Source organism: Melanostigma gelatinosum (assembly GCF_949748355.1).
Source record: "Melanostigma gelatinosum genome assembly, chromosome: 9".
NCBI classification, from domain to species: domain Eukaryota; kingdom Metazoa; phylum Chordata; class Actinopteri; order Perciformes; family Zoarcidae; genus Melanostigma; species Melanostigma gelatinosum.
This window is the reverse complement of record NC_136642.1, coordinates 13,612,608-13,827,526: the sequence shown is the minus strand read 5'-3', so window position 1 is coordinate 13,827,526 and position 214,919 is coordinate 13,612,608. Positions and strand designations below refer to the sequence as shown.

Here is a 214,919-nt window from a genome sequence, read left to right as displayed (position 1 = left end):
GCATTTAAACATGATTTGTGCCATCTGAAATAACTCTGATTGCAATATTGCCATTTCACTTACCATGACAAACAAAACTTCTTTGGGTCCCACAGTCACTTTCAATCCACTCTTCTTGTTGATCCATTGCTGCACATGCATCTTCATTCTTTCTTTGTGGTTCTCCTACCTTCCATTTTAAAAAATCCAGTTTTTGATCAGGCCAGGACCAATGCCACGTCCACACTTCGCTAGTCTCCAGTCCTATCCAGGCTCTGGCAATGGTACTTGGAACGATAGTGATTAAATTATCCATATGAGTTGAGTTGTGAACTGTTGCTAAATCAGTGTACATCTCTCTGCAATAGGTCTTTGCTTCAGTGTAGGTCTTGCGCATGGTAATTAGGTGAAAATCTGAAGATCCCAGAGTAAAGGAGCAAAATCCTGTGAAATTACAGGTAGCATGTTACCGCAGGTTGACAATAATAACAACAACAGTCTTGTCTTCACAAATAGCCAACCATATTTATACATTTGCATCATGAATTTACAATTATGATATGAGGAAAACATGCATGTGAGGTTCAAACCTGAGATAAAAAGCAGATGCAGTATCCGAGGCCCTTTTCTCACAATCCATCTGTTTTCAGTCATGATCATGGCCAACAGCAAACCAGAAAGCAAGCTTTAACCAACTAGTAAGTTGTTATAGCAGCTGTGAGCAGCAGCGTGGTTTTAGTAAGAATGCCACTTAGCTTGTTCAGAGACACCTCTTCAGTAGTTACAGACAAAGCAGTGCCTCAAGATTCTTTCTCTCTTGCGCATACTGTAAGGCATGTGGCTCATTGAGATGACATTATATGAAAACAGCTACATTAAACAATGGACTACTTTTCATCTGCATACATGAATGATCTATTGTCTGTCATTATTTGGCAACAGGTTGCATCAAAAATGAAATGTAATTACATTTTATGCTCCGGACTGGATTAAAATCACTGATCAGGTCAGGTTATGTAAAAATGACCATGGATTACCGAACACATATAATTCTAAATATCTCAGTTGGTGGTTCAAGTGTCCATGATCACTGCACTGATCATGTAGTAATCATATGCATTCCATAAATGGGTGTGAATATACACTCACTCACCTGTATATTAATTAGTTGTGTCTATTTATTCAAATGTAAAATTAATCCATCTAAGTAAACAAAAACATTATTGTGATATTGGGGTCTGTTGGATCCCTTTTAATGGAAAATGTTAACTTTTCAGGAGGCTGCGTCTAACTCTAACTACCTCGAGTTTTTTTCATAGAAACCAGTTGTACTGTGCTGACAAAAATAATATTTTAAATAATTTCACCATGTGTAAAGAAAATGTAAATGCTGCTTCGTAGAACTTGTTGGACATGTCTGTAGCCAGGGGTTTAAAAAGTGTTGGAACTAAATAAAAACTCTATTACATGTAAGGCAAGGCAAGTTTATTTGTATAACTCATGTACAACTCATTATTCACCCCGAAAACAAGGAAGTTCAAAGATAAGACACAAACGAATACACAAAAGAACACCGTGTTAAATACTTGAGATGGTGAAATAAAAAAGTTGTGCAATACTGTATTTTCCCCTCCTGTCAAAGGCAAACGCATTCCTTCTAGGTGTGGCTGTTTGCTCAGATTAGGTCTGCTTTGCCAAAATTAGGTACCTGAGAGTTTTCCACGTAGGAATCTTGTGTCAGAGTATTTACATTACACTTGATTTTCCATTACTTCTTCCTGAATGTTTCATGTAGTGGAGTAGTTTTTTTTTTTTTTTTAGGGCCATTTACCTAATTTTAGAACAATATAAGTTATAGCAAACAGTAAATATAATTTTATAATTTCATAATTGTCATGCAGATGTTTAACTATTTCGCAACAGAAATCAGTGTGTCCACATAATACATCTCGATGCGCATATGCTGCAGGAGTGTCATATGACAGCCTGTTATGGGTGGTCCCATGAGACATTTTGGCTCAAGGGATACTGGCACTGAGCCACCATGGCATGGCCTGTAAACAACAACAGCGTCAAGTTGAAGTAAACTGGATCTAAGTATCGGCCTGTTGTCGCTCGGTCTGATTACGAGTACCGTGAAGTTGTTTTCAACAATGCGTCGAAGGTGTGTCTGGTAAGTAATTCCAACCTTCAAACGACCATGAGCTGTTTTGTCATCAACCGCTTCCTCAGACGATCACCCTGAACCGAGCATTACGCTAATCTTAGCCAAGTTAGCTGTAATTGCAGCTAACAGGCTAACGTTAATCTTAGCTAGTAAGTAAGTACGCAGAAACCACTGCGCTATTTGTGCCGATTTATTGATGTTGTTCGATGACCGTCGAGCAAACAAGCGTCGCATTTCTTGAACATTAACGGGGTATGATTATCTCTTAGTTTTACGAAACGCTACAGAATGCAAAATACGCCAGACAGACGCATGCCAAAGCTAATGTTAGCTGTCGCTAGGGGGGCTCGATCATTTCTGGTTTGATGCTAATGTTAGCTAGCTCACGGTAAAGCAAACGCAGGACCATATTGGGCGATATGTTACGCTCCATTGTACTAATTAATGAAAATAATCACGGGCTCTTGCGCTTTTGTTTGCGGTTAACAACGACAGGCTAATGTCGTTATCCACGTAGTAACGTTTATGTCAACGTTACTGCGAATGGTTAGCAACATTGAGTAAACGTCACGTTATTGCGACGCCACAGGAAGCTAACTAACAAACACTGACTAATGTAAGCAATTGTTGATGTAACGTACTTAAAGGTTCCTTCGGGTTGAACACGGATTCTTACACTTGCTAAAAATACGATTACAATTAAAGTCCAAGGCGTTGTTTAGTCGGACCAGCAGTCCAAAAGATACCCAAAGATATTTAATTCTTCAAAACCGAGGAAAACGTCCTCCTCTGTGCCAGAGACTGATGGGCAACTATCCTTGAAATATGGCTTAAATGGTTGATAGATTAACAAAATAGTTGACAAGTAAAACTACCAGTCACGACAAAGGCAGAGGTTATCTACAAGCTCTATCAGAACAATTTATATTGTCCTTTTGTGTCTCCCTCAGATTGATATCCTTCAGACGGGACCTCTTCCTCCACCCTGGGTAGCTTACTAGCCATGTCCTCACATCAACCCAACAGCTCAGCCTCCAACAGCCCCACCAACATCTTGGGTTCTCCTTTCTCAGTCATCAGTCCCTCACTCAACTCCCCAGGGGTCTCACCCTCACTCGGGTTTGGACCCATCAGCAACAGTCAGGTAACTGACTGCTGTAATAGTCTGTGAATTCATGTTATGGTGGGCTTGATTCTTGTATTTACGGGATTAATCTTCTGTAGTTGTAGGGTACTGGTGTATGGGCAAATAGTACAATTTGATAATGCAAAAGGTAGTGTTGTAATTTAATATGACATACAAATAACCAAAGTCATTTGTTTGGCTTGCTTTGTGGGTACAGATCTCTTCTTCAGCACCTATATCAGGGATGCACTCAATCAGCAGCTCTGACGATATCAAGCCTCCCTTTGGCCTGAGGCCTATGCCATCTCACAGCCCTGGAATAATGTTGTCTCAGAAACGCATGTGTGTCATCTGTGGAGACCGCTCTTCTGGTGAGTGAGGGCTCTAAGAGCAGGATCAGCAGGAGTGAAACATCAGCTGTAGATGGTTTTATTTAATTTTTAGTGTGGATAATACCCTACTGTCAGATGTTTTTGCCTGTGTTTCCTCTATTTTTAACTAAATGGATCTCACTCCCCGTTGCTAATAAAACATATAAAATGTTTTGTCAGGCTGTTGCCTTCACTTTGGTGTTTTGCTTGATTTTTTTTTTCCCCCAACAGTGTTTAACTTTACCTTTTTTTTTCTTCTTTTTTTTATTTGTGTAATTTACAGGCAAGCACTATGGAGTGTACAGCTGTGAGGGTTGCAAAGGTTTCTTCAAACGAACTGTGCGCAAAGACCTTAGCTATACCTGCAGAGATAACAAAGAGTGCCTGGTCGACAAACGCCAGCGCAATCGCTGCCAGTACTGCCGCTACCAGAAGTGCCTGGCCATGGGCATGAAGAGGGAAGGTATGCAAGCAGCAGGGTTGCATTTGAAATTAAAGTTCATTTTGAGAGCCTGTTTAGCAACACGTTTTGTCGCGAGTTGTCGTACATGCAACTATACAAAGGTGACATACATTGGAGTTTTCAGCAACATAGAGTTAATACACATTTTTAGAACCATTTAAACATTGGCAGTCAATTCGATTTCTTAGAATGACGAATTATGCTAAAGGTCGGCCACTTAAATTGATTAGGTAATATTGGATTACTACTATTCCTGGCGTAGGTGAGGGTGGATGCTTGATTAGATAAGATAAAGAGTAGAGACGAGTGTATTGGGGCTGGTTTATATAACTAACCCCTCTCCATCTCTTCTCTTCATTTTCTCCTATTCTACCCTTTCTCCATCTTTCAATAGTGATCAAACATGTAAAGTGGATAAAAGAAGATGGAAAAGATGAGGGATGGATGAGTATGACATGAAATCTTAAAGATATTGTATTTTTATGTTACTTATAGAATTAGCCTGTTGTATTAGACATGCAAAATTGTCCCCTGGAAGATTCTTGTGTGAAAACGTACCCCAGAAGTGATGGAGAGCGAGGATTGCTGTGGCGTAGTGCCTTGTGAGGACAGACTGCTCTGTAAAGCGAGCAGCCAGACAGCAGTCATTCTCTGCTGTGCGACTGTATTTTAAATCCGATGGAGTCGATCGGTGTTGAAGCAGCACGAGTCTAGTTAAGGCCGCCACAGGCCACACGGTCAGTTTAAAGTATCGCATGTAAAAGAGACATGTGTTATGAGAGGCGCTGCCTCTTCACTAGGTCTGTGCAGCTCCAGATTTGTGCACATACCGTTTGTACACTGCTTTGCCACCAGTTCAATCGCCATGTCCGTTTGTAATGGCTGCACTTTGGTCAGTGTCTGATCTGCTAGTGAGATGGGTAGATTATAAGTGTTCATCAGGTCTGTTGTTTTTTTTCCTGATTTGATTGAGAGAAGTCAGAATATATTGGATTAGACAACAGTGCCTGTTCTTCCACCTCACTGAGATCACAGTCTCCTTTTGGGTTGCTGTAGACAACATAGAATCTCTCTCTTTTTTTTTTTTTTTTTACTGCCATTTAAGTTTTTAACAAACCTTACCTGCTAGTGTCTGTTGTCCTCATTGAGCGCTGTGCTGTTAAGACAGCACCACTCTGGAGGGATGCTGCCATTTCACGTGGGGTGGGAAAAATAGATTTTTTTAGGTGCGTTGTTATTCTGTCTTTAACAATTTAGTATTCGATTTAGTTTCATTAAAGTAATGCATGTAAGCTAACTGGCATGTTAATAACAAACTCATGCATGTGACTTCAACCTGCCAGTTACTTTACTTCTGCTGATAATGGAAGTAAACTCATCTGTCTTTTGTCATGATGGATATTAATTCTGTTATTGTGAGTGTACTACACAGTAGAACAAGTATGGAAATGAAACATGTTCAAAGATACTTTGAGAAACATTTTAACTCCCTGAATTAGAATGGAATATTGAGGAATGTACCAAAGATTGCCCACACTGCAGTTTAAATTGACAGCAATCCGCTGAATTCAAATCTATTTTTGCCGTTATGATTCTAGTTTTTATCAAGACGGCAGACAATTTGAATTTGACTTTGTTAGTGCAGCAAAAACCCTGCCAACAGATAGGGTATTTTGCATAATATCCCTCTTCAACCCATAAATTCATCACTTTTCATTTGATTCATTCTTCAGTATTTATCATCATCTCATTCCTTGTACCCCCCCCCACCACTGTTTCCTTATGTCTCGTCTGACGCAGCCGTCCAGGAGGAGCGCCAAAGGAACAGAGAGCGTGAAGAGGGGCTGGAGTTCAGCGGCGGAGTGAATGAGGAGATGCCCGTCGAGAAGATTTTAGAGGCAGAAACTGCTGTGGAGCAGAAGACCGAGCTTCACTCTGATGGTGGTTCTGCAGGCAACTCTGTGAGTGGTTCCAACACGGCAATCAATCGATTTCGACAAGTCACTGTGTTTTGCAAAATCATGGTGGCTTTGGGCCTCTTGTCATTAGAATAACCGAATTAAAAACATGCTCTTATGTACAGGCTTACTGTTATTGCTGGAAGTTTTGGACGTACAACTTGTAAAACATGATCTGTTGTTCGGTTTCAGCCCCATGATGCAGTTACCAACATCTGTCTGACTGCGGACAAACAGCTGTTTGCCTTGGTGGAGTGGGCAAAGAGAATCCCTCATTTCTCTGAACTGCCCCTTGATGACCAGGTCATCCTCCTGCGTGCAGGTACAATTGAGCAAAAGAGTGACTCATTTGAAACTGCAGCTTCCAACTCAGCATGGCCATCAGCTCCGCGTTATGTCTTTGCTCGTTCATCAGAGGCAGATTATCAACAATGCCAAGGACACTGGCTTAAATAGTCTGTCTAACATAGTTAGGGATGGTATCGTTAGGATTTTATCGATACTAGTACTCTTACCGGTTTGGTTCCTTTTTGATACTCTTATCAGTTCTTTTTGATTATTTTGTGAAAGAAAAAGACAATAATTTAGAAAATAATCGACATTTCTTTATTAGTATATGTAAACAGTCTTTCTTGAGCAGCAGCAATGTTTAAATAACTCACTATTGTAGACTATACTATTTCTACTACTACGATAATAAATCCACAAATATATAAAATAAACTATTACTTGCTTAAGTAAGGGTTTTATTGCAGCTCCGCCCCTCATGCAGAGACAGAGAGGAGGGTTTTTTTGCCCGGATATCTCCGTAACTTCTAAAGTATCGATGGCAGAACCGCTACCTCCGGACCTTATCGATACTCCGGGTATTTACTACCCTGTCTTATCGGTTCCCGTTTAGAACCGGGTTCCGGGGGGGCTTCCCTAAAGATAGTGCTGTGCAGAAGTTCTTCATGCATTTAATTTGCACATATGAATAACGAAACTCTAAAATGAACCACACAGTGTTAAAAGTAAGAACACAAGGAAATAATGAAATCCTCGTTAAAGCCTGTTTGTTAACCGTTTGCTGCTTTTACATCAAATCTAAGATAGAAAGCAACTCCAAGGCAACTTGAATATTAATACTTGTTGACAGAGTTCAGGTTCCAACCTCAGCATGGAATTTTGCACAACTCAAAGACTTCTCCTTGAACAGCTTTTCATTGTGGGTGTAGTTTCACCTCAAGAACCACTGAAATGTTTTGACTGATATTGTTACTGACCAGTTTACTTGTATCTCATCCGTCAGGGTGGAATGAGCTCCTCATTGCCTCGTTCTCCCATCGCTCCATTGGTTTGAAGGACGGCGCTCTCCTAGCCTCTGAGCTGCAGCGCGACAGTGCACACAACGCAGGAGTTGGAGCAATTTTCGACAGGTGCAACTATCGAGACACAAAACTGCCCCGCATACTCAAAAATATATTGCAACTAAAGCCTTTTGTCTAATTTTTCACAAACGTATCGTGTCTGTGTAATAACTGGTTTTATTTAACACAGGGAGAGCGTACAGAGTGCAGAGGTCGGCGCCATATTCGACAGGTAATCTTCCACTTTTATGATATTTATGTTTGAGTCAACGACATGAGTGTCATTTTCTCATTATGCTCGTTGTATTTTACGCTCTGAAACCTTTTCCAAAATGTCTCATTATTTAGGGTTCTTACCGAGCTCGTAAATAAAATGAGAGATATGCAAATGGACAAAACGGAGCTGGGCTGCCTCCGAGCCATCGTCCTGTTCAACCCAGGTTTCTATGCAATGCTGATATCTAAAAAAAAAAAAAAGAAGCATGTATTGTTAAGCATCTCACACCTGAGTGAATGCACCGTCTATATTTTCTTGCAGATGCTAAGGGGCTGTCCAACACCGGCGAGGTGGAGCTCCTCAGAGAAAAGGTCTATGCATCATTGGAAGCCTACTGCAAACAGAAATACCCAGAGCAGCAGGGAAGGTGAATGTCCTCCACGATCACAAGCTCGGCTTCCACTCTACTGCATCCGTGTGACCGTGTAGAATGCCAACGTCAAACATGATTTGGTTCATCTTGTCGAACTAAATGATGCCCTTTTTCTTAACTCGTTGCAGGTTTGCTAAGCTTCTTCTTCGACTGCCAGCACTGCGATCCATTGGCTTGAAGTGCTTGGAGCATCTCTTCTTTTTCAAGCTGATCGGTGACACACCTATTGACACTTTCCTCATGGAAATGCTTGAAGCTCCCCATCAGTTGTCATAAATAGGAAAGGTGTACTGTGGTTAGGTTGAGATAGCTGAAGTGGGACTGGAGTGGCACTTTAAGTTCTTTGAAGATTTGTCAATTTGTCTCACTGCTGTCTGGGTTACACTATTTTACTGCAACACAGATTTGCTCTTCAGACCAAACCCAAGGCGTGGCACGATCTACAAGCTGGTGCTATATGTTGGAATAACTTCATGAGTAACTATGGTTTAAACAAAACAAAAGTATTTTTAAAAATGTAAACGTATACATATTTCCCTCACAGGAGCTATAATTTGGGTATAACTTTTTATATAAGCCTTTTAGACAAAGTCTAACATCAAGCTTCAGTTGTTTCTCCAACTGAGCTGATCCCCAAAACCTATTTTTTAAAAGGAAGGCAACCTGAATCATGTGTATGCATTAAGGAAGTAGTCTTCTTTTTTCTTTTTTTTTTTAATCATTTTTAAATCAAGCCAGCTCTAAAAGAATATAATTGTACCAAACAGTCACCTTGATCGGTGTCCGAACGCAGCTCTGAGTTTACTTGTATCCATTGCAGAAGATTAAATGCTAACGGTGACCCTGTGATAGACGAGTCAGTGGTCGACGCTGTCCGGTTCGACTCGTCCGTGTTTATTGAGGATCAGCTTTATGTGTCTGGTAATATACAGTTAGTGTTGTTTACTTTTTTGCCATTTTATAAATCGAATCACTTTGTGGTCAACGATTAAACTGCACTGCACACTTGCTATGTACTATTTCTAAAACACTTTTAAAATATTGCCTGGCCTTTAAATAGTCAGGCGTATGCATTTTGGTGCCATTTCAGGAATAATTTGACATAATTGCAGATGCACGCCAAGCCACAAACCTAAGAAAATATGCAAAACTGAAAATCCCTTTGTTAATCTTTGTTAAAAATGTAGCAATATAAAATGTTAACTGCATAAGAGCTTTCTGCCTGTCAGTCATTCAGGGGTTTTACTAAGTAAATTGTGTCTGGTGGAAAGGGAATACTTCATTTTGTAATTTATCTATACAATTCAAAGGTACTGTGCAAAAATGATTGTTCAGGGAAAATGTATATTGACAAATTTGAATTATGATCAGGATATACAAATTCTATAATTCTTAATATGTGCCCTTGTCTTTAGTTATCAGCTAGAATTAAGCAGAACATGTCTTGGGTTGCACTGGATTTGCTGAGACTGTTTCAGCTGATTTTTATTTTTTGTGCTTTTGTTTTGATGCTCAATTGTATTCTCCGCCCCCCCCCCCCCCCCCCTTTGTAGTTAGTTGTGTTGTTCGTCGTTATGTCGCCGCAATTTATTAAAAGCAAACCATAATCACATTTAGATCCATAACACCTGTGGAAGTATAGGAATTGTAAACAAGACCACGTGAGGTCTGTATGACGGCCATGTGTAAACCCCAGATGAGCTATATTGGTAAGCTTGTCAACCTCTATATGCTCTTCAACATAAAGTGACTTGAGGCATGGGTGGTGTGAACTGAAAATAAAGAGGCTTACGTTTTCTTCTGTCTACTTTTTCTTCCCCAACAGTGTTGGATACTTATTTATGCAAAACCATACAATTGAAAGATGTTGTGAAAATAGTCATACAGATGTTTTAATGAGCCTTCTATTGTATTTGTTACACAGCATCTTTTTTTTGTCTTAGTTTTTGACAAAAATCCATGTAATTGAGTCTAAGGTGCTGAATGCGTTTCCATCACAGTGGATCGATTTACCTTGCCACGATATCCACTGAAATATTTGTTGATGTAGCCGAGGCTGCTTCAAATTGCAATAGCACATCAGTAGTTTCAAAAATGAAACTGGGAAAACGGAGCGTGACAAACTGAGTTGGCCAGTAATGCCAGTTGAACTACACATTGATTTGTCCAGGTCTAATTTGAACTGAACAGGCAACGGGATGCAGCTAATGTGCATATCCAATCCGTACTATACTCAGACTTTTAATGACATTCTAAACTAGGATTTTATTTTATGACACACAATCCTACGATTGTTTTATGTATGACTTTTTAATGACTTACTAACCATGAAACTACATAACCATGAAACCATGAAAACCAATGAAAGCTTTCTTTTTTCAACTGACTATGATATGACTTTTAAAGAACTATTACATTTTTAACATGTTATACTATGACGTTTTTCTAAATTCTTTACAATATAAGTCAGTATGACAATACTGACTTTAAAAAAAAATTTGACTTACTATAATATGACTTTTTTACAAAATTTTCAACATAGGGTACTATAATATGGCTTTTTTATAACCTTTTTCGACATATAATACTGTACATTTTTAAGTTTTCGACATACTATGACTTATTTACAATTTTCTTCGACTCTACAATATGACTTTAGGCAGGATTTTTGTGCTTTTTTGATGCTCAGTTATAATTTCCAACCGGTTTTGTGGGTATAGCTGTCTTGTTCATCGTTGTCTTTGCAGTTAATTCAAAGCACACCATCATCACATTTAGATCCATAGCACATGTGGACGTATAGGAATTTTAAACAAGACCAAATGAGGTCTGTCTGATGTCCATGTGCAAACCCCAGATAATCTAGTTTGGTAAGCTTGTCATTGACCGCTTATGTTCCTGAACATGAAGTGAATTGAAGCATGGTTTGTGTGTCCTGCTTTTTCTTCCCCAAACACGTTCGATTTTACACTTATTTTTCCAAAACAACTCATTTTCAAGATATAGTTAAGAAATATCAAAAAATAGGTTTTAATGAGCCTTTTTATTATATTTGATACATGTGTTTTTTCTGTGGGCATAGACACAATAGAAGCCTTGGTTGTAATGCACTTGTGTCAAGTTGTGATGTTATGGCACAGGCAGCTAATGTGTGGCGGGCTAATGTTAAATTAGAAGAAGAAAATGCTGAGTGCAATAAAATCAAAGGCTTCTAAGGGATGCCACAGGACTAAAAGGTGAATGTCATCAATAAGTGTTTCACCACGTTTGTTAACTTTGCAGTCTGAAGTAAAAAGGTTTATACCACAAACCCTACAGCTCTGAGAACCTCCTTTTGTATCAAGCAGAGGTGACACATACAACCATTCATGGCTTGGTTTGCTTAAATTATATTTAGAATACTGCTTTTAGTCTATGACACACTATTCTACACATGGAGCAAAAAACAAACAAACAGAAACATCATAAAGACATTGTCATGACATGTACATCATTTTACAGCATTCCCCCTATTATTTTACACATCTACTCTGTCTTTGACAAAAAACAGTACAATCTGGGAAACACAATGAGCTCTTCCCCCATAACTTCAGTTCTTAGAAGAGTTGCATGCTACACATAGTCTAAGGTGCTAAATCATTTTCAGTTAATTCGTAACAAAACAAAATAAACATACTGCTGGTGTGGTTTTATGTAGCTTTATCGTAATGTTGCCTTAAATTCTTGTTTCTCTCAATGGCCATCTTTCCATCACAGTGTGAATTTGCCAGTGAATAGATTTAGCTAGCCGTGATATATGAACTGAAATGATTATTATAAACACAGCCAAGGCCATTCCAAATTAATAGCACACTGAGTTCATCAACAGTTCGAAAACAGACCTACAAAATCTAAAAGTTAAACTGTGCGTTTCGTCCTGTTCACTACAATACAGATGTACATGTTTTAAAACAGATAATGGTGATATTATATTTGTCCATATCACTTATTATCATGTAACCCCCGATGTTCTTATTCATAGTTAGGGAATGAAGCTCCTCGCCATGTGAATAACAAACTAAGATCTCCAGTGATGCCAGTTGAACTACATGTTCATTTGGCCTGGTCTATTTTTTTACTCCTACATTCCACCTAGATCTCGACGAGAGTGGAACAATGCATTTCTATATTCTACAGTAAGGCAACACGATACAGCTTATGTGCATTACCAATCCTAAATTGTCATAAATACTTTAAAGCTATCTTCATAACATACTATTTGATCCAAAACATAACATGGAAAAAAAGCATTTTTTTTTGCTAGAACAAGTCTAAAAACACTGGTTAAAAATAAATCACAGCTCCTGAATGATGTACACTGCAGTATTATCCTCTCGCCCCTCACAGACTGCACATCTGTAGTAACATTTTCTTGATTATACGTCCCTGAAAAGATCTTAATAAATAAATGTCTCTGAAAGGCACTCTTGAGATGTGCAGCTCATAGTTTCTTAGAAAATAAAACGACTGATCTCTGAAGATTGCTCACTAACGCTGTGCCTGCCTTCCTTAAACTGTTCAGTCAAGTGGTGAGAATAGGCCGCATGATGCCACTTGTCTACATTTGTTTCAGCTAAAAATGTTGAAGAGCATGAAATGAGCGGTATTACCAGCCTCGCACACAATAACTGGACTGTTGACTTTAAAATATGTCTCTGCTAAATTTCTCATCCAGTCAACTAACAGACATTTGACAAAGCTTTTGATGTTCATATAGCTTGAATGTGTCCACTTTGATTAGACATTACAAACTGTGCAACTATTTGATTTGCTGGTTAAACTGTTGAGTGTATTTTTTTCAGATGTCAGCGGTTCATCAGTGTCAAGGATTTCAAACTCCATCGATACCATACTTTTACATCCAGTGCAATTGTTCCTCATTCGAGCACCTTCTTGAGCAAAATGAAAAGAAACATAAAACTACCACAGTAGTAAATAACAGAATAACCCTCCGCACAAAGCCATCTATTCAACAGATAACATGTCTTTCTATTTGTCTCTAAAGCTGCATGGCTGACACTAAAACTAAGCAGCAGAGAGTGTCGTGTCTGAACCACACTTTATGCCCTTTGGATTCAATCAAGGCCACTGAGATTGACAACTGCTCTGATGCCTTCCACCTTCACAAACCCACTTTTTCGCGGGTGTTTGGAAGCAATGTCACGTTCGAAGGACGATTGCGATTTAACCTTATGAGGGAACGTCATCGATGTTTATCCAGCAACAGCAAATTCTGCTCTCTGACCATCAGTTCATGAATAAAACCTTTTAGCCACTCTCTTCAGGAAGCACTTGTGATAAGCCTATGTGAACCAAATGCATGAAGATGAGGTCAACTCATCGAAGCTGTGAGGGAATTTTAGTACCAAAGCCAGAGTGAGTTGCCAGTCTGGGTGTAGGCATTGGAGGGGCAGTGAAAGGGCTTTCGAGACGTCCCGACAGTATGTCCAGCTCACACCTGCATCTCTGAACCGCTGGACAAGCCGAGAGCGTTTGCCTCCTCTGTTGTCAAACCATTCTTCAGTGTCCTCCTCACTGTGCAGCCAGAACAAAAAGTGAATTATTACGGTGTTTTCACAGGCAGGTGATTATACGGATCTGTGCGTGATAATAAATGATGCCACTTGGCCAATAGTTGACACGACTCACGTGATTTTCGGTTGGATCTGGACCGTCTCCTCTCCCGAGGCTGCGTCCGCTGGCTGGGCCCCTGAGTGGCTGACCTTACAATCCTCTCCATGATCTCATCAGCTGTGTCATCTGTGCAGTTCACCGGGTCGTCACTGGCAGAGCACCATGGGGTAACACGCCCTAAAACAGCAAGGTCACAATGAATAAGAAAACAACAGACAGATCGTACAACAGGGCAGGTTTAGCAGAACAAGACGAAGTGTCGACCGCCTTCTAAGCGGTCCTGTGAGGTTAACAAGGCTAACATCAGCATGCTAACATTCTCAAAATAATTCCTAGATGCTGATGTGAATAAGGTATAATGTTATAACAATTGTTGTAACAATTCTTCATTTTTCATGACCTGCTTTACTATGCATTTTTATGACATTTCTGTGTCTCACTATACTGTAGTAGTAGTATGGCTATAACATGTTCATGAGCCTGACCTCTGGTGCTGCTGGCTCTGGTGCGTGTACGGAGGCCTGGCACCGTGGACGTCACACTCTCTCCGCCCTGCAAGCTGCTCTTCAGTATGGCCTTCATGTTCTCATGTTCGGCTGCATCTTCAGCATACTGGATACCCTGAGGCTGAATCTCCTGTGAGTCTGATGGGGCGCCGCCAAATTTACCACTCTGGAGGAGGAGGAGGACAAAGGATTACAATTTCTGACATTTTATGAATAGGAGACGGTGAAACTTAGCTCGTTGTTCTGGCACTTTTAGTATTTTGGAAAAAAAAAAGCTTTAAATATGAAACTTCATACAGTTTATTCTCTGGCACAGCACTTTCCAGCCTAAATTAAAAACAATTAGTCATTTCGAAGAGTTGAAAGTTTCACACAGACGTTAAAAGTGCTGTTTATTCCGTGACACACACGCACAAAACTCCCCATGACTGTTTGTTGCAACAATGCAGACATGCCAGGTTGCAGAGTAGCTTCCCTTTTCAGGTCCAATCATATCTACCAGGAAGTAGCTGCAACTCCTCCAGTGAGATTTTCTTCACACTCCAGCTGACATCATGCGGGCATCTCTTTTGTCTCTTTGTCAACATCGTCAAGCGTCCTCATTCATGTAAGGTTATCCACACACATCCTGTCAGTCTGACTGCTGACTTGTCCATTGTTAATCCACGTAAATACACCCGTTATTGTAAAGTTATGACAGCACAATGTGGTTGAATGTTAGTCACAACAGAAAGTTCACATGCACTTGTTTACACACAAAGCCACCCTCCTACCTCACTATCATTGTCATCCTCACTCTACAGCGAGAAAGGAAATGGAAGAACAAAATGCCAAAAAGGTGTGTTGTAAATACAGTACACTGCTGGTGTCAAGTGAAAACGTTTTATATACCGGTACAAAGTGACAAATATTCAGGAAACAATTTTTAGGTTTTCAGATTGGTAAACACACCACTGATTTATCTAATTGGTTGTTACAAAGGTTGTAGCATTTTCTCAAATCATACAGAAGGCTGTAATCCTTGATTTGGGTTGTAAACGTTCAACATTTTGGGGAAAAAATCTGCCAACTCTAAAGCTAATTAACACGTTATATCTTATTTGTACATAAAACAAGACATTGTGGTTTTACCTGGGCTTATTGATCGTCAGATTTCTATACCTGTGGCAGATCAAGGACATAGCTTTTGTAAGATTGGGGTTAAAGTGACAGTCCAGACTATTTGAAGGAGGGTTGTATGAGGACAGCACTCTTTGATGGAGAAGTGAACTGAAAGTGAAACTTATCGATTCAAAGCCAGCAGACCTCATTGACAAAAACAGTACAGATAAGTTTCACTTACAGTTCACTTCCCCGTTGCGAAATATTCTAGCACACACTTGAACTTATATAGTTTTTATAAGTGAGTCTTTCTTTCAGGTGTCTGAAATACATGTTCCTGCTGCAGCCCTTCGCAGCAGTCCGTTGCTTTGCTTCCATGCTGGTACTCTTCTCTGCTTCTCCAAACTCTGGTGTGCCGACCTACCTAGGCATCTGCTGTAGGTAATACACTGACTGTAGATAAATAACCTCACTTCAAATACTCCGAACTATCCATTTAAGGTGTTGGCCTTGTTATTTCTCTCTCAGGGACATCCAAAGGTTTGAATTTTCACACAGTGATTTAATTAGGGTCCTTTTTGAAGAGAGAGGGGCCCCTGCCAAGGCTCGCTGTGGAGTCTGCTCTGAGTAGCAGACTCCTCGGGGTTGAAGGGATTTTAATCACGCAGGGAGGTGTTTGCTCTGGCCTTTCTTAGTTTGCTGCAGCTACAAAATGAGATACACTAAAAGCAACTCACTGATTGTTGTTACAGTAACCTATACATGTGATTACCAAGGAACTATGCTGACGTAATTGCAAATGTATGCCGTGTCTCTCAGAAACACCACGTTTGAGGCTTTAACCAGATTATGGCTGTAACTAGTGTCCAGGGATTGCTCATATTGTCTCATAGAATTGAGAGAGTACAAACTAAACAAAGACGAGGAGCAGGAAATGGAGAAAGTGTATGTGCGACCCTTGCTCGTGGTGAGGAGCACTTACATCTGTTATCATTTTCCCCCTGGTCTTATTCCTCTCTCGGTGGTTGGCCCTCTTCTGTTTCTGCTGTAGCACGCGCTCTCTTGTTGTGCGATACTCCAGGGCAAATTCACTCAGGATCTTGCTAAAGCGATGAATGCTGACCTCACGTACCGCATATATCGGATGGCCCAGGAACAGCAGAAAGGCATGAAACCTGCAGATGTTTAGAGAAACGTCACATCACCGTACAGAGATCCTTTGGTGGAAACATGCTTCAAGAAGTAACTAAAGTCACCTGTTGAGTATTCTTCGATGTACAATCTTCAGAATAATGATTCTCTCTGCACAATCTTTGAGGAAGTCTGACATCTTTTGTTTCAATGGTGGTTTCATCTCGTGTTTCGCAATGACCTTGAGGTGATCCCATGATGCTTTGCACCTTCGCTCCATCTGGGCCAGATTGTCTTGAAGCTGGTCAAAGTCCACCTGACGAAAGTATCACAGAATTGTTGAGGACTCTCTTCAGTGGATATGGCATTTCACTTACTGCTACTAGTGACAAACTAATATTTTGGACAAATTGCTTGGCGAGTTTTTAAAGAGTAAACAACCTTGGTCAAGCGGGTGATAGCTCCTATTTCAGAGTAGAGATCAGTGCTGTCTGGAAACTTCTCCACCACGATGGAGCAGGCGTGGTGCAGCAGAGACTGCTTATGAACCGTGTCCTTCACCTCCGGTACTTTCTCCAAGTAATTCAGCTCGAAGCCTTTAGCCTAGAGATGCATGCATACACAGCAACACGGTCAGAATGTGGGACGGAAACAACTGTCTGAAATTAAAAATCAAGAGCCCCTAGTCGAGGACCAAATTGCAGTGAATTTCCTTTTTGGCACGGTCATAAAAACGGGGCTCAATGGAGTGCGCCAAGTGCAGATTCATTTGGCTGGTGATTATCAAAAACCACAATCTACTTCAGTCCTGACTGATTGTTCTGCTCACCACAGCGGAGCTAAAAGAAACCCGGGCATATCATGAAAGACGTAATCCCAACAGGATCTCCCTTGTTCTGCTGCCAGTTTTAAATGGCTTACTGCAGAATATAAATGCAGCCACTCTTTACGGGAACTTCTTGTTTTGATATCGATGACTTACGTTTCCCTGTTTTGGCTCTCAGGTCGCATTGACATACTGACAAAACCTCCATCACAAAGTAGAACACAGAAATGCACAAAGCAACACACAATGTCAGAAACACACAACCCCCCCCCCCCTCCCCCCTCTTTTTTCTCCCCCTCCCTGACAGACAGAGCCACGTTCAGCAGAGGCCTTGGCGAGCATTTCTTACTGTAGAAGGACAGTGTCTGGTGCAGACAGTCAGGCAGCACATTCTTCTACACATAGAGAGTCCACTGTTATCCATTCCAAATAAATATGTGTGGGGGAATTTGGGAGGGAGGGGGGGTGGGGAGTGAGTGAAAGACAGAGGGAGAGAAAGTGTAAAGACAGGAAGCTCTGAGCCATAACTGTCTTGAGGGTTACTCACGTTAGTGCCATTGAGGAAGTTGCCAATGGCCAACAATGTGGTCAAGATGTAGCGGAGGGTCTTGTTTTTCTCTAACTGGTCCATCCCTTCCTTGAGGTCCTGCAGAGGCTCTGCCACTTCCTAAAAGAGCATGACAATGTAGTCAAGAACCATGTTATCTTCTCTGTCCCTGATAACAACTTACAGTCAACGGTCTGTCGTTAACAGGCTAACTGTTTCCCTCTGTTCCCAGTCTGTATGCTAAGCTAAGCTAAGCAGCTGCTGGCTGTAGCATCATAACTACTGTACAGACATGACGGTGAACAACTATTCCTTTGATACCAAGTAACAAAAAGATAAATGTTGAAATAAATGAAATGAAATCATGTTTTACTTCTGTGACCCCATAGGGTTTGCTTGTGATTACAATGGACAGGGATGTGTCTGACCTTCTCAATAAGCTCATAGTCCATCTTGAATGCCCAGAGCTGCAGGCGAGCAGACAACTCTGTGATGGAGGAGAGGGTGAGAAGGAACTGTTCAGCACTGCCCAGGGGGACATCAGGGTTGACCAGCTGAGCCTCCTGGATCCTCTGCTTTTCTTCCTCTGTGGGGATCATTGTCAAGATTTTCTAGGAGAGTAAAGAAGAAATCAGAGAAGAGGATGGGAAAGGATCAAGGGTTATAAAACCATTCATCAAGTCAACCTATCAAAAATGCCTAGGTTAAATTATTGCTCTGTTTATATAAGATGTTCCCAATTTGTCCTGCAAACTTGTGTGACATCTGAATTTTCAACCTTGTCTTTGTTGTCTGGCTGAAAAGATCTCCAGAGACAAAAGGTGGGGAGGAATACTCCTTTTTACTGAGAATGAACTCAAGGTGAAGCTCTGGAAACTGCAGGTTATATATATATCCCCAAAGGGATGCAATATTAAACACAATCTGCTGAAAAGTCTACGGTTTTTAAAACGAGCTGAAAATATGCACGTGGAGCTAATCTTTGATCATCGCTGTGATTGATCACGCGAGAACAGCCACAAAGCCAGAAAACCACATATGTCAACATTGCGGGCCATCCCATCCACAGGAGTTAAATCTCTCTGGTTTATGGAAGTGTATTTCGGTGTGCTGCTGAGTAATTATCATTCATGAAAAAACATTTATATTTTGGATTTAAATGGTTTAGCTGATGGACGAGACAGTACTTATATAGCATACAGTACCAATTTAGATACAGGACGTATCTTTAAAGACACTTACCTCAATGCCTTCCTTGTTCAGTGCGTACTCATCAAAGTTGAGAATAGCGGTCTTAATGGTGCGAGGAGGAGGTAAGACAGTCAAGCCAATGTTTATAGCATTGCTGCGCTTTGAGTCCAGGACTATGATTTCTTGTCGTTTGCCATCAACAGCTGCTTTCTGTAAAGAGATACAAATCATCGCTATATTATATCATGTACCTTGTGTAGTGGAATCAGCTCTTAATGGTTTAAGATGCACTACACAAAGTACTACAAAATGGAGATATGACCGAGAGCCCCTTGAAGCCTATTCACCACAACAGAGTTGCTTTAGACTTGTTTTGGGTATTTCACCTGAATGATCCATGGACAGGAGGTGATTAAACTAACATTTTAAGAAGGCTTTCACCCATTTGAAATGTCATCCAGGGTGACAGTAGTTTGGCAAAATGTATCACTCAACTCACAAAATGACCCTTTCTTATATGATACCGGACAGCAAGAAATCCTGAGCCATGGGAGAGAAGACAAACCTCCAAAAGTATACAGTAATACAGAATGGTTCTACTGTAACAGCAGAACACGAAGTTACCTTTGTGACAGGCAGCTCCTTGGATTTGGACTCAAACAGCTGCTCTAGCTTGGATGTGTCCAGTTTAACTGGCTCCAGTTTGGACCAGAGAGACTCCTTACAGAATTTATGACTGTTACAATGCCAGTCCACGGGACGCACTTCATTCCAGAAGAGTCGGATGGTCTTCTTTTTCTTTTGGAAGAGAGGCATCTCCCCTCGACTCAGCTGAGGGGAGGGCGGAGGGATAGGGGCCATGAATGGTGGGGCTGGGGGCATCATTTTGCCAAGGATGGGAGGAGGAGGAGGAGGAGGAGGAGGGCACCCAAACAGGGGCGGGGGTGGTGGCAGTGCAGCATTACATGGCAGAGGTGGAGGTGGTGGTATGAGGTCACCTGACCCCAGTACACTGTCCATATCTAAAATGTCCATGTCATCCTCATCCCTCAGGTCCGTGAAGTCGATTTCTTTGATCCTCAGCTCCCTAGGTTCGGCCATCAGCTGATCCCAGATGTAGTCGGACTCTTTCTTCGGGGTTAAGGTTGACGAGGCCGCGATTGATGATTTGTCAGTCTGCTGCTGCTCTTTTGAGGCCTCGACCTCAGGAGGAGACGTTAGGCCTTTGACCAAATCTCCAAACTTCTCCGCAACTGCTCGGACACTGCCCTGGTTGTCCAGATGACCCACCTCCATTTTTTTCACATTTTCTTCCCTGGCCTGTCTGTGAGCCTCCAGTGTGGAGATCCTGCTGGCCAAGCTAGCTACAGAGGAGTCACTGACTTCTGCATCCTTCTCACATTTACAGTTTTCTTTCTCCGTTTCTGCTACATTCCCTTCCTCCTTGCCGGTTGTGGCCTGAGCGTAGAGCATGTCCAGCATGAAGCGCTTGCTGTTGAGTATTTTGTTGCACTGGTCGTTCACATCTGTGTCTTTAATGCACTGTGTCCATCGGCCTGTTGATACGGAGAGAATTGTGACATTGAATAAAAATATACATCGCTGAATATCAAAGTAAGTGAATAGAATGAGCATCGATCATACCTGCTTCAATGTCATTGGTGCGTTTCTCCTCCCGCTCCTCCCTCTCCAGAGTGCTACTTGTGGAGGAGATGCTGGATGCAGAGCAGTTGTCCTTTTCATTCACTTCCTCGTTCTGTCTCTCCTTCTCACTCAACAGTACTCCGTCCTCGACATCCCTTTCCGTTGGCTGCTCCTTCTCAAACTCCTCCTCTAACTCCACATTCACCTCCACATCTGGCTCTCCCACTCCTGCTACATCTGCTGGCTCTGCCTCCTCTACCAGCTCTTCCACATCTACCTTGTCCATGTCCAGTTTCTGTTCCTCAATCTCCTCCTGCTCTTGCCCCTCTTCCTTCTCCACGCCAGACTGTTCATCTGATGCTGGCTCTGCCACTACATTCTGGTCGGCCTGAGTCTCAGCAACATCCTCTGTCTGTGCAGGCGACTCTGTCTCAGTCTGCTGCTCGCCTGGCTCAGAGGGAGGTGTGGGGGAAGGTTCTGATACTGTTAAGTCTGGCGCTGGACTTTTGGTTCTGGTCTGTGGGTCAAGGTTTGGCTCTGAAATATGTTCTGTTCCTGGAAGAGAAATCAAAACAACGTAGCAAAATTGTTACTTGAAGTACTTCAGTTATGTGTGTTTATATTATCTGATAGTCTTCAGAAGCATTCTTTGTTTATAATTAAAACGGCTTTAAATTGCTTCCTGACATGTCCTTAATTGCACGGAGAGACTGTACATTTCCAGACTGCAGAAATAATTTACAAAGCAATCATCAAATTCTGTTACCATAGCTCATGATCATACAACACACACACACACACACACACACACACACACACACACACACACACACACACACACACACACACACACACACACACACACACACACACACACACACACACACACACACACACAGTAAACCATAACGTGAGTGGCTGAGAAGCAATGCTTTACAATTTCTGAGAAACAAACTAGTTCAATTAGAACTTTTGTTACCAAGTTGTTACCAAAATAAACCTCTGTACTTTAGTATTGAGAGAAACAGCCATTTTGATTGCAAGCCTCAAAACAATGAAGCTGCGTAATCTTAGTCTATTTAGACACAACACGTACATTTAGATACAACATCAAATTATCTATTTTCCTCAATTCTTAGTGTATCACTGATACATTTTGATACACACACACATAAGTCAAGTAGTTATTGTAAATACCGGTAATCCCTTTCAGCAGAAGTGCAGCTAAATCTAATTTCTGTGCAATAAACTCTCGTCAATTGTTATTGCCAAGCCCAGTGTGTGTGTGACAGGTGCACTGACGGCCAGTGTAGTCTCTGCCAGTTCTGCAAGCCAACATTACAGTCCATTCATGCTCATATCACTCGGGTACTAATGATGAATAAATGGTTGGCAAACACTAGTTACCCGACGCCTGGTGTGCAGTGGCGACTGTGTCATCCTGTGAGATGATGGACGAAGGTGTGGCAGAGCGGGACGCAGAGCGGCCAGCAGGGTTGGGACTCAAACACAGCGTGATCTCTGTCCGTCCTCTTGTTGGCACCTTGGGGCGCTCTCGCTCAAACTCCTCTGCGGCTAGCCTCTCCACAGCCTTGTACCTGCAATCATGAAATGTAGCTTCTAGAAGTCTGTACACTGATGTTAAGATGCATGCTGATCTGTTGTAAAAGCTGTTTTAAAATTGGCCCGCCATATCATAGTTGTGATATAATCAAATAGAAACATACATGCAAAGGATTGCAAATCATTTTTTTTAAGTTGAAAATATTACTTAAATTTTTTTTAGGGGTGCAGAGATATATGACTTCAAAATACAAGCCCCTGAAAATATTACATATTAGAGATATTAAGGCTACATCGAACAGTGACGAAAGATTCTGTTCAGTTGTAGTGAATAATAGCCATGATGTCAAAATGTATGCTGTGAACACATATGCCATATTTGTCTTGTTCCTATGTATTTGTAGAAACATTGAGCTGTAATCAGGGAGTTCAATAATGACAAATGACATACATTTTTTTATTAAAGTTGCCAAAGTGCTATTTGACTTTAATGGCTGGTGTTTACTGATCTCAAATCACAGATTTTTTACAGGCGTAAAAAATGCATGGGCAAAAGAATGAGCTATACATTATATTGGACTCACTCACACGGTCAGAGGGAGACAACCGGACCACATCCAGGACAAAACACAATTACACACTGGTCCTGTTAACTTTGGGACGTCTTATTGAGGATCAGGTCTGAAGGAGCTCTAACGCCTATAAATCATCCTAAGGCTTTACATCTGATTCTGACTTTAAAATAGAATCTCAAAGTATTTACAAACCTTATCTTTTATCTTATTTGCAGCATTATTGTCGGATCCATGGGAACCCATGAACTAAAGTAAACTCACCTTTCCGCTCTGGCTTGTCTTGCTTCTTCCCTCTTGTCAACATGATCTCGACTGAGATAGAAAGATAGAAACAGAGTCAGAATTTAGGGCCTGAATTGACAGTTTATATAATGTAATATTTCAATTGCTGAACTGAAATTGATATGGTGAGTGCAAAGAAATCAAAACAGAGCATCATAGAAAGGTACGACAAGACATCAGAGCAGAACATATACTTTTGCAGATTCTTCCTGCCATGATCCAGTATTTCTCATCATCATCATAAACAAAGACAGCCCAGCTTTTATCTGACTCACGGGGGATTTGTGAATATCACTCCAGAGTAAAGACTGTCGCCACCTATTTCTAAAAATACCAACCCATCTTTATTGGCTGTACAGCTCCCTACAAAGTAAAGAAACAATATATTCTTTCTGACATGAAGTCATGTAGTATTTCCGTTGGGTGAGACTAACTTCAAACGGTTCCTCTCGTCTCTTTCGATTCTCTGCAGACGCTCTTCTCTTTCCAGGCGTCTCCTCTCTCTCTCCGCAGCCAGAGACTCCTGATGCTGTCTGTACGATGAAGTGAGCAAGCCTCCTAGAGCAGGTCTAAACGACAAAGAGAAAGAACAAATGTGATAACATGATCAAAATTGAGTGATTGGTTTGTATTTAGATTTTGGTATTTACACATTTTTTTTTCAAACGGGAGCTTTATACTGTAGGTATATGATCAACCATACAGACAAAATGTTCTGCATCAGCTGTGGAAAAGTTAAGATGCCAACCTGTCGACCGCTTTGGAGTCTGGTGTGGAGGTTGCTGAAGCAGTGAAGCGATGAATGGGTGATGTAGGAGCCTTGTGCCTGCCAGGGTATGGACTGCCATTGGCACTGATTCTGTTAAAAGAAGGGGAAAATAAATGCTTTGTTCGCTCCGAAAACATTTTTCCACTGAAAGACAGAGAAGAACGATGAACAACACTTCCCGAATCTGTGATGTGAATTCCAATGTCATACTGCTGGATAGCTTACACTGAGATATGACTGTGTTGAGTGCTCTTAAGCGCTTCTCCCTCTGCATCTGAATAGCTTTGATGTGAGGCCATCAACTATCTGCAGGTGCACTGCTCATCCATGTATGCGCATGGGGACAATCTTTCTTAAATGCATCTTTTCGCTAGTCCTACTCTTTTTTTTTGAGGCCTTGTATTTGTTGAATCTGATAGAAGATGATGCACATTTTGTCCTCGAAAAGTTGCACAACACATTGTGCATTGGAAACACACTAGTGTTCAACGACAAACTTTTCCGGCAGATTGAATTACGTGCACATCTTCCTGAGATTAATGTAAATCACAAGGCCTCAGAGCCCTCATACATCTTGTCCCTGCACACTCTTGTTACTCTTGACCTGTTGACCCCTGGCCTTACCTTTCTGCCCAGCTGGGCTTTCTAGTTGTGTAAGATGTAGGAGAGTTGTTTATATCTGTCAGACTGAAGATGGAAGTGAGAAAAAGAGAGTAACAGTCAGATCAGACACTCCAAAGATCAAATAATTATATGTTAGTCATACAAACAACATAGCGAGACAGCGGTCAAAGGTTGGAGGGCTACAAGACCACAAAGCAACGGAGCCAATGGGGGAAAGACCATATCTCTGTCTGTCTTACCTATTCAGTGTGCCATTTAGAAGGTAATAAGACTGCAGTACAATTCTAATGAATACAACTATTTTACTTGATGTCAACTGTATTGAAAACAGTGCTTGGATGGAATTTAGCATACAATGCTAAGGAATTGCTGGCATTCCAGCGTTGGTGGACTCCCATGTTTCTATTGCTACAGACCTCTGCAGAAACATGAACAGCCAAGAGACAGTGACTCATGTTGTAAACTTTGAATTCCTTAATGCTTTGAATTCACTTATTGATTTGTCTTGGATTAACTGTGGTGCAGAGCCACAACGGAAGACAGATGAGTAGTAAATGTCAGCAAAGTAATGCTTTCCAGCAACTTAAAAAAGGAAGTAATTATGATTTTCCTTTTTCTGGTACAGTACGTCTTTGGCGATGGCAGATCATGCAACATATCAATCACATCTGAGGGATAATAAAGGCAGCTATGATCAAGAAAACATTTTTGAGTGTTGGGTGAGGCTGGGGTAGTCTGACAATAACGGTAATCACAGTCAGGTGGCCGGGGAGGAACCCACCAAGGACTAAAGGTCCTCTTTTTAGGTGCAATGGACACAGGAGACGATATCCTGGTCTTGACGCTGAGATATTCTCTCTGCCCTGGCTGGTCACTGGCTTTAAGGAGGATGTTGCCCATACACTTTAAGTTCAAACACATGTTAGGAGTGTCTGCTACAGACGGAGCCACACTAGGATGACAAAATACAACAGAGTAGGAGTCCAAATGGAAGAAAAGCTATCGGGAGAAACTGTGTGAGGGAAAAGGGGAATGACGCTTGGAACCTGTTGGCCTAGAATACCTGTGAGCGCCCTGTCTAGAGGACTCAGTGACTGGATGACTTTCATAATCTGCCTCGTCCTCCTCATCCTCCTCCTTCTCTCCCTCCTCATCCTCCTCTCCTTCCTCCTCCTCCTCCTCTTCTTCCTCGTCCTCTTCTCTGTGGCGAGAGGAGGGATCAAGGGTTGAAAGGAGGAAAGGGAGGATGTAGGCAGGCAAGAGAAAAGAGAAAGTGGACAGAGACAATGAAAACACAGAGCAGAGGAAAGGCCAGACGAGACAACAGACAGAAATGACAAACACCAAAAGCATTGGAAGAATAACAAGAGAGACAAACATTGAAGGATGTGGAAAAGGGTTAGTAGGTTTTGACAACTGTCTAAGTGTCAAACTAAATGATGTAAACCTACAGAGAAATAAAAATCCTTTCTACCTTTTGTTTGATTCAGTCTGTTTGTTGTTGTGTCGTGTGACTTGTTGCCAGAAGACAACAGTGGAAACGAGAGTGAGAGTTGTACAGAGGAGAGCCGGTGTTGTCAGAGTTCGTTGTGTTGGAGTACATAAAACGTATCTTAGTGTTATCTGAAATATTTGTATTGTCATGGCTGAATATTAAGCTGATTTTGACAATTCAGAATGAGACTTCTTGAGCTAAACTTGGTGAGACACAATAAAAAAACAGACCGCATCAATGGAAAGGTGAACAAAACTATATTTCTTTGTAGGGTCCTTTCCATAATATTGTCCGACACTTAAAAAGAAATACGTCAGTGGCAAAAAACAAACACTTTTAGAGGACTCAAACCGACGGTAATGAATTGTCCTGAGCAATTTACATTGCAGCCCGTTTAGCGGCTGCAGTCCACAGCGTTCTCGATCAATCTGAGACCAGTTTCGAAAATTGTAGTCCCCTTTAGTCAGTCGGACACAAAAGGGGAAAATGGGTTCATGTGAAACATACCAAAGTTACCCATTAATACAAAAACCCCATCTCCCTGTGATTTTAATTGAGGAGAAAAACATTAAATTGAATAACAAGTGTTGGGGATGTAGAAGATATGTTGTTTGCTTGAGCAGATAGTCTGGGATACTTTGTCATTCACAAGTCTGTGGCCACTTTTCTTCTGGATCTGTCTCGGATGTCTGGATTTCATTAACAATATGGAAAATGGTGATCTTCAAAGGCAGCGCGGATTTCCTGTGGTGGACTGGAAGAAGCTAGTCCAGTATGACGGTATCATATGACCTGCTGGACTGAATGTAAGTATACCTGAAGACCTGAGTGCTACCAGGAACATGAGGGCATATGCTAGGCAACAAACAATTCCTAGTTTAAAATTCAAGCCTAGTGTTTGTCTGCTATTATGTGGCCTATAATAAAAAGTGGAATAATGAATGACTTCATGTGTTTTTCTGGTGCTTTTACAGGGCATCGTCCAAGCTACTACACAATTAAACAAGATTGCGATTTGCTTCTTGCCTGAATCACCAGTTGTGGTTTCTATGAGTTTGTGTAGTCCCAAAGGTTTGCTGTATGAAAAACAGATGGCATTGTGGAGTTTGAGTTAACTCCACTCTCACTGAAGGAAGCATGACTTGAGACAGAGAGCAGATAGTTCATATCATGTGTTTACAGAAGCTTCCTATTTCCATCTGAGGCAGGGACACGTCTTGATAGTGGGGAAATGAATTCAAATGTCACTTTGCAGTAACAGTCTCCTCTCTGCCGTTCTTTAAATTACTATATAATTAAATTCTCTGCTTTGGCTCCGGACAGAATAGACGCATCTCTCCAGCTATCTCTCAGGGCTTACAATATACATAATCAAAACAAACCCCCCTGGCTGAACTTTTAAAACAAGGATCGGACCAAGTTCAAGCTAAAATAGAAGAAAGGATTAAGTTTCTTATTTCCTTTTGAAAATCTTCCACTTTTCCATTTCTCTGTCCTCCCCCGGCCTCACCTCTCACTGATGTCTTCAATGCGTTGGCCACCGAAGGGCAGGAAGCTGCTTGCATGAGAATGAGGGCCGCTGGGTGATGCTGGGGCAGAAGCGTGGCCTCTGCTATTCTGGAGTGAATGTCTCCGGCTGCGTCTTCTCTCCAGGCCTCGCCTCTCGTCGGTGCCACCGACGCTGGCCCGTCTGCGGTCCTTACGGACGCTGGGAGGCAACTGGGTTTCATCGTCTCCGTCCTCGTGCCGGAGAATCGTCTGGATCAAAGGCATCACAGAGAAACCTTGGCACACACTTCATTGCTGTCTGCCGTATAAGTGTGTGAGAAGTCATGTGACCTCAGTCGATTGTGGGACACACATGTCCAATAAAATCACATTAAGGCCAGTTGTGATGAGATGATGTGGCAGTGCATGCTTTCTTACCTCGTAGATGTTGAACTGTTCGACGAGGTCGAGGTCAGAGCCTTTCCTGCTCAGGTGTCTCTGGGCCATGGCTTCAATGCCCTGCTCCTCAAGACAGTCCACCATGTCATAGTATGAGTCCTGGTCCGGGAGGCCTGCCAGAGTCTGAAACACAAACCACAATAAGAGTTCTAAACTGTCTCTGCAATATTTTAGATTAATTGTGAAAGAAAAAATGAATTACAAAAATAAAGAAAGATCGCCTGAGAGAGTGAAAGGGTGTAACATTTCTTCTGAAGTTGTTTTGTTTCCTTGTATTGAAATGTAATCTGTAGCCAGATATGGTATCTAATTTATATATGTAAAAAGTATCTCATTTATATATATAAATTAGATACCATATCTGGCTACAGATTACATTTCAATACGCCGGCATTTCAGTATGCCGGTATTTTGACTCCAGTTGGATGAAAGTTTCCCCGTGTTTGAATAACAACACCGGTTCATTATATACATGATACTGTACAATCCATTATTATCTTTAGTGAAATCAATATGTTGTTGCTGCTGCAACGACTCCTTTACTCAATAAGGGGGAGCGCGAAGAGTAACAATGAGTCAGATCCTACTGAAGTCCTTTAAAAAGCTCAATATGACAAAGGGTCTGGCAGATCAGATGACATTTTGGGAACAATGCAGATAAGAAACCCAGAGGGGGTTTGAGCGATAGAGACCAAGAGAGAAGATAAGACAGTTCAGGAGCTCGTTGTATTCTTTCACTGACCTTATTGATGAGTGTCATTGCATACACCAGCAGCTCTGTATCCACTCCATCCTTCTCATCTAGGATCTCCATGATGTTTGACCACAGTTTTGTTTCTGCAGCAGCAAAAGGCATGCAACACATTGCATATCAACAGAGAAACGCCACCAGGTTATAGTAAAGTCTGATTTCATCCATTTGCTGATCTTAGAGCGTAAAAATAGTTCTGTCATCTCATGGCTCGAGTAAGAGAAATGCAGCCATAACGGTGCAGGGGCGAGTTGATCACCGGAGCAGCCGCGTGCCTCAGACACAAGTGTCATGTCCACCTCCTTCTCATCAGGAGTCATGGGGATCAGGTTCAGTCTTCTTACGCAACAGCAGACGTGACAGGATCGGGGAGCTGAGACAGAGGGATACCCGACCCCTGCACGGCTGATGTTCAACCGCCTGTTGTACAATGTGGAGCCTTTAGAGAGGCAGGTAACTGAACCCTGCTGCAGACAGGAGTTACAGTCTTTCTCAATGAGCCTCGTTCCATGCATAGCTAGAGAGCTTGCCCAGGACAACTGATCTGACTGCTGTGTAACAGGGAACTGTGATCTGAGGGCAGCTGAGCAGCACTACAGCCGCCATGGATGACTTGATTAGAAGATCTGGAGGAGAAATCTATCCGAAATGAGAATTTATATTATTTCATTTTTACATTATTTACGGTATTCCTTTAATATTTCACTGCTGGTTTCACTTGAGACATTTAACAACAGAGAATTACAACTGATACAATGCAAATTTTATTTTAGAGGTATGAAAACAATCTCTTATTAGCTGGAAAAAACCCATTCAGGTAAAACTAATTTGGTGTAATACATCACGCGATGAATCGACAGAGTCAGACCAGCTCTTGATGCCCCGACAGTCTGTCTGCAGGTATTGACTTTAGCATCCCAAAGTCTCCCGAATGCTCACCTCTTTTGGCATCCACAACGGTCACAGCTTTTATGAGCAGGGCGGCGTTAGACTCGGTGTACTCCACAAACACCAGCAACAGCTTTAGGGCTGTCTTCACCACCAGACGGAACTACACAAAGAGAAAAATACAGGAAACACAGAAATCACAATGTGGCAACAGCCCCCGAAATCCAAGCATGTAACACACAATCCACTTCATTTCAACTGTAAATGTAATGCTTTTGCTCAAACAAATGGACCAGCTCAACACCGGTGATGCGCCAGCTATTGTCTAATAAAAGCTTTTCCTGTCTGAGACGACTTGAGAGTTTGATAAGAACTTCCTGTGACAATCAGAATAAAATTAAGACTGGATTATTACAAACAGTTCAAGGGACTTAAAATACTGTTGCAGTCGACTAAAACTCTAAATTTACACTCCTACAAAAATATGAGGAGAGAGAAAACAATTAGAGAGTGGAGTAATTGGGGTGATACACGGCGGAGTTATTGATTTGCTTGAGAGTGACAATCGATCATGTCAGTGGTGATTAAACCAGTGTTAATTGAGTTAAACTTTTGTCTAAAGAGCTGCCACATCAGCACTACCACTGGACAAGCGACAGCCCTGTCAATGATCATTGTCAAAATGACAACAGACAGTGGAAATTTACCATATAAAATTATTGGGAAAAACTATTTCAACATTTACACGAGAAGGCAGAGAGAGTGAAGAGTTCACGTAGTTCCCTCCTCTGCAAATATGCTTCACATTACAGAATCTGACCACTAGAGGGCCGAGGGGATCACAATGACAGAGGGAAGTATGTGAGGAGGATGTGATTATTTCAATGTCGTCAGTGCACAGATGGGTTTGCTGAGTTGATTGCAGAGCATATCGACTGTGTTTAGTGTTCGTAATCTTTACCTTGGATCCACCCAGAGTGTAAAGCCACTGGACCGTTTCAGTGTGAGATATGAGGCCGTTCATCCCATCCACATACAGCATTATCTGACCGAGAGCTGGAAAGAGAGAGAGACAGACAAAGAAAGAGATGGAGTTTGGTTAATCATCTGCCATGAGTTTTATTTCTTCTTTTCACTAAAAACTGTCCGTATTTGTCCTGCTTAGCACCCCAAAAAAACTAGAAGAAGAGTAAATGTTTGCTAAAAATGTTTGGGGTTTGTTATTAACAGTGATCACGATTCTGAGTGGGTTCCTTTCTACGCAAAGCAGGTGAAACTTTAACAACAAAGTCTCATCTGGTTTGCTTTAGAGTCCTAGAGAAACCCTAAAAATGCCCCTCGATCTTTGTTTTTAGCTAATTATGAAGCGTTTATGTGTATAATGATGTAGCACAGAAAACAGAAAATTGACCATCATACCACTTTTGTACAGCTCACAGTGTAATGCAAAATAAAAATTTTAAAAAGCATGCGCATCCAGATGCTAAATACCAGGTGCTGGACAGAAAAGCATGTAAAATATGTAAAAAATTGACAGAAAAAATACAATCTCACAATCTTCAGCCCACCCTATATGTCCGTAAACAGGACCTACACAGTAGTGTATGACCAATGACGTAGATTTTTCAAAGAATGTTCAGTGGCTGTCACATATGCACGTATAAACAACCACACAGTTACCAACAAAACGTGTTTTGTTAGTGAAAAGGCTTAACAATATTCCTCTGCCCATCATGATTAAAGTGATTCGAGCTGCTGTGGAGATAAAAACCAAAACAATTGGGTGAGGACCTAAAAAAGAAAAACGACTCTCGTCCCTCAAGTCAGTGGACAAAAATGGAGGGAAATATTTGAGTGCCTCACTGGATGCTGACATGACTTCCAACTGTAACGGGATACATAAATAAGAACATGATAAGAGCCAAGGGATCTCTATGGGGGGCACTACAAGTGTAGGGCTTCTGTTAAAGGAGGAGATGGGGGGGGGGGGGGAGATAAACACTGCTGGAAAGAAGTGTAACAGACAAACGTTTCTTTTTAATATGTAGTTTTTTTTTTTTTAACACCATCTCAGTGGCCATCCACGGGGAGTTAATGCATTCACACAGAAGACCACAGCAACAGGATGAGCTCAGCTTGAACCCGCTGCAACTTTAGGTGATACATTAGCTGACATGTGGGGAAAAAAAGCTTAGTTGTATAAACACGTGAAGACATTGAAAGTGGAACATTTTTGGAAGGCCTGGTTGACTAGTTCTTGGCAGAAGCTGAATAGGTTTTTTGGGGGTGGGTAATACCGAAGAGAATATTTGGAAAAAGACATGAAATTCCTGTCTTTTTCAAATGTGACAAAAGGTGATGAGCTTGTGCTGATCAAGTACAGAAATGAGTAGCTGGAGACTCCTTCATGGGCTGCAAAGCTGACACACCAGGTGTTTTGAACTGTTAACAATAACATAGAAACTGTCAGAGTTCAATTTTTGGCCAATAACTCGATAAAATACTTAAACTGACTTATTGAGGGCTCTTAAACAGAATGCCATGTCATCTCCTCCTGCCGTGTTTCTTCAGACATGCTATGATGAGATTCTGTCATACATTTTTCCTCTCCTCTTCTCTAGGGGGGTATGAAAATCATGAATATGCTGTAGATAAGCCAAAATTCCCAGGTGCAGCTGCTGTGTGTGCATGGTACGTGAGAGTCTGTAGGTGGGTGGACGCATGAGTTCATGTGTGTGTGTGTGCATGTGTGTGTGTGTGTGTGTGTGTGCATGCTGACGGCCCGCTGCAGCAGCAGCAGCAGCAGGGGCAGTTCATCTTTTATCAATCAGGGTTAATTACTCACAACATGTCAGGCCGGAGCATTCCTAACACTCCTCTCCTGCTGCGAGCTGAGAGCCGTGTGTCACAGCAGTCAGCGGCTTGGACAACATGGCGAACCGAAGCGGACCACATCAGAGCGTGTTTATGAAAACATGATTAACCTCCTCAGTCAGCACGGGCCAGTGTCACCCTCTCCTGTGACTCCCCCCCCCCCGCTCTTTGTATGAGATCACCGCTGACAGACGAGTGACAGCAGTAATGACATGACCTACAGCTGGTCTGTTGAGTCCAGAATGGATTCCTATGGTTTGAAAAAAGAAAAGAAAAGATCTAGCTTGCATGTCAAAAGTGGCTGAACTAACTATTAACAGTAACTCTTTATACACAGACGCAAACAGCTGTGAGTTTTGCTGAATGAGAAGGGAATCTACTTAATTCTTTTTTAAACTGGTAGCCGATGTCTGACCTGCAATATCATCACTACACAGACTTTTATCTCTGGTGTGCACCTGTGTACAGTATCTGGTGAGGTTTTGAGGAATGTGCCATTGAAACCACGGGTGACAAAAGATAGGTGGCCTTCATGAGGCTTTTTAAAGTGTTATTACGCAACATGAATGTTCAGCTGCTGACAGATGAGACGTCACTGATTGCTCCCTAAAGTCAACCACAAAATCAAATGACTTTTAGACCATTCTGACATATTATCATAAGACGTTATTTAAAGATATCAACGAAAGGTTTTGGGCTTTTTTTTAAAACTGTAAGCATGTAGCCAAGTAAAATAAAATCTGAGTGAATGTCTCCATCATGTTCATCTAATTTAGTGTGCAGTTGAGATCCGGAAACAATATGATATTCAAACACTTATGAACGACGCCAGAAACCGCAAAAAATCGTGAACTTTTCTCTCAGATTCATTAAAACGACTGCTTCTTGGAATTATTCAATGCCAGCTGCCATTTACGAACAGTTCAACTTTGAGTTCCAGAAACCACATGGACTGTTACCCTGTGAACAGTTGGGTAAACCGACACTGTAACTGTTTGAAAAACAAAAACAAAAAAAAACACTTTCATGATAGGAAACTGCAAACTTAAGGGTCTGGTCAGAAACTGTCAAAAGGAAACGTCTAATGACTCTCAAAACAATCGCCTTTTGTGAACTTCAAATGGAACTGATTTCCACACACTTGTGAGTCAATTAGTCGTGAAACTGCTCCGGAAAATGGAAAGTTACCTTTGAGTAGTTCAGGCTTTAAAAGTAAAATTAAATCATTATAATGTGGTGTACTTTCCCAGCGTTGTAACTCTCTGAATAGCCGAGTGTGGGTCCAGAACATAGGATTTGTTTTTAAACTCTAAAACAGACAGTCATCAATAACTTCGGAAGAGGGTTAATAAGAAGAGCATGTGAGTGCTGAGTCTGTACGGGACAGACTCGACTTCAAGCACTGATCTGGGGCCAAAAATGTGGGCCTCCATTCGAGTAATCATGAGCAGCTCTATAATACCTCACACAAAGTACAACAATAACATCGCTAAGACCCTTTGCATGTATGTCACGTAATGAGCTGTTGGCAGACAACGAGCTGCCTTCAAAACTCAGTGATTAGAATTTAAATGTTTGCCATTATGGGAAAGGACAGCCGGGGAAGAAAGATTTAGCTAAAAACAAACTTGGAAGTGTTCAATGAGCAGCTTGGCACTCTCACACTCCCTTTCTTTCAATACTTAATATACGTTACGAGTGAAGAGAACACTTGAACGATATCCAGCTGCAGAAGGGAACCACACACACACACGCACACACACACACACACACACACACACACACACACTGTGTGGAAGAGACAAACCCTGTTCCTGTGTCTGAACCAGAACTCTGAGAGGAGTAAAAACTAATGCAACTGAGGTTTGGTGGAAGTGTTTCTTCAGGGCCTCTCCCTCTCATAAACCACAGCAATTATCTTCCACAGCCCCAGGAATGTGCAGGAAGGGCTGCTCCCTGACCACTGCCGAGGTGAGAAGCACTCTGAGGTCCGGGTGGCAGCGCCGACACGAGCCAGCTGACTTGGAAAAAAAAAAAGACACTTATCTGTGAAGTTGCAAGAAATCAACTCAACAGCTTCCCCTCTATAAGACCGTTCCCCACTACTACTTTGGTTTCATTTACATTTTGGAATTCATCAAAACTGGGTCGGCCAAACGGTCTGACAGCAACATGTGTGTTACAAGGACTTGAACCCACCTGAGCTAATTGGGGTTTATTGCAAAGTCTGGAAAAAATATATATTTTAATGTAGATTCTTGTTCTATTGTGGCACCATAATTATGGTAGATTATGTTAAATTCAAGAGTCGTGTCCATGCTAGACTTTGGGAACACATGGAAAGAGACACAGACTGGTTTGTCCATCGTGATCCAGCAAGCGTTTGAACATTACATTACTGACATTTAACATGACTACAGCATTGCCTCCAGCCAACTTCTCATTTAGATCCTGTCTACCATAAAAAGACCAGTTAACACGCATGACAATTATTAACTGAATAAGTCATGTTCATGATAAGTTCCAATTGTTATTCAGCTAATGACGGAGACCATTAGAGCCAGACAAACGGCCTCCACCAGACCAATTCAGAGCTGACTGCCAGACTTACATTGAGCCCCATACAGTAAAACAACAGGGGGATGCTTCCATTTGCAGTCCGGAATACTTGTTTGCCAGTATTTGACACAATTTACTGAGGGCCTAGGCCAAAACAAATTCCCGACAGACAAACAAACAAACCTCATGGAGCAATAGCATGACGTAAGGCAGGGGAGCCTTTCCAGTATTTATCTGAGCAAGCTCTACAGGCACCGTGAGCCGAGTAGACAACAACACTGCAAAGAAATTCAAAAGGCGAATGCATGTAATATTTCTCCATTTCCTCTGCATTCAAAATATTATCAAGCAGATAGATTTCAGTTTATACAGTCCTGCATTTCAGAACATTCCGTTAGGACAATGAACAACTGGGGAAAGCCCAACCGATGAGCTTTTCCCATCACGTCCAAGTGGGGAAGACTTTGGAGGAAAGCTATACTGCATGCCATCCGCCCACTCGTAGAGTGATCTGAAAGATGCGCTGCGGTAAATTCTTACAACTCTTGAGAGAGTAGTGGTGTGATTCGCTCTGGTTCTGGCCAGCCATATGCTGAATTCAGTCCCAAAAAACAGTCAGCTCTCAGGAATCAGCCGTAAAAAACCCACTCCAGTGCTGAGGCTTTCAGTCGATCTGCCCGTGTGCTACATTACTGCCAAAGATGTATTTATTTTCCAAATTATAGTTTATGTATCTTAGACGGCAAGGTCGGAGATGATAAAGTAAGAGCTTTAGAAATGAACCAAATCAAACATCCTTCGAACATAATTGGCGTGTATACTGAATTCTGTTAAAGTAAAACAAGCTGCAGCGTTATGATTCCACTGCCAGTCGCTTTGCTAAGGCTGACAACTTCTAGAGATGAAGGGAGAAGAGAAAGGGGGAAGGCAGAATTTAGGTCAGGCAGGTGGGGTTGAATTGGGTTCAGATGCAAGCCGTCTGCTCAAGTGAGGGGGATCTAAAGGGGGCTGCAGGGTCTGACACAGAGGGAGGACAGGGTGGGACTAATCTTAACCAAAAACATGAAAACAGCATATGTTTTTTTTTTTTTTACTGGTCAATTTATTTTTTACTTGATTCCTCCAAGTGCGATCCTGTGGGTAATGCTAAAGTGACAGGTGGTGTATGAAACAGAGCACACAGTGCTTGTTTGTCAGTGTTGCCAGTGGAGCAAAGACAGTTGAGAGGTTGTTGGCTGAAACCGTGTCTTGCCCTCATTTCCTCAATTCACTTTGAGCAAATTAAGTCATTTCTGTCATCCAAAAAGAGAGAAGTCTCAGGTAAAGATGCTAAATTATATAAAAAAATATAATTGGTTTTCTCTTTGAAATTCATGAACATATTTCTGGGGAATTTCTTTGAGAGTTAGTTTGGTTTAGTGGTGAAAGTTTAAACTTTTATGATAGCTCACTCAAACAAGGAAAGGATTACACCTATAATGACCCGCATATAGTACGTTGATACATTTGCACGAAGCCTCCTGACCCAGCCCAGACAGAATGGAAAAGTTAATCCAGACGATGGGCCATAGTAAAGGTCTCCCCCCCTCTAGAACTGACGACCTATAACACAGCCAGACAACACAAAACACACTGTTTCCAACAAGAGCTTCCAACATCACTGTTAACCCAACTACGCCTGGATTTCCACTTAGCGAAATGGTCAAACCAGCGAGGGGAGAATTCTGTTACAGAAATTGGGTCAGAGTACAACAAAAAAAACAATGATCCTAATTCTAAATCAAGAGAAATAAAATGTCACTCAAGTATGAAATGGTACATTGGAAAATGTCGTCGTGACATCAGCTACATGACATCCTTTCTATCTGAAAGCCAGTCAAACATTTAAACTTTTAATTTGACAAATGATCTGTTGATTATCAAGCTGACATAGTTACAAAGATACCAACTTACAGTAAAAGTTTTCTAATGATTGATTATCCCTATCCAACTTAACACCAGAGCAGCTGGTTTCACTGATTAAACTCATGATACTACAAAGGAGTGAACAAGAGAACTTAGCAGCTGTTGTGTTTGTACACAGCGACACACACATTTGGTACACAGACGTGTCACTTGATGTTCTGTCTTGCTGATCTGAAAATGGTAGCAGGTGAGGGAGAGACATACGCAGATAGAAAGAGAGAGATGATAGATAATGAAATATGGGCATGATATATTTGAATTCTATAAATGCTATAAATTCACCAATATAACTTATAGCGTGTAAGCCTATGTAATATAATACAGCATGTGAGGAAATATGGCCCTCTGGGTAATTTATGGAATGTTTAAGAATGTATTTTCCCAAAAATGTATCCAAGACTGCTTCTAAAGGTGTAAAAAAAAGAAAAGATTGCTTCCCTAATTTCCAATAGATCAAAAACTTAAGCTTAACTTTCAACTTGGTTCCACTGAGACTTAGAAACAGCTGGCGTTTTGTAAACAACAGTGTGCAGACAGAAACAGCACGGCCTCGAAGAAAGGCAAACATCGAAAGTGTTGCTAAAAACATAGCTTATGGCGATGAATGTCAGCAGTGAACATTTCAAAGCCGGGAATAATTGCTTCAAGTTGACCGAAATTGGTTTGTCTTTAATCTGCTCTCTCTCTCTCTCTCTCTCTCTCTGCGTCTCCGTTTTACAGAAACCAATGAAACAGAGTTGTTACCTTTGTTAGGGCTCTTTCTGTAAACACTACAAGTGGAACAATGATCCAGGAAACAGCCTTGTTATGTTTTCCACCTTGTCTCCCAGTGTTCCTCATGGTAATAAGTACCATAGGGATCGTTTTCTTACCACAGTGAAGACGTTTGAGTTCAAAGCGGAAACTTCTTTGACCTTTTGAACAATCTGCTTTCATTTTATGGCAGTTGGAGTACTTACTGTGCTGTCAACACTTACGTGTTACTGTGACAACCTATGTATATATTTATTTCTTTGCTTCTAGCATTGCTGTGTAGACATTTTCTTGAATTGTTTTTAAATATTTTGACTCAAAGAAAAGGTTGCATACATTTTTCTAAAACCTGGGTTGAAGATTAAGGGGCAAAAACTTTGATCGCAGGTTAAAATGTATAAATAAATAGTTTAAAAGTGATCGAGTGAAAAAGAAACATCACTTTACAACCCCATGAAACCTCAAATTGACCATAAAACATTAAATATGAAATATTCCCTCAACATTCACTTCATCAACTCAAGATTTATGATTTCAACAACTGTTTTAGAAAGATTATAAATGAACATCGATGTTCTGTGTTGAATTAAACATAACCTCAAATGCATATTTCAAAATGAAGAATATCCCCAATGAGCCCTTCATTCCCTTCTTGGCCCCTGCGTGTTTGCAGCACTTCGCTATGACTGAGTGTGAGGCGTACAGGAGGACCAGATGGCATCGGCACCTCTGAAAAAGTGACCTCACACCCTTTCCCACTGATGGGGTGATAAAGGCATACATGCTTTCCCCTGGGCCAAAAAACACACGCCTCCAAGGAGCTAAGTCCAGCCCTGGAAGCCCTCCGAGCCAGGTGTGAGGGGCCCGTAGAGGGGATGGACCCCAGCCGTGCAGACCCAGAAAATACCCACATCACAGATGGAGCACTGACTGGCCACAGACACCTCCAGGGCTTTGAAAAGAAGGAATGAAAAAGTGAGTAAAAAGAAAAAAGTGAGATGGTGTAGATTGCTGGGAGGAACTCCCATTTACAATGACGACAATGTTCCAGAGAGTGAAGGCTGGGAACCTGTTCTTGTAAAATGCATGCAGACTGGTGTTGCACGTGTGACTGGGCCTTTTTTCATCTACAAAAGAACCATGAGATTGATTTTTATTCATGAAAGAGAGCAAGATTGTTTTGTCGGGAGGTTTTTTAATGCACACCAGACAGAGGCTGCATACCTACCTTTACTGGCCTCAACTTAAAGACCTTATCGTAAAAAACCCACATATAAGGAGTGATCAATGTTTGATCACTTACTGTTGCTGGTTCTCTCTCTCTCTCTGCACATGTAGAAATGTCATGCATCTAATATATTTGCCTCCTGGGAAACCTTATGCTATAGCTCCTCTTGGAAGTCATCAACAGTAAAGCAGCCAGATCGACATCGATTTCGGACCTGTGCATCTGTGTTCCAGCACATGCTCGACTTGTGTTCTCCAACACATGGCTCACGAGGGAACGTCATCTGCTACTCCACATTTCCTCACCTGGTCAAGGGGAATTAGGTCAGGAGTTGAAACAGGCTAAACAGGCTTTTGGGAGAATGGTAGTTTGGTTTCGTCTCTCATGGTGATGCAGAGATACATGAGGGGAAACTGCAGAGTCTGCAGACATGAAGTGATAAATTACCATATCAAAGTTTATAGAGAGTCCAACAGAAACACACTGACACAGATGTTTTATCTGAATCTCTGGGAGGTAAAGGGAAAAAAATGACAGCACGATAAGGAGTGAAAACATACGAGAAGTGGTCTCATCATTCACAGCACAATGACACTAACAACTCTTACATTTGGTCAAGTTTCCAAAAGCCTGTCATTCTCATCCTTAGGGACCAGTCCAAGTTCAGATGAAGCATCAAACATCAAACATCAAACTTTAGAACCTGCAGTCCTGTCGGGGGTCATGTTCCTGTTTGAAACTAGCCCAGTGGGCAATACCAGTACTTTGTCACAGACATCTGCCCTTTGGGTGGTTAGAACAGCAGAGAGGATTGTGGGAGTCACCCTGCCTGACCTGGACACTGTGTCTGCTGGCCGTCTCCAGAAGAAGGCCAGAAACATCTGCACAGACATCACTCACACCCGGGTCACTCTCTGTTTGTTCCACTGCCATCAGGAAGGAGATACAGGACCATCACAACCCGGACCAACAGGCTGAGGAACAGCTTCTTCCCCAGAGCGGTTTCCTCCATCACCCCCCCACCGCCACCCACCACCCCACCCAGCTCACACCGGACAGTGCTGAAACAAATATAGTCAATAACACGACACTTTAACTACGCACATTTTTCACTTTGAAGCCATTGATGCCTGTGCTTTATCTTGTTTTATCTTGTATATATTTATTTCATGTCTTGTTTTAAATCGTCTTGTCTTAATGTTTTTATACACTTTTTGACTGTTGCTGCTGTACTGACTGATGAGTCGCCAACTTCATTTCGTTGTATGTTCGTACAATGACAATACACATCCTTATCCTTATCCTTTGCTCTTTGGTTTTTCCAATAACAGAACAGGTTGGAAAATTTGAGTGCAAGCATTTCCGAACATGCATCATCTAATTGAATAAACATGAGTGGGGGTAACATCTGATTGAAATGTGCACCCCAAATCACAAGGGTCAAGTACACTGTGACTCCTTTAAACAAGGAATTATGAATAAATAACAACAGAGGTGTCTGGACTATGACACTGTCGTCTTATATGGAACCTTTAACCACAAAAGTTGAATTCACTTTGAAAAATTATAATAACTGATCGCTTGACAGAAGTGCAGCAATTTTCATTAAAATGAGGAAAAATATCAATGGAAGAAAGTAAAAAAATAGAGGGGAGGGGAAATTAGTTCTGTGATTTGCAATACCCTGCCAGAACTTGTATTAGCCACTTAAGCATGTGTGACTTGCCCCCTCACAGAAGGCTGTAGTGGCCTTGCAGCGAGTGCTATGAATCCCTTGGTCCTCTAGTATCCCCGACCAAGCTGGCCCTGCCCCCCCCCCCCCTTCACCGTGACAAACATGATCCTTCACCTGACCAACATGGGAAGGAATCATTAACCAGCAGCTAAACTTGGCTGAACTTCCATTATCTGTGGCACACATTTGAGCTTGTATTAGGTGTGTGAGTGTGAGAAGGTGAACAAGCACAATCATCAATTTACGTGGCGTATGTAAACACATGTGGTTCTGGATAGGTTTCTGGAAGGAAACGTGTTGCAGGATTGATTGATGACATCCTCGATTAGCATGTGTTGTAAATTGAGGTGTGAGAACGTAGAGAGGAGGAATGTATGCAGTGAATTTATTGGTGGAAGGGAATGGTGCTGTTCTGCAGATGACGTACCCCTGAGGATGTAATTCTGGTAGTTCTGGTCTGCTTCAGCGCCGACTTTTATCAAACACGTCAGTCCTTCCTCCACCACAAACTCATGCACCAGGTCCTTGTCATCCTGGAAAGAGGTCAAGGAGAAACACGGGAATATTCATAAATACACAACCAGAGACGATATTGTTTTAATAGTTATTTCTATTAATCAATAGAAATCTGATAGATTTAGTTCCGGCTCCCACCACATAACTGCCATTACTTAAACCTTTGAGTGTGTGTATGTTGGTTGCAAATCACTGGCATGCAGAGAGATGATGATCTGGGATGTGTTGTTTAACAGCTCACACAAGGCTTTCCAATTACTGAAAAGAGTTTCACGTGAAAATAAATAAATCAACCGCCAAAACAAATGCAGGAACTGTTGATTTATGCTGGTCACCTAATGTTAACACATTATATGTATGTCTTATGCACAAAATGGAAAAATGACTGCTTCAAGCAGAAAATGTGATGAAACAAAAGAGACGACTCTTTCTGTCGCTTTAACAAAAACAATTCGTGGAGAGAACAAGAGCTCAGACTTCTTAATGCCATGTCGCATTTGCCAGAGCGCATGAGAACATTTGTCATTTCAGCCTTCACAAAAGTATCTGTTTGTTTACATGCAGTTATAGCTAGTGCATGTGCAACGAGCAATGCCCTCCTCCTGTTGCTTCGGCCTCCCCACTTCATTCCATATTTCGTCTTCCGTGACAAAAGCACCTGCATCTCTCACACGCGTTGATGACTCTAATCTAAGACTCTGTTATTGACGACTATAACACGCACAATGCACTACTGCGATAAGAAATACTGATTTCAGGCCAGGTGGATATTTTATTCCACAACAAGAATAATCAATACACTCTTCAATGGAATCCCCAAAAAGCCACTCGTAGCGTATAAAGTGAGATATTCTAATCTATTCTGGGCCTGCATCAGCATCTGTTGCTCTCTTTTCCACCCAACTGTCGGTTAACCCTCCCCCTCTATATGGCCGGCTGCCCGCCAGCCCAGCCCAGTGCGTGAAGTATGACCAGACCTGAACACTCCACAGCTGCCACGACGGCAGACTCTCAGCAACACAACCCTGCCTCAACAAAACAATGCTGTGTCCCAAGTGGGAGTGTGCATGTGTGCACTGATGCATGTGTGCACGCTACATATAGTTCTTGCATTGTTAATATGTGTGAACAGTCAAAGGCATAACCAGAGCCACGGCAAAAGATATATCATATGCTGACAAATGCTGCAAATTGAAAAACAATGCCTACCGGTATATGAGATCATGATACAAATGTTGTAAACATATATTTCTTAAGGATCCAGCAAAAATGAAAAGACTGAATATCATCTAGAATATATAATTACCTGAAAAATCTGCTTGAGGGAAAAGAGGGCTCGCCGCAGCTCCCGTCCAGTCGAGTTGTAGAGTTTTTCTGTGAGAGAGAGAGAAATGGAAAAGAGTGGACAAATCAGCTGACAGTCAAATACATGGCATCTTGTTGTCATACAAAAAGTGAATAAATGAAATTGACACTAGATTCAACTTCCCTAGAGTTCCTGTCAAACGAGTGTTTTAGTGTGTCACTTGCATCGCACACAATGTTTCCACATGAACTACACATTTCTCCTTTCAAAATCCCTTCCTCATGTCTGCGTCATGCACACACATCATTGGCAGCAATTATCCCCAATAGCTGACGGTGAAAAATGTCCTGCAAGAATAGTGGTGAGAGCAAAAGAACAGTAGGAACAACTCAGAGCACATCTGTGGAGAGTTAGTGAATAGTGGATGTTTCCTGCTGACAAAGCCATATCTGTAGCTTACCATAATACAAAGTCAAGGCAGAAACTTAAGCCAATAGCCACCACAATGGCGAAGAAACAATACACCCATTAATCAGTTATGGAAACACCACAGAGCACTGAAGGGGAGGTATGATGGATGACAGATGCTTGTGACTGAGGCGAACATCTCCTGCAACTACTTTGCCGATCCTTCACCCTGTGTGCAGTCTCCACAGTCTGCCAGGGAGTGGCAGTGTTGAGCTCAATCCTTGTAGCTCACTCATCACTGCTGTGTGAACTCTCTCTGACTCAGCAAAACCTGCCTCTTCACTGCTGCAGAGGAAGCAGCATACAGTAGAGTTCAGTCCAGAGCAGTGCAGTGCAGTTTAGTACTCTCTCTGACTGCTTCTCTCTCAGTATTTTCTTTTCATTCGCCCATTGCTTTTCATTGGCATTGAATGACCTTTAACAGATACTTTATTGCTAGATATGTCTTAGTCAGCAAAGATCTGACAGGAGAGTTGCATGCATACAAACATGGCATTAACACAGCAAGGCAGTTTTTCTCTCTCTCTCTCTCTCTCTCTCTCTCTCTCTCTCTCTCTCTCTCTCTCTCTCTCACACACACACACACACACCACATAAAGCACTGTGCAATGTGTCTCTAGTCTGTCTGTTGCACCACCGCAGCCGTTGCAGTCCTGACCGGACAGGCAGGGTTTATCACTGTAAAATCCAACCCCATTGTGAAAAGGAAGATTTCAGAGAGAGCATGTCGACAGTAGAAAAAATAAAATAATATATTGGTCTTAATGATGCTAATTATGAGTCAAACAACTTGCTGCTATGTTCCAGGACATGTCATCGCAGGGTAAGGTTGTGCACAGTAGTGTAACTCTAAACACTTATTACACACATATATTATTCGTGTAATCCACTCTACTTCAGACAGACAAGACATTGGACATGCATCTGTAATCCAGACAACCTGGTATTGGGCCATATGTGGTTAAAAGGCTCCCACTTGATGAAGCTGCATATTGAAATCAAACGGTTACAGCGGAGTTGCTTATCTTCAGACGATGTCTTGTTTCAAATTTATTACTCTAATGGTATTTGGTACAAGTGCAGCCGAGTTCTTTGAATGTTTTGTGCACTCAGTGCCGTACATGGGTCGGTGTTGGGCTTTTAAGAGTCCCAGCCAGTCACTGGCAACATCCAAAAGGAATAACTCATCCAGAGGTATTACGAGGGGAAGCTGTGCGATGTTGGTGATTTGTGTGTTTACATATGACAGGAAGGAACTGTGACCGGGCCTTTTTGGCTCGGGCCCCCCAGCTGTGGAACTCCCAGCCTGAATATCTCAGGGTTGCCAAGTCAGCATCATCTTTTAAATCTCCTCTCAAAACTAGCATGATATTTGCAATAGTACTCCTTTTTTAATCTTCTGATTCTGTTTTACAATCATCATCATTCTGGTAAAACACTCTGTAACTCTATTGATAACAGTGATATAGAATTAAATAGTAAGTCATTCATGTAGTAACACCCCCAAAGAGCTAAACAACACTGTACTTTTTATGCTTCCTGTGCTTTTATGGAGAAAGATGACTGCTCTTCTCCGTCAATTTCAATGTATCTAAAATATATGAATTTGACTTTTCTTTTTAAGTCGATACAGATTTATATATTTAGTCTTTACCTGCATCTGTGGTTGATTCTACATCATGCAAAAAGCAGCAAAGTCTTTTAAACTTTTGCACCCTCCCCTGCAGGTCAAGGTAGGGCCACATCCATTGCCCTCCACCTCAGGGAGATGACTCAGAGTTTAGATTAGGGATCTTTAATAAACAGACAAGCTCTCAGATCACTGGAGTGAAAAGCCAGATGCAGACACTCTGGGTTACTCATCACACCTTCACAATACAAAGCAAGCTTGATTTGTGGTCCTACTTCAAAGTCTTGAATCAGTCTGCTCTTTTTCCTCTCAAAGCCGTAACTGCACTTCCTCGTGGACATTGAATGTTAATCAGTCAACAGATAAATTACACCCGGCACTGCTGAACAACCATTGAAGCCCAGATCACAGCACAGCACTACAGCAGTGATGCATCAGCACCTGGGCTGCCAGTGGGTTTGAATAAATCCCAGGAGCATGTTTCATGTGTGTGCGTGTGTGTCAATCAGCTACAGCATGGCAGTGAGACATCTTCCATGCAGAGTTCCACTGCCATTCACCTCAATAAAACTGTCAGAAAGTTATTGCTGCCCAACACTAAATGAAGCCCATCTGCAGGAACAGACAGTCCCTGACCTGTCCCTGTTCACAGTCCACACGACGATGCACCTCCTGGAGGCCCATCTCTAATGAGAAATAGCTCAGTGGAGATTAGTTCCATACCATTTGGCACAGATATGCACCCAGTATGGTCCCTCTGCATTTCTCTCTTTAGGAAAAGAACCTAGGCACAAATGTATGCAGAGGAAATGTTTGTGAACCCCAACTCTCATAGTTTACCTGAATGAAGACTATGAGCCATTTGCCATGGATGAATTATTGGGCCATGGCAATAGGGCGAGAAGAACAAAGGAAGTTATAATGGATAACACATAGTTTGGACACTGCAAAACATTCTGGGCACTTGTAGCTCTTTACGGCCTGGCCTTAAGATCGATGTAATATACCCTTCTAATGGCAACAATTAGTCCACAAAGAGCCATCTAACCATGTTGTCAATTACTTTACATACTGCAAAACAAGACTTGCTTAAAATAAAAAATAAAAAATGCACGAGTGCCGCTGAGGACAAGCAGCCCATTTTGTTTTCCTGTCACCTTTACAATCGCCTCGGGCTCTTACTGACAAGAACCTGACAAGGAAATGACTCAACAGAGTGAAGGTTTTGTTTTTGTATGCCTTATATTAATGTACCATATAGTGAGCAGCTGTTTTCTGCTCTTGAATTGCAATACACAGTCACGTTTTCTCAGCTGGAATAGCTACAGGGATGTAATGGTCTCGTAATTATAACAATCATAAAGGTAGTAGCGGAATTTCTATAATCATCAGGAATGTGCTCAACTACCCGGAGTAGAGGAACGAGGAGAAAACCTGCTGTGGGGCCTGGTACATTCAGACAGGCCAGGACTTCACCTACTTTGCTGCTGCTGAAAAGACAACTTTTAGAAGCAAATCTGTCTTGTGCTTTTTCGAATACCTTCAGTACATGTACAGTGTACATGTGCCAGTACATTCCAGTAATGCGTTTTCGCGCAAGTCAATATGTCACTTTTTATCGAACTCCGCATGCCAATCTCAACCCAAGACCCGTCCCCACCAGTCACTCACTGCTAGACAGATAACAAATTATTTGCAAACAAATCTGCCAATAAAGCCAGTAACCGTTCTCATTTTGCATCCGCAAACACATCCAACACTCTCAGCTACTCATCTGTTCGCATGCCTTTGTTTCCAGAAAGTGCCATAAAATGTAAAGGATGACTACCACTGCTCATGCTTCGCACCGCAGGCACAACACATAAACCACATCCAAAGCACAGCCGGGACACCCACAAGGACCCCACTGGGCAGGACAGCCCTGCACACAGCGCTGTAAATTAAACTGTGTTTTCTTCAGGAGTGGAGCTGTCAGACAAAAAGCTGGAGGGGAGGATCCATAGAGTCATATTGGTGATCGTCTACAATGCACAATCAAATCAAAAACGTTCATGTGGGATGAAGAGATGCTCATGTCGAAAAGAAAACAGTACAGTATGATACCATGGTTTTGCTAATAAGCTGGGAGGAAACAACATCACACTTCGCCGACCACTACTGTTGCAACAAGAAAACGAACATAAGTAAAAAACAAAATAGAGGGCATAGGACATAGGGGAGATAAAAGCTAAACAATGGTAGAATATCTCACAATTTGATCTGCTTAATGCCAAAGCTCTACCACTGATAGATGTGTTTTTGTGCAGCTTTGCCGGAATAAAGGTCAGTGTGTGCAGCAAAGCTCTGGTCTGGTCAAAGCTGGACCGTGGACCTCATGGCCGCAGCCAGCGCCTTGCCCATGTCTGCATTTAGTCCCGTCTCAGAGAGCCAGAAGCCCGTTCCACTGGTCGGTAAAGGCCACGGACTCTGTGAGAGGTGACGGCGGTCAGACTGAGCTCAGACAAACTGTAGCCATCTGTGAGACCACAGTCTTGTGTGTGCCAGCACCGCCACATCACTGCCTGCCATATGTAAGGATACAGGGACCCATCTTTCATTTTTGTCCCCGAGTATTTTCATGAGAAGCCTTTGAGTTCACAGGATGCGTAATGGCCATCTGCAGTCACGAAACACAGCATCAACAGTACTTCCTTCTCGTTCTTTCCCTTTCTCCTTTCTCACTCTGTAAGGGAAACCTCCTGTTCCAACATTTATGAAGAGAAAACACAAGTAATTAAGGTGGAAGAACTCCCAACACGTGCATCGGCTTGTAGCATGCTACTTTATGGACTGGGGTTTCTTTTGCTCTTTTCATCCCCTTCTCCCTGAACAAAAACACAAGTTGAACGATGGGTCAATAAAAGCAGATTCTAGTTCTCAGGTGGACATCATTCAGCGGGAATGCAGGTAGGAATGAGATCACTCTCAACGTGTTTGGGTTTTGAATGCAATCAAAAACTGGATCAAGACAATTACATGGGCAATGTGTGTGTGTGTGTGTGTGTGTGTGTGTGTGTGTACATGAACATGCACAACACACACTCACACAGGCAGGAATAAAGACATTAATTAATTTGTTCCTGTTGCCTGGAGTCTAATCAAATGCTTTGGAAGTTGTGATGGGAGACATATGAGATGATGGTTTCGATTAGAAAGGCGGGCCACACAGACTACAGAAGCCTCTGTCATTGGGAGCAGGCCTCACAGGAAGGCCTGGATGGACCCACAGGGCGTGAACGTCTCTGAGGAGACAGACAGCTAAGGCATGGGACAAGATCAAAATCATCCAAATAACTAATACATCTTGGCTTAATCTAGTGAGGAGGTTAACATACAGTTAACATACATTTCTTTGTAAGGCACACACAATAAAATATGTATGGTAACACACTTCCTTTCACCTATTTTAACGGCAGTGTTAGGAACATGCAAATAAAGCACGCTAATTCATTGTGATTCGTACCTGGTCGTCCTCTGCACATCATGCGCAGAGCACGGTGTCTAAAACCTCAAGGGAGCAGCGAGCAGATCAGGTTTCTGGGCTGCGACACTCTAACCTGGCAGAGACATTTGATACCAAGGCATACCACAGCGTAGTTCCAATAAACACTAAACCTGGCCCGCTGAGCTTAACGGCACTCATTGTCCCTCCATTTAAATTGGGAAATTGGATTGTCGTGTTTATTGATGTGTTTACATATAAGACTTTCAGTGAAAGTTTAAGATTTTGTCAGTCACAATAATTATTCTGGAAGGCAGCTGTGGCATTTGTCTTCTAGCTTGGAGTCGTTAGTTTCGGAGCAATATCCTATGTTTAGCCTCATATATCTTTTTTAATTATTCGAGAGAGGTTGAAAATGTTCTTCAGAGCACTTAAAGGGCATCGCGGGCTAATTATCTCCTGGTAAGTCTCTTCAATAAAATGTACACTAACCAGCCGTCAAGATATTATCTGACGCTGTCAAAGAGAAACAGAGGAAAGTGAGAGTGGAATCTGCAGAATTCCAGATGAGGAGAGAGACATGACAGCAAGGCCAATGTGAGGACAGACAAATCTTTCATTAGTGCCTGCCTGTCTAATGAGTCATTCCTTAGCTACCAGGTGGAGTGACCCTCACTACCCCCCCCCCCCCCACAGTAAATACCCCCCTTTTCTTCTCTTGCTTTTTATGTAGCCCGCTGCCTCCACCTCCTCAGCAGGGTTTCCCCACACTGGCCACCACTGACACAGATAGGTAGTGGAGCGGAGAGCAGGGTAAAGGCATGAACTCATTCAGCAGACCGGACAAAAGCCTGACACAGATATAAACTAGGCCGGGGATCGACTATTGAAGTGGGTGTAGTTGGGGGTGGTGACAAGAGACAGCTGTAACACAGTTAAAACAAGTCTGTTGACAGCGGTGACGCTGGTCATTATTTATGTGGCTCTGCCGGTGAATGCTCTTCTCATAATCTCCGTCTATAAGTTGGAAGAGGTTGGGTCGAGGCCCTTCGCCATGTGTTGCTTGGCAGCGGCTTCAGCCAGACAGCTTTTCTTACTGCGGTAAAAAAACAGCCATAGATGCAGGACCAGATGCGTGAAGAGTAAATCCCAGTTGATATATTCACATGTGCGCATGTATAGTTTTTATCCATTTGTGAATTGTGATCTTTTTTTTATCTATAAAAGACATTTGTGCATGGACCAATCAGAGGGGCCTACCCAACCTGGCGTTGATGACAGCTGCGTGACAGTTGGTCGTAGATGTCATCATAGAAAGGGAGGGCTTTGTTTGACATTCATTTTGATGTTTCGAATTGTTTACGTGTCCAGCTCCTCTTTTTCCACAAAGCCAATTTCTCAATTCAGACTTTATGATCCTTCAAATTAAAAACGTTTCACTTCATGTACTGCAGTTAATTGAGAATTTTTAAGAGTTTCTTAATGAACCCTAAAGTAGGGTTGGAAAATATTCTCAACAATGACCTCAGTGACTCTCGCCTTACCCACTTCATTCCCCTCTTACTCCTCTTGGCTTTCTTTCTGCCTCTGACTTACTCTGCTCCCTCCTATTCTTAACAACCTGACACGTGGGGAAATGCACCAGTGCAAACTGTCCGAGCAACACAGTTGTGCTGAGACCACATCTATTTCAGATTCTGCTCTCGGAATAGGAAGCAGACCGATGTGGAAGCACACACATCTGTGACAGTACACCATCTCATTTCCATACTGGCCACACTGACTGTATTCAATGGGAAAGAGATGGAAAAAGGCTCTCCCATCTTACAGTCTTTCTGTCAAAAACGCCGAGTGTGTGCACATGTGGGAACCATTGAAGTCTCCAATTCCTTTTTTACAATTTCTGCCAGAGTAAGATGTGTTTCCTCCTCAGCGAGTTAGAAGAGGACCTCTGGCACCTGTCTGTCAGTGGTTTAGGCAAAGACACAATCGAGTTAACCTGACATCCAGTCCCGTCAGCAGCCCCCTGTCATCAGCGTTGCTCCCAACCCATAACGACCCAAGGTAATTACTTCCACCAGTCAGAGACAGATGGACGCTTAAAAACACATTTGACAGGAAAGAGGAGTCCAGTGAAAACCATAAATTCCACATTTGGGGATTTTACATTTTTCACATAAACTTAATTCTTATTTTTTCTTATATGACACAACAAACATATCCTACCTTTTAGGTAAAATCCAAAAAAACATGTTTGTTGGTGACAAAGCTGAAAACAAGGCTGTAGCCTATGAACAACTGACTTTTTTGAGACGCATGATTTTCACAGAACAACAAAAATCAATATATAAATGTCTGACTTGCTCTACACATGTGACCAGAATGCTGCAAAAGGGAACATGCAATATTTGCTTAAATTAACTTAACTAGCTCCTCAAAAAAAAATCAAGCCTTAACTGAAAACCTGTAAGAACAGGGCTCCAAGTTTTCCAGAAATAAAGTATGTATGGGGAAGATGAAGCACAGGATTGTACAAGTATGGACAATCCTCACAGAGTTATGGCGGAAGAGACGAAGCACTCTTTCTCTCACATACTGTGTAGTATCTCCAAGCGCTACTCATTTCTTGGCTGTGTGAAATTTATGCCATTATCTTTGATCCAGATCCACAATCAGACTGGCACAGACGTTACCGAGAGTACAATCATCAAACAAGCTAGTGCGTGAGTTGGTTTTCATAGTGTGTGTGTGAGCTTTCCCTGTTGGATCTGGCCTTCAAAGTCTTAGTCATAGTGCAGTGACTTCTAATGAATCCATGGAGGATGAAAATGAGGAATGAGCTTTATTAAAACCCAGCTTTAATAGATATGGGTCGACATACAATTAGGCACAAATGATACACACACGTTAGACTATATCGGTGTTGCATGAGTGCCATGTCATGTCAGATTGTTGCACCTTGGCACTGGCTTGGCTAAGCTGGGTGTGAAGTATGATCTGACTGCTGGCAGGTGGCAGAGTCTGGGGAAAGGTTAAGTCAGCACTATTATTGACAACCAAAGAGGCAAGATACAATGGACTTATTTGAAAAGCATACTATAATTAGAGAGGCATGGTGTTTGTGCTTATGATAGACGTAGTTCTGACATTTTAAATATCAAACATGAGATGTATTTGCATTCAATTCCAAATAGTTCGAAGACTTTACTGATTTCTAATGGATCAGAGAAGACAGTTTCATCTTGAATTGTTAATTATCTCTGCTGTTTGGATACTGCTTTATACTGAGGTGAATATAATCCATGCATGGCACGGACAGCCAAATGACTGAGAGGCATGTTTTGTCCTCTGGGACAAACTGCCCAACTGGAACAAATTCACAATCAACATGACTGAATGCCCTCTATTTAAAATCCTACTTGTCGATGCCAAATGACTGATGTGTTTGCGGTTTCATTTCTCATGGATCATATCAGAATTTCCTCACTCGTGTTTGCGCTGGCAGATAAGGATTTAATATTTGCTTGGCAAGCCAAATGAGTACAGTTAACGACCGCCTATTAGCATGCTACATATTTTATACATTCTTTTTACAAGAACTGTTGTTCAACATGTACTTCAACTCCTGGCATGAAAAAGTGATTTCTACAGCCACATTTTAGTACCTTAATACGAAGAACGAATGCCATCAAAGGCACGTTAAGTTACCAAATCAAACAGAACACAAAGTTTGTTTCTTTTTGTTGTACATTGCTGAGAAAAAATTGCGATATCTCAAATATGTAAGCATGTTATTGGGCAGGGTCAACTGTCATTCTTCCCCAGTGTCACTGGGCCTCATAGCACCCCTCACATAATTGGACTGGTCTGAATAAATACAGTAAAACAGTACCCTCAATTACTGTACCACACAGGGCCTGTCTCGGAAAGGAAAGCCCAAATCTATCAAACTCACACTCACAACAGCCATTAATCCATATCATGATGAAAGGAGGTACAGAGTTACTCCTCAAATTTGAGATAAAACACAATAATACCCCTTTGATAGATACAGAATGAGTGCCCTTTGTGATCTCATGTTACCCAAGGAAAGTCAACAAGAGAGCCCATCTCTTGTTGACTTTCCCTGGGTAACATGTATATTGCAGTGGGCTCCTTGTCTACCTTTTTCAGCAATACGCTGGGCCTCTTCCTCATCGTTCATATGTCACATTTGAGGGTATCTACTGCATTTTCCGAACATTGCTGTTTAACTGTGTGGAGGAAACCAAGGCCTTTCTACCATGCATAACCCTTTATGAGCTAATTAAAACCATGCTTGAGTTCAGTTTGCAGTTATGTTGATGGAAAATAGTTTTGAGTAAATGTCTCTAAAAGCATGAGTTTCATAAATTAACTGCGAGTCACAGAATATTATATATTCTACAACTCGCAAATCTCATTTATCTGACTGAAAAAGAACAGAAAAGCCATCTGCTATTCCAGATCATAGCTACATGTAACACAAGAGACAGAGTTATTGTGCTTTGGTTATTGTTTTTTCAGTTTGACAAACCAACTTAATGTCTTCCCGGAATGACTATCTTGAAAAACATGCCTGCTTGGAAAAGTAAACAAGCCCCATATCTTCAATACAAAACAAAGGGGTAAATTACTGCCGCAATGAAAAGTGAGAGGGGAGAAGGTCTGCTTTACCGGCAACTGCTGCCCACTTTGAAGAGAGACATACCTGGCTTTCAGCAAACATGTCCTGGCAATATAAATCAAACTAAGAGACTTTTGAAAACCACCATTAAGAACAAGTCATGCATCCCTATAGCATGACAGTGTCAAGGTAGAAAGGGATTGGCTGGCACACGTATAAAGCCCACTCAGTTTCTGATGGGATAAAAAGGCGTTTTGGATCACGGCACTACAGAGGATCAGCCGACTTTTGGCAAGAAGGAATGTTAAGTGTTTTCTTCCATTATTGAGCCAAAGCCAGCCATCATATCACAGATGGTGCAATGGAATGAAGGGAGAGACATTGCTAAGATCCAAAACTATAAAAAAGAATGTCAACAAAACATACCTTAAAGTAATGGAAATATATTTGTGGTATGAAGATGACAATACTCACATTATTCCGGGAGGAACCACATGCCGTGGGTTAAGAGATTCTACATAAAAAAAAAGGTTGTAGGAAAGTGATGGGGTGGATATATGGCACCTCTTGTTACTCCAATAAGTGGGAGAGTTATACGAAGTTATACGAAGATTAATTGCAGAATAGTGCAATCTGCTACTAAGAGCATGAATCTGACATTGTCAAACATAACAAGACATAGAAGGTTTATCTTGGCCACTTTCTTATTTCCCCACTAATGACATATTAGATTAGATTCCAACAAATGGCTAAAACAGCTATTATTATTATTATATATATATATATATTATTTTTCTTTGCAGGACTTCCAAGTGTGTGTGTGTGTGTGTGTGTGTCAGTATGATAACGGTAAGAGATTTCTGGCAGTCAGTACAAGGGAAAGTACTGACACATGGGACCAGAAACGAGACATGTTCAAGGAAATAAAATGAAATAGAAATGATTCAATAAAACCTCGACAGAAATGGCAAATAAAAATGTATTCTCGCTTCTAAAGTATAAGCAGCTTAGTGATACCTTGGCTGAGATTCATGACTGATCTGTGTAAAGTGGGTGTCTTTACCATGCTAACCCCTAGAGGTCTCTGTCTGGTGTTTTTCCAAGCTTCACTGTATTTGCATGAGAAGTTAAGAGGTTTAACTATTCCAACAAGACGAGAGGCCAGTGTAATGAAGCCGGAGGGAAAAAAGAGAGGAGGACCTTGCTCTCTGCGCAGCAGGGGGTAAGATTTACGCATGGCTGGATATATATCTATGGAGACACAAATGCGAAAATAAAAGCTCATGCACAATTTTGTGTAATGTGGTGACATTGAACTGTTGGTTTGTTCCCCCACAAAGAGTAAAGCCCAAAATATTGACGATTGGCTAACATTGGCAGGTATACGGTTATCTGCATACATACATATGAGTAGACACATATGTGTCATGGGCTGCATTTTGTTATGCACTTGACCCTTATTTTTCTTCATTTAAGTTAAATACAATATAAGAAGTGCTTTCATTTCCGGTAAAGTTAAATTTTTGAGACATATTGCTGTATTTACTTTGATAACAATAAAGTTAATTGTCACAACTCTGAATTGCTGTTGCTGCCAATTAGGATTAAGATACTGCAAAACCCTCCTATTTCCCCAACATGGCTGCATTGTGTTGTTGTACATATGGTGATTATTTTTCCCCAGAATAAAGTTCCTGAAAAACAATTGTTGAAAACAAAATAACTTGGCTCAGATAAGCAACAAAAGCTGGCAGGTTTGGACTGTCTTACACGGTGCATGACCACACATACCTTTGCAGTATGGTTTGCATGAGGATGTGGGAGTGCTGCAGGGTGTAGCCCTGATGCCTTTCAAAACAGTGGATTACTTAGTTGGGTAACTTGTTTTCTTGTTGTACAGAGACCATGATGGATTGTAAATGTCAGAGCTCACCTCATTTGTCTTTCATCTTGATTGACCATGGCATACCCGTAAAATCAGCCAGATTTAAGAGCCAAATCTTGAACATAATACTTATGACTTTACACGACCAACATATACGCCTATTCATCTACCCTCCTCCTAAAAAAAGGTAAAGAAAATGCAATAATGCTGAGTTTGGGTGGTGTTGGGTCTGCCTGAGACAATATGTCAACAGGCACCAGCCCTGGATGATCATACCATAACAAGTTCAGACACCTGAACCTAACACTCTGGTACCACATTCAAACAGTTTGATGTTTTCACATTAAGCAACTCCATTCCTCTGGTACTCACCCCTCTTTTGCACCCCTCCAACTTCCACCCTGTATTGACCCTGTGCCAGTTTCACCAAAATCTTTTCAAGCACACCTGGTAGTGATTAGGCTCAAAAAACAGCAGAAAGCCCCTGAGCGCTGCTGCAGAAGACAGGAAGAACCTGACAAAAAAAAGGTACATTAACACATCTAAACTTTATACTGTATTCCATAGTGGAGTGGGAAAGGTGTAAGTTAATAAACTTGACATCGATTGCTTATTTTTAGACATCTAATGTTACATCGAGTCTGGAAGTGTCATGTAGTGTAGGAATGCAGATCTATCATTTTTTATTTTACAGAACTTCTGTTTGAAATATTCCTCCTAAAATAGATTTGACCCACATTCAGAGCTTAGTGGTTTGTGATAAAGATGAACAGGACTTGGTCATTATAAAGCAAGGGGGAAGTTCTCATAATATGTTGCCACACCTGCTGAGGAGGGTTTGAGAGTTAAAGTACTTTACCAAAGTTGGAGTGTGTGTGTGTGCATGTAGCATTGAAGTCACATTTACCAGCTGCTGTATCAAAGACTTAATGGATGGTGCAATTTCACTGATTTAGATCACATTTCACTGTGCAGTAGATTCAAAATGAGTCTTAATACAGATTCCAGGAACCTCACTCACCACATAACGGACTTGTATTCGTAGGTATACAACAGATACAGATCGTGTTTGGTCTATACAACTGATTCATGTTTTGAGAAATCCTGGCCGTTCTCAAAGCTGTGCAGACTGGACTATGCTTGGCTCTGATCTGGTTAAGATACATTTGGAAAAATGCTGGACCAAGCCAGCTGGATTCCATAAAGGCCTCAAAGCGGCCTTTGCGCTCTCTGTAAAAGCCGCGGGATTTAAGCAGCGACAACGTAACCTCCATATATTCTAAATACAACATGATTAAAAAGAGGGGAGGTTAGATAAGCAGAGCCGAATATACCAAACAATTACAGACTTACAAATACAAGCTGTGTTTGAACTGAGAACAATGGCGGCTTGTAAATGAATGCTATGATTTACATACTATTGAAGTATGAAGAGGAAGAAAGAACACATTTTGCTCAATGACGAAACAAACATTGAAACATTCCTAATGGCATCCAGAGGGGGAAACAGACATGTTTGTTTACTATGTCAGGGTAATGGCTGTGCTATTTCATTTGGTCTCATTCAAGTGGACTAGTGTTGATATGTTTGATCATGGGTTGATTTGATTTGCTTTCTTTCTATTATTGCTTTTCTACATTTTAGATGATTGGAAGGAGAGACAGTTTGATAGCTGTACTTTAATACACCACATTGCTGCCACCTTACACAAGTTGTAGACTAGTTCATTTAAAAATGAAAGCATTTAAAAAATATTTTGAACTTGGCTTGGTGACATTTTCAGGTCTCAGAGCCTGCTGTGGTTGAAGTTGTGATCTGAGAGTGCCGCTAGAGGAAATGACAAGGGATCACCAGATACGCAAGATTCATCATTTGGTGACCATGAATGTCAGCACAAAATGTCATGGGAATCTATTTAACAGTTCAGATATTTCAGTCTGGACCAAAATGATGCATTCTTATCTCAAGAGCTACACCACTAGTGTGGCTAAAACATTATAATTTGTACATGAAAATGTTACAATCTTTTACTTCAATAAACTATGAGTAATAAACATTGAGTTATTAACAACTAATTATCGTCTCAAGTACTCATATAAGTCAAAACTCTTTTGTACTGTACTGTAATCAGATAGAGGTGTATTAAATGTGAAATATATTACAACATTCATTCCAATGGCAAAAAAAGCCAAGCATCATCTTTGAATTATGACTTATTATTTGCATAGATGGGGGAAAAACACTGTCAAATACAAGAAATGAAAAAAATTCGAAATGATCTTTTCACTTTGACCTATGAACAGAATGTGTCATCAATATATTAACAATTAACAACCTATCCGCATCTGTTACCGATTCAAATAAGCTCAGCACATAAATAAGAAAAAGACCTTCCCACTGGTGGAGCAGGTCCATGCCACTGGCTTTTTCGCTTCAAACTGTGACCTTTGACTCCCTGATAGCAACAGCTCCTGCTGCTGGGCAGCCTCATCAAGAGTTACTTGTCTCCTTCAAGAAAATACACTATGTCTGAGGATCCACTGGGCGAGGACCCCCCACCCCCCTCGCCCAGTGCAAGTCATTTGTTACCAATCATGTCAGCAAGCTCTTGGCCCCCCACATCTTATCGTCAACACTTTAAAGTATTGACTGAAATAGCTTTGATTAAGACAGCCAGGACAAATCTCCATCACCAAATGTCTAATCCAGAGACTGGAATTGTAGTTCTGCAGTCAAACATTTTTTATTGGTGATCAGCGTTGACCAGAGAATCTAATCTAATACTGGCCCAACGTGCTCTGCAGCCATCAAATTGCAACATCATGTCAACCTCTCATTTAGAAACAATTCAGGTGTCGAAAATAGCCGTATTTACAAAGGTCACAGACTTTAAATCTGATCTGAAACTGGAGAAGTGTCAGGAGCATTCCTCAGACTGGTGGGTTTGAATTTGAGAGACTCATCATGGACGGCTGGCTTGCATGTGCCCTCTCTTTCCATGTACCGGTAGTCTCAATGCAATCACCAGGAAGATTGCAGACCAAGCAATGTATCACAACATAATTTCTAACACAGTGTGCTTTATATAACCTACTATACTGTATCTCCATGGTTGACCCTTGACCTGAATGATGTGTTTTTTTACCCTTTCACTCTAATGTGAACACAGCTACTTGAAGCCACAACATGTCTCTACATCGTAAGACTTTTACATAGATATAAAGAAAACTGTCTCCCCTGCTGTCTATGTCAAATTGTGTATAATTGCAGCAGAGTGAACACTTTGTGTTTGCATTGTGGGAGAGCAAGTATGTACTTAGCATGTTGTTTTTAGCGGGTTCTAATGTCTTCCATGTCTGGGCCCATTTGTCTCTGGGCTGACTGGGCCACATCAATGGGGAACGAAGAGGAGAAAAGGGATGTCTGCATGTGTGACAGCTGCAGGCCCAGTCCACAGGGCCACTGTGGCCCACTCTGTCACACCATCTGAACCCTCAACTGTATTAGTATGGTGAGATACACGGTCAGATTTTTGTTTTAACTGGTGCATGTTTGCTCATTTTTCTTGTCTATGTGACATAAATATGAATACAAACATATGCAGTAAGTGCCTGAAAAACATTATAAAAAATAGCAGTAAAAAAAAAAACCAGAAAAGATGTAACTTTGTAAACTTAAGAAGGAATCCGAGGCAGTTTGGGTGGTGGCCACAGAGTGGGCTGGAAGTGCTCACTGGAGTTTGAGGTGATCCATGTCAGCGTGTTTGACAGTGAGGTCAGGCTGAGTCCTCCACTGTTTATCCAAACTGCCAAGCTGAGAGCTGGTACAGGTGATTGTCTGACCCCCGGACCGTAAACTCTTGATTTGCCTGCTTCTTTCTCCCTTGTTTACTGATGCTGGGAGATATAGTTGCTAGAACACAGGGAGACCATGCAGACTACAGAGAAAGGCAGCGGTCAGACTTGGTGGGATCAACCCCGGGAAGTTTTTTGCTGTAAGTTAACCGCGCTGATGCCATGGTCTCATTACATAAGCTTCTAATTATCATTTATGTTGTAAATACTCCCAATGCCAACTTTCAAGTGGTGAAAACAATTGGGAATTTTGTGTGATCCAGAAATGTTGGCAAATGTATATATGGCAAATATTGATACCTAACATAAGCCAAAGTCCAGTGTTCAGGGATCTAAACCAAAATGTAACGCCGTCTTTCAGATCATTTTCTACCAACCTCACATCAACTCTGCTTACCATACAACTCTCGATTAGTAGTGCATGCTGTAACAGTCTGTCTGTACATACAATGGATGGAAATCATCATCTTGGGTTGTTTCATTAGGTGACCGTTTTCATATCATAACAATCTAAAAAATCTTTGTTTGACAAGATTATACTGTTTATAAGAATAACAGAGCTCAATAGAAAATAACAGCCTGGTGTATTATTCAGTGCATGGAAACATACCAAATGTATCCACCCCTGCAATATGTTACCACGACTGTATATCAAACAAACAATAAAATGAGTCTAAAAGAATGCCAAAATCAACACCATATTCATTACGTTTTACTTACATGTTAAAAATCCCCCCAAAAAAGCAATAAACTCCAAGGAAACTCCAAGGGATATGTGAATTCCCTTTTGTGTGAATGTAATTGTTGGTGGATGTGCTGGTTGCCAGAATTGGTCTTTGTACCACACTATTCTGTGCAACAGAGCTGCAGACATGCTTGCTCGCTAGCAGTTATTTGTTTGCTTTTCAAACTTATCTCTCGACAACAAATAATCAGTCACTTATAAGTCACTTACATTGTTCAAATTCAAGTGATTTAAGTGTTTAAGGGATTAGATATTTTAAATCTGATTTTACGTAGCAATGATGTGTCTGAGTCTGAGTCCCATTGTCTCCCTTGTGGACGACACAAACTTTTCCAAACAGCTGTATTAGTTCATATTACTGAACCAAGATAAAGGTCTCTTATAATACTGTGAGTCATGGGACATCATCTGATTCTGCTGACCCATATTTTTGTGTTGTTGCATCGTTTTGTCCCTAAAGTGAAATGCAGGGGTGGGGGAATTATTTTCCGCCTGTTCATTTGTTCATATCCACATCTGTCCATCACAAACACAACCTCAGACACCACTGATTTGATTCTGAAGGGGAATTTCCCATCACTGCAGTGCTACAAATACAAATTAAGGTGACATATCTGTGACCGGCTGGCCCAGAGGTGGACTGCATCAGGTGAGGGCATGTTCACTTTTACCTGCTGTTTTTGCTGTAGTCAAGGTGATGACCTGATAATGAGGGTATACACAACTGGAATCACAACATGGAAAGGATGTTACCTTTGAAACAACTAAATTACAGTTATCAAGGTAGCCACATGTTGAATGCCAATTACCAGTGTGTGTCTGCCAGAGGTTTGACAATCAGCACTTTAATATGCGAGTTATCCAAATGATTTGATGTGGCATGAGGAATCTTCAAAAAAATACTGAAGTCATGATGACAATGTCGTATGATAGTTGCTTAATGGTCTAAAATTAGCAGTTTCCAAACAAAAACTGTTTCAACTTTTCAAAGATGATATTCACAGCTGCAATGCCATTTGGAAATCACTCATTGGATCCACTGTATCCAAAGTTAACATATACGCTGGCACCACAGAATACTGGAAACAGTGATATGACCAGCATGGTGGATCTGTAGCCATCTCATGCCAGGCATTAGGTCTCTTATTAGCTCTGCATAGCAGTGCAGTAACGCCAAGATGTATGAATCGTTTTCACAGGACCAGGTGCACCTTTTGATGCATTGTTCGCTCACTGTGTTAAGAGATGGCAAAGCCCCCATTCACACAGCTAAACAAATTCAAGAGTGTTTTCAAGAACACCAGGGAGAATTCCAACACCTTCACGGTCAAATCTCCTCGTCCACATGGCTCAGTACTTGCATTACAGCAATCCTTGGAGAATTGAAGATGTTAGAAAGGCTGAAAATGGCTCCAGTCCTTCTGAGGTAATCGATACTGGTAGTTTTTTTGTTGTTTTTGTTCTCTGTCTGTAGTATCAGTGTAGAAAAAATAATCAAAACATTATTGTGTAGGGAGAAACACTCCTCCACTTTCTTATTGAACAGCCCACAGGCCTCAACTGCGTTTCCCTGCTCTCCTCTTTTTCTGAGCTTTACCGAGAATGACCGAAATTCCTCGGACATCCTGTAAAGCCATCAACCTGATTTCCCCTCATGTCAAAATGTAATGGGTTGTGGAATACTGTAGCATAGCACGTCCAGGCACTGAGAAAACACGACCTCGCTTTAAGGCATGAATAGCAGTGTAAGCAACTGTGTGCTACACCTTGGCAAAAGTAAGAACGGAGACACATGCTATGGTACATAATACTGAAAGGGACAGAAAAGTGAAACTTTAAGCGGTAAGATGAGAACCTACACTATATAGAGCAATGGGTTGGAGGAAATAAACATTTACGCCATGACATCACACCTCCTTCATCTGTATAAAATCTTAGAAATGGGTTTGCGCAGCTCTCCATGATCTATTATTGGCAGAATCACTAAACATAGAGCATGCTACTGAACTATCAGTTGGAGAGAGCTATCCCAGCTGGGGCATGCGCTATGTATGACAGGAAAGTGAGACCTGTCTGCACCCAGAATATATCCAGGTTGGATCAAAAAATAAATTAGCACCGTTGCAAACACTCTTAATGAGTCACCAGCTGGGGAAGTTAAAACAGACGGGGGTTACGCTAAATATAAGCACAAGCACATGAGATAAAAATACAGTATGTTGCATCAGACATGTGTGAAACAAGACAAGTGGTGAAGCCTCCAAACCACAATTCCCCCAGCTGACGCTCAGCTCTTCCCTAAAAGCCAAATAACAAATGACAAAGCCCCTCTGTTAATATTCAGGTCACTCTTTCATGACGACCCTTTATCTGTCTGAGAATATCTACTGTATCGTGAGCACAGCTGATGTGATATTTTAGTCACGCAAGCAGATCAAGTGACAGAGCGCTTGGTCTTGTGATGATAAGAATAATAGTCACATTTAATTGCAGACGTCTAGCATTTCAAATAAGTCCTCCAGGAAGAGAGGAAGCCTTTCTGCATAAAAGGACAGTGCTGCAAATAGATTTAGCGTTATTTATTCACATGAATGGCTCTTATTAGACATACAGTATAACATTACAAGTGAGCTCAGCACACAGTGAACTCAAATGAGTATCTTGGAGGTTTCATAACTGCATACTAATTCGTAAACTTGTCTTGTTGCTCCTATTCCTGATTACTGTATGAAAAGCATGAGGAATATATTTACTGTCTCAGTACGTATTACTTGATGTTATGTTGCCGGAGAAAGTTTGATCTATATACAAATATGTGCTTTGAAATTAAAGGTTATGTAATTTCTTCAATGTATGGTAAGGCAATATACGATAATACCGATTCATAACAAGTCAAGATCACAATAAAATATTCAGGTCTGTAGTGCCTGGGGTAGAAACTGATACCAGTCACTTGAGAGTTCAACATAGAATGCAGGGTATTGCAGTGTACTATGGTTTACTTAGTTATACTTTCATCTGGTTCCAAACGGGATGCACAGCCAGCTATGTTCAGAAAGTATGAAATTGTGTAATAATAATGAGATAAACTCTTGCATCAAAAGAAAACAGCAGATCTGATGAGAAAATGTCCCTGCCTGAAAGGCTTATGAATGTTCCATTATAGAAGAGCCGTCTGTTTGCCAAGTCAGGAAATGGCCATGCTGTTTTGATGAGACAAACATCCATAGAAATTCAGCATTTCTGCAGGGTGCTAATTTGTCATGCCCCGCCACAACATGCACAATGTATAGGAGGCCATCCAATCTCCTGCTGGCTCTTGGGGTCATTATGAAAGGAAAAATCACAGCAATATAGACAGGGAGAATGAGGTGGATTCCTGCATTAAGTGGATGAGGCCCTCCACACTACAGAACTTGGGTTACACTACAGCCTACTACACATATGGAGCTGTTTGTCCCACATTCCCTCCGTTTTTTTACGACAAAAATAAAACCCTTACTGTGTCAGCTAAAAGAAACATCCAATATTGCACCATGTCATTGGATAATGTAGCTCTAAGTGTCAGAGACGCCCAACGGTCTTTGTTGTATGTTGGGCGCAGTCAAATAACTCGGCGGGAAATGTTTCCTCTCTGCTACAACAGTACAGACGGTCCTAAAATAATTTAAAATGCTTCCTTCAAATCATCATTCTGGTGCAGGGCAATGTCTGCATCTTTCCTTCGCAATAGTGATCACGGGATGTCGAGCTGACACTGGACTCCATGCTCTGCCGGGGTTTCTGTGGACTCGACATTTTCCAAAGATAACATGGGCCAAAGATTTCCACTCACGGGCAGGCTGAGGCCCTGCTGAGGCAGCCAGCCTGATGTGGAACAGACAAAAAAGAGCTGGCTGAAGACGCCTACTAAGATCCATAGCGCTGTACTCTGTGATATGCCTTCAAGGTCTGTACTTAGTTACTATAAATGAGAGAAACAGTGTTCTTTAAATGCACTTAGGGGATAAAGAACCAGACCCAGGATGCTTTGCTGGTTTGATAACATGATACCATCGGTGAAGAATAATAAGGATGTCATCAAATACAAAAAACAAAGAAAATCAAGTGCATTTACGTGCATTCCCTCAACTTACTATAACTCTTCACTAATTGCTCCTGTTGTCCAATAACTCCATGTTTCACATAGACGTGATATATTGTCCCTTTTCTATTAGGTTAATTGAGATATCCAGGAAAGGCTTGTCCCTCTGAGAGAGCCTGGAAAGCCCGGCCTGGCGGTGTGCATAGTCATACACCACATGACGTCTTAGCAGGGGAACATTCCTCCATGTCTTTTTCTCTCCCTCCAAAACCATCTTTCTCGATTTAGAAACGGGGGGCACGAAAAGCGGTTTCGCACAAAAATACGGGGCAGCAGATTAATCCAAAAATAAGCCATAAAAAAACCTGATATATGTGAAATGTCCCAGACTGGGAATGAAATATCATTTCTCCTACTGAGGAACTTTCCACAGGAGGAAATACATGAGACTGAATTACACTTAACCTCTTTCCTCTGTGTGCCAATGAAAAATAGAATAAAAAAATGGTTTATAAGCTTAACATTGCCATACAACACCATTCCCATTACCTAACAGAATATCTCCACGAAGAGCAGCTACCCACAGTATGTCCAAAAGATAGAGTCTTGGAAGAAATTCAACACAACTAATGCCAAACAGTCTTTTTAAATGATTTTCTTTCCAGCTATGCCATAGTAAACATCACAGAGGAAGGCAGAGGACTGGAATGATGTTATGCTCTTTGTATTCGATGAGGATACAGGAGCTGGGATTGTGTCTCTTTTCCATAAATCATTTGATGGTGACAGGAGGTGGTCCTTTAGTCCCTCAGCCCGCCCCCGCCGGCTGACCTCAGGGGTGACCGCTTCCCTCAAGTGTCAACCCAAACAAAAAAGGACTGCAGCCAGCCCCCATAGCCGGAACTATAGAGGTCACACAGGCCTGTGCCAAACCAGCCCTTTCATCCTATAGCATTTTACAGGATCAGCATCCTAGAACACAGGCATCAAAGACAGAGAGACAGAGTGTGTGTGTGTGTGTGTGTGTGTGTGTGTGTGTGTGTGTGTGTGTGTGTGTGTGTGTGTGTGTGTGTGTGTGTGTGTGTGAGAGAGAGACAGAGACAGAGAGAGAGAGAAACGACCTCTATGGCCCTCAATATGTGTGCAACGTATGTGTAGGAGGGTGGGGGATAATCCTGGTAAGCTGTGCGGTGGGGGTCTCCAGGTGGCCCAGAGGGTTAGACAGGGTTAACTCTCGTTGACCCAGGCTCTCTGCTGTCAGAAGTAAGAGATCAAACTGAGGTTTGTCGAGGAAACCAGGACAATGTGGCATGTCCCTCATGTAATACAGTCTCTCAAAAGAGCTGAAATGGGATATCTTTTCATTATGTAAACGAGCATCAGGAATACATCAAATCCTAGACTTTGTTATGAAACCAAATGGTTGTGAGAGCACTCCTCTGTTTCTGTACGTATGAAATGTCAAAGATGCAATATGTGATCATGCCCAAACTAACTCTTATCATCGTATGCCAAGTTTGAAGAAAACACCAGTTGTATTTGATCCAATAAAGCGAAATGATAGTGTCTGTCTTTAGACAAGCCTCGGCAGGGGCACATGTCTGGTTGGCAGGTTGATCTCTAACACTTCCTCTAAATACTGAGACACAAAAGTGTCAGATGGCAGCACATGGCAGGGTGTGGGTCTCCTATAGTGTCGTTTTAAGTAGTATCGGAGTTCCTGCAGCCTGCAACAGCTGACTGTTGGGAGTTAGGGGTCACAGTCTAATTTTACTGATCAGTATGAAGTGTGGAAAAATTCTTGAAACTATGTAAATGTATTGTTTTGTCCAGACAGAGGACGTAATACGAGTTTTGACATTGAGGTATGTAGATGTTGTCTGGAAATGCTTCCTGGAGTAGAATAAATGTTACATTTGTTCCAGGGAGGATGACAAAGCGTGAGCTGTGAGGAAAATAAAAATGACGGAACTGTAACTGATTATTTTTACAGCACTATATTGTATGTTCTCTATATATAATTGAGCTAAAAAAAACCCGAATACAAAGCATGAAATCTTTTACTGATAACAGAATAATTTATAACGGATACAACATGCAGTAGCATACTCGCTTGTGGCTTGTGGATTTAAAGTAGTACACATATGAACTGTATGAGTTTGTATGTTGTCAGGGCTCTGGAATTTGACAATTGGGAAAAATAACGGGATTGGGAGTAAAAGCTTGCAGAGCGCCATAAACATTTTCATTTGTCGCTCATGTGACTCCCTGGGATCTGGCTAGTCTGATCAAAATGCGATGAATGTGTTAAAGAAGTCTGACCCCTCGCCTGTGACAGGGTCCCATAGGGACAAAGCGCAGACGGCAGTGGTCAGAAAGCAGGTGTGTGTACAGACTTAGCATGCGTAGACAGCAATGTTGTGTCAGTTACCAAATGTTGCCTAGACAGCCACTGCATACCTATAGTGATAACGGCATTTTAATAAGTTCACATGCCTAATGATGACAGTCTGATGTTTCTCTTTCTCTTAAACACATGAACAGAAGAAACCATACTAGTCTCAAGGGCATATATGTGGTTCATGATGACACATGTGATTGCATTTTATTTGTGAAAAACCATAACAATTGCTCACTATCTTTGCCACATAGGTCACCAGTGGTCTTCTGCATAAAGGCTATGAATGGATGCTGCACTCCGTGCATCTCTTGAGAGAAAAGTAAAACATTACTAAAGTAGATGGCCTCTACCATTACCCAGCAAGCATCATGTTTGATGATTGCCAGCAGACACTCTGATACTGTCCTTTGGTTTTCTCAAATTAGTACTGGATTTAGGAATACGGGTAAGAGAACGCTCATCCTAGGTTACCTGGTCCAGGCTCCAATTTTTAAAATATATGTTTATATACATATGTTTTAAATTAGCTTGTTAGACTTTGTGGTTCATGTTAATTTGTGTGGACACTGTGTCAGAAAGCTGTTGGTTGAGGCTTTACATTGTGGTGGCATTTCACTGAATTGCATGATATTTAAATAAAAGATAATATAATATTCAAGAGCATAATGCAATTCATTTTATTGAATAGATGTTTGTAGATTGTGTCCGCCCCTATTTAGTATTTATGTGTGTGTGAACAGCAAAAACTGAATGAAATCCAATACTGCCTCTCTTAGCTTTGTGTTGAACCTTGCTAATACAAAAGGCATTCATCATAGAACAAGCAGGGAGAACAGCCACTGGTGTCATTGAATTCTGAGGTCCAGACACTGGGAGAGATTCAAACATTTTTCACATTTCCAAACGCAGAGATTAAAGGCTTATACACAGGCTTTTATCTTATAAACAAGAGGTCTAGGCAAAACATGTTAGTGCTTTGTGTGTTCAATGATCCTTAAGTGACCGCTGAGAAAAACCACCACACAACACACATGAATAGATCTGAATGGATCACAACAATGTGTGACATATTCACTGAAAGATGAGATTTGGCTTTAACCACAACAATGATGTAAACACGGCTCGCTTTCCTCACAACTTCAGGACACATCTCTTTTGGTTTATACCAAAAGAGATTTTCACTCCTCTTTATAACACAGACTAAGCAAAAGCAGACAATGTTTCTTTTACTCGCACCACGGAGTATAGGATTGGGTAAGCTGCTTGTTCAAATGTAATTAGTTCAGAATTTTTCACCACAGAATTTGACAATTCCTTGTTGAATTTGGGAACGTTCTCCCGTTGCAAATTACCGCGGCTCCAGCCATGTCATTAGTGAAAAAATGCTCCCTAAATTCACACGTTCTTATGCCAATGCGTGAGTGTTCTGCATTGGTAAGAACCTTCACTACCGTGTGCGACATGCGTTTCATGTAGCCTCAGTTTCAGACAGAGTCATCCCAACTGCCAGACATGCCTGAACCGATTAAAGTATAGCCGACATTCACAGGCATTGAGACCTCTTCTCTTTCCCCCCCCTATCTACTGTATGGCTTTTTTCTTCTGCTTCAAAGAACATAACAAAGGCCGTCCAATCTTCTCCTGCTACAGCCACTGTAAGTGGTCCCCTTCAGAGCCATGGGTGGGCTGCAAGAGGAGATTCTCCTGGTGCTTGAGCTCTGTATTTCAATGGGCTCTCCAATCAACCAACAACGTCTGGAATGGAGGTGGAAGGATCGAGTATTTCAGCTTCAGTTGCGCCCTTAATTAAAAGCCAAGTGAGAACACTACGCCTACTTTTGTAAATTTGATTGCATAAAACTTGCCCCGCTACAGACAGCATCCTCCATTGTGTTTTCCAAGATAAGTCTTAGTATCTGTAAAATATGTATTTTGTTACTTCTTGTTGATGTTTCATCAGTATCAACTGCATTGAATGCTCTATTTATTTTTATTTTTTTTTATTTTACAGAATTCCTGAATCCCTCTCTAACCTCAGTGTTTGTAGAAGGTGAATATAAATGACAGTGAAAAGGCTATCATGTTTCATTAAAGGCCACAATATAAATATTACTCATCCCACCTCTGCCCTAGACTTGAGCTTACATTAGCTCTAAAAATAAGAACTGTAGTTCTTACTTGGCCTTGAACGTGTTTGAAGCTGATGAAGAGAAACAGATACCTGATGACCTATAGATAATATTTAGAGTGGATCACAACATGGTCTAAATATCCATAATCATTCCACAGCTGTTTATCATGCCTCCCCTCTGGGTGGCTACACTGTTGTGAACTAGAACACGAGTAGACGGCTCTCAAATCATTAACACATCACCACAAATTGCCACAGACTTTCTACCTTTGCCAATGGCTCATGATGAATATGCCTGAAGTTCCTGTTGGCGCCCAGTCAGTCACCACAACACAATGAGAAGCATGGGAAGCCAGAGCTACAGCACAGAATGGAGTCATAGAGAGATTAAAAAAGGACATTGTTGATCTCTCTCAAATCATGTATTAAAGCAGCTACTCTTTACCTGATGAAATAGAAACGTCATCATATGTGGCCAGGGCATGGGAAGCTGGCAAGTCAGAGGGAGGCTGCAAAAGCAGAACGAGGTGGAAGACACAGGGATACTACTGTCCTCACGTCTTTCATTTAGGAGAGAAAAAGAGAGAGACACAGCAAGTATGTGCAACATACACAGTAAACAGTTCTGATTCTTATTCTGAAGGAGAGCATGAACGCTACCACAATTGCGACACGCCCTCTACAAAAAAACGATGACATGAAAAAAGTCTCTCCACCAATTAGGAGTGAGTACAATAGTCCAGTATCCAATTTACACAGTGCAAAAATCCCCCTCAACAGGTCATGTCAAGCTTTACTTTTCCAGCTGATGTCAGCTCAAAGACTAAATTGATCTCCGCACAAGAACGTGACAGAAAATCCAATAAATCCTCCTTCAAAGCAAAACAGCCATTATGCATGATTCAAAGCTATAGCCAGCTGTGGCAACACTACTTGATCCAAGGTGCGAGAAGAAATAACAGCGCTGTGTCATAGAACGTTGGATGAGTGACAGTTACTGTAACGACAAACAGAGAAGATATGAAGTGTTTTGGTTCTCTTTAGTGTTTCTCATATTTTCCTAAAATGGATGCGCCGAGGGAAAGAGACGTTTCCTTACAAAGACATTGACATCAAAGCTGAAGAAAAAGAAAAGGAGCCTGCATGACAAGCGAGAGACGATGTGAGATGGAATTCCATGGCACACCGTGATTTGGCTGAAGGCCAGACGGTTACTGAGTTAAAGGTAGGGGTTTTTTTCGACTCAATACTGGCACTTAAATGCCCACATAGTATAACCGCAGACCCCAAAGTCAAATATGACAAAGATGATGAATTACACGCTGTCTGAAACTCAAAAAAGTAAAAGTTCAGCGATAGATGATGGTACATATATAGCATAGAGGCACGTTTAGTAAAGCATAACCGGCAAAACTCACAACTAGTTTAGTGCTGAAATGATCAACACAAAATAATAGATTGTTTTCTTTTTCTTTCTTTTCACTACTTATTGAGATTTGAAAGACCAAACAATGAATCAATGAATCATTCAAACAATCATCAGAATAATTGAAGAAAATATATAAATATGCCATAATGGCATTTAAATCTGTCAGTATTGAGTAAAATCTTTAAGATACATGGAAAGAAATGTATGAGTTTTCTGAGTCTGCTCTTCTCTGTCCTCTCTCCATGAAGGATGCACACAGAGGGCAAACATCGGCTGTGAAGAGGCACCTCAAACCTCAGCTCCAAACCATGATAGACACTCTGTGTAAATACACAATAAACAGTTCTCTGCAGACATCAAATAAATGTTGGTTTCAATAAAAACAAACTCAGAGTCTGTGGCTACTGAGATTACACACCTGTCCACTTCAACAAAGACCGCTCCAGTCTCACAGCAGTGGTAAACCCCACAGTGGTCTGGTTCACATGGCATCCACTCTTAGCGTCTCAACTCATACGTCATGATATGTCATTGAAAAACGAAATTTTGTTATAAGCTGACTGTAAAATGTGAGTTAAACCAATTTTGAACCAATCATAGGATTTTTCTGAGGAGTTTGGCTAGTTTGTCCGAAGTGAATAGAGATGAAAACACAGAATATCATTCTTTTCTGCACTCAAACTCAATCATGAGGCTATACGAGCCCTTGTTATGCACAGGAATACAATTTTGCACACTGGTCAGGCTGCATGCTCACATGTCTCCCTCTATCCTGTAAACACAGCAAGAAAAACAGAAAATACTCTCCTCTTGGATAAAAACATACACAGCTCTCTTCTTATTTGGACGGGTGAGGAGCAGCAATGAGGGGCCTTACAACTGGAACCAGATGGCTTCTTAATATGTGCATGCCTTTGCATGAGTGTGTGCATGTGAACGCGAGCATATGAGCGTGCTTACAAGAATTCATGTCGGAGTAGTCGCCAAACTTGTACAGTATGTGAAGCATTAGCTCTGGAAAAAGTTGCATTTTAGTTGTGAGGGCACGGGGACAAACTGAGGGGAAACATTGTCCTTTACTGTTGCCCATGAATGAAGCATTACCCTAAACTACGTTGTTATCTCTCTGCATGGGGTTGTTGGGTTCACGGCCAAACAGAGATTATATAAAAACAGAGTGAGGGAAAGTGTGAGGTGAGCGATACCATCAAACACTGATCTAGGTTTGCTATCAGCTGTGAGTTGTAAAAAAAGACCAACTCCACTGCGCTACTCTTCCTGAGATGTTTGCGGCCTCATATTTCTCTTATTTGGCACGGTGTTGTTGACGTTGGCCTCCTGGGGTGACTCTTAGTCCATGATCCCATTTTGGGGTCTCTTTATTGGAAGTCAGAGAGGCAATTTGATCTTCCTCTGTGTCTCCTGTGCCACGTGATATGCATGACTAGAAATTTGATTTGATTGCTTTAATGTGACTCTAAACTGTGGTGCAGCGCCGAGGATTCTCATGAGGTTCTCTAATCCGAAGGTGCATTGTGACAGTGTTCATACAGATAGTAATAACCAGGTAATAATGCCAAATAAATGCAATAATAGAGTTTTTCACATTGTCCCAGAATCTTTTTCAACGGATGCAGAGAACTGGATATGAGTCATAACCTTGGGTAACTCTTGAGTCTTTGCAAAATGATAGCAGGCATTTCAAGCTGTTCTTCTTTTTTTTTTACTGGGCAAGTTAATGACCGGAATTGTTTTTTATGTGTATTCACAAAACTGCAGATGGCTTTGTACAGATCTGGCAGAGTGTGTGGAAAAGACAGACACTGTGGTTGGGAGCACCGCGATAACCCGCTGGTGATCTTATCCTCTTACTCTTAAGTCAATGTGTTGACATACTATACAGACAGTACACACACACACACACACACACACACACACACACAACACTCATAATAATATACTGATTAGATAAACATACATTGAATGACCCTCACTTAACAGCGTATATATTTCCATGCTACTAAATTGTAAGCTTCCAGAAACTCATTCTCCAACACGGCTTTCAGAGGGATAATCGTCGAGTATTTACTGCTCGTCGTCTTCCATCTTAACTACTTCAGAGTTTTCAGCTGTCAAACCGAAGATCAAAACTACCGATTTGACAAAATTAGAGCGCAAAAAAGAAAGTCAACAGCAGTCACAATGAATCCTGTGCTGAGTCCGGATTATAAGAGGTTGTAAAGACAAGGCAGTTAATCCAGTAAGAATGTGTCACCTCTTATTACAGCTGTCACTCCTCAGCTGAGATCAATGTGGTGACAGACGAACCTGCTCTAAAAGGGGAACACCGACACAGTTTAGCTTTCAAATGTATGAGTTTTACGTTTGTGAATAATAACTACTTGTCATGAACAAAACAAAAAAAAGAAGTGTTTTCTCTCTCACGATTTGTGATTGATGTAGACCTGGCTGCATATGAAAGGGTTTGTATGACTCGTCAGAGTTCAAGAGGGTTTTCTGGAGAAGGAGAATTTTCTGGATTGCAGTTGATAGATTTACCACATCAAATGTTAGCCGAGCATTGCATGAATGTCATTAACTGCCAGAGGAGCAGCATCTGACTGGACATCTGTATGAACTCAAGAAAAGCTAGTTTGGTGTCTTTATTTTGCAAGAGCTGCTGCTGATTACAAAACATATGTGACATTTGTCAATTCTTAACTTTTAACCATTTAAACATCCACACCATGATCTCTCTCCGTCTCTCTTCCTGTCTCCAAATTATCCGTAACAGGCAACTCGGGCCGCCTCAGAAACAAAATGGCATGTAAAAAGAGGTCCTACTGTACTGTACTTGCAGACAACACGAGAATAAGCACGGCACTGCTTTGATCAGGCCCTGGCTACCACATCCAGCCCACCGACAACAATAACAACCCGACCATTTAAACAGGCTGCGGCCAATGCTTACACGCAGAGAGGGATGAGTTGAGTGTATTTTCTAAATCCCAGGCTGGTCAAACAAATATAAACAAAGAAGAAAAAAACACATCCATTCAAAAGTCATTTTCTTTTTTATCCACAAAAGGACTGAAGCATCAATCAAGTAATGTATATAGCATGCATACACACAAATATACAAGGAGCTTCATACTAATGAGACTACACTCAGAGATAAATATTTATATGGTGCCTGGTCTGCACTTTTAGTACACAGAGAGCCTGGACTACATCACTGTGTGATGAAAACAAATCACTGTGCCAGAGGAAGATCGGTACACAGCACCTTAATAAACCATTAGCTCTTTGGGTGAGCACTTTTCTTCCTCCGCTGACTCTGATGCATAGATTTCTGCCTGGTCCATGCAGAACCATTTGTATGTGACAGCTAAGGACGATGATTAGGGAAGCCTGGATTAGGTCTTGCTGTGGCTCATGACACATGCACATATACACACACACAAACAAAATGAAAGCCAGCCCTGTGATGTGTACATTTGGAGAAACCCCCAAAACCTGATGACATAAACAAAGTTGTGTACTTCTTAATTAAACCTTCAAATAGATGCAATGGGAAAACCACATAATAGTGCTACAAGACAGAGATTACATGATTGTAACCAACTCATCGCTCATGTTAATGGTGTGGGTATAAAGAAAATATCTTGACAACGTGGGTGTTGCTAACTTAGGACCTTCAACAAATTACATCCAAACAGCACGGGACATGTTGAAACAAGCACCCTTTAGCCTAATGCTAACACAAGAGTGGTGCTATTAGTTCAAGCGTGTCAGACTCAAACAAAAGGAGCATTTCTAACTGTGTTAAAGCCACTCTGATGCCTCTGTACATTTTGCGCTGGCTATTCTCCAAAGGCACTTTATTATAACAGGCTTTTTTTCATTGTATAAAATCTCCTAATTATTGAGAGACAAAAAAGTATGGCCACTGCCAGACACTTTTTTGCTGACAATTTTGGCCTTTACGAGCTGACAGCAGAGAAATGCTCTATCCCTTAATGCAGAGCAAGTGCACAGCCTAAAGAATACCATGCCGTTTGTCTTTGGGAGATAACGAGTTATCTCCTGTGCGGAGCAGGAAAATCACCCAGTAATTCTGCACTCATGGGCTACGAGGTAAGCCCTCTAGTCAGATAAAATTAGGATCAAATGTCTGGACAAGTTAACAGTAACGGTGACCACCTCGCCCAGAGGAAATAAATCAGCGAGCCACGCGGGCAGTCACTGAGGGAGGCTAAAGAAAGGGCAACAGGTGGCTGTCAACTTAAAGAGAAAGAGGGTCATCATCCACTTAGAGAAGAGCAGCAAGTCTGTCTGCCACTCCACAGGCTCCACTAAGCTAAGCCAAGCAGCAGCAGGAGGAGAAAATAAGGTGAAGCCAGTTCAGACCATGTGTGGACAAGGTTCAGCCATGTTCAGCATGTGATTGGAAATATAGGGATCCAGTGTTATAAAATCAGGGAGCATCTCCCAACAGTATCATTAAGAATAGGAACACGGAAATACAGTAGAGTAAAACAGACATTTCCGTTCAAATCAACGTAGCAGGATGGTCAGAGCAGCAGCCATTTTTATGTGCACCATTGCCACTGTGACCGTTGTAGTGGAATAATTAACTCTTAATTCATTAATTAATTAATTCTGCATTAACTAAATGCAGACTTGCTGAGGTGATATTTTGCAGTTACGAATAAAACGAGGGAGGCTAAAGAAAGGGCACAGAGAGCAAGAATACATTTGTAAAAATTAAAAAACCTCCATTCACTCTTGTCACAGCATAGGAAAGCACACTGCTAATACCAGATGAGTGACAGCTTTGTTTGGCTTATTTTCTGCAACCAGTGTAGCATTAAAGCATCGTGGAATTAGCAAGTTGGCTAGCTGACTAGCATACAGCTGGCTTGGGGAGCCCCATTAGCTCATCTGAGTCCTGGTGAGTTCGACCCACAGCATCATCTGGCTGCTTTTGTCATGTCATTAAGGTAAAAACACAATAAAAAAATTCTTCAAGCATACAGCTGGCTATCATTTCCTGGTTACAGAAAATTAGCCAATCAGAGTGCTGGAGATCAGCGGCAACGCTGAGTCGAACTCCCGAGCTAACAAGCCGGCCATCCCGCTGCGTCCGCCCTCTTGCTGGCAAGCCATGAATAGGAATTTAGCAAAGTTTGAAAACCCTCCAAATACAATATATCTTTTGGTGATTTACTGTATCAGTATTAGTTATAGTGTCAAGAACATCAAAGAGAAATCCTCTTTGTGATCACCTTGTGCTTACTAAACCTCATAAAGTTATTTCTCATTCCTATTTGGTCTCACCAATAGTTTAATAAATAAGCTGTCATGACTGAACAATCTCAATAAAAGAAGAACGTTTCCAAACCTTTCCATTGCACATCATGCATCAGCAGATGGACTAAATAGCCATAGATGACTATCATCAGAGTGACTTCATTCAAATGGTTTACTTCTACTGCAACAGAGAAATACGGCCCAATTTAAACTCTGACAATTTACAGCCTAATAGCTTTTCCAGGCATTGGGTTATTTTTACAGTGTAGAAGAGGCGCTGTGTGTCTCTGTGTAGGAATGCCTGCTTATCCACGTTCTGCTACTGACAGCTGTAGTGCTCTTTGCTAACAAACCCTAAAAGTCACAGGGAAATTACTTTTATGAGCTTGTGCATTGCTTTTAATCAAATCAAATCAGTTGAATCAAAACCCAACCTCTGATTGTCTAGTGTGTGTGTGTCTGCGTGTGTGTGTGTGTGCGTGTGTGTGTATGCGTTTGCAAGCATGCCACGTGCATGCATGTTTGCATATGTTTTCACTCAGCTCTTTGTGCATTACTCAAAGACACCAGGAGGCCCAATAAAACAAAGTGACAGAACACACCAACTCCAGAAAACATAAAATGTGTTCAGGCTTTGCTCCCTGCCAGTGGTCTGTTTCTCAGAGTGTTGTTAAAATGCTGTTAATTGTCGTTCAAATTAAAATTCTAGGCTATTTCCCAAAACTGCCACTGTGCAAGTTAAACAAGGACCTCAATAAAACAATCCCCTGGTAATAGAGGTAATTAATACTCACACCTCACTGGTCACATAGACGGAGAACCACAAATTGGCCATCATAAAGTTAGAAATGACAAATGTACAGCTTAGATGAAAGTACAGTTTATTACCCACCGATGCAGGCATGGACTCTGACAGACAGCTGTGTTCGAAGAATAACGCTGTGTTTCTTGCCCCTCCTGTGAAGAAAAAAAGACAAAAGGAGAGAAAGAGAATTGTTACAGGACATTGACCCATGCGTGATTCTTTAAATGTGTGTGTGTGTGTGTGTGTGTGTGTGTGTGTGTGTGTGTGTGTGTGTGTGTGCAAGCAAGCGCTGACAAGAACATATACTGCAAAGGTGCAACATGATGACAAATTATACCGTTTTATACCAGTCTTAATCAAACCCTTCACTATTTGCAGTTTGAACACAACAGGGAACAGCTTGAGGAACAGAACAGGGGAAAGGTCTCCAAAGGTGAAAATGAAGGATGGAAGTGGCTAAGAGGTCAACTCCCCCTCCTGGGTTAATGGAGATATGTCAAAACCCTATCACCGTCCTGTCAACTGCTTACAATGTCTGAATGACAGTCCAAAACAAAGACCACAACAATGCACCCCGATTCTATTCAATCGTGAAAGTGAATGTGAGGGCAGTGTAGTTTGTGTTTATACAAAGGACAATTTGGCTACTTAGAAGACACGGCCAAAATTTATGTGTAAAGTTTTGTGTAAAATTTGCCATTTTAAAGTATATGACTGGCATTATTCTATAATTATTTTAGTGGCAACAGTTCGCAAGAAAAGACCAAAACCAGGTGCAACCCTGTGAGTCATTGATGTGTTTCTAATGTGTTTCTAATGTGTTTTTGGACAATAAAGGACATCGACAGATAGAAAATACAGATTGCTATCAGCCTTATCCTTTAGGTGTTTTTCAGTCAGTCATAATGGATTCTGTCTGCCTGTGTTTGCATCTCAAACAACACCAGAGGAAGATAATGACTCAGATGTTGTTGTTGTTGTTGTGTCGTCTCAATTAATATGACAGACAAATGACATTTCAATCCCATGTTTAAAATTGCGGTGGTGGGGGCAACCTTTTTGTTTACATTTTGGATCACAGATTGTGCCTTCAACCTCCCGACCAGCTAAAGAAGCACAGAAGAAACCCGGAAGACACAACTGTGGACAAGAGCACAGCAGGTAGAGTTTCACAACAACCCCCCTCCTCATTCGGCTCTCTGACAAATAGGCTTTTATGCCGCCTGCACAAAGGCTGTGTGATTGTTCAGACTGGCACAGCGCCAGCGACAGACTGCTACTCTTAGTGACAATCAGGCAGCAGTGGGTATGACACGGAGAGAGAAAAAGCCTATCAGCACAGAAGGCAGGTCACACTGCAGCCTCGCCATAAACAAGCAGCATTACTGCATCACCAATCCAGACAGACATACTGACATCTTTCTTCCCTTGACCAGTCAGTGGAAGACTGCACTGACACACAAGCAGATTGCATGGTAGAGGAAATCTGTATATGCTCACTATTTATCACATATATTATCCAGAAACGAGAAGGGGGTGACACAGGAGCAACATCTGTCAACGCGGACCTTCAGTGGTGAGCTGAGACAGCAAACTGGAACTTAATCCTCTGTGATGCTGTTGAGGCGAATGGGTAACCAGATCCATTTTGTCACGAAAGTCTGCTTTCTCTCTGCTCGGCTGCAACAGTATCCCCGTGCTTAACCAAGACCTGAGGCTACGCAGGCCAACATGCTCATTATCAAATTAAACAAACACGCATGGTATATAAGTGAGGTTTTCAGACCCCCCTCACCAATTAAACATGAAAAGTGGACACTCCTTCAGACAGTGCTGCAGGCCTGTAAAGGGTGGAGCTCAAAGTTAGAGGAATAATAATAATTATGAAGAATGTCAGCCGAATAACAAATTGGCTACATGGTGGGATATAATACCGAGTGAATTCCCTGGTCCCCTTTTGGTCTTGTGTGCCAGAATGTTCTGGTTTCTTCTCGCGGTGGTGCTGTATAATCAACTCAAGCCAAGCGCATATTAAATCTGATTTATCATGTGCTACATCATGCTACTGAAATACCTTTGGTGCCACCGTTTGAATAACCATGACGATTCTTAATAATCTCATGAAATGAATGAACTTGACCATTACCCACAGCAATTGTTTTAAATTAGATGGCTTTATAAAGGATTGAATGAAAACATACGGTCATTTTTATTCGTTCTGTCCATGAAAAGAGGCAGTGCACTGTAAATATTTTTCACTTAATAGCATGAATCTGCTATTCATCATCATCACTTATCAAATGTTGCAAACAGGAATGCAGTTTTGGAAACATAACAACTATACCTGCCAATTAGACACCCCATATTATTTGCTTCTCTATTCATCTCCAATCTCCCGTCACTGCTGTGTCCTACAGGATAATACCTGCCAGCTCCTTGCTCTCTGGCTTCATCTAAGGGAGCATTACTGGCACTGTTTATAAAACAACTCAAAATGTGTACCCACAGAAGGTGAACACACGAACTTTGGATCCAGTAAAGCCAGTATCCCTCTCCTCGAAGACCAATTAGTGCCAGACAAGAAGGCCCCACGGAGGTCGACTGACTCAGCACTTCTTGATGAACACCCCTGCTTTCCTGCAACAGTGTCTACAGAGGGACACTAACCATTGACCAAGCCTCACACTCAAGACATGCACTCATGCACACACAACCACATGCACACTGAACAATCACCAAGCGGTTCCATTCTGTTAATAATACCTGTTAACTGCTCCACAAACGGGTATTTCATTTCCCTCCTTTAAGTTTAAGCTGCACTGTGTTTGACAATTCCTCTGCTTCTTTTCAAATGCACTTTTTCTCCTCAAATAAAAACCGTGTGCGCTGTGTGAGCGTGTAACAAACATGAGAATATTGAAAACAGAGCAGTCCCAAGAGAGATGAAATAAGATGATCAGAAACTCTGAACAGTTGAGGCAAGAGCAGTTGGATTTTAATAGGCTCGACTTCTAACTGGTTGTTGAACATATCAAGAACACTCAATAAAACAAAGAAAGGCATATTCAGCAAAAAAAATGTTGGCTTTCAGATATGCTTTATATGTACCAGGCCAGTGAAATGCTCAAACGTGTCTTATTCTGTGCTGTAGGTCAGCTACACAGTTCACATGCTGAATCAATTATGACAATTGTAACAGCACTTCATGTTATCTTCTCAAGACAAGTCAGGGAATATGTCCTTGAGGACTTACAACGTCACTAATTATCTGCCAATTGATGTCACAGATTTGAGCAAAAGTGACATCAAGCCCAATGCATAACTCCACGCATGAGTTCGATATGCATTAACATGTTTCCTACAACATCAGTCCTCAAATCCATGTAATCCACAAAAATATTCAAGGGCTATAAATGTCGGGCCATCTGATCCTAACTACGTCCCCCATATACTCCATCTCGGCTCAGGGCTACAAATACAGGAAATTGTGGGCACGGGGTCAATCAATCTATCACAGCTAGACAACTAAATGGCACACTGACTACCTGGAAGTGTGCAGAAATGTCTGAGCACATGCCTGGGCTGTATGGCCAGTTAATAACAAAGTGAGACTGTATCGGAGATGCGACAGGGGATTTATGAGTCACAATCGCCTATAGCTGAGCTTCAAACACGGTGTGGAAGTGATTATGGCCCTTAAGCTCCCGTGACATGGATATCTCCTGGCTGTGCAGCGCTCTGTCAGAGAATCATACTTTAATCTGTTTGTAAAGACACTAGGTATGACACGGGCGCCTCAGGAATGTAACCTGTCATTAGTATCAATTACAGATGGATTCAACGGCCAATGATCAGGAACTCAGGCAGTACGTGAATATAACACTATTCTCTTTCCAAAGGTATAGTGGCTAGCAAAAACAAGCAAAAACAGGTAATCCAACATTTTGCTTGTTAATAACTGGAGTTTGTGCAACAGAGTTATGTTGATATCAACTTGTAAAACTCAATAACGGGGAAATACTCAAATTATTTTCTGTAGGTTGGATGTTTTGGAGTTGGAGACTGCTGCTGACAGATTTGCAGTATAAAAGGAGGGTGAAAACAAAAGTAAAATGAAACAAGTAAAGGTGAAATGCCTCATCAGACCCTTTATTAGCTCAATAATCATCAAATCAACAACACCGAGCAGTCGGGGTGTAATCCTGGGCACATCGGCACCATAAAAAGCCAGCGAGCATAACTGCCCTATTTTTACAAAATAATTGGCAAACCACCTTCACCTCCAGCCTCCTCAGACAACACTGTGTGGGATTAATGACACACATCCATACTAGCCTGTGCCAGCTGGCACGACACAGGCCTTGGCAGGCTCAGTCTTCGACGAGAGAAGAAGTGGACCACTTTAACCTCACAGCTCTCAATAGCCTCCCATAAGCTCCTAACAATTTCAGATGGAACTGGGAAAGGAAGGCACGCTCATCGTCCAATAGAAACACCGAGCCAGAGAGCAGCTTATGAATTCCAAGTTAGACAAATAAATCCATACATGTTTGTGGTCCAGCCGCCCAGGAGCTCTAATGCCAACCTTTGGTTCGTGATCATCTAAAGTGGGCGGCACATGAATGACATATCAACAGACTCCACCGTACACGAAAAAAACATATGGAGTCAATAAAGTAACTGGCCAAAGAACATGTATGAACCTAACACTATTTTAAACGTTTCTCTTCTTCATCCAGGTCTAGGAGTAATTTCAAGACAAAGCCTCATTTAACGACATATTACCAGGAAACAATGCAGCCAAATTAGAAGTTGAGAGTTGTAAGGTGGCGGGTGTAGAATTGTAGTTTGGCCACTTCTAATGAGCGCACCGATGTAACATTCAATTGAGACGAGGGCAATTACTCACGAGACGCGTCTACACCTCATAAGTGGTTTAGAATGACATCACCTCCGTCACCGGGCCAGGGAGGCCAGGTATTTTAAGAGAGATGAATGGATGAATGCCATGGAAACTCTGAGACATTTAGTCTGTTACAGAAAAAAACACCACAGAACTGATCAAATATATCAAGGACTCATTTTCAGCTATGATCAGCATAACCTATGCATAAACAAGTATTATAATCAATCAATAACATGTCCTGCAATGACATTGTTGAGATAGTTGGTGCCTGATTCACAGATGAATTTGTGAAGTTAATTATATGAATATTTAATATAAACTTTTTTTCCGAGACCTATGAAACTGAGAGTCCCTAAAATGAGGTAAAGCCCGTCCCCTCGTTTCTTCGACAGGCCAAAGCACCTACTCATGAGAGCAGCTTTTGAGCAGGAGAGCTCAATCAGCTGAAGCCCGGAAAAGGGATTATTTCACAAATTCTTCCTGGAACAACATGGGTATCATTATGATTCAAATCACTGTAATAGAATCAAATTGGCAAAAGGAATATGGCAAGCAGGATACTTCTATGTATCCCCATTTGTCAGGATTTAAATAAGGACGGTATCATTTTGCCTCTTATCTTGCCTGAATATTTATGTGTCTCTCTCTCGAAAAACAGATCATATTGATAATGTCTGGCTTTTAAGGCAGATAAATATGTTTCGTGTTTTTAAAAGTCAGATTGTTGAAATAAAAAAACCTTCCAGGTGAGTTACTCTTGAATAACACTTTTTTTGTTTCTGGTTCATAACAGCAAATTTGACAAACGACAACATCTAGTCCTGGTACGTACATCAACGTACATCATCAACCTCCAGCGCCATGCTTCCTACTTTTTCAATCTGAATCTTGGAAGTGCAAAGAATATATGACCAACTTTAGTGCAGTGACAAGAGACTGTTTTTCATGTCAGCATATGCAATTGTTTGCTTTTGTTTGGTGATAGTGAAGGAAAAGCTAAGAGGATTGAGTCAGAAGGGATCGTTATCTTACCCTCCTTCCTCCTGAAATCCCTCCAGTTCATCTCTCTGCTCGGCCAGAGTAGACTCCAGGTCCAGGTAGCTTCCATTATGGGACAGCTGAAGGGCGCAGTCATCAGGCTAGATCAGAGGGAGACAAAGTTAAACACTGACCTGTCTTCAAGCCTCTAAAGATCATGTCATTTACACTTTACACATGTAAAGAAGACTACATGTTGAGTAAGTAGTGTAGTAGATTCATGAGTTCGTGGTCAGTTGAGGCTGAGAGCCGATGGCCTGTTATACCAAATACTGCACCTATCAGATCAGAACCTACACATCAGCTGAACAAGGTTAAAAAAGGCAGATTTGGAGACTCAATGGCTTGTTACAACCAGTGGCAAAGAGACAATCCTTCTAGACATACTGCTCTGGAAACAGAAGAATGAAAGCGTTGAATGTCTATTTTTCAAGCAAAATATTAGTTCATAACCACATAAATAACAATCACGATGGGGTGAGACTTAGACTCTTTAAATGACAACTTCAGCTGCAACAACAATACTGCTCATGTCGAAAACAATATATTTTATGGTCGTATGCAAAACATAACAACTTTGTTCTTTTTATATGGGTCAATGGGTATTTGAGGTTCATGTCTAGTCTTCTGCGGACCATAGAAAGTTTTTTTATCAGCGGCAGCACTCTGCAATGACAAGCAGGGCAAGGTTGGAGGGACGTCATGCAGATCTGGAGCAGTTTGGCAGTCTGGTGCATCTTATCTGTCTGCTCTCCTGTTTGATAAACTATCATGCCACGAGATGATTTTGCAGAGGAGGTATGATTTGTCTGCTCGTGGATGGCTGCCAACAGCTGACTGTGGTCAAGGAGATGAGGAATTAGTTCTGTGCCTGTTCACTTGTCTGGCTGACCTCCAAATTGGAGATATTAACCTATTTATATTCCGAGTCTGTCAGCTCCGCAGGACAGCGGCTCCAACGGCGAAGCAGAGGACGGGAAAGCAAACACCATTACGGGAGGGAGGACATATGACTTCAGTGAGGAGAGTGGCACTGCTCTGCTCCATCGACAGCCAGGGTATCTAAAGCAACCTCATATCATACAAGCCTGGAAATACACTGAGCACATAGAACATTTGTCTTCTCTTGTCAGCTCACATTGAGGGCTTTGTAAGATAGCGAAGTCTATGATACACTTTCATAAATTACCATGTACACATCCCAAAAGCGGTTCGCTGGATTACTTCCTCTCAAAAGAAGAGCAACGCATGTAAGCATATATATATATATAACATGTGATTTTTAAATTCGAGCGGTTATTGCCAGGTCTGATGCAGTTCAATTTCCATATGACAGTAACTTCATTGAGCGTGAAGGGAAAAGGCTGGGAAAGGCATTATGGGTCGGATGGCTTTGATCTGTTAAGCCACTCTGTTTGTATAGCTGCACTGCAGCACTCAAGGACCGTGTCATATTTGAGCAGTGAAACAAAACATGTGGTTGGTTAGGATAACTCTTACGCTTTCTCCAACTCCCTGACTATGAGCTGTCTTGATGGTTTTCCATGCATGGTAAACCAAATGATTATCTGGAATATAATAGTTGGGGAGCTTATAGGGCTGAACATCTTCATTTTGAGAGACCAGAGATGAGGCGAAGCACAAGGCTCATGCAGTGAACATACACAGAAAACTTCCCCTGCTCAGTAAATCCTATTGTATCTAAGACAGTGATGAGCTTTCGTTAGATCGTTGTTGATGTTCTTGCAGTAAGGCGGACTGACAGATAAAAGGAGACACAGATAGAGAGAAAGGTAGAGAGGAAGGCAAACAAACAAAGCTATACTGTACACAAGCAGAGGGAGGCAAGTGCTTCTCCAGATTAAAGGACAGATTCTGGACAGACAGGAAACCCAGGCATGTGGAACAAAGTTAGGCCCACTATTTTTATGTCGACTGAGATGCCTTTACAAAATAATGGGTGTGACAGTAATATGAAATGTAGCATGAAGGAGAAGACACACTCATTTATGTACTCTGAAACCAAGAAAAAGTTGTTATTTTACTGAATGTCTGCTTTTTGTCTCCCTAATGTCTAAATTGTCCAAAATGTTCATGGATTCATTTGTTCATTCAACCATTTGTCACTTGCTTGATGTTGCCTTGTTTTTCTTTTTCATTTGTCATATTGGGAGTGAATCAGTGTGGCTTTGTGGGCATGGACGTTTCAGAAAGACAATGCGTCAAAATAAAAAAAGTACACAACAACATACAATGTGTGATGTACTGCACTTGCCAGCGATTTGTTGTTAATTTAACCATCTGGAACAATTTCCATTCAAAGCAATCTAAGATTTCTAATCAATAATCTTTAGTTTGTCTCTTCAAGGTGTTCCCCATCACTGCTAGTTATAACGATTCACTTATTTATATTCAAAATAAAACTGCTGCTTTTGCAAGCAGAAAACGTACCACTTATACGACCGAGAACAAGATATTACAAATTACAGTATATTGTTTTACTCTTTTTATGTTTTAAAATTCCTTAAACTCTGCTTTAAGCACCATCGGAGTTCGTTAATTGGATAAAAGGGAAAGAAATGTTGTTCTCTTTCAGCTTCACGCTGTGTATCACAACCTGAAATCGACAAAACATTGGGCTGAATTTGCAGCTGTAACCAGTAATCAGCTGAACCATGAAATGCCTTTCCCCGGACAAGGTTTTGACTCGCACACCAAACGTGGAAAAGTCAAAGTGAACCATGCAAGTCTGCCATTAATCAGTCAATATCTGTACATACTCATTCATGTATTCACATATCCATCCTCTAACCACATGGCTCTTCAGGTTTTCATTATATAATCAACCCGGATTACTGATTACAAGTCTTGCCACGTAAAACCGTGCCAGGTTGATGCACAAACGGCCCTTAATCCAAGAACAGTGCTCCCAGATTATCAGCAGCAGAGGTTTTCTTAGCTGTCCACCGTCTAGGACTTGAACCCACAGTGGCCTGTGATGGCCAAGTCCAGAGAGGTAACCACAAGAGCTCTGCTCACACACTGAGGTCTGGCCTCTCCCTTCAACCACCACACTGTGGTCCACTGACCAGGGAAGCAGTTAAAACAGAAAGAGATAAAAATAAACACCATGCAATTTCCAATTTAAAACTGCTATCTCACTCCAAATTGCTTTAGAATGAGAAAAAGGAATACTGTGTGCAAACTCAATAGCCCAACAACATTGACTTTTACATAGTTTACAAATGCATAAGCTCAACCTACACATTTGTATCTGTTAACTGCACCGGGCTCGAAATTAAACAAGATGAATTACACCTTAAAGGTTAAAGTTTGTTTGATAAAAGTGAAGATAGGTATTGGTGGTCTTTCTGTGAAGGCAAGTGATTAAAAACACATTAAAACACACTTGATGCATGAGAGAGAAACCACAACAGTAATCCTCTGTCAAGCATGCGGAAGATGAGTCTGCATTCTTCTGAAAGGAGCCCTCTGCCGAGACAACCCTTCAAAATGCAGAGACCAACAAAACCTCAACTCTGCATAACAATGCGCAAAATAATTCAAAGGAGCTCTGACAGGCATGAAGGAGGAACCTGTATTTTACAGCATTTAACATAACTTCTCATTACGGGACCCAAAAATTGAAATTGGTAAAGTGAGAGAGTCCATTCTCCAAGACTGAACCACATTTCCCCTGCCTTTGCGATCCGATGCCAGGCCTCCAAGGCCACCAAGCCACGACAAAACACTGACAGAGAAGAAAGCATGTGAAGGACTATTGATCTATTGATTTACGATGACATTACAAGTAGATCTGGAATAACTCCAGCTGATGTTGAAGAGCCTGGTCGCTTTGTCATCTGACAAGGACAATGCATTATTCATGACAGAAGAGTCGGGCTGAGTCAGGTGATGACTCGTCATACTTTCTATCCACAGAAGACACAGAAAAGTTTGAATATTTGAATCACCATTAAAGCCCGCGAAATATTCAACAGTGCTACTGCAATGACAATAAATGACATACTGCATTTAAATACATGGTGGCAGCGCTTTTTCCGAAAGGCAACGGGGTGAAAAACTGACTTCAAAGTGTGTCTGCTGTCCTGACAAATCTGTTGTTGCATTTATGGTTTAAATCCTTGTTGCTATAAAACTTAATCCTTGGCCATAAGGGCGTTTGATGTTTAAACCTCGCAAACAGTTTATCGTAATTGATGTTTGACTTTGAGCAGCAGCATAGCCCATGTGCCGTCCCATGTACGAACCAATCCAACACACACACACACACACACACACACACGTATAAACAAAAAAACAGTCACACACACACGCCCCTCTGGAGACTGCAGACTGAAACTGACAGGAAGAGCCCAGAGACAGCATATGCTAGCTGTTTTGACTCCCTCGACACCATGTGTTTGCAGCGTGCTATTTATACCGGATTGACCTGCGCCATAGAGACGGAGCTCAGAGACAACAGATTAGCTCTCGAATGCGTGTACATGTACAGGGTCACGGCAAAGTGAGGGTGTGAATCACAGAACTCAATGTGGTCACACAGTCTTGTCATCCACCTGAATGTAATCTTTTATAACAAGCACCAGGGCTGCTCCTTCAAGTTACTGCCGACCACAAATGCCCATGTGACCGAATCTCCCAGCGCTGCTGAGGCTATACCACCGGTACTCCCTCTCTGTCTAGTTTGTGGTGCAGCCGGCCCGCTGCTAAACTGAGAGCAGTCGACTGTGCAAAGAACATCAGCTCTTTGTTTGTGTTTTTAATTCTGCCCGCTTCCCGCTCCTCTCTCAAACAGTGGAAAGCGTTCCCATCCCATCCTGCTGGTCAGAGTCAGTTGGCTGCGGAATGAGAGCCAGGCTTGTGGTGATCCACAGCATCCTGAGGCTTCCGTGACTTATCTTACCAGCTCTGCTCAAACAAGATGGAGTAGCCTACCATTGATCTGACAGAATGAAGAAAGACCCTAATTAACTTTCTATTTACATGACTTCCCAACCAGACTAAGATGAGTGCTTAATAAAACACTCAAGCTCACATCCTATGGCCCCTTTGCTTTGTTTAAATTTGAAGGGCAGTAGATGAGGCCTGTAGAAAACGTGTTTGATGCACATGGTGTAATCAGAAGGCAGGAACTGGCATTTCTCAAAAGAATTAGCCTTCAGAGGCCTCTGAAAGAAAAATAAATTGAAAATGGGCTTCAGGTTTACATTATTGATGTCACTGGATTTCTTTAGGAAACATAAACATGGCAATATACACCATGCCAAAGAGGAGCATTCAGTTATTTTGAGCTGCTTAAAACTGGCTGTGCAGTTGTGGATTTTGGGGAGGCCAACTCTTGCAACCAAAACAGACATAATGCAGCTGACAAAACACAACAAGGTAGAGAGGCACTGCAACATGCATTCTGCTTCTGACTAAAACAAATGAGAGAACATACCATAAAGGCAAGATGCCAGATAAAAATGTGTTGTGTTTCCACACAGATTCAGAAGTTGCGTTGAGATCGGATGGTTGCAAATGCAAATCCCCAGATCTAGGACAGTCCGGGTGGGGAATTACCCTCTCCAACCCTTCAACAACTGACCAACTGGGCATTTGACCCCCCCCCCCCCCCCCCCCCCCCCCCCACACTCTATTCGGGGCTTTGTAGAGACAATAGCAGAAGTGGTTTCCTAAATAAACTTCAAGCTCCGTTAAGCCAAGAGACAACCAATTGAAAGTTGATGGAAGCTTAAAAGTGAACAATGATATTAATTGAGTAAACCACTGTTGTATTATCTGTTTGTTGTTCTGTTTTCTTTTCTCTTGCACAAAATAACTGGAACAAAACTTTTCAAAGTTTGAAAAGATCTCTCTGAATCCAGCTAATGGACAGTAATAGAAGAGGTCACACGGAGGGGATTGGTGTCGTGGTTGAGGTAAACATTAACAGATTCCTGCTCCTCAGACAAATACTGGATGTCTAAATCATTCCAACATCACTCCCTGCCACCGGATACTCCTTAATGTCATATCACAGGCCGATCGTACTGTCACTGTGCATGCAATCATTGTTTAAAGCACGTTGATGCTCCATCACTGGCTCTATCAATGGTCTATTAGGTTTGTTTAGTATAACCCCAACAACATGCTCAAGCTAATAATTAATTTAAGATTCTGCACAGGTGTTCCCTTTTCTCTGAGCTCATTGAAAGAGACATGAAGAAAAACAGCATCAACAGATTAATAAGTATACTGCATACCTTCTGCGGGGCTTTTAGCAGCCTGTGGACTCCAGCAATCTGATTTATCAGAGGAATATCTTCCCTGAAGGTGTACTGAGGTGGCCGGGTGGGCTCGGGGAAGTTGGTGCTGTTAAATGGATCAGTATCATCTAAGACCTGCACCCTGCACATAAACGTAGCCATGATGTATCCATGCAAGGCGATTTTGGATGAGGAAAATAGTGGATGCGACACCACAGCCTCTGACAGACAGGCAACCCACCCCCCTCCTCCCTCCAACCCTCCCCCCCCCCACCCCCACCCCACCCACCCCCGGGCAGCGAACTACCGGCAGGTCTTCTGCAGTAGCAAAACCCTGCACCCGCTGTTATCCTTGGACCTTCTCCATTCGCTTCCCGCAGCGCTGCGGATGAGGACAGTGTACACAACGGTCCAGAAGTAAAGGTCCAGGGTACCTCGTTGAGAGATACGGTCAGTCAGTGCGCTGTGGAAATGAGCGGGGCGGCGGTATCCAAGGGCATTGCGGGCGTTAGCGGTGCTGAGGCAGACTGCGGACGGGACTGCCACACTTGGCGCCTGGTCTGTGAGAGCGATGGGAAGCGGCTCCCTCCTCGAGCATAAACTCTTGCCAGGGGGACACACAGCGGCCAGACCTCAGCCGGCCGACTCAGCTCATGTTACAAGCGCAATGGCGGCCTCCAGCGGCCAGTATGAGAAGTACACACAAAATCAAAAACGCTGCACCGAACTGGCAGCGACTCAACAATGCATCGCGCGATACAATCAACTACAACTGAGAAACACATTGCGGGTAGATAGATGGCAGTATATGGCAAATATACAGAGCTTCTTCATATAGCTGACAGACAGGTCGATAGCGTAACACTTTATCCTGCAAAGACAGATGAAATTACATAATTCTAGAGATGTTGATCATCTCAAAATGAATGTACGTCAAACATTAATAAAAAGTACATAAACAACCAATAATGTGTTATTATTAACACGCCACAATGTAGTTGGAAGAATATATAAGAACATCTCAAATGTATATGTATTTGTCAAAAAGGATATGGCCCAACTCTTCTTGTAAAGCGTCCATCAACAGTTAATTGACAATATAAATTTAAAAAAATAAAGATTTCTTATATGTACTCATTAACTGTGCAATGATAAATACTTCTTCTGACTCCATGGAAAATGAGCAAACTCCATCTGCTGACTAAGGCCATAAAGGCTGACCGTTAGGAAAGGTTTGTATTGTGACACACTGTTTAATCATTCTTTAACTCTGCACCATCAATAAATCATATGAATAAATGTTCTTCCAGTAAACCTCAGTGATTGACCCTTCCCAATCAGATAAGACTTAACTGTGTGTTCTTGCTCATCTTATGCTTCAAAGGCTGCACACCTCTAACTGGTGCTCTCTGACGCTGCATCCTAGTCAATCTATTACAGAGGTCCAGTACATAACCAAGGATCTTATGGTGTGAGCCACAATTTGCATTCCAGCAATGCACAGTGCACTAGTGTATCCCAACAATACTACAGTGTCTGACTGATCATGAAGTTAAAACTCCCCAATCCAGGCCTGGAGGACAGGATATTGTCCCATCAGCAGCTGGACAAGCTGGAGGAGGAAGAAGCTGGAGACAGACCGAAATGGGACAACAAGACCCAGTACATGCTGACCTGTGTTGGGTTTTGTGTGGGCCTCGGAAACGTTTGGCGCTTTCCCTACCTGTGTCAGAGTCATGGAGGAGGCAAGTGATGCTTTCATTGTTTACTGCAATTATTCCACTTTTCACTATTTACAATAACACTGGGCAGAAGAAAAAAAACGTATACTCCCAGACGTCTTATTAACATTTCATTCACAGGCATCAGGCAGGTCTGTCTGCCTGCTATGTCATCAACAATGCATTTTAGATGACCTGTTGAAGGTTTGGAATTATTCCTAAAGCCAGAAGACACGTGACAGCCTAGACTGATAAATGCACATTTCTTATTGGGAACTGTGGTCAGCCATGGATTTTGTTCCCCTTTTCCATCCATTTGCTTTTATTTTTATGAGCATATTTTATATTTTCACGTTGTTTTGATGTATGTAAATAAATTGTTTGCTGTGGTTTTATGTTTACAAACGAGCTAGCCTCAATTTTCCCCAGGGCCAAATCATTTTTTAATTGGTCTACATTAGATAATAGTTGACACCCTTCTCTAAGTTAAGTAATTACTTAACACTATCACAATACCACTGATCCAGCAATGACTATGATTAAAAGATGACGTGTACCTTATCTGTCAGATAAGAAAGAAGCAGAAAGACATTTTATGCCCTCTGATGGCCAGGAAATCCTCGTAAAGAGCTTACTGCAAAGGCGTGAATGGGTTGTTGCATTATGAAGTTACGTGCATTCGCTGTCGGACTTTATCTCTGCATGTGCTGACATGCACCCTAAATGATTAACATCCAAGAGAGTTATCGCTAACATCATCAACAGTTCCTTCGAATTTTCTTCCAGGTGCATTTATGATACCATTTCTGATCCTGCTGGTTCTCGAGGGAATCCCACTTTTATATCTTGAGTTTGCAATTGGTCAACGTTTAAGAAGAGGCGGTTTGGGAGTGTGGGCTGCAATTCATCCCTATTTGACTGGCATTGGTGAGAAACATTTTGTTTATTTTTTGCTACAACTGGTGAAAGAGTGCCTTAAGAAGCCCTTTTAAAACATTCATTGGCAGGTATTGCTTCCATGGGTGTATCTCTGACGATCAGTCTCTACTACAACACCATCATTGCCTGGATTCTTTGGTACTTCTTCAACTCATTTGAAGAGCCGCTGCCTTGGAGTCAATGTCCCATGAATGCCAATTTAACAGGTAATGCTACAACTGGTACTGTATTTCTCGCAGAATAAACTCTTGACTTTGGCGTACCGACACAAGCTGTTAATTCTGTTGTTAAATTCTGTCAGACATCGTCTCAGAGTGTAAGAGGAGCTCCCCTGTGGACTACTTCTGGTACAGGGAGACCCTGAACACAACTCCAACCATTGAAGAGGACGGAGGTCTGCAGTGGTGGATACTGTTGTGTCACGTGTGTGCGTGGTCTTTGCTCTATATCTGCATCATTCGTGGTATTGAGACAACTGGGAAGGTACAGCACATTCCTTTACTACAACAAGAGAGACAATTTGAATTCAACTAAACAGTAATTGTGTGAATATACTTTCTTTTCCCGAGGCTGTGTATGTGACTTCGACCCTTCCCTACGTGGTGCTGACGATATTCCTGATCAGAGGGTTGACCCTGAAGGGCTCTTTGGATGGAGTCAAGTTCCTCTTCACGCCAGATGTGAGTTGCATTTCATTTAAATTCATTTCACACTGGTTTTACTGCAGATAACAAATCAGAATGCATTCAATCGATAATTTAAAGAAAAAATGTTTTAATGCTGTTTGAAAGTTAAGTGGGTAAAATTGTATGCTGACATATTTTAAGGAAGGATTAATGATGTTTTGATGTTTCCAAAAAATGAAATGAAAAAAATCAGTTTGGGGTGCTCCACCAGTTACCCTCACGTGTTTGATCTTTTATCAAATGTCTTGCTATTTCAGTCCTCTGAAAATAACTCATCCATATTAGATGGTTCTAATATTATGGCCCTCATTAGAGGTAGAATATAACCCATGCAGAACAATAACTAGTTGATCCATAATTGTCCACTGTACCATTTCTTTCAGATAGCAGAACTGGCGAATCCATCAACATGGCTCGATGCAGGTGCTCAAGTTTTCTATTCCTTCTCTCTGGCTTTTGGTGGTCTTATTTCCTTCTCCAGCTACAACTCAGTGCAGTAAGTTATTTCGTTTTAACTGGTGTCTTTTAAAGTCAACTCAAAGTAAAATGGCATTCTTCCTTCAGCAACAACTGTGAGCAGGATGCAGTGATCATCTCTATCATCAATGGCTTCACCTCCGTCTATGCTGCAACGGTCGTTTACACTATAATCGGCTTCAGAGCAACCGACAGATTTGACAACTGTATTTCTGGGTACGTTGTGTCTTTTTCGCTGAGTTATATTTAAGCAGCTCATATATATTTTTTTCTCCAGCAATACATCGACTGTGAAAACTGTTTATTGAACATTTAACTAACATTTTGTGTTTTAGAAACATCCTAACATTGCTAAATGTCTTTGAGCTTCCTGAGGGCAACATCACTGACAGCAACTACGATCAGGCTGTTCAGCATCTTAATGAAACACACCCTGAGGTTATTCAAGAGCTGGGTCTTAAGACCTGCAACTTAAACACCTTTCTTAGTGAGGTAAGATTATTTATGCACCAGGACTTTTCCATTAGCAAAGAAGCTGCTCCTTGTTCGTGGAAAATATACCAATGTGTATTTTCAAATGATCCCTGCTATGCTTTGCTATAATGCTGTGCTTTGTTTGGGTCTAGGGAGTTGAAGGAACCGGTTTAGCCTTCATTGTGTTCACTGAGGCCATCACCAAGATGCCCCTCTCACCGTTGTGGGCCGTCCTTTTCTTCGTAATGCTCTTCTGTCTCGGTCTGTCTTCTATGTTTGGTAACATTGAGGGAATTATAGTGCCACTGCAAGACCTCAAAGTGTTCCCTAAAACATGGCCAAAAGAAGCTGTCACTGGTAACGCCCACATCTAGTCGTTCAATTTACATTATGAGATTTCTAGAATATCTTAACAACTTTGTTTTGGTTTCCTTCAGGTGTAACGTGCATGTTCTGCTGTCTGGTGGGTCTGATATTTCTCCAAGGCTCAGGGAACTATTGGCTTTCACTCTTCGACACCTATGGAGGATCCATCCCTCTGCTAGTTGTTGCATTCTGCGAGATGTTCTCAGTTGTGTACATATATGGAATAGACAGGTGATAGAAAAAATGATATTTATATTTATATATGTTACTATAACGGCTTGTTTTTGTCAATTAAAAGATGAGAAAAACTAAATTAGCTCACGGTATCACAAGCATCCCACACTATTATTGTACCGCCTTTATTAAAGGAGGCTTGTTATTCTCTTAGTTTGTCTACACACTCTTTGACAATGGAATATATGTGTCACTCTCCTCTTAGGTTCAATGATGATATAAAGTTCATGATCGGACACAAACCCAACTTCTTCTGGCAGGCAACATGGAGAGTCATCAGCCCACTCATTATGCTTGTCATCTTGGTTTTTTACTTCGTCACTAAAGTGTCTGAACAGCTCCTTTACAAAACGTGGGATCCTGAATCGGTAAATAATGAATGAATTTTGAGACGTTCAAAATCGTCTGAGCTATGGATAATGATCTTTTAAAACACGCCGTCATGAACCACTGAAAACTCAAAATATGGCATTTGCTCTGTCTTTGCAGGATGAATTCCCTACACTGGAGGAAAAGCCATATCCAGTCTGGATCAATGTGATCATCTTCATATTGGCAGGGATACCCAGTCTTGCTGTGCCTTCAGTTTGTCTCTGGAAATGTTTAAGGACAAAAAAGAGGGATACGATTCATCTCGACAATAACTCTGACGAAATTCAAATGAACAATGAAAGCAAAACATCCCCAGCCTAATGTGGTATTTTCTGTTTTTTTCAAGAAGATTTAGGTAATTGTTATCATGGTTTAATCAACACACTTTTAAAATAGGAGGCATAGCTTTACTGAACAGAACTCTCTGTTTTCCTCAGCCAGCTGTGACCTGTTTGTTGTGGCTGAAATCAGTGGTATTATATTGTACAGTCCATGTGTTCATGAAATTGTGGATATCATCTGTTTGCTTTTAGGACATGTACCATTATGCACATTATTTGGGACAGGGCCCATGCAGTGTGCTCTACATCATCGATTCTTGAAGCTCTGTTGCATAGAGACGCTCTAAATCTGGTCTTAAATCTCAGCGGGTGGGCCAGGACAGTTTCTTAGACCTTTGGGTGAGACTCAGACTTTGCTAAAAGTACACATTTCAAAACAAATTACTGCAAACAAATTATGTCTATTGATTAAGTCTAGTGACATAGGATCTTAGTATAAACCCATAGAGTTATATCCCAGGCCCCGTCGTGAGTTGATCCTTTTGTGGGATTGACTGTGATTTGACAGCTACAGTTTATTATGTGATTAAACAAATAGATTTTGAGACTATAGGCGCTGCCCCAGAAGGAAGCTGACTTTGAGCCATGCGATGAATGAAGGTACACCCATCTGTCCAGCTGGGGTCACTATTGTGACATGTTTGAGAGGTGAATCAAATATTGACTGAATCCGCTGCATATCTTTTATTTTATTTTTTTAATTCCTTCATTTGCCATTTGTAAAGTAAATGACACTGTGTGTGCTGAATGCCTCGACTCTGTGTTTACCAGGATAGAATAATGGATGTGACTGATTGTGTATGAATGTGATACATATTACGTACAAGACATTTTGAATGGTGTTTTTGGTGATGAAGTCTGATAAGGAACTCCATACACAACACATGTTTTCTGGAGTAAGTGAAGGTTGGTAATTACCGTTGACTGAAATAACTCAGCAGTTATGTAAACTGTATCACGTACGGATTTAAAAGGCATCTGTACTATCAACGTTTTCTCCTGGGCTCCTTATTTATGCTGTGTTGTACCAACTGTTATCATCTCTGTTATCAATATCACATCATGCCGCTTTACACAAGGGCTTTTTATTCCACGGACACACCACACAAAGCCTCAAGGGCCAACAAGATGCATAAGGCTGATAAAGCAAATGACGCCCCTTCGTCAGGTAACAAGTCACCAGTTTCGCCCCCTTCTCTTCAGACAGAGTTTACAAGTCCGACAAAAACATTTGCCTCATTAAATGAAGTGAAATAACAAAAGACAAAGAAGTGATGGACAGAGACAGCGGAAGTGATGAGCAGACGCAGGTTCATGGACTTAAAGAAATGACTGAAAGACCAAAATGGGACAATAAAGTACAATATCTGCTAACCTGCATAGGTTTTGCTGTGGGACTTGGGAATGTGTGGAGATTTCCATATCTGTGTCAAATCTATGGTGGAGGTAAGAGCCTTTCATTAACAGTGTGCTTCGTAATGTTAACACAAGAAAGTGAAGTCGACAGTCTGGCTTTCCATTTGGTTTTTCATGACCAGAAACATTTTCATGCTGTAATTATCTTGTTTTTCCAGCACACAATTGACATCTCTGACTTTGATTATGGAACTTTTAAAGATGACTGACCAAAAGGATTATATTATGTTCGTTTGATTCCACCAATAATTTAGAGAGGTATATCACTGCAGTGACTGTAGCACCTTTGTCTCTTGTTTTTCATGTGTTTGACCGAAGACAATCCCGACTTGGATAGTTCACTACTGTTCAAAATGGATACATTATCAACCCATTTAAAAATATTTGAAAATATTTTTACAACTCCATACAGTGGTGCGCAAAATATACAATTGAAGATCAAATGACGGGGGGAAACATGACTGTTGCACACTGCTGTAGGTCAGGTGTTAAGATCTATTGCTGGGAATGCGTGAGTGTGATAAAGCTCTGCTTGTTGATAATAAAATGTCCAGCAATAGGAAACTGAATGACCTTCAACTATAAAGGCAACTATTTAAGTTGAAGTCAAGCGCTTACTGAAAAACTAAGGTTTAGCGTTTAATTGTCAGCTATCACAATCATTTGTATCCCTTATAAATGTGCTTTATTTCAAGGGGCGTTTCTGATTCCTTATGCCATTGCCCTGGTGTTTGAGGGACTTCCTCTGCTGTACATGGAGCTGGCCATCGGACAACGGCTCCGCATGGGAAGTGTTGGGGTGTGGAACTCAATCTCCCCTTATCTGGGAGGTTTAGGTAAGAATGTTTGGTATCAACAGTGGTGGATTCAGATGCTCTACTTAAGGAAAAGTACTTGTACCACTCTGTATAAATAGTTTGTTGCAAGTAAAAGTCCTGCATCGGAAATGTTTGTCAAGTAAGAGTATCAAAAAAATACTTAACCCCTATCCTACAAACATATTTAACATACAATAACTACTTTTATCTATCCTTTCTAAAACTGTATGTGTTGCAATTGGGCGCTTTTGACTGCCCCCAGGACACCAATTGATTTATGTTCAAACAGGACAAATTAAACAGAATACAATGATATGAAGTCATTAGGAACCAATTGGTTAACAAAGTCATGAGAAATTGGAATGACACTGGAGGGAAAGAATAAAGCAGCAGTGAGATATGACAAAAACAATACCTCAGGGTGAGGGTTAAAACAGTCATTTCCAAAGAATGGGTTGGGGCCCACAGGTGGGATGCAGGAGATTTCTTTCGATAATTTGCAATATTTCTTACAGTCTTTTATTTAACATGTTTTATCTGCAGTATACATTTGAACCACATGAGGGAGCCTGAATGTCTAATATGAACAGCTAGCATACAATATTTTTGTTTTACTGATGTGATGACAAAAAAAACAGAAGCCTGTTAACTCCTAACTACCTAAATGCATTTATTTGATCTAATTTATAAAGTGTATCTTTGAAATGGCTGGTTTACCTGTTAAAGGTATGAGCTCATGCAGAAGTGGCAACACAAATGGTCTCAAATGTTCATTTAAGCACAAATTCTTGAGTAAAGGCACTTAGTTCCACTACACCACTGGGTATTAATGAACTTTACTCGGGAAGCAAGATGCCAAAGAAGGAATATATTTAAAAACATAAAGCTACTACCATCCATACATACATTTCTTGTTGCATAATGTCAATGTGTATACACAGGTGTGGCTTCCTTGGCAGTATCCTTCCTAGTTGGCCTGTTCTACAACATGATCTTGGCCTGGGTCCTCTGGTACTTCTTCCACTCCTTTCAAAGTCCACTTCCCTGGAGGGACTGCCCGTTAAACCTGAATCGTACTGGTAATTTTTACATCATTAACATACACAATAAATGCTGAATAATGATCAAAGTAAAAATGAAGTAAATCATGAATCAATCATGATGATTCATCTCTTTGATACAGGCTATGTAAGTGAATGTGAGAAGAGCTCACCAGTGAACTATTTCTGGTATCGCGAAACACTGAACATTACCCCAAACATCGAGAGCAGTGGGTCCTTACAGTGGTGGCTAGTGCTGTGTCTTGCATCTGCATGGTGCCTCGTGTACATCTGCTTCATACGTGGAATTGAGACTATTGGAAAGGTAATGATGTAGCGTTAAATAATAGTTTTAGAGTTATATATATTTGTTATATATTCTAGTTTAGATACAAGCAATTGATGGCAAAATGTTGGAAGTGCAATGTAGATCCCTCCAACTTGGCCAAACTAAATTCTGACCTCAACTTTCATCACTGGCAGAAATTCAACACGCACGTTACAAATCAAACTCTGAAATCTAGTAAAACCTGCTGCCTCAAACAGTAAAATGACAACATGTTCAGCAAAAGCAGGACAAACCAATAATGTTGTTCTCCATGTTTTTCTCACACACATTATGCATCCTGGTAGAAGTTGTATTGAAGGTGATGAAGGTTATGGGTGGTAGAGTGTTGGTTAACATCTAAACAAGTCACAGTATAGTAGTAGCCTCACAGCTCTCAACGCCCTGACAGGACATTCTGCATATTGACGAGGCTGAAGTTCCAGCGTGCATACAAAGCGTGATAAAAATCTCAAATTCAGTTTGCCGTGAATATGAAATATTGTGTTTCAGCATTATAACTTTTTCAACAGGCTATTTATGTCACAGCCACTTTTCCCTATCTTGTTTTGACCATCTTCTTGGTCAGATCCTTGACTCTGGCTGGGGCCACGGATGGCTTAATATACCTCTTCACACCAAATGTAAGTTTGTCAGTAGCTTTACATTGAAATAATTTCATGACAAAATCTAATGAGTAAAGTATGATATCTAACGAACAATTATTATCATGTTCATTACAGTGGGAAACCCTGAGAGATCCAAAGGTCTGGTTGGACGCGGCTACTCAGGTCTTTTTCTCTTTGTCTTTGGCCTTTGGGGGACTTATTGCTTTCTCCAGTTATAATGCTCAGAAGTAAGAACTTTATGAACACATTTGTATTCATTAAAGACAGTACGATACACAAACAAAAAATTGAAATAATATAACATCTTTCCAGGAATAATTGTGAGAGAGATGCCCTAATCGTCGGCTGCGTGAACAGTTTTACGTCGATATATGCATCGATTCCTATTTTTGCCATTCTTGGATTTAAGGCAAATGAAAACTACAATGACTGCCAAAATTGGTATGTACCATATAGGTCATTATAATCTGCCATAGTAATGTATATTCAGCATAATGATTGTTATTTATTATTATTAGACGTACAACTGGAGATTATTCAATTACAAATTGTCAGACCCCAAAGCAATGGGATTTGTGATTGTTACGACCCTCTCTCACTGTGGGAGGGTGGCACCAGTGATACAGAGCAAACTTCATCCTATACTTTCAACAGTTTGTGTTTTTACTTAAATTACCGAAATGTTTTATCAATCAACCAGTATTCAAACATTTTCTCAGTTAACTAATAAATACACTTTCAGTCCTAGTTATAATTATTGTCAGTGATACTTGTGAAAGCCGTGTTAACCGATTTCATTTCTTGTTGATTTTAGGAACATACTGAGATTGACTAATTCATTCAACATTGGGGATGAAAACATAACTGTTAAAAACTATGATGACTGGTTGAACTATCTCAACGCAACTGATCCCTCCGAGGTCAAAAGCCTCAATCTAAAGACCTGTAACCTACAGACTTTCCTGGACCAGGTGCAGTACATCCGCTACTATTAAAACAGTTTTTAACAGTTTCTTTCGATGACGTTTCGTGAGTGTATGTGAGATCACGTATCGCATCCTACCTGTAGAGTGTCTCTGGAACTGGACTGGCCTTCATTGTGTTCACTGAAGCGGTGATAGAAATGCCAGGCGCTCAGGTGTGGGCGGTGCTCTTCTTTGTCATGCTCTTCAGCCTGGGCCTGTCCTCCATGTTTGGAAATCTAGAGGGGGTCCTTACTCCTCTGCTGGACCTGCACATAATTCCATCCTGGATTCCCAAGGAAATTATCACAGGTAAACCGAAAAAATCTCATTACTCCATACAGTGGTTGCAATCATGGCATATGGGGCACTGACAACACACGTTTGTATTGTAGGACTGAAAAAGTGAGCTGAAACATATCTATTACTTTCTATACTTACCAGTGATAATGACACTTACACAAAAGTCATATGTGAAAGCCCACCTGTTGATGAACAGTAAATCTGCCTTTTGGATCAATAGCTTTGATAGGCACCCTGTAGTCTTGTGTAATTTTCTGTCTTCCCGTGTGAAATAAATATTGTCAGATATGTCAGATTGCACACTTTTCCTTCAGATATAAACATGCTTTAAATTACTTTTGCACAGATAGACTCGCTAAAAGGTTTCTGTTTGACTGAATTCAGCCTATTAATCATCATAGCATGAAGGAAATTCCATTTCCTTTATTTTCCTTTTTTTGTTTAAAGGGTTAATTTGCCTCACCTCCTTCACTGTGGCCCTCGTCTTTACTTTGGGCTCTGGAAACTACTGGCTGGAGATTTTCAACAGCTATGTGGGATCCATGCCTCTGCTCATCATAGCCTTCTTTGAGATCATCAGTGTGGTGTACATCTATGGAATAAACAGGTGATATTGTAATAAATGTCATTATACTTGCAATATGAAAACATATTCTAATGATTTGACCAAGGGCTTCCATTTGCCCACAGATTTAATGACGACATTGAATGGATGACAGGTCGGAGACCAAATATCTACTGGCAGGCCACTTGGCGCTTCATCAGTCCTCTCATGCTGCTGCTGGTTTTTGTGGCATACGTCGTAGTCGAGGCTGAAAAACGACCAACGTATAACGCCTGGAACCCAGATTACGTAAGAAAGATTTCACGCTTGCTCTACAGTGGCACTGGGTAGAATTTGTTAAATTTGGTGCACAATGAAAAAATAAAGACATTGACCTCCTGCTCCTCACCCCTACAGGAGCACTTCCCCCTCGCTGATGTTCAGCACTATCCCGAATGGGTTTATTCTATCTGCGTGCTCTTATCCGTCCTTCCTGTTGTATCAATTCCTCTTGTGGCTCTCTACAAATGCATGGGCTTGCTGAAGAAGTACGTCATGAAAAGGCACAACAGAAATCCATATGAGAATGAATTATGTCAAGGAGAACTGTAAATGACACTTTCTAACCGTTTTATCTGATTGGTGGTCAGGACTATCGATTTACATATTTGAGATCTGTTCGCATCTTATTGTGTATATTCAATTAAAAAGCAAAAGTCTTTACTGATTGTTCTACTGTAATATTGGGTATTTTTTAAAATCTTTTCTAAAGTATGGTATAACAAACTTCTAATCACATTACTGTTTAAATGACATAACGAGAGAAGTAATTGCTGTAATTTCAGTATATTATCAAAAATAAAACTTTTGTTTTTAAGTGTATTTATATTGGTGAAGGAAATGCAAACACTGTCTGCTAGATCGAATCAACGGAGGACAATATGCAGCGGAAAAATATGAACAAGAGAATACCAAAGGCTGGAACTGAACATCAGGTTTGTGCTTGATTAAAAGGAAGATCACTTTCCCGTGTTGATGTTTTGAATGGGAAAGAAGACGAGTGATGGATAACTTTCCTGAATGGTTTTTCATGTGCGCATTATGAATTATTATTATTATTTGTAGCAATGCTGTGTCACTGTATGTTCTGCCAACATCATCGTCATCATGTTATCATCATGTTATCATCATTTTATGCATCATCTTAAATCACATTCCTGTCTGTCCATGGAACAGCTTTTGATACGTGATGTGATATATATCTGTGATATTATATATATAATATAAGTGTGAAGAGTGAGCTCGTGTTGCAGGTGTCCTTTATGTAACTTTTTTGCATGTTAACAGTGTGTGTGGTTGTATGAGACTAGTAGAATGGTTCGTGTGTGTGTGTGAGTGAGGGTGCATGCATGTGCTCACTGACCATGCGCATGTGTGTATTTTGAGCCATACGAGTTACACGGTTGTCCTTTTTGTGGTGTGGGTGGACAGTGATATTGTCCCCCTGGTGTCACGTGCTTTGGAATATGCTGGCCGCCTTTGTTGTCCCTCTGCCTGTTCTGCTTTTCTGGCACTTTCATACAATGGTGCACTTGAACACTGTGATGTTATTAAGCCTTTCAAACTACTACAGTATGAATTCCAGCTCTCAGGAAAGACTAGCATCCCAATGTAGGATACATGGCACAAGATAAAACATCGAGGAATAGCAGCAAGGATTGAGAGCAACATCAGAACAAAGGTGATGATTGACAGTGCATTGACTTATGAGCGCTATGATTATTGTGTGTTTCAGAGAGCATGTATAGAGCGATGCATGATGTCACACTGATGCTGCTGCAAAATCGTATTGTTTGATGCGCTTTTTTCTGTTTTATCTTATTCACATTCTGACTTGTTGACCCATGGCAGCCATTATCTATGCCTTATTCAAAGTGTGAACACATTTAGATGTGGAACATTTAATAATAATAAAACAGCTGAAGAGATTACAACCATTTACTGACGTTTACCGTTCAAAAGGACATGGTATTCCAACTTTTGTTCCATAAAGTTGCTGGCTAGGAAAAATAAATTGTGTATTTAATAAGTGATGACAATATCGCCACATGTTGATTTTTGGTCCCGTCTATAGAATTTCTTCCAAGTATGTTAATAAGTAGATAACCAATAATCCTATAAGCGGTCTAAACATGCTTGTAGTCATCAACAACAAAGTGGAGTAGAGTGTCTTTTAAAACATGCAAGTGAGGCTGCGACCTACAGTTCTGAAACACTGTAGTACCAACAATGGGACGAGAGTGCGACAGGGTCAACAGTCTTTTTGACCTGTGATCCTACACTAGGAAATGTCCAAGCGAGCAGATGCCTCCCAGTGTGGTGGGGTCGTGGTCGAGTTTGAGTCTGACGACATCAGGGATGCAAGAGCAAATAGAACTAGGAGTATTCCAGGTGAACTCAACTTTGAATCAAACTAGAATGTGTGCAATGTATTTGCAGCAAATATGTGTGCTGATTTAATTTTTTCTTGATTCTTCGAAAGGTTCAGCTCTTATCTACCTCAAGGGTCCAAAGTTTCTCATCTATGTCAGTGGAGCATTGTCAATGTGGGTAAGAATCATTTCCTGAAGAATCAGATTCCTGGAGAAATAGATAACTCATTGAAACTTAAATAAATGCAAGGTAGCCTGCTTACTGTAAATCCTGTGACAGCATACATACGGCACCTTGAAAAACAATACATAATGTGTTCATGTTGTGTTGAACAGGGTGACCGCATGTGGCACTTTGCAATTTCTGTGTTCCTGATTGAGCTGTACGGCCGTAACCTGCTGTTGACTGCAGTGTTTGGGTTGGTAGTGGCTGGGTCAGTGCTCCTTCTAGGAGCTTTGATTGGAGACTGGGTTGATCGCAATCCCAGGAATAAAGGTACGCAACAATTTCCCACCCATTTGAATATGTCAGCAAGCCGTATATATCATAGAACTGTCAGTGATAACGATTTTTGGATCTCAATCTTGGATGCAGAGGTCAGCTAGTTTCCTATCCACCCAGTTGATGAATTGCATTTACTGATGCCTCAAGTGTAAATCAGGTCCAGATTTGACAGCTAGACTCAAAACCACTTCAGGCACAAGGCTCTCATCTGTCACGGCTAGGATTCCGTTTTTACAGGACATGTCATCTATGTTGTGCAAGTCTAAAACTGTTTTTCTTGTCCCCTATTTCAGTTGCACATGCGTCTCTTTTCATTCAGAACATCTCAGTGACAGTGTGTAGCATTGTGCTCATGTTGGTGTTCTCATATAAGCAAAGGATTGAACAGATCTGGGATGGCTGGCTTACTGTGAGTAGACGCTACATGTTTGACTAATACGTACATTTCATAACTTGACACCATATTGATCTGCAAACAGAACACTCACCATGATGATTACACAGAGGAGTTCCTGCTGCTGTTGTTCCCTCTGTCCCGTGTCCCTGTTGTCTCTGCTTCTGAGCTCGTGGCTACTCTGTGCTGTCATAGTAACATGTTGCATCGCAAAACTTACACAAGGTGGTTTGTTATACGGTGGTGATCGTCCTGGCAGATGTGGCAAACCTTGCAAGCACAGCACTGACCATTGCCATTCAGAGGGACTGGATTGTGGTTATCACAGGCTACAACCGAGGTCACCTCGCTGGTGAGGGGATTCATTCTCTGTTAATGCACATGTTTGTTCGCATTCCATGCTTGTCACACATCACTGTTTGCGCACGGTAAATACTTGGATTACAGGTATTGGTCCGTTTCTGCTCTTGCTGACCATCCTCTAGTGGAAGCACATTAATCTCTGTGTCTTTGATCCTAACAAAAGGAATGAATGCAACCATGAGGCGGATAGATCAGGTGACTAACATCCTGGCCCCACTAGCAGTGGGACAGGTCATGACCCTGGCCTCCAATGTAGTTGGCTGTGGCTTCATCCTGGGCTGGAACCTTGTGTCTCTCATTGTGGAGTTCTTCTTCTTGTCACGGGTGTACCGCATCGTCCCTGCTCTTTCTGTCAAACCACCAGTGGTGGAGGAGGATCAGGTGTATCTGCAGAGGATGGAGAGGAGAATGTCACAAGGTATGGAATATGTTTTGTTGTTTCTGACTTCCCCATGTATTCACAGATTTTAAGATTAGAATTCTATGAGATTTACTGAAAATGTGCATAAAGATCTGTGAGTATTATGGGCTCCGACACCTGCTTGTAGATATAAAACATGAAGTTGTCAAAATATGATTTAGAGCTGTGCATTAGGATAAAATAATAAGTATATATAGACGATATACAGCATCTTCTATTAACTGCTCGTGATTATGCAATGCCTGCTGGAATCAGCATTAGTATACTACAGTGTACATTGAAATCACTTTCTTCTCAGCCTCTATCACCACTTATGTCACGATGCTTTTCCTTTTTGAAAGGTCAGGTTAAAGTGCTAAAAGTTCTATAGCAGGATTGAGCAGTAGACATCATGAGAGGTACTGATGTAGTGAGATTTGTGGCGAATGATTTTCAAGGAAATGTTAAAAAATAGACTATTTAACACTAAACTTGGAACACTTGGAAATTCCTTGAAATGACATTATAAAATATATATATCGTTTAATGTTTTTGATATTACAGTTGTCCTGATAGTTATACAAAGTATCTTTTGAACTATAAAGTGCTTATTTACACCATACATTAATTGAAGATACAAACCTCAAAATAGCAGGATCGGAGTTAGGAAAGTTTGTAAAGCAATATTTAAGTAAAGCCTGATGTTGCCTTACACATAAAAGAATGATTTCAGTCACTTTCCCACAGTGAGGTATACAGCTTATTAATTAAACAATTAAACTGGTATCGGATCGGAACTCTGTATCGGCCAATACCCAAGCCCAGGTAACAGTATCAGGACTAAAAAAGTCAGATGGGTGCCTCCCTAGTCTGCATTTGACAGATGATGTGGATTCTAGCATGTGCAGAACACCAAATGGACCTTTGCAATTGAACATAATTGATGGATGACATTCCTTTTTCTTATCAGGGGAAGATAATGTTGCACAACCTCAACCTCTGACCGAAGGTAACTGCAACACGAGCCTGCACATAAAAGAAATCACCAACCTGCCACTGTGTTTCCGGAGGTTTCGCTGGCTGGTGAGCACCTGCAAGGACGGCTGGAGGGCCTACTATCGCCAGCCTGTCTTCCTGGCAGGAATGGGTCTGGCTTTCCTCTACACCACAGTGCTGGGTTTTGACTGCATCACCACTGGCTATGCGTATACTCAGGGCATAAGCGGCTCTCTCCTCAGTCTGCTGATGGGTGTCTCGGCTATTACTGGGCTGATGGGCACTGTGATGTTCACCAGACTCAGAAAGTCCTACGGCCTGGTTAACACAGGCATCATCTCGAGCTGCCTCCACCTGGGCTGCTTGCTGCTGTGCGTGTGCTCTGTGTTTGCCCCTGGCAGCCCTATGGATCTTAGCTTGCTGATGCCCTACATTACCTCCAACTCCTCCACTGAGCTCGGAGGGATGGCAAACCAAAGGCAAAAGCACACTTATCCTCTGAGGGGAGGCAACAATCAGCCACTGCTACCCGACCGCTCCTCCATCCACTGGACCAACAACACTGTGCTCTTTGACAACGTGCCCTCTGACACGGCGCCAGAATCGTACATCTCCATTATCCTTCTGTTCTTGGGTGTCATCACAGCACGCATTGGTGAGTAGAAGGACATCCAAAGCTGACTGGTTTCAATGGACACCAAAACTTAAGTTAGTCTATATATTACATTGAAATGAAATACACGGGAATACTGTCAACTGTAGAGCTTCACCCATGCATTGGCATACAGATACTATCAGCCAATATTAGCTTATCATGAATATATTGCTATCTATGTTGGGCAATAAATAAAAACAAATTGCTTATGGAAATTTAGATAGTGTCGCAATTACATTGTCTATCCACCAGAGAGCACTGTCTAAAAACTGTAAAATGTCCTGCTCAGTACATTAGTGACAATTACAGTATTTATTTTACAGCATTTAAATCTTTTCATTGACGGTCGACTGTAGAGTTGTAATGTCACTATATGATGTGCAGCTTTACCACTGGGCCACCAGGATGCCCCGAAAGATCCCTATACAAATGTAAATGTCTATTTCAATCAATTCAGTAGCCCGTGGGTAGGGCTCTAGTTAACTATTCCCATAACTTCAATTGTTGTGTGAAGAGCTGAATAAATGCAGAGCCATTTTGACGACTGGCTAATTTAATGACCTGGGCAACTTTTAAAACCCAATGATATCTGTGTTTTAGGTCTCTGGTCCTTCGACCTGACAGTGACCCAGCTCCTGCAGGAGAACATCTGTGAGTCAGAGAGGGGTGTCGTAAACGGTGTGCAGAGCTCTATGAATTACCTGATGGATCTGCTTCACTTCATCATGGTGATCTCTGCTCCACAGCCACAGCACTTTGGCATCCTAGTTATCATTTCGGTGTTGTTCATCACCACCGGGCACACTATGTACTTCCTGTATGCACACAAAGTCAAGAGAAAACGCCGTCACGACACATAAGGAGCAGACATGGCCCGCACATCAAGACAGGGGATGCTTACCAGCACTGACTCCACTCCGCACCTGTGAAATGAATGTCTCCCTCCTGTTCCTTCAGCAATCTTATTGCAACAATCCACTCCCGACTTAGCCATTCATTTCAGCACAACACAGCAAGTGCCTGTCCCACCTCGGTTGCTTTCTTCCTGCAGGGCCAGTGTGCCGTAGCAGCAAACAAGAACTCAGGTGAAATAGAGTGAGAGACACGCTCTCCCTGCGTGTACATAAGTTGAGGTGGCTACAATGAATGCAGCCATGGTACCTCCAGGGGAAATGTACTAATCTAATGTACAGGACACGAAGGTAGCAGCTAAGGCACCGGCCTTTACAAACCCTGTGGGATTACTGCATGACTTTCATCAAACAAGCCTGTTAACTTACTTAGCTTTTTGGATGGGAGGGTGGATGGATGGAAAGCTTTTTCGAACCTTCACTCAGTAAAGAACTGGTGTTGTGAGGAGAACTTAACAGCGATGTATGGAAATGCAGACAAGACGTGACAGTACTTCTACAAGTGGCATCAATGTTACTGATCCGTCCACTTGGAAATATTCCAGGATGTCCAAAAAGGAACATAAAGGGAACTCGATGTGAGATTGTTTGATTAGAAGAAAAAATAAAAATCCAAAGGGCAGCCCCCCCCCCCCCACCCCCCCCCCCCTTTTCATGGACTGAAGTGAAAGGACAAAGTATTTCCTTTCCCTGGTTTGTTTCTCTGTGGATGAATCAAGCTAATATGTGCCTTTCTTTTGTGCATGTAAACCTGGTTTATGCATTACAACAACAGAAATGATCAAATCACGCCATGTACTTTCGTCAAACTTTTAATGCGAACTATTTCATTCTAACTGCTTGTGTACTTTGATAAATAAAAAAGTAGTTTCCAAACTTTCTTTTCTTCCCATATAAAGAGTGACATTAATAGTTTCATAGAAATCCAAGAGGAAAGCAATCTTCATTTTGTGACATGTTTGAAATCAGTGATGGCAATGTAGCAAATGTTGATCACTGCTATTGGCAGCGTTGTATTACACATTCTGTTTTAGTTCCGATGAACTAAACATGACCTTACCTCAACTAAGAACAAGAACACTGTTGGGAATATGCCTTGGGAATTACTCTCAGCTACTGTATGTTTTCATATCTCCTTCTTGTACAGTGGAAACAACATAACAGTTTAACCTTTTTGTCATACAACCAGCAACACATCTCAATATATTTGTATCATTTCGCTGTGAAATTTCTGTATTGTATTGTGTTGTATTTTTCAGACTGATAATTATGATAATAAAGATGAATGAAGATGATCTTTGACCTCAAGTATTCTGATGACATAATCCACAAATAAATATAGGTCCTGTGTAATGTAAAATAAAGTGCGACACATGTCACACTAGATGAAGTTCTCCTAATTCATGTAAATCAACTGCAAAATTAAATTCATGACATTGTAAATATATTTGGCCCTATGCATAGCCTGAAACGTAAATGAAGTGAATGGTAGTACTGGAATCATTTCAACATCCAAATATGGTTTAATACTGTCTGCCCCCTGTGTAGCCTGCATATGTGATGTAGGCATGTATATATATGTATATATATATATATATATATATATATACATATATATATATATATATATATACACATATACACATATACAGGCTACACAGGCTACACACATATATTGTATATATATACAATATATATATATATATATATATATATATATATATATATATATATATATATATATACACATATACACATATACAGGCAGACTGTAAAACAGGAGAAACAATAAAACCTTTAATAGGGACCAGGGAACGTACAGTATATAGCCATATGTAAATGTAATGGCTTTTTATGGCCAGTAGAGGTCAATGTCACATTAAATGGTCATCACCATACCAGCATACCGAATATGCACCATTACCGTAAAAATTAGACACTATACGCAGACAGAATGTTTACAACCTATCTCAACTCCCAGATTTTCTATAAACAGTACCATCCAAGAGTGCTTATAATACTGACAACTATTATCCACAGGAGGACATATGAAGGTGGATAGAATAATGACACAAAAGCGAGAGCATTCAGAATTGAAGGACATGGAAATCGAGTCTTTACTCCAGATATTCTCATCTGTCATCTGCAATGTCTGGCATCACCACGATGTGAACTTAATTAAGACGAGTATGTAGAGGAAGGCAAGAAATGATTGGTACCTTCAATAGTGCCACCATCGAAAGAGTTCTGATATACTGGTTTACCACAAGTACTGAATAGTATCAGCAGCACTGAACAAGTCTTTATGGCTGATGAAAGCCTCTCACATATTATAATAGCTTGTTGCTATTCCATGAGGAGGATACTGACTGTAACTCTACACACTATATTAAGGCTACAATGACTGACAGTGTGTAACGTGACAGCAGTTACCTTGGTAATGAAGAGTCATGAGTAGGCTAGTAAAGGCAACTTGCCAGGAAGAACTGTTGTTGGAGTGGGAGGCTGTTTTACTGGAAGCAGTACACAGCATTGCCGGCCTGATGAATATCGATCTTGAAAATGAAGTGAGTTCAACAGTCAATTATTTTCTTGCCTTGTGCAACTATGCAAGAGTCTAGGTTTCGTGTTGTGCAGCTACGCCACGCTCAGGTGACTGTAGTTGATGTTATCCAGGTTTAGTTACGTAAAGGCAAAGCAACATCCATACATCTGATGATGTTATCAAAAAGGTGTCACTCAGGAAAGATCGATAACTCTCCAAGCCTTTACAATTACATTTTTTCTAATGCAATAAAATAATGTAAAGTTAAATCTATGCCTACCCTCTAGAAAGTAGATTTCAAAGTAGAACCCTCCTGTCTATGAATACAATAGGGCTTTTATTATTTAAATATCATTAAAATGATGGAGGAAATCCAAAAAGCAATGTTGATAAAGGCTTCACGGTCATAAACTTGCTCCATGAAGCAGGAACACACAACAGAAATGCAAATCCAAGACTAAAAAGCAATAAAAAAAAGCGAGTTAACTACCAAGCAAAATATATTGTAGTGTGTACTTGGTGGCTTTTTCATTTCAGCGTCAGTTGTCAAGTTGTTTCGGACACCGGTTACGTTATTTCTACCAGTTGCCGGTTCCTCAAGTCGTCTTTTATCCATGAGAAGGGAAACAATAATCCGTGGGTTGAACCCTGTAATGTAGAAGATTCATGTTTTTACCAAATTGCTACTCTTGTTCAATGACAGATCTTCCTCTTTGGGTTTAATTGGTGGTCGGCACAGGTTACTGTAGGTGCACACCAAAGTGAAAGCTCCCCCGATCCGATGCATCACCAAGTTACTGTTGTTGTTGATGGTGATGGATCTGTGTTGGATACCTTGTCATTAATAAAATATTAAAGCTGCTTTAAGCTTCAACAAAAACAAAACATAATAACTTTAATAGGATTTATTGTAGAGCTGTTGTATTCGATTGCATTAGTCTCAGGTACTTCCCAATATAAAACGACTCCCAATAGAAACTAGGTGTAAAATATCTTTTGTTTTTGTGTAGTAGATATTTTTAATACCGGCTGTATGGAAACATCTTTGAAGAATCTAGAAAACAGCAGTGCTTTCAAAGTTTTGGCTTATTACCAGAAACACGGATATCGTATAGCTTTTACACAGAGGTGTAGATGCCAGTGTGCTGTATGGTTCTTTAATGCTCTTCATACTGCTCCCACCATGGTCTCCTAAAACTAGCCTCCATGTCTGAAAGAACGCAACCAGGGATTACATTTCTCTGGTGTGTAGTTCTGATATGTGCTGGACAAATACAGTAAGGTAATAATGCAGAAAACATGGGTTAGCTTCATCATTCAATGTGGTGATGTTATTGTTTCTGCTGTTAAGTATCTTCATTCATTTGAAAGAGATTGTGCAGCTGTTGCATTTCTATACTTGGCTGGGTGTTATTTTGGAATGGGTATACTGGAACAAGCTCAGAAGAGTTTCATCATTGTTTTACTCGTTTGCAGTGCCGGAGGCCTACAGTGTGCTGCCCATGGTTGTCATGGTAGTCCCTGGATAAAGACGACGGTTTGAGAGCAAGCTTGCTAACAAGTCTGACTTCAGGCGTTCTCACTTTGCAATTCATTTACTTGAGAAACTGGGTCAGTGGTAGCAAAGCTGTAGTTGTCCTCCTGGCTTTGTCTCACCAAGGATCGTTCATTCTGAAGGAGCAGGAAGGAAGACAAGGTTGTTTTTAGACATTCAAGGCCAACAATTCCCTCAGTTTAATTTAGAACAGTACAGGATAGCCTACTTCTAAACCAGAGTAATACAGTACTGTGGCCATGTTTAGTTAACAGCAGAAATAGGCAGATATACGTACACTTTTAGAGACATCTATTGTATTATGAGGGCAATGGACATCTTCCCAATCATTTACTTTGAAAGAACAAAAGGGCATTGTGAAAGTATGGATCTCAATATCACATGCAAGAGAAACACCACCAAGAGATGTGGGACCTTTTCTCATTCTGAAGTTTGCTGTGTCAGCAGTTTGGAACAGCGGCACAATTGAATGGCTTTGCAAGGACCCAGTCAAGCATCAAACTGCTGACAGAGGGGAAAAAGATATCACACTAATAGATCAAGTGTTCATGGGAAGGATTAATGTCCTTGCTTTACCTTGTCCAATACATGCAGGATCACGCTGGTGCTTCTGTAACTACGTTAAGCACTTGACAAGTTTAATTTAGTTAGCAAGTGTCTGACAAGTCAGTAATCTTAAATAAAAACAGACACTTTGTGCTTGTAGAAGACAAGATACAACAGTTTGTGCAACAAAGCTCTGCTCTAGTCTACAACATTGTTAGGGCTAAAAAATAGGCTTTCTCCAGCAGCTGCTTGTAAGTGACAGTATAGTTTACTGGATTGTATTCATTCTGACTGAAAACAGTTCAGAGTTGTTTTCTGTGCTTGTGTCCGAATGGCTTTAAACCACCACACACGTAATGCATCTCCACCCTAACAACTGTTTGACCCTCCAGTGTCATGTACCCTGCCCAATCCTGACTCTTTCCTGCTTTCGGGAGATTTCGAAACTTCCTTTTTGGGGCTGTCCGGCTCTCCAGATGTTTCCTGAAGCCACCATGTTCTGAACTCACCCCCCTCCCCAGTGCTAAAAAGCAAGCAAAGGACAGAGAGAGGGAATCTGTCATTCACTCTCAGTGAAGCTAAGCACGCACATATACCTGGAGTGAAGTCTTTGTGCGTGTGTGTCTCTCCGCCACCAAGATGACCAAGGCATATGGGGACTGGGAGTTTGTTTGGCTGCAGTGACAGAAGACTCTCTAACTCACCCGAAACGGAACACACACTATACATACACTCACTTTTGAGCTCCTCACCTGCTCTTACACTTTCCTTTAAGAGAGTAGTGTGAGCTCACAGGCAGTAGTCCTGCTGATTTGCCTGGTGGACAGCCGCAATGTCGTGGGACTGTGGCCTGAAGGACATGTTCTCCGTGTCTCCTGCGCTGCAGCCGGGGAGCATGTGTATCCTGCATGACAAGGAGGACCTGTCCAGACTGGAGATGGTTCAGAGAATGGCCAAGGATGGCTACCGCTTCCTGCAGAACCACAGCAAGGGCTCAGACAGGACAAGCGAGGTGAGATGCACAACAACACTGCTGCAGTCAGAACATTCAGTTTTATAATATACATTTAGATTCTGTCCAGACTACAACAAGCGTCCTTAGATTCAACATACCAAAAAGTCTCTAGACGGCTCTCAAAGAGATGTAAGAATGAAAGAAGATTTCATAACAGTATTTTGTAGAATGCATTGCAATCATGTGCATAAAAACGTATGTTATAAATGCACTGTATCCAATAAATTAAAGAATTATCAGCTTTCATCATTTCAGAAACTTAGCATACTAATAGAAATACAGTTTGTCGGTATGGCAGCATCCTTGACAATCTAAATACAGGTACTAAATGTTCAGTTCAGGCTGCATTTTTTTTTAAACATTACATCACCGGCCAGTTGGCTGCGTAGGAGACGTCTGATTGGCTGACCTTATGCTGGGCTCAGCTTCTCCCTTCCTGCCAGCTGTGTCTGAAATGAACAACAATGGCAGGAAAAGTTGACGCAAGTGGCCAGACCACCATGCCAAGACATTGTATGGTTTTAGGGTGGATTCCAGTGCATTGAGTCTCAGACCTTTTCTACAAACACAAGGCTAGATCTCCTTATCAATGTTGTTAGTCAATAAGATGACCTTTCGTCTGCACTAAGCCACTGCCAAACTGCGTACGATGTTGGTGCTGCATAATACAACAATATGTTTTACCTTTGTTGTGTTAGTGATATGCATTGTGCCAAGTTTTTCAAATAGAAAAATAGTATACCAATGGCAAGTATGCATGTGCCATTTATTTAATCCTAGCAGTAATGGCCAGATAAGATGATGTGAGATATTTAATGCTTGACATTAAGTAGAAATATTAAGATTATGTGAGATTATCTGGAAATGTTTCTAGATTATAGAATAAAGTAATCCAATGATGCTACAATGCACATACTGTGTTGCATGTGACTCGTATAAATATCTAAGCCCAGACATATGAGAGCATAGAAATCAGCTAAATCCCAGCTGGCAGATTCTGATGCAGGGACATTATGAATGTTATGCAAATACAATTCTGGACTATTCATAATGAATTTTAATGTAAAAGCCCATTAGGTTCCAATGTAATTGTTTACAGTTTTGATTTTGGGAATCACTTTTTGTTTTCTTCGATTACATACTCACTGTTTTGAATTATTCTGGGCTATCAAATAGTTGCATGATCATCTGTTGCATTTGACACTTTTCTTATATTTTGCATAAAATGATTTCTTTATTTCCCTTTGCTCTGACCATCTAATAAGAACATAGAGCTGCTGTGCATGAAGCATAAGAAAGATTATGTGCAAATATTTTACATGCTTTGCATATACTCTTGTTTACAGCATATTATTAGAGCTTAACCCAGGAATTTCAGCCAATTACTATTGGAGACAACGAAGTGTGTCTGCATCAAAGGCTTCTTTGAAAACAACACTGATGTATGAATCTTTGGTTTATTCTTCCTCATCCTCCCGGTCTGTATGATCCACACTGTTCCTTGAGAGGAATTTAGTCCAATCTGCACCCTGTCAGGACTGACACCTTCCAGGTCTCTTTAAGTGTACCATACCATGCGTGCCAGAGCTGCTGCAGCAGCACAGAGACATGCAGACAGAGAGTGTCCCCCCCCCCTAGCCAGCAGAATGCAACTGGAACACTGAAAAAGACATGAAACATTTGGCGGGACTTAAAGGTCCTGATAAGTAGTGTTTGCTCTGCTGACGGTGTCCATGTTGGGAGGACTTCAGTGGTAACTGTGAGTCGAGGCCCCCTCCAGGCTAGGGTGGCCCCGGCACTCTGTCTCATTACGAGCTTCCACTCGAGAGGCCTGATTGTGTTTTTTTTAGTATGACACTGGTAACCAGAAAGCCCAGGGCACACCGAGAAGTGGCCTGAAGAGGCAGAGGCAGGATCGATAATTCATTTTGAGGAGAGGTTTGTTTGCTGTCTGACCCGTAAACAGTACACTGAGACACTCTGCTAATTATAGTCAAGAATTCAACTTGCTTTGCTGTCGGGCTTAGTCAGACAAAAACAATGTATTTTGATAACACTAAGAGCACACAGTGTACGTCGCGTCTTGATATAGATGTAACTACAGATGTCTTTTTTCCCAAGAACCAGGACGCTAATCAGTGCAGACTTCCTTTTATGGGAATTTTCCAGTTCTTTGCTTTTCGTCACGAAACAGTAAACTTTGCTTCGAGTCATAAATCATATCACTGAGGGAACTGCCAGCAAACATTGCCATTAATGGTCTTTTCTGAGGCTTTTAAAGCATCTCTGCTGTTTATAGATGTCACTGTTGAACTGTTTAATGTTATTTCTAAATGTGGTGGACACAATTACGTGTCTTTGTTCTATGAGATATTGTGCACATTCGCATGCTGCGTTAAAGCATTCATCAGTGTATGTGTTGTGCATCTACTGTCTGTTTATGTATGTTTGTCCACACATCACAGATAAGTGTTAACGTGCCAGGAAGTCATGCTTAACTGAAGGGCCCTATATGCTTCTCTGCAAAAGGCAATTAGGGCAGAAAACTGCAACCACTTCCAGTCTGTCTGCCTGGCTAATTGCATGCACAGAGGCTTGTGTTGCATTGACTGATGGCTGAGGAGTGTGTGTGTGTGTGTGTGTGTGTGGGGGGGGGGGGGGGGGGGGGGTTTACAGTGGTGCTGATACAGGATGCATGTGCGTGCACCATACAGTGAACTCCTCATTAAGACTAATATCTCTGAACCAGACCCTCCATTGTCAAGCAGCCATCATCTATAGACATAATATATATACAGTATATATATGAAACAGATACCAACATAGATACATCGTGTGTATTTTTAGCATCTGACTAGATTAGTCAAATAACAAATTAGTTGAAAAAAAATGTAATAATCCTTAAAATTAGGATTTGTATTGGTCTGTAAGTGGAATAGAGGATATTTTTGTGTTTTTTCACAAAGGCTTTGATTGATTACATCGTGTTTGGGTGAGAGAGAGAGAGAGAAAGAGAGAGAGAAAGTAGGCAACGTGACGATGAATTTTTCATTCAAGCACCTCATGGTGATCATAAGACAAGAGCCATGTTAGTCTAAACTTTTGATACTGTGCAGAGTTTAACCCTTTGACAGCTTGAAAACAGATTGTCTCTGGACACCACCCATGATTTGATAGGCTCTACATAGGAATTGGTAATTAAAAATTGAGCGAGTCTTTTATGTTAATCCCTGAATGGGCTCCACCGATAAGGACTGAATAATGATATTTGGAAATTCTCTTTCTTTTACAGTGCTTGCTTTGACAGAGTATTGTGATGGAAATCAGTGGTGAATAATGTGGGAGTGGGAGAAAAAAACAGGGGAATCTCCTTGGTGATAACACACTCCCTCCCTCCCCCCCCCCCCTTCTCTCTCTGTCCAGCCCCAGAGTGACGAGGCAGTCCGCGTGTGTCTGAGGGAGAGGGGCCACGATGTGCTGGTTCTCCAGAGAATATCATCAGAGCAGCCAGCCCTCTCTGCAACAGCGAGGGGAGGAGGGAGAGTGGAGGCGAGGAACAGGAGGTAAGCCTCTCCAGTCCCCTCCTTCCTAGATTCCCTCCCTCTCTCCGTTTCTCTCCCTCAGCACTCTCCCTCTCATCATTCTCGTTCTCTGTCTCTCTGGATCACTCACTCACACAGGCATGCTTACATCACAACTCCCAACACATAAATTACTACATTAAATACATATCAGTGAGCAGCATGGGAGCTTTTTTCAGCCGACCTCAGTGTGCTTGAGGGATAGACAGCAGTGGACTCCAGGCTGAAGCAGCTGCAGGTGGATGGATGGATGGATGGATGGGTAAAAGGGGCATGCAGAAGTAACCACGGCAACGTCGCCAATGTGAGGGCACAGGGACTCTGCAAGGATGGGATCCCAGCCACAGCCCGCGAACCTGCTGCAGGAGGAGGGCAGGCTGCTGCATGCTGCCTTGGTAGAGCAGGAGGAGGACGAGGACGACGAGGAGGGCTCCGTGGAGTGCAGCAGTGACAGCACCAGCCGGGCAGAGCCGGTGACGATGCCCACCTTTGACGTCTCCTACTTTCGCTACATAGACGATGAGGGAACAGAAGGGGAGGAGGAATGGAGCAGCAGCCGCTCTCTGTCCTCTATTGAGGAGGACTCGTCTACTGACTCTGTTGTGTCTGACAGGTATATGGTGGTATCGGGGACGCCAGAGAAGATCCTGGAGCACTTGCTGTGTGACCTGACACTGGATGATGACCAGGGGACAACACCCAGCAAAGAGTCAGGTCAGCATGCATACTTTAAAGTCCTAAAACACCTTTCTCATCCATGTTGTCCTAACTGGGTTACATTTTATTTTGTATTTTATCGAGCAACAGTGAAAAATAGGGGAATATTTAGTTGGTGGATGGCACCTAGACAACTTTATGACTAAATTGTTAAGATGGTGTGCTGATGCAAGTCTACAGATATGTGTTTGTGAAAGATGTAAGCAAAAGACAAAAATAACTCGCTTACTTTCCATTTCACTCTCTCCCCTCACCATCCTTCTCTCTCGCAGAGGAACTGACACAACAGCCTCCCTCTGGGCAATATTACTGGGCTAATCATGCGCTATCATTCCCAGAATGGCTCTAAGTTTGAGCCATTTAAAAGCCTTTGACAAAGATAAATGTTGCTCATATCTTTTGAGTAATGCCGTATCGGACTGCGTGCTATGCAGTTCAGCCTCACAGCGACGACACATGAGCCCATTTCCTCTCGTCCCAGCAGGTACATAATAATGTGACACTGTTGCCAAGGCAGAGGATACTCAGTTGATTGATCTGGAAAGATGTTTTTGAGGGGAGACGACGATTGAGAGCAGTAGCACAGTCAGACAAGCAGAGGGAGAATACAAGAGAGAAAGGAGAAACACTGTGTTGCAGAGAAAAGGAGGAAACAAGGAGATTTTGCCTCGGAGATGGTCACAGATGATCTCTCATCGGGATGGAGACTGGCTAACCGAATACCAGAGATCATTACTCATTCTGATGAGAAAGTGAATGAAATTGATCTAAATGTCCTCTGGGGAGACGTGCCAGCAGTTGCAAGACGGTGCATTTAACATGCACAGGAGAGTTATGTTTTATGTTGGATCACATATTTCATTGCTATAATTGAGTATTTAATATTGATTTAAAGTGAAACCTGAAGCTAAATTAGCAGACAAGTGGGTAAGACATCCCTATATCATCAGTTGGTTTATTCACAATAAACCCTAACCTTTTTAGCTAATGTTATTTGGTATGCAGTGTGTTTTTGATGAATCACTCACCATTAGCTCATCTTGCAATGAGTGCATTGAAGTGAAGCCTCCATAGGAAGCTGTGGACCAGAGCAGGATGCTGCTGAGCGATATCCCAGGGTCCAAGAGCCGGAGACCTGAGGAGGAGAAGAAATGAACTGAGTCCTGAACAGCAATTGATCTGCACTCAGTGATGTTAAATAGTCTGACTTCTGCTGGCCTTAGCTCTCTCTGTGTGCGTACTGAAGCTCCGTATGCACTGTTGCTATACTGCTGAGTGTGCCCTTGGAGGTTCAGCAGCACGATAGCACAAGGTTCTTGATTTCATCAAAAAGAAATGTATTTGAACATCCACCAAGTGGCCGTGTTTGGTCTTCCTCTCAAGGATGGCTCAGAGAGCCAACATGACGGATGGTTGCAGCAGCTTATTGATGTTGTGTTTATGAGTTGCATGCTGTACAGCACATTAGTAAGCCAATTTCATCTGGTCGCACTTGCTTCCGTCTATACTCTGTACACAACATTAAGAATGCAGAGGAGCTTTCTGCAGAAGATGGCACTTTTCTGGAAGCACTACAGGCATGTAGTCTGTGTAGAGCTCTTATACGCTAACGTTTCCTTCTGTGGGCTAACATTCACGAGAGTTCAGTGTTGCCTTCTTCCTTGTGCCCAATCTCAGTGCAGCTATTGATTCTTGCTCTGTGCAAATTCTGCACCCTGCCAGCTCTGAAAAACATGTAAAGCAACATTTGTTTTCTTAATGAGAGGATGTTACAGCTCCTTTACTGATGCACCATGTGCGGAGATGTTGATGCTCATATGTAGTGAAGAAAGCATCACATTTAAGTGAGCGGATGTAAGATTAAAAAACGTCTAAATACAGACTATCATCGTAATTTAAGGTTTTTACACAAAGAGGATGTCTTCTGGCGCTTACTGAGCTAATAATTGACACATTAACACGCTTATTTCAAAGGCTGCAGCGATGAATTTTACGAGCACTTATTGAAATGCAAAAGTAATTGGCAGGTGGATTCACAGTGCCATTGATTTCACAGGAGATTGATATGGTGAATCAATGAATCCATTTTGCATTTCCTCTAAAAAGGAAATAAAATTCATTTTTGGCTTCAGTGCCAGAAAGCAGGATTCTGAGTACTAAACAGCAGTTTTGAATACTAGAAGTCTCAGATTTCTCCTACATCCACTTGTGTGTGATGTGTAGGAGTCACAAATCAGCCCAAAAGGCTGTGAAACATTATTTATACAGCACAAGTCATGCATAACTGTTAGTGGGTCAACACATCTGCTGCAAAACTGTCTGGATTAAATCTACACTGCAGGACATACCCTGCTTCTTTTGAAAAAAAAAGACCTTGAGAATATGACTTTAGGTGGTAAAATTAAATATTTATTCTGTTTTTCAATTTCAAAAAACTTGTAGAGTGTACATCCTGGGGAGTGGTATATAAGATGTTACTCGTGAAAAGTTTCAGTTTAGATAGCTTCAAGAAAAAAATACATAACAGAGTGAGTGAGTAGTGCTTTGTGTGTGTGTGTGTGTGTGTGTGTGGAGGTACAGTACAGTACATCTTTTGTGTGTTGTTTTTCTGGCTTTGTGTCAAGGTGCATTACTGTACTCTTTATGGGAGCTACATATGTACCAGTGTGTAACCTCTCATAAGCAGTGAGTGATGCATCCACAGCTGCTCTGCACGGATTAACATAATGATGTCAGGGAGTCCTGCGGACCAGAACGCACACAAAGGCCCAGGGAAGCCAGTGTGAAATTAAAGGCAAGAATTTACAATTCTGGGTATGAGGCAGACTTACAGAGGGGTTGAGTCGACGTTGGCCCTAATAGGATTTGTAAAGCTGTTCGCTTGTGGCCAGGCATCATGTCTTAGACTTACTGTCCTTCTCTTTCTCTTTACACCTCAGAAAGTTATTTTAATGGCTTTTATGTCAATTTATGAAATGCATTTTTACAGCTTGCTGTAAAGTCCGGACAACAATTCCTTTCACTTTAATTCGAGATTCTGGGAGAAAGGGACTCTGTATGTGATTTTGAAAAGAACAGATGAAACTAGAAAATGCATTTCCTGCTGAAAATGCGTTGGAATTCTGAAAGCTGAAATGAATCTCAAAAACATTGCTGAGAGGAGACATAATCATCATGTTTGACACACATAAACAGAGGTTATTAAATGGCAGGCTTCATCACAAGCAGTTCAGTTAGGATTCATTCTGTGGGGCTTTTATTTTTAAAATGGCGTGTGTGTGTGGGGGGGGGGGAGGGGGGAAAGACCTCTAAAGATCCCTAAGACCTGAATGACTGTATGAGAGAGACACACACAGAGAGAGAGGGAGAGAAGTGTATGTGGGCATGTGTCTGTGAGTCTGTGTGTTTATCAGCATCACTAATTGGCTCAATCGCGAACACCTGTGTGATTGAAGCCATTTGAAAATATTCTCCATAGAGATCCTATTGAAAAAATAAAAAGCTTAATAATTCAAAAAGTTTAAAGGTTAGAAATATAAAAAGTCATAGCACCCCTCTGGTGAAAGAGCTGAACATTTTAATAGTTGAACGGTTTCTGTTAGATAAACACAAACCGGTTATTAAAGATTATACGGAAGAAATAGAAGAAGTTGAATAAAGATTCGAAGAACAATAGTGAGAATGCTTAACAGCATTCCAACAATTAGAAGAAGTAGTAGAAGACGTAGTATCAGTAGTCATAGTAATAGCTGTAGTATTGGTCGTAGTATTTAATATAACAGTAGTAGTAGTAGAAGTAGTAGTAATAGTAATGGCAGTAGCAGTAGTAGTACTAGTAGCAGTCGTACTAATACCTGTAGTAGTATTACTACTTTTAGTAGCATGAATAGCTGATGGTAGCATTTCAATTACAATTCACTCTTTGGGGCTTTTATTTTGAAATGGGGTGTGTGTGTTTGTGGGGGGGTTCCTCTAAAAGTCTCTAAGACCTGAATGACTGTATGAGAGAGAGGGAGCGAGAGAGAGAGAGAAGAAAGAAAGAGAGAGAGAGAGAGACTGATATCTCTGGCAAACTTTCTCATTTGGAGATTGTACGATGTTTTATCTTTTACAGCTTACATGACTATTGTCCTGCTCTGCCATATCTTTCCTCGTCTCTGAAAGAGTGTCTTTGTTGTTCCCTTGTTGTGTCTTTGTTGTGTCTTTGTTGTTCCTTTGTTGTGTCTTTGTTGTGTCATTGTTGTTCCTTTGTTGTCTTTGTTGTGTCTTTGTTGTTCCTTTGTTGTGTCTTTGTTGTGTCTTTGTTGTTCCTTTGTTGTGTCTTTGTTGCTCCTTTGTTGTTCCTTTGTTGTGTCTTTGTTGCTCCTTTGTTGTTCCTTTGTTGTGTCTTTGTTGTGTCTTTGTTGTGTCTTTGTTGTTCCTTTGTTGTGTCTTTGTTGCTCCTTTGTTGCTCCTTTGTTGTGTCTTTGTTGTGTCTTTGTTGTGTCTTTGTTGTGTCTTTGTTGTGTCTTTGTTGTGTCTTTGTTGTTCCTTTGTTGTGTCTTTGTTGTGTCTTTGCTGTTCCTTTGTTGTGTCTTTGTTGTGTCTTTGTTGTGTCTTTGTTGTGTCTTTGTTGTTCCTTTGTTATGTCTTTGTTATGTCTTTGTTGCTCCTTTGTTGCTCCTTTGTTGTTCCTTTGTTGTGTCTTTGTTGTGTCTTTGTTGTTCCTTTGTTGTGTCTTTGTTGTGTCTTTGTTGTTCCTTTGTTGTGTCTTTGTTGTGTCTTTGTTGTTCCTTTGTTGTGTCTTTGTTGTTCCTTTGTTGCTCCTTTGTTGTTCCTTTGTTGTGTCTTTGTTGTGTCTTTGTTGTGGCTTTGTTGAGTCTTTGTTGTGTCTTTGTTGTGTCTTTGTTGCGTCTTTGTTGCGTCTTTGTTGCGTCTTTGTTGTTCCGTTGTTGTGTCTTTGTTGTGTCTTTGTTGTGTCTTTGTTGTGTCTTTGTTGTTCCTTTGTTGTGTTTTTGTTGCTCCTTTGTTGCTCCTTTGTTGTTCCTTTGTTGTGTCTTTGTTGTGTCTTTGTTGTGGCTTTGTTGCGTCTTTGTTGTGGCTTTGTTGTGTCTTTGTTGCGTCTTTGTTGCGTCTTTGTTGTGTCTTTGTTGCGTCTTTGTTGTGTCTTTGTTGTTCCTTTGTTGCTCCTTTGTTGTGTCTTTGTTGTGTCTAAAAGTCTCCGAGAGAGCGAGAGAGAGAGAGAGAGAGAGAGAGAGAGAATGTTTGTCTGTGAGTTGATCAACATCACTAATCACTAATCACTAATAGTATCGAAACCTAATGAGACGGTGTATGTAGGATTTACTGTGTACGATGGTCTGCACAGAATTTAAACTTGTTTTATGATTTTTCTCGTTTTTGAAATATCTTGTATGTTTTATAAATCAATTAAACGAGTAGCAGTTGTACTATTTCTAAATTGATATTACTAGTAATTGCACCATCTTTTTTCCATTGTAAATATTGTGTTTGTCTTTACAGATACACTTCTGGATGATTTTCTGCTGACCTACCCAGTGTTCATGTCAACCAGTGACTTATGTCAAGCTCTGCTGGGGCAATATCCTTGAACACGGGGGTATTCACAGGAACATTATTGCAAAGATTCACACGTTACAACCCTTTTTTTCTGTGAATGCTACAGGCAGATATTGATGTTTTATACAAAAACATGACTGCTTTATTGAGTCAAAGCTGCTCCACTTCACTCAACTGTGTTCATCCAACATGTCTCTCTCGCTGCCTGTCCTTAAATCAACATCACACACACGCTGGCTTTATTCATGCTCCATGCTGCCTGCATTTGATGTCAGCAAATAGATCTCGCTCACCATCTGTGCTGAAGCCTTAACCAAAGCCCACCTATTGCACCAAGCGATACAGAGGGAAAGAGGACAGGAAAGAGGCTCTGGAGAGGAAACGAAAAGTCCTGCACCTGGTGTCACAGTGGATGACCCTCTGCAAAGAGTTCCTGAGGGAGGACGAGCATGTCAAACTGTTCATGAAGGTAGGGAATATAATGTGGATGGTGGAAATTGGCTGTGAGGTGGACTTAATATGGGAGAAATGAAAATTGACATTCCCTTCCAGACTTTGTATCGCTACGTGTTGGATGATCTCTACGAGCACCCGTTCCTGGAGAAGGATGTGAGGGAACTACAGAAACTGTACCAGCTGCATCGCAGACAGTGAGTGACCATATAACTTACATTACACGTCATTAGAGAAGGGGTGATTCAATACTTACTTCTGTGAATTATCTATAAAACAGGAAGACTGATGACTGTTGGAGGCCTGAAATGAAGCAGAGACACTAGCTGGTCACTGAGTGCAAAGAAAGAGCTGCTTCTCTGCTTGCCTTTATTTAGCCTCTAATCAATGAATGCATTCAGAGACTGAAGAGTAATTGCAGTGTTCTGGGTTGTTATGTACGGAAATATGAAGGTCAAAGAGTTCTTTATCTTAAATCTCCATGATTGAGGAAATACAGGAATTCTGAGAATTACTGACAAACTATCAGAAATGTACAGAAGATCTGACAAATAATTGAGAGAAATAATTCTGATGATCCATTTTAGAAATGTGACATAAATTGTTTTAGCTCCGATTTTTTTATCAAGATCATTTTTGTGTTTGTTGTTGTAATACTAATTTTGACCACAAAAAAGAAAATTTGCAAAAACGTTTGGTTTTTCACAAAACCTTTGTTCACCATTTCTTAAGTCATAAACACAGGACAGAAAACTATTTAGATCAGACGTCCCCAGAATTTAGTTGTCCTCACTTGCTTCTCAGGGCTTCCGTAGAATTGTCACTTTCTACGAGAAGAAATAATGCTACACTAATTGTTTAGTGGACACAATTTCAAACTCATATAGTATAATCCCATATCCATACAGCATACACATTATTTTGGCTTCCTAATTGTAAATATGTGAATAAATCCATAATCTAGATAGAAAACACACACAGTAAGAATGCACTGATACACATTGCTATCAGCTGCCATACTGACCTTTATAAGCAGAATGTGTATTGAGCACAATAATATTAATTAACATCCACATTTCTGCTCTCAGTTAGATCCATTTAGTCATGGCGGGCCACCAACAGTTATTAGTGCCAGAGCAAATACCTGGCTTCTAGTTACGTTATGAGAAAACGTTGGATTGATGCCTCACTAACAAGCATACAGTATGACCACATTTTGACACAAACTCTGTCTTTGCAAGATGCAAATTGTATCCAAGTGCTTACACAGCCACAAAATAATGAATCAATGTCAAAAAGATATAATAGCAATCACCAAAAAGTAGTAGATTACAGTAGCTTATTACATCCACCCTTCTCTCAGTACAAACATTTGAAAATGAATTATATGTATTGATGACCATAACATTAGACAAGGAGTCTTAGCTTTGTCAATAATTCATGTATAGACAAGTGCTTCTTGAACATTGTGTGCATAATTGATGTACTTGATGTGTACGTTAAACACTTTAAATCAAACAGATTTCTTAATTGACATCCAACTGAGTCTTGACTATCAGACGTGTTTTGTGGTTATTAAAGTGGAACTGTTACTAAACTACAATTTGTTTTGGTTTAATAAAAGTAGAAATCAGATTGCTCTCAGACATGACAGCGTAAACATCCCCCAGTCACCAGACACATTGCCACACCCATGTCCTCCTTCCCCTCCCTCAAACACAGCCTCCAAACAGATCTTCTCCCTGGGGACGCTCCAACCTGCCACCCATTAGACAGCAGTGGGGATAATTCAAGCCGACTCTGCTGCCATTATCTGGGCCTGCTTTATTCAGTCTTATATGCAGGGAGGGAGATCCACAACACCCACTCCTTTAAAGCAGTGGACTTTGTGAGGCTGTTACTGACATACTCGACTATTTATGAGCTTTTTACAATCAGTCTCACCCAGAGGGGAGGACGAGGTTGACTGCTTTGTGGCAATCTGCTACCGAGTGAGAAGCCTAAAAGTGTAATTTTTTATAGAAGGAATACTGATTTAGTTCTTTGCTCCCATCAACTTCCATCTGGCCTTTGCACAAAGGAAAGTTCAAGTCACTTGTTTCTGAAAACTTAGGAATCAAATACCACTTGTTCTCTTGCACTCTCTCATCCTGTGGCTTTATAATTCACAAAGTTCATTCACACGTTTTGTTTTTGTGGGTTTTTTTATGCGCAAGAGAGTGAATTAGATCACAGGCTCTGTTTTGACGATACAGTAGTAATCAGGTTTTTCATTAGTGCATGACTTCTGCTAGCCAACGCCAAGGGATCCTTGAGGGCAGGCTGTGTGCCAACATGCCTATTGTGATGCAGAGCCCAGTAATAGCTGAGGGATGATAATGGACACGGGGCTATCCATCATGCTAGTCGAGAGTAACTGATGTGAATAAGGTGATTAAATGAAGGGATCACATTGGAAGGTCTAAAATCTACAAAGCACTCCAATTTCGCCTTGACACTGACCTTAGATAATGGACTGCAGCACACTGCAGAGGAGTATATATGTACATTTACTTCACCGTGATAGACTGGTAAAGTTGTTTTTGTACTTGACACAGCTGCAGCCTAAGGAAAATCACCAGATCAGTTTTTTACGACAAAGTACAGTTACTGATTTATATCTTCTTCCTTTTCCAGTGCGGTGGATGAATATTCCCCTCAAAGAAAGGTGAGAGAGGAGTTATTGTGTTTGCTCTCTTTACGACACTAAAACAGAAAGAAACTTATTGAGCAAAGCTGGCTGCTCACTTTGACATACCAGATTGGGGTGTTGCAGCTAATGCCATCACATTTCCAGCTAAAGACATTGTTCTGTTGTTCTAGCGAAACGCCCTCATGTGTTTCCAGGCAAAACGAATGTGTGTCAAAATCCACGCATTTCCCTTCTTTCAGGGCAAAGCCCTTTTCCACCAATTGAGTTTGAAAGAGAACGGGCTTCCGTCCAGAGGTACACAGAGGGAGACCAAAGAAGGTAAGTCGTAAAACGTGGTGTCCTTCACACATTCCTCCCATCATATGTTATTTCCAAAGCTGTTGAAGGGAGACCAGTAGAACAATAGAATCTTTCCAGGGAAGTAATGACAAGGTTTGGAAATGCAAATATCTGAGTCATGACTTCATTTTGTCTTCTTGGGATCAGTTTTTGCTTATTCTAGAGGGCAGGTTCACCCAATTTAAAGCAAACCGTTACCTTTCATGCTATCTGGCCAAACACACAGTCTTGACTTTAACTGCTGAGGTTTGGAAATATCCACCGTTCTAAAAATGAGTCCCCACCGACTCTTTCCCTTAATCAACACAAATCGATTGAGTAGGCTTGTCCAACAGTAATGCCACACGACACAGTCCGCTACAGCTGATCACTGAGACCACTGGACCAGTTTAGATCCAGTTGCTTTGCCCAAGGTCACCTTATCAATAAGGGGCAGACTTGTTACATCCTTTCACTCCTGCGGTTTGAGAGATGGCAGCAGGTGACCTAATTAATTGGTTTCTTTCTGGCTGAAGGTGTTTGCTAAATGGTTAAAGGCCCTGTTTGAGTCTGTGTCTGGAACGAAAACCTATCACAGCAAAACGGCGATTCCTAAGACTCCCAGGGGCCTCAAAATCCCAAGGGTCACTGATATATTGTATTATTGATTATTTGAAAATGTCCTAAGAAATCTTCACCAATAAAAAACAATATCTTTAAGGTGCTTCCTGCATTAGGAGCTCGTATTGTGGCCTTGTGGAAAAATCTAGTTTCAATTCAGAAACCTGGTGTCATTTATAATTTATTACTTCAGCAACTGACAACTGATTTGTTTCTTGGTATATAATGACGCTACCATGCTTAGTCTGCTGTGGGCACTGGAAGCTTGGAGCTGAAGGCGTACATGCACTATGCAGAGCGATTTGGGTAGAGATGTTTTTGCCCCAGGGCTCCCTAACTGATAAATACGGCCATGGGCAGTGCGGCATTTCATGTAAGCACTGTGAATTCTGCATTTCATCTTACTGAAACAATATTTTCTCTCTGTTAAAGTGATGTGTCACGTGTATATTACCATGGAGTCGTTCCTAAGTATGAGGGCCAATGCCGGGATAGTGGCCCAGGAGCTGCTGCAGGCAGTGGCAGAAAGGATGGAAGTCCCACTGGGGAAACTGGTGCTTGTGGCTGTCACTTACAATGAAGGTAATTACCATTCTAACTAACCAGCCACAGTACATATCAACCACCGAAGTCATTACAGCACTATACTACACTCGCAAGGTCGCATTCTGAACAGAAAGGGAGAATTTTGCACGTTTGATGATGTAAAAGCATAAACGAGCGTGTATTTCCTGGTGTTTGTAGATCGTGGTAGATTGAGAGACATGTTAAATGTGCTGTACATTGTTTTTGATATTTATAGCCTCTACAAATAAAGTTCTGTTTAACACTATAATTCATAGATCAGAATGTGATTCTGAAGTGCCCTAAGTTATAATATATCCTCTGCGAGTCAACACTGTGTAGAAATTGAAAGTAAATATATTTCATGAAAAACTCAACATACCGCACTCTCATTTCTCACAATATTTCATCCTTAAAGTTTCTTTTCCTATATTGAGTTATATATTAAAGCGCAGACATGAATGCAAGCTGACCTAAATATCTCCCAGTGACAACAGTTAAAAGGCAGAAGCATTTACAGTCCAGTAATATCAAGTCAGTATCTGTTACCGGTGACTGGCCACCTCAGAGTGGAGCCTGGCACAGCAAGTCTTATCTCTTGCTACTGATGGCTGCTTACACGCTGCCTGACATATTTTTAATGATATTCTGCTGTTTGTGACATGTCTTCTGCCCCTGCAGGTAGGCTCCTCCTGCAGCCTCAGGACAGAGTCTTCTCTGATTCTTTACGACCGGTTGGGAGACTACATGTGTGCAGGAAGGATCTTGGTGAAGTCCTGGTAAGACCATCACTGCAATATGTCACTTCCACTTAAACATACTGCATGAAAGAGTGTCCTCTGTGAGATCACAACATACTTATTTCATACATCAGATCAGAAGCGATGAATTAGACAACATGCAGCATTGTGATGTTATGTCATATTTCTTCAAAGCTCCACTGTCAGTATGAGAATAACTAAAAAGGTGGTATGATGTCCAACGAAACACTGGCTTGTCATGTGTTTGATGCTGTTTTTCTTGTTTTCCATATTCAGAACCCGTTCACAGACAACTCGGAGCTGCAACAGAGAACGGCTCGCATGCTCAGTTTAAACACATGGGACGTGGCCGTTGCTCTCACCAACTTCGACTGGACCATCTTTGACTCAATACACGAGGTTTATACCCCGACACTTTATACTGCTAAGAAGGGTCAGGATCCGACATGACGTGTCTTCAGCATTGTGTGCCCTGCTCTGCTGAACCAGAATGTCTTTTCTTTTTCTCTCTAGCAAGAACTCGTCTATTTCACCTTCAGCCGCCACAGTAGCAGGAGCCACACTGTGGCGTTGGAGCTGCTGCTGCAACGCTGCAATGAAGTCCAGCTGTGGGTGATGACTGAGGTGCTGCTGTGCCCAACGCTCTGCAAAAGGGTCCAACTCATCAAGAAGTTCATCAAGATTGCTGCCCAGTTAGTAGCTTTACGCACCCCCTTCTTCATTTTGATGAGAGAGTTACTGATTGAAGTCAATCATATACACTGGCTTTAGACACTGTGGGCCCTACACTACTGCATTTCAACTCCAACATATTTAGGAGATGTTCAGACTTGCATGGGGATGCTGCCCCCTCCAGTGGCAGATCAATACACTGCATCTACTTTTGTGCTGCTGCAAGAGACTGAACCGTGTGCTCCCTTGGTCTTTTATAGCTGTAAAGCACAGAGGAATCTCAACTGCTTCTTTGCCATTATAATGGGCCTGAACACTGCAGCTGTTAGCCGCCTCAGTCAGACATGGGAGGTAAGGATGTGCTTTTATTATTATTCTACTCCTTTCATCTGTGATACTTTTTATGTAGAAGTACATACTATCTGATAAAAAAAAAGTCCTGTTTGTTGTGCTTCTGCAGAAAATTCCTGGGAAATTCAAAAAGCTGTTTTCAGAGCTGGAGACTATTACAGTAAGTAGTTATTCACAGGCACAGAGAGTGCATACTGTACTATACTGTATATATCTGTTTTTAAATGAAAAAAATGACATGAATCCACTGCAACTGGGAATACAAATCTGTGCTGAAACTGGTTTTAGATGATCATTAGTCTCTTATGATGCCATAATTCCACAAACAAATCATGCATGCACGGGCACACACTTTCACCCCCAGAGGATTACACTCATTTGTTTTGAAAATGTCTTCACAGGATCCCTCGCTGAACCACAAGGCCTACAGGGACTCCTTCAAGAAGATGAAGGCGCCAAAGATCCCATTCCCTCCTCTGCTACTGAAAGGTGCATTCATTATTCTGTCACTGCAATACCCCACACAGTCGAACTATGGCAGGAGAGCTCTGTGAAATATTTCCATTCGGCAGATTTGACATGTAGAGAGCAGACATTTTACCTCAAATACTTTGTGAAAACTAACATGTTAAATCTGTTATAGATATTACGTTCATTCACGAAGGCAACAAGACGTTTCACGACAACCTGGTCAATTTCGAAAAGCTGGTGAGTCCATGAACCCTTTTATGCTTCTTCACAGAAGACATACAGTAGTGCTGAATGTGTAATGTTGACTGAAGCATGTGTCCATCTATATTCCCAGCACATGATAGCAGACACAGTGCGTCTCATCCGGCAGTGTCAGAAGGATCACATGGGTCAGTACTCACTCTTTCCTCATTTCATGATAAACCAATATTTTTAAGTTTACTTTGTAATTCTACTCATAATCGGTGCCGTAGTATCAGTCTTTGCCAGACAAATAAACAAATCTGTGGACAAAATGAGTTAACTACACTTTCTTCATATCGTTTAAATCAGGTTAAATATCCTTACCATGATGTTGACAATCATTTCATTTTTTCGTTGTAAAAACTATTTTGGCTGGATTCCCCTCCACAAAATCCCTGCATGTCATATGAAGAAAGAAAAGTTAGTTGTAATGGCTTTTACACATTCGATATGGTGTTTTTTACCAGGCCATTAATAACATGACATGTTGAAAATGTACAGTGCACGTTCATTTAGGATGTGTCCCTTTATGCAAAGTGCAGATGCAGTAGTTGTCCTGGATGCTGCTGCCTTCGCTCAGAGGTGAACGATTTTCTTTCCCTGCAGGTAATGGCATCACCCAGAAGAGCAGCTCAGAAGTGCGAGCCTACATTGATTACCTGCATATCATCGACAATCAGCAGACTCTGTTTGAACTGTCACACAGGCTGGAGCCTCGTGCTTAGAGAGCAGCTCTTACTGCACTTCCCACTGTGTCAGCCATGCCGTTGGATTTGCCAAGAAACAATCTGTCGCTGTCTCATCTATCTCTCAGGACTCACTCAGCAATCAGAGGACGGTGCATGATCCTGGCCGACCACAGGAGGGAGCCGCTCAATCAGGAAACTCTCACCAGGGATGGGAACAAACAGACAAAGGTTAAATGCATACATGTTTGCATAGATCCACAACAGTGTCACTGATCAAAAACACCTGACAGCAGACCTGCCTATTCCACCAACTTATGCTGACTGGTGGTAAGAAAACAATATGGATGTCTTGATCCGCAGGTCCAAATCTGCTGCTGCTATTACTACACTGTTGCACAGATGGCAGACGTTGGCAGAGCTGTTCTAACAATGACGCAACAGCTGTGGCGAATAAGCAGCCTGCAATAAGAGTCTGTTTGCAGGTTAAGTGCTTCCCACCTAAAATAAAGATACAGAAAATGAATGTTCAAACAAACAAAGTGTTGGGCATGGAAGTTCATTCCGGACCTTTACAACAGTATGTTTGACAAGAAGGTCCACCGACGAGCCTTTCCAGAGATTTTAACCACATAAATCACATCACACAAAGTGATTGCGATGGAGGTTAACTCATGATACTGTACAACTTTTTGTATTTGTGGTGTTGAAAGATCTGGCAGCTGGGGTTGTTTCATCTGAGTTAACCAAAGAGTACATTGGTCCTATATATTGTAAACATACTTCTGTTTTCGTCAGAGTGCGACAAGATCCAGTCGAAGACATGCACACACTACTAAATCAGTACAGTGTATGCAAAACAGCTGAATCACATGACAGAGAAAGTGAAAATGATATTAAACATTGTCATATTATTTTCATCTTTTCAAAAGCAAAAACAAGTATTACAGCACCTTCCAGACAAAAAAAATGAGAGAAAGAAAAATAGAAGCCATTTGCTCATGTAAAGTGTGTATTAACAATCCTGTATACGACAGTATATAGTTTGTAGTTATAGAAGACGCCGTACAGTATTTATCCTCTCGAGTTGTCAACTGAAAACTCTCACCCTGAGGTTAGAAGTGTCGATGGGATTTTGCATCACGTTCTTGAAATTGAATTTCTATATTTCGGATGTTAAAGCCCACAGCGAACATGGAGAGAGAAATGCTTTAGCAGTATGCATCTTTTCTTTGCATCAACAACAATGTACGGTTGATTCTATTGATACTGTGTATGTATACGTGTTGAAATTCAGGATACGGATATTCATTTATTTCAGAATTATTTATTTGTTCTACAGATATTACTTTTATTAGTCCGGTTTGATTTCATGTTGTTTTTGTACGCACCGATTGGCTGGTCTGCATGATATGGCAAACCGTGGATTGACCGGCAGTGTCAACTGTGCATGCAATAAAATATTTTTCATCATCAGAAGTTGGTTATTGTCAAAGATATATATTTACATGTATATGGTGGTGGGAACATTCAGTTAAACAGGGGAATTTAACTCAAACTCTTACATCTGACATTATAGCAAATATATTAAAATTATAGCAGTACTGGTTGTCGTGAATTCGGACTGATTGTGCCGTCCATGCTTGGGTTGTGGTTTTTAACATAGTTAAAGGATCAAACAGACATCACTTGTAGGTCATGATAAAAAAGTGCATCTAGGAAACCACAACCAACTGATTTAGTAATAACAGAAAGGAAAAAGAAGGGCCATTGAATGCAGACGAGTGATAGTTTAATATGCCCAATATGTGCACAAACACAGGCACAAAAAGCACATAAAGACATGGAGCTAGTCTGTATCGCTTCGTGTTTCAAGCTTGCCATCAAGCATAATTCATTTTCTTACTTTTTTTGCATTCAAGGGCTCCGATCTTTTATTTTGTCAGAAAAGTATATCCATCATCAGCTTTCAACATTAATTGGGTTCATCGGCCCTATAATTAAATATCAGACCATCTGGGTCTCCACTGAAGCTTCACTGCCTCTCCGTGGCTGCATGAGTATGATACCATTGGACCATTGAAATACCTTGAATTATTTTGGTATATATTGTGCTTACATGGCATATTCTACGAAACAACATTGTGCTTAATCAAGTTACCAGAAACAACTAATACATTCACAAAGCATAAAGAGTGGGAAAAATAGGGTGGTTGGTCTTCAGGGGCCCACAGCTCATTTCTTTGCCACGGGGCCCCCCTAGTGGCTTAATCAGGCCCTGATGAAGCAAAAATAGTCTCGAAGTAGAAACGTACTGTTCTAAAATTGCAACTGATTTTGGTTATATTTCTCATTTATTCATAGTATTGTAGGCAACTAGGCTAGGTCTTACATTGTCCTGTACATCAAAATATAACAGCTCCAGACCTGTACTGTCACTGCACAGTATTTGGATGAGAACCTGCTTCTCACATAATCAGTGATTTACAATTGAAAAAAAAAAGTGGGGTCTCTGTAAAACATTTCGGATAACAAAACCTTCGGTACACAATGTCTTTCTAGGATACTATGAGGCGGCGGTGTGACCCAGATGCCCTTAATGACTTTAACCAGGTGTCCTGCTTGGCCTTCAACGTGACTATCTGTGGCACGACTCCTGCTGCGCCGGGCCCTGTACCCTGCCATTTCCTCCCAAACACTGCCAGCACTGTATCATTTTCCTGTCACCAAATGACTGGCTAGCTGCTGTGGCGCGCTAATGAGAGGAAGAGAGGGCAGATGAAGAGAAACTACAGGAAGACTGGTTCTTCATTTCCCCCATGCAATACAATACACAGAATCAATCCTCCATCCTCTACATGACTGTCTGCAGCCACTTTGGTTGCAGGGAGAAATTAAGAGCAACACAGCCGTTATTAGCGTTGGAGAAAATCTCATTTGAGAAGATAAGAGCGCTGATTTCTATCCAAAAAGAAACAAAAAAACAGAATGGCTGTAATTTGTACATCATATGTCACTTGTTTATCTCAGCAGACATATATATTGCACCTGCCCTGTCTCTTCCTGGGCAAATTTCCGCTAATATCCAAAGGGCCCTGCTCTGACACGGTGTGTTTACTAATGTTAAGAATAATGACCGCTCCAAAACGGCATCAAAAAAGCTTGTTTTTAATGAATAAACGTTAAATGAAGGCTAGATATATGCTTTTTCCCCTTGTGTTGTTCTGTGCTGTATGATCCCAGCCTTTACTCTGGCGCTCCCCCAATATTTTACCATAGCTGTGACACACAAGGGACTTAACAGCATATGAATTATGCACAACTCATTCAGTACACATGCATTATCACAGTCAAACTTTAATCTGAACATCTTCTCAGTTTTCATCAACCTGAATTAAATCAGTTGACAGTCGATAACATTTTAGATAAAACAACAGTGTTTCTTTCGACTCATTCAAAGTTAAAGGTTTTATTTGGTTTGTGTTAAGTCAATCAGATGCTAACAGAGAGTGCGGACAGATAAAGGATGGGTCGTCTAATGTGTTGCTTTCTCATAGAAAGCTATCAGTGTCATTGAATAGGTTTCTCCAACAGGCCCGGCTGAATGAATTACACTCGTCTGTTAGTATTCTGCCTCTGCCGTACAAAAGGTCAATGTCAAATGCACCTCATTTAAAAGTCAATAGCGACCATGCACATCATCTCCTGGGAATTCTGTCCGGGAACCCTCCAGACGGCATTGTGTATCATTCAGTTCGAAGAGGGCAGCCAGAGAGCTTTTTTAATCTTGACCTTCCAATAAAATATGCTCCCAAACCAGAATTACATGGTCTAAAATAGAGACATAAGCTCCCAACAAATCATGACCAGACTGAACCATCTCAAGGGAGAGGTTCAACAGTGTCGGACACAGACACAACAGGTTCAGCACTGGCTGAACATGCATCTCCACTTCCTTATTTCCATTATCTTGAGATCTAAAACACACACGCATTCGTACACTACAATGTCGGTATCGTCACATTTGAACCAAATTGGATACAGCAATATTAATGCAACATTAAAGCTGAAGAATTCTGTCAAAAAAGAAAAAACATGATAAAAAGCAAAATGAATGCAACAAATGATTCAATACTATCTCAATGGTAAAATACTGCTCCTCTAAAAAAATGTTTTAACACTGTTTGCAGAATACCGTCAATAGATATTCGGGGTGTCGCCATATTGAAGATAACCGTGATATTAACAAAATTAAATATTGATATCATGTTAATTACACCGTATGATAATGCCCCACACACACATGAGCAAAGATTCATTTTCCAAAACACAGAATAAACAAAGTTAAAGTAAAAGAAAATTTCACTGATAGCATTATTATTTTATTGAAAGATTTTCCCTTGAAATAGCAATTCTGATTCTGAATTGTTTTGGCCGTGATAATAGTGCAGTAAAAATCTGACATCATGACAGCCCTAGTAGATATTACAAATACCTAACTCCCGCTCCTCCAATGACTCACACAGACAGCAACAGTGCAACTCCAGCTACAATCCACTTGGCAGGAGGCTGTTTGGTTCGGAGGTGGAGGGTCCATATATATGTGGCCCCACGCTGCTTAGTGCAGTATACTGGACACTCGTAAGTATTCTTGAGCTCCTGCTCATCAGCAGGCACGGCTCTAACATACAGCACCGGCATGGCGGGAGTCAGATCCCTCAAAACCGCCTCGGAGATGACTCCTGACTGGGTGTCCCAACGTGCTCCTACGAGACACAGGGTGGGTTTGTCGACACTTACAGAGATGCATATTTTACCAACACGGGTTTCAAAGTACTGTCAAAAATCGATGTAACTTAATTGAGTACAACAGGATGCAGTGGAGGTTAGATTTAATTATTCTGACCTTCCATGAAGAGTCCGTGAATATAGGCCCCCTCCCGCGGTGGATGTCCAAAGTCATCTTTTGTCTTCTTTGTTACATCCACAGTCAGAGTCATCTTGTCCAGAGCCCACTGATTCTTGCGAGCAATGCTCTGCATAACAGCTGGAAAAAAAGACAGCATGTTAATATATCTGCTGGCTCTGGTGCACATGTCCCCTAAATCATTGGATTGTGATCTCACCAGTGAGGAAAGACTGCGGGTAGAAGAGTCCTGAGAGCCAAACAACTGCAGGAAGAACTAAGTCTTGAGTCCAGCTGTCCAACTCCCGACAGCTACACATGAGATCAGTAAACCTTGATAAAACAAATATCAAACAACAATCAACAACATGGTATGTCATTGCTTGAAACCTTTACAATGAGTCGGCAAGGCTCATCCTAATATTGGCTTCATGTTTGACATTTTTACAAATCCTCCTTGCTACAATGAAACGCAGAGTGTGACGGGGAAACACGATAAGCAAAAATGAAAAGGAGATATTGAAGGCCAAGTTGAGTAAAAATGCAATATTATTAGAAAGGAGCAGTTACCATTGCGCCAGTGTTTTAGTGGAGGGATAAGACAATCTGGCCCAGGAATCTGGAACGGAGTCATTGAACAGGGCTGACTGCAGAGTCTCCATACTGGAGGAGATGGTGAGTTCTCCCTATGGACAAACAAGTCCTCATTAATTTCATAGGATCTTACTTTTGATAAAAAATGTGTTTCATACGTTTAGTATAAGTCACAGTAGACTGCACCTTCAGGCCAAGATCCAGCACATTAAGGGACTTCCTTATTTCTGCTAGCAGAAGATTCATGCGCTCACACTCCTGGAAACAGACTAAAATGTAGGGGCTTCGCTCTGTTGTCTTCGTGGATATCGCTGCCATGTTATACTCCTCAGGAAGCTTGTCAAGAATGTCTTGAATGACAAACTTGACCTGAAAAATATAACATTCATAGTTCGGTTATTTATGTTGGTATAGGTTGATGTATTCTCAGCTGCTTTTTCCCGCCAGTAATGATTCTTTCTGCCTCCACACCTTCTCCTCTGTGCTCTGAACTGCCCCTTCCCCTCTGGAGGAGTCCTGTGGCTGCAGTTCCAGAAGAGTCCTTAGGAGGTTGTCTGAAGTGACAGTGAGGCACTCAAGCTCAGCATTTGGATGTAGACCATACAGAGTGGGGTTCTCAGATGGGACATGTTCGTCAATATAACTGTGGTAACCACTGTAGTCCAAGAATGGAGGTGAGAGGAACCCAGGACACAGAAAGAGCTCCCCTTCAAACTGAGAATTGAAATATAAAGAATACAAAGATGAAAATACATACAGCACACAATTTAACGTAAAGCAAAACATGGTGACGACGACCAATATCCAACGTAAACCACCCTCGCAAATCTTGCAAGCGGAACTTTCTGTGTCTGTGTTTGAGAATAGAATATGATGGACAGTAATGCAAGCCTTTTGCTGCACAAACAGTAAAACACATTGAGTCTGATTGGAGGAACAGTAGCTGTTTGGTGGTAAAGGTTCACTGGCAGAGGGCTGATCAGTCCTTTTTGAGATAAAAAACTGATGAATTCCAACTGAAGCATATATCAACAACACATGCAGAAGAATAAATACCTAATAATGCTTATAGTGGAGTGTCATGTAGCAGCTGGCAGACAAATATGGCACACAGAGAGATTACATCACCAGAGTGAGGGTGGAAAAATCAACAATGCCAAAGACGTTAAGTGCAATGCTGCAGTTTAGGTTTACATCCCAAGAGGGCCCCCTTTACCTGAACACCACCAAGCAATTCAAAACGAATTTGTCGATTTTCTTAACTATTTGACACAGTAAAATGACATGCAGCAAGTTCTTGAGTGTACAGTATAAGCAACTTGACAAGTGGGGCTTTTTCTTATCTTGAAACAATTAAACAATAAAACCAGTTCAAATGTAATTCTATTCTAATAGTTGTGTTTAAACTAAACACAAAAAAGAGAAAAAACAAATAGATTCCTCTGACATGGCAACATGAACACTGACTTACCATTGTTGGATGCATGAACTGTTGTAGATAAGTCTTACACAGTCTTCTATCCCAGCCATCCGTAATGTGTCCTCCATACATGATCTCCCCAAAAAGATAACACAGGTCCTCCCAGGGCACCTGCATGGACTATAATAAACACAGTCTGTAGACTGATATGGCAATGCAAATACAAGAACAATGCAGTACTTAAATAATTAGGAGCATATACACTTTTGTATTTGTTATTCCTGTTATTCCATTCCTCTTTCGGAACTTCAAGCAACAACTATCTCTTCCCAAAATGAGCTCCATCATAATGGTAACAGGAGGGAAATCCAACAAAATGATGTTTCTTTACACACACTGATCTAATGTATGACAGAAGAGTCTTTTCCTCAGCGGGAGATTATGATCTGCGAGGGTGAAGGAGGAAGAAAAGAACCTGTGATTCATAACAAATTACAAAAGCTGGAGGTTTACAATCATTTGTACCTGTATTGTTTTGCAAATTGCTTCCTTCATCAGCTCTAATTGTAGTGATCACTTATGTAGCGTTGTGAACTGTCACATTGGCTGCATGTAATTACATTTAGGATAACGCTTCATTGCCCTCCTAATGAATTCTCTGTATACGCACATACAGGTTACTGTTTGGTTAACTTAATGAAGGACATTCGTTTTTTGGAGGACAGAATACCTAGGAGACATAATTGGTTGTGACCAGAGTAATAGGAGTTCTAAGATAAATGTAGGAGTTGAGGGGTGCAGCACCCCAAGAATGGATTTTTTTTTGTCTTTGTGAAATAAAGCTAAATTATAGGTTGCGTGCGTGTTCATCATTATAAAAGAAGAAATGTGAAAAAAGACGAGACTGAACATTTTTCACAAATAACACTGAAACAAAAAGTAATTGGATCCACTGAACTGCCATTCAACATCCCAGTCCAACATGAATGCCATCGCAAACACCATAGTCATTATGCGTTTACAAAGCTAAAGAAAGTAGTATTAAAAAATGAATTAAAAGTGTAACTTATAACATTACCAATATGAATAAGATTTACATAAAACATGCTGAAGTATCTTTAGAAATAGTGGTAAAAATTACTTTAGTGTTGGCCTCTAAGTAGTTGTACAAGACACTGGCTGAGATGGTGAGGTCTCCAGTGCTGAAGGGGTAGTTATGGTTCCACCCTTGGGGACCAAATTTGCGGCGCTCCGTAACACAAGCATGGAAGAAGCAGACGGAGAAGAACATTGAGTTGAACTCCTGTTCTCTGGAGCACATATCCAGAGTGTCCTGAGAGAGAGGGAGAGAGTAAGAAATACAGATTACAGTGAATGCATTTATTTTAGATTTTTATCAAATATAACACATTTTGAGAAATCATTTTAAATGTTCAACACACTTGACTGAAGTTGAGGAGGGCTGCATGCAGACTGGCGTTCATGCCAGTGGGGGGCTCATTGGTGATTTTGATGGCGTTCTCCAGTATGCCTCTGGGGATAACATGCTGCTCAGGGCTTGGTGCTGGTTCCCCAGTGATGAACACCCTGTAGTTCGGGTGACTGTCAACCGCTGCTGTCTCGAGAAGAGCATCAAGAGAGAGCAGCCATCGAGCCACCAGGTGTACATTCTAAACAATGACAATTTAAAAAAAAGATTAGGCAGATATGTCGTACATCAATACTTTCTTAATGCATGATTCAATTTGTGTTCATAAGTGAAAGCTTCATGCTCAAACATGACTTGCTATGTTCTCAATTAATAAGAAACCCTTCAGTGACTCACTTGGCTGCAGGCTTCTCCCTCTAAAACGAGGCATTTATGGAACTGATTTAGCCAATTATGCTTTTTATTGAACCAAATTGAGTTTATTTCCTCGCTCAGGGGGTGAGATAATATCATTAGCAGCCTGCAGGGACTACATGCATGCCTAGTCACTGAACAGTACTGCTTCCTACCTGCAGAATGACCCAGTGTCCAAGTTTGGAGGCATTACTCAGAACCCTTTCCGCTACCTCCTCCTGCCCCTGTCCCAGCGAGATGTTGTGTAAAGTGCCCTGCTCAATGGAGAATCCCAGCTTCAATCCTGCACAGAAAGAACATTTTGAATAATTATCCCTACCAACTAATCAGAATGGATAAATAACCAACCATATACACAGTACCTAGTTTTTCCACATCTTTCAGTGGATCCACTCCAGGTGAGAGGATGAAGAATACAGGGGTTGAGGGGCCACTATCCTCATACAACTGGTCAAATTCCAGCCTGGCAGCATCCACATACTTTGTTCCCATGCTCTCCCCCACAAAGTTCCTGCCAGGAAACATCGTCAAAAATCTCAGTGATATACAGCAGTTAGAAATACAAATGTTCTTTGGTCATTTACTTACCTTAATGTATAGGTCATCCTATCAGGGCGAAGTGCTCTAAAGATAATGAGCTTCTGTAGGGAGGTTTTATTCTTCCAGTCCTGGGGGAGTCTTTCCTTTTCAGGACAACTGGACTCAACAATCTTTCTCCAGCGCTTTGGTGAGCTCTCGATGTCTTTGTCCAGTCCGTTGAAGTCCTCCATTGTAGAAATGCTCTGTTTTCAAACAGATCTTACAAGACCTCTCTAAGTGGTGCAATATATTGTGTGTAGTGATGACTAACAATAATCAATATATATCACATATGTTAATAGCCTTGACCATACCTTAATGGCTCCCCAGGCGTGCGGGGAGAGGAAGGACACAGGACTAACTTTGCAAGCGTCCACATGGAAATGCAGAAGGAAGTCAAATTCCTGAGCATCAATCAGGCCCTGCTTGAGCAGAATCTGAGGGGAAGAACCAGGAGCAGTTTGCAATGATCTATGTTGTATTGACCTCTTTTAAATCATTTCCACTACAAATGAAAACTGCAAAAAAAACTCTGACAAAGGGAATTGTATAAACTCATACAGGCTGAACAAGTGCTTCTGAATGTAAAATGCCCACATGAAGGACAGCCTTCAGAGCAGCACAATTTCTAAAGATGAAAACAGTTGGCGCAATGACAGATAATTGCATTATGCCATTAGAACCCACCCCCTTGTCAGAACCAACTGTCTGAACGGCAGCGACGGAGCATGGTGTGAGAGGTAATCAATAGCAGCGTACGGTCCTGCTGACTGCTTTTAATTGAAGTTAATGTGGGGGCAGAAAAGTAGTTTGATTGATGAGGATGACAGGAGGCCCCACCTTTGAGGCGGCCCTGAGTCCCTCACCTGGAAGGCAGTGTGTGACAAGAAGGTTAACTTGTCTCTCTCAAACAGGCCCTGGCTGCTGTACAGGAATACAGAATAGGTGATGGCCTCAGTGATGGTGTACACTCTGGTCCTCACATCCTCGTCCCATTCTGCACGCTCCATTGCTTTGTTAAACACAGAGTTAAAGGTCTGGAATACAAGCAAAGGGAGGACAGTGATCAGATAAGGAATTACATATAGACGGGACCAAAAGCTCTGCATCTGATTGACAGCTAAACACAACAAAGGCTTACATTTTGCTATAGAAGCACAGGTTTAAGGGGATTGTGCCTAAAATCTTAATTACCAAAAGAAACAACAATGACAAGATTATCTGAGCATCGTTTATCTCCTGATGTGTGTCCCCTGAGAGTAATTCAGGGGAAAAGGTTTCACCTTGAGAGAAAACTGGTACATGGGGTTAATCTTGCTGAGGTCATTGATGATGAAGAAGAGGAGTGACGCTCTCTCAGCTGCTGGGCGGTAAAGTTCTCGAGCCTCGTTGATCTCTGTCTCGTTCTCTCTGGCCTCCACCACCTGTGTGTTCCAATTGCACAAAATGAGCAATTAGGCTCTCAGTCATGCTCCAAAACCATCTCATTACACATATTCCCTAACTACACATCATTTGCAGCAAATGCAATAAAATGAGGTGCTTCCTGTTGTGAGAAAAATGCTTGGGTGACAAAAAAAGACACATGCACAACGGACCCTGTAACCTCACCTTGCACTGAATGTGAGCGGCTGTGCTCTTGGCGTTCTCGAGCTGCTCCACCAGAGAAATGTCACCCAGAAAATTACCATGCGCTGCAGAGAGGCGACTCAACAAGTCGTCCTCCAACCTCTTGAGCTCAATCTTGAAGTGGTTCTGCTGTGTGGTCAGCTCCAGCTTTCACAAAACAATTCAGAATTGTTTTTATTTGGTATTATGGACTGTTACTTTGCATGGAAAAATCACCAATAAAAATGCTTCACTGTAGGTTTAACAGTCTACATTTCATTTAATTCATAATTCACCTTTAGGGCTTCCAGGTCTGGCCTTTCCCGGGACACTACCTGTCCCAGCAGCTGTTCCTCCAGGCCCTCGGGAGTCACTGTGAAGTTGATAAGGGTGGTTTGGGCTTGGAGCTCAGGAGGGAAATGGGGATTAGCCAACTTGGTGTGGATGATTAGCTGAAAGTTACTATTGTATTCACACTCTTTGTGCCCAATTCGAATGTACCTTGATAACAGAAGAGTACAATAAAAAAAATAGAAAAAGAAAGTATACTTCAAAATGTGTAAAACATGTAAAATGCTTTGTTGCTGCTGTAGATATTGACTGAAACGTTACTGCACAGTATATACCGGTATATTTGACAAAACAATTCAAAGTCCACTTATTAGCTTTTCTCTAAGCTTTAAACCATGCTTAATCTTGAAGGAAATAAGTATGTGTATACATGTATTTATGCCTAACTGTTAAAGCTGCATGGACAAGAGGTCCTAAAAGTTATTAGGAGAAAATCAAAACAGCTACTGAGCTGAGTAAACCTGCTGGTTAAACGCTTCAGAAAAAAGTTAGCCAATGGGATTTGAGTTTGCATTGTTTTGTCAAACTACTACTTACAAGGTCAAGAGTGAACTTTTACTGTTTGTCTTTAGTCATTGTTTACAAATCAAACACCACTTTGCTGAAAACATAGGAGAAAAAGTCGTATTTTCTGAACAAAGAAGTCATGAACAAAGAATTAAATTGCAAAAATGGCTGCAGTTAAATTTGCTCCGGTTGGTTTTATCTTCCCATCAATAAACCTCCAAAGGGAGAAAGTGAAACATGAATGATGATTGGAAGTTGACTCGCTGATTAGAAATATCACCAGTGCTTTCCCTGAAAGTACAGCTGATTTCACTTTTGATTGAATGATTGAATGCTGATGATCCTATATAGAATATTTGAACAGTGCACACTAAGTATCTTGAAAGCTAGTGTTGTCCATATGCATCTGAGCCCATCGACCTCTCACTTTCAAGCATTGCAACCTCAAAAGAGGAAAGAACTTCCCGCTGGCTCCAAATGTCACTCATACTGTAGACAATCTTAAAAATGCATGAAAGATTATCACCACAGCCAGTATTTATCTGTTCCTGCATTTCAATTAAATTAGCGATGGCTTGACGAACCTGGTGGCTTTTCATTTTTCTCTAATTACCCCTTGGATGTCAGGCAAGGCCCCAATTTTACAGCACAGGTTCCTCATGGCCTGGGTCTGGTTCAACTCTATATCTTCACAAGCCAGAATTAATGTACTATTGATAGAACCATTACTCCACCAAATTAAAGTCCTTGCTGATGGATTGGCTTGTAGTCTTCCGTCAGCCATGAAAGGAATAATTAGTATTCATTACTTCACACTCTACAACATTCCAATTATTAATGAACTTCAGCTGTGGATCCCCACCAGATCCATCATGGCTGCCCCAGCAGGTTGTATTAATCATCGACAGAAACAAGTGTGTGGGTCATCTAAAAGGGATAAACTTATAATCAGATTCACTATGATGAATTGTTACGTCTGAACAGACAGAAGAACTTCAATGAACATGTGTTAAGATATTCAAATATTCATGGTCATACATAGATCAGAGCAAGAAAGATGTAGACATTTTTGAGAGGGAAGTCAAAGCAGAAAGTCAATATGTGGTGTTTTCTATTTATACTGTCATGTTTGAAAATCAGGTTTGACATCAGATAGATTCACCAAATACAGGGTGTTTCAAACAAGTGCCAGTTTGGATAGCGTGTATACAAGTTCCACATTTTTAAGTCAAGTAGCATTAGTGCAAAGCTGTTCATAATTAAATGATACAAAATACCCATATATGACCTCATTTTGTAATTTTAAATAATAAAGATGCAACGTGTCATCGTAGAGAGTGTAAAGTTGATTCAAATGAATGAAGACAAATTCCAGCAAATCACAGATCAGCATTATGGAATTATGGAAGGCCATAATAATGGAGGACCACGGAATTTAGTGTGATACAGACCATCTTTTGTGGGAGACAGGAGTCCTTATACATAACCATGACTGTCCTTAATTCAGCTTTTACACTGAGGTTCGGCTGGTCAATATTCATCACACCCAAAGAATATGAACACACGAATATACATCTATCACCCGTCTTGAGAGGCCAATCAATATGTTGGCCTCAGGGATTCAGAACACGCGCCGCAAATTCATTTATAATCTAAAGAGCGGGCAATAATAATGCATTCAATCATGTCTTACTGGTGTTTCAATGCTCAGTGAGATTCAACCATCTGGCAAATCTGCTCCTATTTTCTAACACCACAGACGCATTGGGACGACTCGTGGGAATATCAACTTGTGTATCAGCAAGGATACAACAGCTCTACATTGATTAAAATGTTTTTGGTGTGTAATCGCCCCATGCCAAATAGATTCAACAAAACAAAGCACTTACTATTGGAGAGCTTTATATGTTTTAATGCCTTATATGTGCATTTTTTTTTATCCTTAATCGCTCTAAGCACAACAATGTAAATGTGATGTTTCAATACTAACCTTCCTTTCTTAATTGTGTTTCTACCCAGCAGAGGCTCCAAGACCGGGTCTACCTTTTCCGGCAGATTCTCTATCAGAACTGTTTCACCACAGACAAGGGCTTGTTCAATCACATCGAGATACCTATGGAATAAAAAAGCAAACTGAATAAAAACAGGTGAAACAATTGTCGTGGGACATTTACATTTGTATGCTACCATATCTTAGCAGTCTCTAGTGGATGCTGGTAAAGGGAAAGGTTTCAGTCTCTAAAAAAATACATATTAACAGAAACAACAAGAAGCAATACAAACTGATGCCGATTTAACTGCGATCAGAATGCAGCCCCTTCTCACCCTTCCTGTCCCAGCTGCACCACCCTCAGCTCTGGCCCGAGCCGGTTTCGGATCCACTTGATGCCCTGCTGCTGTGGGTCGATGATGAGCGGCCAACGCTCACTGGTGGTCAGGATGGAAGCATTCTCGGTGGACATCCTATCATTTGGCAGGCCCTGGTTATGCCAGGCAGCCACAGTGGCATCATCTGTAAGCATGAGGATTGGATCCAGGCCTTCTGTCAGGGGTACAGAGACCTGGAACAGAAGCAGAGGAATGCTGTCACTACAGCTGAAGCACTGGTGGCAATATGATGTGCTCCAGTCTTACCAACACAAATATGCTGCAACACTGGCCTTACCTTCTGAGACTGAAGGAAGGGGATCCATGCATTGTTAAGGAGCTCCACACGATACTGTCTGGTAAAGTAACCCATGTAAGAGACAAATGCTGAAGTGATGAGGACATCGCCACACAGGGTTTTCTGTTGCTGTTCGTACTCAACAATTGCCCGGGACCAGCGCTTCTTCTCTGACTGCAAGACAAAAGACCAGGCTTTAATATCATTTTTAAAAATACACAGGAGACATGAAAAACCCAAATCATTCTATCCCATCAGAAGACGATTTCAATCTGAGTACTGAGGAAGAATCTACCCTGCGGGGACATGTACGTGCTGGGCAACTTCCCACTACACTTCATTTAAAAATTAAGAAGATGTAAGCAGTAAAGCATACAACGGCAATTCCCTTAAAATAGCTTTGAATGATTGGCTGTAGATCCGCTCTGCATCAATTTAGCATCCATTTAAACCTTCAGTACTATGACTGTGACAGCACTACAACAATAAATCATGCATGGCATTTTCTTACAAGGGGCTGCGGATCTAGAATATGTCACATAATACATTCTCAGACAGTTAAAAATCACTATAATTTTACTCTAATGCATTATGGATTGCCTGTAATGTCACTCAGTCTGGGGTGAGACATTGTTAATTTCCAACAGCTGTTGAGGCTTTGAGGTAAGTTGATGATTAAATATAGACGGCCTGATTTATTAGTCTGAACAATATTGCTTCCAGGTCAATGCCATAAAGACAAAACATTTATCTTGATATGCTTAAAAGCCAAGCTGCTCCATGCAAACCACATTTATTTTCCGCAATAAGAAAACTTACGAAATGGTGACTGAAATGGCCATCTTTTATTTCATATTAGCATCCGTAAATATAATCGATTCTGTAGCCTGGAAAGGCATGCACATGAGCTCAAAAGAGTTGAATATATATTCAACAAATTATACAAATAAGCAACATTCAACATTTATATATTCCATATATTCATATTCCACAACTTCCTCTTGATACTTTTTCAATTTGTTAGAAAATCAGAGTATTAATTATTTTTTCACTACAAACTCGAGTAAGGACATGAGCACAGAAATGCATTCACAGACACACATGTATAGAACCTACTTATACAGTAAATACTACTGTACATACACAACCTCTCTACTGCACTGACTTGCCATCTCTCTTCCTTTCTCTGTTTGGATACCATTCAGCCCGCCAGTTGCCAAGTTCAGCCATGCGTTTTCTGTGGTCCAGCCCTCTCTACCTGTCTCACAAGTCCCCAGTATGCTGCTGGGCCAGGCTGTAAAATCTCCCTCTGCCTGATCTACTCACACAACTGTCAGGCTATAGCTAGCCAGGACATAACAACTTCTAGTCCAGACTACCGATGCAATTCGATTACCAGAGCCTCTCCCCGTGCATACCTCCCGCAAATTGACAGTTTCCTCCATGCCAGGTCAGCCCCAATCACACCAACAAACTCCTTTATCTCTCCTTGTTTACCTCTAAGCCCTTGACCAGTCGGTTGGCCAGCTCTATGGTCTGGTTGCTGCGCATCACCTCCTCCTGACAACTGATTTTCTCAATTGTAGCCCTTTCAACCTGCGTTGTTAGGCTCTGGAGGGTTACATCAAGATCCTGAGAAACAAATCAAAAGGAAGGGAGGGAAATTAGACACCATTAAGAAAATCGAGCTTGTAGACGAAGCGACTCAATTAAGTATAATAATAACATTGCACTCACTGTCAATTTATTTTGAACTGCTAACATCTTGGCTGTTGCTGTGTCTAGATCTGCATTAGCTTGTGATAGTGCATGCCTCTTTGGAATGACCTCACAATAGATCTGCAAAAAAAAAAGGAGGCATACTATGAAAAAAAAGCTCCATGGTGAAGAACAAATCTTCTGGCAGAAAATACACGAGAAATTGTATGAACATTTATCATAACAATAACGTATCTGAAGGAATTGCCTGACCTCGTAGTATCTGACAATGTTAATAGTCCAGGCACAGAGACCCGCTGCAGCTGTGGATTTGGTCCAAACTAGATCCGGGTGGAACTGTGGGTTTCTCAGATACTTTTGTTTTACCACAGTCAAACAGACCTCAGGGACATGCTCCTTGTCATATGACACCAGGGCTTGTAGGAAATCATCCACCTGACAGAAGTAAACAAAAATACAGGGAATACATTAATGACTGCACCGGCATTTTGGGCTGAAACCAGTCTAAAATCAGTTGCTGTTGAAAAAAAGTTACTTATCAATACAACCTGAAAATGAGAATGCGAATGTTTACAAGAGACAGTGCCACACAACAAATATAATTTGATTTAATTCTCCGTTAAACTCCATACAAATGATATAATATCTGGTGTTGTGTGGAATTCATGAATGGAATTGATATGAATACAAGTTTGATAGCCGGCAATGATACTGGAATTACTCTTAATTGTCATAATGACAAATCATAGTGGACTTACTTGAATGCATTTAGATATGTCAAATATAAAATGTATCATCTTGAATGTAAAGGGGTTTAAAAAAAAAGAAAGTATCTTTAAAATCATTTTCCCCACTGAATGCCACTGGCCTTTTCCTTTCTTCACGTGTCGCCCACCTACACCTAACATTAAGGATCCCAGTGAAAAATAACCGTTTTAGCCTGATGTTGTTCTTTATGTTCTTTTTAAAATAATGTGTATAAAAAGGATGCATATACATGTTTTACATTTAAAATAATTTACAACCATCAAGCAATTCAGATGAAACAACAAAAAAAAAACCCTACCAGGTCTAAAATCACGAAAAAATGCTTTTGTAAAAGAAATAATTTACCTCTATTTCATGCTAAATTCTACCGGCATTTAAATAAAACAAATACATATTTTTATGGCCACACATGCAGCCCTACTGAGTAAGCATATTCATGGAGCCATCCAGATATAATGTGAGCATTGGAGAGATGCCGGCCAGGGTCAAGGCCCACACACAAATTAGATTGGCATTAATCAGGCAGATGTGTTTGACACGATGACAGCTTAACCTTGCCCATGAAGGCCCGTGCCGCCTTCCAACTCCGATCCTTAGGCACTCGACCGCGGGGTGCTAGCAGAACCATCACAGCTGCTGCTACGTTGATCACTGCCACTGGAGGGTTTGGAAAGGCCTTCAGCTCAGTAAGATTCAGCTAAAAAATAATAACAAACATTATATTGTCTGAAGAATGAGCCAAAGGTTTAATGGATTAGTGTCTTGTAAATAAAATGAAGCACTTTGTTGAGGGTGTCCAGTGCTGCGGTAGCAGCTGTCAGTGATGGCTCCGCCTTTTCTAGGTCATTTTCACAGTCCTTCTGTTTGACAAAGACTTCTGCCTGGATGACAGCAACCTGGACAAAAGCAACCATAAAGAAATAAACCACAACAAGTGCATGTAGTGAATGGTGTGGTGTGGAGAGTGCAATTTCAAAAAGCGATTGAAAACCAAAATGTAATAGGATATCTCACCTTTTGTGCCTCGACATCTGCAGCCTCTCTCTTGCTGCTAACCCTCTCAGTCTGCAGTCCAATCTTTGTAATTAAAGCCTCAATATTCTGGTTTTTAAAGGTCAACTCAGCTTCTTGCGATGCCAATTTAGCTTTTAGATCTTCAACCTAAAACAGAGAAAAACACTTACACAAACTTCAATGTGTAATATACTTAATGCCAGGGGGAAAACCCACGCTGTTTAAATCAAAGGGTTCGTACTATTACTAAGACTAGTACTATTCCTAATTGTACTACCTCAAACCCTAATTTAAACCCCCTACAGTATATTATAAAGATGTTCACCTGAACGGCAGTGGTTTGGAGTTTTTGAAGGCCGCTGTCAAGCCGGTTCATCTTGTGCAGGAGCTGAGCCCGGCTCTTCTCCAGAAGGTTCCTGTACAGGGTGATTTGCTGGAGAAAGCTCTTGGGGGTGATGTAATTGTACCTCTTCTCATTGCGCCGGCATTTTTCACTTGCCTGGTTGACACTGGTGTGAACGTAGGACATGAAAAGACTGATGGATTCCTGGACGGCAGGCTGTAAAAATAAGCAGACAAGGGGGGGAGAGGGGAGAACATGTTGAGCTGAATTGAGTAGAGTTTAACATCCCCCAACCTGATGGGGACTGAAATATTATCTTCATAAATTTTGAATTCATCTACAAGTTTTGCCATTTTACTTGGCCGGCCCTGACTTACTCAATCTGAAATTTAGGTGCAGCTAGCAGGAATGATTAGGCTTTGAAACCTCAGTGAAAATGATGTGTTTCGACTACTGACATGCAGCTTGTAAACCATGCACACTGTTTACATTCTCTCCGATGTCCTCCAACTTTCTAAACTGTCTACAGAGGCTGTTGTACTAGTCCAACTAGGTATTCATCATATGGTGCGCAATGACACAGAGCCTCTATTAATCATACAGTTAACGATCAATTAAAGCAAAAACAAATGAGCAGACAATACAAGGATCAAACCTCACCATAACTCACAAAAAGCCATTGTTAATGATCGTGGAGCCAGGAGGAAAAAAAATCATCATTAATTAAGATTTGACATAATGCTTTTTGACAAAGCATGCTATGTTGAGTTGAGATGCGAAAGAAGTTCTCATTGATTGGCCGCGTGGAACAACTATTCGTGGGTTGTGAATTTTTTACTTTAAATAAATGATCATTTTGTTTCCCAGCCTCCAAGAAGACAAACAATCATTAATGAGTAGAAATATACAGTCATGTCTGACATGTTGTTTTGCTTCAACTTTTTAAAATATTTTATTATTAATGGCCATTAACTTAACTTATCACAAAGTTATTTTTGAATCCACAAAAAAGGAAATTATTAAGTCCTCTGAACAGCTTTCTTTTACTACAACTTCACGACTACCAGGGCTGCAACTAACGATTATTTTCTTTATAGATTCATCTGCTGATTATTGTCTCGATTAATCGCTAAGTCTATAACATGTCAGAAAAATATGGAAAGAGTCGTTTATTCATACATCTTATCTTGCCTGTCTGTACAGTCGTCTATAACAGCAAATGCATTTTTGCTTAAAAAATTACGAACACAATTATTTGATTATTACAAACAGTTGCAGTTTAATTTTCTCTCAATCGACTCATCATTTAACCGTTGCAGCTCTAACTGCTATCCCCATGCTCGAATACTGGTCTACTACAGCTGCTGCTCCAACCATTACTCAACTCCACCTCCTACTGCTATTAATATTATTGCTGAAGTTGCCTCTACAACTCTTACTAAAGTACTAATGCTCTAATAATAACACAGCTTCCTAAGGAATACCGCTACAGAACATCCACACGTGGTAAGATGTACATACACACAAACAGCGGAGAGTAATAGTCTGGCACATGATCACACATGTGATGGCACTTCCTGGTTGTGACAGCTGTGCCCCCTTAGAGGGTCATTATGTGCTTAATCACTCTTATCTCATTAACATAAATGATCCTGGGTTGTGATCGTTCCACTGCTATGATGGAAAACAATGATATGCCTGCACTCACTGTGAGTCTCCAGGCATGTGTTCAGCAATTTGTCAGTACCGCAGCAGAGAACTAATGATGAGGGATCTATGGAAAAATTAATCCAGCTGCACTGTAGTAATTAGAGGGTGTTCATTAAAATCTAACTCAGTTCAGAATAAGGGGGTACAAACCAAACCTAGGGAAGATACTTTACTGTATGTCACACCCGTCGGTGCATCTCTGACAGCAAATACTGTTATTTGGTTATTGTTCACACGTGTGGTGGTAAAGCAGGGAGCCACAAAATAACCATTTCATTTAGAATTTGAAAATTAGGATGAGAGAGATGGTGAGATAAAGCAATTGGGTTCAAAATCCTGACCTCAATGCCTTCAATCTCTTGGATGAACCTGAAGCTGACCGACTGCAGAGCTTCTGAGGTCCAAGGAAGGTACCAGTCGACGGTGGTGCATTGTACGAGAGCAGGGAATCGACGGGCACGAACACGAAGAGTACTGCCCACGGGAGACAAACACAGTACCACCTACAAAGAAGGCAGTAGGGAGACACAGAGTCACCCAAGCAGACATACACAAACAGGTCTGTACAATTGTGCATCCTCATACTTGAGCATGACAAGATATCTAGCCAAGTGGACATCGGAAAGTCAACACATAACTGGCAGCCTTCTGTGGCCCCACTTCCATCGCCTTGGCATGTGGACAGGCAGCCACATTCCCAGTTGGCTGGAGCAGACGGTGACGCTACCAGAGGCCCTGGCGCAAAGACTAGCTGGATGGCATACATGTGTACTGAGACAAGAATGTCCTTCCTTTTAACCCCCCAGTTTGTCTGGCTCTGTTAAACATATTTAATAACACTTCACAGCAGCTGTGCTTTTCATTTTGTGGCTCAAATAATATACAGAGTTATGTGTAAGACTTTCTCATTCATTTCTGGTTGTGCATATCGGCTACGAAGGCACGTTGAAGTGCTATCAAAATCACAATATCCAAGTTATTGGATGTGTCCTCCACTTCTATAGCAAACAGACAATTATTCTTGGCTAGTAGTTCTAGGCTAGGAAAATGCAGAAAGATAGGTTGGCTAGATGTTGCTTCAATATATAAAAACACATTATATGTATACACAAAACAGTTATACAGTTATATATGTAAATTCAAAAAAAGTACAATCTCTTTAATTAAGAAGTCCATCAAATCGGGGGTCTATGGCAGGCTATATGTGTGACACGTTGTAATTGTTATCTATAAATGAACCGTGATTAACTAAAATGTGATCATGGACTCAGAAACCCTTGTAAGTCCACTTTGGCCAAACTCAACAACTGCAATGATCAAACTAAAGAGAACGATTGCTTTTTGTAAAACCGAGGCATTTCGTAGCTGCAACGTTCTATCCTAAATGTGACAGTATCTTCAGAAGAAACACGAAGATGTTAACAGAAGGCAACTCATCCAGACATCATCACAAAGTAGTGGCGACAGATAATCAAACACATTGTCAAGACAAAATCTGCCGAAGTGAAAGAGCAATTATCCATCATTAAATTTCATTCTTCAGACCAATAAGTCTGGAAGCACTGGTGAATAATAATTTCTTTAGATATTTGAACAACTAGACCGTGAGCTGTAGTCGAACTCGGTCAGTGAAGAATCTCCAGCAGTTATCCCTGCTGTCCAGCAGTCCGAGGGCTCGGACCTCAGCCCTCACACCAGACACAATGCCTTCAATCTCCTCCTCACTGAAGAGATCGGGGATTTCTCCTGGAGGGAAAGGCACAATCATAGGCACAATCATAGGCACAATCATAGTCTGACAAGCTGTAGTGATCAATATTCACTCTTTATACAACGTCATCATTTCAGAATGATTTCAAAGACTTGATAATTGATGATGTTCTCTCAGGCAGAAAAAGCTAAAACACAGAACGATTGTTGTGAAGTTTAGGTCTAACCTGATGCCAGTAAATCATTAATAATGACCAGAAACCGCTCATCGGGTATCTGTGAATCAGTCAGGAGCAGAGCCACACGCTGGTTCTTCACTCCAGTTTTTAGGAACAAGCCTGCCAGATCCATCTAAATAAAACAACACATGTCATGAATGGACGCAAACTATATCATGTTCACACATAGATAGGGTCCACTAGAGAAATTAAACAATAATCAATGAGTCCCACGATTACGACTTGATTTTTTAAGAGGCTATTAAAAGATAAAATTGACAAACTTGCTTCATCAATGAGATAGTGAAACATTTCTCAGTGGTTATAAGTAGTAAACCCAGTCCCTTAAAAGTTATACATTTTCATTCATGCAAATTGTATGAAGTGCTACTGCACTTGATGTTCTGTTTGGCGCCAACCCTTTAACAACATCAATATTTACCTTGAGGTCCTGGATGCTATAGCCCTTGCTCAGAGTGATTTGGAAGACTTCCACAGAGGATATGTAGGCGGCCAGACGAGTCAGGCTCTGCTTCCCACTGCCCCCGACCCCAACCAGTAAGCCATGAGCCCTTGGAGACTCCAGGATACGACTGATGCGACAGCTGGTAACAACACAATCTTTGTAATGCTATAAAACACTCACGTTATATTAGCTTCCCTTATTGCATTAAACTGCCATCTTTAAATTTCATAAAGTAGCTTATGTCCTTTTCTTACTACCTTCATGGTGTTATCAGACTCTCTCTTCCTTTAATTGATGTGTGTTTAGTGTCTTAGGTATAATTTTGGGGGCAAAACACGACAGTAACATTATCAAAGGAAATCATTCCATTAAGTTCACTATGATCCTTCTAATTTTCATAATAATATGCAAACTAAAGCTGTACTTACACATGTTGCATGGCATCTTCAAACAGTACCAGATTCATGGCTGCATTGAGCTCATTGTAGCTCTCCAGGGCATCTGTGAGGACGGACCTGAGCGCAGCCCAGTCTGTAATTGGAGCGTAGGAGGCTTCATCGCCCGTTTTGGCAAAGTGGCAATAGAGGAGCGGCAGCTTTGTCACCTTTTTTCCCTCCAGTCCCTGGCAGAGGACAAGTCTATTAAATCATTGAAATCTTTTGATGTATGTTTTTTTATCTAAAGGTGAAGAACAGCAATTCATACTATATGATTTGTATTTAGTTTTATCATAATCTGTATTGCACCTCAAAGCATGCATGCACAGTCTCCATCTGGAGCTTCCGGAAGAGCTGCAGGTCCTCGAGAGCTACCAGTCTGTCTGAGTACACTCTGCAGGACTCGTGCAGCCACAACAGTGCCAGGTCAGTGCTCTCTTCTACACTGTCAGGTCCTGCGAAGAGGATGCCCTGAATAACACAGATACTTGTATGAATATTTCCCTTTTCTTTCAAAGGTCCAATTGCAAAAAATGCTCACTATCAGTACTACCTGAAAGACGTTAGACAAATCTCGTAGATTAAATGTGTAGTGAAATTTGATGGCTGTGGGCAGAAAGCTGTGCACCATCTTGTGATGGAGAGTTATGGCAGCTTGAACAACAGCTACTGCACTCCTCTGAACCAGCGGACTGAAGAGCTGCTGCTTCAGGTGGCCACAAAGGATCTGACTGAAGATTGACATCTGAGCCTCAGACGAAGGAAAGTTCACCGCGAACACTGAGAAATGTCTCTGGAGAGTAAAGGCACAACCAAACGTCAGAAAACGTGGAGCAGTTTATCATTTTGATCATTAAAAGATGCTAGTTTAGCAATGACTCCAGTCTCACCCCAACATCTTTAAATACACCATAGCCATTCTGAACTAAAACAAATGTATCTGGAAATATGTTTTCAAAGTACATGTTACAGGCTTATCTGTAGTAGCAGTAGTGGTAATAGTAGTGTAGTAGTAGTAGTAGTAGTAGTAGTAGTAGTAGTAGTTGTAGTAGTAGTAATAGTAGTATTAGTAGTAGCAGCAGTACTTAAAATACATCCTCACCATGCTCCCACTTGTATAGTATAAACTCGATGTTGAAATCTGCTTTGTTTATGGTCCAAACCACACAGGAGATTTAAGAAGACTTTTTCCTTGTGGCATTGTTATTGCTGCTTAATTTCCATGCTAATACTTTTCTCTACAAACAAGTAACTGAAATGAGTTTCTGAGAACTTTCTGCAGATTAAGATCCAGTATAAAATTGCATTGACTCAAGACTCTTGAATGTATAAACTGTGCCTCTGTCAAAGGGAGCATTAAAATAACAATTTGCACACAAATTCATTCATAAAAACATTAATCAATCCTTTCTTACAAACTACACTATACCTAAAATCTTGAACGTTTGCATTGAAGAATAAATTATGCTGGTACAATATGCTTCTTTTAATCCAACATCAGTAAATAAGAGGGCAATATAAGTGGACAACATACTTGCAGTCTGGGGTTGATAGTGAAGCTCCCAGCGGTTGGGTTCATACAGGCAACATACTGGGTATTGTGTATTTCTTTTAGGCTCAGTCTCTGCCTGTCATACCTATAGAGAGCAAAAAAGACGGCTTGGTGTAATAAGCATGAACACACCATAGTTTGGCAAATATATTTCATGTGCTGGTATAAGACTCAAAACACACAACTGAAAAACTGGCACAAAGTGTGAGCGGTCTTCTCACCAGTGCCCATAATCCAGATGCTGACGTATAAGTGTGTGAGGCTGCACTGTTCCATAACTGTCAACAGCGGGCATGTTGATGTCATCTATGAAGCAGACCATCCTTCTGTTGCCTACAGGGGAGTAGCTTCTGCCTGCTCTTTTCTCTAGTTGACGCTCAAGAATCACTACAAGAGAAAGCGAAGTGATTTGACACAAATCCACGGCAAAATAAATCAACCAAACTACAGTTTCCCATACACACATACAACACAAACCATATTTTTTTTAAAGAGCTAGAATAATCTCACACTTGTCAAATGTGAGGCTGTCATATGACTGAAGTAATGATTGCAGAAATGAACTGAGTGGGAAGTTTTTACCTCCTCCACGGTTTGTGAATGTGAGCATTACCAGCAGATGGTGCTGCAGTTTACTTGAAGTTCTAGTAAGTACTGAAGAACAATCAGAAAGCCTCACTCACCCTGCAGCGTGAGGGAGGTAGTGTAGTAGTTGAAGGGTACTTTTGTTGTCATGTAACTCTCTGGCAGACAGTCAAACTTGTTCTTGACAAGTGCAGTCTTTCCCACTCCAGCATTCCCCACAAGCATTAGTGGCTGTCTCCTCTCCAGCAACAAGTCTATGAAGTACCGAAGACACACCGTCTCTGCTGTGTGTACCACAACAGCCTGCAATCATAGAAACAGCAGGAAGACAGAGAGCTGAAACATACATAGTTATTATGGCTTTCTTCGAGTGTGATTTATTGACAGACATGTGTTCAGTGAATTGTATGTGATTTATAATTTCTTGTATTTCCCCAGTGCACCACAACTATTCTGTCATAATAGCATCATTTGCTCAGAACAAAACCCCACTAATTATGGCTCAGCGAGAGTCTTTGGAGCATTCACAGCTGTACGCAGGAGCAAAAAGAAAGACAATAGAGTGTGGGTGATAGCTCAAGCCTTGTTGCTCATGCCTTCACCCCCACACAGTCTGGTATGGGGTGTAGTACATGGCAATCAGACACAGTGGAAAGCCTATCATCCATTCTAGCACCCCTGCCATAACCTCATGATTGGACTTTGCCCTCTCTTATTATGTTCATTGAGGCAGACATGCATTTTTAATATGCTTGTATTGTTCATTTTTGGTTATTTTTCTTTGAGAAAGTTGCTTGTGATGTGATTATTTGATAACTCTGTGGTTTTTGTAGTTACAGTTATAGTTGTATAGCAGCTTTCATGTTCTTACCTGTAATGGTGTACACGTTTCCATTTCAAAAGGAGGGACAGTATCACTCCAGGGCAGGAACCGTCTGGTTTGAGGGTCAAGGTAGTAGTCAAACACTGTCCCCTGTGCTGGCAGCTTCACCGTCTTCATTTCTTTGGTCCACCATTGACTGAACTCCACCCGATAATCACAGAGCTGGAGAAATCATTGAAGATATAATATCATGTGTTAATTCATATAATTTCAATGAAAAACCCCACCATTAGTTTAAGTTGTTGACAGTTAAGCTTATTTTATTCTTGGTCACTTGTCTGTCAGCAAAAGGCACTATGTTGAACATCACCCTATATTTATACCTTCCAAACAGAAGAACAAAGACAAATCAAGGAGTAAATAGAGTGAAAAATAAGGCGTATTATCAAACTATCCAATAACATTGTCCAACAGTTCTGAATGTTGCCTGAAACACTAAAGCCCAGTAACACATTTATCTATGAAAAATGCATAATCTCTGTCAAGGAACGAGTTTTGAGCATCCATGAAATAAAACCAAAGCTTTCTCAGCTTTATTAGGACACAAACATATCTGCAGGGTGTGTTATTGTTATGCCAAAACTCATGCACGCAAATTGTCATTATGGTTGCGATATGTAAGTTGATATGAAAATACCATTCATAATTTCATCCACTTGAATTAAATGAAAGAAATACCTGGTCTTGAAACAGGGCCCCACCAAAAGCCCAGATGCAGGCAAAGGTGAAGTAGGTCTCATAGAGCTCTCGTGGAGAGTCAGAAGGAACACTTGCTGGTGTTAGAAGGCAGTCAAGCAAAGTGCAGAGGGTCTGAAGAAGAAAAAAATATATTATTTCAGTCTGATTTGCTGGCTGTGAAGGCATACAAAGGAAGTAATACATTCCCTGCATATGCTTGTGTACCTGCACCATAGAGTTTTCTGGGATAGGAGTGATGGTCTTGAAGCTGTTTCTCATCTGTTCCAGACAACGGGGAACATATTTTTCAAACATGATGGTGAGGTGGGCCCTTTCTGTCTGGCGTTCTCGTTGTTCAATCCAGCTGGCAACGTACCTGAGCAGGAAGGAATCATTTTGCATTGATGTGCTGATCTGATTGGGATCTAAACGAGTGTTCTGTGTCTTTTGCATATAATAGATTTACACAACTTAGTCACTTCGGTGCAACGAGCACAACACATGATAAAGAAGATAATACAAAAACGGCATTGCAACGCAAAACTTAAAAAATGATTTGATATTATGTGAATACAATATGAGTGACTCACGGGTTCCAGCCCAGGTCCTGTTGGTTAACATAAAGAATTCCTGCTCTGGACACAGTAGCGGGAGTGGCCGTCCTTAGGTGACTGATTTCAAACACCAGTCTCATGGATGAAGTCAGTGGCACGCGTTCATTACTGGCCAGAGTCAGCACCTGAAAGACGTTATGAAGCATTACGGTTTCCTTACACCATAACATTTGCACGGTCAATATGACAAGACTCTACCCAAACGATAAGGAAAACACCTTCATATCTCATCAGGTTTGACAGAGTTGCAAGATCGCTGTGACTGTGATTCATTGCTCTGGAAAAAGACTTCCAAGTATACTCACACTCCAGGAAGTGATTGCCGAAGGAGGGGGAAAGAAACATCTTTTTCTATCTATACCACCTTGGTTGCTATGTGTTGTTCAATAGCGTATGAGTGAACAGGAGGGAGGTACCTTGTTGTCGTCCATCACTGTGTTGAGTGATTCAATCCACATGGGATCAATGTCTCCATCCAACACAATCCACTTAGGTCCTATGTGGGAGATGTTCGCTTGCTCTCGCATCAGTGATGAAAGCAAACCTTACAGAGATGAAGAACGCAAACAACAACTGAGATTACAAGGTATTAGCACTGTTTAGATCAAGAACGACTTAGCACTCGTTCATGTGTTTTGCATTGTGTTGTTAAAACCAGCTTTGTTTACCATCTTTCCATTCTCGAGTTGCGTGGTGGATGAAGCCAAACAATTCATCTCTGTCTACGGCCTTTGGATTGAGGTCATTCCATACAGGCTTCCTCTTCAAGTTTACGTAGGTTTTATGGAGAACTCTCAAGATCTATTGAAAAGATAAACACCTGATATTTCATGTACGTTACCGAAAGTAACTGAGGATTTACTTTCACAATTTGTGAGGCAATAAAATCTAACCTGGCTTTTCCCAGTCCCAGCATTTCCAACAACAAAGACAGAATGACGTACTGCCATGAGCTCCTCCAACTGCACCACCTGACAAAACAAATGTAGAAATAGATTATTTAATTATTTGTTTGAAACATTGACCAGGTACACACCATATCATCTCAAACCTTAAGGATGAATGTCTCCTCAGGCTGGAGTCGGAGCTCCAGCGTGGTCTTTCGGATAGCCTTTTCAAATTCACAGTCCCTCTCTCTCTCCACCTCCAAGCCTGGGAACAGATCTCCCAGCAGTCCCAAGAAGATAGTCACATCCTCAGTGACAATTTTAGGCATGTTGAAGTCCCTCAGCGCACGCATCAGCACCTGGGAAGTAAAATGCACTTATAGATTACAGAGTCTTCCTCTTGTGGCAGTGAGAGGACATACACATGTAAGTCACCTGATCCTCTGGTCTACTCTTGTCTCTTCTTCTCAGTGCCCCTGCCACAACCAGAACAGACTTGACAGCACGCAAACCCCAATCATAGTGGTCCTTTAAAGACAAATAAGAATAGACTGTGAAGATGTGTATTCCTGTGTTTACACTTGCCATAACTCATATCATACAAAGCACAAAAATGGTTTTATGCAACGCTGTGGTCCCAAGGTAAAGCTGAAAATATGTAATATTGATGCTCTCTGTTCTAATCCAACATTATGAAATATAACAGTGCTATTACGTGCTTTTCTCCTACCTGCTTAGAGAGCAGTTCTTTGCAGAGAGTGTACAGAGTGATAAACTTCCTGGCTAAAAGCTTAGCAACCCGGAAGCCTTCAGCAACCAGCATTATCTCACAAATAAGCTCAGTGTCCGGCACCACCATGGCACAGGGTCTACAGCAGGACACAGACAATGCAGACAATAAACTGGGTAATGCTGAGTAAAGGCACACTATAAATAAAGTTACTGTATCACTCTCACCTGAAAAGAGCCTTGAGGTTCTCAGGTAGCTCCGTCCGGCCGGCATAGCCAGGGTTCATAGTGATGAAAATCCCCACAGAGGGCTTTAAGACAATGTCTTCATCTAAGAACAGGAACCTACGAGGTTGCACAAAGGGTTAACACAATTTGACTCGACATTACAGCATATAGGCGTCATGCATTCAGCTTCAGTTGGTTACCTTTTCTTCTTAGAGCGGATGGCGTCATGTATAGTTTTGACCTGCACTGCTACAACTGACAGAACATCCACAGCGATGCGATTGAACTCATCAAAGCAGCCCCATGCTCCAGTCTGGGCCAGACCCTTGTAGATATTACCAATTGACTGAGTATGAAGTAAAACAAATGTTTTTGCATTTAATCATGACTGAAACATCTAATCAAGACATAAACTGACCAAAGGGAATAATTGTACATTCACACCTTGTAGTCCATCTGTTCAGAACAGTTGAAGATGTACACCATGACGCCCATGGCTCTGCCAAGATCCTTAGTGGTCTCAGTCTTCCCTGTTCCAGCGGGGCCAGCTGGGGCTCCACTCATGGTCAGGTGCAGTGACTGAGTTAAGGTGATGTAGCACCTGAACATGTCCATGGCAACAGCACACAGGGGAACACAAATGTGTTTTTGGGGAAATGCTGACTGTAACGAATGCATGTATTGAAACGTGACGTGGATAGACTGAAAACTGATCGGCGGCAGAGTTACCGGTCTGTGAGGGGAGTGATGACTAGACGCGGTGTATTTCCAAGATACTCATATGAGTAAAGGAACTGGGCATCACAGATGTTAACAAAGCAGTGACGCTGCTCTTCATACCAGCAATGGCGGAGCTGGGAAAGCCACTGGAAGGCCTGTGAGGTGGTGACCTGTGAACACACATGGCTGCTATTAAACTGGAGATCATATGTCACAAGAGATAAGGGCAGCAGGTAATATAATGACCATAACTAGTTCAAAAATAATGTCTTGTTTTAGTTTAGGCCTATAGTTGATAATCTAGTCTAAAGAGTTGGTGAAATGGAGGCTGTGCCGCTCTTGTTTTTCTCATTCCTTAAAGATGTAAAGAATCAAGAACTGTACTATTCCTCTTTAAGTTTGTCATGTCATTTTTAATTGTTACCTCAAATTTTAAGAAAGCTTGTTTTTTTTTTTTGCTGCATATAGGTTGCAAATGGAGGATTAAGCCGTTACCATATGGATTGTGATTTTCAGTAAATTATAATCTCACTTCAGAAAAGCTAAACACTGTGATATGGTCTTTTACACACCTTTATGACGAGAACTATATTGATAATGCACAAAGTTAGCAAGGAAATGCTTACTATGGAATGAATTAATTGTGATTACCTTTTGGGCAATGAGGCTGGCAACAATGTCTCGAGCATGGACATCAATAGTGCACAAAGTCATGATCTTCTGTCTGTCGCCTGAGCTCAGCTCTCCCAGCAGCATGCCGATCAACAAGTTGAGCTGAGACATCTGGAGGGAAGAGAAGCATATTCAAAGCAATGCTGCGGAAAATAGACAGGAGTTAAGGTAAGTGTGCCAATTTCAATGTACACACAAGATGAATTGGCAAAAATCGGACATCAAATTGCATGGTTCAAATTTCTTGTTTCAGTTGTATTGCTCAGTATTCTATAGTAAGTCATTTAAACTTCAATCCATGCAGAACATACACAGTCGGTGTATGAATGTGGACCATGTGGACAATTTTACAGAAACACAGACAATTAAAAGTGGTCTTTTGTTCTTGCTTTGGCTGAAACATCACTGATGTCTTGCATTTGTAACTGTTCTTGTGCGACAGCAGATCCAATCAGTCCAGTGTGTTGAAGGGAGGGAGAGATTATTCAAACAGCAACCAAGGACATGGTAACCTTAAATATTGCTGATGAAACTGACAAGAGTGATAATACCGTGTGAGCGTAGCTCACAACAAGGGCTCACATGCCCATCTCAGGTCACTGACTCTGAAGCAAGTATGACGGCATTATGGGAAATGTGTCCAACGTCTTTAGCAGTTGCCACTTCACTCACAGATGACTATTTCTAAACTGTCAATTACATTTACTGATGTTGTAACAAAAAGTAAAATAATGCAAACAGATGTTAATTCATGTGAGTTTTTGAGGCCATGGTTTGTGGTGGTGTTGTACTGAATCCTAGTTTTGTATATATATTTCAAAATATTGCATACGCCTTGCAAGATAATACTCTTTTAATGTTGGTGTGTTAACTCATCACAAAATGTACCTGTTTCTTGTTGTATTCTTTGAGTGCAGTCTCAAATCCTTCCTCCAGTCTTTTAAACACAAGCTCCATATCATTGCTCCACCAGATCTGGGATCCAATGAGAGCCACTTGGGCAGGAAAGTCGAGAATCCACTGCTCTCTGGGCTTGTCCTCGTACACAGACACAGCCTCAGACAAGTGACCCCTCACACATTCCTTCATAGACTCCTCCAGACAAGAAAGCCATGCCTCCACCTAATGCAAAGTATTTTCACCATTAGTTTAGTTCTTTATCTTCTTCTTTTTAGTTTAGTTCTTTATCAAATTCAGATTCTTTGATGCTGAATATAATCTTACCGGCCCGAAACAGCAACAGTCTGTCTGGAATGGGACATATTCTCTCTCTTTGCTGTACATGCCCACTGCAAGTTTAGGATTATCCAACTGTTCGTTTTTGGCAAACTCAAGATCTGAGATGTTGTCAAATAATTTTGAGAGGTGAACAGTTACCTGCAAAAGACATGGAGGCATTCAACTTTTCATTATAGACACAGAAGTGAAGTCGTGACACTGGACAAATACTAAAAAAAAAATCAAGGGAAATGCCACATAAATATACCTCTCTGGGCCGACTCCCTTTGGAAAGGATGTCCAACAAGTCTGCCGATGAAATGAAGTAGAATCGAGGAAAGGCAAGTCTCTTTGTCTCCAGGTATTCGGCAAGAGCTTTTTCACACAATGTCAGCCTGTTAAAAGAGAGAGTATGGGAATCGTGAACACATCAAGACAGACTGTGAGTAGTATCGTAAAAGTGTAATCAAATAAAGGTTAACCTTGTTTGTAGATCCTCTAACTTCTCAAATAGATGAGGTTTGTTGGTGGCCTCAATGACATTTATAGTCTTAGCACTGTCCAACATTAACTCCTGAAAGAACCAAAATTGCCATGTTTACAATGATGAAAACAATGGAATTTGCAAAACTATATGACTGAAATATACAGTAGGTGCAGACCTGGAACTCTGCATCTATAGCTTCAAATCTGTGAGCATCTGCAGGCAGCTGTTGGCAGATGTCGTCACAGCTTTTGAAGATGCTTTCCAGGTAGACCCATGTCCGTTGGACCTCGATCCAGACCATCAGCACAGAGTCAGCCACAGTCAGCTGTTTCTGTAGTTCCACTACCTGGAGCAGGAAGTGATGTACATGCTTGCTCTGAAAGATGCCCTGGAGCTGAACCTTGAGAATGAAGACACGGGGACATGTGTATAGCTTACCAAAAGTATTGGATCCAAGGTAAAAGTCAAATACACCACACTACTGAAGTAATAATAACTTAACCTCATAACATGAGTCAGTTTAATTACAGTGCATTTTCAACCTCATCTGCATACCATGCCATAAAAAATGGGGGAGGGAAACGGTCTGTTTCCACAAAGATCTAGGCATTCAAGTGGCAAGACTTCTAATTGGTGGCTATAACCCCCCAATACATCTGGTAGACATGTACAAAGACCGCCACAGTGCAACAATGTCCTGTGTTCTAGAGCAGCTATAAATCTAAGGACTCAATAGGGACCTCTCTACTCTCAGCTGTGCTGTTCGACAGTCAGACAGGGCGGCCCCTTTCTGCACTCATCTCTATTCAGCACTTAGCTATCAGTGCTTCTCACAGACAACTGGTCTTGAGAACTTTCAGAGCAATAAAGTCGCACATAAAATTGTAGTATCAATTTCAGAAGATTAGATATTTACCTGATGATCCTCAAGAGTTTCAATAAGTCCCTCATCACATTTAAGAAGTGGCACAGAGGTTTGGTAGTGATCTTCATATGAAAGCTCCATTGATTCCCAAGTTTTACTTATTTCTGTCACAACCTGAAATAAAAAATAGAGGACGGCATAATGATTACACCTAAACCAAATATGGTAATTAAAGCTGTCTAATGAAAACCATGTATCTATGTCATCCATGATTTTAGTTTTTGAAAATTCTCATTCTTCTTATGCTGAAAAAACAACAACCATCGGATTCTCTGAAAAACACACAAAGCTGAAAACAGACTCGTGAAAAATGTTTTGGAGATCATGTATCATGAGGTTGGCTCATAGTTTGATGTTTTTTCATGTGCTAAATGACTCTCGATGTATTTGACCACAATCTATGAACTGAAGAAGAACCTTTTCTATGGCCATTTCTTTGACTGCCTTATCCACTATGTTGCGAACTTCGTCTTCCAACAAATGGAGCTGCAGAGCCAAGAGGTCTTCCAAGGTGGTACTGTCAGTCACAGTGAAGTCCATCTATTTCAAAAGAATCATTGTCATGATGCAAAGTCTCAGATTTCTATCACGCAGGGTAAAAAAATACTGCCCTATAGTGTGATTTCTGCTGTGTGTATTTATGCACCTGTTTTGTTCTAATTAGCTTCACCCAGTGGCGCTCTCGTATTGCAGGGTCCTGTAGCTGACTCACGGCCCGAAGTGACGTCAACAGGTTCTTTACATAAAGGTCTAACCCAGAATACACATCCCACACGCGAGCCTCTTTGTCGAGCTTCCGTATGTCCTACACAAACAGAAGGTAGGAAAACATAATTAGTTATTAGAGGCATCTGTTACAAATAGCAATGGTGCATGACAGCAAGACAGCAGGAGAGATGTGCTGGTGTGATGTAGCACTGTTGGTGACCTCACCTTGGCAAACCGCCTCAATTCTGCATCCATCTGGTCTACGTTTATCTGCCTCCATTTGGTCATTGTCCAGTTTTCCACACTGCTCTGTATAGATAAAGACACATGCAGAGGGGTCAGTGGGTTGAAGGTACTTAATGGGGACATTTAGAGGCTACATGGTCTTCAAAGAATAAAGGACAGCCTCCAAGAGGAAGGGCTGGTCAAGTTATTGAGTTATTGGGGCATTGTAGTGTGGAGATGAGGCGTTCAGCTGCATTTCCCTTTACAGTATGCATTAAGCTACTTACCTGCACAAATACAACAATGTCCCACAGTTCTTTGAGGACAGTGATCTCTCGTCTGCAGAGCTTGATGTCTCTGTAGTCAGGAATAGTAACGTCAAACAGATTTGTGGACTCCTGCAGCTCTGCTACCTCTTTCTCCATGTCTCGGACAGCTTTTTCAGACTAGAAAACAACACACGGTGATTGTTATCCAAAGTGTACAGGATAATACAATGTTATTTAAATGACATAGCAATGGTTCAACTCCTACTTTCTCCAGACTGATGTAGGGACGCACTGCATTGTAATTAAAGGGCATTGTCGCTCTGAACATCTCCCTGAATTGACTTTGTTTCTCCTGAAAAATGAGAAATAACACTTTAATAGCCTTCACACTTTGGTTAAAAATACTATTTCTTCAACACTGTACATATGCGATCAAGAAATTGTCACCTCAAAAGTGACGCATCGTCTCCGTATGACCATCACTTCTGCATTCTGCATGGTTGCCACCTCATGCCTGACTTTCAGGGCCAATTTTTTTGCCCCACTCCATTTCTCTGGAAGTTCCTGTCGCGAGAATTAGTTTGATTTCTCAAAGGATGAATGGCCACAAAATGAATTTTTGATCATTTGTTATCATATCATCTTATTTAGTGCTTGAAGGTGGCAATAAAATATGGAGCATCCATTCCTTTCCTTACCTCCAGCTGAGAATAGACCTGGTCTGGTATGGTCACTCCATACTGTTCCAGTAGGAGTATTGTGTCCCTGAAAGGCTCAAACATCTTGTCTGTGGCTGCTCGTCTATCTCTGACCGCCAACAAGTGACTCATCACTTCCACCAAACCGCGGTGGTTTCCTTTAGCCACAGGCTGGCCTAGCCCTTGAACAGTGGCTCTCACAAACGTCTGCAGCTCATCAAGACTGAGTGGGAAAGCACGCGCAGTGAGAAAAACTGATACCGTTTGGTCTGCATTTAATAGCTATGCAGAAGTTCAGAATTTTACCTGTTAGTGACATATGTCAAGAGGTGTTCTTTGAAAAGCCAGCTCCACTTCTTTATAGTGTTAAGGAGGCTCACTTTAAAGAACTTGATATCCACTCGAAACCATCCATTGAACACTGTGAAGTCTTCAAGCTTGGAAATGTCAGCATACAGAGCCTCATAATAATCGATCTGTAAAAATGATATCACATCAGAGATCGCAATTTAGACACCTGCCATGTATGGGGAATGTGATTCATGATTTAAAAAAGCATTTTACTTGTTCTTTGAAGTTATCGATTGTGGGCGGGCTCTCAAGGAGTGCATGTGCTCCACAAGCCTCCATCTCTTCAGATGGAAGTACACTTCCATACAGAAGAAACTGGCTGAGAAACTCAGCCCTGTCATCTTGCCAGAGATGGGTGTAGCAGTCAAACTTTCTCTGGTAATGTATTGCTGTCTTGAGGACGTTCTCCACTCGCTCCATTATGTCTTGTCTCAGGTCCAACAAATCGAGCATATCATCCACTACATCCTGCAAGAGTTATATTACACGACATATAACATGAGGAGAATCTACTATTTGTAGAAGAAAACACTATAATGAGTTTAGAAAGACAGAGTAGAATTGTTTACCTGGTAACTCTCGGTGCTAAGATGAGCAGCCACTCTGTTGATATTCACCGAAGTCTTGAATATGTCTCCGACCAGTCCTTCTATCAGCTCATAGAGGCCGTCCCCTGCCTCTTGCTCCAACGAGGGGAGGTTAACCATTCCTGAGCTAGTCAGCATTAACTGAGACTCAAACAGAGGTGTCTGGTTTGGCCATGATTCCATGTTGTCCGCAAGGAACTGAAGAGAGTGACGGATGTAGCTGAAGAGCCCCTCCACCACCATCTCATCCACATACTCAAGGTAGGACTGCCATGCTTCTGACGCAGGGTCAGCGTGGAAAAGGACCATATTCTCCTGTCGAAATTGTTACGATATTGGAGAGACGGTGAGCACACAAACGGTCAACGCGTTGGTTCTGTACTGAGGATGGTGCAGGTTGACACATTTCATTTGAAGGGTCTGATCTGTTTCAGAATAACTAGAGCATGTATATTTACATGGCTTCCCATTGGGACAAGTGTAAAACACATCAGGTAAAAACATTTTTCAGTCAAATCAGTCAAATTTGATCAGAATCGAACAGCATCAAAAGCCTTGAATGGTACAACACAGATTATGGTTCGATTTGTATTTCATCTTATAATATCTGTATTATCTTTTCGTAAGGAAACTGACTCCAAAGCCAAAAACAAGTATGAATTATGAAAATGAATCAATAATTAAGGCTTTAATTTACCTGTTAACATTTAAATATCTCCACAAGATGCTAAAAGGATTTGGACCCATGCCAATAATTGCATGCTGTTTGGTGTTTACTTCTAGTAGAGCAATAACAATGTACAAGAGTGAATATTATCATACATTTAGCCACACATACCTGTACCAGCTTGTGTATAGAGTCTCCATCCTTCTTCACAGAGCTGTACTTCTTGTTGACACGGTCCCCCCTGTCTTCCAGCTGTATGAGGGAGCCTCTCTTGTTGTCCTTTCTGCTAAACATGGCCTTTTTGCTCCATCCCTTCATTATTGACTGGATGGCTTCGCAGTTTTCTTTGGCTCTACTGACTCGACATACAAGGTCGTGGACCAGGTCTTTGGTGGTGCTGATGAAGCTCCAGCAGTCCGGATCCTGCCATGTCAGGTCAGACTCTGCTCTCGTCAACTGCACATCGATGGACTCCTGCTCAACTCTGATGAGAGGATGTTCCACCTCCAGCACTGTCTGCTTCAGCTTGTTGTACCATTGTACTAACAGCTGCAGACTGCTCACATACTGTAAAAAGCACATGCATAGTGTGGATAAAAGATGTATTCTGAGGTGCAGACTATGTAAAGGATAGTGGGAAAGACATAATGCTTATTATTTCAGAGGTATGCATGAGCCCATGAAGTAATTTGTTTCTTACCTTTGTAAACACGTCACGCTTCTCAAAAACTGTCAGTGCAGCTGCAGGGATCTTGATCTGACTAAGAGTCTGAATATATTTCACATCTTTCAAGACTTCAGTCAGCTGAGGAGTGACATGAAATGAACTGTTATACATAGTCACAGTGGGTAGGTGGTGAAATGTCTGGTCTCAACTAACAGAAACCTTTGGAGAATATAATAAGTAAAATTAAATAATTGTAAAAAAAATAACAATTCACCAATAATTGAGCCAAATTAATTGGTGACCTGCATGTACGCTTTGTCAACATTAAAAGAATATTGGTCTTTGGCCATATCGAGTAAACTAAAGGATACTAACAGACATTCCAAATTTGGAGGATCTTGAGCTTGATGAGGGAATTGTTTTTTAAGAGACAGACATTACTAAATCAGTCAAACAGTAAGTTGGATAATCATTTAGCATTGGAGGATGTCTGCAAAATATAGAATGTGCTTTCTAGTTTGCAGGGATATTACACCAATTACCTTTGGATTGAAGTTGAGTGAGATCAGGTCAGATGAGGTATTTCGGGAGATCAGGGGCTGGTTCAGGTTGATCAGGCAGGCTTGTTCCAAACCGTTACACCAGTCAGAGTAAATGTCCTCCTCATATTGGTCCAGGAGACTCAACATCTCCATGTACATGTGGTATTCCTTCGCCATCTCTACACCTCCTGCAGGCCTGGAAATATTGCAAAATTGTGAGACAACCGTCATTTTTAAACATGGGAAAATTGTCATTTCCTATATGTCCTGTACCTATGAATCTATCTGACTAGCTGCTGTTTGTAATTAATACGTTCACTGAAAATAGTCGGGTGTTTCTACTGACATATTCAACAGTGATCTGAGCTTTTCCCATGGTGTTTGAATACGTTGTCTGAGCATTTTTGCCCACTTCAAAGCTCCAGATGTGTGAGCCATGTTCTTAGTCAGACCACTTTCCGTCTGTAAACAAAGGAAGAATTGAACAAAGTTGTTGCATGAACAATACAGATTGCACCTTGAATACATATTGCTAATTTTCCATTTTGCTTCCATTACCTGAGTGAGCTGGGATTTAAACAGATATTTACATCTCTCCAGCTCTTCTCTCAAATGTTGCTGCAGCAGGAGGAAGTTGGGACTGAATATCTGTCTGATTTGTCTTCTCTCCAGGAAGGGTCCAACAATAGTCAGCAGCTAAACACAAAAATACAAAAATGTTGGTGTCCCACTTGTCACTCCTCTATTCACTTTATCAAAACGGTCATCAGTATCCTCTTACTATCCAGTCTTGCTTACTTTGAATGCTGATTCCAGTCCTGAGCAATCCTTGAAGGCCAAGCATAGAAGAGTGGCAAGGCGGCACTCGAAGTCCACAATCCTCACTTTCAAATCCTTAAACTCCTTTTCAAAACCCTTATGAGTTGATGAAAGTTAACAATTCAACAGCATTTAACGATGGGCACCACTGTAAAACCGTGCATTACGAATATGCCGTAGCTGTTCATGGCAATCTTAATTATACGCCAATAAACTTGATTTCACCTGAGAGTTGATGTCAAGTGGACAGTGTTCACTGTGCGTCAACACTTCACAGTGGTTACTGAACTCTTTGTACAACTGAGCAGCATGCTCACTGTAGAGTTTGCCATTAAGTCCACCAAATTCCAGTTTTTCCATCCTCTGAAAGTCCAGCATCACTTCAAACAAGTCCTGCAAAGATGAAATAGAGTAGTAGGAAATAGAACCACATACAAATGTTCCCTTGCTGTGACACCTGAATAAAAAAAAAAGAACTCTGTCTCACCTCCAGCTGTAGCATTCGATTAAGGAACTGGTTGAAACGTGCAAAAATCATGACAGATGGGAAATCCCAGGGTGCATGTTTCACATGGTTGGCCAACCTCTCCCTCTGGGTCTGGTAGCTGTCTCTGAAACACCTAAAGACTTTTATCACCCTCATTACCGCTTGTTGATTTTCCTCTGGATCCTCTCGGAGCAGCAGATCCCCAGAGAGGTATGTAGAGGCCTAAAGAGTGCAAGATTTTACATCTTTGAATTTGTTCACGCTGACAGCCAATAACTGAAGTCAAAGTAATCCTCACTCACTAGCATCAGCAAAGCGTCATTTTAAAAATCCATGCATTGTTTTTCACAACAATTTCACATGCATGTGTCACTCAATGTATCCCTTCACTACAGCTGTTTGAATTGAGGATTCCTACCTGCTCAATGAACAGATTGCATAACTCCTGCAGTAACACCACCATGCGTGCTGGTCTTTGATAAGATTGGCAGTTGCTCCAGATAAGGAAAAGCGTGTGTAACAGTTCAGGGATGACTGTTTCAAAGTGAGGAAATCCTCCCTTTTCCAGTTGAGACAGTTGTGCGTGCAGTGGCTGTAGATGGATGTCAATGTCTTTGGCTTCTTGAAGTGCTTTTGATTTAAAAAAAATAAAAATAGGGTTTAAATTAAAACATCATAATCAGAGACAATAGATTTTGGAAATAGCATTATGCTGTGCATCAAACATTTGACAAGGTGCAAACTAAAGCACATCTCCTTCTTACCATCAAATACATTTCCAATTAGAGTCATGATTGTTGGATGATAGCTGCTATCCATCATCTCCAACATCTTTGCCATCTTCTGCACAATGGCACTCTGAAGCTACGAGGGAAAGTGCCGTACATGTTAATCAGAGTGTGGAATGTCAGGAGATGAAACTTATTTTCGTGAAAGATGAGGAGAGAGAGGGAGCATACCTGGTGATAAATGTTCTCTATATTGCTTTTCCTGGAAGCCCAAAACGTCAACTCTGCATTGGGCCCTGGGTTGCAGCCTGTCATAAGTAGGTCTGACGAATCCTCCTTTAAAATGTTCTGGATCAGATTGGTCCAGTTGATGACCTGGGTCTCTATGGCATGGGCCAGTGCCCTGTCATAGTTATTGTACCTGAGTGTGAAATACATGTTGAGAGAGTTTGTTAATACGTATGATTATGATAAAAAGATTAGGCTCAGAAACAAAATGAAGATGTGTGTGTTTTCTTACATTTTGAAGGTGCTTAATGAATTTTCAATCCAATCTATCTCGGTTGGAATAGGGAGGACGCTTTTCCCTAAAATCTGTCCCATGACAACTGATGTCTTACTGCAGATCTTCTCAACATGCAGAATAATGTCTTCAGACATCAGATTTGGCCACATTTGATGGTTTTTGTTGTTTGACAGCAGTGGAGCACATACCTTTCGAAAGAGACAGAAATAATTTACCCAGCACTCATAACGGCACAGCACACACAACAAAATGTGTTTTTATGAGATGGGTGTATATGATGGACGGCATAACAGTCACCTGCTCGACTGTACTTGACAGCTGTAGTGGTGATGGAGACTGGAGGCCAAAAAGCAGAAGTTCCCTGTAGTTTTCAGAGATGATCGGAACTACTCTCTTCTTGAGTATGTAGATTGGCATATTTTGAGGAACTGGTGGGACCTATATTTGAAACAATATCACAAAGCAAATAAAATACGAATCAATAAGATTAGACTGCAAATCGAGGATATTAATCAATGTCCTGTATTTCTGCAGTTTACTCTTACACTGCACTGCAACTATCTTTCTATTTTTAGTTTTGTTGTGTTTTAATGACTGTTTTTAATGTTTAAATCAATGTTCTTAATTGTTTTTAAATCTCCTTTTCCTTTGCCTTATGTCTTGATGCTTTTAATGGTTTTATATGAAGCATTTGAATTGCCTTGTTGTTGAAATGTGCTATGAATAAACTTGCCTTCCCTTACAAATAGAATTGACACTCCCAAGTAATTAAATACAATCTGTCGCACTAAATTCACCAATTTCAAGATGTTGTAAATACTAGTCAAGTGTCCACAGGCCTACTAGCGACCGTCAGTCATCAACCAAAGTAACGCTATTGAGGATTATGTAACAACCATAAAGTTACCTCTTTAGAAGCAACCAGACAGGCTTTATTTGATGAAGAGAAAAATATAACGGGCTCCTTCTCAAAGAAGTTTTTCAAAACAGTTTGAAACTCTTCGGTGGCAGCACTCTTGTCCCATGTTTGACGGTGCAGTCGCAGGAGCCCACAAACTTTCCCCTCGACAAACTTCACTCTGTCGTCCTCGAGGAAAGACGGAACGCTTTCGTCGTCCGACATGATTGCGCTACGACCACGACATCCTTCAGCCCCCCCCCCCGGCACCTCGTTCAACAAAATAAGGGGGAAAAATAAAAGAAAACTGATTTGTGACTGCTCCAGAGAACGTCCCCTAAATTAGCTGTTGATCTCGTGTAGTTTCCAGCTACTTTATATGCCTGTTTCGCAAAGAAGGCTGGTACGAGCTGTAGCCTACAGTCCTGGGGGCGGTTCAGCATTCTGTTGCTTAGACACAGTCACTGTCTTCAATCACTGCCAGAAAGCTCTGTGGCGAGGAAGAAAAACGTTCCTCTTTTAACCCTTTTCCAATTGAAATACATGCAACCTAACAATGGCCTCTTATAACTCCCACTCCACCATTTATTTTTAGATGACCATAATCTAGCATGAGGGTTATAAGACTTTTCTTCGAGTAAAATCAGCAAAATATTAAATGCACAGATGAAAATATGTGCTTTCATTTGTATGGACACGTGTATATGATGCCCTATAGTCCTTTCATTGGGCAGTTTACCAATGAAGAGAAGTCTATATATACTGTCATTCAACATTCCTGGTTTAAACAGATGCAAATCTGTGGCCCCTTTTATGACACATATATATATATATATATATATATATATATATATACCTATATATATATGTATATATACCTATATATGTGTGTGTGTTTGAGACTAGTTTGACTGTTGTCTTAGCAGCAGAGCACTGGACCCAGCAACTGCCAATTACAAGGCACTTTACTACCCCTCATTTCAGAGCACCTTAGGGGTCTGACTGCCATAAATGATAACAACATGCTACTTTGGAGTAGCTTGAAGGGGATGCTTAGCAGTATTTTGCTAAAGCATTGTAACAAATTCTGAAAAAATGTACTTATTTCTCCTACTTTGTTCACATTGAGAAACTGAAGGAAAAAAGGAGAGGAGAGTGAGACAATCTCCTCAGGTTTGCAGGTGGCACTGCTGTTTTGGACCTCATCACTAACAATGACAAGACCACCTACGGGGGAGAGATTGCCTGCCTGTTGCTATGGTGCTAATAACAAGTTGGAGGCAATGCATTCAAACAGTTAAGATGAGGATGGCTCCCAAAGTAATCCACACGCTCATTTTACTCTGGAAATCAGCACAGATGTTAACATGGTTGAGAACATGAGTTATTCATTTAGCTAAAAACCAGAAAACACTTGCAGCTTTAAATGGGGAGGAATCATTAGAACTATCACAGATAGATAGATTAGGAGTGTGGAGGATCACACCGGCTGCTTATCAGAAAAATAGATAGATAGATAGATAGATAGATAGATAGATAGATAGATAGATAGATAGATAGATAGATAGATAGATAGATAGATAGATAGATAGATAGATAGATAGATAGATAGATAGACAGACAGACAGACAGACAGACAGACAGACAGACAGACAGACAGACAGACAGACAGACAGACAGACAGACAGACAGACAGACAGACAGACAGACAGACAGACAGACAGACAGACAGACAGACAGACAGACAGACAGACAGACAGACAGACAGATAGATAGATAGATAGATAGATAGATAGATAGATAGATAGATAGATAGATAGATAGATAGATAGATAGATAGATAGATAGACAGACAGACAGACAGACAGACAGACAGACAGACAGACAGACAGACAGACAGACAGACAGACAGACAGACAGACAGACAGACAGACAGATAGATAGATAGATAGATAGATAGATAGATAGATAGATAGATAGATAGATAGATAGATAGATAGATAGATAGATAGATAGATAGATAGATAGATAGATAGATAGATAGATAGATAGATAGATAGATAGATAGATAGATACTTTATTCATCCCCAACACAATAAAATAACAGAGCAGAATATAATGAATTTAAAGAAAATAAAAAATGCATAGTTTAAACAACACAATTTTTCATCACAAAACAGGAAGAGAGGAAATGGTCAACGTCTCGCAATCCACACTATACAATTACAGCTGCATCTTTCTGTTCTTTCATCTTAGTTTGGCCTCCATCTGCAAGAAATAAATAAATAGGGAATATATATTTTTCAATAGCACTTTCTGCCAGCTGTTTCAAATCCCGGACTGTAACGTCACTAAAGTGTGCAAGACAGACTGCACCTCCCAAGCAACCAAAAACAGTTTCTTAAGAAACAACGCTGTGCAAAGCACTATACCTGCCACCTCGACCATTTTCCTGCCAAGGCTTGTTTCACTGCTGAGCTACAGCCTTCCTGATATCTCCATCGCTGCTTGTTGTGCACTATGACATCACAAATAATCTGTTGCAATCTGACTGAAAAAAATGTAAGTTAACTTGCAGTCATTGTCATTGGTATTAAAATAAGTGTTCTGTTACAATGCATGATGTGTTGCTTGACTTAATCTGTTAATTAATGATATTAGAGCCAGTTGAAATTGTGTATGTATAATGGTCTGTATTATTGCACATGGTGCACTCTTTTGGCTTTCAAAATGGCACAAAGGTACATTTGTAATCTGAAGCAGCTCATCAATGACTGGCAGTGTGAACATACTTTTGTTGATGATGCTGTATTGATTCCCAAACTGAATCACAAAACAGCACTCCATCATGACAGACCAGTCAGTCCAACAAGCTGCGGCAAGCAAGCAAATGTCCTATTTGACTCTAAAATCTGTTATGTTTGTTTCTAATCCTGAACCAAGCTGTCTCTGTACACTGATACCATAAAGGTGAACTGTGTATAAATATCAGTGCCTTACAAGCTGAGTGATCTTCCCCCATGTTGTTTCTAATTATAAGAGAGGTAAGATAAGGTTTTTGTTCAATTAATGCTCGTTATAGATGTAGACAAGATGTGTTTTGTGTTAAACTTACTTCTCCTTTTTCCGATGTCTACCTTTATCAGCAGGCAAGCAAGGAAGTGCATTAGAAACAACAATTAAGAATTCAAAATGCATGATTAGACTGGTACACATTATTTACCCCAATGCTATATATATATATATTCAAATCCTGTGATAGCGTAGGGTAAATTGAAGTTATACTTGATAACAGCAGCCACCTGCAGTGTGCATGTAACATCTGACCACAGGTAGATGGAAGGTCCACACCACAAGGTCGCCCTCCAGGACGAGGTTGAGCTAGGGCTATTCTCAATAGATCATTATCTCTGAGAAGAGGAGCGGTTTTATTCATACAGCACATAATCACAGATATTCGTGCCAGGTGGCTTTACAACATGAGCAACATACAACACCATCTGCCTTATGCTGTATAGCTGATATATGGAATGGCAAATAATGATTTGCTTTCCTAATTTTGTACTGTTTCTCTGTTGTTTGATAAAGATAAAATCAACTGCTTAGTGAAGTTCTGAGTCTGCTAAAGTAATTGGATGAATACTTGGAAAAGAAGTGAAATTCTAATGTTGGCTGTGCGTTGCTTATAATGTGCGCACCGTCACCGTCAGTGGAGCCCTGCAGAGGGCACTGGCTTTTCTCTTTTGACAGATCCTCATGTTGGTCCAGGGGACACGGAGGTCCAGCGAGGAAACAAGACATGAGGCAATGAATCAAGTTGAACCTGTTCGTTTAATAGATAGATAAAAATAGAGAACGAAAGAGAGAAAGAAAGAGAGAAAGAAAGAGAGAAAGAGAAAGAGAGAAAGAGAGCAGCTGATTGAAAAGTCCAGAAATCAATTTATAAGCCATATTTAAATCACAGACACGTGGGGAGCACACTGCGGACCTCCCGCCCATAATATAGTTGATCGCACTGACTAAAAAATAATATATTGTCAGTTATTCCGTAAAGTGTTTGCGCCACATGTCTCTGCATATATTCACATCTGTAACACGCGATAATCTAGTTTTGCTGTGTTGATGGCAAATAATAACCAACATGTGGGAGATTTTGCCCTTCAGTGAATTAACGCCACTGTAATGAAATGTTTAAAAACCTTACAGTGAGATCTCTGTTGGCAGATCACACAGAATCCGACGAGATAGCGCTGAAGCTCTTGGGGTGTTATGTAAGCCACAGGTTGAACACATTTGTTCGCCAACACCCGAGGGTATCTGGTGATGGATATGTGGTCCTGGGGGACCAGTACAACAGCCGGCCGCTTATCTTGAAAGGCTTGTTTTAAGTGCTCCAATGCTGGGAAACAAAAGCTTTAAGGGCACCTATTACCCTACAATTGTTGTACAATTCCCATTGTTTAGTTAGTTCACACACATAGGGCATTAAGGCATATGCCATGCATTAGGCTTAGGTTTAAACTTTAAGTGGCTTATGTGGATGGAATAACGAGAGTATAAATAGCCAGATAAAACCAAGCCTCTGGTGTGAGACTCTAGAATTGTGTTTTGATCCCTCTTTGCAAAAGTGCATTTAATGAAACGCCACAACATTAAATGGCACATAAAGTCATCTTACATGTTGCTGCGCTTGTGTCCGTGGTATGTCTGTGAGTGCATGTGTCTAGGCAGGGTGGTGTGAATGCGTTGGAAGCTGGGTCCAGTCTGTTAGGTAGGACTCCCCTGAGGACAGCCAGGCCACTTGTGTCTGAGGGGCTGGTTTATCCCACTTAATCAGCATCCTGAGAGACTGGCACTGCCCCCGTGGCCATAATGCCGGGGGTCACTGCAGGCTCCTCAAAATAAAGAGAAGCCCCATCAGACAATGCTGCTGTCAATCAGCCTTAACCTGAGCTGGGCCCTTTATTCCTCATATAGTGTACTTGTGTAATCATTCACTCCATAAATGCAAATTATCTCATCATTGTTTTGACTAACACAGGGCAAGGATACATAGAGAATGCTTTTGCATTTCAAATACTTGGATTTCTCACAGTACAGTTTCTTTCTGGAGACTGCGTATACAGAAGTATAGCCTTTTTAATATGACAAGCCAATATATCCACATTCTCTAAAACGTTTTTGCATACATTGTGTGAAGTAAAATGGCAAATGCTCGTCCCTGTGACTACTCTTCTCGGGCTGATCATCATATATAGCCAGATGCTGCTGGAAATACATTTATCTAAAAAAAAAAAAAACCGAACAAGATAATGAAGACACAGAAAAACGCTTCCTGCAATTTGCAGTAGCTCTTCCGCTTCATTGAAACCATAATTTGTAGTTGTTGGGATGACACATACAGTCAGTGGTTTGGGGTTTGTAGCGGTAATGTCCCAATGGCTTCTGTCAGTCCGGCACCATTATAAATGACAGAGCTGAGTGAGCCTCCTTGGCTGTTTCTCAACATGCTGGCTTCCTTGGGGCCTTGTGCAGCATTTGCAGAGCGTGTGCCCTTTTGATTTCCTAATCCCAGCACGAGCAGAGGAATGCTGGCTCTCCATGAGATATTCCACTCACAAGCCGTGATTTATGTTCTTGTGGTGCAAGGCTCAATGGTGAGAGGATCGCAGGTGTTGTGGAGCCTCAGTAAAAACCTTTAATATGCACGCCTCGTGGTCTCTGGCAGGGCCCGGCACAAGGATTACTGCCATTCAGGGGGGGGGGGGGGGGGGATGGGTCAATAATGTTTAAAATTCATCTGAGGCCTTACAGTCTGATAGCTATTATACAAACATCCATGTATGTTTTTAGAGCAGAGGTACAGTATTACACTGGTTCATTAAACTTTATGCTGCGTTGTCTGGTTTACTTCAGTTTTGTAAGTTTGAATTAAACAGATAAAAAGGAAACTGTTGGATTTAAATTGAGAAATGTTTGTCTGGTTTTATAAAATTCACTTTTTCTACAGTAATGCTAATGTAATGTACAGAAAAGTAAATATTATGTTGAGCGCATACATAAACTAAATCAGCAAAGGCATTGGCAGCAGTTACACTGCTGTTAATTATACTGCTTTGTTGACTGTGAAACACACTTTAAAGTGAAGAGGTCGACCTTTGCTCGCGTCACAGTAAAAGTCTCAGCATAAAATCAAAAGGGCAAACATTTAAAGCTCAAGGGTTTGTCCTCTATAGTTGCCATATTATTGGGTATTTCTTTCTACTTCAGTTAAATATTTTAGGAGATCATCCTTTTATTATGCAAAGTGAATAGAATTCAAGGGTTGTATTTAAGTTACTATTACATGATGATTGGATTACACACTGGCTTTGCTGTCAGACTAATGATTGAGTGAATGAATGTAACAATTTGCTCTGCAGTGGCCCAGATATGCTACATTTCATTCATATGTCTTTGAGACTTTTGGCATGTGTTTTGACAATACACTTACAATCATTGCCAATCTCCATAGGCTCAGGCAGCTATCATTTGACTACAACTATAATCTAGCATTTCCCTGAATAAGGTTATAATGCTGAGAAGAAAAGCAGATGTAGTTCATCATTAAATGTGATGACACTAATTATGCTGCACCTTCCCATCAAAAAAATGTTTCCATTCAGAGATTTATATGGTGTCTTCCTGCCAGCGAGCCAGATTTTGTCACGACACGTCGCAGACAACTTCACGTGCACTAACAACCTTCCTGCATAATTTAATAACAGTGATCTGTGCTAATCACCCACCCTCCCTTTTCCGCTTTCCATACTTTGCCAGAGGGATTGCTGTAAACCCAACTTACCTGAATGCAACTATCTCGTCTTCTAATGGCTGCATTAGACCCCATCCCGCCTTTCTCTGGCTTGTTATAGGCACAGAGGTCAAGAAGGCCTTTCAGTCGTGTAGCCGAGTGCGTGTGAATCCCTGAAGCTGTTGCGGTTTGGACCGTCTTGGTTTTCATACAGTATTTTGGATAATACTTTTGTTAAAAATGAAGGGACTGAGTATTCAAGCGAGTCATATACGTATATTCCAATTCGTGTTATCGACCGGAATTATAGAATGAATTGAATTTAATTATGTTTAGGCTCTTCATTCAAATTAAACAGATTTTGGTGTTGATGTATCGCTCTTAAGTAAATTAGCATTTGTCTAAATATGGGTCAATTTGACCTTTGAAAAACATTTAGTTACAAAATCCAAATCAGATTGAAATCATGGTTGCTTTGAAAATCATAAATATTAAAATGAATAAAAATGAAATCGTGTTGACGAATGTAAATATACTGTGGGTAAATGACCCATTACATCAACTCATCTGCCATAGCTTTATAGATCCATGCAAAGGTTTTTTTAACCATTGATATTACTGTAACTAAACTACCGTTCCCTTGTCCTTTTGGCTTGTTAACTGCATGCTAATGTCTCAGCCTCTGAATTGCTGTGGCACTGTCAGAATTTCACCTCTGAATTTATGCAAAAATTGTACCTCCCCAAGGTTACATAGCAGATTCATTTAGTTCTTACTGTGCCCCCCCCCCTCTTACCTCTCGCCCTTCTTCCCATCCACCTCCTCCTCTTCTTTCTTTCCCATGTCCATTAGACCTTGCAGACTAATCGAGCAGCACCAATTGCTCCCGTGGTGAGATCATTAAGTAAATTATTTTAAGATCAAACGGTCAGCAGCCACAATGAAGTCCTGTGTAATGGTAAAAGCCTCAGAAGCTGCCACCCACCCCTCACTCAAATTAAGCCCAGTGGGGAGAGCTCTGCACCTCTCAGGTGGATGCCCCCACCATTAGGCCTTTTAGCTGCAGGCTAAGGTCGGACCCACTAATTGGCCCTTTGAACAAAACTAACCCACTGACAGGATCCGACTTGTATGCAGCTGAAGAGTGCAGAAATTGTTCCAAAGACAGCAGTTTTAAACCACTGTAATAGTCTATAGAGAGAGTTTATATGCACCACATATTAGTGATCATATTAAGAGAGTTATGAAGGGGAGAGACTTCTATTTACCTTTTGGTTATTTTATTTGTCAATAATTGCAACAAGAAGTGATGTTGTAAGAATATCAAGCACAAACTTGGGATGATTTCTGTGAAACTCCAGCTGAATATTTAACCGATATTACGTAAGCCCCTGTGGAAATGGTACAACAGAGCACTATTCAAGTAGTATAACTGTTAATTGATACTATTTCTCAGGTAAGCTTGCATTTGTTTGTAAATCTACATTTTAACACAAGTAAAGTGATTTAAAGAAATGCACATCAAGTGTCTCAGCTAGATTGTTTTAAGTGGAAACAAAATGTAGGACACAAACAAAATAACATTGTATTTGCTGACTAACTGCAGTACTAGATGGTCATGTTACATTCGGGACGTATCGTTTTGATGTTTAACCAGGAAATGTATTCATATATTTTCATATATTATACAGTAAATCTGTGTATTTAAATTGTCAACACGTGGAAAGAACTCACCTTCAACATTGAACACACCTCTGGTAGATTATTTACCGTGTCTCTGGTCTTCGTTTCTTCAGTTAGATTTGTACCAAGCATGCTTTTGTTCATCTATGTGGGACAAAGAAAGCAAAAGCAAAACTCTGATCAGGAAACAAAACATGTTGAACAGATCTGAAGCTTCAGAAATGTGTGCGTAAGTAAATGCATGGAGGTTTGTGTGAATAATAAACTGACTCAGTATAAAAGCCATTAGACGGTGATTACTCACAAAGTGCTGTCCCTGGATGGATAGGTGGACGGCTTCCCTTTTAATAGGTCAAAGTTCCACACAGCTAAACATAATGAAGAGCATGTACTGTACACTCAAATGCATATGCATTCGATTCATACACGGATGTTGGCCTTCACAAGTGACATTGTTTCCTCCGATTATTTCACACTAAGAAGCTAGAGTCTTAAGGACGTAATGCACAACAAAATATTATAAACAAACCACGGCAACACGGCTGTGTTCTTCCAGTTGTGTATTCCCCTCAGCTGAGGAAGTGTTGAACTTACAGTAGCTTATGGTGTGGAGACAGGAACCAATGCAGCAAAGTGACTGTGCGAGTGATTTATCCTCCTTTGGCATGAAGCGTCAGTGTCATCAATCACATGGTTTTAATTAGTGATGGCTTCCCTTTGTGGCTGAGAAATGTGCATGTAATTCAATTTGGGACTGACTGCTGCATCAAGAACCCCACACAAAGATTAGTCAATCCACTGTAAGTTCATACAGGGTTGGAACAATTGATGGTGAAGCTGAAGATACTGATCGCCAAATGATACTTTGCATCGAAAAAAAAAATGAAGTTACAGTTAAAAACTCAACTATTCTACATTTAAAAAAAAAATTAAGATTGTTTTGATGAGTCAAATTTATTTCAACACTGTTCTATTGTGAAATAGTTATCAATCTCCTACAGGACGTCACACAGACATCCTATTTTGATACTATGAAAGGACATGACTATTTTCTACTGAGCAGAGTGATTCTACACAAACAAAACAAAAGAAGAAGAAAATGGAATACAATCAAAACATTTGAAAAAAAAGTTATTTTGAGTGGTAATCCAAAAGGACGATGAAGAAAATACATTAACCTGAAGACGATAACTTGAAATGTCTGACTTGGTCTCCAAAAGAAACCACAGACATTATCAAGTGTCAGTCAGAAAGGAACAGATAACAGTTATGCATAAATAAATGAAGATAGACACGTCATTTTATGAGAAAACAATATTCATTAACTGCACAATATGAGTGCTGTCACTATGACATTGTTTTCCCTTGAAGCAATTCATTGAAATGGCAATACAGTGTTGCAAGACAAAAACAGCTCCTCTTAGCTTTCGACACACTGAGGCCTCTTATCCTTCATTTAAATGTTGGTTTCTTCTGATTTCCTCTTCAATGGGAAACTTAACTGATACCAGCAGCAAAAGGCCTGAACCTTCAATAAAAACAATGACAGCTTTGAGAGTTAAGGCGGCCATTGAAATGCTAAAATATCAAAAGCAGTTATTTAGTTCTCCACTTGAAAGTCTCCTATCTGACGCGTGGTAATGCAAGTCACTGTCGTGATGTTTATTTCACAACAGTCATTCACTTTATTGTGAAATAAATGACTTTTTGCATCCGAAATAAATAAAAAACTTTTATTGTGAATTTAACCCTTGACCTCATCACAGTCAAAAAGACAATATTTTTGTTAATTGTGCTAATGATTTTTTTTGAATAAATAAAAATAAAAATCTATCTTTGGTTTGAGAAAAAGGATAGCAACTGAAATAAAACAGTTTTTTTCTATATACTTGACAATTAAAATCACTTGTAAATGACATATATGGTATATAAGTACATGGACTCTAAAATAGTATTTAAAACTATTCATGGTTTATTCGGAGACTTGGTGATACTAAGACAACACATGACAACAGCCATTTCATTACAGCGTTAGAAAATCACTGGTATTTACCCTTCACATGACGGCCTAATTTGACCCGTTATCAATATACATTTTGCACAATCTGACACTGCGGAATGTATTCACGGTTATATTCTCGCTATGTAAAGGATGGAAAATGTGTCTTTCTTTGACTTAAATGCATTTTTATGTTTTCAGCAATATTTGAACACATAATATTAACAGCAACATTTTTGCTATACATAGTTGTGTACTTATCTTACGTTTTCTTTCTGTTCCCATGTTTTCAGCCAGCGTGCTGATTTATTAAATGAGAGTGAATTCCCTGCCTGCACTTGCAATAATCAAATGTGAATATCCAACTTACGTTTCAAATTCATATAATGATCATACGAAATGTTGCCTGATTGTGCTGCGCAGCAAAATGGTTTTAAGCTGATTTGTTCTTGGGATTGATCAGCTCCCTTACTTACCTATCTTCCCCAATCTATTTCTTTGACGCCGGTGTTCTATTTAACTTTTAGAGGTGCTGATTATATTCTGCCTTTCTCCTCTCTGGATCCCCTCAGCACCAAATCAGCATCCAAATTCCACATGAACTTGCTGCTCACAATCAAGCTGTCATTTGGTCGCTGAAGCTGATGTGCCGAGAGGAGGAATTCCAGACCTCTGTCTGTGTGATTGTTTTGAAGGAAATGTTGGTTTCACCCCCTGCTGATTGACTCTAATCAGCCACACCATGCCAACACCACTCTGTCCTGAAGCCCATATACACTGGTTGCTGATTAGGTGGGAAGACTGGGGAATTGAAAAATATATAAATATTTAGCATGCCTTGATGCTCTATATACACGAGGAAGGCTGTTTTGATGCATACAAGTCATGTAGTCTGTCGGGACTGGAGTGACTTCGATTACGGCTTTGAATCATTTCAACAGTGAGATTTTGGCTCAAGCAGCAGTGACTGTTGCGGTTGTCAAAAAGCTTGTTGTCGAAAAGAGCTACAGCCAAATACATCACGTCAAGTTTTGGCTTGTGTTTCCGTGTGCTGAACAAGTCTGACAAAGAAAACATTGCTGACGCCAGGCTTACGCTGTGCTGTCTGGGTCCACAACAGGTTAAAACACCACAGCGCCACAGCTGCAGGCTATTCTCATGCTTTGTATTTTAACCCATTGTGGATTGTGAAATCACAGTCTTTAAAGTTAGACAATGCATGTATAATGCACCATGTGTATGCAGACGAGTCTTGTACATTGAAATAAAAAGTGTAGCGTTACATACTCTAACTCTAGGAAAGCTGAGTTAGGGAGCAATGTCTAGGGGCTATGAGTGACAGGTACTTCCTATATCCGGTGGTTGATGGCGAGGGGCCTCACCTGGGCTGTAATCTGGGGGGACTGATCACAAAGAACCACAGTGAAGTGAATTCCGCCTGTCTTACTTCAAACGCAGGAGGACAGTAAATCAGACCGTTAGACGACATAGGCGGCTCACTTGTGCCTTTTTCTTCACTGCTGCTGTTCCCGAGAGCACAGGAAACAAGTATGCCAACAATGTCACCTGACAACACCGTGGAGCCATTTCACAAAACAACTCTTTTTACAGGGTTGCCGTGAGGATGAGTGTTGCGGAGTTATGTGCCTATGAAGAAAGAGAAAATCTGCATGAGACAGAAAATGTGGATTTCGTTTTTAGATAGACAAAATAATGTAAATTGCTCGTTGCTATTTTACTTACCATTTACTGTATATTATACTTGGAAATTCTCATTGTTAAGTTGTCAGCAGTAGTAATGCTTTTAAGGTTTATTTACATATTTGACACCAAAATGTCAACATCAGTAAACAACTACAATAGAGCTCATCATTCTGGTCTAACTTGGCCACCTTTAAACATGCTTTTACTATGAAGGACCTGCATTATCATTTATATCAGCAAACGTCAGCCAAGTCCATGTAGGATTGGTTTTCAGATGATTGACGAATAACGAAAAATGCTCCAGTGAATGATCATTTCTTGGCCTTTGGAAAACATCCAGGCGAATAAACACACAGCAAAAATAACACTGACTATATGCTTTGTGTAAAGCTTTAAGTTATGTTATTCCATTAGATATCAATGCATAAAAATCACATTAAAAATGCATCGTCACCAATCAACATAGTTGTGTTTTTGTGCCAAACAAATGCAATACATTTAAAATTATATATTTACTGAATACAGAAAATGCATTTTACTGCTTTTTTTTTTTTACACCAACAAGGACAAAATAACATTGTGATACTGTATATCAACCTCACGGCATTTCATTGCTGAATTACATTTTAGAATTACGGGAAGAGTTACAGTGCAAGTATATACGCTGGATGTCTCACTATTGACAAATCCCATCTGACGACAGGGTGTCAGGGAAAAATGAATCATAAAGGACCGCCAAGGTCAGTGCGATATTTCAAGGCTTCTACTTTACATGGCGGCATAGCAAATGAAGGCCTTCAATCAAGTCGGATTGGGTGGATGGACCGTAGGTGCACCGACACACCGCACTGAGAGTAATGACAAAGGAATAAATCCATCAAATAAAAGAGGAAAAAAGAGAACTAAAAAAAAACTTTCAAGGTCAACACAATACTTTTTTCTAGAAAGACAATAGAATACTGTGTGGACTGCTGTGACAACACTAATAGGCATGCCGTAGTTTCCAAACAGCTTCCATTGAAAACACCTACAGTGTTCCAGTATCAGGTTACATTGTACATATATATGCATCTTTGTATAGATTCAAATGGATACAATTAAAACAAAAATAAGCAATAAATCCTTATTTGAACTACGTGCTGCCATGCACATGCTATCCCATTATTTTCCCAGTAGATGCCTCACCCTAAATATTTTTTCCTCATATTGAGAAATGCAATTTTTCTTGCATGTGCCTGAGGCAAAGGATGCATATCTGACTAATAATGCCATATATTACCAACTTGTCATTAACTGCTATACACACACCGTCTGTTTACTCTTTTCTTTATGTAATCTATTTGAATTTACACTGAGGGAATTTTACAAATTACATGTATTAAGACCCCTGATGCCTCATATCTTTCCTGCCAAAATGGAATACATCCAGGATATTAATAATATATGGGTTGATCTATATCCCAATAACCATTTATCTAAAGTTTGTGCCATCTAAATATGAGCCAGAAACCCAGCACACCAGTGCTTTAACAATCAATACATTATCTTATGTGCAAAGTCTAAATGTTGAAAGATTTTTTTCATCCCCCGCAGTGTGTGGAACAAATTAAAAGCCCCGGGCCAGTCAGTAAAAGACCAATTCATAAAGGTGAAAAAGTGAGGCTGCGGCTGTGATGGCGAGGACCAGTGAAAAATCTCTGCTGACCCTCTCATCCCTCTGCTCATCTATCTCTCACTACTGTCCACTGATAGATTTCCCCTCGCTGATTTATGGGAGAAAAAAAATGTCACAGTGGAATAGGCTTTTGATAAAATTGTTCAAGAGATTCTGGGCAATAAATCCTGATCTTTACGTCCAAGTTGCGAGCTACTTTCACATTCTTGTGCCATCAATAAGAGCCGCCAAACATGACAACTAATCAATAACTTTACAATATTCTGGGCAGTTCGGAAAAACAGTAACATTTATATTTAACAGAAAAGAGCATGTTACTCTTTTATACTCAACAAACTATGGATAAAAAGAGCTTGACTGTAACTTGAGCTGAAAATAAGTCACACTGTGTTTGCACCGCCTATTTGACAGAAAACATTGTCATCCACAATAATAACTGATAAAAATAATTTTTCACTAAACCAACCAGAAATGCACAGAAAAGCTTTCTATTCTGTTTTTCTGTGTGTATTCAAATTGTGTGCACATATCCACCGACTCTTGACAATCTGTTACTTTCCCATTTGCCAAAAAATATTCAATAAATAGATAAATCATTTGTATTTTGCCACATAACCCATTGAGTAATGAAAAAATGGTAATTCAGCAAGCATCAATCAGAGCGACAATATATTGTAGTGGCTATACCAAAGATGAGCTTATGTTCACTTTGTAGCAAAACAACATAATGGAATGGTACTAACAAGCTACAGGATCTCGAGTCCCACATCAGTCATGACGTAGTGTCTTTGACAGGAACTCTTCAGTCAGCCGAGTGGCGCCAGGAAGGATGAGTGATTCAGCAAACCTGCCTGGTGTTGTCTCGCTGGTCTTTCATTCTTTTACGATGTAACTAAGAGGAAAACAATGAGCCTGTTGCTCAGTACAGGTGTTTCTCAGAGGAGATGACTTGTAAAAACAGGTAGATTTCCACTGCAACGCAAATTGACTCACATAAAAGGCTTCTGCTGCAGCAATAACTCACAACAACTGAGTTCTGGCCGTCTGCCCAGAGACGCTGAAATCCCAGCAGTGTTTAATTTGCACAAATATCCTCACAGGGGGGGGGGGATAAAAAAGTCCCTGTTTGACTGAAGGCATCTGACAATGTTTGTGGTAATGTAATCCATTGTTGACCGGGAGATAAACATCAGCACTGAAACCTCAGATTGACAGAGACAAACAGTGAGCCACTTAAAAGAACATATTTTAGAGGACCTTTGCTCACTGAATAAAGGGCAAGAAATACTGAAACGTGAACTTAAGTAGCTCTTAAGACAAGGTTGTCACAAGAGATGAGAGAGGAGGAAGCCGAGAAACTAATAGAAAGCGGGTGGGGGGGGGGGGGGGGGGGGAGACTATCTGGCTGACTTTGTCTTTCAGATTAAAGCCTGAGCAACAACCAGCAACAAAGACATCTTGACAGGATGAGGAAATGAAATGTTTACAGTAGGGGGGGGGGGCTGATAAGTGAAGCCAGATGAACATTCGAGAGCACTTGTTTGGACTGTCACTGTTTGCCCCCATTTAATGTACCCCATCTGTATGTCAACCAACCCCCTACAATTTCAATTGAATAGAACACTCGGATCAGAAATTAGTTTCGTCTTTGCAATGAAATTGAAATACTTTCCTACAGCAGGCCAACGATTCCTTTCCCACTCCTAAAATATTGAAATTGCATTTGCTCTAGAAATAGTTCATGTATATATGGATTTAACTGGAGCCACATAAGATGGTATGTTGCCTCTATCACGCAAAGACTCCAAACCTGACAGGGCCGAGGACTTTTGAATTATTTACATCAGTTGTCACCGGCTGACGTGATTTCAAAGAACATGGTCCCAGAGGTCCATGATCCTGTTCTTGTTTGCAGGGGGTGATGAGTCATTTTCTCAGTGATAGGCTGCTTTTCCTGATTCCTGCGGGGAGAAAAACACCATGTTAATTTAATGTGTGCTGGCCCAAGGCGAAAGATACTTGTTGTCATCTTTGTAATCACAGCGGCAGGAACAGAGGGCACACGTCCCCCGTGCCTCATTTCAGGACGAGTCTTTCATTTCATAGCCCATCTCTCCATATCAAACAACACAAATGGCTCAATTAGCATGACAGGATTTGTAACATGGCGAATCAGGTGTCAGACTCGATTAAACATTACACCGGCACACTATCATAATCAGCCGTCTAATGAGTGTAGCCGCTGGTGTGAGAGGCTTGGATGGATCAGGGAGAGGGGCTTCTCCACGCTGCCCAGCGGGGGGTGCGTAGCTGAGGGATTAAATCATAGGTGCGGTCCCCCTGGTCCTGACAGAGGGGCCCCCTCTGGGTGGCAAGCCTCGAGCCCTGTGACGCTGAAGAGACAAGGCGACACAGGCCACACACACACACACACATCAGGAGGACTGGAGGGGAGAGCTGCTCTTATGGCTGACACACACACACACACAGACAGAAGCAAGAGGCAGCATCTGAGGACTGCTTACTCCTGTGTATCCTCAGCTTTGAATACTAATGTGTGGGGCCATTACAGAGGATGGAAGCCGCGGCAGAGTGACCCCTCACATCAGGCTATCACAGAAATGAGGCAACTGCATCATTAAGATGCAACAGGACCAGACATCATTTGCGTGAGAGGGAGCTTTGACAATGCTTTCTGAAGGTGCTTTTTTTTTCAGTATACATTTACATACAAATCGTCAGCTCATTACACTGGATTGTTTTCGAATGATGACTTTAATAAAAACATAAAACAAAGCAAAAATGACCTTTCAAGAGAGAAACTATTTAAATACTGACAGGGTTTGTAAAAATGAGTCTTTACTTGGTTTATTAGCATGCATTGAAAGTCTTGGAAGGAGCATGAGTGGTAATTATTCTGACAACATTAGTTGTGCTTTTCTTGTGTAAACATCAAATCACACGATGTGTTGATGTCCCTTAGCCTCTGCAGAGCCAAACCCCCCCCCCCCTTGTGTACAGTTTGCCCCTCCCATTGTCCAGCCCTTATTGTTATCTGCTGAATATACACTGATGCTAATTCTACTGTTGGCTGTGTTGATGTGCAGCTTTTGGTTTCTGGTCCACAGAGACTTCCCTATTGCCACCATCCTACCACCCTCTGCATCAAGGTCCCCCTCCCCCTTACTCCTTCCCCCACCCTCTGCCCTGCTCCCCATTTGGGGTGACCCGGGTGCTGTTCTGTGGGTTCCTCACACCCCAGAAGCTGTCAGTGGCCCCCTTCCTTCCCATGAGCGGTACACACAATAGAGAAAGGGCTCCGGCTGAGAGGTTCAGTAGCCATTAACCCCTACCAGCTGTTCCTGCCGAGGGTATTCTGTGCCACAATACGTGCCCCCGAGGGGGCCCTCACGTCCACTAATCTAGCCATTGTTGGCCAGGAATGCTGACAGAAGAAAAGAAATTTTTCTTGTGTCCATGCAAGCGTGTGTATCCATGTGTGAGAGCCGAGAAACGTAGGGCTAATTTCTATAGTTGCCCGTGAAGAAGGGAGACCATGAAGAATACCCTATTTAGCTGCTTGACAAAATTCTTTTGCTTAAAAATAGAAAAACAATGGCAATTGTTTTCAAGTGGACTCCTTTACACTGTCCAAGTCTCTGAATTTAAATAGAAATAAATTATATTAATGTCGGCTGTGCAAAAAGTTTAAATAACTTTATGAGACTCAAATTATTTTGTTATCTGTAATTCATTTTTAATGCATGGCCAGACAAAACATTCTGAAACCGCGATCGGTTCCAAAGCAATTTCTAAATGGATTCAATTTTGGGAGAATTATTCCGTTTTGGTACTTTGCTCTCAGAATATATTAACAATTAGTCCATTTCAATTAACATGGAAATTAAAACGGCATTTTCCAGTCAATTTAACCACGATGCAGCCATTAGGGGCTTCTGGTGTGCTGAGCATGTTTGTTACTCCGATCTCCAGTCTATAAATGAAACAAAAAGAGAGAGAGAGAGAGAGAGTGAGACAGAGAGAGAGAGAGAGAGCGATAGAGAGAGAGAGAGAGAGAGACAGAGAGAGAGAGAGAGAGAGAGATTCCTGCTGCATATCAGGAAACAGTTTGATATTCCAGTAAAAGCACGTTATTTTTTTGCATCCTTTTAAAAAATCTTAACAGTAAATATTCCCACAAAACAAAATGCAAACGTTCACACAATTTGATGCAAAACTGGGTCCGTACTGACAAATAGCATCTTCTCATTATATTCAACTGCACTGCAATGTTGAATTAAATGACAACGAAATTTAAAAATTTTGCAAACAATTTTCTAGGATTCCTTAAAGTAGAGGTGGAGCACTCGACACATCCAAACACAGGTTGTGAAATCCGTTTTTCTCTTCCCACTGAGTAAAGTCAATAGACGGTGAGATCAACAGTGTTGACAGCAACAGGAAGCTGTGCTCCATAGCTGTCAGCAGGCTGTGGGATGCAACATTTGCATGAAGGAAGTAAACACAACAGCACCTAAAGACAGGGGAGGGCTCTAATGTAAACTGTTAGGTGAGTTTCTGAAGAGGAAAGGTGTTTTTCTGTATGTGCTCTGGTCTCACAGCCTGTGCCGTGTTGTGACAGGCGGGGGATCTGCATCAGTCAATTATATGTCCCAACAGACTTTTGTGCTAATGAGCCGGTCCAACCATCGGCAGACTTCCCCTGTCGTCCAGAAAAGATCACTTTCATTGCTTGCAGAACTAATTCAGGGCACAAAAGTGGGAGCTTCACCATTGCAGCCTCTTTTACTGCTCCTTTTGTGGAGGCTTTAGAAGTGCGCTGAAGAGAGGGCCTAGCGCTCAGGCCTCTTCATCTCCAGTCCATTGCCTGTCATTAACATACATATCCATATGAAAAGTGGGGTAAGGCCGGAACAGCTGTCCAGTTAAGAGGCAGTGATTCCCTCTCCCAAATGCTGACAGAAGCCTTTAGCCTTCCTTGGCCAATAATAAACCAAACCATTTAAACAGTCTTTCAGAGAGTGAGAAAGAGATTGGGCATTCACAGGCATCGGTGGCCTTCATTGGCTTGCAACAGTCTCTTGTAGATTCACAAAAGTTAAGGAAAAAAACCAGGAGAAGAATCACAAAACTAAGATAATGCCCATATCATAAAATAACCCCAGCAATAGATTCTCTCCTTGTTGAGAGAGGAAAAGACACACATTAACTTCAAAACATTAATTCAGAAGTTTGAAATGTTTGCATGTATTTTTAAGTGGTTAAGATGGATTAGAAACAGCAATCGTTGCACACAAACGCTGCAATTTCAGCAGGGTTATCTACGTTTGCTTCAGATGTGACCCAAGTGTTGCAATAGGTTGGACATTCCAATAAAAATGGTATATTTGTTTACTCTGAGAGCTCTGTGTTGAGGGCTTTTCACCCTGAGCAAAATGATTTGGTCTTAGGGGACTTGAGAAGTGTATGGGGACGCAACTGAGCAATCCTCTTGTTTAAACTTGGGTGGTGGGCATGAAGACAGAGGTTAAGTGACTTGCCCCAGGTCACATGGGAAGTCGTTTACTTAGGGTGGATTTTCTCATAAACCCTCATCCACTTAGGCCAAAAGACTTTCTAGAACGTTCATTTAAAAAGATCAGATATTGAATTCTTACTGTGGTTCACATGTTTTTGTCTAAAAGTGGATGTTTGGCTGTAGAAAAAAACAAAATAAGATTTTATAGTTTTACAGAATCATATCTTTTGGATAATTGTGGGGACGATTTGTGCTGTTTGGCACCAGTTTGGGATAACTTGGATTTGATTTCCCTAAAACATCAAGAGAAAACGGGGACTAAATACTTGCCACATGCTGTATAAGCAGCATGCAGAGTGAATTTAAATATATTGAACTTACTAAATAAATACTAAATATACTAAATTATGACGATGGAGAAGATGGTATGGTGGTTGCAGCTGTCCGTGTGTTAGTGAAAGAGCTTACATATTATATCTTCTATATTCATTTTGTTATTTTAAACACAACAGATTGATTTTAGTCAAAAATCTTTTCAAAAGGAAAGTGATTAAAAGCAAAACCATAATGAACAGCAAATGACAGGTTATTCTCTAAAATATATTTTGGCGATTCTAAAGTGACATATTTGTTTCCTAAATGACTGCCCAATTTGTGTAATTTATGTTATGACAAGATCAAAAATATAGAATAATAATAATTGGTATTTTCCCTCAGTCATTGAAGCCTATAACGTTATGCTCGACTTTAGTTCAGGGATCTTTTTGAATTGTGTCTCCTTCCACTGAGTGGTTTTCTATGCTTGAGATGCCTCGTTCTCTGTAAAAGGAGGTAGAGGGAGAAGCCAGAATCCGGATCTAATGAATAAGAAAAGCCTTTGGTTAAAAGGGGACTGGTTTGTCTCTTCATGGGTTGCTTTTTATTCAGCCTTAGAAAGACGAGGAGTCCTGATTGATAAATCCCCTCCCTTGCCCCCCTGGCGCCTGTGACCCCAGAGTCATGAAGTACAATGCTCAGCACCTCAAGTTTCAAAATATGCAATTGAAAAATAGAAAAAGCGAATTTGTGTCCATTGAGGGAGCTCTGACATGCTTTTACAGAGATGATTATTCCGAGGCTGCATGCCCAGCGGGCTACCAGCAGCTAGCTGCATGCAGGATTGATTTTCCATCTGATCCTCTTACCCCCCACCTCCTGTGCAACAGCAGCATCCAAAAACTACCGTAATGGCACTTGTTGCAGGCGCTTAAATCCAGCGGAAGTGCTATTTTCATAGATAACCAGCCAACACCTCAGGCCCTTACCTATCACACTCCCCCTTTGGTCTATCCTTTGTTTATCACGGGTTGTGCTGTTTGTTGTCTCTGTAAAGTTCCACAATTCATTAAAAAAGGAAAAGGGGGTGGGGAGCAGAAGACAGAGTATGGAGAAGTAAAGCTGGGGCTGTTGTGCGGGAGCAGGGGGTAAAGGGGAGGGATTAGGATGACTTCTTGAACACATTTTCTCCCTTTTGCTGCAATTAAACAAAGTAGGCCTGTGATTAGTGCAGCGCAGGGAGCAGAGAAAAAGACACCCTTGAATCTCAATGGAGGGACCTGACTGAGCATTATTGCCTGACAATGCCTGAGTTTATTGCTGAAACCTGCTTACCCTCCTGCATGGCAAACCATGGGAACTCCAGTCAGGTGGAAACTTTTTCTCCTTTTCTTTTCCCGCTCCTTGTTTGTCTCCCCCCTCTGACCACGGAAGCCCTCCAGGAGCTCAGAGTGTGGTTGAAGCCACACAACTCCCCCCCCCTGTAACTGAGATGTTTAGGATAAGCTCTGCCTGGGTTTTGTGCATGAGCTCACACTTGTCTGCTGTTGTTCGAACACAGTTAATGATGAGCTTCCTCTGTTTTTTCCACACCCCTTCTCTCTCTCCTGTCCTCCTCCTCCACCTCCTCTCTCCGCTCCTTTTCTCCTTTCTTATTTGAAGCTAAGCGGCTGTTTAAGTGGAGTGCCTCCTCCCTCTGGCTCTTGGGAATGCTCTCAAGGGGCCCTTGCCTGGCACTGTGTGCATGACACATAATGAAAACAATTTTATGCTGCAGAGGGAAGTATGAGGCAATTACGGATGTGACAGCCACCTGCAGACTCACCCCCCTACAGTCTCCGACTGCACACTTCTAACCACCGCACCATTGCCACACCACCGCACAGTGTCACCTCACTGGTAACCCCCCACACACACAGACACACACACACTACCACCCCAACCATCCCTCACAAACACACACTCCACCAGCTCGCAGCTTCATGAATATGTGATGGCTTGATGATGTTGTGAATGGCTGGGGCAGGTGAGGAGGGGGTGAGAAAGGCCGGGGCTGTAATAAGTTGCCCAGCTGGAGGTAGTGTTGTGGCCCTGTCTCCCTGTGGCAGTCCATAGAGGCATCGCTCCACAAGCGCTGACCCTGGGATCGGCCTCCTGAGGGGAGCCAAGAGATGACGTGACAGGGGCGTGCAAAGCGCTCCCCCAAATCTCTTGTTGGCCAATTTTACACATGAAGCCGGGCCCAAAAGCCCAAGTGGCAGGCCTAACAGAGCCCTGATTTAATTTGATAACCTGCTTAGTGAATGTGAATTAAATGAGTATTTCACATACAAATTATCTCCTTTCACCACTGAGAATTACTCGTTTGGTTTGGAAAACAGATGTCTCTGAACCTCTTGGCTATTTCTGATTAGCTTTGTTACGATAAATCTGGTCAAGTTAGTCCTGCTCCTCTCAAGTGTAGTCAAGAGAGATATGAAATTTAGAGCAAACATTGTCTGTCCACAAGGGCACGCCTTTAAAAAACCCCAAAGGTCTGTAAAATGGAAAAGTTCACCCACACATATGATGTGTGACTGTTTTAAGTCTTCAATCTGTCAGGTTTCTGTCCCAAAGCACTTGTTCTAAAGCCCCCAGCTATACACAAAGCCCCTCTGACCTGAAGATTATTCAGAGTGAGGCCAAAGGCTGTATTTTATGCCTGCCAGTCCCCAAGAGCTGCCTCCTGATAGCTTGATGTGTCCTTAATGGCCCCACTGAACAGCAGAGACAGCGGGGTGATGAGTGGATCCTCGGCAACAACTGACACATTAGAGACCAGCTGATAAAAGCCACTGGGTAGGTTCGCACACATACACACACACACACACACGCTGCTCACGCTTGCACCGCCTCAGACAATGATGTCCTACATGACACAAAGCACAAGGGTATAAACAAAGACACTAGCCGGTTATGTGAGCATGAAGCGGATCATGAGCGCTGATCAAATGAACCATAGGAGGGCACATGGTGAAAAATGGCCCACTGAAAGTTGATATTATGCAATGGTTTCTGTAACCATCAATCCAATAAGGCCATGAGGACTATATTCTCTCAGTGCTCGGAAGAAATGTAATATAATAGATGAGAAGATCAAGGTGAAACAGGAATGAATAAGTGACAACAGCATATCTAAGCATGAAAAATATCACAGGAGACACAGCAGACAGTAAACTGAGCAGCTAAGAGATGAGAAGTAGTAAATTAATCTTCCTGCAATATCTTGCAGAAGAGAAAAGTGCACCATTCTTTATTTCTTATAACAACTCAAGACAGATGACCACAGCCGGTACATTAGTTCTGATAAAGGACATGCAAGAAAGACAATGGCTTTCAATTCCTGATTTAATCAACCTCTGGCATGATGTACATCTGAAAATAACAAAATAGATTAGTCAGGAATCAAGACACGGAGGGGGTGCAAGGGCAAGTGTCTGATTCCTCTGCATGAAATATACATAGTATGATAAAGGGCCTGGTGCTGCCACGACTAGGCACCTGTGAGATTGAAGCTTACCAAAATACCTGACTGCACAGAATTAATGAGAGCAAAGCTTCAGTGTGTGCACATCCAGCGCGATCTGGGGAGTCTTCATTTATTTTCTCTTTCCAACTCATCCTTTACAAAAATGACAGTGTCTTCTTATCGATTTTACACTCAGAGATCAATCAGCTTTGACCTGACTCGGAGAAAATGTGCAGCCCCCTCCCCAACCTCCACATTCAGTGAGCTCTGATCTGCTAAAATGGCAGGAGGGGGTTATATGACCCCCCCCCCCCCCTCACCTCTCACTCACACACATATACACACACTAAACCCATCCTCTGTCTGTCTAAAAGCCTGACTGACTTAAAATAAGCTAATCTTCAAAGGAGGAGAAGACCGCGTCCTTGTTCAGACTGATTTGAGTCCTCCATCTCATCACCTCCCTGCCTGTACTACACTCCCTCACCTCAGGCAAAGACATGAGCACAAAAGAACTGAGGATGAGAGCTGTTTATATACGAGAGCGACACAGAGAGCTGCCGGAGCAGAATATGACTGGACTAAAGGAAAGCCTGTCATAGCCTCAATAGTGCCCGTTTTCTGTTTTAGATGATCAACTATAACAACTCAAAGACCCGTAAGTGTAGAATCAATCTGAGATAAAAAACAAATGACAAACTGTTTGGGTTCACAGTACACAATCTGTTATAAGAGTGCGACGATACCTGTTGAACCAAAACCAAATGAAGCGGGAAAAAAAGTAATGTTCACGTTCTCCTAAAGGATGCTTTCCCATGATTTGTCAAAACGAAGACAAGGCCAGAGAGCCGTGCTCCGTATGATCCTAGCGGGAATGCATGGCTGAGTATTATCCCTGCCTGGCAGTGGCACTCGGACGACCAGCTGTACAGAGATGGCCATGCTGTCGCACTGCCCCTCAGATGGAGCAAACTGTGCCAGCGAGAGTCAATGGTACCTGGCATTGGGCACACAAAGCCATTAGCCGAGGCCATTACCTTGCACTCGGGCCTGGAGGGTTAATCCAGGGTTAATTCTATTGGCCTGTCTGGCAGAGGAGATGTGAGCAGACTGACAGCACTTCAGTACATTCAATACAGGAATACCAAGTCCGTCTGGGGATGGAGACACTTTTTCGTCATCGTGCTTTTGAATGGAAATGGAATTTTGTAGCTGACAACTGGACGGATGAAAGAAGTGTTGATTGCGGCAGAATAAAAATGGATTTCTCATGATTCAGAAGACGATAAAAAGTGCCGAGTGTGGCAGTGATTTTTCCTGGATATTGTTTTGTAAACCATCGGACATTGTACGAGTAGAAATAACCATGTTGAAAATAAGAAAAAGTACAAGCGCGTGAGTGAAATCTCAGCATCAGGAACCTTAGGAGAAATTCTGTTTATTGTCAAATGTCATTATTAGCTCCACAGCCGACTGCTGTATTGCCCAAAACTGCCACAAATGTTCAAACCTAAATGGCCACATCCAAAGCTTTATAAAGCCTGAGCAGTAGGTAGATGCTCATGATTGATCGTGTGACCAAATATTTCTATATTTAACAAGTCTCTCACATGGACAAGGTTATTATAGGCTTATTACTGTCACACATTGACAGGGTATAACTAAAACAGTCCATTATTTTAGCAGGCCTTTCTACAAAAAGAAGAAAAAAAACACGCTCCACAACATCATATCAAATAAATGACACTTTATTCCCTGAAACCAGAAAGTTCATTTACAAAGGACTAGCTGTTGCAATCACAGCCCTAATGTCGTAGTGAGGAGAAAAAAGGGTAATTGGTTTGGTAAAGATTGTTTTCCATCGCACCATAAAGCACTACACAATAGAAAAGGTCGTCAATTAAGCAATCATGAATACCAAGTACCGTAGCTGATGAAAATAGGCCGGTGGTTTAAATAGATTTGCAAGCAATTTACCTTTTCACAATGTTGGCAATCTGATGCAATTTGCTTGCAATTTTGTCTGCTTTCAGTAGCACTCTGAGCTGACACTACATGGTGCAAATGGCAAAGAGGACCACATAGAAAATGTAAAACTATCTTGGCCACATCAAGGTATCAGAATGGCGCTTCATCAGGAAAATTACAACAATTAGCATAAGTGCTCCAAAATCAAGACTTTAAATGTCAGTGCCAAAGGTTGGGCCACAGATGAGCAAAGGGTGCACAATGTCCTCCAGGATGGACTTGCCATGGAACGCAAAGCAATCACCCATCATCTCTTGCCAGTGATGGCCTCACAATTGCTGTGACATTCTCTCAGGCCTGTCATTCTTGGTCACAGACTGTTCTTCCACTCTGCCTTGATTTGCTCGCTGCAGAAATGTGACAGCCTTGCGTCTATACTTCAGAGACTAATTTGTTTTCCTCTAACTTTTTCCTCATCATCTTTCCTCTTGCACATGGACGACTATTGCGTATCTCAGGGTCAGGTCTAGATATTTTTTTCTATTTCACTTGATGCGGGTTCACTGATTTCTCACATGAAACGATGTGAAACTGAAATAAAGAAGTGTTGGGAGCAAAGATAGTGGATGCACGATGACCTGATACATTTTGAGCTAAATATGATTATTATTCACACAGCGCTCGACATGAAAAACAAAACAAAAAAACAAACAAATTACGTACTAAGAAAACTTATTCAAAAGAAACTTTTGCATATTCTAAACTATATTCTGTCAATGTAAAGGTGTGTGACCCACTAAATTAAAACAAACGTGTGTCACATTTTCCATGTTTTTAATCCTTTACATGTGTATAATACAATGTAGCGAACAGACAGAACGTGATTGGATTAGTCCATCAACCAATTGTCTCAACATTGACGGGAAGTTGAGTATAAGTTTGTGTAAAAGAACGTCTGATGACACCTGAAAGAACACAAGTTACTACTTGGCTGTACATGGCAGATTTCAAATGAAACATCTGATTTTCAAGGTGGCATATCTAGGACATCTCTCAGCATCTGAGATAACAACTCAAAATTATCTTTATGTCTCATCTGCTGCCTGAATGCACCACCCAAGCAAAACCTCTCCCCTCCCCTCGTCTCACAGGCTCTCCGGTGGAACTTGTCAGAGATTGCCAAAGAAAGGGGACAGATGTGTACGCTGTCTGACTATGTCATGACGGAGCAAGAGCCAGACGAAGCATTTGAAAAATGGAAATAAAGTTTTATTGTGCGTCAGCTATTTGAACAGATGTAAGAGTTTACTGACTAGGTTGCATTCTAGCGATTCCTCTCTTTCACGCATTAAGTGTTGACATTGATTTTGAGTAATCAAGATGACAACATCAAAGTTTTCATGTAAGAAACCTGATTTATCAAAGACTATACTTCCAAATTCAGTTTTAAAGCACCTGGTCAATGTGCTTCTACTTAAAATAAAATGTTCTGTACTTAATTTGATATAGTTTTGGAAAATCATGTCCGTTTATGCTTTGTAACATGATATTGTGAATATTTAGTAGCGCGTGACGATCCTCTTGGGATTTGCATTGATTGTAACAATCTCTTGGCCAGCTCTCTCTTGAAAAATATATTTTGATTTCAAGACTCTTACCAGGTTTAACAAAGGAAACATGTAAATGAAAAGAAATAATAAAGACTTAATTAATTTGGTGAATAAAATACAGAAAAGTAATGGCCCTTGCCGTGTTTTTCCCATTAGCAAACAAGACATATTGATTAGCTGCTGAAATGAATCACCTGACAGATATCGTGATGACCAGTACTGGAGTTGACCTATAGAAATGGCATATTGTGTACACAGTTAGTAATGAATGAAATGAAACTGATGCAGTTTAGAAGGTCACTGAGATGCTGAAAAGGAAGTCAATCTTATATATTTTTAAACATTCTGCTAAAAATAATCAATTAGAGATTAAATAAGGTGAATTTGACACTGAAATGTTCGAGACGTATGGTTTAAAAACAACAAGGCACAAAGTGTGTGAATGAAAACACCATCAGTTGCGAGTGTCTCTGTGAGGCTCCTGTGTTTGTTAATTTGTCTATATAGATTTCAGCTCATTCCATCCCTCTAACGCTGCATTTTGTCAATAGCTGGCCACAGTGTTGTCTGTTCATCACTGTGGTGTATTTAATATTTACCAGCGTCTGAGCCTTATTAAAGCAAGATGAATTAGCCCCGTTGCGATAGATTTTCTTTCAGCGCAGAGTGAAAGAGAGCAAAGTGAAAAAGAAAGATAAAAGCAGGGAGGAGGGAAGCAGAGGAAGAAAGTTTGTGTGCTCAGATGATCAGCATGCGGGGGCCCCGGCTCGGGAGCGGCCCCCAGCGTTGGAGGAGTTGTGAGCTCTCTGATGATGGGGTTGCACAGATGGGCTCGAGCCTGGCTCCCAGCTCGCTCCTTTGTATAGACTCTGTTCTCTAATTACAGCTGATGATGAGTGTGTGTGTGTGTGTGTGGGAGAGAGTACGGGGGAGAGGGGGAGGGAAAGGGGAACTGGAGGAGGGGAGGTGGGGGACACACAAGCAGGTGACAGTACGAGGAGAGGAACCTGTGGCAGATCCTCGGCACCATCAGGCACAACGTAGCCGCAGCCTGACAGCTAATTAGAAACGACACGGATTTCTCCCAATGTAACAGATGTTGCCTAATCAGTCCAGCTCGGGAGAACCCTGCGCCAGCAACATTTCATGCACAATTTAACCATCTAAAAGGGATGAAATACTTAATGCATTGTAAGGCCAGCACAGCTGTTTCTCTCGTCAGAAAATGTCCCAGTCAAAGATATGCATGTTTTATGTAACTCTAACCGAGTGTTTATAATGCTATAATAGCTGACAAAAAAAAAATTGCTGCCACACATCTGCCAAAGATTTCAGCTCTATTGGTTACCATAACATCGATGAGACCGAATGCAGATTTGACTTTTCTGAACAAGTTGTCTCTCCCTGACAAAAAATGCAATAACCTTTCATAAAACAAAAAAACATGTTTTTGCAAGGAATCAGCAATTCCCATTTTAAATACATTTAAAAATCCTTGTGTGGATAAAGGAACATTTTATATATTGTCGTTTCTTTTAAAATGAAACAATAAAACATGGATACAATCATTGAATAGCCTAAGTGTTTTAAACATTATAGTTTCACAGCATTTTGTATTTTAGTAGCAGTGGAAATTGAAGCTGAACAAACCATACAGGTCAATTCAGACATGTTTTGTTTTCCTTGCAAAATGCAAAATTATATGCACATGTAGCATGTACACCATTAAAACCACATAATATAAATCACACATCTCTATGCCAAGAGGAAACCGCCTGCGATTGCGATGGTAATAATATGTTCTATTTGCCTCACTATCAGATAAATGTAAATTTGTGTCCTCACTGCTCCTTTCACATCTAACATTCTCCATCCAGATCCTTTTCTTATCCTATCTGCTCCAGTATTGGTTATATCTCCTCAACTCTGCATTTTTATCTGATTGACTGGATGACAGGTAATCTAGCTGAAAGTTCCAACAATTGCACACAAAGAAAAAAAAGCCCTGGCTGATGAAATCTGAGCAGTTATCACACTAACCATTACCTGTCAAGCCCTCCGCTCCAATCTAAGGGTGCATCAATTTTCTGAAGAGGAAATCAAGGGCGAGGAAGAAAAGCAGTCCAGATAAACAGTGACAAAGGCCTCTTTTCTGCTGCTTTTATTTATGATGGGATGTTGCTGTGCAGGGACCAGGGCAAGGGTTTTATCAGACCAACTGATACATCTTTGATAGCCAGGGAGTCTTCACCCTTGATGAAGTGTTGCACTTGCCAAAGAAGATTTCAAACTCAAATGACTTTCCCTCGAAAAACCTGTGGAGATAGGGGAGTCTCTGAACGGCCACACACGGCTGAGTGAAGTGACAGACTGAACAAACAAAGACACAAGCCTCTGTGTGTGTGTGTGTGTGTGTGCGTGTGTGTGTGTGCGCGTGCGTGTTCTTGCCTGTGGATGACGTGTAAAGCTTGTTTTTCGTACGTGTGTTGTGAAAATAAATAACCTTAAAAATGGGGCACTGATGCTTATGTGTAATGTAGATACCAAGTTATTCTGGATTTGGGAGGGACTTCTGCTCTATGTCTCGATATAAAGAAGCCAAACTGTTTATTTCCTCCTTTTGTTTTGAAAGAGTCTTTATGAAAACCATTTCTCTTTTGCATTGTAGACATGTGCACAGAAATACTATCCACTGCTTTATCAAATACTGTTGAATAAGACTGACACACTGCTGATGAAGATTTAGAGTACAAAAACAAAATACACAAAATCAAAAAACAGAGTTCTACTTCATGATATATTTAAACCAAATAAAAATAACTCCTCAAATCCACTTTTATCTTTTTTAGTTTACTTTTAGAAAATGTTCAGTATCTCTATACTCTGATATGTAATGTTTCCCAAAGAGAGACATATTATCAGGAAATGTAATTTGCATATTATCTATAAGGGGGATACATACTCCACCTCAATGCCTTAGCTGGAGTTGTTAAATCCATAGGCTGACAGCATCCTCTTTTGCGTCGATCCAAACACAACATGAGCTGTAGCCTCGCAGTAAATTAAGAGCATTGGTGATGTGTAGATAGGGTTGGTTCCAGATTGCACTGGATAAACACATCATGATGCGAGTTCTGTTACAGTGAAACATTAAAACAGAAATAATGGATCAGATTAGATACTCCACATAAGTCTCTCTAAATGATACTCAGAAGAAATCCAGAAGTATCATCAAGAAATCCAGCTAAGTGGATGACAGCCCAAGTATGTAATTCCTCCAAACAAATCAGTATCCAGGAAGGACTGAGATATATCATAAGCCATCATCAGAGCTGCTCTTGCTTTAGCACCACTGTTAAATCTTTATGGTGGGATGTTAAGGAAGGAGGTGGGACTCTAAGCCAACTGTCCTAATGTTGTGATAGCTTTGTGTGTATCCGTGTGTGAGCACATACTGGACATACAGGCTAAGGGCTCCCATGCCGACAGTTAACCGAGTAGACAGAGAGGAACCATAATTAGATTCATCTGCTGGTATTGACAGATGCGACAAGACTCCAGTTTGATCGATACACACACTCACCATATTGTCCCAAATACCAATAACTGTGAATATCCATCTTAGCCGCATTAGTTACAGTCAAATAATTGAATGTGCCCTTTTAAACATGGATGATCCTAACCGTCAGATGTTCATGAATAGATCTCATTTTGGTTCGCATAAAGCAAAGATCGTCACATTTGGAAAAGGAGAAAAAATACTTTCTTATTGTAATTGTGCCGTGATAAACAATCGAATCAAAACATTCATCAACATTTTCAGCTGAGTACATTTTCATCACGCTAATTAAAGCCACTGCCTGAGGAAGAAGAATAAAATCCTGACGTGATTCAAGTGCAACAACCAGTTACCTGTAAAGTAAACAGGTGATTGTGTCCACTTGTTCAGTAACCCTGAAAGGGATTTTCATCTGTGTACTTGATGATGGATATTTTAAAACATCAAAATCACAATCTTTAAAAGGGTAAAAAAAACAACAACAAGAGAGTTGATTTGGTCAAGAAACAGGAAGAAGCTCACATTTTCCTTCTGCATCACTGAATTCCACAGAGGAGGGAAAGCTGCCACATCCTCGATCTTAACCACGTGTTTGGTCTGCTTTATCAGTATGTACATGATATAGTGTTCTTGCATGGATGACTTTGGCCCACCACATTCCGCCCACAAAAAGCTTTTCCCCGTGAATACCCCCCCCCCCCCCCTCCTCAAACAGAGAATCCATTATTGACAATACCAAACACTCTCCTACTCCCTGCCATTGACGTTTGACCACCTTAGTACTTTTTTCTCTATTCAGAATCACTGAATCACTGAATCACTTTTGTTTGCCATAACTGCCCCACTTACATTTCCACCAGTGTAGTCCTGCATTGACTGACTGCCTGGGAGCGATGCATACAGCCAAGCAGTATATAGCACATAATCGCCTTTAACAATGCCGTTAAAATCAGCTCAATGGTGACATCTCAGCAGCTGTCAAAGGACATCAATACGTATTTTTGTGCAAGTCGAGGCAGAACTTACGCTAAGACACGTGATAATTGATACCAATTACCGTAACCAACGATAAGCATTGTCCTTACAAACCATGTGGGGGACATGCTATTTTGTTCACGGTGATTATTTGTGCCTTAACTGATGACTGAGATGTGTATCGCCACATAAAACTGACAAACCTGACTTGGTTGAGAGGATCTCTCGCTTTCCTGCTAATTGACTGAGCCACTCTTACTTCCAACTGTCAAACAACAAGCTATTTGAAAACTGTTACTACTTCACAGAAGAAATATACTGTCTGACACATAACATGCGAAATGTTATCATGAACAAGTATGCACTTAGTCGCGATAAAATAAAAGCTTGAAAGATCAGTGAGAAGGAAACAGAAGATATTTAGTCAGCGAATGTGGTCATCGCTAACAAACTTGGGAGCTTGATGGTTGGGGAGTTCTGACAGGTAATTACTCACCCTGGGAACAGGGGAGACGCTCATATTTGATGAATGATTCACGTGTATTTTAATTACGTTTGTCCTTTGACCTCCAGGGCAGGCTAATGTCTTTTGGGTCACCCCCTGCACACTCACAGACAGACACTTTCTCTTTCGTTCCCTCTCTGAAACACACACACACACACACAGGGAGAGAGGGCTACAGGAGTCCCAGTTAATGGGATTACCCCAGCAGTCCTGAGCCATCCCTAACCTCACCTCCAGGTCCCACTGTGGCAATCAGAGGCATCAGCATCCTTAACGCATCATGGAGAGTGCTTGTGATACCACGCTGTGGGGACCTCTGCTCTCTAACCTCTTAACACAGCAGCACTTTAACTGAAGTGACCTCTGCTGCTTTATAGAGATGCCCCCAGAGGAGACCTAAACGCAGCATCCACCGGGTCACGGTATAAGACACCATTAACCCGAAACCTCCAAGCTGGACTCAGTGTGTTTAAAAATCTCTCCTCCGGCAATCACAGCAGCATCAACACCTTGTAGGTTGACCCTGTCACACAGCAGCCCAGATACTTGATCCTTAATGCGAGGGTCACATCTCTAATGGATCTGTACTCATGCGTCCGTGATATGTGTAGCTGACAATAAAAAGACATGCTAATTTTGATGCTACTTTGATACTGAAAACACAGGACCGGGTACACATTCCTTCCTATCCACACTCCCAACACGATTACTTAGAAATGAAGCGGAAAATGGAAGCGATTTATTAACGAGACATTAGAGGCACTTTTAATAACCTTCCCATCCTGCTCAGCAGGGAGCTGGGGATTACACCACACAGGTTTCGGTGACACCAGAAAGGAAGTCCCCCGCCGGGTGTGTGAAGAGCGCAAAGGGACACAATACCCAGCCTGGGGTTCTCACATCCCGCTCTGGGCCCTCACCCCAGGGGGAAGGACAATGGGTTAAAAAGGCATGAATGTCCTGCCTATCCAGGATATAATGTAGGTGGCTGCCACTGGGTCTGAATGGCCTGACAGAGCAGCGGAGGGAGAGGCACAAAGAGCCCATAATAAAAGAGATTCCTCGGGTCAGTAAAGCATTGCATTCACTTTGGCCTCCACAGCTCACAGCCTCTCCTCTCACATTCACCTTTAGTCTAAACTGCAACAGCTATTGGATATATTTAAAACAGCAGATATATCTGTGAAGTGCAAGTGTTGTTCTATTGTCTAGAAAGAGATCTCAGTCAAATAATCAACATTTTAAAACTTTCTCAGCCTTTATCACTTTTTTTAAATGTAGTAAAGCAAAACATGTTTAAAAAAAGGTTAATATTATAACTGGTACTTTTTTATTGTTACTTTTATAAGCAGCAGTCGTAGAAGTTGTACTGGTACAGACAGTACATGATATTTCATAGGAAGTGTTAGGCATTCATTGGAGCTTGTTTGAGTGCACTTAAGAGAAAAAGAATCCAGTTTAAAAGGAAAAGTGTCACTCCCACTCAAAGTAGGGGAAGGATTAGAGGAATTCCACAGTATCAGGTGACATATGTTCGTGCAGAAGTGTGAGAAATCAACAGCTCGATTACGTTCTTTTAAATGTCTGTCTGCTAATAATTTGTCTAGCGTCTAGTATTGGCAATATGCTCCGGCTAACTTAAAGTACTTCAAGTGTTCTAATCGTCAGAAAGTGCATAGATTGATCTTTTATGCAGCACAAAAAAAAGGAAAAGAAAACACTTATCTAATACATGCAAGTGTGTCCATTGACTGCATGGAGAGAACAATCATTAAAATGCGTAACCATTGTCCAATTCACCGGCTGGGACAATCAGATAATGCAAGGAGACATGGGATGATGCCCACACAGACACATGCCTTTACTGCACCCTTAATCTAATTAAAGCAAATAAACTTATAACCGATCTCCTCTGTGACAAAACACTGCTGAGGAAGCTAATTTGCTTCCTTGTTGTGGCTCCAGAAACAGATAATACTGTTTTATTACACAAAGGTCACCAGGGAAATTAACTTGTGGGCCAGCAAATAAAAGAAAAGGCCCGGCACTCAGAATAACAAGTACATACTGATTACATTCAATCATGAGAGTCCCAGTTGGATAGGACGCTGACCTTTGTCTTCTTGTCAGGAAATAAGATATGTAAACGCAGGATGCGCCACTTACACAGGACCGTCTCTATGTTGCATTGTGGAGACAATCTAGCGAGGCAGCCACCACAAGGCAGATTGCACAAGTTGTCTGTTCGAAATAAGTTTCATTTTAACAGTTGAATAGAAATTCGTGGCTTTTTTTCAGAATCGAAGAGCACAAAATTGGATTAAGAGCACACCACTGAATTCACAATGAGTGAACAAAAAAAAAGTTTCAGTGTCTTTGTTTCCTATTTAACACAGCCAAAGTCTCAGGGTATTATTCGTCACCCTCCATTAAACTGATAAGACAATTTAAGTTGTTCTACTCAGGTGAGATGATTTACCAAATATCGACAAAAAGCAATCATTGTATGATTATCTAGCTTCATTTGTGATACTATTTATTTCAGTTTCTCCTACAAACACCAAGCTGGATGTTACTTTTATCGTAAACTTTCATTTCATTTCGTGCCTCTTGCTGGTGCAGTTATTCACTGTCTCCCTCTTTCTCCATGATTGATGTTTACAGGTCATAGCAATACTCTTAACTCATTAGTTAGAAAGGGAACGATTTGAGCCCTTGCTGGAGTGAGATATTGCAGAAGAACAGAGGGAGCTATTTCAATGTGGAGACAGAGAAACTTAGCGTCAGTGTGATAATAGCCCCTGAACTATTGCATGTTTCAATCAATGGAGACAGAAGTAAATAAAAACCAGAGGGGAAGATTCACCAGCATCGATCCCAGCTCAACACAGACCTTGCTGACAATCTATGGTCTGGGCCAGTAATGCTCCCAGTCATCTACAAAATCAATGAAACGCATCCTTTCAATAGCATCCAATTATTAGCACAAAGTAAAGGCAGCCTTCCACAATAAATCTGAAAACTTTATTGAAAAGCGTCGCAGACGAAGACGAATGCTAATTAGAATGTGAATAAGTGCAATACTAAAAAAAAATACTATTAAAACAATCAACAAGGGTTGCAAGTTTGAAAAACACAAAAATGTACTTAAGTAAAGGAATGGAAGTATTCACAAAAATATATATACTTAATGTACCTAGATTAAAGTAGTTGTGATTCAGAATAGCCCCCGTCAGTGTTATATGATGATATTATTGGATAACAATATCAGCAGCACTTTTTAACTGCTTCATATACTGTTGGATACTTAAATGTGTAATAATGGATTATATCTTATAAACTGATCAGCTTTGTATGTAAAACCTTGATCTGAAAAGTAACAAATAACTTTAGCTGCTAAATAGATTTTGTTGAGTGAAAAGCAGTGAAATTCATCTTTGAAATGTAGTGGAGAAGTAAAGTATAAAGTAGCATCAATGAAACCACTCAAGCACAGTTACCTCCAAATTAGACTTCGGTACGTACTTGAGTAAATGTACTAAATGTACTTTCCACCACTGCCCAAATGACGATGATTTACCTATAGTGGAACCATCATACGTGACAAAAAACTGGAAAAACAAACCAAGTTTTGAGATATCTGCCTCCACCCAAATACCAGGGAGGTCAATTGAATTTCATTTGTGGTACTCATAACAAAGAGCATAAAAAAAACAGACACAATGTCCCATTTACCCAAAAATAATGCAAAGATCAAAAAATATTCCCCCTGTTCAAAATACTCCCCTCCCTCCTCTCAACCCTTGAGAGAGTGTTCTGTGGGATATCTGGAGTAACAGCGGCATTGCTTTGGGGAAAGAGAGGTTCCTGAAAATTCAGTATCGATATTTGTTTTATGTTGTGAGAACCACAAATTAAATTCCATTCACCTCCATCATGTTTGGGTGGCTGCCAAACTCTCTCAAACAAGCATCTCATAACTCGGCCAAATAAAAACCAAAACTATCGGCATGAGAAGACACTGCTGGGGGTGAATGATGAAATATGTTTTTTTTTTGGAGTTTAGGTGGACTGGTCCTTTAATGATCAATCCCTGCATGTTGTGAAACTGCAAACACTACAGTGTGATCCAATAATCTATGGGTTGTCTTTGTCATTTGTACCGCAGCTTACAAATTGAGATGAATATTGTAATAAATCTATACCACTAAGTAATCATCACGACCAGCTGCATGTGAACCTCTCAGGACAGTCTGGGTTTTTTTCACAATTGCTGTGTGGTTTAGGTGAGGGAGTATCCAATGTTCCCCTCTGCTGGCCCCCAAGTAATAACCATTAATTTCCCATTATAGTTTGTGTTAATTAAAAAAGCTGCAGGTTTAATTGCCGTTAAATGTAATGATGTTAGATCTCATGTTCATGTGTTCAGCTCCACCCATCACCAGCTCGTTACTCAGACTTGCTGGATTTAATCAGATAGAGAAGGAAGACTTGTCTGTAATTATCTGCTCTGCTTCATCATTTAATCTTACTAAAACAGCTCCTTGCATGTGCTGCAGCCTCAACTTATAATACGTCTTGCTGAGATGAGTGTTGATGATGAAACACTGACATATATATGTATACATACACACATATATATATATATATATATATATATATATATATTTCTGTTTTGTTTTTTCAGAACCACTGTTCATTTCTTAAAAGTATCCAAAAGTGAGTGCAATGCCTGGTGGGACATTGAATTAGCTTAGCATAAAACATGATTTGTGTGTGAACATAAAATCAGCCACATTTGGGGCACAGACAGCACAGTATCGTGTCAAACGAGTGAGTGCTCGATTGAATTTTAGGAGATGAAGTCACACCAACAAAGTAGTACCCTCAGTGGTTCAGCTCGCTTTAACATTTTTATGTCCGAGCAATTATGTAGAGAGTAAAAGAGAGTATGAGTGAAAGAGCTACCACAAGTCATGTAACTCCTTTGGTAAATGAGCCATACAGTGTGTTGTGGCTTTAATGCTGACCCACACTCATAAAGCACTACAGGTATTAAAAAACAATTATCTGCCATTCTTCTAAAATGGCCTCTCTCCCAGTGCAATGCTCTGCATTGTAATTTAGTCGAGGCTGCAACGGAGTGCAATTCCAGCTGTTGTGCAATCGTACACTGAACGGGACGGTTCCTGCACTGAGTGTGGGAGGATCATGGTTATTACTGCGCTAATTTATGAGCCTTTTCCAAATGCCATAAATCTGCTCTGTTCAAGAACACAGTGCGTGGTAACTGTGCACACAAGATCAATCAACTCCTCTTCATCCAAAACTACTTTTTGGTGATGTTACCATTCATAACAGAAAGCTATCAGATGGCTGTGTCAATTCTCATTTGTTAAAGCAGCTGTGTTATCATTAACACGACGTTATAAGACTTGCTTCAAAAGTCTAATTCCTATATGATTGAATAAATGATACATAAAAAGAGTCAAACTCCACATCCATAACTGTGGTAAAATGCATGTCTTGTTGCATTTCTTGTTGTGGCACAACTAAACATGTCAGTTCTGCAGTATTTGAGTCATTACATGACCAACCATCGCCAGCCCACTCAAGAATCTCATATCAAGAGCCTCTTTCACTGCATTGTTGGACGAGGTGCCGGTATAGAGCACACTTGCTTGCAGTATGGTGGGAAGAAAATCTGATTGAACAATTAGTGTCAATTAGCCCCGACCAAATCATTCTACAAACAATTGGTCTCTAGTGCCCGGCTTAATTACGAGCGACTTTCAGCTCCTTATCATGAGCCATGTCGCCCGTGATTCATGTCCGACTCACGCCTGTCCCTCAAGCACCATCAATTATCCACCAGTAAACAAATCCACCAGGCAAAGAATTAAAAAAAAAAATTGAAATTAAAATCACAGCTCCAGGTCCCAGGCCTGATTAGCATACCTCGATACATGCTCGTCAGCTGCTGTGCAGCTACAAGTGATCAAAGCAGCGGTGGGATGAGATTTAAAGCACGCTAAAGGATAAGAAGAGATAATGATCATTTAGGTAAAAATCACAACATTTTTGGGAAGAAAGTGCCCCGATTCTGCAAGAGTTCCCCTCCAGCCTGATGCTTGATTGAAAACTGCCACATGAATTAAATTATATCATGCTGTGTTTATATGATGCCACATACATTAAGTGATTCATTCGACGTCAGTCTCTGGAGAGACCTGCTGTGTGGTTTACGGTGATAACAGGAGGAATCTTGAAGTTTTGATCACGCAAACACAAAGGCGTACAGGCACCATCACATCTCAAAATGTGAGGTCAGAGTTCCTGATTTCAACGCAATAACACTCACACATATACAGCGAACATACACAGCGCACAGAATGTGTGAAGGGGAGCGACAGCAGGCGAGATGACATGTTAAATTACCCTGGTGATGTATAGCTTAATGAACCCCTTGTGTTGATCACGCTCCACATTAATCAACAGCCATGAACAGATTCCCTTATTTTCTCAATGCTGCCTTGATAAACTGCAATTTCATTTAACCTTGGACAGCAACTTTAATGGCTTCCACAGGACAACTGTCAATACTTCCCTGGGTATACAGTGATTAAATTGCAAGGCGAGAAGTGTGTCCCTGCTTCCTCCTCCTCCTCCTCCTCCTCCTGCTCATCCTGCATCTCCCCTCCCCCCTTTCACTTCGCTTCAAATCACAATTTGTATTTCCACACTTCACACAGTCCACACTTAAAAACCAAAGTCGAAACAAACATTTTTGGACTCCACCGTGCAATCACTGGAATTATCTGTTGCTGTGGTTTTGTTTTGACTCATAAATTAATTTGTCATAGTAGCAACTCACTTTTAATTAAATAACATATACATTTTTTGACATTTTTACCAGGAGAACAACCTAGTGATTATTCTGGACTTTATTACTTCACAATCTAGAAGCTGATATCTTTTGCAGTTGTTACATTCTGTCTGTGTACCGTTTCACCCTGTTGATAATGAACATATCCCTTCATTTTAAAATCTCAATGGCTTTTACAACTATGTGCCCAAAACCTTCACACAACGAGTGAAACACACGCTAAATGACTATGTCGAAGACGTGAGGTGAGCGGTCTTCCAATGCTTATTTCCATCCCACTTATTTCTGAATTTTGTTGTTGTCCGTGAGCTCAGTGGACAGGATAAAACAAGATGGTGACAGGCAGTGACCTGAGCCCTGTCATAATGATTCTCTGTGATATCCTCCACCCTTGTCAATTTAGCATAAATGATCAGCCATGAAAGGCCTGCTGGCTGATTAAAACCAATTGTCTGGGTAGAGAAGGACAACTCAACCTCTTTATTATATGATAAACTAAGTTAATGGAAGAAGACAATCTCCCCTCTGGGAAATCGGACTGACTCTTAATTAAAGCATTGTGTTTCCTCTGCTAGATAGAAGGGCCTTTCTATTGTTCCAACATGCACTTGAATGAAACTTTGAGGATAATCTGATAAACAAACTGAAGCACGTCAGGAGTCGAAAAAAATACATACGTATTCATCCTGTGTGAAGAGAGGGAGAAAAGGGATCACATATCTGTGCAGCTTGCAATCAACGCCAATCAGGTGATACTCGCCGTCAAAAAAAAGAATGCAACTGTGTACTTTCACAGATTTGTTTATCAAAAACACACGCCTGACACTTGGTAATTACACTTGATCTCAAAACACATTATCACCTTTGGAGAACATGTTTCATGATCACATCCGCAGCTGGAAAGATTCCAAGTTGCGCGTCACATGTTAAGCAGAAGAAAATCAGTGTGTGTTTGTGGAGCTTCATCTCCACTCAGGGAACAATACAAGTTTGCCTTACTCTTGTGCTCCGCGGATGACATAACAGAAAAGCAAACATTGCTCTGTCCTGCGCCTCTCGTTGGTTTCCTCCACCCACACTTGAGAGGTGACAGGCGTACACCCGGACTTCCATTATTATCCAACACAGCAAGAATGCCTCCAGGAGGATAATTACTGAAACTTGAAGAGCCAGGGCTAATCCTAAGTACTTCACTTTGTATGACTGCCTCACCCGCCTGTCTCTTAGGCTGCCGCTCACACTGACAAAGTGCAATGTTGGGCTCAGTGAAAGTCAGTAAGAAGACCTCATGGCTCACAGATATAGCATTCAAGCCAAATGGCGGCAAAATGCACTGTTATCTCTGTTTATCATAAACAGCCTGCGTTTGAAACACTCTCATCTATCACCTCAGACGGGCAAACAAGTGGCCTGGGAAATACAGATCATAACATCCAACAAGGCTGTCCAACAAATGCCTAAATTAATTGTTCAACTCATTTTATTTTGATGATAAGAAGACAGACTTTCATTGAGAGAAGAGATAGATTGTGGTGGGCTTTAGCAGTTTCAGGAGGGCAGCACTGGCAGCAATATAACGTGAACTATGAAGTCTTGGCCAGAGAATTTCCCTGCTGCTGCCGTCAGGCGTGCTCTGACTGATAGGACGGATCATTAGCAGCCTGTCTTGACATATTTGCGGGACAAGACCCATCATATGGCACCCAGTGCAAATCTGAGGATGTTAGTTATTTAACATACAATTATCTTAATATAGGGAGGCAAATTGCGCCCATCCAAATGACCATTTACATGGTTTCCATGTAAACCAACAACATGGCAACAGTGAACAAAGCCAGTGCCGGGGTTGTTAAATATAACAAGCAACTTTAAATGAAAGCTTTCAAACAGCCTGAGGAGCCCGACAAGCTCATTTTATGATTTTATTTCATGTGGATGTAACAAATATATGCAATTTTGACCTAATGGAGGGGATGACCAGCTTCTTGTTTTGATTTTTTGCTCCCGTCAGACACAACTTAAAAAGCAAAAGAAAGTTTTTTTTGGGCGGCTCTCTCCATTCATCCCAGGAGGAACCAGATGCTCCCGTCCTGCCAGACAAAGCCGGGAACAGCTGCCTGATCGATACCCGACAAAGGCTCAGAGGTTAGAGCAGTCAAAAGATTGTTAACTAGCCATTTTATTTGCCAGACATTTATATCATTGTTTAAGGTTCAGTGCACCCCTTCAGTACAGGCCATGCTGCACACCTGCGCTTGGAACGCTTTCAGGGGCCCACATTTCATGACCCAGAAGGAAAAAATGCCACACCGCCTCCAAGTTAGATAAGATACTGATAAAGATAAATGGATTAATATGGTTATTTTGTTTTACTGTTTTTTCAGCTATATTTACATCATCACTAATATCCATGTTATCACATTTTGCGTCATTGTCAGGAGCCCATTTGAAAGATTTAAAAAAATGATATAGAACTGGCTATCAATATGAAGGCTTTTAAAATAAAAGCATCAATATGTGTGGGCTTTAGGTTGAGTGAAATGTGTAGGTGTGAGTGTGCATTGATGGCAATGGAGGGTGGTATTGGCCCGTATTTGCACATTCCTGCATAATGCATGTGTATTTATGTTTGTGTTGAATATGAGTGTTGGTTTACCATGCATCCCAGCCGGCAACACATGGCTTTGCAGGCCACCGCTCTGGCTCGTGTTGCGAGTGTCCATGCAGGCTGGCAGAGAGGGGAGACCCTCTCTGTGGCTCACCCAGGCGGAGAGGGGCTTCCTGCACATCTTTTGTCACACCATTTGGGCCCTTGTGTCTGTGGCTGCCCCGCTCCGGACCCACTTGGCAGCTCACAGTGCAGACGGACATCTGCTCTTTCCAACCTCCTGGTGAACAGAGAAAACAACAACCAACAGACCTTGCTCTCTTATAGTCTCTGCTCTGCATACTTCAGTTACAGAGTGTCTGTTTGGACAGTAACAATGTTGTGATGCAGCAACAAGAAAAGTCACATATATACTTTAATAGGATGGACCTAATAGTGGGGATAATCTGTTTCTTAATTGTTATGAGTTAATAACAGAGTTGTAACAATGTACCCCGTATATTTCTATTTTTAAGATAATTATGCAGGAAACAAAGGAGTGCGGTATGAATACATACACCCTGAGCAACAGCAATCTTCTAATTGCTTGTGAATGCCACAAGTGATTACCTCCGTTTTTCTTCCAGAAAATAATCCTTATAAAAAGCAAAAGCCTTCAGATTATAGTTGCTATGTAAATTTCCACATTAAAGTACGTTTCTGCATCTTTGGCTTGACTCCTTTCTCCCGGTTCTCTCAGCGGAGTGATTCTGCAGCACGCAATATTGAACCCACTTTGTTCGTGCTCAGCGGCCCAGAATAACTCGGTCATTATGGTGGCGAAAGGGACAGGTTTTGAGTTTGATTTCATGATGGTAATAGCCCATGTGTGTAGGAGAAGAAAGCCTTCAATGGGGACATCTGTTCAATGCGGCTTACAGTTACAGCCGTGCGATAAGAACAACCTGTGCACACCATATGAACTAGGACCAACCCTGTCCCTGCTGAACGCAACAGGCAACAAAAGAGGGGGGTTTTTGTTAGAGGTAGTGCGCTCAGAATAAATTAGACACTCACATTTCGATGTGCACGCGGATTAAACATATCTTGTACCTCTGTAGCTCCGGCAGCGAGACGTTTCCTGTCGAGCAGTTATCACACTGACCTCTGACATCAGTCTTGCTGCTATGATCGCTTGGTAATTTGTCACCAGAGGCCAACATGTCCCCTGTAGCTGTAGCCTATATACTTTGCTCTCCGAATGCGTAAAATCACTATTGCGCATAATATTGTGAATGACCATTCATCTGGGGGGGGAAGAGGGGGGAAGAGGAAAGGGGAAAACCAGTTTGATCACAAGTGTTTAATGGTTTCTGCCGAAATATAAATTCGAAATATATGAACATATAATATGCATCTTTGGAGACATGTTAGCAGTTTGGGTGCGTGTGGTGGAAACAGGGCTCGGCGGATATTTTCCAAGTTATTCCTAATTGAATTGCCAGTGTAACATTTATCTGGCACGGTGCACGGTCACACCGGCAGCAGGGGATGTTGTGTGTTACTCTGCTGAGAGCAAACGTCGAGGGTCAATCAATGCAGTGCGGAGAGGAGGAGCACGGTATGTAGGTTTTATTCTCGTCATTACTTTGTCACATTTTATTCGCCTTTAAACGCTGTTGCATAATGTCCACAGCTTGTTATGATTTTCGATAGTTTTTTTGTGATTGGGTAGTTTTGACGGAAATAAAATGATGAATGAGCAGAAAACAGATCGATACAACTTCTTTCTTATCTCCAACGTCAATAAGCCAAGTGAATGTGTGTTTGTTTTTATCTCAAATCTGTCCTTGCTTTCTTATAAATGTAAGGCTTATCGTGATTTCTCTTTTTCCATTTAACTATTTAAATCGACACTTTCCGCGTTAGTTTGAGAACAAGGGCTCATACATTTAAAGAATAACTTCGAATGAACAATATATTTTATCACCAATTTAAATAAATGTCATAAAATTGTTAAAATGGTCCCTAAACATTGAGGAATAACACGGGTGCTGTAAGAATAATTACCAAGATGACTGCATTTACAATGTTGCTGCATCTGTTTCGGAGTTGTTTGTTTTTAAACTGTGCAACCTTATGAATAATTTGGGCCGTTTTAGTTTTAGCTCCTTCATTTATTACATCTGAAGGTAAAGCGGTGTAAATTAATCCCAAAAGCTGTTGTCCAATCCTAGAAACACAGGAATTAATCAGATAGTCCATCTATCACGCTGTGTAATAAAGGAAGCGACATGGGTTAGGCAGATGATGTGATGAATAATCCCTGGTCGTTTTAATTAACTTTTCCCTGTCCTGTAATGACCAAGCTGGTCAACAGACCCGGTCAATAAGCATGTTAATATCAAACAAATAAAACGGAGGATGATTAAAAACCTCCTGCGTTATTAAATTTGAAATTCAAATGAAATGTATGCTCCCAGTGCGCACTGAATGCTAATAGCGCCCACAGAGAGTCCCAGGGTTCAACGCACGTTTTGCCTACAAGTTCTTATTATGTAACAGGCGCTTCCTCCGTAGGTTTAACTAAATGGCAGTGGGCAAAGTGATGAACCTATTCAATATAACCAGCTTATCGTTTTATTTTCAGTCTGACACTGAGTGCAACCACTTACCTTAATAAATAATATCAGTTAAACTGGGGCAGCAACACGCTCATGTTGCCAATAAACTAGCTTGAGAAAATGTTACTTTCTGGAATTGTGTCATTTTGATTCTGAAAACGCTCCAAAGTCATCGACCCCCTTCATCATCTTCTTCTTTGTTTGTTTCAAACTAATATGGAGCATAATAAAATGAATAATCCTCCACCGGAATGCACCATCGACCATTTTTAATCAAAACTGTTAAGATAATTGAACGCAATTACAGTAATGTGAACGTTTAAGACGGTGTAATATAGGTCCACAAACTGAACAATGCCGCCTTTATATGTTGTGTAATCGTTTGTGTATATTAATTCTTAAGAAGTTGAAAGGTGCAAAATCCCACGGGGTGATTTATGGAAGAATACGTTTCTAATACTAGAAAGGGGGGGGGGGGAGCACGAGGAAGCTTTTATAAAATAAAAACACCTGAGCAGCTTAAAATGA

General features: G+C 41.1%; 7 protein-coding genes across 12 annotated transcripts; 5 read left to right on the top strand and 2 right to left on the bottom strand.

Annotated features, from left to right (window-relative positions):
* The first annotated feature begins 2,014 nt into the window (after positions 1–2,014).
* Positions 2,015–9,860, top strand: LOC306781874 (retinoic acid receptor RXR-beta-A-like). Of its 3 annotated transcripts, XM_079274953.1 has the most exons (12): positions 2,015–2,152; positions 3,097–3,290; positions 3,490–3,643; positions 3,927–4,106; positions 4,501–4,554; positions 5,907–6,067; positions 6,257–6,386; positions 7,356–7,482; positions 7,604–7,645; positions 7,762–7,853; positions 7,952–8,057; positions 8,192–9,860. In XM_079274953.1, the coding sequence occupies exons 2-12, from the start codon at positions 3,150–3,152 to the stop codon at positions 8,337–8,339; spliced, it is 1,335 nt and encodes a 444-aa protein (XP_079131079.1). In that variant the 5' UTR covers positions 2,015–2,152; positions 3,097–3,149; the 3' UTR covers positions 8,340–9,860. The 3 variants fall into 3 exon arrangements, with proteins under 3 accessions (XP_079131079.1, XP_079131080.1, XP_079131081.1); XM_079274954.1 differs by lacking the exon at positions 4,501–4,554; XM_079274955.1 differs by lacking the exons at positions 3,927–4,106; positions 4,501–4,554.
* A 1,227-nt stretch (positions 9,861–11,087) lies between these two features.
* fhod3b (formin homology 2 domain containing 3b) lies at positions 11,088–87,766 on the bottom strand. Of its 4 annotated transcripts, none has more exons than XM_079275267.1 (26): positions 87,598–87,766; positions 81,323–81,429; positions 75,472–75,536; positions 42,513–42,580; positions 41,118–41,223; positions 30,538–30,632; positions 29,628–29,739; positions 28,680–28,774; positions 27,917–28,060; positions 27,501–27,748; positions 23,851–23,961; positions 23,537–23,671; positions 23,082–23,132; positions 22,090–22,280; positions 20,683–21,237; positions 19,663–20,594; positions 19,090–19,248; positions 18,276–18,458; positions 17,848–17,967; positions 16,916–17,077; positions 16,600–16,790; positions 16,326–16,518; positions 15,016–15,039; positions 14,222–14,408; positions 13,752–13,913; positions 11,088–13,637 (listed from the first exon to the last, which is right to left on the bottom strand). In XM_079275267.1, exons 1-26 carry the CDS (start codon positions 87,760–87,762, stop codon positions 13,555–13,557), a joined length of 4,644 nt encoding a protein of 1,547 aa, XP_079131393.1. In that variant the 5' UTR covers positions 87,763–87,766; the 3' UTR covers positions 11,088–13,554. The 4 variants fall into 4 exon arrangements, with proteins under 4 accessions (XP_079131393.1, XP_079131395.1, XP_079131394.1 ...); XM_079275269.1 differs by having other exon boundaries at positions 16,476–16,518; XM_079275268.1 differs by lacking the exon at positions 15,016–15,039.
* Positions 87,767–89,146: 1,380 nt separating this feature from the next.
* Positions 89,147–93,190, top strand: slc6a19b (solute carrier family 6 member 19b; the record flags this gene model as incomplete). The annotated part of the gene is made up of 12 exons (XM_079276184.1): positions 89,147–89,345; positions 90,108–90,248; positions 90,329–90,466; positions 90,562–90,743; positions 90,830–90,940; positions 91,330–91,442; positions 91,511–91,639; positions 91,759–91,915; positions 92,050–92,254; positions 92,335–92,494; positions 92,703–92,865; positions 92,987–93,190. 12 exons carry the CDS (start codon positions 89,147–89,149, stop codon positions 93,188–93,190), a joined length of 1,902 nt encoding a protein of 633 aa, XP_079132310.1.
* Positions 93,191–94,484: 1,294 nt separating this feature from the next.
* On the top strand, positions 94,485–99,859 carry LOC306782741 (sodium-dependent neutral amino acid transporter B(0)AT3-like; the record flags this gene model as incomplete). The annotated part of the gene is made up of 12 exons (XM_079276183.1): positions 94,485–94,656; positions 95,322–95,462; positions 96,386–96,523; positions 96,628–96,809; positions 97,343–97,453; positions 97,553–97,665; positions 97,751–97,879; positions 98,253–98,409; positions 98,508–98,712; positions 99,151–99,310; positions 99,394–99,556; positions 99,665–99,859. The coding sequence occupies 12 exons, from the start codon at positions 94,485–94,487 to the stop codon at positions 99,857–99,859; spliced, it is 1,866 nt and encodes a 621-aa protein (XP_079132309.1).
* Positions 99,860–101,595: 1,736 nt separating this feature from the next.
* LOC306782334 (ferroportin) lies at positions 101,596–105,852 on the top strand (the record flags this gene model as incomplete). The annotated part of the gene is made up of 8 exons (XM_079275650.1): positions 101,596–101,698; positions 101,790–101,857; positions 102,016–102,175; positions 102,478–102,593; positions 102,804–102,930; positions 103,105–103,359; positions 104,312–104,992; positions 105,593–105,852. The coding sequence occupies 8 exons, from the start codon at positions 101,596–101,598 to the stop codon at positions 105,850–105,852; spliced, it is 1,770 nt and encodes a 589-aa protein (XP_079131776.1).
* Positions 105,853–111,138: 5,286 nt separating this feature from the next.
* On the top strand, positions 111,139–130,682 carry LOC306782512 (rap guanine nucleotide exchange factor 5-like). Its single transcript, XM_079275915.1, has 18 exons — positions 111,139–111,561; positions 114,988–115,127; positions 115,759–115,859; positions 121,365–121,443; positions 121,746–121,890; positions 121,974–122,071; positions 124,551–124,581; positions 124,806–124,884; positions 125,938–126,087; positions 126,751–126,848; positions 127,107–127,229; positions 127,344–127,522; positions 127,763–127,853; positions 127,963–128,013; positions 128,255–128,342; positions 128,497–128,561; positions 128,659–128,713; positions 129,174–130,682. The coding sequence occupies exons 1-18, from the start codon at positions 111,382–111,384 to the stop codon at positions 129,290–129,292; spliced, it is 1,872 nt and encodes a 623-aa protein (XP_079132041.1). The 5' UTR covers positions 111,139–111,381; the 3' UTR covers positions 129,293–130,682.
* A 3,057-nt stretch (positions 130,683–133,739) lies between these two features.
* On the bottom strand, positions 133,740–170,686 carry LOC306781728 (dynein axonemal heavy chain 11; the record flags this gene model as incomplete). Its single annotated transcript, XM_079274725.1, has 82 exons — positions 133,740–134,019; positions 134,160–134,300; positions 134,380–134,492; positions 134,730–134,845; positions 134,940–135,122; positions 135,225–135,467; positions 136,225–136,353; positions 137,315–137,506; positions 137,616–137,843; positions 138,172–138,299; positions 138,379–138,527; positions 138,605–138,798; positions 138,910–139,032; positions 139,462–139,632; positions 139,879–140,019; positions 140,207–140,371; positions 140,500–140,704; positions 143,052–143,174; positions 143,387–143,622; positions 143,727–143,900; positions 145,224–145,358; positions 145,464–145,565; positions 145,698–145,880; positions 146,767–146,910; positions 146,996–147,109; positions 147,228–147,374; positions 147,553–147,786; positions 149,622–149,783; positions 150,884–151,026; positions 151,218–151,341; positions 151,651–151,813; positions 152,103–152,296; positions 152,421–152,582; positions 152,665–152,904; positions 153,646–153,748; positions 153,885–154,050; positions 154,347–154,551; positions 155,120–155,293; positions 155,810–155,941; positions 156,035–156,185; positions 156,400–156,548; positions 156,840–156,967; positions 157,092–157,224; positions 157,317–157,394; positions 157,475–157,669; positions 157,746–157,838; positions 158,041–158,179; positions 158,268–158,384; positions 158,468–158,613; positions 158,712–158,868; positions 158,997–159,157; positions 159,639–159,770; positions 160,548–160,781; positions 160,884–161,036; positions 161,146–161,272; positions 161,360–161,451; positions 161,540–161,764; positions 162,281–162,403; positions 162,707–162,829; positions 162,936–163,094; positions 163,223–163,306; positions 163,510–163,668; positions 163,757–163,843; positions 163,939–164,055; positions 164,190–164,412; positions 164,496–164,665; positions 164,754–165,008; positions 165,110–165,442; positions 165,966–166,361; positions 166,495–166,599; positions 167,004–167,199; positions 167,350–167,465; positions 167,562–167,699; positions 167,802–167,918; positions 168,048–168,215; positions 168,310–168,531; positions 168,728–168,939; positions 169,074–169,173; positions 169,269–169,458; positions 169,558–169,751; positions 169,861–170,001; positions 170,471–170,686. The coding sequence occupies 82 exons, from the start codon at positions 170,684–170,686 to the stop codon at positions 133,772–133,774; spliced, it is 13,383 nt and encodes a 4,460-aa protein (XP_079130851.1). The 3' UTR covers positions 133,740–133,771.
* Between the last annotated feature and the right edge of the window lie 44,233 nt (positions 170,687–214,919).

Excerpts from the sequence above, each read along its gene's own strand:
- LOC306781874 (XM_079274953.1), top strand. The coding sequence starts at position 3,150 with ATGTCCTCACATCAACCCAACAGCTCAGCCTCCAACAGCCCCACCAAC. Across the intron at positions 3,291-3,489 it reads GACCCATCAGCAACAGTCAG|ATCTCTTCTTCAGCACCTAT; the intron begins GTAACTGACTGC and ends TTGTGGGTACAG. Across the intron at positions 3,644-3,926 it reads CTGTGGAGACCGCTCTTCTG|GCAAGCACTATGGAGTGTAC; the intron begins GTGAGTGAGGGC and ends TGTAATTTACAG.
- fhod3b (XM_079275267.1), bottom strand. The coding sequence starts at position 87,762 with ATGGCTACGTTTATGTGCAGGGTGCAGGTCTTAGATGATACTGATCCA. Across the intron at positions 81,430-87,597 it reads TGCTAAAAGCCCCGCAGAAG|CCTGATGACTGCGCCCTTCA; the intron begins GTATGCAGTATA and ends CCTCTGATCTAG. Across the intron at positions 30,633-41,117 it reads CCAGAATTACATCCTCAGGG|CTCTCGGTCAGATAATGCTG; the intron begins GTACGTCATCTG and ends CTCTCTTTCCAG.
- LOC306782512 (XM_079275915.1), top strand. The coding sequence starts at position 111,382 with ATGTCGTGGGACTGTGGCCTGAAGGACATGTTCTCCGTGTCTCCTGCG. Across the intron at positions 115,860-121,364 it reads AACACCCAGCAAAGAGTCAG|ATACACTTCTGGATGATTTT; the intron begins GTCAGCATGCAT and ends TTGTCTTTACAG. Across the intron at positions 124,582-124,805 it reads AATATTCCCCTCAAAGAAAG|GGCAAAGCCCTTTTCCACCA; the intron begins GTGAGAGAGGAG and ends CCCTTCTTTCAG.